The 217,173-nt window shown below is 43.4% G+C and overlaps 5 protein-coding genes across 13 annotated transcripts in view; 3 read left to right on the forward strand and 2 right to left on the reverse strand.

Annotated features, from left to right (window-relative positions):
- Positions 1–5,227: 5,227 nt before the first annotated feature.
- LOC112219669 (tyrosine-protein kinase JAK2-like) lies at positions 5,228–98,547 on the forward strand. Of its 2 annotated transcripts, none has more exons than XM_042302091.1 (24): positions 5,228–5,606; positions 21,545–21,785; positions 44,342–44,465; positions 46,735–46,852; positions 57,890–58,035; positions 60,946–61,237; positions 61,517–61,636; positions 67,134–67,291; positions 67,374–67,485; positions 67,696–67,885; positions 68,826–68,947; positions 69,186–69,320; positions 71,530–71,617; positions 74,497–74,624; positions 75,266–75,404; positions 88,258–88,409; positions 88,879–89,029; positions 89,296–89,429; positions 94,417–94,606; positions 94,835–94,959; positions 95,271–95,443; positions 95,808–95,925; positions 96,224–96,337; positions 97,389–98,547. In XM_042302091.1, the coding sequence occupies exons 2-24, from the start codon at positions 21,569–21,571 to the stop codon at positions 97,494–97,496; spliced, it is 3,354 nt and encodes a 1,117-aa protein (XP_042158025.1). In that variant the 5' UTR covers positions 5,228–5,606; positions 21,545–21,568; the 3' UTR covers positions 97,497–98,547. The 2 variants fall into 2 exon arrangements, with proteins under 2 accessions (XP_042158025.1, XP_024236900.2); XM_024381132.2 differs by having other exon boundaries at positions 67,699–67,885.
- A 1,285-nt stretch (positions 98,548–99,832) lies between these two features.
- Positions 99,833–105,573, reverse strand: LOC112219670 (relaxin-3). Its single transcript, XM_042302092.1, has 2 exons — positions 104,991–105,573; positions 99,833–100,814 (listed from the first exon to the last, which is right to left on the reverse strand). The coding sequence occupies exons 1-2, from the start codon at positions 105,166–105,168 to the stop codon at positions 100,432–100,434; spliced, it is 561 nt and encodes a 186-aa protein (XP_042158026.1). The 5' UTR covers positions 105,169–105,573; the 3' UTR covers positions 99,833–100,431.
- A 414-nt stretch (positions 105,574–105,987) lies between these two features.
- Positions 105,988–129,844, reverse strand: plgrkt (plasminogen receptor, C-terminal lysine transmembrane protein). The gene is made up of 5 exons (XM_024381134.2): positions 129,688–129,844; positions 129,144–129,228; positions 117,573–117,703; positions 107,182–107,291; positions 105,988–106,643 (listed from the first exon to the last, which is right to left on the reverse strand). The coding sequence occupies exons 2-5, from the start codon at positions 129,222–129,224 to the stop codon at positions 106,516–106,518; spliced, it is 450 nt and encodes a 149-aa protein (XP_024236902.1). The 5' UTR covers positions 129,225–129,228; positions 129,688–129,844; the 3' UTR covers positions 105,988–106,515.
- Positions 129,845–129,916: 72 nt separating this feature from the next.
- On the forward strand, positions 129,917–142,827 carry LOC112219871 (programmed cell death 1 ligand 2). 5 transcript variants are annotated; one of them, XM_024381375.2, is made up of 6 exons: positions 137,342–137,440; positions 139,616–139,675; positions 139,820–140,170; positions 140,384–140,662; positions 141,627–141,755; positions 142,372–142,827. In XM_024381375.2, exons 2-6 carry the CDS (start codon positions 139,621–139,623, stop codon positions 142,446–142,448), a joined length of 891 nt encoding a protein of 296 aa, XP_024237143.1. In that variant the 5' UTR covers positions 137,342–137,440; positions 139,616–139,620; the 3' UTR covers positions 142,449–142,827. The 5 variants fall into 5 exon arrangements, with proteins under 5 accessions (XP_042158027.1, XP_024237143.1, XP_024237144.1 ...); XM_024381376.2 differs by having other exon boundaries at positions 139,620–139,675; XM_024381377.2 differs by having other exon boundaries at positions 137,357–137,414.
- A 14,808-nt stretch (positions 142,828–157,635) lies between these two features.
- Positions 157,636–217,173, forward strand: part of LOC112219672 (guanine nucleotide exchange factor subunit RIC1-like) — a 77,266-nt gene continuing 17,728 nt past the window's right edge. Inside the window, exons 1-20 of one of the 4 annotated variants that reach the window (XM_042302094.1) lie at positions 157,636–158,236; positions 179,381–179,488; positions 194,092–194,171; positions 202,183–202,290; positions 206,323–206,465; positions 206,703–206,839; positions 207,574–207,665; positions 208,297–208,385; positions 209,142–209,286; positions 209,567–209,777; positions 209,921–210,151; positions 210,309–210,347; positions 210,566–210,766; positions 210,964–211,124; positions 211,419–211,557; positions 214,107–214,214; positions 215,124–215,252; positions 215,447–215,611; positions 215,871–216,161; positions 216,288–216,431. In XM_042302094.1, the coding sequence (XP_042158028.1) occupies positions 158,096–158,236; positions 179,381–179,488; positions 194,092–194,171; positions 202,183–202,290; positions 206,323–206,465; positions 206,703–206,839; positions 207,574–207,665; positions 208,297–208,385; positions 209,142–209,286; positions 209,567–209,777; positions 209,921–210,151; positions 210,309–210,347; positions 210,566–210,766; positions 210,964–211,124; positions 211,419–211,557; positions 214,107–214,214; positions 215,124–215,252; positions 215,447–215,611; positions 215,871–216,161; positions 216,288–216,431 (2,862 nt within the window). In that variant the 5' untranslated portion in view covers positions 157,636–158,095. Of the gene's footprint in view, positions 158,237–179,380; positions 179,489–185,074; positions 185,463–194,091; positions 194,172–202,182; positions 202,291–206,322; positions 206,466–206,702; positions 206,840–207,573; positions 207,666–208,296; positions 208,386–209,141; positions 209,287–209,566; positions 209,778–209,920; positions 210,152–210,308; positions 210,348–210,565; positions 210,767–210,963; positions 211,125–211,418; positions 211,558–214,106; positions 214,215–215,123; positions 215,253–215,446; positions 215,612–215,870; positions 216,162–216,287; positions 216,432–217,173 lie in introns of those variants that run through there. The other 3 variants (XM_042302095.1, XM_042302096.1, XM_042302097.1) reach the window with 3 other exon arrangements.

The raw sequence follows: 217,173 nt of genomic DNA on the forward strand, positions 1-217,173 counted from the left end.
TGCAATTACTTACAGCACCAGTCAAAAGTTTGGACACACCTACTCATTCAAGGGGTTTTCTTTATTTTTGACTATTTTCTACATTGTAGAATAATAGTGAAGACATCAAAACTATGCAATAACACATATGGAATCATGTAGTAACCAAAAAAGTGTTAAACAAATCAAAATATATTTTAGTTTTGAGATTCTTCAAAGTAGCCACCCTTTGCCTTGATGACAGCTTTGCACACTCTTGGCATTATCTCAACCAGCTTCATGATGTAGTCACCGGGAATGCATTTCAATTAAAAGGTGGAATTTATTTTCTTCTTAATGTGTTTCAGCCAATCAGTTGTGGCAAGGTAGGGGTGGTATACAGAAGCCATAATTTGGACTTGATCTTTTACTAAATTGGGCAAGAACAGCTCAAATAAGCAAAGAGAAACAACAGTCCATCATTACTTTAAGACACGAAGGTCAGTCAATTCTGAAAATGTCAAGAGCTTTGAACGTTTGTTCAAGTGCAGTGGCAAAAACCATCAAGCGCTATGATGAAACTGGCTCTCACGAGGACTGCCACAGGAAAGAAAGACCCAGAGGTACCTTTGCTGCAGAGGATAAGTTCATTAGAGTTACCAGCCTCAGATTGTAGCCCAAATAAATGCAGACACATCTCAACAAATCAAATTAAATCATATCAAATTTTATTGGTCACATACACATGGTTAGCAGATGTTGATGCTAGTGTAGCGAAATGCTTGTGCTTCTAGTTCTGACCATGCAGTAATATCTAACAAGTAATCTAACAATTTCACAACAACTACCTTATACACACAAGTGTAAAGGAATGAATAAGAATATGTACATACAAATATATGGATGAGCGATGGCCGAACGGCATAGGCAAGATGCAGTAGATGGTATAGAGTACAGTATATACATATGAGATGAGTAATGTAGGGTATGTAAACATTATAGAAAGTGACATTGTTTAAAGTGACTAGTGAAACATTTATTACATGCCATTTTTAATTATTAAAGTGGCTACAAATTTGAATCAGTATGTTGGCAGCAGCCTCTAATGTTACTGATGGCTGTTTAAAAGTCTGATGGCCTTGAGATAGAAGCTGTTTTTCAGTCTCTCGGTCCCAGCTTTGATGGACCTGTACTGACCTCGCCTTCTGGATGATAGCGGGGTGAACAGGCAGTGGCTCGGGTGGTTGTTGTCCGTGATGATCTTTTTTGGCCTTCCTGTGACATCGGGTGGTGTAGGTATCCTGGAGGGCAGGTAGTTTTCCCCCGGTGATGCGTTGTGCAGACCTCACTACCCTCTGGAGAGCCTTGCGGTTGTGGATGGAGCAGTTGCTGTACCAGGCGGTTATACAGCCCGACAGAATGCTTTCGATTCTGCATCTGTAAAAGTTCTTGGGTGTTTTTGGCAAGCCAAATTTCTTCAGCCTCCTGAGGTTGAAGAGGCGCTGTTGTGCCTTCTTCACCACGCTGTCTGTGTGGGTGGACCAATTCAGTTTGTCCGTGATGTGTATGTTGGAGTTGATATGATCATTGACTAGTCTCTCAAAGCACTTCATGATGACGGAAGTGAGTGCTCAGTTACCTTAGCTTTCTTTGGAACAGGAACAATGGTGGCCCTCTTGAAGCATGAGGGAACAGCAGACTGGGATAGGGATTGATTGAATATGTCCATAAACACACCAGCCAGCTGGCCTGCGCATGCTCTGAGGACGCGGCTAGGAATGTCATCTGGGCCGGCAGCCTTGCAAGGGTTAATACATTTAAATGTTTTACATTTAGGAGATTCCGCAGGTTTTGGTTGTGGGCCGTGTCGGTGGCACTGTATTGTCCTCAAAGCGAGTGAAGAAGTTGTTTAGTCTGTCTGGGAGCAAGACATCCTGGTCCGCGACGGGGCTGGTTTTCTTTTTGTAGTCCGTGATTGACTGTAGACCCTGCCACATACCTCTTGTGTCTGAGCCATTGAATTGCAACTCTACTTTGTCTCTATACTGACGCTTAGCTTGTTTGATTGCCTTGCGAATGGAATAGCTACACTGTTTGTATTCGGTCATGGTTACGGTCGCCTTGCCCTGATTAAAAATGCTCTTTCAGTTTTGTGCGAATGCTGCCATCAATCCACACTTTCTGGTTGGGGAAGGTTTTAATAGTCACTGATACACTTGCTAATAAATTCGCTCACCGAATCAGCGTATACATCAACATCAACAGTTCAGAGGAGACTGCATGAATCAGGCCTTTGTGGAAGAATTGCTGCAAAGAAACCACTACTAAAGGACACCAATAATAAGAAGAAACTTGCTTTGGCCAACAAACACAAGCAATGGACATTAGACCTGTTGTGACATTAGTCCAAATGTGAGGTTTTGGTTCCAACCACTGTGTCCACAGAGTAGGTGAATGGATGATCATACAAGATTCTCTGGTCTGATGAAACCAAGATTGAACTCTGGTCTGAATGCCAAGCGTCACATCCGGAGGAAACCTGGCACCATCCCTATGGTGAAGCATGCTGGTGGCAGCATCTTGCTGTGGGGATGTTTTTCAGCGGTAGGGACTGGGAGACTAGTCAGGGATGAGAAGAAGATGAACGGAGCAAAGTACAGAAACATCCTTGATGAAAACCTGGGGTCACTTTCACCCTCCAATAGTAGAACAACCCTAAGCACACAGCCAAGACAACGCAGGAGTGGCTTCGGGACAAGTCTCTGAATGTCCTTGAGTGGCCCAGCCAGATCACGGACTTGAACCCGATCTAACATCTCTTGACAGACCTGAAAATAGCTATGCAGCGATGCTCCCCATCCAATCTGAAAGAGTCTAGGAGTACTGTATCTGCAGAGAAGAATGGGAGAAACTCACCAAATATAGGGGTGCCAAGCTTGTAGCATCATAGTATTATACATACCCCAAAATACTTGAGGCTCTAATTTCTGCCCAATATTGATATTGATATTTCGTGTTTTTTTAAAATGTTCATACATTTGGTAAAATTTCTAAAAACCTGTTTTTGCTTTGTCATTATAGGGTATTGTGTGTAGATTGATGAGAAAGAAAAACTGTTTTTGCTTTGTCATTATAGGGTATTGTGTGTAGATTGATGAGAAAGAAAACCTGTTTTTGCTTTGTCATTATAGGGTATTGTGTGTAGATTGATGAGAAAGAAAACCTGTTTTTGCTTTGTCATTATAGGGTATTGTGTGTAGATTGATGAGAAAGAAAACCTGTTTTTGCTTTGTCATTATAGGGTATTGTGTGTAGATTGATGAGAAAGAAAACCTGTTTTTGCTTTGTCATTATAGGGTATTGTGTGTAGATTGATGAGAAAGAAAACCTGTTTTTGCTTTGTCATTATAGGGTATTGTGTGTAGATTGATGAGAAAGAAAACCTGTTTTTGCTTTGTCATTATAGGGTATTGTGTGTAGATTGATGAGAAAGAAAACCTGTTTTTGCTTTGTCATTATAGGGTATTGTGTGTAGATTGATGAGAAAGAAAACCTGTTTTTGCTTTGTCATTATAGGGTATTGTGTGTAGATTGATGAGAAAGAAAACCTGTTTTTGCTTTGTCATTATAGGGTATTGTGTGTAGATTGATGAGAAAGAAAACCTGTTTTTGCTTTGTCATTATAGGGTATTGTGTGTAGATTGATGAGAAAGAAAACCTGTTTTTGCTTTGTCATTATAGGGTATTGTGTGTAGATTGATGAGAAAGAAAACCTGTTTTTGCTTTGTCATTATAGGGTATTGTGTGTAGATTGATGAGAAAGAAAACCTGTTTTTGCTTTGTCATTATAGGGTATTGTGTGTAGATTGATGAGAAAGAAAACCTGTTTTTGCTTTGTCATTATAGGGTATTGTGTGTAGATTGATGAGAAAGAAAACCTGTTTTTGCTTTGTCATTATAGGGTATTGTGTGTAGATTGATGAGAAAGAAAACCTGTTTTTGCTTTGTCATTATAGGGTATTGTGTGTAGATTGATGAGAAAGAAAACCTGTTTTTGCTTTGTCATTATAGGGTATTGTGTGTAGATTGATGAGAAAGAAAACCTGTTTTTGCTTTGTCATTATAGGGTATTGTGTGTAGATTGATGAGAAAGAAAACCTGTTTTTGCTTTGTCATTATAGGGTATTGTGTGTAGATTGATGAGAAAGAAAACCTGTTTTTGCTTTGTCATTATAGGGTATTGTGTGTAGATTGATGAGAAAGAAAACCTGTTTTTGCTTTGTCATTATAGGGTATTGTGTGTAGATTGATGAGAAAGAAAACCTGTTTTTGCTTTGTCATTATAGGGTATTGTGTGTAGATTGATGAGAAAGAAAACCTGTTTTTGCTTTGTCATTATAGGGTATTGTGTGTAGATTGATGAGAAAGAAAACCAATTTAATACATGTTAGAATTAGGCTGTAATGTAAGAAAAGGTAGAAAAAGTCAAGGTGTCTGAATACTTTCTGAATTCTTATTTATAAAGTTACATATAACTAACTTTAGGTTATAGTTTCATATACCAAACCACTGTATCAGTGGCGATTTTAACATGTAAATCTTAGTGGGGCAAACTCAACAATTGCACTATAACGGTGCCAAACAGTGCCCACAAACTGTTATGGCCTACATAAAGCTGTCCCAACAGCGGAGCTTAGCTTTCAGCACCATGGAGTGACTCCTTACCACCGCTACACCTGGCTATCAGTAGAGCCTCGTCTGGCAGCGAAACAGTTCATTCAGCCCCATTTACTGACTTTTTAAAACCTTAGCTGATACGGCTGACTTTCTTAAACAAATGTGGTTTCTACTCACTCCTTGTGGATTTGTGTAAGTCGATAAGAACCCCACTGTGCTTCAATAATAATGAACGCCAACATGAGTTTTGACTTTTGAACCATACACAAACATTATTACATTTTATGCTCAGAAAATTAATAATATTTGTTCTCATATCATTATCTATAAGCAAGTGCAAGCAAACGAGCTGCAACGAGGTAGGCCTATTCGTTCAGCACTTTCAAAATGGATACAGACAGAAATTCAGATCGACTCTTTTTTAAATTTTCTCTGAAGGGGCATTTAAAAATGTGGAGCTAATGTTGTAAACCGTGATTGACCACACACTCCAGTACAGTAGGTGGCGGCATGCACCTTTAACGTTTGTTTGAGGACTGCCATTACATAATAATAGAAGAAGTCGTGTGTCTCTCTCTCTCTCTCTCTCTCCCCCCCCCCGACGGTATTACAGACTACAGTGGCTTGAAATTACACTTTGCTTGGTTTTGTCACGGTCCAGCCATGAGTAATATACTACATATGTCAACGTTTGCGTGCTAATTTATCAGCTATAGAGTGAAAACTTTGTGCAAGATAAAGTTTTCTAGAAATCTATTTAGATTGCTGTCAAATGTCAAACTAGCGTTCTACACGGAGTTATCTCGCACCCAGAATGAATCGGAACAAGAACCAGACACGAAGGAGACGAAATTAATGGGGAAGCACGCGGACTGCAACGTTAATGTTTTTAACTTCTGCAACAGTCATAACTGTCTTTCGGAAAAAAATACTACCCGGTAGCTACAACATTCAGAACGAACAACGTCCAGGTAAATTACTTTATGCTGTCAATCATTTAGCAGACCAGTTTAGCCATCTTGCTGTTTTCCGTGTTATAGCCGATACGCTATAAAGGCCCGGGGAAATTGTGTAATTCATAATTCGAAACCAGAGACGAACTTCAAAATAGATCCAATTGTTAGATGCAGATTACCTAAATATATGTGCACGCTCCTGCCTCTCTCCCTCGCTCTGTCTCTGCCTGCAAGTCTTCTGCGTGTAGAATATGCTGGCACAGTTGTCTTCGGGACAGTCTTTTATTTGTTTTATTTGTATTTGTATTTAACCAAGATTGTTAAGAACAAGTTCTTATTTACAATGACGTTTTTCAGGGGAACAGTGGGTTAACTGCTTTGTTCAGGGACAGAACGACCCCTCGGTTACTAGTCCAACGCTCTAACCACTAGGCTACCTGCCGCACCGTTTTACTGGCAGGTTAAGTCTGTATCGATTACGTTTTTCAGATGGAATTGAATGTTCCCCCTGCTACGGAATGTTTGTCTGTTATGGTAGGCTACACTACGTTTTAATTTTTAATTTCTGACTCGAAACCTCCGGTGATATGAACGGACATCTTACTTGTCTGTAAAGGATTGCCGTTTCTGAAACGGGACTAAAATCCATCACAAGGCTATCAGAACTGTAAATCAAATAATGTCGAGCTGCTGCGGGCAGCCTGCTTGTCTGCTGCCTGCGCGCAGACCATTCTCTCCTAAAACATTACTTTAAAGTTAGTTAAATACCGTGATTTCCCAAGACATTTAGTAGAAATAAAACATCTGGCTACCATATCATAAACAACTGCATAAAAAAAACACAGCAGCACATCAATCAGCGACGTTTATTATATACTTTTTTTTTAAAGGCTGAGCATAATTCTACGGTATGAAATGGTACAGACCTAATGCACTTTTATTTCCTGAGAATTGATAAATTGTTGCTATCGACATGTTACTGTAGCCGCATTCTCTCCGTAGAGGGTTGCGGTAGCTATAACTTAACTGCCCGGTCCTAGCGGTTATACATTTAAGGCCAATATTCGGCATTGTAAATTGACTTGGAATTGTATGAATTTTCTTCGAATTTTAACTGAAAACCGTTTAAAAAAATGGTAGTTTAAACATTAAGCAAATTGTCAGTTTGTCTCATCCCTAGTACCCACTGTGCCACCATCAGGACAAATTCTATACATTGGCCTAAGATAAGCTACCCCTGTACAGTTTACAACGCTTGCCAAATATCAGAACTCAAAATCAATATAATATGCTTTTGATGTATTTTGGACCATTTGAAGTTGACTACTTTATAAACGTCTTTTCCAGAACCGCTGGACCGATGTTTGTGTATATATCATCTGGATGCACATCTTAAAACCCAATATTTTCCAAGACTCTAGCTGAAACAATATGGCCAATGAGCTTGCAATAATGTTTTTTCCTGTCCCAACAGCGCCACAATGTGGTCAAACTCAACCATATGTTTACAGGTTAGCTAGACTCATCCTTGAGCATGTGTGCCAAATTTCATCACTCTGAGTCAAACCGACCAAGAGAGACGAAAAATGTGGCAGTTATAACGCCACTGTGTGGTCTATGAAGTGAATACTCTTAACATAGTCTATTAGCTAGAAAGGTAAAGGTACACTGTATTTTGGCACCATAAAGGGAAGTTTGCTGTTCTAAATCAACATTTTCCAATGCTTCATTCCTCTTTTGTTTTTTAGATTCTCCCTGACTATGTAGCTTTTATTTGATTGTTATTTCTCAAAGATTGTATTATTTAAAAATGTATGTTGTTTTCTATCTGGTTTTGTTAATTTAAGGTTACACCGAAACTGTTTTTCCATCCCAAAAATTACCACTTAGACTGCCTGACTAAGAATTTTCTATACAGGAAAAACCCAGTAATAGCTCCAATGACTGTAATTTCCTCCAGATTGAAAGGATAGTTCGAGTCATTGTGCTAATGCTAGTTAGCATTGGCTTGTGAAATTACCTCTAACTGCCTACCTACTGAACGCAGAAAAATAAAAATGGTATCTGCAATGGTATTGTTTTCCAGCAAATGATATTCATTAAAAAAAAATTCACCCAAAATTTCCCCAAAAATATTTTCCCCAAAACGTATTTTAAAAAGTGCGGCCCCCTGCAGTACCCCGGGACACCAGTTTTAAAACACCTGCCCTAGTTCATTCAAGAATGAACCTAGTCTGATTTTAATCAGGCTGTAATACACAAATAATTGGTATATACAGCCTGAGACGTGTGTGCAAAATCATGTTCCAAGCCAGAATGTTGAATAAAATTCAATTTAAACTTACTCTACCGGTTCTCTGTGCTCAATTTGTCCCAAACATTTTACAGAGCCGATAGGTACCAAGGTAAAGTTAGTTTCATATTGGATGTGGATTGTTCTACTCATCCTCCATTGATTCAGAATATAACATTTTCATTGTCATGGCATGCTTGGTTCAATAGATAATGACGTGAAAAAATATCCAATATAAAACGAACCGGCTCTCTTAAAAAGTTGGGTAAACAATCTTTAGTACCGTTACATCCCTACTATTCAGTAGCCTATATCCCCTGTATAGCCCCCGTCTCCCCTAATCTGCATAGCATGTGCTCCTAAATTCGCCGCTATACTCACAGAACGGTCAAACAATAATACTGCGTGACCCTGGTTCTTTTGCTGTGTTTGTTCTGGACTGCGTTCTCCCCTGCAGCGAACCGCATCACGGTACGAAATTAATCTGGCGAAACTACCCTTGTTTGAGCTAACCAAGGTGCATTGTTCAGTGTTCTCCCGAGTGTGGATTGTGTTCACACCATTCCAAATGAACCAAACTAAGGGGGTAAACACACCAGAGTTTGGAAAAAACGCTCCAAAATTATTTGGTGTGAAAGCCTTTTGAGGGGTCTGAGTTCCTTTGGAATGTTCACACTGCACAAAAATGTAAGCGAACTGCACTTGAGTTCACAAAAATTGAATGTTGGGTAAGCAGCATGCTCACAGTAGCTTTACGCAAGCTATGCGACTTAGACATCCTGCTCATGAATACCACTGTCCATTGGTAGAACTGTTGTAGAACTCGTGTGAATATGCCTCATGCTAGCTGCATTATGTCCCTTTTGACATTGTCAGTTCAGAGGTCAGGAGTGTTTTTAGGAGTTGCAGACCCAGTAGAGTAGATGGAGCAAGCCGTGTGACATTAAGGCAGAGTAGACATTACAGGACAGCCTACAGGATACAGTCTGGCTGCAGTGATAGTGGTTCTCCCCAGCTTCCCCCAAAGCCCTGATAAGCCGGTAACACCATGGCCAAACCAGGGTTATGTACGTAGTTCTGTGTGTGTGTGGTTACGCCAGTGAGGGTGTGTGTGTAATCTAGAGAGTTAGAGGGGTGGCTGAGCAGGGTTTAGGGGATTGTTCGGGAGTGCTCCAGCCCTGCGGTGTTTTTAGAGTTTCACCAAAACAGAGACTGCTGAAAGAATACTGAGCTAGGCTAATTGATATCAGCATGGAATGAGTCTGGCTGTGTCCCAAATGGCACCCTATCAACAAGCTCTGTCTCATTGCAGAATTAAATATTTATCCACTTTTCTACAAACCACAGTATGTATGCGAGTGGATTTGAGCTGTCGGCAATCTTGCTCATGGAGGGAGGGGGGGCTGACAACTGGGACCTACCATTTGGTTTTGAAGTATTGAAACCAAACCATATGATTTGAATGAAAAGTATTTTAATCAACATGAGAAGGTGAATGTAAGAGGTGCTCATTTCAAGTAGGCTACATGTCATATTAAACAGTATATACGGTGCATTCAGAAAGTATTCAGACTCCTTGACATTTTCCACATTTTGTTACGTTACAGCCTTATTCTAAAATCTATTCAATTCTTTTCCCCCCGCAATCTACACGCAATACCCCATAATGACAAAGCAAAATGTAGCTAATTTATTACAAATAAAAAAACAAAAATAGTATTCAGACTAGAGGTCGACCGATTAATCGGAATGGCCGATTTCAAGTTTTCTTAACAATCGGTAATCGGCATTTTTGGACACCAATCACGGCCAGCATTGAGCTGTTTATGACTTTAAGCCTATCAACTCCCGAGATTAGGCGAGTGTAACCGATGTGAAATGGCTAGCTAGTTAACGGGGTGCGCGCTAATAGTGTTTCAATCGGTGACGTCACTCGCTCTGAGACCTTGAAGTAGTTGTTGCCCTTGCTCTGCAAGGGCCGCGGCTTTTGTGGAGCGATGGGTAACGATGCTTCGAGGGTGGCTGTTGTCGATGTGTTCCTGGTTCAAGCCCAGGTAGGGGCGAGGAGATGGAAGGAAGCTATACTGTTACACTGGAAATACTAAAGTGCCTATAAGAACATCCAATCGTCAAAGGTATATGAAATACAAATGGTATAGAGAGAAATAGTCTTTTATTTTCTATAATAACTACAACCTAAAACTTCTTACCTGGGAATATTGAAGAACTGGGAATATTGAACCACCAGCTTTCATATGTTCTGAGCAAGGAACTTAAACATACGTTTTTTTACATGGCACATATTGCACTTTTACTTTCGTCTCCAACACTTTGTTTTTCCATTATTGCAACTAAATTGAACATGTTTCATTGTTTATTTGAGGCTAAATTGATTTTATTGATGCATTATATTAAGTTAAAGTAAGTGTTCATTCAGTATTGTTGTAATTGTCATTATTATAAATAAATAAATAAATTGGCCGATTTAATCGGTTTTTGGTTCTCCAATAATCGTTATCGGCGTTGAAAAAAATCATAATCGGTTGAACTCTAATTCAGACCCTTTACAATGGGACTTGAAATTGAGCTCAGGTGAATCCTTTCCATTTATCATCCTTGAAATGTTTCTACAATTTCATTGGAGTCCACCTGTGGTAAATTCAATTGATTGGACATTATTTGGGAAGGTGCACACACCTGTCTATATAAGGTCTCACAGTGCATGTCAGAGAAAAAACCAAGCCATGTGGTCGAAGGAATTGTCCCTAGCGCTCCGAGAAAAGGATTGTGTCGAGGCACAGATCTGGGGAAGGGTACCAAAATAATTCTGCAGCATTGAAGGTCCCAAGAACACGGTGTCCTCCATTATTCTTAAATGTAAGAAACTTGGAACCACCAAGACTCTAACTAGAGCTGGACACCCGGCCAAACTGAACAATTTGGGGGAGTTGACAAAGAACCCGGTGGTCACTCTGACAGAGCTCCAGAGTTCCTCTGTGGAGATGGGAGAACCTTCCAGAAGGACAACAATCTCTACAGCTCTCTACCAATCAGGCCTTTATGGTAGTGAGACCAGATGGAAGCCACTCTTCAGTAAAATACAGCCCGCTTGGAGTTTGCCAAATGGCACCGAAAGGACTCTGACCATGAGAAACAAGATTCTCTGGTCTGATGAAACCAAGATTGAACTCTTTGGCCAGAATGCCAAGTGTCACATCTGGAGGAAACCAGGCACCATCCCTACGGTGATGCATGGTGGTGGTAGCATCATGCTGTGGGGATGTTTTTCAGTGGCAGGGATGGGAGACTAGTCACATGAATGGAGCCAAGTATAGAGATTCTTGATGAAAACCTGCTAAGGACCTCAGACTGGGGCCAAGTTTCACCTTCCAACAGGATAATGACCCTAAGCACACAACCAAGACATCGCAGGAATGGCTTGAAAGTCTCTGAATGTCCTTGAGTGGCCCAGCTAGAGGCAGAGCTCCCCATCCAACCTGACAGAGCTTTGGAGAATCTGCAGAGAAGAATGGGAGAAACTCTCCAAATACAGGTGTGCCAAGCTTGTAGCTTAATACCAAGAAGACTCAAGGCTGTAATTGCTGCCAAAGATTCTTCAACAAAGTACTGAGTAAAGGGCTTGAAGATTTGCAGTACCAGTCAAAAGTTTGGACACACTTCCTCATTCATTGTAGAATAATAGTGAAGACATCAAAACTATGAAATAACACGCATGGAATCATCTAGTAACCAAATAATTTGTTAAACAAATAAAAATATATTTTAGGTTTCTTCAAAGTAGCCACCTGTTTACTTGATGACAGCTTTGTACACTCTTGGCATTCTCTCAACCAGCTTCCTCTGCAATGCTTTTCCAACAGTCTTGAAGGATTTTCCACATGCTGAGCACTTGTTGGCTGCTTTTCCTTTCTCTCTGCGGTCCAACTCATCCCAAACCATCTCAATTGGGTTGAGGTCAGGTGATTGTGGAGGCCAGGTCATCTGATGCAGCACTCCATCACTTCTTACACACTCTGGAGGTGTTTTGGGTCATTGTCCTGTTGAAAAACAATTGATAGTCTGTCGTGGAAATTAAGTCCTGAGAGAGACTTGGTCAGTTCTTTAAACAATCATCTTTATTTAATATCGATCAATTATTGCAGTAATGGGACCGTCAGCCCAACATTCTTGTTCTGACTGTTAGGCTGAGAGCCTTTACAGACGATGCACAGTTTTTATATTGCTCATACCAAGATTGCTTAGTCAGTCATTTCTAACCTTCCCATAAGCCACCTTGGTTTTCTACGTAGGATGGTGTTTGACTTAGTTCCCCAGATGCCAGGAATATGAGACAATGAAGCATTGTTCTACTCCTCTGTAACCCAGTTACAATCACCCTACATTCTGTCACTGGAATGCCATCTGTAGGTTTTATCACCAGGTCAATCAATTGCCAGTTCCAGCTATCTCTAGTAAAACCCATGTCCACGACACCCAGACTAGCTGCAGGAAGCTAGAGTGGACACCATAAAACTGCATTAGCAGGACTGAAATATCTTACTCTTTGTTAAGTAAATAATTGTTACATATCCAACAAATAAGGTGAATACATAATTTCCCCCTCAAGTCCCACTATGCCTTGAATTCTAAATAAATCAGTGTCACCAGCAAAACACCACCACCTCCATGCTTCACGGTGGGAACCACACATGCGGAGTAAATCCGTTCACTTACTCTGCATCTCACAAAGACACGGAGGTTGGAACCAAAAATCTCAAATTTGGACTCATCAGCCCAAAGGTCAGATTTCCACCAGTCTAATGTCCATTGCTCCTCGTGTTTCTTGGCCCAAGCAAGTCTCTAATTTATTATTGGTGTCCTTTAGTTGTGGTTTCTTTGCAGCAAATCGACCATGAAAGCCTGATTCACGCAGTCTCCTCTGAACAGTTGATTTTACAATGTCTGTTACTTGAACTCTGAAGAAATTATTTGGACTGCAATTTCTAAGGTTGGTAATTCTAATGAACTTATCCTCTGCAGCAGAGGTAACTCTGGGTCTTCTTTTCCTGTAGCGGTCCTTGTGAGAGCCAGTTTCATCATAGCGCTTGATGATTTTTGTGATTGCACTTGAAGAAACTTTCAAAGTTCTTGAAATTTTCCATATTGATTGACCTTCATGTCTTACAGCAATGATAGACTGTCATTTCTCTTTGATTATTTGAGCTGTTCTTGCCATAATATGGACTTGGTCTTTTACCAAATAGGGCTATCTTCTGTATACCACCCCTACCTTCTCACAACACAACTGATTGATTGGTTAAAATGCATTAAAAAGGAAGGAAACTCCACAAATGAACTTTTTAAAAAGGGATGCCTGTTAATTGAAATGCATTCCAGATGACAACCTCATGATGTTTTTGCTTCATCATTATGGGGTATTGAGTGTAGATTGAGGGGGGGGGGACATTTGAATACATTTTAGAGTAAGGCTGTAATGTCACAATTTTGAAAAAGTCAAAGCTGTCTGAATTTTCCGAATGCACTGTAAACATTCTAAATGTTTCCGTAGCTAGACAGGGAGCCTAAGAAGGAACCAAAATGAATTATTTAGGCAATATTATTTCAAGTCTGTAGTGTACAAAGAAATACATTGTGAAGCGTTTGCGGGGGTGACGGACTAGTTTGGTAAGGAGTCGGGACATTAGGCGCTCAGCATTTGTTTGTTTTTTTGTTGAATTTTTACCCCCCTTTTTTCTCCCCAATTTCATGGTATTCAATTGTTAGTAGCTACTATCTTGTCTCTTTGCTACAACTCCCGTACGGGTTCAGGAGAGACGAAGGTTGAAAGTCATGCATCCTCCGATACACAACCCAACCAAGCCGCACGGCTTCTTAACACAGCGCCATCCAATCCGGAAGCCAGCCGCACCAATGTGTCGGAGGAAACACCATGCACCTGGTGACCTTGGTTAGCGCGCACTGCGCCCGGCCCGCCACAGGAGTCGCTGGTGCGCGATGAAACAAGGATATCCCCACCGGCCAAACCCTCCCTAACCCAGACGACGCTAGGCCAATTGTGCGTCGCCCCAGGGACCTCCCAGTCGCGGCCAACTGCAACAGAGCCTGGGCGCGAACCCAGAGACCACTGCGCCACCTGGGAGGCCCTGGCGCTCAGCATTTAAACAACATTTTGTTGTATTGAATCATTGTAGTCTATAAATTGCACATATAGCCTGTGACTTACTTAAACATGTTTTTAATTATTAGGGTCCGTCTACAGTGCCTTTCAATTAAACTTTAGAAACATGAGTTTGGCCAGAGTCTGCTCATTGTCTGCAAAGCAGGCCAGCAGTGGAGAATATCCTCTCTCCAGAGAGAGGAGAGCCACCGATTATTATTATTTTTCTATTAATATTATTGTTTTTGTGTTTAACTGTCTTGCCTAGTTAAATAAAGGTTAAGAACAAATTCTTATTTACATTGACGGCCTGCCAAAAGGCCTCCTGCGGGGACGGGCTGAGATTAAAAATCGAATAAAAATATTGAACTAAACACGCAACACTACATAAAGAGAGACCTAAGACGACAACATATTAAGTCGGCAACACATGACGACAACACAACATAACATGGTGGCACCACAACATGGTAGAAACACTATGGCATAGACAACAGCACAAAGGGAAGGAAGGTAGAGACAACAATACGTCACGCAATACAGCCACAACTTCCAATAAGAGTGTCCATTTATTTAGACTTTGAATGAAGAGATTGAGAACTGTCCAGTTTGAGTGTTTCTTGCAGCTCGTTCCAGTCGCTAGCTGCAGCAAACTGGAAACGACACAAAGATGTGTGTGCTTTGGGGACCTTTAACAGCATGTGACTGGCAGAACGGTTGTTGTCTGGGGAGGATGAGGGCTGCAGTAGATATCTCAGATGGGGGAAGTCCTAAGAGGGTTCTATAGGTAGGCTTAAAGGTTTTTAGGCAAAAATAACCCCATTTTAAAAGTGAAAGCTCCTTGAAAGTTGGAATATGCCAGGTCTATTTGGCCAAAGTCAATTATGGCCTATTGTATAGATAATTTAACAAAAATTAAATTAATGCTACAATGACAATTAGCTACCCACCTCGTTCCTTTCTTTTAGCTTGTAAGTATCCTACACCGTCATGCTTTGGGGATATGTGTCTTTTCAGATTCCAAAATGATTCTTTAGTTGTGGACATCCACGCATTCCCTCTTGCTCTTGGACCAATCAAGTCACCTTGATTTTGCAGTTTTTCTTTATGAAAATATTTCGCGAACTCCATGGCAGTAGCTATAAAGCAAGGGGCTAAAGCAGCACACAAGTAGACTACAAATTCATGCAGGGCCGGGTACTCCCTGAGCTCGTGAAGTGAGCGCTATTGGAGTGGGCGAGAAGGCCAAAGCTCCAGCCTTTGCAAATCTCGCTCCCCACTCCAGTCAAATTGGGCACGCTCCTCTCCAGCTCCGTTCACATACTCTGCTCCAAACGTCAAATTTAAAAGTGTTTTTGATACGCTGGGTTGCTCCTGCTTCTCTGTATCGTTCCATTTCTCCAAATTTCGGCGTTTAGTTCAAGCCCTCATTCCGAATTGTTAAAGGTGCTAGAGAGGGGATGCTTTTTTTATTTTTGTGATTTCAATAAATATCCATAATATACCGTGGGGTAAAAAAGTATTTAGTCAGCCACCAATTGTGCAAGTTCTCCCACTTGAAAAGATGAGAGAGGCCTGTAATTTTCATCATAGGTACACTTCAACTATGACAGACAAAACTAGATTTTTTAAATATTTTTTATGAATTTATTTGCAAATTATGGTGGTAAATAAGTATTTGGTCAATAACAAAAGTTTATCTCAATACTTTGTTATATACCCTTTGTTGGCAATGACAGAGGTCAAACGTTTTCTGTAAGCCTTCACAAGGTTTTCACACACTGTTGCTGGTATTTTGGCCCATTCCTCCATGCAGATCTCCTCTAGAGCAGTGATGTTTTGGGGCTGTTGCTGGGCAACACAGATTTTCTATGGGGTTGAGATCTGGAGACTGGCTAGGCCACTCCAGGACCTTAATGCTTCTTACGAAGCCACTCCTTCGTTGCCCGGGCAGTGTGTTTGGGATCATTGTCATGCTGAAAGACCCAGCCATGTTTCATCTTCAATGCCCTTGCTGATGGAAGGAGGTTTTCACTCAATCTCACGATACATGGCCCCATTCATTCTTTCCTTTACACGGCTCAGTCGTCCTGGTCCCTTTGCAGAAAAGCAGCCCCAAAGCATGATGTTTCCACCCCCATGCTTCACAGTAGGTATGGTGTTCTTTGGATGCAACTCAGCATTCTTTGTCCTCCAAACACGATGAGTTTTTACCAAAACGTTCTATTTTGGTTTCATCTGACCATATGACATTCTCCCAATCTTCTTCTGGATCATCCAAATGCTCTCTAGCAAACTTCAGACGGGCCTGGACATGTGTCCCCCTGCTTAAGCCAGTACGTCTGGCACTGCAGGATTTGAGTCACTGGCGGCATAGTGTGTTACTGATGGTAGGCTTTGTTACTTTGGTCCCAGCTCTCTGCAGGTAATTCACTAGGTTCCCCCGTGTGGTTCTGGGATTTTTGCTCACCGTTCTTGTGATCATTTTGACGCCACTGGGTGAGATCTTGCATGGAGCCCCAGATCGAAGGAGATTATCAGTGGTCTTGTATGTCTTCCATTTCCTAATAATTGCTCCCACAGTTGATTTCTTCAAACCAAGCTGCTTACCTATTGCAGATTCAGTCTTCCCAGCCTGGTGCAGGTCTACAATTTTGTTTCTGGTGTCCTTTGACAGCTCTTTGGTCTTGGCCATAGTGGAGTTTGGAGTGTGACTGTTTGAGGTTGTGGACAGGTGTCTTTTATACTAATAACAAGTTCAAACAGGTGCCATTAATACAGGTAATGAGTGGAGGACAGAGGAGCCTCTTAAAGAAGAAGTTACAGGTCTGTGAGAGCCAGAAATCTTGCTTGTTTGTAGGTGACCAAATACTTATTTTCCACCATAATTTGCAAATAAATTCATAAAAAATCCTACAATGTGATTTTCTGGATTTTATTTTCTCATTTTGTCTGTCATAGTTGAAGTGTACCTATGATGAAAATTACAGGCCTCATCTTTTTAAGTGGGAGAACTTGCACAATTGGTGGCTGACTAAATACTTCTTTGCCCCACTGTATCTGCAGTAATAGTGAAATGATAGTGTTTCACAGGGAGATACTAATGTAGCCTAGTGCAAAACTAATCTTCCCCGCATCCCATTTCCCTTTAACATGGCAGACTCAAGTCTTTTACTTTCAGGTTTGGTCCACCAGCTTCAAACGGCTGTAAATAAAAAATTTAAAAACATGATTTAAAAAAAAAATTGAAAATATTTTGCAGAGATTTAGATGGTATACACACTATTCATTGCTTGTTTTCTCACAAACTTAAATTGAGCGAACAGTGTAGAATTTTAGCAACCAGGAAATAACAGAGCAATTTCCACAATATATCACTGTCAGAATAAATAGCTTTGACTACGGATACCACTCCGGCGGGGGAAATGAATAGGCCAGTCACAACACTGGTGGGCAAGCAATACTGTGAAAGACTATCATTACACTATTAATACAGATATATTATGGACACCATTCCTGTCCACAACACCCTAGCAAACCCAAGCGTTCTTGATGGTAATAACGCTCACTTTTGCACCTAGTGGCCGGTTTTGAAGGCATTTCCCGAGGTCCTCAGTACATGGATAAACTTCCAATTTCAAAGTCGATCTCCCTGACCCTATTCCCCTTAGTGCTCTGGTCAAAAAGTAGTGCACTATAAACGGAATGGGGTGTCATTTGGGATGCACCTGTGACTTAACTTTTCCCACCTGTTGGAGTTCAAACAGCTGTAGAAATGAATTTAGCCCATGACAATTGTTCACGTGTGAGACCGAGTAACCACATGTGATGTAGAGTTAGTAGCCTACATCAGTTGACCACAGCTACTTTTGCTTCTCTTGTCTTTTCAGCTCTGCCTGGGCTACTACCTACATGATAGGAGCTGTGTATGCTGAAAATTCTAGAGAAATGCAAGAATTCTAATAGAGGAAGTGTTTCACATCTAGCAATCTGTGTTAATAGTCACAGTTAGACCGAAGCTATACGTTACGTGTCGACCTACTTTTATGTTCACTTCCTTTTTCCTGGTATCGGTCTGCAGGGACTGCCCAAATGACACATTGAAGAACTGAAGCACAATAGCAGTCCTGAAACATGTTTTGTTTTAACTGCTGGTTAATATGAACCTTGTTTAGCCTACGTTTTGGTTTGCACTTACTTTCCATCATTATTACCGATGACGTGATGTATTAGCATAATGGCAGTGCCTGAGTGCTTTTCAGAAGTCAGCTACAAGACTATTCTCACGTCACCAATTCTAGTGCCTCCCATAGGATTTTTGTTCAGCAGCGGTGGCAAAGTTAGCTTGGGGTAGTGCGCGTGGCCAATGGTGCCATATTTTCAGCCAACACTTTTAGAGGCCTTCCATTTGGCCGCAGAGAAAATGTTGCTGTATTCCCAGTCGTGAAATCCATAGATTACGGGGTAAGACTTCCTCAGGCAGAGATGTCAATAAGGAAAACATTACGAGAGAGATCTAAATATCTGACCAAGGTCAGGGAATGTTTTAGCTACTAAAAATGGAGCCTAATTATGGTGTACTTGTTTTTTTTAGCCTCTTGTTTTATATTCTTTATTGATTTCATACATAATGGTATTTGATCAGATTTGCTCATTATCATCTTGATGCCAGTACTGTAGAATGCAAACAGTTATCTGCCGGTAGGTAGGTAGATACTGCTTTGCAGAGTCCGTGACATCTACAGCCACCGTCCTCAGGTTCAGCCCTGATTCAGAGGGAAGCTGTAGGGCTGGGACAGTAATTGTATAACCGCCTATTATGTGTGAAGTCCGTCATGAAAATAGAATGACCGTCGACAAACTTCACCCAAAAAGCAGCAAAGTAAAAGTAAGCCTAGTTGACCTATAACAGCTGATGGTCATTTGATTGACATAAGTCACCCAGAAATCGATTACAGTCACAGCCCCAGGAAGCAGTTGTCGGCCCAAAGCTGAGGGTTGGAAAATTACTACGGGATTTCCATGTAGGATGAGTAACAGAATCAGTGGGACAGTCTAATCATGTCAAACGGTAGGCTTGTATCTTTTCTCTGATACAGTTGGTGGATCATTAACTCTCTGCCTCATCGCCGCACTCGCGTGGATTGCTATTTTATCATTGTTGAAACAATAAATCTTACCATAAACTGTTATTACGGTTATAGTAAATTATGGTTCTCATAATTGTTGAGGTGATCAGTGTCTGAAATGATGTTTTTGTAACTGTTTCATCATGTGGAATATCTCAATGGTCACTGCAACCGTAAAAAGATTTTACACGTCTGTTACAGATACTCTATTGTCACAGGTCTACTCGTTATGGCATGGGAATAAAGCTGAGTATACAGTAGGTAATACATTGTAGTTGTATACCGTAATAACACATGACCCTTTTCATGCGTAAAACACCATTTATAGTAACGTTTTGCTACCGACAACCTTAAGCGATGATAAGTCATACAGAGCATTCGGAAAGTATTCAGACCCCTTGACTTTTTCCACATGTTTTACGTTACAGCCTTATTCTAAAATTGATTCAATTGCTTTTTTCCCCTCATCAATTTACACACAATACCCCATAATGACAAAGCAAAAACAGGTTTTTGATATTTTAGTTAAGGTAGAAAAAAATGAAATCACATTTCCATAAGTATTCAGATCCTTTACTCAGTACTTTTGAAGCACTTTTGGCAGCTATTACAGCCTCAAGTCTTCTTGGGTATGACGCTGCAAGCTTGGCTCACTTGTATTTTGGGGAGTGTCTCCCATTCTTTCCTGCAGATCCTCTCAAGCTCTGTCAGGTTGGATGGGGAGCATTGCTGCACAGCTATTTTCAGGTCTCTCCAGAGTTGTTCAATCGTGTTCAAGTCCGGGCTTTGGCTGGGCCACTCAAGGACATTGAGACTTGTCCTGAAGCCACTCCTGCGTTGTCTTAGCTGTGTGCTTAGGGTCATTGTCCTGTTGGAAGGGGAACCTTCGACCCAGTCAGGTCCTGACCGCTCTGTAGCAGATTTTCATCAAGGATTTCTCTGTACTTTGCTCCGTTCATCTTTCCCTCGATCCGAACTAGTCTCACAGTCCCTGCCGCTGAAAAAATCCCCACAGCATGATGCTGCCACCACCATGCTTCACCGTAGGGATGGTGCCAGGATTCCTTCAGATGTGACGCTTGGCATTCAGGCCAAAGATTTAAAACTTGGTTTCATCAGACCAGAGAATCTTGTTTCTCAGTCTTTAGGTAACTTTTGGCAAACACCAAGCGGGCTGTCATGTGCCTTTTTACTGAGGAGTGGCTTCCATCTGGTCTCTCTACCATAAAGGCCTGATTGGTGGAGTGCTGCAGAGATGGTTGTCCTTCTGGAAGGTTCTCCCATCTCCACAGAGGAACTCTGTCAGAGTGACCATTAGGTATTGAGGCAAAATGATTTTATCCATTTTAGAAAAAGGCTAACGTAACAAAATATGAAAAAAGGTAAGGGGTCTGAATACTTTCCAAATGCACTGTATTCTATAGAATTCTCAAACGCTCCAGGAAACCGAAACAGGGTAAGGAATTTCAAATGTGAAAATGCCCTTAATTAAATATGGTACATAAACACACTGTACGTGGTTAACCCATTTCCTTTCCCCCAAGGGAATGCATCTGCCAGCGTCTAGTCTCTTGTAGACACAACGGGATGCGGGAGGTAACGAGCAGCATTATTTCCTGAGCTCACGATTTCGCCTGTGTTTGCATCTCTAATTTTATGAGTGGACATTTGGCACATTGAAATCACTTGGCATGTATGTGTTGCCACCCTAGGGTCACGCCTACTCATTAAGTCAATTTTGAACTTTTATTATTCAAAAACATAAGTGTCTTACTGTAATGAATTATTGTGTGATATTTTGGACATATGGCCCAGCCCTACCTGACAGGCAGTCACACTTGGAAGTGTATGGTAAGCTTGGTTAGTTATTCTATTCTCAGAAACAGCTATTTATTTTAAATGTTTGATTTTCCCTTTATTTAACTAGGCAAGTCCGTTAAGATCAAATTATTATTTACAATGACGGCCTAGGAACAGTGGGTTAACTGCCTTGTTCAGGGGCAGAACGACAGATTTTTACCTTGTCAGCTCGGGGATTCGATCTTGCAAGCTTTCGGGTTACTAGTCCAACGCTCTAACCACTAGGCTACCTGCCGCCCCCCTGCTATAGCATAACTGTAAACTAAGCACAGTTGACTATCTGCTCTGCTAACTGACTCCCCTCTGCCCCCCCTCCATCTTCCCCTTTCTTTCTTTCTTACTTTATTTTGCTCTTTCCCCCCCATTTCTCTCTGCTCTTTCTGTCTTCTCCCCTCATCTCTAATTCTCCTCACGCTCTTCTTTCTATCTCCTACACTCGGTCTTCTCTCTCCTTCTCTTCTCTTTCTCCTCCTCCTCCAATCTCCCCCTTTAGGTGGATGTATCTGCTGAGCCACACATGGACATGGAGTGTCCAGTATGTCCCTCGTCCAATCAGAATGGCTGTGTCCTAGACCCACTTCATGTCTCCGAGCCCAAACAGGTAGTAGCCCCTCCCTGTCTGACGATACACCTGTACCACCTGGGCAGGGGCGGGACCAATAGCCCAGACCTCACCTATCCTTCAGGGAACTATGTGGCTGAGGAGCTGTGCATCGATGCGGCCATGGCATGCGGTGAGTGAGACAGTGCATAGAAAAAAGCGAATGTCTGCTCAATGTTTTTCTGTTCCCAAGGATGATCATTTGATGAAGCTTACAGGGATACTTTGGGATTTTCCCCAAGGCTTTCCTTTTATCTACTTCCTCAGAGTCTGATGAACTCGTGGATACCATTTGTATGTCTCTGTGTCCAGTATGGTGGAAGTTGGGAGTTAGTGTTCTGAACTAGAGATACCAATATCATAGACTGCCATCAGAACCTACATGGGCTCCAAACACGGGTCTAGTGTCTGACCCACAGTCAGTCAGTCGCCTGCCCTACAGGGCCTACGGTACCTGATGTCCGCTTTTATTGCCCCTAAAACAAGCATTAAAGAGATACTTTGGGATTTTTGACAATTATGCTCTTGATCTACTTCCCCAGAGGGAGATGTACTCGTCTCTGTGTCCAGTATGAAGGAAGTTGGAGGTAGTTTTGTGAGCCAATGCTAACTTAGCGTCAGCGCAATGACTTGCAAGGCCGTTAAGATTAAGGGCATCATTACGTGTTCCACAAACAAGGATAGCAGAACACCAGAGTAATATCAGGATATTTGAGAGAAATCCTGTGGCTGCGCATTTCATGGCGGCTCGTCACGACATTAGCTCTCCTGGGACACATTGATATAGAACGTGTTACGACTCCTAGGAGGGGGAGATCTATTATTGACAAGGGAATTGTATTGAATTCACCGTTTGTGTACCATGTCTCCATAAAGGTCTGAACCAGGAGTTTGACATCAGACCATTTCTTACACGAATGTGTCATGTTCATTTGTCCTCGCTTCCAGGTCTCCTACTTGGTCATTTTGTACATATATTAGATTCTGTAACTGGAATTATATTTACGACCACCACGCCTAGTGCGCGTAATGGTCATGTAGGCAGGTATTCCAAAAGTTTCCAACAAACTTTTTTTTCCGGTTGCCTAGGTTTTTAAAAAATGTGAATGTATATAATTCTTTCTGACCATATGTATTTCTGTGATTTTAATGATGATTTTTATGCACAAAAGTGAATTGAATGGTTTCCAAACCCCGTCATGTGGGTAATGGTCATGCGAGGTGAAATGTGTATATTTTGGGAAGCGAGCACTCAGTTTGTTTGTTTGACCTGACGAAGATCCGTTTCGCATTGAATCGTAGTCAATGAAGGGATGAATTGGGAGCTTCGAGTGTGCGGGCCTTATTCTTGATTAGCCCAGCACCTATGTTTTTAAAGATGTACGTATGACCACAAACTTTTCTATGGAAGACTTCCAGTCATTATGCTTAGCAATTGCTCTAGCGCCAGTTGGCAACTTCCTTCAAACTGGACGCAGAGACATAAAAATGGTATCCACGAGTTCATCTGACTCTGGGGAAGTAGATAACGGGCCTCATTTCCAAAATACCAAAGTGTCCCTTAATGCTTGTTTTAGGGGCAATAAGATCAAACGAGATGTACTGTAGGCCCTGTAGGGCAAGCCCATACCCCTAACAGTTGATGATTTCATCTTTCAGTGCAGACAGCAGCACAGACAGAACCAGACTTTCTCACTGTGAGGAGGAAGTGTAAAAAAAGAGGAAGATATCTATCCAGACACATCTCTCCTCTGGCTTATTTTTCACTAGCACCGAGTCTGACTCCGGTTTACTTTTTCTAAGGGCTTTGTCTAACTATAACTACAGTCATTGTTAACGGCAGTTTACCAAGTTCTCATTTGATGATACAGAGCCATTTTACATCATCGGGCGGGACATTTATTCAATGTAGGAAGTCATTTTTTTGCATATGGGCCTTTATTTAAACTAACCCCCAGGGTTCGGACCCAATTCGGACACAAGAACAAAGCGTTGTCTGAAACGTCCGTGTGAATTTCCCCTGCTGCTGCTGCAAGACAAACAAGATGTAAACATCACTAAAGGACAAAGCGTTGTCTGAAACGTCCGTGTGAATTCCCCTGCTGCTGCTGCAAGACAAACAAGATGTAAACATCACTAAAGGACAAAGCGTTGTCTGAAACGTCCGTGTGAATTTCCCCTGCTGCTGCTGCTGCTGCAAGACAAACAAGATGTAAACATCACCAAAGGACAAAGCGTTGTCTGAAACGTCCGTGTGAATTCCCCTGCTGCTGCTGCTGCTGCTGCTGCAAGACAAACAAGATGTAAACATCACCAAAGGACAAAGCGTTGTCTGAAACGTCCGTGTGAATTCCCCTGCTGCTGCTGCAAGACAAACAAGATGTAAACATCACTAAAGGACAAAGCGTTGTCTGAAACGTCCGTGTGAATTTCCCCTGCTGCTGCTGCTGCTGCAAGACAAACAAGATGTAAACATCACCAAAGGACAAAGCGTTGTCTGAAACGTCCGTGTGAATTCCCCTGCTGCTGCTGCTGCTGCTGCTGCTGCTGCAAGACAAACAAGATGTAAACATCACCAAAGGACAAAGCGTTGTCTGAAACGTCCGTGTGAATTTCCCCTGCTGCTGCTGCTGCTGCTGCTGCAAGACAAACAAGATGTAAACATCACCAAAGGACAAAGCGTTGTCTGAAACGTCCGTGTGAATTCCCCTGCTGCTGCTGCAAGACAAACAAGATGTAAACATCACTAAAGAACAAAGCGTTGTCTGAAACGTCCGTGTGAATTTCCCTGCTGCTGCTGCTGCAAGACAAACAAGATGTAAACATCACTAAAGGACAAAGCGTTGTCTGAAACGTCCGTGTGAATTCCCCTGCTGCTGCTGCTGCAAGACAAACAAGATGTAAACATCACTAAAGGACAAAGCGTTTCTGAAACGTCCGTGTGAATTCCCCTGCTGCTGCTGCTGCTGCTGCTGCTGCTGCTGCAAGACAAACAAGATGTAAACATCACCAAAGGACAAAGCGTTGTCTGAAACGTCCGTGTGAATTTCCCCTGCTGCTGCTGCTGCTGCAAGACAAACAAGATGTAAACATCACCAAAGGACAAAGCGTTGTCTGAAACGTCCGTGTGAATTCCCCTGCTGCTGCTGCAAGACAAACAAGATGTAAACATCACTAAAGAACAAAGCGTTGTCTGAAACGTCCGTGTGAATTTCCCTGCTGCTGCTGCTGCAAGACAAACAAGATGTAAACATCACTAAAGGACAAAGCGTTGTCTGAAACGTCCGTGTGAATTCCCCTGCTGCTGCTGCTGCAAGACAAACAAGATGTAAACATCACTAAAGGACAAAGCGTTGTCTGAAACGTCCGTGTGAATTTCCCCTGCTGCTGCTGCTGCTGCAAGACAAACAAGATGTAAACATCACTAAAGGAAGACCGTCTGTCTTAACTGTGTGTGGGAACCCACTTCATTAAACCATGAGGACGATGATAATGTATTCGTTATGTTGGTTAAGGTCAGGTAGTTTAAGTATATGACACTAACAGCACTGAGGTTGTGTGTTTGATTCGAATATGGGACTATTCCACACCTCCATATTAGTATAAGAATCTGTCGAATCCAGTAGTCGACGCGTAGGATTCTGACAATCGGCAAGCTAAGGGTTGATTTTGGGATTCAGCTCGTGTGACCCAGCCTAGCCACCATGGGATTAAATCATTATAATCTTAATCTCCTCCTTGGTATGATTTATTCACTGTATTGTGACAGGGGTCATATCTGTGCCTGAAGAGAGGCTATGTAAACAGAGATGAATTAATGAAGGAATTATTCCATTCGGCTATTTGATTAGGCGAATGCTGACGCAACAGTATTGTGCTCCAGTCGTGGTGTGCAATGTGCGTGACTGGCGGTGATAAGTTGTATACATGAGAGTTGGGAAGTGTGGTCTGTTCGTAAAATATAGAGCAGTATACTTAGACCTAGTGTATCTCTCCTCCTATCACACTTGATTCTTGGCAGTCTTAGAATTACTCTTATTTTAAGCAGTTGTTGTTAAGTGCCACTGGTGTATTTTTAAAGGGGGGCTGGACTTCCTGATTTGGCCTCGTTTTGAAGTTTGCTCATTAACCGTTTAGAACCCGAAGTGGCATCTCTTTAAATGACTATAGCGGCAACGAGCGGCCTTGTTTTTCTAACAATATTATGTGTCAATTTCACAAAAGTGATTTGCTAACAAACCTGTTGTATTCGCATGGCTGTTGTCATCAACCTGAAATGCGGTGTGCTGTTATTTGACTTTTTAAAATAAAAGAATCACTAAATTACAGAAGATTATTCTGTGATCATTTTCCTGTGGGACAACCAGCAGGATTCCTGCAGGAATGGTTTTGCAGGACCAATCCTGCAGGATTCTTATAATTCCTCCAGGAAGTAGCTCAGAATTTAATTTAGACATTTCCTGCAGGAACGGTCTTGCAGGGATCTTACTGTTCCAAACATAAATCCTACTCACACTACCTGCAGTATGATCATCTTTCTTGTAGGACTAGCCTACAGGGGCTATACTGCACAATTTTAATTATACAGGATTCAAACTCAAATGTGTCCTGCATGACACCTACTTGTAATTCCTGCAGTAGGCCTATATACAGTATATACTTTTATATAGATGGGGGGGGAGAAGACAACACTGCATCAAGACTCAGATTGAAGAGGTCAACTTTATTAATACAGCTAATTCAACATGTGTGTATGAGTGCTTGTCCACCAACCATCCAGTCATGTGACGCAGGAATTCCTAGGAGACAAAAAATAAACTGCATCATGAAAGGAAAGGATATTGAGTTGAAAACAGCAGGTCTGGGACAGGTAACACCGATGAACAGGTCAGGATTCCATAGCCGCAGGCAGAAGAGTTGAAACTGGAGCAGCAGCACGGCCAGGTGGACTGGGGACAGCATGGAGTCATCATGCCAGGTAGTCCTGAGGCATGGTCCTAGGGCTCAGGTCCTCCGAGAGAGAGAAAGAAAGAATTAGAGAGAGCATCCTTAAATTCACACAGGACACCGGATAAGACAGGAGAAGTACTCCAGATATAACAAACTGACCTTAGACCCCCCGACACATAAACTACTGCAGCATAAATACTGGAGGCTGAGACAGGAGGGGTCAGGAGACACTGTGGCCCCATCCGACGATGCCCCTGGACAGGGCCAAACAGGAAGGATATAACCCCACCCACTTTGCCAAAGCACAGCCCCCCACATATAAGCACATTTGTGTTCTTTTGTGGGGATTTTATAAGGCAAAGAGAAGGTCTATCACAAGTGGCACATGTTTGGGACTAGGATAGTGGGAGAGGTGGTTAAAGGCTGGGGGGTGTAACCATTTCTGTATTGACCTCGCTTTGTGCATGGGGCCTTTGTCGCAGTGAGTGTTGCAGTGGAGGACAGACCATTTTTTGCGAGCTTCAACACTCGGCGCTCCCATTCTGTGAGCTTGTGTGGTCTACCACTTCGCGGCTGTTGCTCTTAGACATTTCCACTTGCTACTAATAACAGCACTTACAGTTGACCGGGTTAGCTCTAGCAGGGCATAAATTTGACCAACTGACTTATTGGAAAGGTGTTATCCTATGACTGTGCCACGTTGAAAGTCTCTGAGCTCTTCAGTAAGGCCATTCTATTGCCAATGTTTGTCTGTGGAGATTGCATGGCTGTGTGCATGATTGTATACACCTGGCAGCAACGGGTCAGCAATGGGTGTGGCTGAAATAGCAGTATCCATACATTTTTAAGGGGTGTCCACATACCTTTGTGTGTGTGTGTATGTATATATAGATACACAGTTGAAGTCAGAGTTTTTCACAATTCCTGACATTTAATCCGAGTAAAAATTCCCTGTCTTAGATCAGTTAGGATCACCACTTTATTATAAGAATGTGAAATGTCATGTTTTCCTCCAAACATAACGATGGTCATTATAGCCAAACAGTTCTATTTTTGTTTCATCAGACCAGAGGACATTTCTCCAAAAAGTACGATCTTTGTCCCCATGTGCAGTTGCAAACCATAATCTGGCTTTTTTATGGTGGTTTTGGAGCAGTGGCTTCTTCCATGCTGAGTGGTCTTTCAGGTTATGTCGAAATAGGACTCGTTTTTACTGTGAATATAGAGCCTTTTGTACCGGTTTCCTCCAGCATCTTCACAAGATCCTTTGCTGTTGTTCTGGGAGTGATTTGCACTTTTTGCACATAAGTACGTTCATCTCTAGGAGACAGAACGTGTCTCCTTCCTGAGCGGTATGACGGCTGCGTGGTCCCATGGCATTTATACTTGCGTACTATTGTTTGTACAAATGAACGTGGTACCTTCAGGTATTTGGAAATTGCTCCCAAGGATGAATCAGACTTGTGGAGGGCTACAATTTTTTCTGAGGTCTTGGCTGATTTCTTTTGATTTTCCCCTGATGTCAAGCAAGACGCACTGAGTTTGAAGGTAGGCCTTGAAATACATCCCATTGACTCAAATGATGTCAATTAGCCTATCAAAAGCTTCTAAAGCCATAACATCATTTTCTGGAATGTTCCAAGCTATTTAAAGGCACAGGCAACTTAGGGTATGTAAACTTCTGACCCACCGGAATTGTAATACAGTGAAATAATCTGTCTTTAAACAATTGTTGGAAAAATGACTTGTGTCATGCACAAAGTAGATGTCCTAACTGACTTGCCAAAACTATAGTTTGTTAACAAGACATTTGTGGAGTGGTTGAAAAATGAGTTTTAATGACTCCAACCTAAGTGTATGTAAACTTCCGACTTCAACTGTATATAGTGTACATAAAACACTGAGTATACAAAACAGAAAGAACCCCTGTTGTTTCCATGACACAAACTGACCAGGTGAATCCAGGTGAAAACTACAGTATGATCCCTTATTGATGTCACTTGTTAAATCCACTTCAATTACTGTAGATGAAGGGGAGGAGACGGGTTCAAGAAGGTTATTTAAGACGATTGAGACATGGATTGTGTACCATTCAGAAGGTGAATGGGCAAGATATTTAAGTCCCTTTTGAATGGTGTGTGGTAGTGTTAGGTTCTGACCAAACAGTGTAAACTCAAACAGACGAGCATAAACCAAGCTTATTCACCCACTGGGTCATACAGCTGCAAAGACGAGGTATGATTTCGCAAGCACATATATTTATACCCTCCTAATAAGCGGAGTCAAATCCTTGCACATCTAGACAGCCAATAAATCTCTTACTAGTCAGGATCTTAATTGGAGCCTCCCACTGGTGTAGTCATGGCCCTTGCCTAATGCTAGAACCTTCGTGGGCGTGGAAGTAGATGTGTGTGAAATAGGACTGTTTCTTCTCACTTTCATGTGACCTCGCTCCGCCCAAATGAAACCAGACTGTTGTCCTTTGCCTCCCTCCTTCGGAGCCTTCATATTCAACAATAACATGTTTGGCAAAATGTTAACTTTCTGCACTCCCCTTTTCTCACTCAGTAACTTTCCATACACCACGTTCCTATCCGCGCTTCATTTACCCCAACCTTCCTTATGTAAAGTAATCAATAAGTTCTAGTATTGTGACATAAGTATATTTCAAGCTGGAACCCAACAGTAGTTTGTATCAGGCGCAATGGTTTGTGTCAAGAACTGTAACACTGCTAGGTTTTTCATGCTCAACAGTTTCCCGTGTGTATCAATAATGGTCCACCACCCAAAGGACATCCAGCCAAATTGACACAACAGTGGGAAGTATTGGAGTCAACATGGGCCAGCATCCCTGTGGAACGCTTTCGACATCTTGTAGAGTCCATGCCCTGACAAATTGAGGCTTTTCTGAGGGTAAAAGGGGGGTTACAACTTAATATTAGGAAGGTGTGTTCCTAATGTTTGGTCTACTCAGTGAATGTCAACCTGCTGTTTCACCCGGCTTAGAGTACCTAACGCCGCAAAATATTTTGTTTAAAAAAAAAGTCCTGCCAAAAATAATCGTTGGTGGTATTATAAGCAAATTTACATTACTTTTCACAATGCAAATTGTTTATAAAAATAGGCCTTTGTGACATTCACTGCTAAAATAGACTACATTTGTATGTAATTTATTTTATCTGCGACTCCACAAATGGTAGTCCTCGAGTTTTTGACGATAATTTGTTGGTCCACAGAACGGACAAGGTTGGGAAGCGCTCGTGTACAGTGCCTTCAGAAAGTATTCCTAACCCTTGATTTATTCCACATTTTGTTACAGCCTGAATTCAAAATGGATTAACTAGATTTCCTCACACACAATACCCCACAATGACATAGTGAAAACATGTTTGTAGAAATCTTAGCAAAATTCTTAAATCGGAAAGTATTCAGGCCCATTGACTGTTTCCACGTTTTGTTAAGTTACAGCTTTATTTTAAAATTGATTAAATGTGTATTTTTTCTTAACAATCTACAATCATTACCCCATAATGACAAATTAACAAAAAAATGAAATTTTTGCAAATGTATGAAAAAATGATACCTTTTCACTTAAGTATTCAGACCCTTTGCTATGAGACTCAAAATTGAGCTCAGGTGCATCCTGTTTACATTGAGCATATTTGAGATGTTTCTACAACTTGATTGGATTCCACCTGTGGTAAATTCAATTGATTGGACAGGCACACACCTGTCTATGTAAGGTCCCACAGTTGACAGTGCATGTCAGAGCAAAAACAAAGCCATGGTTGAAGGAATTGTCTGTAGCGCTCCAAGACAGGATTGTGTTGAAGCACAGAACTGGGCACAGAACAAAAAATCTCTGTAGCATTGAAGGTCCTCAAGAACACAGTGGCCTCCATCATTCTTAAATGGAAGAAGTTTGTAACCACCAAGACTCTTCCTTGCGCTGGCTCCCGGCCAAACTGAGCAATTGGGGGAGAAAGGCCTTGGTCATGGAGGTGAGCCAGGTACCTGATGGTCACTCTGACAGAGCTCTAGAGTTCCTCTGTGGAGATGGGAGAACCTTCCAGAAAGACAACGATCTCTGCAGGCCTTTATGGTAGAGTGGCCAGACAGAAGCCACTCCTCGGCTAAAGGCACATGACAGCCCGCTTGTAGTTTGGCAAAAGGCACCTAAAGACTCTCAGACCATGAGAAATGACATTCTCTGGTCTGATGAAACCAAGATTGAATTATTTGGACTGAATGCCAAGCGTCACGTCTGGAGGAAACCTGACACCATCCCTACGGTGAATCATGGTGGTGGCAGCATCATGTTGTGGGGATGTTTTCAGTGGCAGGGACTGCGAGGCAAGTTAGGATCGAGGCGAAGATGAACGGAGAATAGTACAGAGAGATCCTTGATGAAAACCTGCTCCAGAGCGCTCAGGGCCTCAGACCGGTCGACGGTTCACCTTTTAACAGGACAATGACCCTAAACACACAGCCAAGACAACGCAGGAGTGACTTTGGGACAGGCCAAGTCTCTGAATGTCCTTGAGTGGCCCAGCCACAGCCCGATCAAACATCTCTGGAGAGACCTGAAAACAGCTGTGCAGCAACGCTCCCCATCCAACCTGACAGAGCTTGAGAGGAACTGCAGAGAAGAATGGGAGAAACTCCCCACATGTAGGTGTGCCAAGCTTGTAGTGTCATATGCAAGAAGACTCGATGCTGTAATCACTGCAGAAGATGCTTCAACAGAGTACTGAGTAAAGGGTCTGAATAATTATGTAAATGTGACATTTCCATTTTTTTTCTAAAAGCTGTTTTTGCGCTGTCATTATGGAGTACTGTGTGTAGATTGAGGAGAAAAAACTATTTACATTTTAGAATAAGGTTGTAACAGCAAAATGTGGAATAAGTCAAGGGGTCTGAATACTTTGAAGGCACTGTAAATATTTACAACGCTGAGCGAATACTTCATAGAAGCACCTTTTGGCAGCGATTAGAGCGTTGAGTCTTTCTGGGTAAGTATTTTTAAGAGCTGTCCACACCTGGATTGTGTAGCATTTGCCCATTTATTATTTTTAAAATGATTCAAGCTCTCAAATTGGTTGTTGATTATTGCTAGACAACAATTTTGAGGTCCTGCCATAGATTTTCAAGTAGATATAAGTCAAAAGTGTAACTCAGTCACTGTCGTCTTGGTAAGGAACTCCAGTGTACATTGTGCCTTTTTAGGTTATTGTCCTGCTGAAAGGTGAATCCATCTCCCAGTGTCTGGTGGAAAGCAGACTGAACCAGTTTTTCCTCTAGGGTTTTCCCTGTGCTTAGCTCCATTCTGTGTATTTTTTTAATCCTGAAAAACTCCCCACTCCTTAACGATTACGAGCATTCCCAGAACATGATGCGGCCATTATTATGCTTGAAAATAATACAACTATCTCACTAAAATGACAAAAAGAAGAAACCCATTTTCTACCATAATTCCCCTTGGATCATTACATTTGGTTAGTATTGTGAAATAACTAGAACGTTGTTCATCCGTCTTCAGTTTTATCCTATCACAGCCATCAAACTCTAACTGTGTCAATTGGCCTCATTGTGAAATCCCAGAGTGGTCTCCTTCCACTCCGGCAACTGAGTTAGGAAGGACACCTGTATCTGTGTAGTATCTGGGTGTAACGTCACCGTGCTCAAAGGGTTATTTTATTTATTTATATATATATAAAATAATAACCCTTGAATTGCAATAAAATGTCAGTGTCAAATCGCAATACATATCTTATCGGCATCAAAGTGACGTGATAATATCGTATCATGATGTCCCTTGCAATTCCCAGCCCTATGACTCACGGGAAACTACTCACAGCTCCATATGTCTACACTGCAGTATGGAGTAGTTTAACGTCAGAAGGAAAAGGGGGCGTGTGCCTTTTATTTTTTATTTTACACCGTCTACCAATAGGTACCCTTCTTTGCGAGGCATTGGAAAACCTCCCTGGTCTTTGTGGTTGAACGTGTGTTTGAAATTCACTGCTGAAGGACCTTACAGATTGTATGTGTGCGATACAGAGATAAGGTATTCATTAAACAATCGTTAAACTCTATTGCACACAGTCCATGCAGCTTATTATGTGACTTATGCACATTTTACTCCTGAAATAAGGCCTCACATAAACAAAGGGGTTGAGTACTTATTGACTCAATACATTTCAGCTTTTCATCTTTAATTAATTTGTGTGTAGGCCAGTGACCAAAAATCGCAATTTAAAAAAAAAGTCAATGGGTGTGAATTCTTTCTGAAGGCACTGTAGATTATACCTCAGTCCCGGGTGTTCATACACTTTACACCGACCTCGGCAGGCTGTCGACTTGTTGCTTTTGTGTTCTCTATTTCTCTATCTCTCTCAAACACACTCAGAATGTCTCACACTGATAAGCACCCTGCAGCTCTCTTTCTCGCTCTATTGCTCTCACTCTCGCGCTCTCTGTCTCTCACTCCCCCTTTTCCTTCTGACGTTTAACTCCTCCATGGGGCAGTGAGTAGTCTCCCGTGTGTACAAGGGACCTCATGATACAATATTATCACTTTGATGCTGATACGATATGTATTGCTATTCGACACTGACATTTTATTGCAATTCAATGTTCCAAACATATTGGTCACCATCTTCTCTGCTGCAGAGGGACAAGAGAGACGACATAACTCATTTTGATCAGTCATGGAAATAAGTGCTGAGAGCAAATTGACACTATTTAGAAATATGGAGAACAAGCTATGAAGGATCATACTGGAATTTTGCTGCAGGTACAGCCAACTAGTGCAAAAATAATAATGCGGTTTCGATGATAATATACACTACCGTTCAAAAGTTTGGGGTCACTTAGAAATGTCCTTGTTTTTGAAAGAAAAGCAAACATTTTTGTCCATTTTAAAATCACATCAAATGGGTCTCCCGGGTGGCGTAGTGGTTAAGCTGTGCCAGCTGTGCCACCAGAGACTCTGGATTCGCGCCCAGGCTCTGTCGCAACCGGCCGAGATCCGGGAGGTCCGTGGGCCGACGCACAATTGGCCCAGCGTCGTCCGGGATAGGGAGGGTTTGGCCGGTAGGGATATCCTTGTCTCATTGCACACCAGCGACTCCTGTGGCGGGCCAGGCGCAGTGCGGCTTGGTTGGGTTGTGTATTGGAGGACGCATGACTTTCGACCCTCGTCTCTCCCGAGCCCGTACAGGAGTTGTAGAAAAGAGACAAGATAGTAGCTACTAACAATTGGATACCATGAAAAAGGGGGTAAAATGTAAAAATAAAATTTTAATAAAATTTTAAAATACACATCAAATTGATCAGAAATTTGGGGAGAAAAAGGGGGTAAAATGTAAAAATAAAATTTTAATAAAATGTTTTTAAACATTGTTAATGTTGTAAATGACTATTGTAGCTGGAAACGGCAGATTATTATTTATTTTTTTAATTAAAAAAAAACATTTAAAAAATGGATTATCAACATAGGCGTACAGAGCCCCATTATCAGCAACCATCACTCCTGTGTTCCAATGGCACGTTGTGTTAGCTAATCCAAGTTTATAATTTTAAAAGGCTAATTGCTCATTAGAAAACCCGTTTTCAATTATGTTCGCACAGCTAAAAACTTTTGTTCTGATTAAAGAAGCAATGAAACTGGCCTTCTTTAGACTAGTTGAGTATCTGGAGCATCAGCATTTGTGGGTTCGATTACAGGCTCAAAATGGCTAGAAACAAAGATCTTCTGAAACTCTATTCTTGTAGTTCCTGCAGTCTATTCTTGTTCTGAGAAATGAAGGCTATTCCATGTGAGAAATTGACAAGAAACTGAAGATCTTGTACAACGCGGTGTACTACTCCCTTCACAGAACAGAGCAAACTGTCTCTAACCAGAATAGAAAGAGGAGTGGGAGGCCCCGGTGCACAACTGAGCAAGAGGACAAGTACATTAGTGTATAGTTTGAGAAACCGACTCCTCACAGGTCCTCAACTGGCAGCTTCATTAAATGGTACCCACAAAACACCAGTCTCAAAGTCAACAGTGAAGAAGCGACTCCGGGATGCTGGCCTTCTAGGCAGCGTTGCAAAGAAAAAGCCAAATATCAGACTGGCCAATAAGAAGAGAAGATTAAGATGGGCAAAAGAACACAGACACTGGACAGAGGAACTCTGCCTAGAAGGCCAGAATCCCGGAATAGTACCAGCACAGCACACCCATTGACTATACATTAGAATTAGCTTATTACCATGACCGAAATTAAGGTTCTTGTTAATAAAATAGCCAATAATTATAGCTCAATATGCAAGTAATCTTAGACAGCCATTGTGAGTCGGCAAACAATTGAACACATCACTAAAGCCCATTCATGCCTCCATGTTGGTAATGGTTTTCTAAGTTTTTCCCAATTTTTAACTTTTTAGTCATTTCGGTAATAAGGTTGGTGTAAAGGGGGTGTTTGAGAATAAGAACCTCATTCTGAAGGAATTAAATGTATTTGTTAATCTAAGGACTACTACTCCTAGATGATGCATCAAAGGTGAATAAAACCAAAATTGTGAACTTCAACTAGTATACCATTTTTATGATTTATGGACAAACTACAGCAACATATTTAGTTTAATTAAAAAAATTAAAAAATAATCTAAAGTACAATTCTATCAAATTTACCCAATTTTATCCAAACGTATTTCAGTAATGAGAATTTGGTTGAGAAGTTACATAATTCAAATCAGACACTGTACCTTACACTAGGCATTTTATTCTACCGAATGATAGTGTTGCAGATGCATCATGGTTTTATAATTTCAGTCTTACTATTTCAATTTGTTACTACCATGGTTAAAACTGTTTTCATGACAATCACCCAACTAACCTCCACCACACAATATGCTCTGCAAGGTTTCTCTTCCTGTTGTCACTCGGCACTGTACTCTCACTTCCTGTTTCTGTCATCTACTATCTCTCTTCTTCCTTATGTGTGTAACACACTTGTCTTATAGAGTTTGTTGTTGTAGGTTGAGCTGCAGAGATAGTGTTGCTGAGGCCTGGCCCACGACATCTGAACTTCATCCATTCTCAGGCTTGTTGTATTCTGTCTTTACTAGAGGTCGACCGATTATGATTTTTCAATGCCAATACCGATTATTGGAGGACCAAAAAAAGCCGCTACGGATTAATCGGCCGATTTATTATTATTTATGTATTTATTTGTAATAATGACAATTACAAAAATACTGAATGAACACTTATTTTAACTTAATATAATACATCAATCAAATCAATTTAGCCTCAAATAAATAATGAAACGTACAATTTGGTTTAAATAATGCAAAAACAAAGTGTTGGAGAAGAAAGTAAAAGTGCAATATGTGCCATGTAAAAAAGCTAACGTTTCAGTTCCTTGCTCAGAACATGAGAACATATGAAAGCTGGTGGTTCCTTTTAACATGAGTCTTCATTATTCCCAGGTAAGCAGTTTTAGGTTGAGGTTATTATAGGAATTATTGGACTATTTCTCTCTCTACCATTTGCATTTCATATACCATTGACTATTGGATGTTCTTATAGGCACTTTACTATTGCCAGTGTAACAGTATAGCTTCCATCCCTCTCCTCGCCCCTACCTGGGCTCGAACTAGGAACACATCGACAACAGCCACACTCGAAGCATCGTTACCCATCGCTCTACAAAAGCCGCGGCCCTTGCAGAGCAAGGGGAACAACTACTCCAAGTCTCAGAGCGAGTGACGTTTGAAACGCTATTAGCCTGCTGCTTTCTACCACTGCTCAGTCAGACTGCTCTATCAAATTTCAAATCATAGACTTAATTATAACATAATAACACACAGAAATTACGAGCCTTAAAAATAAAAATAAACGTTTATTTTTTCAGTGAAATACGGAACCGTTCTGTATTTTATCTAACGGGTGGCATCCAAAAGTCTAAATATTCCTGCTACATTACACAACCTTCCATGTTCCGTCATAATTACGTTCAATTCTGGCAAATTATTCTGCAATGAGCCAGGAGGCCCAAACTGTTGCATATACCCCAATTCTGCGTGCAATGAGCGCAAGAGAAGTGACACAATTTCCCTAGTTTAATATTGCCTGCCAACCTGAATTTCTTTTAACTAAATATGCAGGTTTAAAAATATATACTTGTGTATTGATTTTAAGAAAGGCATTGATGTTTATGGTTAGGTACATTCGTGCAACGATTATGCGATTTTGTTAAATCATCCCCCGTTTGGCGAAGTTGGTTGTCTTTGTTAGGAAGAAATAGTCTTCACAATTCGCAACGAGCCAGGCAGCCCAAATTGCTGCATATACCCTGACTCTGTTACACAGAACGCAAGAGAAGTGACACAATTTCCCTAGTTAAAAGAAATTAATGTTAGCAGGCAACATTAACTAAATATGCAGGTTTAAAAATATATACTTGTGTATTGATTTTAGGAAAGGCATTGATGTTTATGGTTCGTACACATTGGTGCAACGATTGTGATTTTTTTTTTAGCGAATGCGCTTGTTAAATCACCCGTTTGGCGAAGTGGGCTATGATTCAATGATAAATTAACAGGTACCGCATCGATTATATGCAACGCAGGACAAGCTAGATAACTACACATGGTTGATGATATTACTAGTTTAACTAGGATTATGTTAAGATTGATTGTTTTTTATAAGATACAGTGCCTTGCGAAAGTATTCGGCCCCCTTGAACTTTGCGACCTTTTGCCACATTTCAGGCTTCAAACATAAAGATATAAAACTGTATTTTTTTGTGAAGAATCAACAACAAGTGGGACACAATCATGAAGTGGAACGACATTTATTGGATATTTCAAACTTTTTTAACAAATCAAAAACTGAAAAATTGGGTGTGCAAAATTATTCAGCCCCTTTACTTTCAGTGCAGCAAACTCTCTCCAGAAGTTCAGTGAGGGTCTCTGAATGATCCAATGTTGACCTAAATGACTAATGATGATAAATACAATCCACCTGTGTGTAATCAAGTCTCCGTATAAATGCACCTGCACTGTGATAGTCTCAGAGGTCCGTTAAAAGCGCAGAGAGCATCATGAAGAACAAGGAACACACCAGGCATGTCCGAGATACTGTTGTGAAGAAGTTTAAAGCCGGATTTGGATACAAAAAGATTTCCCAAGCTTTAAACATCTCAAGGAGCACTGTGCAAGCGATAATATTGAAATGGAAGGAGTATCAGACCACTGCAAATCTACCAAGACCTGGCCGTCCCTCAACTTTCAGCTCATACAAGGAGAAGACTGATCAGAGATGCAGCCAAGAGGCCCATGATCACTCTGGATGAATGGCAGAGATCTACAGCTGAGGTGGGAGACTGTCCATAGGACAACAATCAGTCGTATATTGCACAAATCTGGCCTTTATGGAAGAGTGGCAAGAAGAAAACCATTTCTTAAAGATATCCATAAAAAGTGTTGTTTAAAGTTTGCCACATGCCACCTGGGAGACACACCAAACATGTGGAAGAAGGTGCTCTGGTCAGATGAAACCAAAATTGAACTTTTTGGCAACAATAAAGCAAGCAACACAGCAACACAGCCCATCACCCTGAACACACCATCCCCACTGTCAAACATGGTGGTGGCAGCATCATGGTTTGGGCCTGCTTTTCTTCAGCAGGGACAGGGAAGATGGTTAAAATTGATGGGAAGATGGATGGAGCCAAATACAGGACCATTCTGGAAGAACCTGATGGAGTCTGCAAAAGACCTGAGACTGGGACGGAGATTTGTCTTCCAACAAGACAATGATCCAAAACATAAAGCAAAATCTACAATGGAATGGTTCAAAAATAAACATATCCAGGTGTTAGAATGGCCAAGTCAAAGTCCAGACCTGAATCCAATCGAGAATCTGTGGAAAGAACTGAAAACTGCTGTTCACAAATGCTCTCCATCCAACCTCACTGAGCTCGAGCTGTTTTGCAAGGAGGAATGGGAAAAAATTTCAGTCTCTCGTTGTGCAAAACTGATAGAGACATACCCCAAGCGACTTACAGCTGTAATCGCAGCAAAAGGTGGCGCTACAAAGTATTAACTTAAGGGGGCTGAATAATTTTGCATGCCCAATTTTTCAGTTTTTGATTTGTTAAAAAAGTTTGAAATATCCAATAAATGTCGTTCCACTTCATGATTGTGTCCCACTAAAAATACAGTTTTATATCTTTATGTTTGAAGCCTGAAATGTGGCAAAAGGTCGCAAAGTTCAAGGGGGCCGAATACTTTCGCAAGGCACTGTACGTTTAATGCTAGCTAGCTCATTGCTGCACCCACATAACATTGCTGCACTCGCATAACACGCAGTCTCCTCTTGGAGTGCAATGTAGTCGGCCATGATTGGTGTCCAAAAATGCAGATTTACTGATTGTTATGAAAACTTGAAATCGGCCATTCCGATTAATCGGTCGACATCTAGTCTTTACTCTGACTCAAGCCTCTTCTTGCATTTTCCACTGGCCCCTCGCCCTTAGCTTTGTCCCCTGCACAAGGATGCCATTCATAGACACATTGAAACCCAAATATATACACGCGTGTGCAAAAACATACAGGAATATCTATTTACAAGTTTCAAGCTGTTGTAATGCCATTTCAGGATCCTAAAAGAGCTGACTGAGGCTAATATCACATTTGATTCAGAATCGCATAGACTTTGATTGAATTGGAAACTGATGAACACCAACTTTTTATTGATAATTTCCCTCCGACATGACAATGGTATTCAAAAACAAACAGCATTAGGCAGACTACAGTGTTTGTTTAGATAACGATGACATAACCAATGACATAACCAAGATGGACTTTACCTTCATGCAGGTTGATAGTCCTGTTACGCCTGTGATCTATTCTGGTAGGTTCTTATTTTTCAGAGTAAATAACTCACGGACACTAGAGAAGCTTTAACCAAGTTTAATTCTTCCCAATGGTTCTGTACAGTTGTAATTCAGACAGCAAAACGTTTCTCAACATCCCACTTTAGGACACTCCTCCTCTCTCCAATCCTTATATCTTATGGTTCAACAGAAAGAATGTAACCAGATACTAAACCCTGATTACTCCCTTAATAAGGGGAACTGACCTCACATCCTGACCTCAACCCCTCTTTCCCCTAGTCCACAGATGTCCATATGTCTCTCCTATCTCAACCGTTGCTCTCCTCCCTTCGCCCCACCCAACACATTCCAAAGCTATCGAAAGCTATCGGTCTTCCCACAGAGAACCATTAACTTCTGACTTTACAACCCAGTCTCTTTCACTCTTCCTATTCAAGGCTTCTCTATCATTTATTTAATATCTAAATGTTCAAAGTTTAGCATAATGTGGAAATAGTCAATGGGCCTGAATACTTTTCCAGTGCACTGTACTTGTATTCCCCACCATAGAGGGCTAGAATCTCTCACCTTCTTTCTGAATCAGTACTTCCCTGAGGCATGCCGATGGGGAGCACCATGGCTCCCAATTATGGCAACCTTTTCATGGGGCTCCTATAACCGGACCCCATTTTTTTGCCAAAATAAAACCTTTTTATGCCGGGTAAAGTTATGACTCCACTATGTGGATGATGATATGGTGATCTGTCTTGGGTCTTTTATGACTTTTAAACCACTGCAGAGAATACTATGTATGTACAATTTGATGTTCGGAAGATTACATACACTTAGGTTGGAGTCATTAAAACTCGTTTTTCAACCACTCCACAAATTTCTTGTTAACAAACTATAGTTTTGGCAAGTCTGTTATTACATCTACTTTGTGCATGACAGAAGTAATTTTTCAAACAATTGTTAGACAGATTATTTCACTTATAATTCACTTTCACAATTCCAGTGGGTCAGAAGTTTACATACACTAAGTTGACTGTGCCTTTAAATAGCTTGGAAAATTCCAGAAAATTATGTCATGGCTTTAGAAGCTTCTGATAGCTAATTGACATCATTTGAGTCAATTGGAGGTGTACCTGTGGATGTTTTTCAAGGCCTACCTTCAAACTCAGTGCCTCTTTGCTTGGGAAAATCAAAAGAACTCAGCTAAGACCTCAGAAAACAAATTGTAGACCTCCACAAGTCTTGTTCATCCTTGGGAGCAATTTCCAAACGTCTGAAGGTACCACGTTCATCTATACAAGCAATGGTACACAAGTATAAACACCATGGGACCACGCAGCAGTCATACCGCTCAGGAAGGAGACTCATTCTGTCTCTTAGAGATGAACCTCCTTTGGTGCTAAAAGTGCAAATCAATCCCAGAAAAATAGCAAAGGACCTTGTGAAGATGCTGGAGGAAACCGGTACAAAAGATTATATATCCACAGTTAAACGATTCCTATATCGACATAACCTGAAAGGCCGCTCAGCAAGGAAACAGCCACTGCTCCAAAACTGCCATAAAAATTCTAGACTACAGTTTGCAACTGGACATGGGGACAAAGATTGTACTTTTTGGAGAAATGTCCTCTGGTCTAATGAAACAAAAATATAACTGTTTGGCCATAATGACCATTGTTATGTTTGGAGGAAAAAGGGGGAGACTTGTTAACCGAAGAACACCATCCCAACCGTGAAACACGGGAGTGTCAGCATCATGTTGTGGGGGTGCTTTGCTGCAGGAGGGACTTGTGCGCTTCACAAAATAGATGGAATCATGAGGTAGGAAAATTATGTTGATATATTGAAGCAATATCTCAAGTCATCAGTTAAAGCTTGGTCTTCCAAATGGACAATGACCCCAAGCATACATCCAGAGTTGTGGCAAAATGGCGTAAGGACATCAAAGTTAAGGTATTGGAGTGGCCATCAAAGCCCTGACCTCAATCCCATAGAAAATTTGTGGCCAGAACTGAAAAAGCTTGTGCGAGCAAAGAGGCCTACAAACCTGACTCAGTTACTCCAGCTGTCAGGAGGAATGGGCCTAAATTCACCCAATTTATTGTGGGACACTTGTGGAAGGCTACCCTAAATGTTTGACCCAAGACAAACAATTTAAAGGCAATGCTACCAAATACTAATTGGGTGTATGTAAACTTCTGACCCACTGGGAATCTGATGAAAGAAAGAAAAGCTGAAATAAGTCATTCTCTCTATTATTCTGACATGTCACATTCTTAAAATAAAGTGGTGATCCTAACTGACCTAAGACAGGGATTTTTTTAACTTCGATTTAATGTCAGGCACTGTGAAAAACTGAGTTTAAATGTATTTGGCTAAGTACGTCTTCAACTGTATTTTAACTCTCTCGCTCTCTCTCTCTCTCTCTCTCTCTCTCTACACTGGTCAAAAGTTTTAGAATACCTACTCATTCAAGTTTGTATTTTTACTATTTTCTACATTGTAGAATAATAGTGAAGACATCAAAACTATTAAATAACACATATGGTATCCTTTTAGTAACCAAAAAATTATTCAAAGTAGCCACCTTTAGCCACCTTTTGCTTGACAGCTTTGCACACTCTTGGTGTTCTCTCAACCAGCTTCATGAGGAATACTTTTCCAACATTCTTGAAGGAGTTCCCACATATGCCGAGCACTTGTTGGCTGCTTTTCCTTCACTTTGCGGTCCAACTCAGCCCAAACCATCTCAACTGGGTTGAGGTTGGGTGATTGTGGAGGCCAAGTCATCTGATGCAGCAGTCCATCACTCTCCTTGACAAAAAGCCCTTAGACAGCCTGGAGGTGTCTTTTGGGTCATTGTCCTGTTGAAAAACAAATGATAGTCCAAACCAGATGGCATGGCATATCGCTGCAGAATGCTGTGGTAGCCATGCTGGTTAAGTGTGCCTTGAATCCTAAATATATTACTGACAGTGTCACCAGCAAATCACCCCCACACCATTACACCACCTCCTCCATGCTCCACTGAGGGAACCACACATGCGGAGATCATCCGTACACCCACACCGCTTCTCACAAAAACACGGCGGTTGGAACCAAAAATCTCAAATTTGGACTCATCAGACCAAATGACAGATTTCCACTGGTCTAATGTCAATTGCTTGTGTTTTTTTGCCCAAGAAAGTCTCTTCTTATTGGTGTCCTTGTAGTAGTGGTTTCTTTGCAGCAATTCGACCCATGAAGGCCTGGTTCACACAGTCTCTTCTGAACAGTTGATGTTGAGATGTGTCTGTTACTTGAACTCTGTGAAGCATTTATTTGGGTTGCACTCTGAAGTGCAGTTAGCTCTAATGAACTTATCCAGAGGTACCTCTGGGTCTTCCTTTCCCATGACGGTCCTCATGAGAGCCAGTTTCATCATAGCGCTTGATGGTTTTTGCGACTGCACTTTCAAAGTTCTTGAAATTTTCAGGATTGACTGACCTTCATGTCTTAAAGTAATGTGTTGTCTTTGCTTATTTGAGCTGTTCTTGCCATAATATGGACTTAGTCCTATTTGGTAAAAGACCATCTTCTGTATACCACCCCTACCTCACAGCACAACTGATAGGCTCAAATGCATTGAGAAGGAAAGAAATTCCACAATTTAACTAAACAAGGCACACCTGTTAATTGAAATGCATTCCTCATGAAGCTGGTTGAGAGAATGCCAAGATTGTGCAAAGCTGTCATCAAGACAAAGGTTGACTACTTTGAAGAATCTCAAAAATGTAAAATGTATTTTGATTTAAGACTTTATTGGTTACTACATGATTCCATATATGTTATGTCATAGTTTTGATGTTGTCACTATTATTCTACAATGTAGGAAATAGTAAAAAATAAAGTAAAACCCTTGAATGAGTAGGTGTGTCCAAACTCTTGACCCTGTGTGTGTGTGTGTGTGTGTGTGTGTGTGTGTGTGTGTGTGTACACAAGTATATGGACATCCCTTCAAATTAGCCAAGCGTCAGCTGGAGTGGTGTAAAGCTTGCCAAAAGGACCTTCAAAATCTGCACACTGCCCCTTGTGGTGAAATTAAGAACTGCCATGAGATACATTTGCATGTTATTTTTATTTGATTTATTTAATATTTGATTTAACTACGCAAGTCAGTTAAGAATAAATTCTTATTTACAATGACTGCCAAACCCTAACCAGGACAATGCTGGGCCAATTGTGCGCCTTGTTATGGGACTCCCAATCAAGGTGATACAGCCCTTAATCGAACCAGGGTCTGTAGTGACGCCTCTAGCACCGAGATGCCGGGCCTTAGACCGCTGCGCCACTCGGGAGGCCCAAATACATTGCAAATACATGGTCATAGAAGATATTAATTATTCTGATAAAGGAAAGTTACTGTTTGACAAAATAGGCATACAAAGACAAATGTAGCAAAGTGTGGAAATGATAACAATTGAGTTAAGGAAATGCAGAAATTGGTAAAAATGCTGACATTTTTGGGTGATTTGTTTTATACGGTTCAATCAGAAGCAAGCCCCATTAAAACCAAACCATAGGGTCATACACTACTCAAAGCATATTTAGAACTTGTATTATTAATAAACACATACCGCCATACCATCAAAAATTAGACACATATTGTGATATAATATTTTGGCCATATCGCCCAGCCCTACACTAGTCTATCGCAGGGCCTTAGCCCCAATCCATCTCCTTAATGCTGTATGTGCCAAGCAGAGGCATCCGGTCCCACTTTTTAGTGTTTCCGTGTGACTCGACCAGGGATCGACGCCTATGGGTATCTTTAGTGTCAATTTTTTACATTTTTCTGTTCTCTCCTGTGTCCCAGGCCTGTCACCAATGTACTGCAGCCTATTTGGCCTGATGAGGGAGAGCGACCGCATGTGGTTCCCACCCAATCACATCCTCAAACTGGACGAATCAGCAAATGAGATGCTCCTCTTCAGAGTGAGGTAGGAACTAGGAAGTGGCATGGGATCAGAGGTCTAGCACAATTTATTTCTCTGTTGAAAAGGAAATATTTAGTTGGAATAGATTTATAAAAAAATGGAGGAATTCAAGTGTGAAATTACAGTGGTAATGAAGTTTAATCAAAGTATCATTGTACTGTGGTATGCACAATTATATACAATGTTCTTTTATCTTCTATGACATCTTACTCTTTGGCTCAATTCTAATAACCCACCTCCTTAGCCCTTCCCCTCCGTTTTGCGCTATCCCACAAGTGGTATGGCGTGGGAGTGGTGTCCCAATTCAACTTGGAGCGAGGTGTAGTGCCTTCTCAGTCCTCTAGTTGGCCCTCCTCACAATGTGAATCAAGTTGCTGACTTCCTACCGCAATAATGTCTATCTGCGGACTGATGTTACTACGTGGCGCTTACTATGCCTCGCTAAATGCTGCGGCCACTGCCATTGTGGCTGCTAGCGCGGTTTCTGTCCCAGACTGCAGCACAATAGGTGGCGGTAAATGCACCAAAAACCCACCGAACGAGGCTGATAGCTAGATAGGGGACATCGGTATATAGTGTCCTTCGCCCCCGCCTGCCGAGCACTGCTTTCGCGCAGTTATTTTAACATTAAGGCAAGGGAAGTAGTTAGCTTGTGTAGCCAATCCAACTCTCGCGTTGCACTACCCTCGCCATAACATTAAAATAACTGTGGGAAAGCAGTACTCGTCAGGTAGGGGGCGAAGGACACTACTGGTGTCCTAGCTAGCAGCCTCTGGCATTGGGCGAGGCATGTAGTGACCGTAGTATGCAGATAAACTCTACTCTCCTACCGAGTGGTTCTCAAAACTCCCAAGGCTCGAATGTTGCTTCAGGAAAGATGGCTGATTAAAAATACTAGGATGGAAGCAATTTTTATGAATCATGCAATACATGTACTGTTAAGAGGAATATGTTCGGTAGCCCGTTATACTCGTACCCCTGTGCGGGTTGAAAATGGCAGATTTGGGCACTGATAAGTGCCTAAATTGGGACGCAGTGGCTGTACAGTAACACGCTATAAATGATGTCAGAGCTCAGGTTCAGCGTTTTCACAGCGCTGTGTGGGTTTTGACTGACAGTCGTTCTGAACTTGAGCACCGCACACTTCAAGAAGCTTCCGCCAACCCTCCTGCTAATTGGGCATTTTTTGGTCTTCTGAGGGAAGGGAAGGCTTTAAAATTAGGAAGAGACTATGTATTTTAAAAGGATGAGACGATGAGGATTTATAGTAAATACCACTTTGATGTCATACAAGCAAGCCAAAAACTTGAGTCCAAATATGCACTTCACATGAACACTTATGTCATTAACAGTCAACGTTTACGATCACTGTTTGACGTGCAGTTACAAGATGACATGGCGTCATACCCTGGGTTGTTCTGAACAGAATAAGCCTATGTCTATTGTGATAAAAATTTGCCACGGAACTTGCACCTGAATGCACGCATGACTCCATTCTATGTGCAGTGAAATTACCGTCTGGTTCTCTGAATCGCCCTGTGAATGTCTAGCACTGTAAGATCGTATTTTATAACTCACCTAGTCATGTTGGCAACAGAACAATATTTCAAATTATGCCCACCTGACCCAGATAGCTGTTTATAATGGGCCGTTTTTGGGGATTGCGTGAACAATAACCGTACTTGTTTGATGGCGGGGACGTGGGGCTGTGTTCCAAACAGAACAACTACAAGGGTGCTTTGCTATAGTTTCTCAACGGCACAGCTAGGAGAGCTCAACAACAAAAAAAGCACATAGTTGAATACTCTTCTTTGAGTCATTAAAGTGCATTGCGGATAAAAAAGACATGTACGTCTATGGATGTGTAGCCGATCTGTGTGTGGACCCTAAAACATTTGGTATAAATATTAGTTCAGTTCAGTAGCAGTGGTTATAATTGTTCGTACAGGCAGAAAATGCCTGTATGAAGGACATGTGACTGTTACATGTCAAACTGCTATTTTGGAATGAAAGTCCTTCTCCACATTGAACCACAGCCAGAGGACGTGTCCTGGCAGTTTTCTTGTTTTGCTGTTCTCATTTGTTGCTGATACGGTAAGTACGTATTTGTTGCATAAGAAATATAAGGAAAGCTATTACTGCCACCTATACAGGCTAGTCATCCTTTGCATGGTAGGCTATCCATTGGCTGCTTTTATTTATCGCTCTAACCACTAGTTGCTCTGTTTTCTTGTGCCACCACCCTGTTTCTTTCCCCTCTCTCTCCCTCTAGGTACTACTTCCCTGGCTGGTATAACAACCGAGCCTCCTGTGCCCACCGCTATGGGGTCAACAAGGGGCTGGAGAGCCCCGTCTTAGACGACACCGTCATGTCCTACCTCTTTGCTCAGGTTAGTCTCGACTTTGGCATTATTTTTGCCTGGTTTGTTTTCAGTATGGTAGAGTGAAATTCAAGAGAGCAAGATGTAAATTCATAAAGAGTCTCAGGGTAGGAGTGCTAATCTAGGTTCCGCTTTAAATTAATCGGCTCTTCTACTCAGGGTTGCTGTATAAATATGGGCTCTGACCAGACCACAGGCTATATTTGGGGTAATGGTCTCTATAAGCAAAGCACCTATCAGCAAGGCTTGTAGAGCTTGTGATGTGTAAATCATTGCTTAATCCACCCATTGGGTGGAAGGGTGGTAGGGTACTGAAGAAAGGGGAAGTGATATTGGGAGGCAGGGTGAGAGGCACAGTGGTGGGTTTTTTGTGTGTATGTGTGTGCGCTATCTCACGTTTTAACAATGTTTATGTGAAGATTTGTGAACCAGGGGGCCATTTTGATCTTATCCTTTGGACTTTATCTACGCTTATCCTTTTCACTTTACTATGAGAGAATATGTTGTCATTTAAAGGGGCAATACGCAATTGCCGCATCCCAATTTTGGACTTATAAATAAATTAAATACACTCATTGATTCTTGAAGAATATAACTTAGAGATGCCTCATGAGCTTAGTTAAACTTCCATACATCAGAACCCAAAATATTAGCTTGTTTTACCCAATGTTTGTAAAAATTTCAAATGTAAATAAACACGGTATAGCTTCAAAATATGTTTGAAACTATCATTCTGATTACCTTGGATAGGCAGTCCTTGCATCAATTACTGTCAATTATTGTCTATGAATTTAAGTGGTTACATTTCTCCTGGCCTTTTCTTTTACCAGAACAGAGGTGGGATGTGCTTTATCTTTTCAACTGCGGATTTCCCCTTAAGTCTGTAGTGTGTCGTGTCTTTGGCTATGCCGGATTAAGTGATATGACATGCTATTCTATAAAATCCTTTCTCTGTAATTAATATTACCTGATTGAGCTAATCATGTAAATGTAATTAACTAGAAAATCGGGGCACCACGAAAGAGTGTTTATAGAGCTGTTATCTTCTGAATAAACTCTTAAAGACCTAGTAATATTTATCATCAATAGCAGTCAATATTAATCATCACCTTATTTCAGTCTCATCTGAAAGTTGCAAATTCTTGGTTATCTTCACGAACCCTGGCTAACAAGTTGAATCAGCAATACAAACTTAGGTTTAATTATTTATTTACTAAATACCTAACTAATCACACAGAATTACATATACACAGAATGCAAATTATGTCATACAGAAAACGTCCCTGGTGGACGGAGCCGACATGACGGCTGGTTACACAATGGAAAGGAGGTTGGGTTTGAGTGAAAGAGCGGGAAGACTGAGAAACAAAGGGAGAAGCCATGCTATCGTAAATACAGTATCTTATGCATTCTAAATTACCGCCCATTTGGAAAAGGAAAATGCAATAAATATTTACTCTGATCTGCGCTTCGGTAGGTTGGTCCTAGATGCTGGCCGTGTTAGCCAACGGAGATCTTCCTGTCCTCGGAAGAATGTCAGAGGCGGTAAATTGGATACGTTGTAGTATTGTCGTTGTGTGTTAGGCTGGATATGTCGTCCGTCCTTTCCTAGCCCACGTTTACAGCGGCCGCTGCTAACTCAACGGCTAGCAGGTATCACTTCTGTAGTGAATAAGAGTTCAAAGTTCATACCATTCGCAACCAAAGCTCACGCTGATGTTGGCTTCCATCTGTAGTTATTATCTGAACCATTCTGACATCGGATCGTCATCCTAATGTACCCGGAACAAGAGGTTACATTTTCGTCAAGGCTTTATATAGAGGAGGGAGAAGGGTGTGTTTTCATAGTTTTATAGCCCATGTCTCTTTACAGGGGTGGGTCACTGATTGAGCAGAGCTCTAACTTTTTGAAAACACAATTCTCTCATTTGGAAGCTAAAATTACATTTAATCCTTTCACAAATAGTGTCATATTTAAACATTTAAATTGCACAACAATTACATGTGAATCTGATAATTAGAATATATAGACTTTCCCAGATACAGTTTATGTCGTCCTGTCATCAGTCATATTGTCTCAGATGACAACTGAACTGACATCATATTCATTAAGTACCAATGCATATTTTCAACTGGTTCTATTACCGAAATATGGTTCCTTTCCCCCCATGATGGTCCCAAACTCTCTATGTTTAACAAAGGCTATTCAAGAGTACTCCAGGAGAGGGAGAGAGAGGGAAGGGAGAAAGGTATTTATGGGAGGGTCATAAACCTTACCCACAGGCCAACGTCATGACAAGTGTGCCCAATTTGACTGGAGTGCAGAGCGAGATTCCCAAAGCCTGGAGCATTAGCTTTCTCGCCCTCTCCAATTTTGCTCAAATAGCGCTCCAGTAGGTAGCCCTCACTTCACAAGTTCAGGGCATGCCCAGCATGCATTTGTAGTCGACTGCTATAGCCCTTTGCTTTAGCTACTGTCATGGACTTCGCTAACAAATGTCATGAAGAAACTAGTAAAACACAGTTGCAAAATCAAGGTGACTTACAAAGATGAGGACCAAGAGGGAGTGAAGTGATGTAATGTCCACAACTAAAGAATTATTCTGGAATCTGAAAAGACACCCAAAAGCATGATGGTGTACTTACTACCAATGTTCCCTCTAAGCTGCGCGCGTATGCAGCCATGCACCTCCAGGACTGCCTGCGCAGAAGAAGTGCCATGTCATGCAGAGACGCAAGAGATTGAACTTCACTGAGTTCGCCTCATTAGTTTGCACTATATAGATTAGGGCCGACCCCAATTAGTCGATTGTTTAGTGATTCGACTGTTGGTCGACCGAGATTGTTTTCGTCAAGCAGCAGTGTATATGTATGTATGTATATGTGTGTATACACACACACTACTGCTTGACGAAAACAATCTATATATATATATATATATATATACACACACACACACACACACACACACACACACACACACACACACACACACACACACACACACACACACACACACACACACACACACACACACACAGACACACACACACACACACACACATACACATACACATACACATACACATACACATACACATATACATATACATATACATATACATACACACACATACATACACACATAGCGTTGTAGTCGGAAGTTTACATACACCTTAGCCAAATACATTTAAACTCAGTTTTCCACAATTCCTGACATTTAATCCGAGTAAAAATTCCCTGTCTTGGGTCAGTTAGGATCACCAAGAATGTGAAATGTCAGAATAATAGTAGAAATAATGATTTCTTTCAGCTTTTATTTCTTTCATCACATTCTTAGTGGGTCAGAAGTTTACCTACACTCAATTAGTATTTGGTAGCATTGCCTTAAATTATTTAATCTTGGGTCAAACGTTTAGTGTAGCTTTCCACAAGCTTCCCACAATAAGTTGGGTGAATTTTGGCCCATCCTCCTGACAGCTGGTGTAACTGAGTCAGGTCTGTAGGCCTCCTTGCTCGCACACGCTTTTTCAGTTATGCCCACAAATTTTCTATAGGATTGAGATCAGGGCTTTGTGATGGCCACTCCAATACCTTGACTTTGTTATTCTTAAGCCATTTTGCCACAACTTTGGATGTATGCTTGGGGGTCATTGTCCATTTGGAAGACAATTTGTGACCAAGCTTTAACTTCCTGACTGATGTCTTGATGTTGCTTCAATATATCCACATCATTTTCCTCCCTCATGATGCCATCTATTATGTGAAGCGTGCAAGTCCCTCCTGCAGCAGTGCTTCACGGTTGGTATGGTGTTCTTCAGCTTGCAAGCCTCCCCCTTTTTCCTCCAAACATAATGATTGTCATTATGGCCAAACAGTTCTATTTTTGTTTCATCGGACCAGAGGACATTTCTCCAAAAAGTACAAACTTTGTCCCCATGTGCAGTTGTAAACCGCAGTCTGGCTTTTTTATGACGGTTTTGGAGCAATGTCTTCTTCCTTGCTGAGCGGCCTTTCAGGTTATGTCGATGTAGGACACATTTTACTGTGGCTATAGATACTTTTGTACCTGTTTCCTCCAGCATCTTCACAGGGTCCTTTGCTGTTGTTCTTGGATTGATTTGCACTTTTCGCAGCAATGTACGTTCATCTCTAGGAGACAGAACACGTCTCCTTCCTGAGCGGTATGGTGGCTGCGTGGTACCATGACGTTTATACTTGAGTACTATTGTTTGTACAGATGAACGTGGTACCTTCAGGCGTTTGGAAATTGCTCCCAAGAATGAACCAGACTTGTGGATGGCTACAATTTTTTTCCTGAGGTCTTGGCTGAGTTCTTTTGATTTTCCCATGATGTCAAGAAAAGCCACACTGAGTTTGAAGGTAGACCTTGAAATACATCCACAGGTACACCTCAAATTGACTTAAATAATGTCAATTAGCTATCAGAAGCTTCTAAAGCCATGACATCATTTTCTAGAAAATCACATTGTAGGATTTTTAATGAATTTATTTGCAAATTATGGTGGAAAATAAGTATTTGGTCACCTACAAACAAGCAAGATTTCTGGCTCTCACAGACCTGTAACTACTTCTTTAAGAGGCCTCTTAAAGAAGAAGTCAGGTCTGTGAGAGCCAGAAATATTGCTTGTTTGTAGGTGACCAAATACTTATTTTCCACCATAATTTGCAAATAAATTCATAAAAAATCCTACAATGTGATTTTCTGGATTTTTTTCTCTCATTTTGTCTGTCATAGTTGAAGTGTACCTATGATGAAAATTACAGGCCTCTCGTCTTTTTAAGTGGGAGAACTTGCACAATTGGTGGCTGACTAAATACTTTTTTGCCCCACTGTATCACCAGTAGTACATTTACCGTTATTTCCTATAATGTGTAGGTGATCCTTTCTAACGCAGCTTTTCTGAAAGATATCATGTAGTAGAACTGCATAAGTGCTGCTCTCCACTTTCTGGAGGACAGAGTTTTGAAATCTGTGGAATTAGAGTATGATAGTTAAGGAGATGGAGAACATTCTGCCGTTTTGATTGCAAACATGCAGACAGTCGAGAAGAGATCACACAGAAGGCTGTTGTATAAAACACCTGCCTCTGAATTACATCTTCAAACTAAGAGCAAACATGGCATCTGTGACAGAGGGGGAGAAGCGTCCATCCATGTATAAGGGTAAGATAGTTTAGCTAGCTACATTTTTCAGATATGACATGTTTTTAATTTTGTCAGTCATTTTCTTTTTAAGTCAGTGTACTGTTAGCTAGCTAGCTAACATTAGCTGGCTGGCTCCCTAGCTAACGTTACGTGTTTGATCTGTGTAGTAATATTTGTATCTGTTAGCTTGCTAACATTGAACCTTGTTGGTTAGCTACCTGAAGATTCATACATTATGAGTTTAGATTATGGTTCATTGTTTAGCTAGCTACATGTCTAAACAAAAGACTCCACTATGCATGTAACCATTTCAATAGAATGTTCATGACTACAACAACTGTTGATAGACGTAGCAGGTAAATTTGCTCTGGCTATCTACTCCGATTTCAGAGCACTCTTGTCTGAGTGTGCCAGAGCGCAGAATAACTGACAAATTTACTAACGCTCAACACCCTTTGAATTTGGCCTGTGTCATGCAGTGTGAGGTGCATGGCACCACAATGGGCCTCAGGATCTTGGCACGGTATCTCTAAATTGCCATCGATAAAATGCAGTTGTGTTTGTTGTCCATAGCTTATGCCTGCCCATACCATAACCCCACTACCACCATGGGGCACTCTGTTCAAAACGTTGACATCAGCAAACCGCTCGACCACACAATGCCATGCATGTGGTCTGCGGTTGTGACGCCAGTTGCCAAATTCTCTGAAATTACATTGGAGGTGGCTTATAGTAAAGAAATTAGCTTTACATACTCTGGCAACTGCTCTGGACATTCCTGCAGTCAGCATGCCAATTGCACACTCCCTCAAAACTTGAGACATCAAGTGTGACACAACTGCACATTTTAGAGTGACCTTCTATTTCCCCCAGCACAAGGTACACCTGTGTAATGATCATTCTGTTTTATCAACTTCTGGACATGCCACACCTGTCAGGTGGATGGGTTATCTTGGCAAATGAGAAATACTCACTAACAGGGATGTAAACAATTTTGTACACAGAATTTGAGAGAAATATGCTTTTTGTGCATATGGAAAATTTCTGAGCTCTTATTTCAGCTCATGAAACATGGGATCAACACTTTTCATGTTCCGTTTATATTCTTGTTCAGTGTAATTGGAAGCTCCCTTAACGGCCAGATCCGGGTACATTTGATACTTTTCAGAACTGCAGAATTGAACTAACTGCTCTACCAGGTCAACGGCCTTCAAAGGGAGAGATGGGTACTATACTAAATCACTATACTCAATCAGTAACAAAAAGGTTTTAATTACTGACTACACAAAACACAACTTCTGTTCACAGGGAGGCCACTCTCCCCAATTACTTTCACCTTACTGGAAGGTATTGTTTTAATCTAACCCCCCAGTTTTACTGTATGTACTATCACCAATCTCTGTTGGATATTCACTATTTGCTTCACACTCCTTGTGTATTATTTTGAGATGAATAGGTTTTGTACCCAAATTATAAAATACATCAGCCAGATACCAATGTTCACCAAATTAAAACTTAGTGTTTTTTTGAGCCAGATACCGCACAAAAACAAAAATGTTGAAGGCTAATTTACCCCATTCTGACAAATGTTAAACTATTTCAGAATAAGAATGAATAAAGATTGAGCATGTGAGGAGTGTTTGGTCATGCCAACAGATTATCCAAACACAAAATCGGTTCTACCCCAGCTACAATAAAGAATACGCCCGGTATTGTTACTGGACCTATTGTAAACTGCATGGGTAGTAGTTACATTGGTCTTGACTCCATTGAACGTAATGATTTTTCTCGTCGTAAATGTAGCCATTTTGAGCGACCTCACAGAGGCCAAATATCCCTATGCTCTGGACATTTTCATGAGTTTGCTACTGCTCACTAGTCAGTAAAGAAAGTGAGTCGGCGCAGAGAGCCCAGGCACCACCCTACATTCTCACCCAATGGCTAAGTGTGCGGCATCAGTGTGCTTTTATTCTCCCTACTCTCAAATCCATTACCAGTGCTTGGGATATGGGTAGGAGCGACAACACGCACTGCTGCACCGTGAGCTGAATTTGATTCCGCTCTCAATGCAGCTTGCACTATCTGTTCCCAGCTGGTGTGTTGATCCACCCCGCTGGCCATAGCGTGGTGGACTTAATAGTGGGTTTCAAACCTGTCACAAATTCCTTCTCTAGCATCAAAATTGCCAGCCAGAGCCACATTTTTGTGCCATATGTTTTTTCCATCCTATGGCTCTTTTGGACCCTGAATAGATTTACTGGTTTTGTTCACATCTAGTCTGAACCGAACCTTCCCTGCAGTGGTTAAGAATCCTTCCCCCACTACATGTGAGGTTGTTGGATCACATGCCTCGCGGCTGTAAGACCAAGCAGGGTTTTTGATGAGGTGCTAGGAGTTGTGCCAAAATTGCTCTAGGCAGGAGAGCGCAGACAACGGGATCATAAGCGCCCGCATGGAAACCAAAAATTCAACCCTCTTTTCTAATGAAGCTGACGAATTCCTGACCCTATATAACTTCTTTCATTATGCAATGCATTTCCTCAATATTTGGCAGCTGGTACGAACCGGGCTCACCTCTCTATGGTTTCCAGCCCAGGACTACTATTTTGGATTTGATTTGTATTTTCCAGAGCCTTCGAGGTCATGGTTCTGTTGATTTCAAAATGTTTCTCTAGTCGCCTCATACTACTCGCCTGCACAAGCTGACTCTCTATATCTTTAATATGAGATTTATCGGTTCTACCTTGCTGTTGATAAAACAACGCCATCAAAACGCGTGTATATTGAGTTTGCGAGTTTTAACAAGGCTAATCTGAAAACAAGACTCCCTAAATTTTATCAGCATATCGATTGCGCAACCAGGGGTGGAAAGACCTTGGATCATTGTTACTCTAACTTCCGCGACGCATATAAGGCCCTGCCCCGCCCCCCTTTCGGAAAAGCTGACCACGACTCCATTTTGTTGATCCCTGCCTACAGACAGAAACTAAAACAAGAGGCTCCCACGCTGAGGTCTGTCCAACGCTGGTCTGACCAAGCTGACTCCACACTCCAAGACTGCTTCCATCACGTGGACTGGGAGATGTTTCGTATTGCGTCAGACAACAACATTGACGAATACGCTGATTCGGTGTGCGAGTTCATTAGAACGTGCGTTGAAGATGTCGTTCCCATAGCAACGATTAAAACATTCCCTAACCAGAAACCGTGGATTGATGGCCGCATTCGTGTGAAACTGAAGGCGCGAACCACTGCTTTTAATCAGGGCAAGGTGTCTGGTAACATGACTGAATACAAACAGTGCAGCTATTCCCTCCGCAAGGCTATCAAACAAGCTAAGCGCCAGTACAGAGACAAAGTAGAATCTCAATTCAACGGCTCAGACACAAGAGGCATGTGGCAGGGTCTACAGTCAATCACGGACTACAGGAAGAAACCCAGCCCAGTCACGGACCAGGATGTCTTGCTCCCAGGCAGACTAAATAACTTTTGCCCGCTTTGAGGACAATACAGTGCCACTGACACGGCCTGCAACGAAAACATGCGGTCTCTCCTTCACTGCAGCCGAAGTGAGTAAGACATTTAAACGTGTTAACCCTCGCAAGGCTGCAGGCCCAGACGGCATCCCCAGCCGCGCCCTCAGAGCATGCGCAGACCAGCTGGCCGGTGTGTTTACGGACATATTCAATCAATCCCTATACCAGTCTGCTGTTCCCACATGCTTCAAGAGGGCCACCATTGTTCCTGTTCCCAAGAAAGCTAAGGTAACTGAGCTAAACGACTACCGCCCCGTAGCACTCACATCCATCATCATGAAGTGCTTTGAGAGACTAGTCAAGGACCATATCACCTCCACCCTACCTGACACCCTAGACCCACTCCAATTTGCTTACCGCCCAAATAGGTCCACAGACGATGCAATCTCAACCACACTGCACACTGCCCTAACCCATCTGGACAAGAGGAATACCTATATGAGAATGCTGTTCATCGACTACAGCTCGGCATTCAACACCATAGTACCCTCCAAGCTCGTCATCAAGCTCGAGACCCTGGGTCTCGACCCTGCCCTTACACTGTGTATGACAGTAGTTTTTTTTGGAATTGTTAGTTAGATTACTTGCTCGTTATTACTGCATTGTCGGAACTAGAAGCACAAGCATTTCGCTACACTCGCATTAACATCTGCTAACCATGTGTATGTGACAAATAAAATTTGATTTGATTTGATTTGAATAAAATTTGCTTTAAAACTGTAAAACACTCTTTACCCCCCATGACAAAATGTGTAGAATTGCAGGAAATGAGCTTTAAACATGCTAAATTCTCTCCACCAACAAGAAGGGTGTGAACAGTTGTGTATCATGAACAGAGCTTGTCTCAATAGAAATAGATGTGGCTTGCGGGGAGGGGGTGTTCCCCAATGCTGGAAGCGGGGCCCCGAGTGAAAAAGTTTGGGAACCCCTGATCTAAGCCTCAGACTTCAAATGACATAGTGATCCAGTAGGGGACGCTCAAATGAAAATAGTCATCTAGGCCACAAACCTAAAAAAAAAAGACAATCATCCACGTCAAGACAGTGGGACTAATGAATAAATCCAGGCTTTCGAAGTCCATTTCCCAAAATTCATATTCCGCCCCCCCAAGATGTCAGAATGAGTGGAATGGTTCTAGGAACTTTGCCTACCTCGTTGTTGTGTGCCGTCTCCTGTTCCACTGATTCTGACTCATTAGTCCAACTGTAAATCGTGGTGAATCCTACCGACAACGCCAATTGTTAGGTTCTAAGGTTCTGGGACAAATTCCTGTCGGACTCCAAAGAAAGCTACATTTAATTAAACCACACTGGGTCATACAGCTGCAAAAGACAAGTTACAGAATCTCAGAACATATATTTAACACCTCTGTTTTCCCGGACAAGCCCTCCCCCTCCTGAGTTTAGGAGGTACAATGAATCTCTGGTTAGGCAGGTGGTGTTATCATCCCAGCCCGAGTCCAGAACCTTTGGTACTCTTCCACGCGTCTCCCGGTCTTCTTATCAGTAAGGAGTATACATTCTTGCACCTTACCGCAGTCCATCCTTAATTATCCTCTCATACACAGAGGGCTATTTGAGAAAAAGCAATATATTCATGGATACCATGATGCAAATCATAATGAGTGAATATAATATAACACAGTTAAGCTATAAGACAGTGTCACAGGGCAGGTGTTCGCAATCTATTATCTCTACCATTTGACTCCTGTCTCACAGGGGCATCTATCAAACCCATAACATGTTATTCACTATTGCTAGGATGCTTATATGATTATAAACAAACTAAAACATGCTCAAGTCAATTAGTCACTTTCCGACAGTAGTTTAGGACAAGTTAGGCCCTGGGTTGCTGTAAGGAAAGGGGTGTTGACTCTTTAGTACACATTCTGAGAACTGAGGTACCTGGTTTCCACGTATCTTTGAAAGTTGGGTAATGTTCCTCAAGATGTTCTGTCTGGTTAGTGCATTAGTTATCTAGTCGAGGCCGGTGTCTGTCGTGGTTTTAGTTGATGTTATCCACGGAGAATTTAGAAAGTGAAACTGTACTGGCCAGGGTTTTAATAACCGTGAGGGCCCATGGGGACAGAGAGGCATGACACTGATAGGGCTGTATAACTACAGATTTGACGCTTGAACAACTGCTTTGTGCCTAATCAGATGGTCTGTCTGCCGTTTCTCGTCTCTCATATCATGTTAACATTATCCCTCTCCCCCTTTTTTTTTCTTTCTCTTCTCCCCTTTTTCCCTTTTCTGTTTTCACCTTATGCCACCTGTACCCTGTCTATTTACTTCCTCTGCCACTTCTTCCTTTCTGGCTTGTACCTCCCTCCCTCCCTCAGTGGCGTAGTGACTTTGTGGATGGCTGGGTCAGTATCCCAGTAAACCATGAGGCCCAGGAGGAGTGTCTTGGCATGGCTGTGTTGGATATGATGAGGATGGCTAAGGAGAGCAGCCAGGCTCCTGTGGACATCTTCAACGACACCAGGCGAGTACACTGGAGGAAGATGGAGCATATTGAACCTCAAAGCAAAGAAAAATGTATTAGGAATCGTTTGGTAAACAAAGTGGCGTTCACAACGGTCAAACCAGGTGGATTGCATAGCCTCCGCTGTGGTCACTAAAGATATAGGGATGTTAACCCAACATTTGTATTTGCTTCCTGGCCACCTAATCATCCCTAGCTTCCAATTGGCTTATTCAGTTGCACCCCTCTCCCCTGCATCTCTTCCCCTGAGGTGTTGCTGTAAGAGAGGAATGTACTGGGTGAACACTTCACTGTTAGGGTTAAATATAACTTGTACGTTTTGGCATATGACAAATGGTATAATGACGGCGCTCCCTCTCTTCTAGAGGTCTTCGGATCTACCCAATTACCTGAGATCCGACCAACATTTTGTAGTTAACCCCTTGGATCCCAGGTTGGATCTCGCCCGGTGGCCACATACCTCAGACCTGTGTGAAAATAGGTGAAATACCAACCGGATCCGAAATGATATTTTGAGTTTTGTTCCTAAACAATATAAATGCTAATTTCAAACATTTGCATTTTATTCTCTTAGGCTAGAACCGCCATAGGCCAACGGCCACTGACGTTTGATTTTGTACTGTATATTAAAAGAACCCCCCCCCAAAGAAAACACCATGTCCTGTTCCTCGCCTGACTTTTCCTAAATGTTTGTGTTTTACACTGCTCACTGGTGAGAATTTTGAAATCACAAACAGAAAAGTATATAGAGCCTTTTTACCCATTTAATTTACCCGTAATTGTTTTCTTACACTTATTCCCAATTCATTCCGCCAAGACAGTGTGCTGTAGGACGTTGGTACCTAGCCAGGCGCTAATGCGTCTCTCTCTCACTGAATGAATGACAAATGAATGAATGGGCAATAATTATGCAAGTTACTTCACAATCAAATTTAAATGAGGCCTAACTGAATGATGAGGATGAGGAGGTTGATTTAATTCAGAACAATAGTGGTGTAATTGATGAGTTTGTTATGCCTATTTATCAGTGTTGGCTTATGTTAATAATTTGACCACGCACCTTGCAGGTTGATACATTCTCATTTACGTTTTACTTTGTAAAAATAAGCTGTTATGGTACTGTTTGATTTACTAGGACTCTATTACTAATCAAATGTATTGTACAGGAAATGAAAACATGCTGTGTGTTGCAGTGGGCCTTTAGAGTAACGCAAAACATATCCTTGACTCTATCCAAGTTGATGAGCGGAAAACATACGATGCCAGTCAGCCTACACAGCCGGCCCATCGAAACTACACCTAAACCCAGTCAGCCTGCACAGCCGGCCCATCGAAACTACACCTAAACCCAGTCAGCCTACACAGCCGGCCCATCGAAACTACACCTAAACTATACCAAAACTAATTTCACACGTTATAAGAGTTAGCCTATAGACCAGATTAAATTGACAATAATCTGATGAGTGACAATATTAGGCCTATCGGTACTCAAATTGTACATGAAGAGATGGGCGCATCTTGTAATTGACAGATGCAGGGAAAGGAGCATTGCTTTATCAAATCCTTCTTCGGTCACATGCAGGTAAAACATTTTGATTTCTACGTAGTATCTGAAAGAGCATATTCTGCAGTTTCTGTGACACTTTGTCAAAAAAACTCGAGAGGTGCAGCTATTTTTCCAAATGTCACTTTTTTAGAAGACTTAACTGTGCTGTCCATGCATTCAGCACATGACCCAGCGGAATTATGTTTTTAGATTTTTCTATTAATTTTCAAATGAATTACATATGAAAAGCTGAAATGGATCGCTTTTTTAACCAAATTTATGTCCTAAATAAAAAGCATTATGTTTTGGGCAAATCCAACAACACATCACTGAGTACCACTCTTCATATTTTCAAGCATGATGGTGGCTGCATCATGTTATGGGTATGCTTTTCATCGGTAAGGATTGGGATTTTTTGTTGATGAAAAATAAATGGAGTAGAGCTAGGCGCAGGCAAAATCCTAGAGGAAAACCTGGTTGTCTGCTTTCCAACAGAAATTAGGAGATAAATTAACTGTCCTTTCAGCAGGACAGTAACCTAAAACACAAGGCCAAATATACACTGGAGTTGCTTAGCAAGATTACCTCCTGAGTGGCCTAGTTACCAGTTTTGACTTAAATCTATGGCAAGACTGTCAAGCAATGATCAACAACCAACTTGACAAAGCTTGAAGCATTAAAAAAAATAATAGTGGGCAAATATTGTACAATCCAGGTGTGCAAAGCGCTTAGAGACTTACCCAGAAAGACTCAGCTGTAATCACTGCCAAAGGTGATTCTAACATTGACTCAGGGGTGTGAATATTTATGAAAATGTGAGAGTTCTGTGTTTCATTTTCAAAAGATATGAAAATACTTCTAAAAACATGTTTTCACTTTGTTGTAATGGGGTATTGTGTGTAGATGGGTAAGATAAAAATAAATTAAATCAATTTCGAATTCAGGCTTTAACATAACATAATGTGGAATAAGGAAAGTATGAATATTTTCTGAAGGCACTGGTCATGCAAATCAATTAACATATTAACTCTTAGTGTGTGTGAGATCATCAGTATTGAAACCGTGTTCATGACATCCTTTACAGAACATAATAAACCCATGTCATTAAATATTTCATGAGACACGGTGTCTGTACTCACCCGGGCCTCCTTTTCTCACTCCATCACACCACACCTCCCTCCAATCCAACCCAGCCCATGTATTTAAAATATATATTATTTTCTGTTAGTTGCTAATTTTCACATTTTGAAAAATGTCCTTGAAACGTGATATTGTATCACATAATTAATCTCTTGGCTGCTATTGATACTAGTATTTAATGCACCCAATTGTAACTAAACCAATCCCATTTGCCCCCCCCACAGCTATAAGTCATTCCTGCCCAAGGACATACGTGCCCGTATCCAGGAGTACCACTTTGTGACCCGGAAGAGGATCCGCCATCGCTTCAAGAAGTTCATCCAGCAGTTCTGCCAGTGTAATGCCACCGCTCGCGATCTCAAGCTCAAATACCTGGCAAATCTGGAGATGCTGCAGCCAGCCCTCTACTCCGAGTGCTTCCGGGTCACAGAGCCCTCGGCTGGAGAGGTCACCATCGTCGTCACGGGTAACAATGGAATTCAGTGGTCCCAGGGGAAGGATATGGAGATAGAAAAGGTAGGGAGAAGTAGCATTCTCTTCTCTTTCTCTTCTTGTTTCTTGTCCTCTTATTGTCCTTTCTTTCTATTCTTCTCTTCTTGGAAACGGCATATGCCGTGCTGAAACGACCACAAAATGGCTATGATTAGTTATGTGTTTCAATTGTCTCATGCAATCATTTCATAGTTTCAAAGAGAGTAAGCGGAAGGGCGTTTGAATGTTGTGCATTCAGGATTGCTACTACTGTATGTGACTTCTCTTTCTCGCTCACTATCTCTCTCTACCGGTGTCTCTCAGGGTTTCCAGACGTACTGTGATTTCCCCGAGGTTATAGACATCAGCATTAAGCAGGCCAACAAGGGCGGTGCTATCGAGAGTCGTATCGTCACCATCAACAGACAGGACCATCAGACTCTGGTACGACCACCCTGCTAACCTAACTCATAGAGGGACAAGATGAACATATTGAACACCTTCCTAATATTGAGTTGAAACCCCCCCCTTTTGCCCTCAGAACATCCTCAATTCGTTGGGGCATAGACTCTACAAGGTGTCGAAAGCATTCCACAGGGATGATGGCCCGTGTTGACTCAAATGATTCCCACAGTTGTCATTCTTGATGCACACGGGAAACTGTTGTATGTGGAAAAACCCAGCAGTGTTGCAGTTCTTGACACAAACTGGTGTGCCTGGCACCTACCCTACCCCGTTCAAAGGCACTTTAATCTTTTGTCTTTTCCATTCACCATCTGAATGGCACTAATACACAATCCATGTTTCAGTTAACTCAAGGCTTAAAAATCCTTCTCGAATCTGTCCCCTCCCTTTCATCTACACTGATTTGAAGTGGATTTAACAAGTGACATTAATAATAGATCATAGCTTTCACCTGAATTTATCTGGTCGGTCTATGTCATGGAAAGATTTGTGCACTCAGTTTATAAACTCAGCAAAAAAAGAAATGTCCCTGTTTCAGGACCCTGTCCTTAAAAGATTATTTGTAAAAATCCAAATAACTTCACAGATCTTCATTGTAAAGGGTTTAAACACTGTTTCCCATGCTTGTTATGAACAATTAATGAACATGCACCTGTGGTAATGGTCGTTAAGACACTAACAGCTTATAGACAGTAGGCAATTAAGGTCACAGTTATGAAAACTTAGGACACTAAAGAGAAAGATGCCCAGGGTCCCTGCTCATCTGCGTGAATGTGCCTTAGGCATGCTGCAAGGTGGCATGAGGACTGCAGATGTGGCCAGGGCAATAAAGTGCTATGCCCGTACTGTGAGATGCCTAAGACAGCGCTACAGAGAGACAGGACAGCTGATCGTCCTCGCAGTGGCAGACCACGTGTAACAACACCTGCACAGGATCGGTACATCCGAACATCACACCTGCTGGTCAGGTACAGGATGGCAACAACAACTGCCCGAGTTACACCAGGAATGCACAATCCTTCCATCAGTGTTCAGACTGTCCACAATAGGCTGAGAGAGGCTCGACTGAGGGCTTGTAGGCCTGTTGTCAGGTGAGGAGGACCTGCCTTACATCACCGGCAACAACGTCGCCTACGGGCACAAATCCACCGTCGCTGGACCAGACAGGACTGGCAAAAAGTGCTCTTCACTGATGAGTCACTGTCTTGTCTCACCAGGGGTGATGGTCGGATTCGCATTTATCGTTGAAGGAATGAGCGTTACACCGAGGCCTGTACTCTGGAGCAGGATCTATTTGGAGGTGGATGGTTCGTCATGGTCTGGGGCGGCGTGTCACAGCATCACCGGACTGAGCTTGTTGTCATTGCAGGAAATCTCAACGCTGTGCATTACAGGGAAGACATCCTCCTCCCTCATGTGGTACCCTTCCTGCAGGCTCCTCCTGACATGACCCTGCAGCATGACAATGCCACCAGCCATACTGCTCGTTCTGTGCGTGATTTCCTGCAAGACAGGAATGTCAGTGTTCTGCCATGGCCAGCGAAGAGCCCAGATCTCAATCCCATTGAACACCTCTGGGACCTGTTAGATCAGAGGGTGAGGGCTAGGGCCATTCCTTGGTGGAAGAGTGGGGTAACATCTCACAGCAAGAACTGGCAAATCTGGTGCAGTCCATGAGGAGGAGATGCACTGCAGTACTTAGTATCTGGTGTGGCCACCAGCTGCAATGACTGTTACTTTTGGTTTTGACCACCCCCCCTTTGTTCAGGGACACATTGTTCCATCTCTCTTAGTCACATGTCTATGGAACTTGATCAGTTTGTCTCAGTTGTTGAATCTTGTTATGTTCACACACATATTTACACATGTTAAGTTTGCTGAAAATAAACGCAGTTGACAGTGAGGACGTTTCTTGCTGTTTATTACCCTACAGCCACTTGTACACCTTGTATGTGTGGAAGAGTTTCTTGGGTCAGCGTGGCGGAGGTGACGTTGCCTACCCTCACCACCTGGGATCTGCCCTTCAGGAAGTCCAGGATCCAGTTGCAGAGGGAGGTGTTCCGGTGTCCTAAGCTTGGTGACGAGCTTGGAAGGGACAATAATGTTCATCGCTGAGCTGTAGTCAATGAACAGCATTCTCACATAGGTGTACCTCTTTTTTAGGTGGGTTAGGGCCGTGTGAAGTGCAATTGTGATTGTGTCGTCTATTGATCCGTTGGGGGGGGGTGCAAATTGGAGTGGGTCTAGGGTGTCTGGGATGAGGGTGTTGATGTGTGCCATAATCAGCCTCTTTAAGCACTTCATGATTACAGATGTGAGTTCTGCAGGATGGTAGTCATTGTGGCATGAAGCCTTAAGAGTTCTTGGGACCAGGAATGATGGTGGTCATCTTGAAACATGGGGATTACAGACTGGAACAAGGAGAGGTTGAAAATTACCATGAATATCCCTTCCAGCTGTTCTGCGCATTCTCTGAGAATGTGCCCTGGAATACCGTTGAGCCACACAGCCTTGTGGGTGTTGACTAGGACTGTGGCGGTCATTACATTTTGTCAGCCAGTTATCATCTTACGGTAATTTACCGTTAATTAACAAACACATTCAGCATCTCCAGGCCGCCATGCATACAAGCTGCTCATCTGCGCACTTGGAACTTTTACATATTTAAAACGTTCTAATAAATCAATGTAATCTATACCATCACAATAAATGCATTATTTTAGGCAGGTCTAAAGAAACATAATGTAAAGAAAATCTGTTTCAGAAGAACAGAATATGAGTTGGCCTACTGTATGTTATCTGGCTATGCGCCATAGGCTGGAGGCTTGTTCATTTAGCAGACATGATATGCTTATGTCCCGTGCCAAATCTATGATTGTGTAGTAAGAAGAATATAATTGAGGTTGGCGAGATAAAATGTGAAGGATATTTTTCCCATTCCGAAGCGGCTATGTTGAGCATAAATGTGATCATTTGAAACCGGTCCTATAGGCTATCGACTTTAGTTGTGAATGATGCAAGTCTTAGAATGTCTTACAAATCAGAACGTATATGGGTTGCATAGTGCAACTATAGGCTATTGATGCGTTTGAGAAAGTATCCAAAAAAAGTTGCGCTCTGTTCTTTGAAACCACACGCTCATTGCTCACATGGAGTGCTACAAACAAAAGGCAATGAAAAAAATTGACAAAACACCTAAAATGATGGTAATGAAATTAACCAAAACTTGTTTCTCACAAGTGTAGCAGGTGGTGAACTCTGCATTCAACGTTTCCTCTCTGGGAATGAGAACGGTAAATTACTGTAGTACATACACTAACATAAATGAATGTAACCAAATGACGGGGATGAACGGAGAAATTTACTAGGCCTACGGGTGTCTTGGAAATTCAGTACTGAGCGAGACGTCATTTCTTCAAACAATCATCTTTTTATTTAATATCGATAAATTATTGCGATAATGAAACCGCCAACCCAACAGCCTTGAATAAACAATCAAAGGGAAAAGAATTCACACAATGAAACAATGAAACCAAGAATAGGCGGGAGAAGCACATTCTGGAGAGCAGTGCTTGCATTCTGGAGAGGGAAGGCCATATATTTGCCACACACCCCCCCTCCCCTTGTCTCCATTATTTTTTTTAATACTCAAGACACATTATCTAAACACATTTTAGATGCTTTTCACTGGCAGCCGCAAACAATAATCAGCTAGGCCTATTGCCATACGCACTGCCCAAATTGCGGGCTTCCCAAATAGGCATAGGCCTATGAGCTTGTGATTTTAAAACAACCCACAGCTATTTTGTTTCAAAGAAGATTATGATCCTCTGTGGCTAAGTCAAGCTCTCTGATAAAGTATTTGGAATGATTTCATTTAGACAGGAGTAATTATAGAATTTTGGCAAAACGTCAATTTACTTTAGGGGAAGTCAGCATCTGAACAGTGCACTATGCACCCACCAACTTTCCTTTCTAATTCGAAAGTGGCTGAAACCAGAGATCTGTATATAATGATGAAATACGCATGTCTCCACCCTAGCAATGTTAGTCGTTGTCCCAAAGGCAGGAGTGCAGGCAATCTTAGGTGTGCATATTACAGTATGCCCATAGAAACGCATTGGGCTTATTCGGGGAAGATTTTTGCAAGAGGGAACCCTCTCGCTTCGCCTCTTCCTCTCTGCTGAAACTAGCGAGCGAAACAGAGCCCCTCTCTTACTATATGTAGCCCATGTGTCAGAAGCTGTCTGGACAGAAAAAAGTATGACATGCCATACTCCTTTTGTCCAGACAGCATCAGATACATGGTCTACACATACTGAGACAGACTGAATGGAGGCTGCTTTTCCACAGTTTAAAAAAAAAATGTTTATTTGTATTTTTTTCAGTCATGCTGGGTAGGCTACTCCAGTTATTTCACTCCTCACATCTACCACTGTTCGAGGAGCATGAAGCCTCACGTTGCGGGACAGTTGATATTTCGCCCAAACGCTGTATGCCACGGGCTCTCCAAGCCTGTTCCTGCAGCTACCCAGTGTGGTGGTAAATACGGTTACCACAAACAGCCCTAGTGTTGACCGGATTAATTACGTCGGCCTTGTCAGGTTGCTGGTTCATATCTGGCTCAAAGGAACAACGAGGCCTTTTCCGTTAGAAAAGCATGTCAGAGTACTGACCCAACCCTCTCTTTTCCTCCATCTTCTTTAAACTCTCTCGCTCGCTCTCTCGCTCTCTCTCTCGCTCTCTCGCTCTCTCGCTCTCTCTCTCTCTCTCGCTCTCTCGCTCGCTCGCTCTCTCGCTCTCTCGCTCTCTCGCTCTCTCTCTCGCTCTCTCTCTCGCTCTCTCTCTCGCTCTCTCTCTCTCTCTCTCTCTCGCTCTCTCTCTCTCTCGCTCTCTCTCTCTCTCTCTCTCTCTCTCTCGCTCTCTCTCTCGCTCTCTCTCTCTCGCTCTCTCTCTCTCGCTCTCTCTCTCTCTCTCGCTCTCTCTCTCGCTCTCTCGCTCTCTCTCTCTCGCTCTCTCTCTCTCGCTCTCTCTCGCTCTCTCTCTCTCTCGCTCTCTCTCTCTCGCTCTCTCTCGCTCTCTCTCTCGCTCTCTCGCTCTCTCGCTCTCTCGCTCTCTCGCTCTCTCGCTCTCTCTCGCTCTCTCTCGCTCTCTCTCGCTCTCTCTCGCTCTCTCTCTCTCTCTCGCTCTCTCTCGCTCTCTCTCTCTCTCGCTCTCTCTCTCTCTCGCTCTCTCTCGCTCTCTCTCGCTCTCTCTCGCTCTCTCTCGCTCTCTCTCGCTCTCTCGCTCTCTCGCTCTCTCTCGCTCTCTCTCGCTCTCTCTCGCTCTCTCTCGCTCTCTCTCGCTCTCTCTCGCTCTCTCTCGCTCTCTCTCGCTCTCTCTCGCTCTCTCTCGCTCTCTCTCGCTCTCTCTCGCTCTCTCTCGCTCTCTCGCTCTCTCGCGCTCTCTCTCGCTCTCTCTCTCCCCTACTACACAGGAGCTGGAGTTCCGTTCCCTGTCGGAGGCTCTGTCCTTTGTGTCCTTGGTGGATGGCTACTACCGGCTCATAGCAGACTCCCACCACTACCTGTGTAAAGAGACGGCGCCCCCTAAGCTGCTGGAGGCCATTCAGAGCTACTGTCACGGCCCGGTTTCGTAAGTCAAGTGTGTGTGCGTACGCTCACGCTCACACTCGACCATGACTGAACCCATCTGTCCTCTCCATCTCTGTCCTCAGGATGGAGTTTGCGACCAGTAAGCTGCGACGGTCTGGGAATCATAAGGGTCTGTACATCCTCCGCAGCAGCCCTAAGGACTACAACAAATACTTCCTGACCTTTGTAGTGGGGGTGAGTACAATGCATGATACTGGTGCTGTGGCCCCAGAGTCCCCTGACCCACTGCTCTAACTTTAAAACTAGAACTATTCATGTTTAGTCCAGAACAGACTTATGTTAGCCTTTCCCCTCATGTGTACATTTTAGAACCTTACTGTCAAAAGTGTATGTCTGTCTCTGTGTGTATATGTCTTTAACCTGTTCCCCCTCTCTTCTCTGAAGCAGAGTGACAGCCTGGTGGAGTTTAAGCACTGCCAGATAGTGAAGACAGACCAGGGAGAGTACGTCCTCTCTGGGGCTAAGAAGAGCTTCAGCTCTCTAAGGGAGCTGCTCCACTGCTACCAGAAGGAGGCGCTGCGCTCTGACGGATACATCTTCAAGTTCACCAAGTGCTGCCCGCCAAAGGCTAAAGGTGAGAGGTCCGGGGATAAGGAGCAGCAATGGGTCATAGCTGTGGTTTTGTGTTTATAACAATAACATAAACTGTCCTACTTGATTTCATTGACCAATGTTAGCAATTTGGGTAAACGTTTGGGCTCGCTCTCCAGCCACACTTGACTCTCGATCTATATTCTCACAGGAGTTTAATAAACAAATAATGCACTATCCTTCAAAAGGAGACGTGACACACGGATCGAGGAAAGGATGAATGCAGCAAAGTACAGAGAGATGAAAACCTGCTCCAGAGCACTCAGGATCTCGGACTGGGGAGAAGGTTCACCGACCCTGATACTGAATACTTTCCAAAGTGCGATTTATATGAACCGATTCTAATAAGATTTCATGTAGCTAAAATGCTGTCGTTTCCACTTTGAATGCAACAATGGTTAACGCACAAAGTTATTTTCAGAGAGATGGCTAACAGCAAGCGCTGCAACACAAAACACAGTTCCGCTCACCAGATGATGATCATTTGAAACTTCTTGTTCAAAGTTATTCTTGAAAGGAAGAAGCTAACAAATTAGCAACAACATCGTCTTTGATACCTGCTGCAACCGCTGCAAACTAGCCAACAACAAAAGCTAGATAGGCTGTGGGAAAACTACTGTTCGCTGTTGCGCAGTGACCTGTTTCCAGACGTTTTTGTAAAAATGGTCCCACCCATTAAGTCAAAATGTGACTGGTGACATTTAGTCTTGAATTGGACTTGCATTTTTCTGGTCTTGGCTCGGTCTCGGACCTCTTGTCCCCCTCCCGGTCTTGACTCACATACAATAACAAAATGTATGTACCCCACTAGTTGCGTTCTACCCTATATTCACAGGTTACTTAAGGAGTTACGGGGGAGACGAAGACAATCTCTTTATATACCCCTAACTCTACATCTTCATCTCTGTCCCATCTTTCTGCAGACAAGTCTAACCTGTTGGTCTGCAGGGGTAACCAGGGTGCTGAGGTACCGCTCTCCCCCTCCCTCCACAGACACATTAGCCAGATGGTGTTCCACAAGATACGCAAAGAGGACCTTGTCATCGTAAGATACCTCTCTCAAACACTCTTTTTCTACCTATCCGTATTCCTCCTCACTCATTACTAAAAATGAATCGCTCTGGTCAATTAGGTTGAGAGCAGAGGCCACTGGGTTCTGTACAAACACACACACACACGTACAAAAAATACATCTGAAGAGGCGATAATTGGGTAGGTTGGGGGTAGTAACAGACCTGCCACTTAAGCACCAGGGAATTGATTGTGTTCCCTGTGTGTTACAGAAAGAAAGTCTGGGTCAGGGAACGTTCACTAAGATCTTCTGTGGCGTGAGGAAGGAGCTTGGGGACTATGGAGAGATTCACCAGATGGACGTCATTGTCAAGATCCTGGACAAGGCCCATCGCAACTACTCCGAGGTTAGTTAAGAAAATGACTCTCACATCAGTAAGAGATTCATCTGAACTTAGTCTTTGATTTTAATCAATGCATGAAAAAGTGAAAACTCCATGTAAATCCAAGTTAGGATATGACCCTACGAGAGCTGTAATGTTCAGGAGCTAGTCTTGATTTGACTTGAATACAAGTCTGCATCCGTTTTTGAAAGCAGTGGTGTAAAGTACTGAAGTAAAAATACTTTAAAGTACTACTTACAGTTGAAGTCGGAAGTTTACAGACACTTAGGTTGGAGTCATTTAAAACTCGTTTTTCAGCCACTCCACAAATTTCTTGTTAACAAACGATAGTTTTGGCAAGTCAGATAGAACATCTACGTTGTGCATGACAAAAGTAATTTTTCCAACAATTGTTTACAGACAGATTATTTAACTTATAATTCACTGTCACAATTCTAGTGGGCCAGAAGTTTACATACACTAAGTTGACTGTGCCTTTAAACAGCTTGGAAAATTCCAGAAAATCATGTCATGGCTTTAGAAGCTTCTGATAGGCTAATTGACATAATTTGAGTCAATTGGAGGTGTACCTTTGGATGTATTTCAAGGCCTCATGGGAAAATCAAAAGAACTCAGCCAAGACCTCAGAAAAACAATTGTAGACCTCCACGAGTCTGGTTCATCCTTGGGAGCAATTTCCAAATGAAGGAAGGTTCCACGTTCATCTGTACAAACAATTGTACACAAGTATAAACACCACAGGACCACGCAGCTGTCATACCGCTCAGGAAGGAGACGCATTCGGTCTCCTGGAGATGAACATCCTTTGGAGCGAAAAGTGCAAATCAATCCCAGAACAACAGCAGAGGACCTTGTGAAGATGCTGGAGGAAATGGCTACAAAAGTATCTATATCCATGGTAAAACGAGTCCTATAACGACATAACCTGAAAGGCTGCTCAGCAAGGAAGAAGCCACTGCTCCAAAACTGTCATAAAACAGCCAGACTACGGTTTGCAACTGCACATGGGGACAAAGATAGTACTTTTTAGAGAAATGTTCTGATGAAACAAAAATAGAACTGTTTGGCCATAATGACCATCGTTATGTTTGGAGGAAAAAGGGGGAGGCTTGCAAGCCGAAGAACACCATCCCAACCGTGAAGCACGGGGGTGGCAGCATCATGTTGTGGGGGCGCTTTGCTGCAGGAGGGAATGCTGCACTTCACAAAATAGATGGCATCACGAGGTAGGAAAATTAGGTGGATATATTGAAGCAACATCTCAAGACATCAGTCAGGAAGTTAAAGCTTGGTCGCAAATGAGTCTTCCAAATGGACAATGACCACAAGTATACATCCAGAGTTGTGGCAAAATGGCTTAACGACAACAGTCAAGGTGTCACAAAGCCCTGACCTCAATCCCATAGAGAATGTGTGAGCAGAACTGTGATGAAAGACATAAAAGCTGAAATAAATCATTCTCTCTACCATTATTCTGACATTTCACATTCTTAAAATAAAGTGGTGATCCTAACTGACCTAAGACAGGGAATTTTTACTAGGACTAAATGTCAGGAATTGTGAAAAACTGAGTTTAAATGTATTTGGCTAAGGTGTATGTAAACTTTAACTGTAAGTCGTTTTTTGGTATCTGTACTTTACTATTTATATTTTTGCCTACTTTTACTTCCATTACATTCCTAAAGTAAATAAAGGACTTTTTCCTCAGTTCATTTTCCCTGACACGCAAAAGTACTCGTTACACTTGGACAGGAAAATTGTCCAATTTACACACTTATCAAGAGAACATCCCAGGTCATCCCTACTGCCTCTGATCTGGTGGACTCACTAACACACACACATGCTTCATTTAGCAAATTATGTCTGAGTGTGGCCCTGCCTAAAGAAAAAAAGAAATTGTGCAGTCTGGTTTGCTTAATTTAAGTAATTTGAAATTATTTTTACTTTTTCTTTTGGTACTTAAGTATATTTGAGCAATTCCATTTACTTTGAATATATTTCAAACCAAATACTTTTAGACTTTTACTCAAGTAGTATTTTACTGGCTGACTTTTACTTGAGTCCTTTTCTATTAAGGTATCTTTACCTTTACTCAAGTATGAGTAAAGTGGGTACTTTTCCTACCACTGTTGAAAGGGACCGGAAAATGTCGTTTTGCAAATGGAATTTGTTCATTTACTATGTTTGCATTTTCAATTGTGTCTCTCACCAGTCGTTCTTTGAAGCCGCCAGTATGATGAGCCAGCTGTCCCATAAGCACATGCTCCTCAACTATGGCGTGTGTGTCTGCGGGGAGGAAAGTAAGTGACATCCCACAATTCAGTTATTCTGTTCCTCTCGCCTTTTCCTCTGATAGCCTACCTCTCCCTCCCAACCATAGCCCCTGAACTCTCCCTACTTCCCTGCCCTCTCTACAACACTGTTGACCTTTGTCTGTCTCTGCAGTCGGTGTCGTCTGTCTGAGGATCAGTGAAGGTGTCTATTATGATGGGATAAGGGTGTTTTTCTAATGGAGTCCTGCTGAGGCACGTAACAGAACACGAAAAGGTGTTTTTTATTGGACAAGTCCAGGTAGTCCCTCCCTTTTTTTCCAGTTTTCTTCCATTTGGTGCCTAATGAACATGACCCTGGCCACATGGTCTGTGTTCTCTGTGGGTTAGCATCAGGGCCAGCATTGGTCACCACACTGTCTGCCTGGACTAAAAGGCTTACAGTAGCTGTGACCTGTGACTACTGAATAGACTGATGCCCTGGGTTAATCCTATGATGTAATGACTGGAGCAGGCAGCTAATACATCAAGTGCTGGAACAGCATATAAAGCAGGCCTTGCTCTGTACACGGTGTGTACAAACCATTAGGAACACCTACCTTGTGTTATTTTTAGTATTACATTGTTATTGATTACTGCATTTTTGGGTTTAGTGCTTGAAAGAAAGGCATTTCACTGTACTTGGGCATGTGACATTAATACTTAAAACCTAAGGATAGAAAGGATGGCCTTTTCCATATTCTGTGGCATAAGAAACCCTTCCACATATGCAAGGTGTACAATAAGTGTCTGTAGGGCACTATAAACTGAGTGTACAGTCGTGGCCAAAAGTTTTGAGAATGACACAAATATACATTTTCACAAAGTCTGCTGCTCAGTTTGTATGATGGCAATTTGCATATACTCCAGAATGTTCTGAAGAGTGATCAGATGAATTGCAATTAATTGCAAAGTCCCTCTTTGCCATGCAAATGAACTGAATCCCCCCCAAAACATTTCCACTGCATTTAAGCCCTGCCACAAAAGGACCAGCTGACATCATGTCAGTGACCCTCTCGTTAAAACACAGGTGTGTGAGTTGACGAGGACAAGGCTGGAGATCACTCTGTCATGCTGATTGAGTTTGAATAACAGACTGTAATCTTCAAAAGGAGGGTGGTGCTTGGAATCATTGTTCTTCCTCTGTCAACCATGGTTACCTGCAAGGAAACACGTGCTGTCATCATTGCTTTGCACAAAAAGGGCTTCACAGGCAAGGATATTGCTGCCAGTAAGATTGCACCTAAATCAACCATTTATCGGATCATCAAGAACTTCAAGGAGAGCCGTTCAATTGTTGTGAAGAAGGCTTCAGGGCGCCCAAGAAAGTCCAGCAAGCACCAGGACCGTCTCCTAAAGTTGATTCAGCTGTGGGATCGGGGCACCACCAGTACAGAGCTTGCTCAGGAATGGCAGCAGGCAGGTGTGAGTGCATCTGCACGCACAGCGAGGCGAAGACTTTTGGAGGATGGCCTGGTGTCAAGAAGGGCAGCAAAGAAGCCACTTCTCTCCAGGAAAAACATCAGGGACAGACTGATATTCTGCAAAAGGTACAGGGATTGGACTGCTGAGGACTGGGGTGAAGTCATTTTCTCTGATGAATCCCCTTTCCGATTGTTTGGGACATCCGGAAAAAAGCTTGTCCGGAGAAGACAAGGTGAGCGCTTACCATTAGTCCTGTGTCATGCCAACAGTAAAGCATCCTGAGACCATTCATGTGTGGGGTTGCTTCTCAGGCAAGGGAGTGGGCTCACTCACAACTTTGCCTAAGAACACAGCCATCAATAAAGAATGGTACCAACACATCCTCCGAGAGCAACTTCTCCCAACCATCCAGGAACAGTTTGGTGACGAACAATGTCTTTTCCAGCATGATGGGGCACCTTGTCATAAGGCAAAAGTGATAACTAAGTGGGTCGGGGAACAAAACAGGAAACTCCCCAGACCTTAATCCCACTGAGAACTTGTGGTCAATCCTCAAGAGGCGGGTGGACAAACAAAAACCCACAAGTTCTGACAAACTCCAAGCATTGATTATGCAAGAATGGGCTGCCATAAGTCAGGATGCGGCCCAGAAGTTAATTGACTGCATACCAGGGCGGATTGCAGAGGTCTTGAAAAAGAAGGGTCAACACTGCAAATATTGACTCTTTGCATCAACTTCATGTAATTGTCAATAAAAGCCTTTGACACTTATGAAATGCTTGTAATTATACTTCAGTGTTCCATAGTAACATCTGACAAAAATATCTAAAGACACTGAAGCAGCAAACTTTGTGGAAATTAATATTTGTCATTCTCAAAACTTTTGGCCACGACTGTGCAAAACATTAAGAAAACGTGCTCTTTCCATGACATCGACCGACCAGGTGAAATCGATATCCTTTATTGAGGTCACTTGTTAACTCCACTTCAATCAGTATAGATGAAGGGGAGGTAGGCGTTTTAAGCCTTGAGACATTTGAGACGTGGATTGTGTACGTGTGCCATTCAGAGGGTGAATGGGCCTTTGTATGGTAGTAGGTACCAGGCGCACCGGTTTGAGTCAAGAACTTCAACGCTGCTGGGTTTTTCCACGATCAACAGTTTCCCGCGTGTGTTAATGGTCCACCATCCAACCAACTTGACACAACTGTGGGAAGCATTGGAGTCAACATGGGCCAGCATCCCTGTGGGTAGATGGAGATTGGATGCTTTTACAGTCCAACAGTCCTTATTAACCATTAGAAGCTTGGAAATGGCTTGCCCTCGTCGCGGCAACATGGTGTTCTATGGTAGTTGGAAGTCCCCTTTTTGTACAATTTGGCATCACTGTATTGTGCTGCGGTAGTACAGCTATGATTGTTGAATTATAATCCGTTGCTTTTCAGACATGATGGTGCAGGAGTATGTGAAGCTTGGCTCCCTGGATACATACCTGAAGAAGAATAAGAGCTCTGTGAACATCACCTGGAAGCTAGAGGTGGCCAAGCAGCTAGCCTGGGCTATGCATTACCTGGTATGACCAATCCAATCAGTTATACAGTAACACAAGAAGTTTCATTGCCACATACACCACATAGGTGCAAACAATGACCTAGTAAGACCCTAATCATCATCTCCTAGAAGAACCTCCAGGGTTCACACACACACACAAAATGTATGCAATCACTGTAAATCGCTTCGGCTCAAAGTGTCCGCTATGTGACCTGGGTGGTCTAGCAGTCAGTGCCGCTGCCTACAACACCCATACCAGAGTTGACATGGGTTCGAATCTGACCCACAGTCCACTGTGAAGCTTGATGATTAGTTGACCATTTCAATCAGCTGTGTAGTGCTAGGGCAAAAATCGAAACGTGCACCCCTTAAGATCCTGAGGACCGAGTTTAGGAAACCCTGGTCTGCTGTATGTGATGCACGCTCCTATCTTTCCCACTTTCCTCTCTGTCCAATAAAACATATAAAATACAGGTGTGTGTGTGTCTGTGTGTGTCTGTGTGTGTCTGTGTGTGTCTGTGTGTGTCTGTGTGTGTCTGTGTGTGTCTGTGTGTGTCTGTGTGTGTCTGTGTGTGTCTGTGTGTGTCTGTGTGTGTCTGTGTGTGTGTGGCAGCGTAATGGTATTACTTTTATTTGCAGTCTGTCATATTCTGTGTGTAACAGGAGGATAAGAACCTGATCCATGGAAACGTGTGTGCCAAGAACGTCCTGTTGATCCGAGAGGAGGACAAGAAGACTGGGAACCCTCCCTTCATCAAACTGAGTGACCCTGGAATCAGCATCACTGTCCTGCCCAAAGATGGTGGGCACCAGCTCTTGTATCAGTTATTACTAAGAAATGATACTTTACTGAACTTATGCATGTTCTTTACAGTGCATTTACAGGGCATTTAGAACCCAACAAGTCTTCCTCAGGCGGTGTTGATGCAAGGTATTCACCACATATAAAATATTTAAAAGGAAATAAATACTGTGTTAGAGGACACTCCTCTCTTCGCCACCCCTCTCTCCTCCACCAAGAGGAGATACTAGGAAATAAATACTGTGTTAGAGGACACTCCTCTCTTCGCCACCCCTCTCTCCTCCACCAAGAGGAGATACTAGGAAATAAATACTGTGTTAGAGGACACTCCTCTCTTCACCACCTCTCTCTCCTCCACCAAGAGGAGATACTAGGAAATAAATACTGTGTTGTTAGAGGACTCTCCTCTCTTCGCCACCCCTCTCTCCTCCACCAAGAGGAGATACTAGGTAATAAATACTGTGTTAGAGGACTCTCCTCTCTTCGCCACCCCTCTCTCCTCCACCAAGAGGAGATACTAGGTAATAAATACTGTGTTAGAGGACTCTCCTCTCTTCGCCACCCTCTCTCCTCCACCAAGAGGAGATACTAGGAAATAAATACTGTGTTGTTAGAGGACACTCCTCTCTTCACCACCCCTCTCTCCTCCACCAAGAGGAGATACTAGGAAATAAATACGTTGTTAGAGGACACTCCTCTCTTGCCACCCCTCTCTCCTCCACCAAGAGGAGATACTAGGAAATAAATACTGTGTTGTTAGAGGACACTCCTCTCTTCACCACCCCTCTCTCCTCCACCAAGAGGAGATACTAGGAAATAAATACTGTGTTGTTAGAGGACACTCCTCTCTCGCCACCCCTCTCTCCTCCACCAAGAGGAGATACTAGGAAATAAATACTGTGTTGTTAGAGGACACTCCTCTCTTCACCACCCCTCTCTCCTCCACCAAGAGGAGATACTAGGAAATAAATACTGTGTTGTTAGAGGACACTCCTCTCTTCGCCACCCCTCTCTCCTCCACCAAGAGGAGATACTAGGAAATAAATACTGTGTTGTTAGAGGACACTCCTCTCTTCACCACCCCTCTCTCCTCCACCAAGAGGAGATACTAGGAAATAAATACTGTGTTGTTAGAGGACACTCCTCTCTTCGCCACCCCTCTCTCCTCCACCAAGAGGAGATACTAGGAAATAAATACTGTGTTGTTAGAGGACACTCCTCTCTTCGCCACCCCTCTCTCCTCCACCAAGAGGAGATACTAGGAAATAAATACTGTGTTGTTAGAGGACACTCCTCTCTTCACCACCCCTCTCTCCTCCACCAAGAGGAGATACTAGGAAATAAATACTGTGTTGTTAGAGGACACTCCTCTCTTCGCCACCCCTCTCTCCTCCACCAAGAGGAGATACTAGGTAATAAATACTGTGTTGTTAGAGGACACTCCTCTCTTCGCCACCCCTCTCTCCTCCACCAAGAGGAGATACTAGGTAATAAATACTGTGTTAGAGGACACTCCTCTCTTCGCCACCCCTCTCTCCTCCACCAAGAGGAGATACTAGGAAATAAATACTGTGTTGTTAGAGGACACTCCTCTCTTCGCCACCCCTCTCTCCTCCACCAAGAGGAGATACTAGGTAATAAATACTGTGTTAGAGGACACTCCTCTCTTCGCCACCCCTCTCTCCTCCACCAAGAGGAGATACTAGGTAACAAATAAACACTCCTCTCTTCGCCACCAAGAGGAGATACTGAAATAAATACTGTGTTAGAGGACACTCCTCTCTTCGCCACCCCTCTCTCCTCCACCAAGAGGAGATACTAGGAAACAAATACTGTGTTAGAGGACACTCCTCTCTTCGCCACCCCTCTCTCCTCCACCAAGAGGAGATTGAAACAAATACTGTGTTAGAGGACACTCCTCTCTTCGCCACCCCTCTCTCCTCCACCAAGAGGAGATACTAGGAAATAAATACTGTGTTGTTAGAGGACACTCCTCTCTTCGCCACCCCTCTCTCCTCCACCAAGAGGAGATACTAGGTAATAAATACTGTGTTGTTAGAGGACACTCCTCTCTTCGCCACCCCTCTCTCCTCCACCAAGAGGAGATACTAGGTAATAAATACTGTGTTAGAGGACACTCCTCTCTTCGCCACCCCTCTCTCCTCCACCAAGAGGAGATACTAGGTAATAAATACTGTGTTGTTAGAGGACACTCCTCTCTTCGCCACCCCTCTCTCCTCCACCAAGAGGAGATACTAGGTAATAAATACTGTGTTGTTAGAGGACACTCCTCTCTTCGCCACCCCTCTCTCCTCCACCAAGAGGAGATACTAGGTAATAAATACTGTGTTGTTAGAGGACACTCCTCTCTTCGCCACCCCTCTCTCCTCCACCAAGAGGAGATACTAGGTAATAAATACTGTGTTGTTAGAGGACACTCCTCTCTTCGCCACCCCTCTCTCCTCCACCAAGAGGAGATACTAGGAAACAAATACTGTGTTAGAGGACACTCCTCTCTTCGCCACCCCTCTCTCCTCCACCAAGAGGAGATACTAGGAAATAAATACTGTGTTGTTAGAGGACACTCCTCTCTTCGCCACCCCTCTCTCCTCCACCAAGAGGAGATACTAGGAAATAAATACTGTGTTAGAGGACACTCCTCTCTTCGCCACCCCTCTCTCCTCCACCAAGAGGAGATACTAGGAAACAAGTACTGTGTTGTTAGAGGACACTCCTCTCTTCGCCACCCCTCTCTCCTCCACCAAGAGGAGATACTAGGTAATAAATACTGTGTTAGAGGACACTCCTCTCTTCGCCACCCCTCTCTCCTCCACCAAGAGGAGATACTAGGTAATAAATACTGTGTTGTTAGAGGACACTCCTCTCTTCGCCACCCCTCTCTCCTCCACCAAGAGGAGATACTAGGAAACAAATACTGTGTTGTTAGAGGACACTCCTCTCTTCGCCACCCCTCTCTCCTCCACCAAGAGGAGATACTAGGTAATAAATACTGTGTTAGAGGACACTCCTCTCTTCGCCACCCCTCTCTCCTCCACCAAGAGGAGATACTAGGTAATAAATACTGTGTTAGAGGACACTCCTCTCTTCGCCACCCCTCTCTCCTCCACCAAGAGGAGATACTAGGTAATAAATACTGTGTTGTTAGAGGACACTCCTCTCTTCGCCACCCCTCTCTCCTCCACCAAGAGGAGATACTAGGAAACAAATACTGTGTTGTTAGAGGACACTCCTCTCTTCGCCACCCCTCTCTCCTCCACCAAGAGGAGATACTAGGAAATAAATACTGTGTTGTTAGAGGACACTCCTCTCTCGCCACCCCTCTCTCCTCCACCAAGAGGAGATACTAGGAAACAAATACTGTGTTGTTAGAGGACACTCCTCTCTTCGCCACCCCTCTCTCCTCCACCAAGAGGAGATACTAGGAAACAAATACTGTGTTGTTAGAGGACACTCCTCTCTTCGCCACCCCTCTCTCCTCCACCAAGAGGAGATACTAGGTAATAAATACTGTGTTAGAGGACACTCCTCTCTTCGCCACCCCTCTCTCCTCCACCAAGAGGAGATACTAGGAAACAAATACTGTGTTGTTAGAGGACACTCCTCTCTTCGCCACCCCTCTCTCCTCCACCAAGAGGAGATACTAGGTAATAAATACTGTGTTAGAGGACACTCCTCTCTTCGCCACCCCTCTCTCCTCCACCAAGAGGAGATACTAGGTAATAAATACTGTGTTGTTAGAGGACACTCCTCTCTTCGCCACCCCTCTCTCCTCCACCAAGAGGAGATACTAGGAAACAAATACTGTGTTGTTAGAGGACACTCCTCTCTTCGCCACCCCTCTCTCCTCCACCAAGAGGAGATACTAGGAAATAAATACTGTGTTGTTAGAGGACACTCCTCTCTTCGCCACCCCTCTCTCCTCCACCAAGAGGAGATACTAGGAAATAAATACTGTGTTGTTAGAGGACACTCCTCTCTTCGCCACCCCTCTCTCCTCCACCAAGAGGAGATACTAGGAAATAAATACTGTGTTGTTAGAGGACACTCCTCTCTTCGCCACCCCTCTCTCCTCCACCAAGAGGAGATACTAGGAAATAAATACTGTGTTGTTAGAGGACACTCCTCTCTTCGCCACCCCTCTCTCCTCCACCAAGAGGAGATACTAGGAAATAAATACTGTGTTAGAGGACACTCCTCTCTTCGCCACCCCTCTCTCCTCCACCAAGAGGAGATACTAGGAAATAAATACTGTGTTGTTAGAGGACACTCCTCTCTTCGCCACCCCTCTCTCCTCCACCAAGAGGAGATACTAGGAAATAAATACTGCGTTGTTAGAGGACACTCCTCTCTTCGCCACCCCTCTCTCCTCCACCAAGAGGAGATACTAGGTAATAAATACTGTGTTGTTAGAGGACACTCCTCTCTTCGCCACCCCTCTCTCCTCCACCAAGAGGAGATACTAGGAAATAAATACTGTGTTAGAGGACACTCCTCTCTTCGCCACCCCTCTCTCCTCCACCAAGAGGAGATACTAGGTAATAAATACTGTGTTAGAGGACACTCCTCTCTTCGCCACCCCTCTCTCCTCCACCAAGAGGAGATACTAGGTAATAAATACTGCGTTGTTAGAGGACACTCCTCTCTTCGCCACCCCTCTCTCCTCCACCAAGAGGAGATACTAGGAAATAAATACTGTGTTGTTAGAGGACACTCCTCTCTTCGCCACCCCTCTCTCCTCCACCAAGAGGAGATACTAGGAAACAAGTACTGTGTTGTTAGAGGACACTCCTCTCTTCGCCACCCCTCTCTCCTCCACCAAGAGGAGATACTAGGTAATAAATACTGTGTTAGAGGACACTCCTCTCTTCGCCACCCCTCTCTCCTCCACCAAGAGGAGATACTAGGTAATAAATACTGTGTTGTTAGAGGACACTCCTCTCTTCGCCACCCCTCTCTCCTCCACCAAGAGGAGATACTAGGAAACAAATACTGTGTTGTTAGAGGACACTCCTCTCTTCGCCACCCCTCTCTCCTCCACCAAGAGGAGATACTAGGTAATAAATACTGTGTTAGAGGACACTCCTCTCTTCGCCACCCCTCTCTCCTCCACCAAGAGGAGATACTAGGTAATAAATACTGTGTTAGAGGACACTCCTCTCTTCGCCACCCCTCTCTCCTCCACCAAGAGGAGATACTAGGTAATAAATACTGTGTTGTTAGAGGACACTCCTCTCTTCGCCACCCCTCTCTCCTCCACCAAGAGGAGATACTAGGAAACAAATACTGTGTTGTTAGAGGACACTCCTCTCTTCGCCACCCCTCTCTCCTCCACCAAGAGGAGATACTAGGAAATAAATACTGTGTTGTTAGAGGACACTCCTCTCTTCGCCACCCCTCTCTCCTCCACCAAGAGGAGATACTAGGAAATAAATACTGTGTTGTTAGAGGACACTCCTCTCTTCGCCACCCCTCTCTCCTCCACCAAGAGGAGATACTAGGAAATAAATACTGTGTTGTTAGAGGACACTCCTCTCTTCGCCACCCCTCTCTCCTCCACCAAGAGGAGATACTAGGAAATAAATACTGTGTTGTTAGAGGACACTCCTCTCTTCGCCACCCCTCTCTCCTCCACCAAGAGGAGATACTAGGAAATAAATACTGTGTTAGAGGACACTCCTCTCTTCGCCACCCCTCTCTCCTCCACCAAGAGGAGATACTAGGAAATAAATACTGTGTTGTTAGAGGACACTCCTCTCTTCGCCACCCCTCTCTCCTCCACCAAGAGGAGATACTAGGAAATAAATACTGCGTTGTTAGAGGACACTCCTCTCTTCGCCACCCCTCTCTCCTCCACCAAGAGGAGATACTAGGTAATAAATACTGTGTTGTTAGAGGACACTCCTCTCTTCGCCACCCCTCTCTCCTCCACCAAGAGGAGATACTAGGAAATAAATACTGTGTTAGAGGACACTCCTCTCTTCGCCACCCCTCTCTCCTCCACCAAGAGGAGATACTAGGTAATAAATACTGTGTTAGAGGACACTCCTCTCTTCGCCACCCCTCTCTCCTCCACCAAGAGGAGATACTAGGTAATAAATACTGCGTTGTTAGAGGACACTCCTCTCTTCGCCACCCCTCTCTCCTCCACCAAGAGGAGATACTAGGTAATAAATACTGTGTTGTTAGAGGACACTCCTCTCTTCGCCACCCCTCTCTCCTCCACCAAGAGGAGATACTAGGAAACAAATACTGTGTTGTTAGAGGACACTCCTCTCTTCGCCACCCCTCTCTCCTCCACCAAGAGGAGATACTAGGTAATAAATACTGTGTTAGAGGACACTCCTCTCTTCGCCACCCCTCTCTCCTCCACCAAGAGGAGATACTAGGTAATAAATACTGCGTTGTTAGAGGACACTCCTCTCTTCGCCACCCCTCTCTCCTCCACCAAGAGGAGATACTAGGAAATAAATACTGTGTTAGAGGACACTCCTCTCTTCGCCACCCCTCTCTCCTCCACCAAGAGGAGATACTAGGTAATAAATACTGTGTTAGAGGACACTCCTCTCTTCGCCACCCCTCTCTCCTCCACCAAGAGGAGATACTAGGTAATAAATACTGTGTTAGAGGACACTCCTCTCTTCGCCACCCCTCTCTCCTCCACCAAGAGGAGATACTAGGTAATAAATACTGTGTTAGAGGACACACCCTCTCTCCTCCACCAAGAGGAGATACTAGGTAATAAATACTGTGTTAGAGGACACTCCTCTCTTCGCCACCCCTCTCTCCTCCACCAAGAGGAGATACTAGGTAATAAATACTGCGTTGTTAGAGGACACTCCTCTCTTCGCCACCCCTCTCTCCTCCACCAAGAGGAGATACTAGAAATAAATACTGTGTTAGAGGACACTCCTCTCTTCGCCACCCCTCTCTCCTCCACCAAGAGGAGATACTAGGAAATAAATACTGCGTTGTTAGAGGACACTCCTCTCTTCGCCACCCCTCTCTCCTCCACCAAGAGGAGATACTAGGAAACAAATACTGTGTTGTTAGAGGACACTCCTCTCTTCGCCACCCCTCTCTCCTCCACCAAGAGGAGATACTAGGTAATAAATACTGCGTTGTTAGAGGACACTCCTCTCTTCGCCACCCCTCTCTCCTCCACCAAGAGGAGATACTAGGAAACAAATACTGTGTTGTTAGAGGACACTCCTCTCTTCGCCACCCCTCTCTCCTCCACCAAGAGGAGATACTAGGAAATAAATACTGTGTTAGAGGACACTCCTCTCTTCGCCACCCCTCTCTCCTCCACCAAGAGGAGATACTAGGAAATAAATACTGCGTTGTTAGAGGACACTCCTCTCTTCGCCACCCCTCTCTCCTCCACCAAGAGGAGATACTAGGAAACAAATACTGTGTTGTTAGAGGACACTCCTCTCTTCGCCACCCCTCTCTCCTCCACCAAGAGGAGATACTAGGTAATAAATACTGTGTTAGAGGACACTCCTCTCTTCGCCACCCCTCTCTCCTCCACCAAGAGGAGATACTAGGAAATAAATACTGCGTTGTTAGAGGACACTCCTCTCTTCGCCACCCCTCTCTCCTCCACCAAGAGGAGATACTAGGTAATAAATACTGTGTTAGAGGACACTCCTCTCTTCGCCACCCCTCTCTCCTCCACCAAGAGGAGATACTAGGAAATAAATACTGTGTTGTTAGAGGACACTCCTCTCTTCGCCACCCCTCTCTCCTCCACCAAGAGGAGATACTAGGAAATAAATACTGTGTTGTTAGAGGACTCTCCTCTCTTCGCCACCCCTCTCTCCTCCACCAAGAGGAGATACTAGGTAATAAATACTGTGTTAGAGGACACTCCTCTCTTCGCCACCCCTCTCTCCTCCACCAAGAGGAGATACTAGGTAATAAATACTGCGTTGTTAGAGGACACTCCTCTCTTCGCCACCCCCTCTCTCCTCCACCAAGAGGAGATACTAGGTAATAAATACTGTGTTGTTAGAGGACACTCCTCTCTTCGCCACCCCTCTCTCCTCCACCAAGAGGAGATACTAGGTAATAAATACTGTGTTGTTAGAGGACACTCCTCTCTTCGCCACCCCTCTCTCCTCCACCAAGAGGAGATACTAGGTAATAAATACTGTGTTGTTAGAGGACACTCCTCTCTTCGCCACCCCTCTCTCCTCCACCAAGAGGAGATACTAGGAAATAAATACTGTGTTAGAGGACACTCCTCTCTTCGCCACCCCTCTCTCCTCCACCAAGAGGAGATACTAGGAAATAAATACTGCGTTGTTAGAGGACACTCCTCTCTTCGCCACCCCTCTCTCCTCCACCAAGAGGAGATACTAGGAAATAAATACTGTGTTAGAGGACACTCCTCTCTTCGCCACCCCTCTCTCCTCCACCAAGAGGAGATACTAGGAAACAAATACTGTGTTAGGACACTCCTCTCTTCGCCACCCCTCTCTCCTCCACCAAGAGGAGATACTAGGAAATAAATACTGTGTTGTTAGAGGACACTCCTCTCTTCGCCACCCCTCTCTCCTCCACCAAGAGGAGATACTAGGTAATAAATACTGCGTTGTTAGAGGACACTCCTCTCTTCGCCACCCCTCTCTCCTCCACCAAGAGGAGATACTAGGAAATAAATACTGCGTTGTTAGAGGACACTCCTCTCTTCGCCACCCCTCTCTCCTCCACCAAGAGGAGATACTAGGAAATAAATACTGTGTTGTTAGAGGACACTCCTCTCTTCGCCACCCTCTCTCCTCCACCAAGAGGAGATACTAGGAAATAAATACTGTGTTAGAGGACACTCCTCTCTTCGCCACCCCTCTCTCCTCCACCAAGAGGAGATACTAGGAAATAAATACTGTGTTAGAGGACACTCCTCTCTTCGCCACCCCTCTCTCCTCCACCAAGAGGAGATACTAGGAAATAAATACTGTGTTGTTAGAGGACACTCCTCTCTTCGCCACCCCTCTCTCCTCCACCAAGAGGAGATACTAGGAAATAAATACTGTGTTGTTAGAGGACACTCCTCTCTTCGCCACCCCTCTCTCCTCCACCAAGAGGAGATACTAGGAAATAAATACTGTGTTGTTAGAGGACACTCCTCTCTTCGCCACCCCTCTCTCCTCCACCAAGAGGAGATACTAGGAAATAAATACTGTGTTGTTAGAGGACACTCCTCTCTTCGCCACCCCTCTCTCCTCCACCAAGAGGAGATACTAGGAAACAAATACTGTGTTGTTAGAGGACACTCCTCTCTTCGCCACCCCTCTCTCCTCCACCAAGAGGAGATACTAGGAAATAAATACTGCGTTGTTAGAGGACACTCCTCTCTTCGCCACCCCTCTCTCCTCCACCAAGAGGAGATACTAGGAAATAAATACTGTGTTGTTAGAGGACTCCTCTCTTCGCCACCCCTCTCTCCTCCACCAAGAGGAGATACTAGGAAATAAATACTGTGTTGTTAGAGGACTCTCCTCTCCTCGCCACCCCTCTCTCCTCCACCAAGAGGAGATACTAGGAAATAAATACTGCGTTGTTAGAGGACACTCCTCTCTTCGCCACCCCTCTCTCCTCCACCAAGAGGAGATACTAGGAAATAAATACTGTGTTGTTAGAGGACTCTCCTCTCTTCGCCACCCCTCTCTCCTCCACCAAGAGGAGATACTAGGAAACAAATACTGTGTTGTTAGAGGACACTCCTCTCTTCGCCACCCCTCTCTCCTCCACCAAGAGGAGATACTAGGAAATAAATACTGCGTTGTTAGAGGACACTCCTCTCTTCGCCACCCCTCTCTCCTCCACCAAGAGGAGATACTAGGAAATAAATACTGTGTTGTTAGAGGACACTCCTCTCTTCGCCACCCCTCTCTCCTCCACCAAGAGGAGATACTAGGAAACAAATACTGTGTTGTTAGGGGACACTCCTCTCTTCACCACCCCTCTCTCCTCCACCAAGAGGAGATACTAGGTAATAAATACTGCGTTGTTAGAGGACACTCCTCGCCACCCCTCTCTCCTCCACCAAGAGGAGATACTAGGAAATAAATACTGTGTTGTTAGAGGACACTCCTCTCTTCGCCACCCCTCTCTCCTCCACCAAGAGGAGATACTAGGAAATAAATACTGCGTTGTTAGAGGACACTCCTCTCTTCGCCACCCCTCTCTCCTCCACCAAGAGGAGATACTAGGAAATAAATACTGTGTTAGAGGACACTCCTCTCTTCGCCACCCCTCTCTCCTCCACCAAGAGGAGATACTAGGAAACAAATACTGTGTTAGAGGACACTCCTCTCTTCGCCACCCCTCTCTCCTCCACCAAGAGGAGATACTAGGAAATAAATACTGTGTTGTTAGAGGACACTCCTCTCTTCGCCACCCCTCTCTCCTCCACCAAGAGGAGATACTAGGTAATAAATACTGCGTTGTTAGAGGACACTCCTCTCTTCGCCACCCCTCTCTCCTCCACCAAGAGGAGATACTAGGAAATAAATACTGCGTTGTTAGAGGACACTCCTCTCTTCGCCACCCCTCTCTCCTCCACCAAGAGGAGATACTAGGAAATAAATACTGTGTTGTTAGAGGACACTCCTCTCTTCGCCACCCCTCTCTCCTCCACCAAGAGGAGATACTAGGAAATAAATACTGTGTTAGAGGACACTCCTCTCTTCGCCACCCCTCTCTCCTCCACCAAGAGGAGATACTAGGAAATAAATACTGTGTTAGAGGACACTCCTCTCTTCGCCACCCCTCTCTCCTCCACCAAGAGGAGATACTAGGAAATAAATACTGTGTTGTTAGAGGACACTCCTCTCTTCGCCACCCCTCTCTCCTCCACCAAGAGGAGATACTAGGAAATAAATACTGTGTTGTTAGAGGACACTCCTCTCTTCGCCACCCCTCTCTCCTCCACCAAGAGGAGATACTAGGAAATAAATACTGTGTTGTTAGAGGACACTCCTCTCTTCGCCACCCCTCTCTCCTCCACCAAGAGGAGATACTAGGAAATAAATACTGTGTTGTTAGAGGACACTCCTCTCTTCGCCACCCCTCTCTCCTCCACCAAGAGGAGATACTAGGAAACAAATACTGTGTTGTTAGAGGACACTCCTCTCTTCGCCACCCCTCTCTCCTCCACCAAGAGGAGATACTAGGAAATAAATACTGCGTTGTTAGAGGACACTCCTCTCTTCGCCACCCCTCTCTCCTCCACCAAGAGGAGATACTAGGAAATAAATACTGTGTTGTTAGAGGACTCTCCTCTCTTCGCCACCCCTCTCTCCTCCACCAAGAGGAGATACTAGGAAATAAATACTGTGTTGTTAGAGGACTCTCCTCTCCTCGCCACCCCTCTCTCCTCCACCAAGAGGAGATACTAGGAAATAAATACTGCGTTGTTAGAGGACACTCCTCTCTTCGCCACCCCTCTCTCCTCCACCAAGAGGAGATACTAGGAAATAAATACTGTGTTGTTAGAGGACTCTCCTCTCTTCGCCACCCCTCTCTCCTCCACCAAGAGGAGATACTAGGAAACAAATACTGTGTTGTTAGAGGACACTCCTCTCTTCGCCACCCCTCTCTCCTCCACCAAGAGGAGATACTAGGAAATAAATACTGCGTTGTTAGAGGACACTCCTCTCTTCGCCACCCCTCTCTCCTCCACCAAGAGGAGATACTAGGAAATAAATACTGTGTTGTTAGAGGACACTCCTCTCTTCGCCACCCCTCTCTCCTCCACCAAGAGGAGATACTAGGAAACAAATACTGTGTTGTTAGGGGACACTCCTCTCTTCGCCACCCCTCTCTCCTCCACCAAGAGGAGATACTAGGTAATAAATACTGCGTTGTTAGAGGACACTCCTCGCCACCCCTCTCTCCTCCACCAAGAGGAGATACTAGGAAATAAATACTGTGTTGTTAGAGGACACTCCTCTCTTCGCCACCCCTCTCTCCTCCACCAAGAGGAGATACTAGGAAACAAATACTGTGTTGTTAGAGGACACTCCTCTCTTCGCCACCCCTCTCTCCTCCACCAAGAGGAGATACTAGGAAACAAATACTGTGTTGTTAGAGGACACTCCTCTCTTCGCCACCCCTCTCTCCTCCACCAAGAGGAGATACTAGGAAATAAATACTGCGTTGTTAGAGGACACTCCTCTCTTCGCCACCCCTCTCTCCTCCACCAAGAGGAGATACTAGGAAATAAATACTGTGTTGTTAGAGGACACTCCTCTCTTCGCCACCCCTCTCTCCTCCACCAAGAGGAGATACTAGGTAATAAATACTGCGTTGTTAGAGGACACTCCTCTCTTCGCCACCCCTCTCTCCTCCACCAAGAGGAGATACTAGGAAATAAATACTGTGTTGTTAGAAGACACTCCTCTCTTCGCCACCCCTCTCTCCTCCACCAAGAGGAGATACTAGGTAATAAATACTGCGTTGTTAGAGGACACTCCTCTCTTCGCCACCCCTCTCTCCTCCACCAAGAGGAGATACTAGGAAATAAATCAAAAAAGGGGTATAACCATGCAGAAAGCATGCAAATGTAGAAACTCCAGACATTTTTCAAAGCGCTTTTCTTTAAGTAATGTCGGCTATTTCTGTGGCTATTGCAGTGGCAATGATAAAAACGAAAGAAACAAAAATATCCCTGAACTTATGCAGTTCTTCTCTGTCCGATTTATTCTCAACCCACTCCTCGCTGCCTCTCAACCCTCACCTGAAGAACGGTAGGGTGAAGCTGACTACTGTATAGTCCATTGTCACAGGGAAACTCATCCTCCTCCTTCTTCTTTATAACCTCTAGTCTTGGTGGAGCGTATCCCCTGGGTGCCTCCAGAGTGTATAGAGGTGCCTAGACACCTTACTCTGGCCACGGATAAGTGGGCCTTCGGCACAACCCTGTGGGAGATCTGTAGTGGAGGAGACAAACCACTCAGCACACTGGACTGCTCCAAGGTAAAGACTGGGGGAGGTGTTGTTGTTGGGCAATTCATATTAATCACAGCAATAATAAATAGTTAATTTAGTTTGAAAGCCATGTCCGAGCCAGAATGGCCCATAGGGCAGGAGCCTATCTCCTGTTTCTGTAGCGTTGTTTGTATAGCACACTGTAAATTACCCCCAAATATCAAGGTAGTTCACAAGCAGGAAGTCAAATAAAAGGCAGGAAATGAAAAGCTTTTGAGCTGTGTAGGGTTTCGTTCCTCTGTTGTGTTATGTTTTGAGGGCCATAGTTTGTGGTCTTCTGAAAATGTGTAGAATGAATCAAATCTATTATTGAAACCAACATGTTTTGGCACACATGTCTTCAATGTATTTTCCTTGCTAGAAATACCTGTTCTATGAGGACAAGGAGAAGGGACATTGTGGATACTATATAATGCCAACATTGTGTACTCGCTCTGATCTTTATCTCCCTCTGTAGAAATGCCTGTTCTATGAGGACCGCCACCAGCTGCCTGCTCCGAAGTGGACAGAGCTGGCCAATCTCATCAACAGCTGTATGGACTATGAGCCCTCCAACAGACCTTCCTTCAGAGCTGTCATCAGAGACCTCAACAGCCTCTTCACTCCTGGTCAGTAGCCCTCATCTTTCTACTGCTCTGCCGACAGACAAAGATGTCATTCTAGTCATTTTACTAAAATCTGATGATGTTCCAATGGCTCAGCGTGTAGAACCATGGTGCTGGCAACATTAGGGTTGTGGTTTCGATCCTCGGGTGGACTACTTATACTGAATATAGGCGATGGGTCATTTTGGGTAGCATATTATTATTGTTGTTTAGTTGATTTACAGAAGGTCTTGTGGATTGATTGTGTTCCGTCCTGTCTCATGTTCCAGACTATGAGTTGCTGGTGGAGAGTGACATGGTGCCCAGCAGGACCAGAGGGTTTGGGTTCCCAGGGACTTTTGAGAACCAGGAGCCCGCTCTGTTTGAAGAGAGACATCTCATCTTCCTCAAGCAGCTGGGGAAGGTTAGACGCGTGCAGCTACACACAAACACTCTCTCTCTCTTCATTATGCTAGTTTATGCACCGTCTGTGGTTGTAGTTTTTCCCCTCTATTTTGTAGTTTTTCCCCTCTTTTGTAGTTTTTCCCCTCTTTTGTAGTTTTTCCCCCCTCTCTTGTAGTTTTCCCCCCTCTCTTGTAGTTTTCCCCCTCTTTTGTAGTTTTCCCCCTCTCTTGTAGTTTTTCCCCCTCTCCCCCCTCTCTTGTAGTTTTTCCCCCCTCTTGTAGTTTTTCCCCCTCTTGTAGTTTTTCCCCCTCTCTTGTAGTTTTTCCCCCTCTCTTGTAGTTTTTTCTTGTGTTTTTCCCCCTCTCTTGTAGTTTTTTTCCCCCTCTCTTGTAGTTTTTCCCCCTCTCTTGTAGTTTTTCCCCCTCTCTTGTAGTTTTTCCCCCTCTCTTGTAGTTTTTCCACCCTCTTTTGTACCCTCTCTTGTAGTTTTTCCCACCCTCTCTTGTAGTTTTTCCCACCCTCTCTTGTAGTTTTCCACCCTCTCTTGTAGTTTTTTCCAGTTTTCCCCCTCTCTTGTAGTTTTTCCCCCTCTCTTGTAGTTTTTCCCCCTCTCTTGTAGTTTTTCCCCCCTCTCTTGTAGTTTTTCCCCCCTCTCTTGTAGTTTTTCCCCCTCTCTTGTAGTTTTTTCCCCCTCTCTTGTAGTTTTTCCCCCTCTCTTTTTTTCCCCCTCTCTTGTAGTTTTTTCCCCCTCTCTTGTAGTTTTTTCCCCCTCTCTTGTAGTTTTCCCCCTCTCTTGTAGTTTTTTCCCCCTCTCTTGTAGTTTTTTCCCCTCTCCCCCTCTCTTGTAGTTTTTTCCCCCTCTTGTAGTTTTTCCCCCTCTTGTAGTTTTTTCCCCCCTCTCGTAGTTTTTTCCCCCTTCGTAGTTTTTTTCCCCCTCTTTTGTAGTTTTTCCCCTCTTTTGTAGTTTTTCCCCCCTCTTTTGCGCCGTTACATTTCATTTTTACCTCCGTTTTCGCTAGATGAATTGATCAATCACTCACTAATCTCTTCTAGACAGACCACGTCAATATAAATGATACCACAGGATGCGTGAGATAACTAACAGAATTATTTTGGGTTCTTTGGACAAATCACGATTTTGCAGGTGTTAGTAACTTTAGAATTTCGTAAGGGGAGGGGACATTTGAGCCCATAGACTTGCCCGTAACTTACAAAGAGAGAGGGTAGAGCTTCTTCCTTCTGGTTCCCGATCCTTCTCTTAACCAATATGGACCCAGAACATCTGACCAATTACACAAGACTTAACCCTTGTGTTGTCTACGAGTCAAAAGTGACCCACCACTATGTTTAATAGCAGAGAAAACCACATAAATTATATTTTTTCAACTTGAAATTGGTTGACTTTTCCTAGACTGACCCCAACATTAGAAAAAAGTGAAACATCGTCTTTGTTCATATTTCCATGAAAGCTGTACACCACCAGGGTACAAAGATTGTCTCAGGGTCATTTTTGTCCCGGCAGTTATAACATCATTTACACACCACAAAAACCAGACACACACACACACACAATGAGAAATTGAGATTGTGTGCTACTGATTGAACTCAGACAAAACTGAAGCCATGAGTGCACGTTTCAGTGCCCAACAGGTCGTAGATCAGATATTTTCAGATGTCCAGGAGGAACAGGAGAACAGTGATTTAGAAGAGGAGGTATCTGAAGAAGAAGATGGGGAAGAATACAACCCAGAGCAGATACGTAATCTTCAGATGAAGAAGAAGATGGGGAAGAATACAACCCAGAGCAGATGCGTAATCTTCAGATGAAGAATACAACCCAGAGCAGATACATAATCTTCAGATGAAGAAGAAGATGGGGAAGAATACATCCCAGAGCAGATACATCATCTTCAGATGAAGAAGAAGATGGGGAAGAATACAACCCAGAGCAGATACATCATCTTCAGATGAAGATGAAGAATACAACCCAGAGCAGATATCTTCAGATGAAGAATAGATCTTCAGATGAAGAATACATCCCAGAGCAGATACATCATCTTCAGATGATGAATAATACAACCCAGAGCAGATACATCATCTTCAGATGAAGAATACAACATAATCTTCAGAGCAGATACATAATCTTCAGATGAAGAAGAAGATGGGGAAGAATACAACCCAGAGCAGATACATCATCTTCAGATGAAGAATACAACCCAGAGCAGATACATCATCTTCAGATGAAGAAGAATACAACCCAGAGCAGATGAAGAAGAATACAACCCAGAGCAGATACATCATCTTCAGATGAAGAGGAATACAACCCAGAGCAGATACATCATCTTCAGATGAAGAGGAATACAACCCAGAGCAGATACATCATCTTCAGATGAAGAGGAATACAACCCAGAGCAGATACATCATCTTCAGATGAAGAGGAATACAACCCAGAGCAGATACATCATCTTCAGATGAAGAGGAATACAACCCAGAGCAGATACATCATCTTCAGATGAAGAGGAATACAACCCAGAGCAGATACATCATCTTCAGATGAAGAGGAATACAACCCAGAGCAGATACATCATCTTCAGATGAAGAAGAATACAACCCAGAGCAGATACATCATCTTCAGATGAAGAAGAATACAACCCAGAGCAGATACATCATCTTCAGATGAAGAAGAATACAACCCAGAGCAGATACATCATCTTCAGATGAAGAAGAATACAACCCAGAGCAGATACATCATCTTCAGATGAAGAAGAATACAACCCAGAGCAGATGCATCATCTTCAGATGAAGAAGAAATCCACACAAGCTGAAAGAGACTGTTTTTTTGTTGTCAAAGAACAGCTAAATAACATGGTCCTTGTCACCACATGACAACCAGGGCAGGATGGCAACACAAAATGTCATAAGGATGACCCCAGGGCCCACAAATCAAATCAAATGTATTTATATAGCCCTTCGTACATCAGCTGATATCTCAAAGTGCTGTACAGAAACCCAGCCTAAAACCCCAAACAGCAAGCAATGCAGGTGTAGAAGCACGGTGGCTAGGGAGTTTCTAGGGAGTTTTTCCCTAGAAAGGCCAAAACCTAGGAAGAAACCTAGAGAGGAACCAGGCTATGTGGGGTGGCCAGTCCTCTTCTGGCTGTGCCGGGTGGAGATTATAACAGAACATGGCCAAGATGTTCAAATGTTCATAAATGACCAGCATGGTCGTATAATAATAAGGCAGAACAGTTGAAACTGGAGCAGCAGCACGGCCAGGTGGACTGGGGACAGCAAGGAGTCATCATGTCAGGTAGTCCTGGGGCATGGTCCTAGGGCTCAGGTCCTCCGAGAGAGAGAAAGAAAGAGAGAAGGAGAGAATTAGAGAATTCACACAGGACACCGAATAGGACAGGAGAAGTACTCCAGATATAACAAACTGACCCTAGCCCCCCGACACATAAACTACTGCAGCATAAATACTGGAGGCTGAGACAGGAGGGGTCAGGAGACACTGTGGCCCCATTCGAGGACACCCCCGGACAGGGCCAAACAGGAAGGATATAACCCCACCCACTTTGCCAAAGCACAGCCCCCACACCACTAGAGGGATATCTTCAACCACCAACTTACCATCCTGAGACAAGGCTGAGTATAGCCCACAAAGATCTCTGCCATGGCACAACCCAAGACATGCAGTTGACCATGCCCAGGACATCGCCTCAACATTCTACATGTGCATCACACCAGCCATTGAAAATAATCTTCCTGGAGATGACAAATTTGGAGGGTTTCTGTAAGTATCAAGACAACTGGAAAAGGATGAGATTGACCTGCGTGCCTACATAGGGCTGCTAATCTTAGAGGGTGTGTTTAGGTCCCGAGGCGAGGCTACATGTAGTCTCTGGAATGCAGAGAGTGGAAGGGCGATTTTTCCGTGCCGCGATGCCACTGGAAGTCTTTCACACTTTCTCAAGAAGGCTACGATTTGATAACCGTGAGTCAAGACCTGCAAGACGTGTGAGAGAAACTGGCGGCCATAAGAGAGGTCTGGGAGAAGTGGGTGGCGCGTCTGCCAAATGTCTACAACCCTGGGCCTGAAGTAACAGTGGATAAGCAACTGGTTCCATTCAGAGGTACATTTTTATTTCTCTAATGTAAGTGATTTTCACTGTTCTATTATGTATTGCTGTAATATCATTGATTTATATGACACAGGGAAGCGGATGAGAGGAGGCCTGGAGAAGAACCAGGGGATGCAGGTTGTGCTTAATGTGACAGATGGACTGAGGGGGCACAATGTCTTTACATCTTATGAACTCAGCCAGCTGCTCCTGAAGAGGAAGATCACCATGGTTGGCACAGTTAGAAAGAACAAGTCTGAGCTCCCCCCCTGCACTCCTTGCAACAAGGGGGAGAGAGGCCTTCTCATCAAAGTTTGCCTTCACCCCCCACCACCACTCTAGTTTCTTACCTCCCATTGAGGAACAAGAATGTGGTCCTCCTGAGCACACTGCACAAAACGGCTGAGATCAGTGATCATGAGGACAGGAAGCCAGCCATCATCTGGAACTACAACCACAACAAAGGAGGCGTGGACAACCTGGACAAGGTGATTGGAACTTACAGCTGCAGGAAGATGACTGCCCGCTGGCCCCTGGTCATCTTCTATAACATCATTGATGCGTCCTCATACAATGTCTTTGGGATATGGAACACAAGATCAACCCTACCTGGATGCCTGATAAGCGGAACAAGAGGAGGGTGTTCCTGGAGCAGCTGGGAAAGGCACTTGTAACCACACACATTCAAAGAAGGGAGCACCTCCCTCGCACAGCAGTGCTTGTGAAAGCTGTTCGGGGGGATGAATCTTGTCCTGATCCACCTGAGGCTGGGGCAGGCAAGAGGAGGAGATGCCAATTCTGCCCCCCAGAGAAGGACTAAAACAAATACTATGGGTGAACCGAGATGAGTAACTCACACTGTCTCTCTCTCTCTCTCCCTCTCAGGGTAACTTTGGCAGTGTGGAGATGTGTAGGTACGATCCTCTGCTCGACAACACAGGGGAGGTGGTGGCAGTCAAGAAGCTGCAGCACAGCACAGCCGAACACCTCAGAGACTTTGAACGGGAGATCGAGATCCTCAAGTCCCTCCAGCATGATAACATCGTCAAGTACAAGGGAGTGTGCTACAGCGCTGGTGAGAACAGTATGTTTTTCAAAGTGTGATGACCACAATCTTCTCTCGGGTCATTGTTCCTTGAATATTCAACTGTTGAGAGGAATCATGCTACTATGTCCCAGCTTTGTACGGTACATGACCATCATAACAAGAACTTTCAATCACTGGAAATGAGTGCAAGCTAAAGTGTTGTAGTGCTATGCATCTGACTGCTGTGCTGTTTATTCAATTCTAACCATATCCTAGGTCGGAGGAACCTGCATCTGATCATGGAGTACCTCCCCTACGGCAGTCTGAGAGACTACCTCGTCAAGAACAAGGATCGCTTCGACTACAAGAAACTCCTGCTCTACGCCTCACAGATCTGCAAGGTACAGGACTGTTACAGCACAGTACATTGTAATACTGTGCAAATACTTGAAAGACGATGGACCTTTTTTCAAGTCCTGCCCTCCCCATTTACTGCTGCGATGTCCAACAAACTTTTGCAGCGGAGAGCAATTTTCCATTAAAACCAATGGAGAAGAACTGACAAAAATGTTGTTAAACTCTGTTTCTACTACTTGGTTAAATTGAATGCAGGCGGCCCCTTGCTCATCAGGAGACTGGTGTTTGTTACTGTGGACTGTCATTTTTATGACTTCACAGGAACTCACTGAACTCTACTTGTGTGCTCCTGCAGGGCATGGACTACCTGGCGACCAAGCGCTACATCCACAGAGACCTGGCCACCCGTAACATCTTGGTAGAGAGTGAGCTGAGGGTGAAGATAGGAGACTTTGGGCTCACCAAGGTCCTGCCTCAGGACAAGGACTACTACACCGTCAGAGAGCCGGGAGAGAGCCCCATCTTCTGGTGAGAAATAATACTGCAACTTCTTTAACAGGCAGTGGGAGAATTGTGGTTACGACAGTGGTCGATTGTTACTTTTATTAATGAAGTTAGTCACAAATGAGCTCACTAATTGGCAAGCCCCAAAATACCAATCCTACAATTTGAAAAAAAGGATTGACTGTTTATTAATGTTGTGGAAACTATTTTAACTAATGATTGACTGTATATTTGACTTAGATACCCTTTATAACCCATTTTTAAAGGGTCTCTTTAAAAAAAAGCTTTTTATATCACCGCTGTGTGTATGTTTTATATACATTTGTAAGCTCATTTGTGTGTATGCTTATTTGCATTTGTAAGTTCATTTTTCTTCGTTGTGTTGAAGGTATGCCCCCGAGTCGCTGACTGAGAGCAAGTTTTCAGTGGGCTCTGACGTGTGGAGCTTTGGAGTGGTCCTGTACGAGCTGTACACCCACAGCGACAAGGACTGCAGTCCTCCAGCCGTACGTCTCTGTACCTTTTTTAGTTTTCCTCTTCTACCTCACACGGTCATTCTTCGTCTCATCACTTTTCTCAACTGTCTCCCTCAACCGTTCTCTCTTTTGATACTGCCAACTTGTACAAAAGTGCAAAGAGCTTGATTAAGACTTGTCATTGTGACCATTAAAGACTATTTCTTGTACCATGTGGTGTCTCTGTATATGGTTAATAGAAATGAGCTAATTTGATTAGTTCACCTACCATCCTTAAACTGCTGTAATTAACCTAGCTCTTACTCTTACTCCCCCCCCGCCCCCCCAGGTGTTCATGGATAAGATGGGCCGTGACAAGCAGGGTCAGATGATAGTGTACCACCTCATTGATCTCCTGAAGAGAGGATACAGACTCCCTGCTCCCCAGGGCTGTCCTGAGGAGGTGAGGCTGACCGTCTGTTTCTGTGTCTTGTGTATATCTGATTGCCATCTAAACAAAATCGTAAGGCAGCCTAAGCGGAGAGCTCTGTAACTGTTTTACATATTTTATGTTTTTAGGTGTTTCTTTTTGGGTTTTTTTATACTCTTTTTAGTTTTTAATTAGTAATTGAGTTGTTGATTGTATATATCTGGATGTTTTCACCCACGGAGTTGCAGGACTGATGGCAGGATGACTTGTTAGGTTTAGCTAGCTGGCTAATATTTGCGTTTTAAAAGATGCATTTCAACACCGGCTGCTTCTGGATCAGTGGTGACCTGACTGCAGTATGGAAATGGCAGCGAGCTCGTAGCGAGGAGGACTGCTGCTCTGGACTGATGTGTTGTGGGCTTTTTTCTGCGCTGTAGCAGCACCCAAGTGGGTGCTACACGTTAATTGTGGTGGAATACCAAGTCCAGGCAACAGAGAGGCTGAGCTGTGGACGACATCAGGGCCAGCAAGCCAATTGCGTCATTATATTTCCATGGCATCAACTACCATCACCATCATCTAACTCCGTTTAGGAGCCAGAGACAGCTGATCTGCTGAGGGAGTCCTGCTCTGTGGCTATGACAATGTCGTCCTGCTCTGTGGCTATGACAATGTCGTCCTGCTCTGTGGCTATGACAATGTCGTCCTGCTCTGTGGCTATGACAATGTCGTCCTGCTCTGTGGCTATGACAATGTCGTCCTGCTCTGTGGCTATGACAATGTCGTCCTGCTCTGTGGCTATGACAATGTCGTCTTGCTCTGTGGCTATGACAATGTCGTCCTGCTCTGTGGCTATGACAATGTCGTCCTGTCCTTTTTGTTTTGTTATGTTATACTGTATGTGTAACCCAATTCTGCCTATTCTGGCTAGGTCTACTGTGTAGCTTGTACCTACAATGTTACATTTTTGAACCATTTATTAAAGAGGACTTTTGTGTGTCATCCTCAATGATTTTAAGTGCATTATCCACTTGTGTGCTTGTATTGCGTTTTAAATTGTCAAATGTATCTATTTACTCCTCAGATCCACAACATGATGACAGAGTGCTGGAATGGTGACCCAGGTCTGCGGCCCACCTTCAAGAAGTTAGCCCAGAGTGTGGACACGTTCCGGGACAGTGAAGAGGGCTGAGGAACCCTTCCTGGAGGGCTCTACTGGAGGTGACCTGGCCCAGCCCACATGATCACCTTGTCCAGTAAAGAAACGCTCATTTTCCATTGTAAAACGTTTTGCTACGGTGTGCCCTAATCAATACAACCCTGACGACGCCTTAACTCTCAAAGACTACGACAATGGAGTCACTTGAGCCAACAGTCTTCTGGAGCAGATAGGAGGAGCAAACGGGGAGGATTACCAATGGCATTCTGGGAGAAATCACAAAAAGACAATATTGAAGTCTGCCTTTGTGTGCGAACCTAGCCCCTTTTTTCCACTGATTTGGGGAAGGGAAATGACCACATGCTGTTCCTTTGCTGTTGTGTTTTCACTGTGCCTATTATGACTTATTTTGGGCTCTGGCCTCAGACTCCAGCACAGGCAGAACACACTCAGCTGTTGTATATGCTGATGCTAATGGCAGCACAGAAACACGTCAAGGATAGCAATACGGAAGACGTACATTTAGTAAAGACGTTAAGACTGTTCCATCTGCCTGCCTCCCTCAACTCAAGTGGATTATGTCAAACCACTTTTCTCTTTGTCACGGTAATCCACATTGCGTTAATGTGCCATCATCTGACCTGCTGACCTCCCATTGGAATATGGATATGCACTTCTGCCGGATCAGTAGTACGTATAAGAACATGGACGAGACTGTTTTGTCTGTCAGTATATTTAGGTTGTCTGTCTGTCTTTTTTTCTTTTAGGTTGTCATAGATGATGTCAATGTCAAAACTTTGAAGGTTAAAGTGTTTTGAGTGAACATATTTGTTATTTTTCATTAAAAAAATATTTAAAAAGTGATAATCTATGATCATGGCGAGGAAAGGGTTTTAACATGTATTTATATCATTGTTTTATACAAGCCAGTGTTTACCTGTTTGTGAGTTGAACGTAAGTGTGCTGGTGTTGCATTTGAGTTATAATGCTTAGGCTAAACTGATTGTAAAATATCAGCTATTTTATATCAAAGCAGTCGTACAGTATTAAAGGGTATGTTATTGCAAAACTGGTCAGAAATGGATTTTATTGCTTTAGTGGCATGTTTTATTTGTGAGAGACAAAAGTTTAACGGCCATTATATTTGGTTGTATTCGTCCTCTTGAGTGGAACGTTGGTGACAGTGGCTCTCATCTCCTTCCATACTGTCAGCCCTCAAAAAAGGTCACTTATACACATGACAATTTGCACATACACATACATCAGACCTGGGTTCAAATACATGTGTATTTGAGTGTTATTTCAATTACTTTTTTCATATGTATTTGAGTATTTTCAAAATACACAGAACAAAATGATTACTTATTCAAAACTTTCCTGGAACGCTATTTGAACCCCTTTTCAAATACTTTGCTGCTCCGTGTCCAACGAGCTTTTAGAAATGGTTTTTAAAACATAACATGGCATCTGGTGTCTCATGATAGAGGGACAAATGTAAAGTATGGGCTTCATATTGCGATTTAATAAGTCAAATGAGACCTGCATAGCTTCGATTTCAAACGAAACTTAACTACATTCACACCAAATAATTAAAATATTTATTTGAAAACAGTGTCTTTCATATGCTTCCAATTATATGTATTTTAAGTCGTTGTAAATACATGCAAATCTTTCCAAATACATTCCAAAATTCAACTACTTGTTCTTTCAAATTAAGATGCTCTAAATACTTGTTTTGAAATGTAATCGCACACACCACAGAGAAACTTATCTATTTCAGGCTCTGACTGGTGACTGGTGATCAATTACTCAGGTGTAGTAGTTCTACAGTCCAGGAATGGTCTCCCACGGAGAAAACTGTGGTGTTGTGATTGCTTGGAGGCTAAATGGGGTAGGATCCTCGTAAACCAGTGAGTCCCTGTTAAAACTAGCTGTGTGAAATTCCTCTCGGGTACACCTTGGTAGTGATAGTAAGAGTGATGTTCTGTGGAGGTATGGTAGTCATTGCAATAACCGTTATTGTGTCTGGTGGATCCTCCTGTCCTCATGGCTGACTTAGCACAACTAGCTGCAGGTCTGGGCCACCAGCTAACTGTTATTGTTTCCATGGTAAACCAGGAGAGTAGTAGAGGAGAGAAGCTATTAAGGGAAAATAAGAGCTTATTTTTCCTTAATGCCTGACTGTTACCATGGCGTCAGCTACAGTAAACATTGAGTAATGGCTAACAATGTGGTTTTACCCCAGGTCGAATGCAGACATGAAATTATTTATTTTTGATGAACCTAATAAATACCAATGTGTAATTATATAGCGAGCACATTTTTTTGCTTTCCCATTTAGTGGATGAGACATTGACGTGGACAAGATGTGATTTCCAAAATAGACTTTATATTGATGTTCAATGAGTTGTACATTTACATACACTTAACATATGTTCACAGTATTTCAATGGGGTATTCTTGGTGGGGATGCATTTTAAGTCATTCAAACAATTGTATTTCTCAGGGAAGTGCTCTTGCTTCAGTAATTCATTTAATGATGAAACAACATTTGAGCAATAACACATGCAAACTATTTGCCTTGCACATTATACAGAAAAGTTTACAAAGCCATTTTAAACAGCTAGCCCGTCGTTTCCCAAACCTGGTCCTCGGGACCCCAAGGAGTGCACATTTCGTTTTTTGCCCTAACCACTACACAGCTGATTTTGAATGATCCAAGCTTGATGATTATTTGAATTAGCTGTGTAGTGCTAGGATAAAACCCAAACGTGGGGTCCTGAGGATCGAGTTTGGGAACCCCTGAGCCAGCCTGTGTTAATTTCTCCCATCAACAACCTAGTCAAACACTGAAAAGAAAACAGCTAACCTTTCACCCACACTCCAATAACACAGAGAGGTGTGTGGTCAGATAAACCCAGGCTAGCGCAGCTCTACCTCCACCATCCTGTTGCCCACTGCCCCAGTCTCAGCACAGACGCCCAATGTCATTCTTAGTGCAACCCTGGTTGCAGCACATGCCAGCTACGCCCAAGGAAAAGTTGCTCTTTCGCCTGTTGCGGCGTTGCCAATTGACGCTTGGGCTCCTGGCCAGCTCTCTGGTTCCCCCCACTCCTCCCAACACCGATGCATAATTCTGGAGCTCTTCACTGGGGTCGAGGTTGGCCGCGGACCACCTATGGTCTCCCACTCCACCCAGGAGTGAGAGGAGTTCAGCCAGGGAGGTAGGGGATGAGGAGGAGAGCTGGAGAGGGTGGTCTGCTACTGCGGCCTGGTCCAGACCATGAGGCCAGTTGAGTCTGCTGTCCTTGCCCTCTCTGACATCACTATGGGAGCTGGCATGGAAGAGATCTGGAAGAGGTCAGAGCATAGGGAGGGGGCAGTCAGTAGGGGTGAGTACACCTCTTGGTTGTCATCATCCAATCAAGATGAGCCGATAACTATCTGATCAAGTATTGTTGCTTCTATAGAAGGTTTTAAAACGTCTCCTTTTCTGCCGACTACCTCTTCATTGTGACCAGATTCCCTCATCCCTCCCTGTATGCAAACGAATCCAACCTGCCTTGGACCTTCCCTTATGACACAAGCTGTGTAAATCAACAGGAAAAAAAAGCATACTTTTATATTCAATAGTTATACTCACATAATTACGGCTTACTTTTGTTACCCAACAAATTTAATACTGGGCTTAACACTGTCCCGATAACCTCGCCAGCTCATGCACTACTTTTTATTCCAAATGATTTGTAATTGCGGAAGTGGCCTCGCTCATGCTTACAGAAAGCTATGCGCCTTTACGAATCAGTTTGGACATCTTCTGCACTTTATTGCTAGCTATTAGTCTGGAAAATGCTCAGATCCACAGAATATAATAGAACAGAATTCAATAAAGATTTTGCCTTCGCCTACACTAGACCTAAACAGTTCTACCAAAGGAACAGAAATGTAACATGCTGGGAGAATGACTGTGGTTCCTTCCAAATAATTGATCAGTGATAATTCCAAAACAGTCACTTTCACTCATCGAGGGTTGATAGACTGATATAGGCCTACTACAAATGTGTTGGGGATGATGTGATGGACGATGATGGAGTCACAGTAGAAGAGCGCAGTGCCTGACAAGTGTATGGCAAGGTACATTATGTGGACACCTGCTCTTTGGGCATTAATATGGAGTTGCCCTCCCCCCTGCAATAACAGCCTCCACTATTCTGGGAAGGCTTTCCACTCAATGTTGGAACATTTGCTTCCATTCAGCCACAAGAACATTAGTGAGGTCAGGCACTGAGGCCTGGCTCGCAGTCGGTGTTCCAATTCATCCCAAAAGTGCTCAATGGGGTTGAGGTCAGGGCTCTGTGCAGGCCAGTCAAGTTCTTCCACAACGGTCTTGACAAAGCATTTCTGTATGGACGGGGCCATTGTCATGCTGAAACAGGAAAGGGCCTTCTCCAAACTGTTGCCACACAGTTGGAAGTACAGAATCATCTAGACTGTCATCATATGCTGTAGCATTAAGATTTCTCTTCACTGCAACTAAGGGGCCTAGCCCGAACAATGAAAAACAGCCCCAGACCATTTTTCCTCCTACACCAAACTTTACAGTTGCATTAGGGCAGGTATTGTTTTCCTGGCATCCACCAAACCCAGATTCGTCCATCGGACTGCCAGATGATGAATCACATCACGCTTCACCAATCCAGAGAAGCATTTCCACTGCTCCAGAGTCCAATAGTGGCGAGCTTCACACCACTCCAGCCGACGCTTGACATTGCGCATGGTGATCTTATGCTTGTGTGCGGCTGCTCAGCCATGGCAAGCCATTTCATGATGCTCCCGACTAACAGTTATTGTACTGACATTGCTTGCAAAGGCAGTTTGGAAATTGGTAGTGAGTGTTGCAACTGAGGAAAGACCATTTTTACGCACTGCAGCTCTCGGCGGTCCTGTTCTGTGAGCTTGTGTGGCCTACCAATTCACGGCTTAACCGTTGTTGCTCCTAGACATTTCTACTTTACGATAACAGTACCTATTTGACCGGGGCAGCTTTAACACCTGTCAGCAACAGGTGTGGCTAAAATATCAGAATCCACTCATTTGAAGGGGTGTCCACATATTTTTGTATATCGTATATATTGTAGGCCTAATTTTCCACCTGTAGGCTTTAGAGCCAGAGTGGATTTTTATACAATTTCCATAGACAAGCCACTATTATATACTGGACAAACACAACATGTAGTGTTAGTCCCATGTTTCATGAGCTGAAATAAAAGATCACAGAAATTTTCCATATGCACAAAATGATTTCTCTCAAATTTTGCACACAAATTTGATTACATCCCTGTTAGTGAGCGTTTCTCCTCTGCCAAGATAATCCATCTACTTGATAGGTGTGGCATATCAAGAAGCTGATTAAACAGCATGATCATTACACAGGTGCACCTTGTACTGGGTTCAATAAAAGGCCACACAACACAATGCCACAGATGTCTCAAGTTGAGGGAGTGCAATTGGCATGCTGACTGCAGGAATGTCCACTGGAGCTGTTGCGAGATAATTTTATGTTCATTTCTCTACCATAAGCCGCCTCTAATGTCGTTTTAGAGAATTTGGCAGTACATTCAACCGGCCTCACAACAACCAGACCATGTGTAACCACGCCAGCCCAGGACAACCACATCTGGCTTCTTCACCTGAGACCAGCCACTCGGACAGCTGATGAAAATGTCTGTCTGTAATAAAGCCCTTTTGTGTGGGCCTATGATCTCCCACCCATGGCCCCGCCCCTGCCCAGTCATGTGAAGTACATAGATTAGGGCCTAAGTAATTTATTTCAGTTGACTGATACTTTATTTAAGAAAAACTCAATCAAATCGTTATTTGTTGCATGTTGCGTTTATATTTTCGTTCAGTATAAATAGCACTTTTTTAATATCTGATAATAGCAACATGAATTAGGGCTCTGTTCAATCTGTAACGATGAAGAGTTACAAGATTCCGCTATAGCCTATAAATGTAAAGGTAATTTCAGAATGAACCGATATAAGTCAAGTCTACTGCGAATGCAGTTTCCGCGGGAACATACATTTTTACATTTCAACCACGATGCTGAGCTGCATTTCCGAGATGCGGTTCGAATACAGCCCACAATACAAAAATGTTAATTAAACGGTCAGCATTTCATTATCTCTATCATCCACAGCGCTGTCCAGAATGAACGGTGGGCGTTGGTGGGATCATGGGATGGCCACAATACTGCATCCAGCTCCAAATAAAAATGGGCTCTGGGTTATCCCATTCCCACTCCTGCTATTACAGTCATTGACCTTTCTTTAAGATGTTTTCAAATATTTGATGATGCGCTGGCATTGGACATGTGAACCCTTTCTCGTGAATTCGGAACGATATCTTCGTAAATGTCTTTATTTCTATACGTGTTATCCAATTCTGATTGGACTATGGCATCCGACCACAGTGCCAGAAGGCACTTGGTTTCGATTGAAGACCATGATCTTAATTCTGGAGGATTTGTAGAGGTAACCTGTCGTTGTCCATACTTAATACCTCGACTGGCCGGTGTGATGTATTTTATGAGGGCGGGACAACCGTGAAATTGGCCAAATGTATAGGCTATGCTTTTGTTGTCAGGATTTGTTTATACTTCGAGAATATCCTGACAAGATGCGTCTTGTCTACCTCCGGAGGTGGTCAGAAAGATCTGATCAAAATCAGTTCACAATTAATATTTTGATTGTCTATCGGCCTGCCTGTCGACAAATATGGGCACAATCAGAATGTGAACAAGAGACAAGAGAACAAGAGTATTTTAGAGCCAGGTATAAACGAGACTAGTGAGACACTCATTATGTATTTATTTTAATCTACACTTTAATAAATAGACTCATGTAAATGCATACAATGACAGTGAAAATCCCCCAAAATGCTGGGTTCTTTTTTTAATTTCAGTAAAAATCAGAGGTTACTGCACGGACAGCTATCACGGTCAGAAACCGTGCAGAGTACATTGCAGGTCCACCGTACTAATAATTGAAAGCGCTCTTAACTTTTACATAGGAAATTACAAAATAATGTTGATTGCGTTTCAATTAGTATACTTCTCAGTAATCAGTCCAACAGGGTACCATATTTCTAGAGGAAAAAGCAGCGATCACTATTTTCTAATTCTCCAACCAACTGTGGGTGGTTCAGAAGTAGGCTATCACTATCACGCTGAAACGTCTCTCCATCGTTCTCTGGGACAGAATTGACCAAATGTACCAAAATCTTGATTGAATAGATGCGCCGTTATTTCAAAAACCTAGACTGCAAATGTGGATTTTTAGACCATAGCTTGTTGTATCTTTTCAAATCGAAAATAAGACTGAGTAGGCCTACCAAAACGATTTAATGCGGTGCCCAAATCACATGAGATTTACACAATACGTCTTACTGCAGCTGCGGAGAAAAGTACAAGTTTGACCAGTTCAACATCATCGACAAGTGTTTGCATGAATAACTGTAGCTACTTACCCAAGTCTTCATCTAAGGACCGTTTCCAACGGGACCCGCCGCACGTGAAGATAACGGCTCTTATGAACTCTCTGCCGCACAGTTTCATCCCATTGTCTCGCGATAGGCTTTGAGTGCTTGTACACATTAACAAAGTACCAACACACACAAGGATGACAAAGGAAAGCTTTGGTAGCATTTTCAGTTTAGAGCTGGTTGGTTTCCTTGAGAGAGATGAACTAAAGTTACCCTACAGTGTGTGTGGTCCTGGTGCAGGTGTGTTCTGAGATGCTATGCTGTTCAGTGAGTCCACGTTCTCTTGTCAATGTAGACTTCAATAGGATGTCATTAGGTACCTCACTATCCCGTGATGCTTCTTGTGGTCTGTTTGCTACTGGTCCATCTTTTATAGTCACTAACCCCACACCATTACCATCCTGGGTGTGAGTCATATTACTCTACACTCCATCCACCTCTGCCTGATAACAACCCCCAACAATTGCACACAGGCTTGCAAGAGTGGCCCTGGAAGATGTTTAGGGGTGGGGGTGCTTACATTTTTTGGTACTCTCATACAGGATTAGTAAAGTCCTAGTGCACTACTTTTGTAAGAAAAAATATACCACCCCCACACACAACTTGAAATTCTGATTCATCTGGGGGTGCTGCAACATGCTCAGAACCCCTACTTCCCTAGCCACGTGTGCATGCTCTCTCACACACAAAGAATGTGTAGAAAAGGATTCCAGACACTTTAGATACATAATAAATAATGAATTCATGTTTTTTTAATACGTATTCTGGGTATAAATCCTTTCGTGTAGCAGAATTACAGTGAAATGTCACTGTTCAGATTTGGTGTTTGGAAACAGCTCAGAGCTATACACTCGAGACTGCTTCCAATCAAATCTTCATCTGCAGTAAATGATGACCGGTACTGTGATAGTGGAAATTGATATGATTTTTTTCTATTCCAGAAAGTAAACTTTGTCATGAGAAATATCCACATGGTCCTGCGTACAGACAATAATATTTTATTAGTAGTATCATCAGCAGTCGACTTCTTTTACAATGGCAATTCATTTTTTTTATACAACGTTTACCAACTTTTGACAGTAGTGCAGGGCTGAGTAGTGACTGCTTACCATTCATCTTAGGCATTTGAAGTCTATTTTAATGTGGCCACAAATTCTAAGGCTAAAATGAAACAAACCCATTTTCCATTAACTATATATCTGAACACCACTGGTGTAGATAATTCTAAAACAAGGCAGATTTTGATCACAACAGTCATTCCTAGGTCAGCCCAATAAGTGCCCTGTGTGCATGGCTGGCTGTGTAATTTCGCATTCATGTGCTATCAGAATGATCAGAAACGCTAAAATATCTAACTAGGTACTTGTATTTACAGAGTTTCCGATCATTTCGATAGCATGTGAAGACCTGATGAACGTTGATCTTGGGGACCGAGGAGCATCACTCACTCACTTCCAGGGGTGGAGATCAGAGGGGTGTGACACTGGACAACACACCCATCATGACAGTGTCATTTCTCAAAGAGGGAGCCGAGGGCGGTCTTGGCTCTTCTTGCCTTCTCAATGCTCTCGAAGTTGGGCACACCGTGTGGAAGGTCCAATCGTTCGTGTTCTGAGACCATGATGCTCTCCGCCTCTCCTGGGGACCCACACAGGCAGGAAGTGACATCAAGCAAGCAAAGAATACTTTATTGTTCCTTTTCTTTTCAGATCACAGAAATGAGGTTATTGCTTTCATCCAAGATACTGATATCAAACTGTGGTGGTCTGCTGTGGGTATTGTTGAAATCACATCTACCCTATACTGTAGTAACTGACTACAGCAACAATTTTGTTTTCCCACATTTAATGTATCTTTCAATTTATCTGAGGGTGGATATGCCTTGGAAGGTTTCTGGTTGGCTGAAAGAAAATCAAAACCAAGTATTTTTGTGAAGCTTTCTGAAGTGACTTTAAAAGCAGCCCAGGGTATCCACATGGCTTTCTCCATACCTAATGAGCATGGAACCCAATAACCAATGTCCCAGAATGTTTGAAGTTTGACAGAGAGAAGTCACACAAATCAAAGCAAGATCTGTCTTTTTCTTCTTAAGGTGATTTTTTTATCCTGAAATTAGGGGATTGACAACCCTGTCTCGGTGAAATCACTAACAGATGTGATTGTGAGAAGTACTTACCCCTCATTCGGTAGATTAGCGTTCCATACGCCATGTCCATCTGATAGGCCAGGACAAAACTGAGAGGCACGACAGGGGCAAAGAGAACAGGCTTCTTCTTCTTAATGGCACTGCAAGAGTGGGAGATAGTGGAACATTAGACTGTCACAGAGATAAACTAACAATTAAAAGGGAACTGCACCCGCTGGGCTGTTTTTTGGCTTGCTCCTCAAGAAATGCTGGCAGGCCATGACAGAAGCCAAACGTGAGTTGGCTTAGGGGTGTGGTTTGATGTGGGTGTGTCCTTTCCACCACTAAGACACCCATCTGTCAGAACCTTGCCCACAGCTGTTTCCCCCCACTCAATCAAAACAAATATACCTCCTGCGGGTTGAGTTCAATAACTACAGGCTAGATGCATGGTGAGATGCCGGAGAAAACTTTGAATTGGTCAGTAGCCTACAGAGTAATACGAGAAGAATGCAATTGCTGAACTTACCTAGATATTCTAAACTGTGTTTTTTTGATAACTTTCAAAATGTAACAGGTTCATGTGGAATAAGCAACCTTTTATATCACACCATAGAAGCAGTGTCATGCTAATATAACAATGTGCACCTTTCATTGTCATTCCCAGCCGATACAGTGCTTATTGTCATTTTGTCTGGTGGTAATGGGGCTACCTTGGCCAACATGTCAGTGGTCATACCTTCCTGGGTGGTGTCCCATATACAACAGGAGTTCCATGATCCTGGTGCAGAATACACAGGGTTTCTCCCTCCCCATTTTGACTGATACCATTCAATTCAATAATAAAAGAAGACGATACAAGTAAAAGTTGTGTCTAGTAAAATGTTTATGCCGAGTGCCAGGTCTCTCTCCATTCAGAGACATCAGTATCAAGTCAGTCTGGACTTCATCACATCGTGCAAGTCTCCATGTGCTGGCTCCATACATGTTTCTGGGAACACAGTCACTGTTCTTATTACCAATGGCAGTTTGGGAGCGGTCGAAATTTACCCAATTGTTACCCGGAGGAAAATGGGGGAGGGTTTAGTATAATTTATTTAGTCCAGAGGGTAATTTAATTTGTAATAGATTAAATGTCATATTGCTCAGTGTTTGAGAATTAGTTGCTTATTATATCTCGATGTGTGCCCGATGCTGCCCCCCATCCCTAATTCTCTACTGGGCACGCAATATCAAGTGCGCCTAGTGTGATCTCAATCAAATGATCCATAGCCTGTACAATAGGCCTAGGCTATACGAAGAGCATGTTTGGAGAAGCACATGGCAAAGTTATATTTCTAAGATAATGTAGTTCCTTCAAGTTTTTGTGCTGCTGGGATGGTGTATATAAAACTAGGCTACATTACATTACACACTGCAATGAATAGGCTAACCCAATTATAAGCCCTGGCCTGCCCTGCTCTTGCTGATGTAAACCCTTTTGTGCTTCCTAACCAATGGCTGTGCTGTGTACGGTGGCACTTCAGCAGGCTAGTCAAACGTGTCCCCCAAAAATAATTTTGTATTTGTCCCAGAAATGCAATACCTGTGCCTGCGGACTAGGCCTACTGATGTCCTGTTCAGTTTGAGAGGCCGAAAATGAGGAGGACCGGAGGTAAGCTTGCTACTGCTATAATTGATTTGAATAAAAACAAATGTTTCATTGCCCATAATGAAGCTATTTATCAGTTACTGACCTCGCAATAAGCAATAGTTGAGTAACTTACATTACTATGGAGCGGTAGCCGCGAAGCTGGACAGCGCACGTGTGCTGAAACAACAATAAGTCTTTGTGTTGGAGCCTATTTCTTTCGAATTGTGAGGGTATTGTGGCTTTTGTTCAAGAAAATGGCTAAAAGCATAGGCCTAACCCTTGTTAGCTTAAGATGTAGAAAAAACATTTATGGACCTGATTATATAACGTGATCTATAACACCTTAGTACGCAATGCTTTATGCTAGAAGCAAGCTGCAAAATGCCAGACTCCGATGCATATGGGACATCTTTGATTTGACATTAAGGCTGCGCAGCAACCTTCTATAGCCGAGAAGACAAAAAATGCACTTTGCTTTGGAAGTAATGTGTGATTGTGTCACTCAATTGATGTTCAACATTTCAACAGACTATTAAACAACATACTACACTCTAAATCAGTCAGGAGCAAGCCAGGTAGCCAAATTATTTAGGGTATATTATTATTATTTTTTTTTCGCGGCTATTGCCTGCCATTTAAGAAAATGTGAAGAATTTGTGACACTACAGCACATGTCAAACTCATTCCACAGAGTATCTGTTACTTCCGGCGCCGACAGAGATGGCCGCCTCGCTTCGCGTTCCTAGGAAACTATGCAGTTTTTTGTTTTTTTTACGTGTTATTTCTTACACTAGTACCCCAGGTCATCTTAGGTTTCATTACATACAGTCGAGAAGAACTACTGAATATAAGATCAGCGTCAACTCACCATCAGTACGACCAAGAATATGTTTTTCGCTACACGGATCCTGTGTTCTGCCTTACAAACAGGACAACGGAGTGGATTCCATGCAGCGACCCAAAAAAACGACTCAGAAAAAGAGGGAAGCGAAGCGGTCTTCTGGTCAGACTCCGGAGACGGGCACACCGTGCACCACTCCCTAGCATTCTTCTTGCCAATGCCCAGTCTCTTGACAACAAGGTTGATGAAATCCGAGCAAGGGTAGCATTCCAGAGGGACATCAGAGACTGTAACGTTCTCTGCTTCACGGAAACATGGCTCACTGGAGAGACGCTATCCGAAGCGGTGCAGCCAGCGGGTTTCTCCACGCATCGCGCCGACAGAAACAAACATCTTTCTGGTAAGAAGAGGGGCGGGGGCGTATGCCTTATGGCCAACGTGACATGGTGTGATGAAAGAAACATACAGGAACTCAAATCCTTCTGTTCACCTGATTTAGAATTCCTCACAATCAAATGTAGACCGCATTATCTACCAAGAGAATTCTCTTCGATTATAATCACAGCCGTATATATCCCCCCAAGCAGACACATCGATGGCTCTGAACGAACTTTATTTAACTCTCTGCAAACTGGAAACGATTTATCCGGAGGCTGCATTCATTGTAACTGGGGATTTTAACAAGGCTAATCTGAAAACAAGACTCCCTAAATTTTATCAGCATATCGATTGCGCAACCAGGGGTGGAAAGACCCTGGATCATTGTTACTCTAACTTCCGCGACGCATATAAGGCCCTGCCCCGCCCCCCTTTCGGAAAAGCTGACCACGACTCCATTTTGTTGATCCCTGCCTACAGACAGAAACTAAAACAAGGAGGCTCCCACGCTGAGGTCTGTCCAACGCTGGTCCGACCAAGCTGACTCCACACTCCAAGACTGCTTCCATCACGTGGACTGGGAGATGTTTCGCATTGCGTCAGACAACAACATTGACGAATACGCTGATTCGGTGTGCGAGTTCATTAGAACGTGCGTTGAAGATGTCGTTCCCATAGCAACGATTAAAACATTCCCTAACCAGAAACCGTGGATTGATGGCAGCATTCGTGTGAAACTGAAGGCACGAACCACTGCTTTTAATCAGGGCAAGGTGTCTGGTAACATGACTGAATACAAACAGTGCAGCTATTCCCTCCGCAAGGCTATCAAACAAGCTAAGCGCCAGTACAGAGACAAAGTAGAATCTCAATTCAACTGCTCAGACACAAGAGGCATGTGGCAGGGTCTACAGTCAATCACGGACTACAGGAAGAAATCCAGCCCAGTCACGGACCAGGATGTCTTGCTCCCAGGCAGACTAAATAACTTTTTTGCCCGCTTGAGGACAATACAGTGCCACTGACACGGCCTGCAACGAAAACATGCGGTCTCTCCTTCACTGCAGCCGAGGTGAGTAAGACATTTAAACGTGTTAACCCTCGCAAGGCTGCAGGCCCAGACGGCATCCCCAGCCACGCCCTCAGAGCATGCGCAGACCAGCTGGCCGGTGTGTTTACGGACATATTCAATCAATCCCTATACCAGTCTGCTGTTCCCACATGCTTCAAGAGGGCCACCATTGTTCCTGTTCCCAAGAAAGCTAAGGTAACTGAGCTAAACGACTACCGCCCGTAGCACTCACATCCGTCATCATGAAGTGCTTTGAGAGACTAGTCAAGGACCATATCACCTCCACCCTACCTGACATCCTAGACCCACTCCAATTTGCTTACCGCCCAAATAGGTCCACAGACGATGCAATCTCAACCACACTGCACACTGCCCTAACCCATCTGGACAAGAGGAATACCTATGTGAGAATGCTGTTCATCGACTACAGCTCGGCATTCAACACCATAGTACCCTCCAAGCTCGTCATCAAGCTCGAGACCCTGGGTCTCGACCCCGCCCTGTGCAACTGGGTACTGGACTTCCTGACGGGCTGCCCCCAGGTGGTGAGGGTAGGCAACAACATCTCCTCCCCGCTGATCCTCAACACTGGGGCCCCACAAGGGTGCGTTCTGAGCCTTCTCCTGTACTCCCTGTTCACCCACGACTGCGTGGCCACGCACGCCTCCAACTCAATCATCAAGTTTGCGGACGACACAACAGTGGTAGGCTTGATTACCAACAACGACGAGACGGCCTACAGGGAGGAGGTGAGGGCCCTCGGAGTGTGGTGTCAGGAAAATAACCTCACACTCAACGTCAACAAAACTAAGGAGATGATTGTGGACTTCAGGAAACAGCAGAGGGAACACCCCCCATCCACATCGATGGAACAGTAGTGGAGAGGGTAGCAAGTTTTAAGTTCCTCGGCATACACATCACAGACAAACTGAATTGGTCCACTCACACAGACAGCATCGTGAAGAAGGCGCAGCAGCGCCTCTTCAACCTCAGGAGGCTGAAGAAATTCGGCTTGTCACCAAAAGCACTCACAAACTTCTACAGATGCACAATCGAGAGCATCCTGGCGGGCTGTATCACCGCCTGGTATGGCAACTGCACCGCCCTCAACCGTAAGGCTCTCCAGAGGGTAGTGAGGTCTGCACAACGCATCACCGGGGGCAAACTACCTGCCCTCCAGGACACCTACACCACCCGATGCTACAGGAAGGCCAAAAAGATCATCAAGGACATCAACCACCCGAGCCACTGCCTGTTCACCCCGCTGTCATCCAGAAGGCGAGGTCAGTACAGGTGCATCAAAGCTGGGACCGAGAGACTGAAAAACAGCTTCTATCTCAAGGCCATCAGACTGTTAAACAGCCACCACTAACATTGAGTGGCTACTGCCAACACACTGTCAATGACACTGACTCTACTCCAGCCATTATTAATGGGAAATGATGTAAATATATCACTAGCCACTTTAAACAATGCTACCTTATATAATGTTACTTACCCTACATTATTCATCTCATATGCATACGTAGATACTGTACTCTATATCATCGACTGCATCCTTATGTAATACATGTATCACTAGCCACTTTAACTATGCCAGTTGGTTTACATACTCATCTCATATGTATATACTGTACTCGATATCATCTACTGTATCTTGCCTATGCTGCTCTGTACCATCACTCATTCATATATCCTTATGTACATATTCTTTATCCCCTTACACTGTGTATAAGACAGTAGTTTTTTGGAATTGTTAGTTAGATTACTTGTTCGTTATTACTGCATTGTCGGAACTAGAAGCACAAGCATTTCGCTACACTCGCATTAACATCTGCTAACCATGTGTATGTGACAAATAAAATTTGATTTGATTCGATTTTCGCTCCACTAGGTCATTAATTAGTAAGGAACTCCCCTCACCTGGTTGTATAAGTCTTAAGTGGGGGGGGGGACCCCGCAGACAACCAGCCCTCGTGGAATGAGTTTGACACCCCTGCACTACAGGCTAGAAGGAACGCCCAGCATTTCGACAACACAACAGCATCCCTATACATTTCACATTTAGACTGTATTAAAATACATTTTACAAAATGATTACTTGGAATTAAATGAAAAATGCCTTACTAGGCTATACAGTGCCTTTTTGAATTCACTTTTAGAAACACAAGTTTGGACAGTCTTTGGTTTGAGGATCATGCGGTGAGCTATGCATGCCTAGTTTGTTAATTTAGCCTAGCAGATGCTCTTATATTCCCATGCCCTTATTACACGCAACACAACAATATCATGGAATAAAATCGATTATTTAAAAAAGGATAGTTAACAGTTACAAGCGCATATAGGCCTACTGGATTATATGTGGCCGCCATGTTAAAAAAACAAATGGCTTTTTCGCAAATGTATTGATAATCAGATACTTCAGTTGTAACTGGTTCTGTTGCACTACATCTCTTGCTCTCGGCCATCCACTATGTTTTTATTATTATTTTGGGTACAGGGGAGGGTCACTTTTTTTCTTCAAGCATTTAGGGAGGGTAAGATTCTTCAAATAGCCACCCTTTGCCTTGATGAACTTCTTGCACACTCCTGGCATTCTCTCAACCAGCTTCACCTGGAATGCATTTCCAACAGTCTTGAACGAGTTCCCACATATGCTGAGCACTTGTTGGCTACTTTTCCTTCACTCTGCGGTCCGACTTATCCCAAACCATCTCAATTTAGTTGAGGTCAGGGGATTGTGGAGGCCAGGTCATCTGATGCAGCACTCCATCACTCTCCTTCTTGGACAAATAGCCCTTACACAGTCTGGAGGTGTGTTGGGTCATTGTCCTGTTGAAAAACAAAAGATAGTCCCATCAAGCACAAACCACTTGGGATGACATGTCGCTGCAGAATGCTGTGGTAGCCATGCTGGTTAAATTGGCCTTGAATTATTTGATCTGTATTGTAGGTTAAGGGCTTGTAGAGTTGAAGTCGGAAGTTCACATACACCTTAGCCAAACACATTTGAACTCAGTTTCACAATTCCTGACATTTAATCCTAGTAAAAATTCCCTGTCTTAGGTCAGTTAGGATCACCACTTTATTTTAAGAATGTGAAATGTCAGACTAATAGTAGAGTGATTTATGTCAGCTTTTATTTCTTAATTCACATTCCCAGTGGGTCAGAAGTTTACATACACTCAAATAGTATTTGGTAGCGTTGCCTTTAAATTGTTTAACTTGGGTCAAATGTTTTGGGTAGCTTTCCACAACCTTCCCACAATAAGTTAGGTGAATTTTGGCCCATTCCTCCTGACAGAGCTGGTGTAACTGAGTCAGGTTTGTAGGCCTCCTTGCTCGCACACGCTTGTTCAGTTCTGTCCACAAATTGTCAATAGGATTGAGGTCAGGGCTTTGTGATGGCCACTCCAATACCTTGACTTTGTTGCCCTTATGCCATTTTGCCAAAACTTTTGAAGTATGCTAGTGGTCATTGTCTATTTGGAAGACCCATTTGCGACCAAGCTTCAACTTCCTGATTGAGGTCTTGAGATGTTGCTTCAATATATCCACATAATTTTCTTCCTCATGATGCTATCTATTTTGTTTCCTGCAGCAAAGCACCCCCATAACATGATGCTGCCACCCCCATGCTTCACGGTTGGGATGGTGTTCTTCGGCTTGCAAGCCTCCCCTTTTTCCTCCAAACATAACAATGGTCATTGTGGCCAACAGTTCAATTTTTGTTTCATCAGACCAGAGGACATTTCTCCAAAAAGTATGATCTTTGTCCTCATATGCAGTTGCAAACCGTAGTCTGGCTTTTTCATAGCGGTTTTGGAGCAGTGGCTTCTTCCTTGCTGAGCGTTGATATAGGACTCATTTTACTGTGGATATAGATACTTTTGTACCTGTTTCCTCCATTATCTTCACAAGGTCCTTCGCTGTTGTTCTGGGATTGATTTGCACTCTTCGCACCTTTTTACGTTCATCTCTAGGAGAAAGAACACGTCTCCTTCCTGAGCGGTATGATGGCTGAGTGGTCCCATGGAGTTTATACTTGCAAACTATTGTTCGTACATATGAACGTGGTACCTTCAGGCGCTTGGAAATTGCTCCCAAAGACGAACCAGACTTGTGGAGGTCTACAATTTGTTTCTGAGGTCTTGGCAGATGTCTTTTGATTTTCCCATTATGTCAAGCAAAGAGGCACTGAGTTTGAAGGTAGGCCTTTAAATACATTCACAGGTACACCTCCAATTGACTCAAATGATGTCACTTAGCGTATCAGAAGCTTCTAAAGCCATGACATCATTTTCCAAGCTGTTTAAAAGGCACAGTCAACTTAGTGTATGTAAACTTCTGACCCACTGGAATTGTGATACAGTGAAATAATCTCTAAACAATTGTTGGAAAAATTACTTGTGTCATGCATAAAGTAGATGTCCAAACCGACTTGCCAAAGCTATAGTTTGTGAACACGAAATTTGTGGAGTTGTTGAAAAACGAGTTAATGACTCCAACTGTATATTTTGATCATTATCACTGTCATCACTAGCATAGCTGACGATAGATACCCTAAACAGCACTTCATGATGACAAAAGTGAGTGCTACGGGGCGATATTCATTTTAATCAGTTACCTGCTTTCTTGGATACAGGAACAATGGTGGCCATCTTGAAGCATTTGGGGACAGCAGACTAGGATAGGGAGAGATGATGTCTGTAAACACTCCAGCCAGCTGGTCTGCGCATGCTCTGAGGAAGCGGCTAGGGATGCCGTCTGGGCCGACAGCCTTGCGAGGGTTAACAAACTTAAATGTCTCACTCACGTCAGCCACGGAGAAAGAGAGCCCACAGTCCTTGGCAGCGGGCCGTCTCGGTGGCATTCTGTTATCCTCAAAGCGGGCGAAGGTGTTTAGCTTGTCTGGAAGCAAGACGTCAGTGTCCGGTGTGGCTGGTTTTCCCTTCGTAGTCTATGATTGTCTGTAGACTCTGCCACATACGTCTCGTGTCTGAGCCGTTGAATTGCGACTCCACACTGACATTTTGCCTGTTTTGATTGCCTTACGGAGGGGAATAACTACTGTTTGTATTCGGCCATGTTCCCAGTCACCTTGCCGTGGTTAAATGCGGTGGTTCACGCTTTGTTTTGCTCGAATGCTGCCATCTTTCCACAGTTTATTGATTCGGTTAGAATTTAATAGTCACAGTGGGTACAACATCTCCTATACACTTCCTAATGATATCAGTCACCGTATCAGTGTATTCATCAATATTATTCTCTGAGGCTACCCGGAACATTTCTCAGTCCGCGTGATCAAAACAATCATCAAGCATGGATTCCGATTGGTCAGACCAGTGTTGAACAGTCCTTAGCACAGGCACTTCCGGTTTGAGTTTATGCCTATAAGGAAGGGAGGAGCAAAATGGAGTCGTAATCAGATTTGCCGGGGGGAGCGCCTTGTAGGCATCCCGGAAGATGGAGTAGCAGTGGTCCAATGTTTTAGCAGCGCAAGTACTACAGTCAAATGTTGATAGAACTTCGGTAGCATTTTCCTCAAATTTGCTTTGTTTAAAATCCCCAGTTACAATAAATGCAGCCTCAGAATTTGTGGTTTCCAGTTTGCATAAAGTCCAGTGAAGTTCGAAGGTCATCGTTGTATCGGCTTGAGGGGAAATATACACGGCTGTGACTATAACCAAACCTCTTGGGAGGTGATATGGTCAGCATTTGATTGAGGTATTCTACAGTAGGTTGGGTGAACAAAAGGACATGACTTACGGTATGTTATCACAATAACACTGAGTAGTTAATCATGAAACATACACCCCCGCCCTTCTTTCCAGAGAGATATTTATTCCTGTCTGCACGATTAACTGAGAACCCAGCTGGCTGTACTGACTCAGACAGTACATCCTGAGAGAGCCATGTTTCTGTGAAACAGAGTATGTTACAATCCCTGATGTCTCTCTAGAAGGAAATCCTCGCCCTGAGCGCGTTAACTTTATTATCCAGAGACTATTAGAGCGTAATATACTCGGAAGCGGTGGATGATGTGTGCACCTCCTGAGTCGGACTGGAAGTCCACTGCAAAGTTGCCTAGGGGCTAGAAATACCTCGCCACCTCCTCCTAGATGTTCTTTTTGCAAAGATGGGGCAGTGTTTTGGGTCAACCTCTGGAATCAGTTAAATTGCCCTGGGAGATATGCCGACAAATCAACAAAAAGGATCTGATTCGGGATGCTGGACAAAGAACATATCTGCCATCTACCGTCACTCTGATATCATGAACCAAAAGTTCTTCCAGGCTGTATGTTATAACACTAAAAAAATTCTGGGCTAATAATCTGTTAACACTTCATTTGAAGAAATAATACATTAACAAAAAAAATACATGTCATGCTTAATACAAATATTTATGAATCGAAATGGCCTCATCCGTGTCCTATCTATAACTATTGAAGAACAGACTTAATGTGAACAAACATGTTGTAGGCCTACTGGCCTAGTTAACACTACGGAGAACCCACCCGATGGTGAGGCCTAGTGCGGCCAGGCTGAAGAAGGTGCCATAGTATTTGAGGAACTCCCTGGACCAGGCTATCTGCATGGCCATCTGTCTCTCTCTCATCTGATTCTGCATCAGGATCTGTCTCTCCATCTGGGGTCGGGCAGGAAGGTCAGAAACACACTTTGTCAGAGCTAAGAGTGGGAAAAACTGGCATTATTATGACATTACACTCAGTAAGAAATACGTTTTGTTAAGCAGCAGAACTGAGCAGGCAAAATTATGACGTAAAAGGATGTTTTCCAGCAGCAGAAAGCAAAAATTACAGCCCAAAGTATGACTGGTTGCTAAGAATAAAGATCCCTCCCAATGTGTTCTCTATGGGTAGTTCCATCTCATTTCAACAAGCCATGACACCAACCATCTCAGATAGTGTCTGTAGTTAGAAACAGATAAGATTAGCATTCCTGAAACATTATTTTATTGAAATTGTATTTGATCTCTAAATTAAGCTAATTGATTACACCGAAATTGGCCATTTTAATTAATATGATTCATATGATCTTCAATAAATATAGTACTTAACATTCGATTTGGACCATCATTCTTCCTAACAATGAGTATCCAATAAAATGGTCAAAAGCCATCCACACCCCAACAACCAGTACACAGTCTCAGTTCTCTGTTTGACAAGTAGTATAAATATGTGGTTTTGAATATTGCTCCTTCATCCTTGGTAATGTATATCCTGTGAATCTGGTCATGTTTTATTTTATACCCCCTTTTTCTCCCCAATTTCATGATTACAATCGTCTCATTGCTGCAACTCCCCAATGGGCTTGGGAGAGGCGAAGGTTGAGTTATGCGTCCTCCAAAACCTGACCCGCCCAAGCCGTGCTTCTTAAAACCCTCTCGCTTAACCCGGAAGCCAGCCGCACCAATGTGTCGGAGGAAACACCACTCAACTGACGGCCGAGGTCAGCCTGCAGGCGCACCGGCATGACACAAGGAGTCGCTAGAGCACGATGAGCCAAGTAAAGCCCTCCCGGCCAAACCCTCCCCTAACCCCAGGCTGTAGTGATGCTGCAACACTGTGATGCAATGCATTAGACCGCTGCGCCACTCGGGAGGCAATCCATAACTTTTTTTAAAGGGAATAAACCACACACACACACACACACACACACACAGAGGGTCTGTTTCCTGGAGGCAAATTAAACGGAAAACTGAATTGCTATCATGGAGGACTAGCTTGAATTGTGAGGTTGACAGCACAATTTATTTTCACTATTAACAAAAGCTATTGGTTAAATAAAATGTTGTGATCTATTTAAAACACAAGAGACCAGCAAAATGGAAAGAAATATCAGGAACAGCGGCATCTAGAGGGCAAAACTTGGTACTTTCACACAAATGTATGGTAAATAATGAAATCAACTTCAATGGCTAATTTCTCTGAACAGTGGGGGAAAAAAACATCACCAGATTCACAGGGAGTACATTACAAAAGGTTGAAGCAATACTCCAAGCAGCAGCTCCATACTACTTGTCAGACAGAGAACTGATACTGTACACTGGTTGTTGGGGTGGGGTGTGGGGGGGGATCAGTGGGTAGCTTTTTAAAATGTTATTGGATTCCTCATGTCTTACTCATTGTTAGGAAGAATTATGGTCCAAATCAGATGTTAGGTACTATATTTATTTTTATTTTTTTTATTTCACCTTTATTTAACCAGGTAGGCTAGTTGAGAACAAGTTCTCATTTACAACTGCGACCTGGCCAAGATAAAGCATAGCAGTGTGAGCAGACAACACAGAGTTACACATGGAATAAACAATTAATAAGTCAATAACACAGTAGAAAACAAAGGGGGAGTCTATATACAATGTGTGCAAAAGGCATGAGGAGGTAGACGAATAGTTACAATTTTGCAGATTAACACTGGAGTGATAAATGATCAGATGGTCATGTACAGGTAGAGATATTGGTGTGCAAAAGAGCAGAAAAGTAAATAAATAAAAACAGTATGGGGATGAGGTAGGTGAAAATGGGTGGGCTATTTACCAATAGACTATGTACAGCTGCAGCGATCGGTTAGCTGCTCAGATAGCTGATGTTTGAAGTTGGTGAGGGAGATAAAAGTCTCCAACTTCAGCGATTTTTGCAATTCGTTCCAGTCACAGGCAGCAGAGTACTGGAACGAAAGGCGGCCAAATGAGGTGTTGGCTTTAGGGATGATCAGTGAGATACACCTGCTGGAGCGCGTGCTACGGATGGGTGTTGCCATCGTGACCAGTGAACTGAGATAAGGCGGAGCTTTACCTAGCATGGACTTGTAGATGACCTGGAGCCAGTGGGTCTGGCGACGAATATGTAGCGAGGGCCAGCCGACTAGAGCATACAAGTCGCAGTGGTGGGTGGTATAAGGTGCTTTAGTGACAAAACGGATGGCACTGTGATATACTGCATCCAGTTTGCTGAGTAGAGTGTTGGAAGCCATTTTGTAGATGACATCGCCGAAGTCGAGGATTGGTAGGATAGTCAGTTTTACTAGGGTAAGCTTGGCGGCGTGAGTGAAGGAGGCTTGTTGTTGCGGAATAGAAAGCCGACTCTTGATTTGATTTTTGATTGGAGATGTTTGATATGAGTCTGGAAGGAGAGTTTGCAGTCTAGCCAGACACCTAGGTACTTATAGATGTCCACATATTCAAGGTCGGAACCATCCAGGGTGGTGATGCTAGTCGGGCATGCGGGTGCAGGCAGCGATCGGTTGAAAAGCATGCATTTGGTTTTACTAGCGTTTAAGAGCAGTTGGAGGCCACGGAAGGAGTGTTGTATGGCATTGAAGCTTGTTTGGAGGTTAGATAGCACAGTGTCCAATGACGGGCCGAAAGTATATAGAATGGTGTCGTCTGCGTAGAGGTGGATCAGGGAATCGCCCGCAGCAAGAGCAACATCATTGATATACACAGAGAAAAGAGTCGGCCCGAGAATTGAACCCTGTGGCACCCCATAGAGACTGCCAGAGGACCGGACAGCATGCCCTCCGATTTGACACACTGAACTCTGTCTGCAAAGTAGTTGGTGAACCAGGCAAGGCAGTCATTAGAAAACCGAGGCTACTGAGTCTGCCGATGAGAATATGGTGATTGACAGAGTCGAAAGCCTTGGCAAGGTCGATGAAGACGGCTGCACAGTACTGTCTTTTATCGATGGCGGTTATGATATCGTTTAGTACCTTGAGTGTGGCTGAGGTGCACCCGTGACCGGCTCGGAAGCCAGATTGCACAGCGGAGAAGGTACGGTGGGATTCGAGATGGTCAGTGACCTGTTTGTTGACTTGGCTTTCGAAGACCTTAGATAGGCAGGGCAGGATGGATATAGGTCTGTAACAGTTTGGGTCCAGGGTGTCTCCCCCTTTGAAGAGGGGGATGACTGCGGCAGCTTTCAATCCTTGGGGATCTCAGACGATATGAAAGAGAGGTTGAACAGGCTGGTAATAGGGGTTGCGACAATGGCGGCGGATAGTTTCAGAAATAGGGGTCCAGATTGTCAAGCCCAGCTGATTTGTACGGGTCCAGGTTTTGCAGCTCTTTCAGAACATCTGCTATCTGGATTTGGGTAAAGGAGAACTTGGAGAGGCTTGGGCGAGGAGCTGCCGGGGGAGGAGCTGTTGGCCGAGGTTGGAGTAGCCAGGCGGAAGGCATGGCCAGCCGTTGAGAAATGCTTATTGAAGTTTTCGATAATCATGGATTTATCGGTGGTGACCGTGTTACCTAGCCTCAGTGCAGTGGGCAGCTGGGAGGAGGTGCTCTTGTTCTCCATGGACTTCACAGTGTCCCAGAACTTTTTGGAGTTGGAGCTACAGGATGCAAACTTCTGCCTGAAGAAGCTGGCCTTAGCTTTCCTGACTGACTGCGTGTATTGGTTCCGGACTTCCCTGAACAGTTGCATATCACGGGGACTATTCGATGCTATTGCAGTCCGCCACAGGATGTTTTTGTGCTGGTCGAGGGCAGTCAGGTCTGGGGTGAACCAAGGACTGTATCTGTTCTTAGTTCTGCATTTTTGAACGGAGCATGCTTATCTAAAATGGTGAGGAAGTTACTTTTAAAGAATGACCAGGCATCCTCAACTGACGGGATGAGGTCAATGTCCTTCCAGGATACCCGGGCCAGGTCGATTAGAAAGGCCTGCTCACAGAAGTGTTTTAGGGAGCGTTTGACCGTGATGAGGGGTGGTCGTTTGACTGCGGCTCCGTAGCGGATACAGGCAATGAGGCAGTGATCGCTGAGATCCTGGTTGAAGACAGCGGAGGTATATTTGGAGGGCCAGTTGGTCAGGATGACGTCTATGAGGGTGCCCTTGTTTACAGAGTTAGGGTTGTACCTGGTGGGTTCCTTGATGATTTGTGTGAGATTGAGGGCATCTAGCTTAGATTGTAGGACTGGCGGGGTGTTAAGCATATCCCAGTTTAGGTCACCTAACAGAACAAACTCTGAGGCTAGATGGGGGGCGATCAATTCACAAATGGTGTCCAGGGCACAGCTGGGAGCTGAGGGGGGGTCGGTAGCAGGCGGCAACAGTGAGAGACTTATTTCTGGAGAGAGTAATTTTCAAAATTAGTAGTTCGAACTGTTTGGGTATGGACCTGGAAAGTATGACATTACTTTGCAGGCTAACTCCTCCCCCTTTGGCAGATCTATCTTGACGGAAGATGTTATAGTTGGGTATGGAAATCTCTGAATTTTTGGTGGCCTTCCTGAGCCAGGATTCAGACACAGCAAGGACATCAGGGTTAGCAGAGTGTGCTAGAGCAGTGAGTAAAACAAACTTAGGGAGGAGGCTTCTGATGTTGACATGCATGAAACCAAGGCTTTTACGATCACAGAAGTCAACAAATGAGGGTGCCTGGGGACATGCAGGGCCTGGGTTTACCTCCACATCACCCGCGGAACAGAGAAGGAGTAGTAAGAGGGTGCGGCTAAAGGCTATCAAAACTGGTCGCCTAGAGCGTTGGGGACAGAGAATAAGAGGAGCAGGTTTCTGGGCATGGTAGAATATATTCAGGGCATAATGCGCAGACAGGGGTATGGTGGGGTGCGGGTACAGCGGAGGTAAGCCCAGGCACTGGGTGATGATGAGAGAGGTTGTATCTCTGGACATGCTGGTTGTAATGGGTGAGGTCACCGCATGTGTGGGAGGTGGGACAAAGGAGGTATCAGGGGTATGAAGAGTAGAACTAGGGGCTCCATTGTGAACTAAAACAATGATAACTAACCTGAGCAACAGTATACAAGGCATATTGACATTTGAGAGAGACATACAGCGAGGCATACAGTAATCACAGGTGTTGAATTGGGAAAGCTAGCTAAAACAGTAGGTGAGACAACAGCTAATCAGCTAGCACAACAACAGCAGGTAAAATGGCGTTGACTAGGCAACGGGGCCGACAGATAAAACATAAACAAGCAGAATGGAGTACCGTGATTAATGGACAGTCCAGCGTGCATCAGCTATGTAGCCAAGAGATCAGTGTCCAGGGGGCAGCGGTGGATGGGGCAGGGGAGCTGGACTGGCGAGTGTTATCCAGGTTGAAAAAAAGTTAACAATGACTAAATAGCTTGTAGCTAGTTAGCTGGTTGGCTTCTGGAGGTTCTTGAGTGTGTTCTAAAAATTAAAAATAATAGCGATTCCGTGTCACATTGGGTGAGGCAGGTTTCCGGAAAGGTATAAACAGATTAAAAATCAAAAAGAGATAGAAAGTGAGTATGGGTCCGGTGCGTGTTTGGGACGCGGCGATTCAGACGGTTAGCAGGCCTGTGCTAACAAGCTAACAGTTCGTAGGCCCGGGCTAAACAAGGTAGCAGTTAGCGGACCGGGGCTAGACAAGCTAGCAGTTAGCAGGCCGAATTAGCAAGCAGGGAGATAGCGAGGGCTAGAGAGTTAGCCTTTGGGGGACGTCGCGATGGGGTGAGTCTGTTTATTCCTCTTCATGCGGTGACATCGATAGACCGGTCGTGGGCCCGGGTATTTGTAGCCCAGGAGTATGCTACGGTGGTAGTACAGGTGCGCTGGCCGGGCTAGCTTCACGCTAAGTGGGTGGAAGCGCTAGCCAGGAGTAATCATCCGGGGTTGCGGTTTAGCTAGATAGCTAGTTGTGAAGATCCAGCTGAAAAATGTTCCGTTTGCGGTGGGAATCCGGGGATGAAAAATAAATAGGTCCGTTATGCTCTGGTTAGAGTCGCGTTGTTCGAGCTGGCGAGAGCTTTCCGAGCTAAAGGTTAGCTTAGCTGATGACCGGTTAGCTGAAGACAGCTAGCATAGCTGGTGGTTAGCTGGCTAGCTTCAGTTGAGGGGTTCCGGTTCCGAAGTAAATATAAATACTTTAGGAAAAATAGCTACATTGGGTGAGGCGGGTTGCAGGAGAGTATTTGGAAGCTTAGGTTTAGCAAAATGTTTTTGAAGAGATATGCGAAGAAAAATATGTAAAAAACGAAAAATATACGATATATACATGGGACACGACGAGACAGGACGACTTACTGCTACGCCATCTTGGAAGAACGTCAAGGAAAGATTATATGTATCCTATAAATTACAAATGGCCAATTTGGGTGGAGTCTATTAGCTTATTTTCTCAAAGATCAAATAATATGTCAACAAAATAATGTTTCAGGAATGCTAATCTTATCTGTTTCTAACTACAGAAACAATTTCAGAACAATCAGATGGTGGGTGTCAAAATCCTCTTGTTCTTTTTGAGGTGGAATGACTCCCATGTCATAAAACATTTTAGAAAAAGGCTGTGCCGTTATCCTCACGTGGTGAGGCATTGAAATGCATTGAAAACAGGGGTTATACATTATATATTACTTTAACAAAATCTCTTTCTCTGACCAATTGTATTAGCATAAAATAGAATTGTAAAACATTTGAGCATACAATAAAGCTCTGTATTAGAATTTTTATGTTATACAGTTTTGCTCATTTCTATCAAGGGTGTCAATTTCGGACCCAACTGTAAAAAGGACATCAATTATAGTATGTCATGTTGATGATTTATGGCAATTTATATATTTTTTGTGATTTGTGGCAACATTGAATATTGGAACGGTAAGTGGGCCAGAATTGACAGAGCACTAGACAACATGGTAAAGGACATATAATGACAACAAAAAATATCACTGACATTGTCTGAACATTTAGGAATGGTTAAAAAACAAGCTCAACGGCGATCGCCATTGAAAGTTATTTTTAGTGTAGGACTAGGCTTAATCTAGTCCAGACAATTGTTAGATTCCAAGATTTCAAATGGAATTTCATAAAAACATAGAGCTTTACATTTCTGCAAACAGACGTTTCGTCCACTCTTTCTCATGTGGTGATCTGAATGACCAGAGGTAGAGTGAGACTGGTTGGCTCAATTTGAGACTCATTAGTCATTACTCAATTGATGTTAGAGTCACACAACCCATTGTGAAGAAGTTACATGACCAATCAATCATGAAAGCCATTGTGTCCTCAAGAAGCTGGAAGTATCATGTCTGCCTGATTGCCCGAGTGTCATTAACGCCATTAACGGAGTGCTGCTGAATAGAGCATGGAGGGAGATGGAGGTGTTGTGACGTGAGAAGGGTGGAGCTCGTTGGTAGTTCCAGCGCGAATAGATCACCTCCTCCATCCAGTCAGGAGGCCTCTCACTGGGCCAGGTCACAGAGTAGAAAGTGAAAAGTAATCCAGTGAAGGTGTCCCAAATGGTATCCTAATAATAGTTGATTGGATTTATATAGCGCTTTTCTACCAACTGAGGTACTCCTAGCGCTTTACATAGGTTGAAACTCACCACCAATGTGCTGCCCGGCGACCATTTTTGTGCCAGAATGCTCACCACACATCAGCTATCTGGTGGAGAGGTGAGTGATACAGCAACTGGAAATGAGGGGGATGACTAGGTGGCCATGATGGAATGGGGCCAGGTAGGACATTTTTCCAGGACACCAGGGTTAACCATCAGGCAGGTTTGGAATTCTCATCTGCAGTCATTTAAATGGGCTTGACACTTTAGATTGTATGGCCACCAGACATCGATTTCAGCATGTTTTGCCACCAACAACGTTGCATCATCAAACTGGAGATGGCTAAGGAAGCAGAACCACCCTCCCCACTAAAAAATGTAAACACCACAGAGGAAAGATGTACAGTTAAGATAAAGTATAGTCTATTTTAAAGGCTTATTTCCGGCAGTGTGTAATGTATTTTTATTAGGTCCACGTAAGTAGTGGGCCCATTTAACTGTTTATATACCTCAGAGCGCAAAAGGGGGTCACCAGTGCATTCGGGCAGATAGGAAAGATTTCTTCTCGTGTATACCACATTGATGTCTGAGTAAGGCATTAGGCCAATGTTTTGTAGGACTTTGATTGCATGGGGCTATACCGAATCCCTGCAGCCAAGACATAGGCCTATGAAGAACCTTGACCAACTCAAGCTTTAATGCAAAGTCATGCTCAAATATAATCTGTTCTGAATAGTCAGATAGGGGGTTAGGGATCGGGAAGCAGGGGAAGTCAGGAGGCGTGGGGAAGTCGAGGGAGGAGGAGTATGGAGGTGACAAAGTGGTTATTAATCTGTGGAGGAAGTTCACTGACATTTCCTAAAGGCCGTGTGGAGGGATGTTCTTGACTGAGCATTAAACCAAACGCAAACAATAGAGACCATCTCAAATAATCAAGACAAGTTTCTAAAGCAACTTTTATTTTTAGTGTGTTGAGCCTAGTTAGGAGATAACTTTTTGATGGTGATAAGGTTTTATCATCTCACGTATCGTCATACGCAGGGAAACAATTTGAGCTTTCTGAAAGACCAGACAGTGGGGGGTGTGAATGACTGTCTTCAAATACTAAATTATGAGCAATAATCATCTAGATTCAATGCTGTTCCACCTTCCTCATAACATCAGGCCACACACACACCCCTATAATTTGAGGGCTATTTTTCCCATATTTTGATAATGATGAATAAAAATGTCATAGCCTTCAATCATGCACGACGCACCATAAAAACTGACCATTTAATAATTAAATCATGGACAATAACATAAAACGTTTTTGAGATTCCACTACAATGAGCAGTGACGTAGGTTTGACATCTTAATGCAGGAGAGAGGGAGAAGACATATGCTAGATACACCAGCTATCCTTTTAAAATTGCCAGGTCGATTCCATTCATTACCAAGTGTCAGATAGTAATTTACATCGACAAGGAGATGGCTACAGTACAGTAATGTTCTATTTCTAGGTGATTGTGTCCTCACATTACCTTTAAGAATGTAAAAAAAATATATTAAAAAGTTGCATTAGGCACATAACACAATGGCGTGTTTTACAGTATGTATTTTTACAACGAAGTTTGTCACCACCTATGGGCACTTGTCTGATAATGACATTGTTCTGCTACAAACAATTGATCATAGGTGCTGATGGCCTCACAGGCAAAAATGCTAAATGTATTCTTCCACAAAATGGAGGGAAAAAGCTTTTTAACTTGTTGCAAAAAGCCACCTCTAACGATTGCAATAAAATCGTTGTTTTACAACCTGCTTAAACTAGCCCCGAGAGGATGGAAGCACCTCACTTCATCTTAGAGACTGCGGTTGCTGTGATATTCTAGAATCTAGGGGAAACTACTGAGCACAAATAAAATGTGTGCTACTCAGTGGGCAAAACTCGTTTAAAATACATCTTTACAACCAGAAACCTGGCAAAACTGGTTGAGAAGATGCCATTACAACCGTTGTAATGACGTCATTTCAACCAGTTTTGCCCAGTTTTACCCACTGGGTAGGCAGGCACACCTGAAACATCTATACCTTCCCTCCAAGATACAGAAATATATAATGTCCACAAATTGTATAGGTTTATATACGAACCTTTGTAATGGCTTTTGCATTCGTGATAGACATAACAGACCAGGGGTGTAAGCACTTTGAGCCATTTACACTTTTCTAACATCAATAAGGCAGTGGTTCTCAAACTTCTCCTGGGGACCCGCACCTGTTCCATGCATTTGATCAATTTTAAAGCTAGCACAGCTGATTCAACTTGTCAACTAAACGTCAAGCCCTTGACTAACACCATGCCCAAACTGGACGCATATTGATTTTGTCCACCCCACACCAAACGCGTTCACGACACGCAAGTTGAAATATCAAAACAAACTCTGAACCAATTATATTAATTTGGGGACAGGTCAAAAAGCTTTAAACATTTAGGGCAATTTAGCTAGCTTGCAGTTGCTAGCTAATTTGTCCTATTTAGCTAGCTTGCGGTTGCTAGCCAATTTGTCCTGGAAACTAAACATTGAGTTGTTATTTTACCTGAAATGCACAAGGTCCTCTACTCTGACAATTAATCCACACACAAAACTGTCATCCGAGTCATTTCGAGTTCTCTCTCCTTCCTAAGCTTTTAATTCTTTGGACTTTATGGCCATTGGCATCCAACTTTCCTAACAAGGTGTATTACCACAACCGACTGACCTCAGTTCATCTTTCAATCACCCACATGGGTATAACCAATGAGGAGATGGCACGTGGGTATATGCTTCTAAAAGCCAATGAGGAGCTGGGAAAGGCAGGACTTGCATTGCGATGGACTTCTAGTTGCTTGGCAATGCAGACACGAGCAGTGTGGGTGCAATGATTGAATAACATGTGTGTGTAAATGTATTTTGCAGCGCTCGCGACGCGTTTGGGTAGTGTGTAAGTGAATCAGGTGAGCTAGTTCAGGGCTACAACAAAATTGTGAATCTTCTGGGGGCCCCGAGGAGAGGTTTGAGAGCCACTGCAATAGGGGGCAATCAGTGGTAAAATTGGTTGAGTAGCCTATGACGTCAAATCAATTAACTTAATAACACATCAAACATTAAATTGATTATAAACTGCTATGCCCATTTCAGGTAAGTCTAATGTTGAGGCCATGGGAATGTAATCAGACATTTTATATAATGACCTTATTTTGAAAAGCCCTGGAACCACACTTCTTATAGGCCCCATGCATATCAAATGTTTCTCAATTCATCGGCCTACATAACGGTAACTAAAATCATCCCCTTGGCTTCCAACTGGTGAGATATGGTGAGGTAGTCTAATTCAGGGGTTCTCAAACTTCAGGAGGGAGGGGTAGGGGGAGACACCCAAGCCCCCATTTTGGGAACCACTGGTCTAATTGACAAGTACATTTTTAAATTACCTTTATTTACCTACGAGAAAGTCCGTTAAGAACAAATTCTTATTTACAACACGTGTAGGATCATAGGCTATTTTTTTGGCTGTATTTACTGCTATGTGCGGCGGCACTGCCTCCCAGAAGTAGAAAACATACATAGGATGACTTAACATCTTAGATAATGTAAATATTCTCTGAATAATGACCATAATTGTAATGTTACATTTTTTACTGGTACGTATGACCGGCATGTCAGTAGAGATGATTCAGACTCCTGTGTATAATCTGTACAAGTGTATTATCCCACCCTCTCACATGGGGAAATTCATTGGAATCTTTGGTAGGCTATGTATAAGCATCTCACCTGGAGCCGTGCGTTGTGCAGCATGAACTCCTGCTGCTTCTTGAAGTTCTGGTCCATAGATTTAGACAGCATAAAACCCATGGTGCTGGTTTAGATAACAAATGAAGCATGCTATGAGATAAAGCAAGGGTCTGGGCTCTGGGTTTATCCTGGCCTGGAAAAACTCAGGGCCCTATTAAAGCAAGATGTGCATACTACTGTAGGTGGCTGGGCCACCAACAAAACAATGAGGATTTCTATGGTAGCAACTGCTGCTAGCTAAACAATATATGTAGCTATAGAGCACTGCTCAATGAATGACATTCCATGGGTGCAAAAATACGTTTGTTAAATTTATAGCTAGCTAAAACTGTTAATAAACGTGACACTCGACGCCTGCTTTACAGTAAGTGGCTAGCTAGTGGTGCATTGAATCATTATTAGCTAGCAAAGTCAGCTAGCTACTAGTAGTAGTTGGCACGTTAAGCAAACATTTCCACATGTGAAATTATTGCATGCGGTCTTGAAAAGCCACGTCGATTCGCTGTGGCAGTGAAAAACATACCTTTTATTTTATGTCGCTATTCTATAAATGTATTTAGCTAGTTAGTTATGATTCATGTGTGCTGCTCCGCTAAAGTTTCCTTTCCCCAAGTTCTATGGGTATGTTCACGGAAGCAAGCAAGCTTGCGCTGCCCACAACACACAGGCGTCTCACTCATTGGTCAGAATTTGGACATTGAGGGACTTATTTTATGTTGTCCGGAATTGAACCGGGCAAAAAGACGAACGCGGGGAGGGAGGAGAAGGCAACATGATGCATCGCTTTTTGCATAGTATATGATTGTTATTAATGAAGATCAGATCCAATTTTATGACCAATTTATGCAGAAATACAGGTAATTCCAAAGGGGTTCACATACTTCTTCTTACCACTGTATCTGTTTTCGAGTGCACTTGAAATATGCAACATGTAATATGAATTGCCTTGGATCGTATGAAGCGGTAACTTCATTTAGCCAATGTATTGAAAGCTAGACAATGGTAGTTTGACTAGCCAGCTATTGTACATGTCAATTTTGTATTGTATTTCATTAACTAGCTCTCTCTCTTGTCAGTGAATTCACTTTTTTTTTATCATGTTTTGTCTTATTTCAAGTAACTAGCTGCAGGCTTAAAGAAACATTGAATGATATACTTTGCATAGAAACCCAAATAAAAGCATGTAGATGTGTGTGTGTGTCATGTAGGCTAGAATGGAGGTTTAAAAACGACAGCTGCATATGCGCCAATACATATGGCATAGTTTACTGTACACATTTTCAACCAGAAAGAATTAAGAACAAATTCATATTTACAATGACAGTATACTTCGGCCAAACCCTAACGACACTGGGCCAATTGTGCTCAACCCCATGAGACTCCCAATCACGGCCGGTTGAAAATACAGCCTGGAATTGAAGCCTCTAACACTGAGATGCAGTGCCTTAGACTGCTGCGCCACTCGGGAGCCCAGAACACAAAGTATACCTTGCAATACAAACTTCTCTAAAAACAGTTGTAGAATTATACAATGTACCTTACAATAAAATAACCAGAGTTTGATTCTTAAACCAGATGAGTTCTCAAATAGCAGCTGGCCAATATGTGGCGGCAGGTAGCCTAGCGAGATCCTATTGGTGGGTTCTAGCATCAATTTGAATATCTCCACTCGGGTTCGCCTACTCTGTGAAGTGTGCAATAATTCAATTCGCCCTTGCACTCCTAAACAACGCCATTTTTAGAAACTTTAGCAAAGGGTAAAGTCTACAAAACGCAGTCCACTCTGTTACAGATTATTGTTTTGGAAACAGAAAACTGTTTGGAGATCAAATGTTTCGTCGTTGCGTAAAATTGCAGAATGTCGGCCAAAATCCATCTTTTGGCATATTCTCCCGCTGCCGGTCACTGGGCTTTCTCTCATCACATATATGATAGTGAGTGGAAACGCCAACCAAATGCTTCACATTTATACACCCGGTGAAATGTCTGGCTCATTGTTCTGTGGTTGCTATTCAAAATAACTGTTCGTCACTTGCTAGCTAGTTAACCAACTTCGGCTAACTGTCAGTCAAACATTGAACCTAGAATGACAGTACACTAGCTACATTTTCGTTTGTTTGAACTTTTTTTCTCTTGGCATTTACTTGGATATGTCCATGATAATGACGTTGATGCGAAAAAAGTTGTCACGTCTGGGCAATGTTCACCATATTTATGGTACTACAGAGATTGAAATTGAAACATTGTTTGAGGTCAGACAGGCAGACAGCGAGGCCTATATTAACCCCTGCTGTACCGAACAAAATGCTAGGCTAGAAGCAAGGAGAAATAATGTGCGAGTTGAGATAAATACAAGAGAAGATTCGGACAGCAACATGAACATGATATTCTTATGGAGGTGCAGTGTTAATTTTTAGATGGAACTGTTAGCAGGCATAGGTTTGTCTGTTACAGCAAGGCTTGGAACGATCCTCATCCAATCAGCATCCAGGATCCAAACAGCCCGTTCTATAATGTAATAGACATGCATATACATTTAAGTACGGAGACAAATAGCAAAAGGTGTCTCAGGCAGTATTTTAAGTATCTAAATATAATGTAACCTAGCAATCAAGGTACAGTGCATTCGGAATGTATTCAGACCCCTTTACTTCCGCATTTTGTTACATTACAGCCTTATACTAAAATTGATTAAAACATTGTTTTCCCCCATCCATCTACACACTACTCCACAATGACAAAGCAAAAATAGGTTAAGACAGTTTTGCAAATGTATGACAAATAAAAAACGAATCACATTTTCATAAGTATTCAGACCCTTTACTCAATACTTTGCTGAAGCACCTTTGGCAGCGATTAGAGACGTGAGTCTTCTTGGGTATTACACTACAAGCTTGGTACACCTGTATTTGGGGAGTTTCTACCATTCTTCAAAGCAGATCCTCTCAAGCTCTGTCAGGTTGGATGGGGAGCAATGCTGCATAGCTATTTTCAGGTCTCTCGAGAGATGTTCGATTGGGTTCAAGTCCGGGCTCTGGCTGGGCCACTCAAGGACATTGAGACTTGTCCCGAAGCCACTCCTGCATTGTCTTGGCTGTGTTCTTTGTGTCATTGTCCTGTCGGAAGGTGAACCTTAACTCCTGTCTGAGGTCCTGAGTACTCTGGAGCAGGTTCTCATCAAGGATCTCTCTGTACTTTTCTCCGTTCATCTTTCCCTCGATCCTGACTAGTCTCCCACTCCCTGCCGCTGAAAAACATCCCACAGCATTATGCTGCCGCCACCATGCTTCACTGTATGGTTGGTGCCAGATTTCCTACAGATGTGACGCTTGGTATTCAGCCCAAAGAGTCTCATCTTGGTTTCATCAGACCAGAGAATCTTGTTTCTCATGGTCTGAGAGTCTTTAGGTGCCTTTTGGCAAAACTCCAAGTGGGCTGTCATGTGCCTTTTACTTAGGGGGGCTTTCGCCTGGCCACTCTAACAGAAAGACCTGATTGGTGGAGTGCTGCAGAGACGGTTGTCCTTCTGGAAGGTTCTCCCATTTCCACAGGGGAACTCTGGAGTTCTGTCAGAGTGACCATTGGGTTCTTGGTCACCTCCCTGACCAAGACCTTTCTCCCCAGATTGCTCTGTTTTGCTGGGCGGCCAGCTCTAGGAAGAGTCTTGGTTGCTCCAAACTTCTTGCATTTAAGAATGATGAAGGCCACTGTGTTCTTGGGGACCTTCAATGCTGCAGACATTTATTCGCACTCTTCCCCAGATCTGTGTCTCGACATAATCCTGTCTCGGCGCTCCATGGACAATTCCTTTGACCTCATGGCTTGGTTTTTGTTCTGACATGGACTGTCAACTGTGGGGCCTTAAATGTGCCTTTCCAAATCATGTCCAATCAATTGAATTTTCAACAGGTGGACTCTTAATTGAGTTGTAGAAACATCTCAATGATGATCAATGGAAACAGGATGCACTTGAGCTCAATTTCTTTCGAGACTCATAGCAAAGGATCTGAACACTTATGTAAATAAGGTATGTTTTTTTATTTTTATACATTTGCAAAAATGTCTAAACCTGTTTTTGCTTCGTAATTATGGGGTATTGTGTGTAGATTGAGAATAATTTTATTGATCCATTTTAGAATAAATAAACAAAATGTAGAAAAGTTTAAGGGGTCTGAATACTCTCCAAATGCACAGTAAATCAAGTGCCATGGAGGGCACAATCTTACAATGTATTTTATTTAAGCCTTATTTAACTAGGCAAGTCAGTTAAGAACAAATTCTTATTTCCAATGACAGCCTGGGTTAACTGCCTTGATCAGGGACAGAACAACAGATTTCTACCTTGTCAGCTCAGGGATTCAATCTAGCAACCTTTTGGTTACTGGCCCCACACTCTAACCACTAGGCTACCTGCCACCCTACAAAATTGCAGTCGAGGAATGAGAGCTTTACCATTTATGCCGAAAGCCTGGGCCTCTGATGGAGACTAGAACTGTCATCAATGCATGCTTCAGTATTCCCCCTTCTCTCTTTGTATGCCCAGGTCCCATAGGCATATCGAAAGGATCCCACCCTGGTCACCAATGTAGCTGACTGATGTAGAGAGAGACAAGGGCCTTAGCATAATGCAATCTAAAGCTTGTGTGGTCCAGAGATGAGAACTCTGGGCTCCTGACAGGGAGATTAGAATTCTCCCCACTGCATGTTACAATAGTAAAATGATCTGTTTTGTCATCTGTTAAACTAATTCTACATGGACTTTAGTCTTCGAGATGCTCAAACAAGCATGTGTATCTGTAGTGGGTGTTTTTCAACTCTAAAAGGCACTAGACTGTGTAAGACAAAATCCACAAAGAAAAGACAACAGGCAAATGCATATGTGGTCCTAATGCCTAAATAGTGACTGCAGGGCTAGTTCAAACTGCAGTAGGATGGTTCTCCTCACAGGTGAGGGAATCAGCCCATGCTTGGTGAATAGCACTTGGTTGATCTCTGGGAGCGGGACACAGGAGAGCTGAATAGATAGTGAGAGACAAGAATTGATCAAATAAATCATCAATGTAGCTTGTGAGCTAGAAAAGGAACATCCTGACAGTCTGAGGTAAGCTGCACTGCATTCATCCTACTATTGATAGGGATAATGTGTCATTTCATATTTGGCATTATGACTGAAATCAGTGGGTTACGCCTTGATGACGTTATTAGATTTACACTACTTGTCCTATACATGGCTAATTTAGGAAAGGGACCATTTTAACTGGCTTGCTAGCCACTGGAGAACAATGAGGTTTCTGTCCATCTTCTTCCTGTACTGTCTTTGATAGGACCGGGGATAGTAAACGAGTTTTGATTGGTTTACAGGTTCATACTCAGCGGCGTTTGCCTGTCCAGCCACATACAGTCATTTGAAAAAGTGTGCAAGAATTGACACTGCCAACAAACAGAAATGTTTTCAAATAAATATACACAATATATAAATAACAGCTCCTCCCTTGACAGAGATCGATCATCTAAAAACTAAAGCAGATAGCTTGATACGGACACCTGAGGTATAATAAGAACAGGGCCCTCCTATAGAGGAAGGTTCATAGGGATAGTCAGATAGCTTTGGTTGAGGAAATGGCGCCCACTAGTAAATATTCTATTATACACTGCTCAACACAATAAAGGGAACACTTAAACAACACAATGTAACTCCAAGTCAATCACACTTCTGTGAAATCAAACTGTCCACTTAGGAAGCAACACTGATTGACAATACATTTCACATGCTGTTGTGCAAATGGAATAGACAACAGGTTGAAATTATAGGCAATTAGCAAGACACCCCCAATAAAGGAGTGGTTCTGCAGGTGGGGACCACAGACCACTTCTCAGTTCCTATGCTTCCTGGCTGATGTTTTGGTCAATTTTGAATGCTGGCGGTGCTTTCACTCTAGTGGTAGCATGAGACGGAGTCTACAACCCACACAAGTGGCTCAGGAAGTGCAGCTCATCCAGGATGGGATATCAATGCGAGCTGTGGCAAGAAGGTTTGCTGTGTCTGTCAGGGTAGTGTCCAGAGCATGGAGGCGCTACCAGGAGACAGGCCAGTACATCAGGAGACGTGGAGGAGGCCATAGGAGGGCAACAACCCAGCAGCAGGACCGCTACCTCCGCCTTTGTGCAAGGAGGAGCACTGCCAGAGCCCTGCAAAATGACCTCCAGCAGGCCACAAATGTGCATGTGTCTGCTCAAACGGTCAGAAATAGACTCCATGAGGGTGGTATGAGGGCACGACGTCCACAGGTGGGGGTTGTGCTTACAGCCCAACACAGTGCAGGACGTTTTTCATTTGCCAGAGACCACCAAGATTGGCAAATTCGTCACTGGCGCCCTGTGCTCTTCACAGATGAAATCAGGTTCACACTGAGCACATGTGACAGACGTGACAGAGTCTGGAGACGCCGTGGAGAACGTTCTGCCTGCAACATCCTCCAGCATGACCGGTTTGGCGGTGGGTAAGTCATGGTGTGGGGTGGCATTTCTTTGGGGGGCCGCACAGCCCTCCATGTGCTTGCCAGAGGTAGCCTGACTGCCATATGCTGGTGCGGTTGGCCCTGGGTTCCTCCTAATGCAAGACAATGCTAGACCTCATGTGGCTGGAGTGTGTCAGCAGTTCCTGCAAGAGGAAGGCATTGATGCTATGGACTGGCCCGCCCGTTCCCCAGACCTGAATCCAATTGAGCACATCTGGGACATCATGTCTCGCTCCATTCACAGACTGTCCAGGAGTTGGCGGATGCTTTAGTCCAGGTCTGGGAGGAGATCCCTCAGGAGACCATCCGCCACCTCATCAGGAGCATGCCCAGGCGTTGTAGGGAGGTCATACAGGCACGTGGAGGCCACACACACTACTGAGCCTCATTTTGACTTGATTTAAGAACATTACATCAAAGTTGGATCAGCCTGTAGTGTGGTTTTCCACTTTAATTTTGAGTGTGACTTCAAATCCAGACCTCCACGGGTTGATAAATTTGATTTCCATGGATCATTTTTGTGTGATTTTGTTGTCAACACATTCAACTATGTAAAGAAAAAAGTATTTAATAAGAATATTTCATTCATTCAGATCTAGGATGTGTTATTTTAGTGTTCCCTTTATTTTTTTGAGCAGTGTATTTTATTCATGATGATGTTTTTATTTTTTATTTCACCTTTATTTAACCAGGTAGGCTAGTTGAGAACAAGTTCTCATTTGCAACTGAGACCTGGCCAAGATAAAGCATAGCAGTGCGACACATACAAAAACACAGTAACACATGGAATAAACAAACACAGTCAATAATACAGTAGAAAAAATAAAATATATATAGTGAGTGCAATTGAGGTAAGATAAGGGAGTTAATGCAATAAATAGGCCATGGTGGCGAAGTATTTACAATATAGCATTTAGACACTGGAATGGTAGATGTGCAGAAGATTAATGTGCAAGTAGAGATACTGGGGTGCAACGGAGCAAGATAAGTAAATAAATACAGTATGGGGATGAGGTAGTTGGATGGGCTGTTTACAGATGGGCTATGTACAGGTGCAGTGATCTGTGAGCTGGTGTGGGAGATATGGGTCTCCAGCTTCAGTGATTTTTGCAGTTCGTTCCAGTCATTGGCAGCAGAGAACTGGAAGGAAAGGCGGCCAAAGTATGAATTGGCTTTTGGGTTGACCAGTGAGATATACCTGCTGGAGCGCGTGCTATGGGTGGGTGTTGCTATGGTGACCAGAGAGCTGAGGCGTTACTGTTTTATATCAAGGAGAATTTATCTCCAGTCTCATACAATTAGGATTTATTTGTAAAGGGAGGGTGGGTATGGTTATTGTAGTTTAGGTTAATTAGTAACTTTGGCAATAAACAACGAAATTGTCTGGGCAGGGTGTTCCTTTGTAATAGGTTCTTTTGGCTCACTTTCTGTTCAGGCTATTCATAGTAGACTGCTGGGCTTGCCCCATCACTGTAAATTCAGAAGTTTTCATTGTAAAGGAAATAAGGGATTTGATCATAGCTACTACTAGGCAACTCGCAAACTTTGTGTCCAGCCAAAGTGAAGGCATTTCACACAGTCACTATCAGGAAACTGCATGACTTGGGGGGAGGAGAATTACAGTACGGGAAGTAGATAGGAATATAAATACTGCTCTACATAACAATATATGTTACAGCTGTGATATGATTATGAAAGAGCCTCTGAAGGAACAAGAAATACTTCTATTAAGGTAGAAGACTGCATGTACTGCATTTAGTGAGTGCTGAACTTCATTTTGTTTATATGCCAACATATTTGGCTTAATTGCTTTTATTTTAAAAGGTGGTAGATTATGCAGTCTCCTGAGATGCTTCTAAAGTTATCTTTAAGTGTATGCAAGTAGGGTAATAATGGTCTAGTATCTTTTTTTTAAAAATCCATTATATTTTTTGGTGACTTACTCAAAGGCGTTCCCAAATCCACTATTCTCAGGTTAAATACAGAAATGCTATTGTTAAGTCTCAATATCCCCTCTGCTCTGCACAAATCTTTTTCATGTTTTTCTACATATATATTTTCCATGGTATATTATTATGCTGTGATATAGTCTTCAAATCGACTATATCTCTTATCCAGATGTTATATATATATAATATTTTGATCAATTGTTTTATTATATGTTCAAGCAAAAGGCAGAATAAATCATTGGACAAAGAACAATTAGAATGTCAGCACACCCCAACATATTTTTGAATGTGGGTTTATTGTATTGATTTAAAAGTTGAATTTATGCAATTCACTAAGCCTGATGTGTTCCATTTGTTTTCATCCTCTATTCTTGACCAAGTGTGTGTGCGGGCATACTGACTCATACCAGTATGGTCTAATTATGAGGTTGCCTGTCAAGTTCGAATGATGACTGTGCATTAAATGTTTGCAACATAACAAGAGATTCATAAATATAGTGTATTCAAAAAGTATTCAGACCCCTTGACTTTTTACAAATGTTGTTACGTTATAGCCTTATTCTAAAATTGATTAAATACCAATTTTCCTCATCAATCTACACACAATACCCCATAATGACAAAGTGAACACAGGTTTTTAGAAATGTTAAAAAATAAAAAACAGATACCTTATTTACTTAAGTATTCAGATCCTTTGCTATGAGACTTGAAATTGAGCTCAGGTGTATCCTGTTTCCATTGATCATCCTTGAAATGTTTCGACAACTTGATTGGAGTCCACCTGTGGAAAATTAAATTGATTGGACATGATTTGGAAAGGCACACACCAGTCTACATAAGTTCCCAAAGTTGACAATGCATGTAAAAGCAAAAACCCAAGCCATGAGGTTGAAGGAATTGTCCGTAGAGCTCCGAGACAGGATCGTGTCGAGGCATAGATCCGGGGAAGGGTACCAAAAAATGTCTGCTGCATTGAAGGTCCCCAAGAACACAGTGGCCTCCATCATCCTTAAATGGAAGAAGTTTAGAACCATCAAGACTCTTCGTAGAGTTGGTTGCCCCGACAAACTGAGCAACCGGGGGAGAAGAGGCTTGGTCAGGGAGGTGACCAAGAACCTGATGGTCACTCTGACAGAGCTCCAAAGTTCCTTTGTGGAGATGGGAGAACCTTCCAGATAGACAGCCATCTCTGCAGCACTCCACCAATCAGACCTTTATGGAAGAGTGGCCAGACGGAAGGCACATGACAGCCCACTTGGAGTTTGCCAAAAGGCACCTAAAAGACTCTCAGACCATGAGAAACAAGATTCTCTGGTCTGATGAAACCAATGCCAAGCATCACGTCTGGAAGGAACCTGGCATACCTCCCTACAGTAAAGCATGGTGTTGGCAGCATCATGCTGTGGGGATGTTTGTCATTATGGGGTATTGTGTATAGATTGATGAGGGGAAAAAATTATTTAATCCATTTTAGAATAAAGCTGTAACGTAACAAAATGTGGAAAAGTCAAGGGGTCTGAATACTTTCCGAATGCACTGTATGCCCATATTCTTTTTCCTTTGGATCACCAGTTGCTGACTCGCTAGAGAACAAGCTCAGGCCAGCCTTATAAAGATGTAGGATCTTCATTTGATCACTCTTGTTGCTGAGCATTTTCCTGCTCAGCAGGAAATGAAAACTTGTAGTGTATTTCAGTTTTTAAAAGGCTTCTAAAGTTTAATTTCCACTTTGAAATTTCAGACTTTATTTGCCCTAACGAAAAATGTGTCAACCCCTACAAAAATGTCCATTCATTACAATCCACATAATACTTCACAATTCCTGTTGCTGCAGGATTATTTTCCTGCTGTAACAAACTGGCTCCAATTAAGGTCCGACATCTGTACAGTCATTTTGGTGTGTTCTATTTAAATAGACTGACTCATAATTCCACTTACAAAAGGTTGTGGTTGCAACATTTCAAATGTTTTCTCTCTTGTCTAGTTAGAATGGAGCAGACCTTTCTTTTGGTTTTACAAGTAGTCTTATGGCCCACTCTTGCAGGTATGTTATTGATGTTTTTAAGTACTTAATGAAATACAATACAATAGAGACTCAGGGCCACATTTGGTTTTTTGTTTGTTTAGTTCATAGAACCCCCCCCCCCCCCCCACACACACACAACTCTCGTTCTCTCTTTCCACACAGCCTTGTTCACAGTGGAGGTGGACAGTCCATTCCACGTGGCAGAGTTCGGCGGTGTAGTCACCATGGGTTGCAGGTTCCAACCTGGGGGCCAGGGCCCAGACTTGTCAGTGATATGGCATCGCATCTGGCCTCCTCCAGTTGTGGAGGTGTACAGGCTGGAGAACAGACAGGAAGACCTCACTTCCCAGAATCACCAGTACCGTGGCAGGGTACGATTGGTGACAGAAGAGATGACCAATGGGTGGGCCAAGCTAGAGGTGTCTATGCTGAGGATCAATGACTCTGGGACCTACCAATGCCTCGTGGAAATGGCGGGAGCTGATTACAAACAGACAACTTTGACTGTTAAAGGTTAGTCATGAATCTGTCAGTGTAACAGAACATTACTCTAGGCTAATTCTAATTTCCAGTCTTTCAGTATTGAGTAAGAAACGTTAAACTTTTTAAAAATAATTGTGGTAACACTTTAAGTTGCTCATAAAACTAAGTAGTAATGCTGTAATTACACTTTATGTTCATGTTGTTGCATAGTAAAGTAAGTTTTTACGTTCATCTATCTTTTAGCCTCCTATAAAACCATTGTTAAAAGCATGAAGAGGCGTCGGGGGGATGAGGTAGAGCTGGTCTGTGAGTCTGAGGGCTATCCTCTGGCCACGATGACCTGGAAAGACAGGAGTCTCGGGAACATAAAGTCCAATGACACCACTGTTAGAACTCCAGACCAGCTGTTCCAAGTCACCAGCACGATAACAGTGAAATCCTCTGACAAAAACAACTACACCTGTGCCTTGGTGGAGGAAGGGGACGTTCCAAAGGGTCCATCAGCCAGGTTTGACATCCCAGGTATGACGTGCATTTTGATCACGTTTGATAACCCTTTATTTGAAGGGTACCTGAATAAGGACTTCATAACACATTCATAACTCATACATAACATATGAATAAGCTGCTTATGCACTGCTTATAAATGCGTTATCAAGTCCTTATGTAGGTACCCGTCAAAATGTTTTATCTCTTGTTTTTATTTTCACTTTGCAATGTCTGGCCTCACACCTCTTGCTTGACACCGATACCCTAGAAATGAGACTCCGTGACATTGTACTGACTGCACAAGGTAATGGAAACTAGGAGGTTATGGTGAGGCCTACACTCTTTATTTATTTTACCGTTGAGTGCAGATGTGTTGTTGATTTAAAAGGTGCTATAAATGGGTGCATTCCTCAGTGATGATGGTGTCAAAGCGTAATATTTACCCTTCCATTCAACAAAACACATTTGTCGGAGTTCTACGTCAACGCGGGAGGGAAAAGGCTTTAAAGATGGCAATGGAGATGGGTGCATTCCTCAGTGATCATGGTGTCAAAGCGTAATATTTACCCTTCCATTCAACAAAAAGAGTTCTAGGGAAAAGGCTTTAAAGATGGCAATGGAGATGGGTGCATTCCTCAGTGATCATGGTGTCAAAGCGTAATATTTACCCTTCCATTCAACAAAAAGAGTTCTACGTCAACGCGGGAGGGAAAAGGCTTTAAAGATGGCAATGGAGATGGTGGAGATAAAGAGCATCCATCTTTCCATGAAAACCAAATTTCACATTTCACTGTTGGTTAAGATTTGGGGAAGTTCTGTTCGCACCGGCCTGTCTGGTGTAAAATCGGGTTATTTCCAAAATGCTTGTTTGTGTTTTGAACTTCTCACTGAGAACATTTGCAACTTCTTGTTATGTATTATGTGTTAGATCAGCCAAATATATATGTTTGATGATGCAAAATAACATTGTTAGCCTCTCAATCTTTTTTCTTCACAGATGAAATAGACCTACCACCAGCAATGCATAGTAAAAGTAAATGTGACACCCTTTCTATTGCATTGGGCACATCACTGACAGTGGCCATGGTCATTGCTGCTGCCATCTTTGGCTATCGCAGATGGAGAGGTAACTTTTCTGCTGTTCTTACTTGATTTGCACACATTTCTGTCTCAGGTTTACTACAAAGAGTTTCCACTGTTTGTAGGTTGCTGAGAGAGAGACTAGATGATGTACTGTAACCTCTAAAGGTGTAGAGATGCTGTTGAGACCAGAATAATCAATGAGATGGTGTTTTTCTGACTCATGATCTTGTGACACTGACTTAGCATGTGAGAACATGTGTGTGTGCACATTCTAAACCTATCCGAACTGCTACGTGTGAAAACACCCCCACAGACACGCTTTCTCTTTTTGTGTCAGGGGGATTTTACGTGTTGTAAAGTCATGTGGGTGGTTTCTCAATATAGGACTAGTCATTCCTTATATTTAGAATAGTTCCCTATCAATCTTTTGGTTAAATCTTTACGGTATTGCATAGTATTTTAAGACTGCGTGTTAAAATGAGTTAGAATCAGGAAAGTCCCAAACTGCCTTTGACAGTAAATACGAGACACTGACAAATCCAGTTACTACTTAGTAAGTGATAACTGTAGTAGGTACAGCAAAATATCTCTTGCAACATGGAATGGAACAGAATATAAACCATTGTAAACTATACCCTGCTTTATCTTTCTGCTCCCAGGGAGGCCCGGGGATCCCAGCACCCCAAGCACTAACACCCTCCTGGCTCAGCAGAGATGGGACCTGGACCCCTTTTAGTGTCTAGCAGCTTCAACTGGCCCCGGTGATAAACTGTCAGAGGGTCACACAGATGACCTGCTCCAGGAGGTCGTAGAGAAGGAGCTTGTCAGGACTGTGCTGACGCTCTTCATTGAGACTGTAAACTGTGTGCGAAGGACTGAGAGCACAAAAGGACTCATGTACACTCACATTGACTCTGTCAGATAAAGTTGAATCATGTTACATTTACTGATACCTCAAGGGACATGTTTTACGTTTCTATGTTAACACATTTCACATTAGTTTTGATAACAACAAACCACTGATAATTGTGCTTATACCCAGTGGCGATTTTAGCATGTAAATCTTGGTGGGGCAAATGCCACCATTTTTTTTAATGCATGCCAGCAAAGCCACAACGATACACAACACTAAACAATACATTAATTGCACTATAACGGTGCCAAACGGTGCACACAAACTGTTAGGGCCTACATAAAGCTGTCCCAACAGCGGAGCTTAGCTTTCAGCACCATGGAGTGAATCCTTACCACCGCTACACCTGGCTATCAGTGCAGCCTCTTCTGGCAGCGAAACAGTTCATTCTGCCCCATTTACTGACTTTTTAAAAACATAGCTGATATGGCTGACTTTCTTAAACAAATGTGGTGTCTACTCACCCCTTGTGGATTTGCGTAAGTCGATAAGAACCTCATTGTCCTTTTAATAGTAACGAACTCCAACATGAGTGTTGAATTTTGAACCATACACAAACATTATGACATCGATGTTCATTAAACTCATAATGTTTGTTCTTATCATTATCATTCTAAGTGCAAGCAAACGAGCTGCGACGAGCCTTTCAGTTCAGCACTTTCAAAATGGACACCAGCAGAAATTCAGATCGTGCGAGACATGCAGTTAGCCTAGCATTTGAAGTATTTTATTAGGCCTATGTGGTCTAAAAAGGAAGGACAATACAATCATAGACAATATACCGACACACTGACAGCGCAAACCAAATGACCCTTGCAATATATACTGGAAATATACATGTAACTTTTTGTTGAAAACAAATATTTGAATGGGAAGAGCCAGTCACTGGCAAACAGCGTTTACAGACCGAAAAACATGATATCGTATCCCCTCCTCATGAAGAAAAGCACTGAGCTAATTTATGCAGAGGAATACATGATGTTTTTGGCTTCACCATTGATTGTTGTGCTATGCTCACTTGAACAGGAAGGTGGCACGGTGTTCCTTCTTGTGGGAAAATTTTGTAATCAAAGGTGCTTTCAAGACAACTGGCAACACCAAAAAAAACAGGTTGAATCATGACATCAGTGATCTTCAGGTGGGAACTAGTTCCCGGTTTGGAATTCTGAGTTGGATGACCGTTCAAAACGTATTTTCCCAGTCTGAGCTTGGTTTTTTCTAAGTTCCCAGTTATCTTGAACTCACTGAAGTCTGAGATTTCCCAGTTCCGAGTTTCCAGTTGTTTTGAATGCAGCAGAAGTCCTGCTGGATTGACATGGTCAATGTATTCAACCTTTTCTGGCCCATGGTGTTGGGTGTGAATGTTTGTCCTTTTAAGCTTGGAAAAGAGACCCTTTCAGACAGATGTTTTAAACCCTTAAACCCAGACTTGGACCACACACCCTGTCCACTGAATAGCAGGCAGGGGAAGCAAAATAGTGATTGCTTTGCAACACTTGCAGTTAGCCACTGATTCCTTCCCAACCACTCGTTGAATTTGAGATTTCCGACTTGTTGTATAATGTTTATGTCCAATGGCCGATTAGCACCGATACCTTTTATCTATAATTTATCTTCATATGAAAAGGATTTGACCATACATTGTCGAAGTGATTCATGATGATAACTGCTTGTCTAGCAACTAGCTAAGATTTTGAACGTAACATCAGTTCATTCAAAGCTATAACATGATTTAACAGAATTGTATCTGTGGCCAATGACCTTGAGCCATCGTGGATGGGCACTTCTAATGTAAATCTATGGCAGCACCCAAGGGGGCTAGAACTGCCTAGCTCTCCCTGTAGTTTCTGCAGCGACGTAGTGTCCCCATGAGTGACAGAACACTGAGCCAATCACGACGCAACTAGAGAACATTGTCAATGCCTACGCTCTGTATATTCCTCTGGCCCACCCTCCAACACAGAAAGCACTGAGCTAGGCTGAAACACTTGCATTTTGGAGCTGCCTTACTCAAGAAAAAAACCATGTTTGTTGGCTGCTTTATTAACTCTATGTGACATGAATGAATGACAAAAACATTTTTAAATTGCTAAATTGCTCTGCCCCCTCCTGCCCTGGATGACGGGTCGCCACTGCTTATACCACATTTACTTGCTGTACCTATGTATAATACAGAGATAATGACATGTTTATGTAGAGATGTCCCATGTTGGGGGATGATATTGAAAAACCAGTTCACCTCCATGCTCACCATGAAACTCCAGAAAGCAAATGAGTGATTTCAGCCACAGGTTTAGTATTGCTCATATTAATGCAGTTATTTACAGTACCTCAAGGATTTTATGCTGTTTGATACTCATGAGTCTAACCATTCGCTGACCACACAGTTTCATTTTCAGTCCAATGTACCATTTCCTGTAAAACAAACTGTCTAAAGACAGCTGTGCTAAAGCAAGGAAATCCTCTTGATTTTTCCCACAAAATAAAACATTCAGTCATCAACTCTGCTCTTCTTTCTAATTCCCATAATATAACATTGTAAAACAACTGACACATGATGTGCCTTGATAACTGTTTGCTGTTTGTGACAGTATGCTTTGCTACACAAGGAAACAGACAATGATTTCCCAGTATCTCCACCCTGTGAGGATCTTTTCCTTATTGATGTGTCTTACCTCAGATATCAATGCCTTTCTTCTGTTGTCTCCAATTGATCTATTGTTCTACTATGGTGTTAAATAACATACGCCATTAGTTTGGAAGGGCATTTTTCAGAAGGGTCCCAATTAAAATGCTCTCTTTCCTCTGCATTTCAAACAAATGAAACAGTGTGCAGTGAATTACTGTTGTTGCATTAAACTAACAACCAAAGTATGATTATCCTACTGAAAGGTCTGGTGGTTTCCAGTGCCTCTGAACTCCACTGTGTAGAGCACCCATTAGTGGTCATTACTCATTATTACAATGCTCAGCTCAAAATGGGAGTCAAGCCTGGGCTTCTGAGGCTAGAATAAATCAAGAGTTATTTGTGTAATGTATGTGATGTTGATGAATATATGCCGAGTATCATCACATAAAAGCTTGGTAGTCAGGATGCCCATACGCCAGCAATGTAACAAATCGATACGAGTCATCAGATCTAATCTTAAATACATATATGATCTATTTTATGTTTTGTACACGCCTGTAGCGTCCAAACTGTTTGGGCTACAAACCCCACTATGGAAAGGGGAGACTCATGAACAAAAATGGTTTTCTCCATTTTGCTCTACATCACGGGACTCGTCTGAAAGTAACCTGTTTTAAAAAATTATGGAGGTAGTTTTGTGCCAACAAAAATAGGGGTTAAATATGTGTCCAGAAAATGGAAATAATTCCTGAGCTTTCATATATTTTCTTGATATAGGACAGACATTTCAAAATCTTATTCATTACAATACATTTTTTGACTGTCAGTTTGACCATTTATGTGTTATTCAATTCATTTCACTGCATTTCAATATATTTTTGGGGATACATACAGGGGTCAAATAGATAAATGAGCCTAAGTAGAGCACACTTTTTTTTATGTCATTTCTCAATCAAAGTTTGTACTGATGGATGCAGCCTATTGAATATCATTGTAGAATAAGCCTATGCATAAAATGCATCCTCCAATTGCAAAGTTTTCATATGCCCACACATACAGTTGAAGTCGGAAGTTTACATACACTTAGGTTGGAGTCATAAAAACTTGTTTTTAAACCACTCCACAAATTTCTTTTTAACAAAATATAGTTTTGGCAAGTCAGTTAGGACATCTACTTTGTGCATGACACAAGTTATTTTTTCAACAATTGTTTACAGACAGATTTTTTCACTTATAATTCACCGTATTACAATTCCAGTGGGTCAGAGGTTTACATACACTAAGTTGACTGTGCCTTTTAAACAGCTTGGAAAATTCCAGAAAATGATGTCATGTCTTTAGAAGCTTCTGATAGGCTAATTGACATCAGTTGAGTTAATTGGAAGGGTACCTGTGGATTTATTTCAAGGCCTACCTTTAAACTCAGTGCCTCGTTGCTTGACGTCATGGGAGAATCAAAAGAAATCAGTCTAGACCTCCAAAAAAAAATTGTTGACCTCCACAAGTCTGGTTCATCCTTGGGAGCAATTTCCAAATGCCTGAAGGTACCATGTTCATCTGTACAAACAATAGTATTCAAGTATAAACACCATGGGACCATGCAGCCGTCATAACGCTCAGGAAGGAGACATGTTCTGACTCCAAGAGATGAACGTGCTTTGGTGCGAAAATTGCAAATCAATCCCAGAACAACAGCAAAGGACCTTGTGAATATACTGAAGGAAACAGGTACCAAAGTACCTATATCCACAGTAAAACTAGTCTTATATCGACATAACCTGAAAGGCTGCTCAGCAAGGAAGAAGCCACTGCTCCAAAACCGCCCTAAAAAAGCCAGACTACGGTTTGCAACTGCACATGGGGACAAAGATCGTACTTTTTGGAGAAATGTCCTCATGTCTGATGAAACAAAACTAGAACAGTTTGGCCATAATGACCATCGTTATGTTTGGAGGAAAAAGGGGGAGGCTTGCAAGCCGAAGAACACCATCCCAACCGTGAAGCATGGGGGTGACAGCATCATGTTGTGGGGGTGCTTTGCTGCAGGGAGGGACTGGTGCACTTCACAAAATAGATGGCATCATGAGGTAGGAAAAGTATGTGGATATATTGAAGCAACATCTCAAAACATCAGTAATGAAGTTAAAGCTTGGTCGTAAATGGATCTTCCAAATGGACAATTACCCCAAGCATACTTCCAAAGTTGTGTCAAAATGGCTTATGGACAACAAAGTCAAGGTATTGGAGTGGCCATCACAAAGCCCTGACCTCAATCCTATAGAGAATTTGTGGGCAGAACTGAAAAAGCGTGTGAGAGCAAGGTAGCCTACAAACATGACTCAGTTACACCAGCTCTGTCAGGAAGAATGGGCCAAAATTCACCCAACTTATTGTGGGAAGCTTGGGGAAGGCTACCCAAAATGTTTGACCCAAGTTAAACTATTTAAAGGCAATTTGACCAATTGAGCGTATGTAAACTTCTGACCCACTGGCAATGTGATGAAAGAAATTCAATCTGAAATAAATCACTCTACTATTATTCTGACATTTCACATTCTTAAAATAAAGTGGTGATCCTAACTGACCTCAGACAGGGAATTTTTACTTGGATTAAATGTCAGGAATTGTGAAAAACTGAGTTTAAATGTATTTGGCTAAGGTGTATGTAAACTTCTGACTTCAACTGTATTGTCAGAAGAAAAATTTATATTTTTAATCCGGAGCACATGGTTATTCATGAAACATATTTCTTTACATTTTTCCGGTGAAATGTCCAAACTGCATGCCAATCATTTGATCTCAGTCAGTTTCATGGGAATATGCATTTAGATATTTTACTTCAGTGCGCTAAATCAGGGTCACACAGAGTGTTTATTGGTAGTCTTAAACATATGTACTTTGAAACAAAGGTATACACTTCACACACGGTTATGAGCTTTAAAAAAGTAGACACATTTATCATGTCAGATATAGAGTTAAAATGTATTAAATTTAGACTTTGCATCCCAATATTAAACTTGTATTCGGAAAGTATTCAGACCCCTTCCCCTTTTCCACATTTTGTTATGTTATAGTCTTATTCTAAAATGGATGAAATAAAACAAACACCTCATCAATTTACACACAATACCCAATAATGACAAAGGAGAACAGGTTTTTAGAATTTTTAGAAAATGTACAAAAACATAAAAAACATACCTTATTTACATAAGTATTCTCAGACCCTTTACAATGAGACTCGAAATTGAGCTCAGGTGCATCCTGCTTCCATTGACCATCCTTGAGATGTTTCTACAACTGGATTGGAGTCCACCTGTGGTAAATTAAATTGATTGGACATCATTTGGAAAGGCACACACCTATCTATATAAGGCCCCACAGTTGACAGTGCATGTCAGAGAAAAAAAACAAGCCGTGAGGTTGAAGGAATTGCCGGTAGAGCTCCAAGACAGGATTGTGTTGAGGCACAGATCTGGGAAAGGGTACCAAAACATTTCTGCAGCATTGAAGGTCCCCAAGAACACAGTGTCCTCCATCATTCTTAAATGGAAGAAGTTTGGGACCACCAAGATGGTGGTCACTCTGACAGAGCTCCAGAGTTCCTCCGTGGAGATGGGAGAACCTTCCAGAAGGACAACCATCTCTGCACTCCACCGAATCAGGCCTTTATGATAGAGTCGTCAGACGGAAGCCACTCCTTAGTAAAAGTTATATGACAGCCCGCTTGGAATTTTCCAAAAGGCACCTAAAGGACTCTCAGAACATGAGAAACAAGATTCTCTGGTCTTCATGGCTTGGTTTTTGCTCTGACATGCACTGTCAATTGTGGGACCTTATATAGACAGGTGTGTGCCTTTCCAAATTATGTCCAATCAATTCAATTTACCACAGGTGGACTCCAATCAAGTTGTAGAAACATCTCAAGGATGATCAATGGAAGATGAGCCTTCCAACAAGACAATGAGTCTAAGCACACAGCCAAGACAACACAGGAGTGGCTTCGGGACAAGATTCTGAATGTTCTTGAGTTGCCTAGCCAGAGCCTGGAATTGAACCTGATCGAACATCTCTGGAGAGACCTTAAAATAGCGACGCTGTGCAGCGATGCTCCCCGTCCAACCTGACAGAGCTTGAGAGGATCTGCAGAGAAGGATGGGAGAAACTCCCCAAATAGAGGTGTACCAAGCTTGTAGCGTCATACCCAAGAAGACTTGTCTTTAATCCCTGCCAAAGGTGCTTCAACAAAGTAGTGAGTAAAGGGTCTGACTACTTGTGTAAATGTGATTTTGCAAGGTTTTTTAATATACATTTGCTCATTTTCAAAAAACGATTTTTGCTTTGTTATTATGGGGTATTGTATACTTTCCGAATGCACTCTACATCACAGAAGACTGAAATATAACAAAACCGTTTGATATAGAAACACTGGACGTCCGGCATTTTAATTTAATTTAATTTGAATTAATGATGAAATTCTGTAAAAATAAAATTTAAAAAAACATTCCACCCATGAGGCCACTAGTGGGCGATTTGACATATGACTTCAGGAAAGGTCTACACCTTAATGGTGTTAACAAACTATTAGTCTTTCTTTTAGGACGATTTTTGTTTCAATCAAAACATAGGCCTATATCCTGCCTAGTTGGGCACACTGAGGTAATTTTCCAGAAATATTTTTACCAGCTCCGTATATTCTCAATTAGAAAAAAATAGGGAGCGCCGCTCCTCCGACTACATCCCTAGTAAACATTTACCATGACTGGCAGAATACCCACTATTTGCCCTTTATCAACACAAAACCACGTCAGCCCATCCTCTTTATATTTACTGTACATTGTGTGCAGTCAAATATCAGAAACTGAGCTACGTTTTTTTGCAGGTCTTTTGCAGGGTTTATTATATAAACTATTCGATCCGAGCCAAATTCCCTCATCTGCTTACATGCGCCTCCCCTTTATCAAGGTTTTTTTGTACTTTCTTTATTAACCCGGTCTCAGAACATTTCGTATTATTCCATACATAAATCGAGGCACTCGATTTGGTGTGGTATATTATGTTTGGTGTGGTTACATAACACAGATTGTGACTAAAACCAAAAGCAGGGTGTTTTTTGTTTGTTTCGAGGACCAAGCAAGGAGTTTTTGCATGGAGGTCAATGAGAGTGTCGATTTTGGTCAACAACAAGAATGTATGGCCTATTTGCTACTTATTTGATCAAATAGAAGTTTCGTGGTGCTTACGTTTTTATCAGTGTACTGATATACAGTAAGTAGGACACGTGACATCCCAGCATCTTTGGGAAAAATCGCGGTGCAGTCTTGCCTCTCCTCATTGGTTTATAGAAGCAGGTACCCACGTGCCCTCTCTTCATTGGTTATACCCACGTGGGTGACTGAAAGACGAACGAGGTCAGTGGCGGTAATGCACCTAATTTATGAAAGTTGCCAATCGCAATATAAAGTCCAGAGAATAAAAAGCCTTGGAGGAGAGAGGACTAGAGACGATTCGGTTGATCGTTTTATGTGTGGATTCATTGTCGGTGTAGAGGACCTTGTGCATTTCAGGTAAAATAACAACTCAATGTTTATATCACAGAACAAATTAGCTAGCAACAGCAAGTTAGCAAGTACAACCTAGCTAGCTAAATTGCCATACATGTGTAATGCTTTTCGACCTGTCCCCAAATTAATGTAATTGGTTCAGAGTTTGTTTTGATATTTTAACCTGCGTGTCGTGATCGCGTTTGGTGTGGGGGGACAAAATAAATGTATGCACGATGGCGCAGCAGCCGGTTTGGGATCCGTGTCTGCAATCTCCAAATATTACCATCAGAGAGCAGCAATGATCCATTCAAATCTGAAGTTCACGAGAAAATGAAGTCAGATGTCAACATCTCGTTCGACGCAAACTTCCCACCGGGCGGGGGAACCTATGTGAAGTAGCCACAATAAGGATAAGCCACAATAGTGGAATTTACGGTCGACTTCAAAATAAAAGTGATGGAAATGGCTACAAATAGTTACCATCGTGTCATTTGGACGAGATAATCCTAAACAAATTTGGAACGTTATATAAGTTCAACAAAAGACAATAGTTACTTTGAAAATGTTATTTGACAATATTTAGAATCGCACTAGGTGTGTTAGACTTCAGAATTGCATTGGGGGCATACTTATTCCACTATACAGCCTTACCTATGGATTGTTGATCAATGAAATTTGTATTTATTTGTATTTTATTTCACCTTTATTTAACCAGGTAGGCAAGTTGAGAACAAGTTCTCATTTACAATTACGACCTGGCCAAGATAAAGCAAGCAGTTCGACACATACAACAACACAGAGTTACACATGAAGTAAAACAGTCAATAATACAATAGAAAAATAAGTCTATATACGATGTGAGATAAGGGAGGTAAAGGCAGAAAAAAAAGCCATGGTGGCGAAGTAAATACAATATAGAAAGTAAAACACTGGAATGGTAGATTTGCAGTGGAAGAATATGCAAAGTAGAAATAATGGGGTGCAAAGGAGCTAAATAAATACAGTAGGGGGAGAGGTAGTTGTTTGGCCTAAATTATAGATGGTTTATGTACAGGTGCAGTAATCTGCTGTGACAGCTGGTGCTTAAAGCTAGTGGGGGAGATAAGTGTTTTCAGTTTCAGAGATTTTTGTAGTTCGTTCCAGTCATTGGCAGCAGAGAACTGGAAGGAGAGGCGGCCAAAGGAGGAATTGGTTTTGGGGGTGACCAGAGAGATATACCTGCTGGAGCGCGTGCTACATGTGGGTGCTGCTATAGTGACCAGCGAGCTGAGATAAGGGGGGACTTTACCTAGCAGGGTCTTGTAGATGACCTGGAGCCAGTGGGTTTGGCGACGAGTATGAAGCGAAGGCCAGCCAACGAGAGCGTACAGGTCGCAGTGGTGGGTAGTATATGGGGCTTTGGTGACAAAACGGATGGCACTGTGATAGACTGCATCCAATTTATTGAGTAGGGTATTGGTGGCTAATTTGTAGTTGACATCGCCGAAGTCGAGGATCAGTAGGATGGTCAGTTTTACGAGGGTATGTTTAGCAGCATGAGTGAAGGATGATTTGTTGCGAAATAGGAAGTCAGTTCTAGATTTCACTTTGGATTGGAGATGTTTGATGTGAGTCTGGAAGGAGAGTTTACAGTCTAAACAGACACCTAGGTATTTGTAGTTGTCCACATAAGTCAGAACCGTCCAGAGTAGTGATGCTGAAATGGGGTATCAGTGAACTCCGTGACACCCACAGAACACAACTGTGAAGAATTTACACCAATATTTGCATCGTAGCTCAGAGTGCGGGACTCTGAAAGCACTGTGAAGTTTTAGTTTATTAATTCGACCATTTAAAAAAAAACAAGCACACAACTTGAAAAAGCCATACATGCACATGAGTAAATTCATCGAGGATATCACACAATAAAGTCTGGGACTTATTTCCATTGCGGTCCTCTTGAGACACTATATCTAGGCAAGATCGAGCACGGTTGAACACAGTTTGACAGCGAGATAATAAAACATTAAAACAAAGAGGAAAATCTATTTCATCATTGCAGTTACATCATAGGGTACATGCATATGGGCACAGCAGACATCCAACAGTTTTTTAAAAACTTTTCTTTTTTAAGCTGCCCAGATAGGATGTCGTTTTTGTGGGCAGAGGCAACTCATTCCACTCTGATGCTCCAGTATACAAGAAAGTACCATTCCCAGTATTACGCCTGAACCTGTATAAGCGCACATTAGCAACACCTGATCTGGGGCTGTGATTGTGTGCATCCCTAATATGGGGAAAGTAATCAGTTAGATATCTGGGCGCAGAGAAGAAGTACTCCTGTATGTACTCCTGTAAACCAAGTCTAATCTGAAACACCCTAGCCTCAACAGGCAGCCAGTTCCTGAAAGTAGCTCCTGCCTATGTGAGTACGTAGACGTCCCTTCAATACTACCCTGATCAGCTTATTCTGGGCTATCTGGAGTAGAGGTAGGTTTTTTTTTTTTTCAACGCCGATACCGATTTATTGGAGGACCAAAAAAAGCCAATACCGATTAATCGGCCTATTATTATTTTTTTTGTAATGACAATTACAACAATACTGAATGAACACTTAATTTTAACTTTATATAATACATCAATAAAATCAATTTAGCCTCAAATAAATAATGAAACATGTTCAATTTGGTTTAAATAATGCAAAGACAAAGTGTTGGAGAAGAAAGTAAAAGTGCAACATGTGCTATATAAGAAAGCTAACGTTTAAGTTCCTTGCTCAGAACATGAGAACATATGAAAGTTGGTGGTTCCTTTTAACATGAGTCTTCAATATTCCCAGGTAAGAAGTTTTAGGTTGAGGTTATTATAGGAATTATAGGACTATTTCTCTCTCTATACCATTTGTATTTCATATACCTTTGACTATTGGATGTTCTTATAGGCACTATAGTATTGCCAGTGTAACAGTATAGCTTCCGTCCCTCTCCTCGCCCCTACCTGGGCTCGAACCAGGAACACATCGACAACAGCCACCCTCGAAGCATCGTTGCCCATCGCTCCACAAAAGCCGCGGCCCTTGCGAAGCAAGGGGAACAACTACTCCAAGTCTCAGAGCGAGTGACTTTTGAAACGCTATTAGCGCGCACCTCGCTAACTAGCTAGCCATTTCACATCGGTTACACCAGCCTAATCTCGGGAGTTGATAGGCTTGAAGTCATAAACAGCGCAATGCTTGAAGAGCTGCTGGCAAACGCACGAAAGTGCTGTTTGGATGAATGCTTACGAGCCTGCTGGTGCCTACCACCGCTCAGACTGTTCTATCAAATCAGACTTAATTATAACATAACACACAGAAATACGATCCTTAGGTCATTAATATGGGGCGGCAGGGTAGCCTAGTGGTTCAAGCGTTGGACTAGTAAGGTTGCAAGTTCATATCCCCGAGCTGACAAGTTACAAATCTGTCGTTCTGCCCCTGAACTGGCAGTTAACCCACTGTTCCTAGGCAGTCATTGAAATTAAGAATTTGTTCTTAACTGACTTGCCTAGTTAAATAAAGGTTAAAAAAATAAATTTTTAAATATGGTCAAGTCCGGAAACTATCATTTCAAAAATAAAAAGTTTATTATTTCAGTGAAATACGGAACCGTTCTGTATTTTATCTAACGGGTGGCATCCATAAGTCTAAATATTCCTGTTACATTGCACAACCTTCAATGTTATGTCATAATTACGTAAAATTCTGGCAAATTAGTTAGCAACGAGCCAGGCGGCCGAAACTGCTGCATATACCCTGACTCTGTTGCACAGAACGCAAGAGAAGTGGCACAATTTCCCTAGTTAAAAGAAATTCATGTTAGCAAGCAATGTTAACTAAATATGCAGGTTTAAAAATATATACTTGTGTATTGATTTTAAGAAAGGCATTGATGTTTATGGCTAGGTACACATTGGTGCAACGACAGTGCTTTTTTTCGTGACTGCGCTTGTGATAAGGGAATTGATATGTTTACGGTAATGATTAAAGAATTCCACCCTGAAACATAAACTAATAATAAAATAGTTATGTAACATGTATAATGAATAATTAAAGTGCTTAAACATAAGTCCAATAAGTTTCAGTAGAGACAAGTGAAGGAGGGACCTGAGAAATTTACAGCAGGAAAGGGAGTCCCATCAAGGTCCCTCTAAACTGCCAGCTTGGTAGTGATAAACAGTGGTGAGAACTATGGGGAAGGATACATCCCTCCTACTGTCTGTGTGTAGGTATGTGTGTAAGTAGGGAGGGAGTTATAAAATGACATGTTCTTTGTATTTTGACTTTAGAACGTTCTCGTGAATAAACCTTAGAGACCTTTTGAATAATTTGAGTCTTTGCCTAATTATTATTAAACACAGGGTCTTACAAGCCTCGGGAATTAGTCAAAGCTTTAATAAGTGTTAGTTATTATCATTGGGATTAAATTCTTGTGACCGCTTGTTAAATTACCTGTTTGGCGAAGTAGGTAATAATTTATCATTGAATCATTAACAGGCACCGCATCGATTTATATGCAACGCAGGACAAGCTAGATAAACTAGTAATATCATCAGCGATGTGTAGTTAACTAGTGATTATGTTATGACTGCTTGTTTTTTATAAGATACGTTTAATGCTAGCTAGCACCTTACCTTGGCTCCTTGCTGCACTCGCATAACAGGTAGTCAGCCTGCCATGCAGTCTCCTCGTGGAGTGCTATGTAATCGGCAATGATCGGTGTCCAAAAATACCGATTGTTATGAAACCTTGAAATCGGCCCTTAATTAATCGGCCATTCCGATTAATCGGTCGACTTCTAATCTGGAGCTTCCCATTCAGAAGCTTAGATAAGCCCCCAAACGAGGAAGTACTAGCGTAGTCAAAATGGCATTGAATGAGGTCAGTGGCTAGCACGCTCATGGAGTCCTTATCAAGCAGATTGGACTTTCTAGCCTAAATGTTAATCCTGGCTTTAACCTTCCCTAGCACTTTAGTGGCCGTGCTCACACCTCCTAAGCTTCCATCAAGGATGCATCCCAGGTAGCTAAGAGGTTTTTGTAGTGAGCCACATTAAGCTTACCAGTCAACCTACTATGTGTATTGGGTATTCATATTGCACTGTACAGCCCAACCTATGGATTGTGGATCAATAAAATCGGGTATCAGTCTATTGTGACACCCACAGAACAAGTGTGAAGAGTTTGAACAAATATTAGTGTGGTAAGGCTGTACAGTGGCTTCAGAGTCCTGCAATAAGAGATACAACACCACTTGTTTAAACTTTTCAGTTGTTTTCTGTGTGTGTCACTGATACCCTATTTAATTTATCCACAGGTAAGGCTGTATAGTGAAATATGAATGTCCAATACGGGTGACAGGTAAGCTTAATGTGGCTGATTTCAGTGGTTTCAGAGTCCTGCAATAAGAGATACAACACTAATATTTGTTTAAACTCTTCACAGTTGTGTTCTGTGGGTGTCACTGAGTAGACTGATACCCCATTTGCTTCATCCACAATCTATAGGTAAGGCTGTACAGTGCAATCTATAGGTAAGGCTGTACAGTGCAATCTATAGGTAAGGCTGTACAGTGCAATCTATAGGTAAGGCTGTACAGTGCAATAGGCTGACTGGGAAGCGTATTTCCTACACTCAAAGTTCCACAATAAGAGCTATGATGCTAATATACTAAACAAGCATATAAATGCAACGTGTAAAGTATTGGTCCCATGTTTCATGAGCTGAAATAAGAGCCCAGAAATGTTACACACACACAAATCTCTAAGCTTCTTTCTCTCAAATGTTGTGCACAAATTTGTTTACATTCCTGTTAGTGAGCATTTCTCCTTTGCCAAGATAATCCATCCACCTGACAGGTGTGGCATATCAAGAAGCTGATTAAACAGCGTGATCATTACACAGGTGCACCTTCTACTGTGGACAATAAAAGGCCACTCTAAGATGTCTCCAGTAGTGGAGAGCATGCAATTGGTTTGCTGACTGCAGGAATGTCCACCAGAGCTGTTGCCAGAGAATTTCATGTTCATTTCTTATGGTAAGCACTGTTTTATAGAATTTGGCAGTACATCCAACTGGCCTCACAACTGCAGACCACGTGTAACCACAGCAGCCCAGTGCCTCCACATCTGGCTTCTTCACCTGTGGGATCGTCTGAGACCAGCCACCAGGACAGCTGATGAAACTGAGGAGTATTTCTGTCTGTAATAAAGCCCTTTTGTGTGGAAAAACTCATTCTGATTGGCTTGGCCGGCTACACAGTGGGTGAGCCTGGCTCCCAAGTGCCTAAGCCATCCCATGCCCACCCATGGCTGCGTCCCTGCCCAGTCACTTGAAATCTATAGATTAGCAATTTACTTCAATTGACAGATTTCCTTTAAAGGATCTGTAACTCAGTAAATCATTGAAATGGTTGCATGTTGCATTTATTTTTGTAAAGTATATATGTGTAAACACTTTACAGTTGTGTTCTGTGGGTGTCACTGAGTAGACTGATACCCCATTTCTGTAATCCATAATCCATAGGTAAGGCTGTACAATGAAATAAATATTCCCCCAATGCAATTCTGAAGTGTAATACATCCACGGTGCAATTCCGACAGATTGTTTAAAAAATGATGTTTTTCCATCAATTTATAACTCATTATTGTATTTTGAATTTATATATCAAATCTCTAACCTTGTTTAACATGATTTATTCCAAATATGACATGATTACGCTATTTTTAAACATTTGCATTCATTTCAGTGAGGAACTTTTATTTAGAAGGCGAGCCGTAAATTCCAATATTGTGGCTAGCTTCACATAATAGGTGGGCAGAGAGGCATGGGATAGCGAATCGGACCCAGGATAGCTAGCTAGAATCGATAAAGATGGCGACAGCGAGAGACACCGAAGATAAAATTATTATCGCTAATAAAAATAAGACATATTTATTCAGATAGGTGCAGAAAGGATACCTTTATAACAAAAATAAATTCGCTCATATTGTTGCATTTTGTTTTTAACTTAAAGTCCCGACTGCGCAAGCGATTTGTTTTCAGAGGAGCTCCACAGTTCTATGTCAAGTTAGCTGTGTTGGCTAGCTAGCCTGATTGGATCTCAATCGCTAATGGATTTCTAGGATCAGGACGAATGTCGTTTGACTGAAAATCGACTTTACGCGGGATTGAATTGGCTACAAATTGTTCATGAACCGATTGGATAACATCGTTTATTTTACGTTGGGAACATAGCCATTCCGCTGGCCCGGTGACACGGAGAGTCGGGGTGCCTGACCGTCATGTATTTTTTAACTGGCTGGCCCCGGAGGCTACTTTGTCCACTGAAAAGTGAAGAGGAACCGTTTCATATTCATCCCAACTCACAGAGGTTTTACTTCGCTGTGTTGTCAGAGACTCAACTAAGCATCTGGTTTAGTCGGGTAAGCAACGACTTAATCGCCGATGAGCTGGGTAACCGCTACCTAGCAGTTGTTAGCCAGTTAGCTAGTAGCTAGCAAGCTAAGTTTTGTCTGTGCACACTGGTTGCCTCGTCACCGACTTTTATTATGGCATGGTATATTTAGCTAGCTAACTGTCATGGCTATCATTGCATACAGGGACTTGGAAGAATGTTAGCTAGCTGACGTTTAGTAGCTGGCGCAACAAGCATCAGCTGTTTGGCAAAAGTACTAGCTAGCTAAGCTAACGTTGCACAAATCATGTACTCAGTCCAGTATTATATTAAAGTATGTAACGTTACCAAACTAACGTTACGTTGGCTAGCTAGATAGTTAAGTACATTACCAATAACTCAATGTTGAGATTTGCCATAATATTTAATACTTTCATGTAGTTTAATGAGGATTATGTAAGGGTGATATTTAATGAACTCGCTACTGTCCAAAGTATTTAGCTATGCCGGCTTCTGTAAGAGCTGCGAATCAGAGCTATAATTTGGTGTACCTAATTCAGCATTAAAAGCCATGTTTATTTTACTCCCCTAACACCCTACCATAGCTCTGGTGCAAATTCCTTCACCGTCACTGGGTGCCCCATGAAACTATCTTGAGTCGAAGGAGATCATTGTTATGTATTTAGCTATAACAATGTGTAAATTAGAGTTCCAGTGAATTTGAATACCTCCATGGGCGTCATTCTTTTCCCCCATTCCTCTATCACCATGCTACTACAAATATCACAATATCCGATATAATCGTTTTACGTTGTTAATGACTAAATCATTCCAGACTGTGCGATATCTGTGCATATTTACGATATTATAGTCGCATTTTCGTTAAATAATTTTAGTATGGGAAAGTAATGTTTAGTTAATGATTTTAGACTTCATTTTCAACATTGTTGCCCCTTAACTGATAAAACTGCCTAGTTTTGATTTCTAAAGCTTAAATATAATAATCATGCACATCACAATCTATCTTCTAGCACTTCACAGTATACCGTCAATGTCAACATCTGCAAATAGTTATGTCAGCCCAGGTGTAAAATTAGCTCTGCCTCCATGACTAGGCTGCACAAGAGTGTAAAATTCAAGAGTGCTGCAAATATATCAGCTGTAAAATAGAATTGGATGGTTCTGCATTACATCATTCGTATATAGTGTAAATCTAGGCCAGTATTTATTTCCCTGTCTTTACAGGAAGTATCCTGTTGAGCTTCCCAGTTACTTATTTTCTCCAGTGGCCTGAACATAAACTGTGAGAAACGGTAGAGAATGGACAGGATGTCCAGGAAGGGACCACACAGGACAGGAATGTGGGTGCTGCGATAACCCTAACTTAGTGGCCGGTCCAGGCCCCCCTTGCCTCTGTCTGCTCTGCATGCCTTTTAGTGTTTTAAAGCAGCCAGGCATGTCCAGTCCAAGACTCAAGGCCTCTTTGAAGGTCAGCCAGCCTGACTGAACTAGGCACCAAAGAACAGCTCTAGGGCTGTCTGATCTATAAGTCATGTCAACCTCAACAGCTGGGCATGAACTGATCCCATAACGGATAGTATGTAAAAAAAATAATAATAATGTTATCTACAGTTTAAAGCTCAGACCTGATAACTCCTGGTGGAAAGGGACTATCAGGTCTGAGCTTGGCACTTTCATAGTCTCCAAGTTGGATTTCTGCTCCTGGCCCCATAAATGGAACACCTCTTGCACACCTCAGTACTAGTTTCCTTCCTCCTCCATGGGAGCAGTTTCCCTCCATGGTAAACTCTCCTACTTCCTGCTCCTCCTCTGTCCTTTTGCCAGTTCCTTCCCTCTCCTATCTCTCTGTTTATCAGCCATCTCCTATGACCCCGATATCCAAGTATACAAACAGTAATGTACTCCCACTAAAGGGTAAAACATCTGTTTTCAACAGGTTTTTATTAGACTGCAAACTTCGGGGAGTAGGAAATTAAAGGAGTTGGTCTGATGGTGATTCGTGATATCATCGGCCTCTCCTATTGCTTAAAGAGAATCTTCAGTACTTTTGTATACTTTTTAGCCAGTAGTTCTGAAAGTAGCACTCACGAGCCATACATGGTCCCTGAAAATGGCATACTATGTCACATATGTGCACCGCGTCATTTCTCTCTCTCGTTGATTGGGTTAAATGCGGAAGACACATTTCGGTTGAGTGCATTCAGTTGTGCATCCCCTTCCCCCCCTCTCTCTGCTGTGTCCATTTGAGCTGTTGCACCCACCCTGCGACCTCATTGGAGAACGCTGGGTAGGCCTTTCGCTAGCTGTCACTCAAATACGAGGGGCTGAAACTTATTGGCTAGAACTGGACATGCTAGAGGGCTGGCCCGCGTTGGGGGGAAAGTAGGGATAATGGCCTGGCACAGCTTCAAGAAAGCAATCTCTTCAAACTAGGGGTTTTGTGGCTGATTTGAGGTAAAACAACAGCAATTCTGCTCATAGATTATGCATACATGAACTAGACATTGACTAATCCAGCCCAAAGCAGGAGGTTTACATTTTTTTTTTTTTTTCGCCAAAGTACCGGAGCATGTCTCTAAGGAGCACTAGAGGAACAATGGAGAACAAAAGATGAAAGCTGGAAAGGAGACTAGATTAGGACTTTTAAGCCTAACAAATGTCAATACCTATGCCTTTTCATCTGCCCGCTAGTTGAATATCCTCTTCCGTCATGTTATTCTCAGGACCTATCTGTGTGACTCCGATGGGAATAGGAATCCTCACTGCAGCAAGGTCATCTGAGACCTTTGTAATATGGCTACTGTATGAAAATGTCTGTTTGAAGTCTGGCCCTTGGGGTTATTCTAGCTAATTAGCATTAGTGCTAGGCTAGCTGGGTTTGTGCTTGACTGAATTAATTGGGTTGCGGGGGAGGTTTGGTTTAGAGTTACCCCTGTGCATTGTTACCCATCCCCCACATGCTAAGAGTCCCTCTGGGTCAGTTACAGTATAGGCAAACTACAGTCTAAAACATGTCAGACTAACCAGGTGAATCCAGGTGAAAACTATGATCCCTTATTGATGTCACTTGTTAAATCCACTACAATCAGTGTAGATGAAGGGGAGGAGACAGGTTAGATAATGATTTTTTAAAGTCTTGAGACAACTGAGATATGGATTGTGCATGTGTGCCATTCAGAGGGTGAATGGTCAAGAGAAAATATTTAAGTGCCTATGAACGAGGTGTGGTAGTAGGAGGTGCCAGGCGCACGCACTGGTTTTAGTGGGTCGAACTGTAACGCTGCTGGGTTTTTCACGCTCAACAGTTTCCCGTGGGTACCAAGAATGGTCCATCACCCAAAGGACATCCAGCCAACTTGACACCACTGTGGAAGGCATTGGAGTCAACATGGGCCAGCATCCTTGTGGAACGTTTTCGACACCTTGTACCCCAACGAATTGAGGCTGTTCTGAGCACAAAAATGAGAGAAACTCAGTTTCAGGAAGGTGTTCCTAATGTTTTGTTCACTCAGTGTATATCAGCCAGTAACCAGGATTCCATCGACCCTTTTTATGCAAGTGAAGTACCTTGGATAAAAAAATATAATTGATGGCCTGATGGAAAGAGAAAATGTGTCGGTTAACCTTCCACATGTCGACAAAACAAAAAACGCTAGGCAAGCTGATCTTTTTGTGTCGGTAAAGTTATGCGAGAAATGTCTGTGGAAACGCTTATGTGCAAATTGACATAATTACCATATCGAAGTAAACTTGGAGTCACACGATGACATGTTGTAAGACCCTCCCTCTACAACTCGTTAGGAAAGCATGCAGTTTATTAGGGTACAGATGAAATAAGATATGAACTTCACTGGGTGGTGAAAGTGCAAGGTGATGAGCTTGATGCTCCTTTCCAATAAATATCGAGGGTCTCATTCTGGTGACACGATCATCTATGAATGCCTGCCATTTGACAGTCTCTCTTTTGTCCATGAAGCTCATCGTGTATGTAGACTACAACCGAACTGTATCTGTGAGCTGTTTGCTTGAGCGTACATGCCAATATCAGTGGGCACGCTCGCTATATAACACATGTTTGGTGGTGAGAGAACCACCGGTGGAGTTGAAAATGTGATTGAAACCCATGTAACTCTTTTTTTTTTTGGGTACATGGGAGTTTAACTGCAAAATATATTTTTATGTGCACTACATATTTATGCACAGACTTAACTGCAATAAGTCAATTTCATGGGAATGCATATCTGGTGGGGGAAATGCGCATATTGTTTTTATGCAGATGTTAGATTATTTGCACGGAAATCTGTTGCCAATTGGAGGGAAACCTAGCTATTGTTATAGCAATTGTGTGTGACAGGCTGTCCAACCTAGTTGGCATTCCGTGTTGCTGAAGCGGCAACATAATCACAGCTATTTCTGACTGAAAAGTTCTGTTATCAAAATTCCTCATTTGTTTAGGAAAAACGTGTATGCATCTCATTCACATGATCAATAGGGCCTGACCTATAGCATATATCATAATCACATCAATAAATTGGTTCCTACAAACTCTGAACACCGTAATGCGTAACGGCTAAATGGAAGCAGAGGACGTGATAAATAAACTTGACTAAAATTTGACTAGTTGTGGAAAAATACTGGAGATAAAGAAGGTAAGGCTAAAGCGCTGCATGCATATTATGTGTACCAAACAGGTGCTGTTTGGTCACAGTATATTTTCTGACAGTATACAGTATATTCTGACATATACAGTTACAGTATATTTTCGGTTGGAACCGTGTAAACAACGCTAAATCAATTCTAAACATTTATTACAGCAACCACTAAAAACAGTCACATACATTTGTGAATGCAATTGCCTAAATGGAGCAGTTTATTTATGCTAATTATTCAAGGGTCAATTTACCTTATTTTAAATCTAAAATGCTTGATTGCATTTCAATTCATGGATGACTCGTATGCTGTGTGATGACATGAACTAATTGTTGATTGATACAAAGCCTATATAAATATTGAAATACAGGCCTAATTAAGTTATGGTATTGATTAGACAGGATGCAATCTTAGGCCTATGGCTAGATGGTGGTTAAACAAGGTTGCTATGCTAAGCCTACTAATGACATTACTTATTATTATGATGATCATAACAGTAATAATAACAAGGAGAAAAGGAGGGTTATTTTTAACAATCAGACAATTTGTTAGTGTAAACAACACTAAATAAATTATAATATCGGAGAGCCTGTTTTAAAGAAAACGTGTGTAAAGCCTTTATTACAGCATAGAAAATATTACAGCCAAATTTGTGACCTCATGAGGACTGCCAGAGGAAAGGAAGACAGAGTTACCTCTGCTGCAGAGGATAAGTTCATTAGAGTTAACTGGCTCTCATGAGGACCGCCACAGGAAAGGAAGACAGTTACCTCTGCTGCAGAGGATAAGTTCATTGGAGTTACCAGCCTCAGAAATTGCAGCCCAAATAAATGCTTCATAGAGTTCAAGTAACAGACACATCTCAACATCAACTGTTCAGAGGAGACTGCATGAATCAGGCCTTCATGGTCGAATTGCTGCAAATAAACCACTATTAAAGGACACCAATAAGAAGAGACGTGCTTGGGCCAAGAAACACGAGCAATGGACATGAGACTGGTGGAAATCTGTCCTTTGGTCTGATGAGTCCAAACGTGAGAGTTTTGGTTCCAACTGCTGTGTCTTTGTGACGCAGTTCTCTGCTGCCAATGACTGGAACGAACTACAAAAATCTCTGAAACTGGAAACACTTATCTCCCTCACTAGCTTTAAGCACCAACTGTCAGAGCAGCTCACAGATTACTGCACCTGTACATAGCCCACCTATAATTTAGCCCAAACAACTACCTCTTTCCCAACTGTATTTCATTTTAATTTATTTATTTTGCTCCTTTGCACCCCATTATTTTTATTTCTACTTTGCACATTCTTCCATTGCAAAACTACCATTCCAGTGTTTTACTTGCTATATTGTATTTACTTTGCCACCATGGCCTTTTTTGCCTTTACCTCCCTTCTCACCTCATTTGCTCACATTGTATATAGACTTGTTTATACTGTATTATTGACTGTATGTTTGTTTTACTCCATGTGTAACTCTGTGTCGTTGTATCTGTTGAACTGCTTTGCTTTATCTTGGCCAGGTCGCAGTTGTAAATGAGAACTTGTTCTCAACTTGCCTACCTGGTTAAATAAAGGTAAAATAAGTAGGTGAACAGATGATCTCCGCATGTGGTTCCCACCGTGAAGCGTGGGGGTGGTTTGCTGGTGACACTGATTTATTTAGAGTTCAAGGCACCTAACCAGCATGGCTACCACAGCATTCTGCAGCGATATTCCATCTGGTTTGCGCTTAGTGCTATTATCATTTGTTTTTCAACAGGACAATGACTCGAAACACACCTCCAGGTTGTGTAAGCAGTATTTGACCAAGGAGAGTGATGGAGTGCTGCATCAGATGATCTGGCCTCCACAATCACCTGACCTCAACCCATTTGGGATGATTTGGACCGCAGAGTGAAGGAAAAGCAGCTAACAAGTGCTCAGCATATGTGGGAACTCCTTCAAGACTGTTGGAAAAGCATTACTCATGGTTGAGAGAATGCCAAGAGTGTGCAAAGCTGTCATCAAGGCAAAGGCTGGCTACTTAGAAGATTCTAAAATCTATTTTGATTTAACACCTTTTTTTTGTTGCTTACTACATGATTCCATATGTTTTATTTCACAGTTTTGATGTCTTCACTATTATTCACAAACTTCTGACTGGTACTGTATATATGGATGATTTCTAAAGCCAGGCACATTTTAAGTTAGGCCATTGATTATAGACCTAATTAAGTTGCGGTTTCCTCTCACTTTTCTTAGACAATTACGGCAAGTGCTATTTTTCGTCGCTTAACTATTATTGCCGTTCTATCAACACACTTGTCAAACACTGACGCAGCGGTCTAAGGCACTGCATCTCAGTGCTAGAGGCGTCACTACAGACCTTGGTTCGATTCCAGGCTGTATCACAACCAGCCGTGATTGGGAGTCCGATAGGGTGGCGCACTATTTGCCTAGCGTCGTTAGGGTTGGCCCGGGGTAGGCCGTCATTGTAAATAAGAATTTGCTCTTAACTGACTTGCCTGCTTAAATAAAGCCGTCACTCCCGTTCTACAAGTAATTACTTTGGCACAATAGGCATCAAGTCACTTACAGATAATGTTGCGTAAATCATGTATCATTTTCATTGAACACAATCAGTCAACGTACAGTAGGCCCTAGATGTTTCGATTGCTGAACTTAGAGGCATGCTCAAAATTAACAATTTTTATAATATTACAGTTAATCAAAACACTCGTAATCCCTGTTCAACAACTCTAAATTACTTAGGCATGCGCTCCAAAGGGATAACATGATATACAGTGCCTTCGGAATGTATTCAGTCCCCTTGACCTTTTTCCATTTTGTTATGTTCCAGCCTTATTCTAAAATGGATCTAATAAAAACAATTCCTCAGCAATCTACACACACTACCCTATTATAACAAAGCGAAAACTGTTTTTTAGAAATGTTTGCAAATGTATTAAAATAAACAAATACCTATGTATTTGTAATACCTATGTAATACCTATGTATGTATTATTGACTACCTGGCCCGATGACTCCTTGCTGTCCCCAGTCCACCTGGCTGTGCTGCTGCTCCAACTGTTCTGCCTGTGGCTATGGAAACCTGACCTGTTCACCGGATGTACTACCTGTCACAGACCTGCTGTTTTCAACTCTCTAGAGACAGCAGGAGCGGTAGAGATACTCTGAATGATTGGCTATGAAAAGCCAACTGACATTTACTCCTGAGGTGCTGACTAATGCACCCTCATTAACCAGTGTGATGATTATTATTTGACCCTGCTGGTCATCTATATTGAACATCTTGGCCATGTTCTGTTATAATCTCCACCCAGCACAGCCAGAAGAGGACTGGCCACCCCTCAGCCTGGTTCTTCTCTAGGTTTCTTCCTAGGTTCTGGCCTTTCTAGGGAGTTTTTCCTAGCCACTGTGCTTCTACACCTGCATTGCTTGCTGTTTGGGGTTTTAGGCTGGGTTTCTGTACAGCACTTTGTGGCATCAGCTGATGTAAGAAGGGCTTTATAAATACGTTTGATTTATGTAAATAAGTATTCAGACCCTTTTCTATGAGACTCGAAATTGAGCTCAGGTGCATCCTGTTTCCATTGATCATCCGTGAGATGTTTCTACAACTTGATTGGAGTTCACTTGTGGTAAATTCAATTGATTGGAAGTGATTTGGAAAGGCACACACCTGTCTATAAGTTCCCATAGTTTTTTCTCTGACATGCACTGTCAACTAAGTCATGAGGTTGAAGGAATTGTCCGTAGATTGTTTCGAGCCACAGATCTGGGGAAGGGTACCAAAATATTTCTGCAGCATTTAAGGACCCCAAGAACACAGTGGCCTCCTTCATTCTTAAATGGAAGATGTTTGGAACAACCAAGACTCTTCCTAGAGCTGGCCGCCCGGCCAAACAGAGCAATCGGGGGAGAAGGGCCTTGGTTAGGGAGATGACCAATAACCTGATGGTCACTCTGACAGAGCTCCAGAGTTCCTATGTGGAGTTGGGAGAACCTTCCAGAAGGACAACCATCTCTGCAGCATTCCACCAATCAGGCATTTATGGTAGAGGGGCCAGATGGAAGCCCCTCAGTAAAAGAGTCATGAAAGCCAACTTGGGGTTTGCCAAAAGGCACCTAAAGATTGTGAGAAACATAAATAGGATTCTCAAAATTGAATTCTTTGGCCTGAATGCGTCATGTCTGGAGAACCTGGTACCATCCCTACAGTGAAGAATGGCGGTGGCAGCCTGCTGTTGGGATGTTTGTCTGCAGCAGGGACTGGGAGACTAGTCAACATCGAGGCAAAGATGAACGGCGCAAAGTACAGAGATCATTGATGAAAACCTGCTCCAGAGCACTAAGGACCTCAGACGTGGGTGAAGGTTCACCTTCTAACAGGACAATGACCCTAAGCACACAGCCAAGACAACACAGAAGTATCTTCGGGACAAGTCTCTGAATGTCCTTGAGTGGCCCAGCCAGAGCCCGGACTTGAACCTGATCGAACTTCTCTGGAGAGACCTGAAAATAGCTGTGCAGCAACGCTCCTCATCCAACCTGGCAGAGCTTGAGAGGATCTGCAGAGAAGAATGGGAGGAACTCTCCAAATACAGGTGTGCCAAGCTTGTAGTGTTATACCCAAGATGACTCAATGCTGTAATCGCTGCCAAAGGTACTTCAACAAAGTCATGAGTGAAGGGTCTGAATTCTTATGTAAATGTGATATTTCAGTTTTTTTATTTGTAATACTTTTGCAAACATTTCTAAACCTGTGTTTTGCTTCATTATTTGATTTTGTGTGTAGATTGAGGTAAAAAAAAAAATGTTAATCAATTATAGAATAAGACTAACATAACAAAAAGTCAAGGAGTCTGAATACTTTCCGAGTCAAATCAAAGTTTACTTGAAACGTGCGCCGAATACAACCGGTATTACGGTGAAATGCTTACTTGCAGCCTCTAAACAGCAGTGCAAAAAAGTTATTAGGTGAACAATAGGTATTTAAAGAAATAAAAACAATGGTGAAAGATAACAGAGCGGCTACATACAGGCACTGGTTAGTCGGGCTGATTGAGGTAGTATGTGCATGTAGATATGGTTAAAGTGACTGCATATGTGATGAACAGAGTAGCAGTAGTGTAAAAGAGGGGTTGGTGGGTGGCAAGGCACAATGCAGATAGCCCAGTTAGCCAATGTGCAGTGGCTCTGGCCAATTGAGGTACTAGGTACATTAATATATAGTTAAAGTGGCTATGCATATATGACAAACCGAGAGTAGCAGCAGCGTAAAAGAGGGGTTGGGGGGTGGCACACTGCAAAATGTCCGGGTAGCCATTTGATTACCTGTTCAGGAGTCTTATGGCCTGGGGGTAAAAACTGTTGCGAAGCAATTTTGTCCTAGACTTGGCCACTCCGTTACCGCTTGCCATGCGGTAGTAGAGAGAACCGTCTATGATTGGGGTGGCTAGGGTATTTGACAATTTTTTGGGGGGGGCTTTCCTCTTACACCGCCTGGTGTAGCGGTCCTGGATGGCAGGCAGCTTAGCCGCAGTGATGTAGTGAGCCAAATGCATTACCCTCTAGTGCCTTGCGGTCGGAGGCCGAGTAAATTATATCCAAAAATTTCATTTTACGTTGGCGTGTTTATGTTCCGTAGTTCCAAAACATGCAGTGATTTTGCAGAGAGCCACATCAATTCACAGAAATACTCATAATAAACATTGATAAAAGATACAACTATTATACATGGAACTTTAGATAAGCTTCTCAATGCAACTGCTGTGTCAGATTTTAAAAAAAACTTTACGGAAAAAGCACACCATGCAATAATCTGAGTACGGCGCTCAGAGCCCAAACCAGCCAAAGAAATATCCGCCATGTTGTGTAGTCAAAATTAGTCAGAAATAGCATTATAAATATTCACTTACCTTTGATCATCATCAGAATGCCCTCCCAGGAATCCCAGTTCCACAATAAATGTTTGAGTTGCTCGATAATGTCCATTTATGTCCAAATAGCTACTTTTGTTAACACGTTTTGTAAACAATCCAAAGTCATGAAGCGCGTTCACTAGGAGCAGACGAAATGTCAAAGTTTCTTTACAGTCCGTAGAAACATGTCAAACGATGTATTCAACCAATTTTTAGGAAGTTTTTAACAAATCTTTAATAATGTTCCAACCGGACACTTCCTTTGTCTGTAGAAAAGCAATGGAACGCGAGCTAACTCTCATGACCGTGCGACCACGAGTCCGTGGCACTCTGCCAGACACTTGACTCAAGAGCCCTTATAAGCCCTTCCTTTACAGTAGAAGCCTCAAACAAATGTCTAAAGACTGTTGACATCTAGTGGAAGCCTTAGGAAGTGCAACATGACCATTATCCCACTATCTTCAAAAGGGAATGAGTTGAAAAACGACCAACCTCAGATTTCCCACTTCCTGGTTGGATTTTTTTCTCAGGTTTTCGCCTGCCATATGAGTTCTGTTATACTCACAGACATCATTCAAACAGTTTTAGAAACTTGTGTTTTCTATCCAAATATACTAATTATATACATATTCTAGCTTTAATGGCTGAGTAGCAGTCAGTTTACTCTGGTCACCTTATTCATCCAAGCTATTCAATACTGCCCTCCAGTCACCAAGAAGTTAAACCACTTCATGCCTAAAATGGAGCCGGAAGAAATGGCAGCAGTTTTACGGGTGCCCAACCTATTGTGCTATTATCTGTTTGTTTTTTTGCTGTATTTGTAACTTATTTGGTACGTCATGTTTCTGCAACTGTATCTTACGGCAAAAAAGAGCTTCTGGTTATCAGGACAGCGATCACTCACCTCGGATTAGACTAAGATTTTTTTCTTCAACAAGCAGGACGCACAGGACATTCTCCGAACACCCGACAAGGACATCGGTTATTTGCACGAGGAAGAGACGCGTGTACCGAGGACACAGAGCGGGATGCCTCGTGAGGATCCGCAGAAGGCGAGTAGGAAAGCTGCCGTTACCGGCATTAATCACCAACGTGCAATCATTGGACAATAAATTAGATGAGGTACGATCACGAATATCCTACCAACGGGACATCAACTGTGAAATCTAATGTTTCAAGGAATCGTGGCTCAATGATGACATGGATATTCAGCTAGTGGGATATACGCTGCACGAGCAAGATAGACCAGCACACCAGTAAGACGAGGGGTGGCGGTCTGTGCATATTTGTAAACAGCTGGTGCACGAAATCTAAGGAAGTCTCTGGATTTTGCTCGCCTGAAGTAGAGTATCTTGTGATAAGTTGCAGGCCACACTACTTGCCTAGAGTTTTCAGCTATACTTTCTGTGGCTGTTTTATTTACCACCACAGACAGATGCTGGCACTAAGACCACACTCAGTCAGCTGTATAAGCAAACAGGAAACCACTCACCCAGAGTCGGCGGTCCTAGTGACCGGAGACTTTAAGGAGCTTTGAGGAGTACACCACTTCATTCACTGGCTTTATCAATAAGTGCGTCGAGGATGTCGTCCCCACACTGACTATACGTACATATCCCAACCAGAAACCATGGATTACAGGCAACATTCTCACTGCGCTAAAGGGTGGAGCTGCCACTTTCAAGGTGCGGGACTCTAACCTGGAAGCGTATAAGAAATCCTGCTATGCCCTGCGACGAACCATCAAACAGGCAAAGCGCATCAATACAGGGCTAAGATTGAATCGTACTACACCGGCTCCGACGCTCGTCGGATGTGGCAGGGCCTGCAAACTATTAGACTACAAAGGTAAGCACAGCCGAGAGCTGCCCAGTGACACGAGCCTACCAGACAAGCTAAATCACTTCTATGCTCGCTTCGAGGCAAGCAACACCGAGGCATGCATGAGAGCATCCGCTGTTCCGGACGACTGTGTGATCACGCTCTCCGTAGCTGACGTGAATAAGACCTTTAAACAGGTCAACATACACAAGGCTGCAGGGCCAGACCGATTACCAGGACGTGTGCTCCGGGCATGTGCTGACCAACTGGCAGTTTTGTCATTTCAAGTCATCGTCTTTTGTTTGAAATGCTCCTGACAATGTTGAGTAACATTGACCTGATTACGCCTAGAAGTAGAACTAGTCTACCTGGCCTGCGTGCAAATTAGGCCTATAAATGTTCCCTTTTGGGGATGTCTGATTTAGTATTTCTGATTTGTCTTATCTCACCAGCACTAATGAGCTGAGGAGCTTCTCAAAGTAAGTTTTTCTTCACCTCAAACAGCAAGGTAACTAAGTCTACTTTCAGAATCAATTGACAATGATAATAGTTCCTCAAAGTATTACAAAAATATTTCCAGCTCTGCCTTTCGATAACCACTCTGTAGTAAAGGGAAAAATGTAATGCTCTGATCCACTTCTTATCCCTTGTACAAATAGCCTAGGGTTGTGCCACTGATGCAGGAATTAGTTATGCAAGTTTGCAAGCACTCGTTTCGTGCTGTTCTTATTTGTTTGCTTTATGTAGGCAATTTTTATATAGTTGGCAATAATTTACTTATTTTAGATAATGACAATGATTTTGAGATACAAATACTATTATAATTGAAACTGTTACACGGAACCCAAACCTGGTGCACGCGTGCTCCATCGTGTATAAGTGTATTTTGTCCCCCCACACCAAACGCTATCACGACACGCAGGTTAAAATATCAAAACTAACTCTGAACCAATTATATTAATTTGGGGACAGGTTGAAAAGCATTACACATTTATTGGTATTTAGCTAGCTAGCTTGCACTTGCTAGCTAATTTGTCCTATTTAGCTAGCTTTCTGTTGCTAGCTAATTTGTCCTGGGATATAAACATTGAGTTGTTATTTTACCTGAAATGCACAAGGTCCTCTACGCCAATTATTCCACACATAAAACGGTCAACCGAATCATTTCTAGTCTTCTCTCCTCCTTCCAGGCTTTTTCTTTTCTTGACTTTATATTGCGATTGGCAACTTTCATATATTAGGTGCATTACCGCCACCGGCCTCGTTTGTTTTTCAGTCACCCACGTGGGTTTACCCACGTGCCATCTCCTCATTCGTTATCTGCTTCTATAAACCAATGAGGAGATGGGAGAGGCAGGACTTGTAGCGCGATCAGCGTCACAAATAGAACTGACTTCTATTTAGCCCATGGCAACGCAGACGCTCGTTGGCGCGCAATAATTGAATAATATAGATTTCTACATTTATTTTGCGAGTGGTGTAGTCAGCCTGTTACACGAAAATGTGCATATGAAAATCATAACTGGCACACAGATTGGTAGAAATGGTAAGATAAATTGGCACTCCAGATGCAAAAGGTTGCTGGCCATGGCAGAACATTGACATTCCTGTCTTGCAGGAAATCACGCACAGAACGAGCAGCATAGCTGGTGGCTTTGTCATGCTGGAGGGTCATGTCAGGATGAGCCAGCAGGAAGGGTACCACATGAGAGAGGAGGGTGTCTTCCCTGTAATGCACAGTGTTGATTGCCTGCAATGACGACAAGCTCAGTCCGATGATGCTGTGACACACCGCCCCAGACCATGACGGACTCTCCTCCAAATCGATCCCGCTCCAGAGTACAGGCCTCGGTGTAAAGCTCATTCCTTCGACGTTAAAAGCAAATCCGACCATCACCCCTGGTGAAACACAACCACAACTCGTCAGTGAAGAGCACTTTTTGCCAGTCCTGTCTGGTCCTGGACGGTGTGTTTGCCCGTAGGCGACGTTGTTGCCGGTGATGTCTGGTGAGGACCTGCCTTACAACAGGCCTACGAGCTCTCAGTCGAGCCTCTCTCAGCCTATTGCGGACAGTCTGAGCACTGATGGATGGATTGTGCGTTCCTGGAGTAACTCGAGCAGTTGTTGTTGCCATCCTGTACCTGTCCCGCAGGTGTGATGATCGGATGTGCCGATCCTGTGCAGGTGTTACTCGTGGTCTGCCACTGCGAGGATGATCAGCTGTCCGTCCTGTCTCCCTGTAGCTCTGTCTAAGGCAATGTATTGCCCTGGCTGCATCTGCAGTCCTCATGCCTCCTTGCAGCATGCTTAAGGCATGTTCTTGCAGATGAGCAGGAACCCTGGGCATCTTTCTTTTGGTGTTTTTCCAGAGTCACTAGAAAGGCCTCTTTAGTGTCCTAAGTTTTCATAACTGTGACCTTAATTGCCTACCACCTGTAAGCTGTTAGTGTCTTAACGACCTTTCCACAGGTGCATGTTAATTGTTTATGGTTAGTTGAACAAGCATGGGAAACTGGGTTTAAACCCTTTACAGTGAATATATGTGAAGTTAATTAATAAAAATCCAAATATCTTTGAAAGTCTGTGTCCTGAAAAAGGGAACTTTTTTTGTGTTTTTGAAACAGTCAATTGATCGAAAGAAAAGACTTCTCTTGGTCAACCAAGATTTGTTTTTGTCTGGGACAGCCCTAGTAAGGATAGTCTTGTCTATTTTCTGCTCTGAAGCTTGTAGAATTGAACATCTGGTTCCTTTTATGGAAACACTGGTGTTGGCAGAGGCAGCTGATTGTGTGAGAATGGGATTACATGGTGCAGTGTGGTGCTTATGAATAGTCTCCTGTTGGGCCGAAGAGTACTTGTGCCCCACAGAGGGCGATAGGGTATTCTTCACATTACCGTCTCTAGTAAACACACTCTTATCAAATAAAATAAAAGTTGATTTGTCACCTGACCAGGATACAGAACTTGTAAGCATTATTTATATATATATATATATATATATATATTTACATGTATCTAGCTAAATAATTCACCATAATCCCAACTCATAACGTTACTACCCTGCATGGATCTACAGGTAGCTAACTAACCAAGTAGGTTCAATGTTAGCTAGCTAGCTAACATTAGACTATAACTAGCAATGCAAGTGGCTCTGAGATACGGATAATATTACTGCACAGATCATGCATGTAAACAATAGCTAGCGAGCCAGCCAACGTTAGGCTTACGCTAACACTATGCGTTAACTTGCAATGAAAATGACTTTCTGACAAAATTAGAATGGTATAGTAACTGAATGTAGCTAGGTAGACTCCATCTGTATACATGGATGTACGCTTCGCCCTCTGTCACGGATGCCATGGTTGACCTTAGTTTGAAGATGTAATCCGGAGACAGGTGTTAACAGCCTTCTGTGTTCTCTTTTCGACACCGTCTGCATTTGCAATCAAACACCTGAATTTTCTCCATCTCCTTAGCTATCATATTCTCCTTCCACCGGGCATTACACTGATTTCAAAACTCAGCCATCTAGAAAGTGGAGAGCCTTAGCAACACTTGTGCATTTTTCATGATATCTTTTTAAAAAAAAATTTAAGCTGCCACATTAGAAAGGATTACCGACACATACTGACCAGGTCGTGTTATAGACAGAAGCGTGATACGTGGCAGACCAATCTGAACTCATATCTAGGCATGTCCAGCCCATCCATTATCTCAGCCAATCATTGTTAGCGGGAAGGTTCCTGGCATTTTCCGTGGCTAAACCATCTAGGCTTGTAATTTAACAATTTGATTCGTATTTACAGATGGAATACAAATTTGTTATTAAGGCACATGAAGGTTCACATGTTCTAGAAGGCATTAATACCCTCTTAGGGATAGTGAGACACTAGCGTCTCAAGTGGCCAATAGCCTCGGGAAATGCATAGCGCCAAATTCAAATAAAACGCGATAAAACTCAAACTTTCATTAAATCACACATGCAGGGTACTCAATTAAAGCTACACTCGTTGTGAATCCAGCCAACATGTCAGATTTTAAAAAGGCTTTTCGGCGAAAGCATGAGAAGCTATGATCTGATAGCATGCACCCCCCCCTGAACCACCTGAACGAGTTGTAAACAAAATAATTAGCGTAGCCGGCGCTACACAAAACGCTGAAATAAAATATAAAACATGCATTACCTTTGACGAGCTTCTTTGTTGGCACTCCAATATGTCCCATAAACATCACAATTGGTCATTTTTTTTCGATTAATTCCGTCCATGTATACCCAAAATATCCATTTATAAAGCAGGTTTGATCCGGAAAAAAACAGCTTTCCAAAACACAACGTCACTACAAATCATTTCGAAAGTTGCCTATAAACGTTGCCAAAATATTTCAAACTACTTTTGTAATACAACTTTAGGTATTTTTAAACGTTAATCGATCAAATTGTAGACGGGCAAACTGTATTCGATAGAGGAAGTAAACAAAACATGCCCCTTTGTCCCTCTTGCGTAACTATCAAAAGTGTAACGATGTGCCTCTTCTTCGTTTCACCAATGATTAACTTCAACCCAATTCCAAAGACTGGTGACATCCTGTGGAAGTCGTAGGAACTGTAAAATGGGCGCTATCTAATTTCCCCTGGCAAAGATAAACTGAGGGAACTGTCAGAGGCAAAACAAATGGTTTTATTCTGAACAGTTTTTCCTTGGGGTTTTGCCTGCTACATAAGTTCTGTTATAGTCACAGACATGATTGAACCAGTTTTAGAAACTTCAGAGTGTTTTCTATCCACACCTACTAATCATATGCATATAATATATTCCTGGCATGAGTAGCAGGAATTTGAAATTGTGCACGCTATTTATCAAAAAGTGGAAATGCTGCCCCCTATCTCTAAGAAGTTAATGGGGAAAATGATTTTTTGATAAAAAAAAAAGTTTGTTTAAATTAGGGATGCACGATATATCGGTGAACATATCGGAATCGGCTGATAATAGCTAAACATGCCAACATCGGTATCGGCCGATGTCTATTTTAACGCAGATGTGCAAAACCGATGTCAAACCAGACCTCTTTTGAATCTTAATTCAGAGCAGATATTTAAAGAACAACTGCCCCCTAAAAAGAAATTAATACCTTTTGCCTATGTGGCATCAATATGAGTCACAAACATTTACACACTTAGGTTGGAGTCATTAACTCTTTTTTTTCAACCACTCCACAAATTTCTTCTTAACAAACTATAGTTTTGGCAAGTCAGAACATCTACTTTGTGCATGACACAAGTCAGTTTTCCAACAATTGTTTACAGACAGATTATTTTACTTATAATTCACTATCACAATTCTAGTGGGTCAGAAGTTTACATACACTAATTCGACTGTGCCTTTTTTAAACAGCTTGGAAAATGTCATGGCTTTAGAAGCTTTTGATAGGCTAATTGACATAATTTGAGTCAATTGGAGGTGTACCTTCAAACTCAGTGCCTCGTTGCTTGACATCATGGGAAAATCAAAGGAAATTACCCCCAATAAATTGTAGACCTCCACAAGTCTGGTTCATCCTTGGGAGCAATTTCCAAATGCCTAAAGGTACCATGCTCATCTGTACAAACAATAGTACGCAAGTATAAATGCCATGGGACCACGCAGCCGTCATACCGCTCAGAAGGAGACACGTTCTGTGTTCTAGAGATGAACGTACTTTGGTGAGAAGTGCAAATCAATCCCAGAACAACAGCAAAGGACCCTGTGAAGATGCTGGAGGAAACAGGTACAAAAGTATTTATATCCACAGTAAAACAAGTCCTATATCGACATAACCTGAAAGGCTGCTCAGCAAGGAAGAAGCCACTGCTCCAAAACCGACATAAAAAGCCAGACTATGGTTTGCAACTGCACTTGGGGACAAATATCATACTCTTTGAAGAAATCTCCTCTGGACTGATGAAACAAAAATAGAACTGTTTGGCCATAATGACCATCATAATGTTTGGATGCTTGCAAGCTGAAGAACACCCATCCCAACTGTGAAGCACGGGGGTGGCAGCATCATGTTGTGGGGGTGCTTTGCTGCAGGAGGGACTGGTGCGCTTCACAAAATAGATGTCATCATGAGGCAGGAAAATTGTGGATATACATAATGCCATTTCTGTGGAATTGCCCTTCCCAATAGTCAAATGAGCTGTCTCTGCATTCAGGTTGAATGAGGTTGGAGGTTTTTCACAAATCATTGCTAACTTCCAGTCATTGCGCTAGTGGTAGTTCTCAATTGCAACTCAGTTAGCATCTTCCTTCAAACTACACGTGTGTGTGTGTGTGTGTGTGTGTGTATATAGTATCCATGAGTGAATCTTGCTCTGGGGAAGTAGATAAAGGGCTACATTGGCAAATCCCAAAGTATCCCTTTAAAGACAAACTTTACTAAGCATCTTGAGCTAGTGTCAGATCTCGTTAAGTTCTGCCTTGAGAGGCATGGTATGCATCCCCACATTCAGCCAGGGTAAAATGTTTCATAAAGAAAGTACAAATATTTCCCTTTTATTTTTTTTCTCACGCTTCTCGCTATTAAATCTTGTTGAGGAGCAAATCGAAGGCTCCGCAGCCTGAATGGGAAATGTTTTATGTGAACAGCAGTAGAGCGGACTCCATTTAGTCGACTGGTCGATAGGCTGTTGGTCAACCGAGATTTCATTAGTCTAGCAGTCGCAAGACTTTTTGTTTTGTTCATGGTGCACAAGACACCTGTCTGATTCGCCTGTCTGTGGTCTAATCCATCGTGGAGACCACGAGGATCGCACAGTCCTTCACTCTAAGACGTGATACTGAAATTGCATATGGTTATATTATGTTAAAACAAATATGGTGCAACACTAATAAATATATTTTATAACGAATGTGCTTTCTCCCGCGTTGGTTACGGTTGCCGTCTACAGCTCTGAAACTAGATCTTCAGTGCGTCTCCCTATGTTGCTATGTCCATAATAGCAAAGTTAATCAGCATAGTGGGATTGAGAAGGAGGCGGCAGCAGCAGAGACGAGGAAACAGCCATTGTCTTAGCCTAATTGTCCACGAAAATTGAGGACAGGAAACCCCAACTTAATTAGGTCTATATTCAATAGCCTAATTGTTAAATGTAACTGGCTTTTTAAATCATCTGTATATCAACAGAAATAAGACAGATCCTGCTTCTGTTGCCTGTTTGAGTGTTTGTTTAATAGCCTAATGATTCTGTGAGCCCAAGCCTCATGCATTGGCCAAATGTCAGAGAAAGCAATTACACAGATTCTGGTTTTAATCTTTGCTATGCTGTAATAAAGGCTTTTTGAACAGACTAGTATTACTTTGAATTTTAATGTTCCAAACAGGCAGAACATTTTTATTGTAATCTAACAGCACCTGTTTGTCACACATAATATGCACGCAGCTCGTGCTCCTCCTTTTTCTTGATCTCCTTATTGTTATTACAATTGTTATGATCCTTATTAGTAGTAGTAGCCTTGTATAACCCATTGAGCTGTAGGCCTAAATGCGCATCCTGTTTAGTCTTAATGCTGTAACTTACTTAGGCCCATATTTATATTTATTTATTTATTATAGGCTACTGTATCAATTATTCGTTCATGCCATCACACAGCATAAGAGGCATTCATGCTTTGAAATCAAGCATTTAAGTTTTAAAATGAAATAAGAGCTTTCAATTAGCCTAAACAATAAATAAACCACAATTGACGAATGCATGCAACTTTTTTAGTCTGCTGTAATAAAGGCTTTATATAATCTTGTTTTTTTTCTTTGAACAGACTCTGGAAGACTTATTTAGTGTGCACACTTCTAAATGGTCAGAAAAAGTAATAATATTGCAATCTAACAGCAACACACAATTCTCATGTAACGCTTGCTCCTAGAACTTCCTTTTTATCTTGACTTTCAGTAGCTTCCACAACCAAGTCAAATGTCTTCCACAGATCTGACTTCCCCTTTCCCTCCTGAGCAACCAATAAACATTAGCCTGTTTTTAAAATTATTTTTTAAAGTTCATTTTCACGTCCTCCACATCCTTTTTGCTGTCACGTGTTACTGTGTTCGTAGTTTGTTATAACCAATTTATTGATGTGATTATGATAGACTATTGGTCACATGCATATGACGCTTTCATGTTTTTCAGGTAAGGAGAACAAGGGTTTGAGGGAACAGGGAATGTTTGGTTGTTTTCCTAAGCAAATTAGGGATTTTGGGATGAACTTTTCAGTCAAACAAGTAAGAAACACTCTGTGCTGTGGTGCCTTTATCATGCAGTAGGGAGGAGAGCAAGAATGTGCGCCAGTCACACAGGCACTAGCTGTCTTTTTTTTTTTTTTTTAACAGTGTGACCATTGGTCGATAGAACAGGGACAACTCTCGGTTGACCAAGATTTTTTGTTTGTTGGGACAGCCCTAGACTGCAGCGTATTACTGGTTGGCCACGTCAAGCCCAGACTATAGTGGAGACTCATAAAGCCCACTAGCGGCTGCCCAGGCTAATGTTACTTGTGATGTATGCCACATGGTGTGATATTTCAGGGGTTGTTCGGTTGTACTATTTTGTACGTTTCCGGCAACCATGTTGCCTGCATTCTTCAGAGCCTGCTTCATGGGACACTGACTACTGTTATTACTGTGAAACACTACAGCTGTAGACTTTATACAGGGAACATTCTAAAGTATCCTAGGATAATCTCACACAGTCTCATGCTCTGTCTTTCTCTGTCTCTTTCAGCCTAGTGTTCTGATAGTGAGCTACATAGAGTCAGTGAAGGCAGCAGCTCAGTTTGGCTTCTATCAGCAGGCCGAATGGAAGCCGGACGATTCCATGATAGCAGTGGCGGTGAGTAATGCAACTTCTCTCATCTTAGTAATAGTCTCCTCCCCTCTTTCTTGCTCACACGTCCCTTTTGCGGGCCCCCGTCATTTGTGTTGTGTGTGTGGTTCGGCCCCCAACGAAGGGTTCATTGGGTTCAGTTAGGTCATTAGTGTGTGTTCACATCCCTTGGACCCAAACGCTCACTTCCCCTGCAGTGAAATTCCAGGGGGAATTTAAGCTCCACCGCTCCAAGTCCACTTATAACCTTTTCACACGACTGAGATGAGCTGTGCTTTACGTGTTCGCCACAGTTGCTGGAACCGTGCTGGAAACGATCATGTGAAAAAGAAAATATCTGAGCCAGTACAGCAGTAGAAAGGGTCAAACTGAGAGTGAGGCTCCGACCTTCAGTCAGTCCTGCTTGTGAAGCCCATGGGGAGCCCATCTCCCTAGCCTCAAGACTGCCTGTCTGAACAGAGCTGCCTACTATAGTGTCAGTGGTGATAACAATCATTGCCTATTGCTCAAAGAGGGTGCAAGTCACAACAGTGTTGTTATTGCCTAGCCAGGCTCTGATCTTCTGCCTGCAGGCGCAACTAACAGCTTGTGTGCCTTATTAGCTAGTAGCTATAGTAGGTGGGGATTAAAGGATCCAGAAACAGCAGCTATTCTGAGAGGCTGTGGACACACACACACACACACACACACAGGAAGAATGTGTTGGAAAGGATTCCAGCTGTTTTTCTGTAAACCTTATCTCTCCGACTCTGTCCCCTAATGTGTTTCTTTCATATCATTATGACGACTGAAGCTCTGGATTTATTTGGCAGTTCTAACAGAGCAGAATAGTGAACAAAGTTGCTGGCCCGGTGCCAATGGGAGCCCAGTTCAAGTCATTCTGTTCTTCCTATTGGCTCTGGCCTGTCAAGCGACCTTCCTACAGGGGCATGTATTTGTATGTGCCCGGTTCAGACGAGGGCACTGGCAGACCCACAGAGGAAGGTACTGCAGTCCAGGGTCACAAGGCCTATTGGGCCATTATTCATAAAGGTGTTTTTAATGTGGTTAAGTCTAATCTTGTCTCGCTCGACGCTGCCAGGATGAGCGCAAAGATTATTGGTGGAATAGAAAAAGCTACTTTTTGTTTTGGTTCTTTTTTTGTCCCTGAGGCTTGTTTGATTTTAGGATGGATTTACTGTGAATATTTTAAATTTATCGGCCAAACATGGTTTTGTAATTGTATTAAGATTTTAAGGCGAAAATAATTAACAAATTGACTCCTAAGATCACTCTTGATACTTTCTTGGCCAAAATTAGCTCATGTAAAAATGACTTAATTACTAATGTTATGTTTATGTATTTTGTTCTTTGCATATGCATATTACATTTTCTGACCTCCATTAAAGTCTTTCAAAACTAAGTTTGTAATCATCGGCCTGAACAAGAATTTGGTTCTTCTTAATTTAGTCAGCTGAACTTCCTACCACTTTACTTTTAGTTCTACTGCTGAAAACTCCCATCTTGGTTGTTGAGGGAAACCGGTCATAGTGCAGAACACTCCTGGTGCAGTTCTAGGTGTGCTGCTCACCGCGGTGCTTTATTCTGTCCCTTTGTTTCCATTGTTGCTCAGGTTCTAGTTCCAGCACCGCTGCAATATTGATTTTGTAGTAGGTAGGCCTAGACACGGTCGGTGAATGAATGACCTCAACAGAATGGAATGTCGTTGTTTCCTATGAAACATTTCAAAGATGTGTTGCGTAAGGATAAAGACTTCGTACATCGGTTCCAATAACAATGTGAGAACCTTTTTATTTATTTTTTATGTTGTCTTCACTGAGTCTAGAGACCCGGACTGTGACTGCCGTTGTTTTGTAACCAGTGATACCTGCTGACCCTGGTCGATCTGTTGATCGGCACAGCGGCTTTAAGAAAGAAACTGGAGCTCTGAGTTTCCGTTCGGGCTGTCGCCAAGGCAACGGGCGTCTGGAGTTTCACAAGTGGAGCGTACATTTCAGGACGGCATGGGGGACCTGCGTTGGTACATGTCACACGCTGTCACAACAAACCTGCCAGGGAGGGGGTTGGGAGGAATGAGCAGGGGCAAGGCCAAGAACGGTCTGCCGTTGCATCCCAAATGGCACCCTATTTCCTATAGAGTGCACTACTTTTGACCTGAGCCTGGGCTCTGGTCAAAAGTAGTGCACTATGTAGGGAATAGGGTGCCATTTGGGAGACAACCTGTCTGCTTGCTAAAAGCCCTATCTTGTTTACTTACCCCTGCTCTGAGACGACGACTACCACATGGTCAGTTATTGAGGTGTTTTTATTTGTGATGGAATATTAGTTACACAGTATCCTAACTGCAGCTAATCCTCTAAATCCCCCGTGTCAACGCAAATGTGTGTGTTACTGACTGGAGCTTAATTACACCAAGACGGTCTAGCCAGAACTAACTTCCACTCTTAACATAATTGCCTCCAGGCAGATGGTTTCAATTCAGGCAGAAATGAAAGATGGAAGTAGCTGATGTGGTTGAATTCCTTCTGATGTTTGATTTCTGACTTTAGTGACTTTTGGCCTGAGCATTGAGTAAGTGAAAGAACTCGCCACGCAACTAGACTCAAGTCCCCACCTAAACTCCGGTGCTGAGCTATCTTGGAGACAGGAGTGTGTATGACAGCATACAGGCACTATACTCACGTCTCCACTTGACCCTCTGGTCATGGGCTGGGGGTTACAAGACAAGAGTGTGTGAAGCTATGAAGCTTTTAGGTAACTGACCCAGTCCCCCTCTGTTTCTATTTTTAACCTCTGCATCTGCTCCCTCTGTTGTGTTTGGCTCGTTGGGCCTGATGGTTTTTGCACATTCCTAGCGTTCATCCATGAGGGATTTGGCTCTTGTGGAAGTAGAAACGGACAGTCCTGGCCAGGAGGACATGTTAGTTAGAGGCTCTCTCCTAAAAGCCTCCACCTTCCTCGTAGTGAAAATATTTATACGCTCCGACTGAACATTCCGTTTCAGTTTGGATGGGAAAACGTTTCCTTGGCTTGGCGTTGGTTTCACTTGACTCTCCTGTCTATTGCGAGTCCATGACCCTGAATCACACTCTGTTGCAGATGCATTCATAATATCTTGTCTTCAAGGTTGGACATTGTTTTGGGACAAACAGACCATCGCTGAACCTTTGTTTGAGTCAAGTGAGTAAGGCGTGATGACCGAAGCTTTGAGACCAGTGAGGCATGAGGACTCCAAGCCAAAGGTTATCTAAATACACAGATCCCTGTACATCATAAAATAGATTTTAATGCAGCCTTTAGCTACCTAAAATGTCACACTGAACTTTCAGTGAAAAGGTTCGGACTCTTCCAGAGAACAGACGTCTGCTGAACTGAAGTAAAGTCTTCATGCTCAAGTTCTCTTTAGTCCCTGTCGATTTACTTGCCTTAATACAGTGGAGATATTTGATGATCCCTTGACTTTCCTCTGCGCGTTTCTGCTTTCTTGACCGCTCATTTATTTTTCTCGTGGTTGTGACCTTGCAAATCTTATTCCCCCTCCCCCAACCCTGAGGTAAAGTTCAGGATGAAAACATCCAAAGAGGTGTGTTTCTCAAGCTGAAATGTCCTCTTGCAGAAAGAATACAGGCCAATTGTTTTCAAATCGGCTCTCTTGCAGTTTCCACACTGTCTTATCTAGAGTAACTAGGCCAATATGAGTGAACTCGAAGACTCAATTTGTTTTTCGACCGTCTCTTGTATGAATTAATTCAGCACACGAAATAAGCTGACTCGAACAATGCAGTCACTATATCCTAATTGTGTGCAAATGTGTACTTTTACCTTCAAGCTGTATTGAGAGTGAAGAATGAGTTGGCTGGCTTCTGGCTGAGCTTTCAAGTACAATTTTTGAAATGTATTTTTTTATCTGTAACATGAGAGATTAAAAACTGCTGACTTTAGATGTTTTGTCTGAAAACCCTGTGCCATTTACATTCCAGGTGCAACAGAGCATGAGATGGCTGGTCACAACCCCTTCTCTCTCCCACCCTTCTTCCCTACTCTCACCCAGATCCACCTTCCCTAGTCAGTCTCTGAGATAGGCCTATACTTTCAGTGCCTTCAGAAAGTATTCTCACCCCTTGACTTTTTCTATATTTTGTCTTACAACCTGAATTTTAAAATGATTCAATTAAAAATTGTCACTGGCCTATGCACAACACCCCATAACATCCAGTGGAATTACGTTTTTAGATATTGTTTTTTACAAATTAATAAAAGATGAAATGTCTTGACCATAAATATTCAACCCCTTTTGTTATGACAAGCCTTTAAGTGAATGAGTAAAAATGTGCTTAAAAAGTCACGTAAGTTGTGTGGACTCACTCTGTGTAGTAATAGTCTGAATGTTTTCATCTTCCAACAACTACCTCGTCTCTGTACCCACACATATACAATTATTTGTAAGGTCCCTCAGTCGAGCAGTGAATTTTAAACACTGATTCAACCACAAGGAGGTTTTCCGATGCCTCGCAAAGAAGGGGACTTATTGGTAGATAATAAGAAAAAAAGAAGTGGACATTATCTGTTTGAGCATGGTGAAGTTATTAATTACACTTTGGGTGGTGTAGCAATACGCCCAGTCACTACAAAGATACAGGCGTCCTTCCTAACTCAGTTCCCGTAGAGGAAGGAAACCACTCAGGGATTTCACCACGAGGCCAAGGGTGACTTTAAAACAGTTAAGGAGTTCCGTGGCTGTGATGGGAGAAAATTGAGGATGGATCAATAACATGGTAGATATGCCACACTACTAACCTAATTGAGTGACAGAGTGGAAAGAAGTAAGTCTCTACAGGGAAAAAAAAAAAGTAATACTGCAAAATGTGGCAAAGAAATTAACTTTTTGTTCAAAGTTATGTTTGGGGCAAATCCAAAACAACACATCACTGAGTACTACTCTTCATATTTTCAAGCATGGCGGTGGCTGCATCATGTTATGGATATGTTTAAAGCCCAAGGCCAAATCTACACCAGAGTTGCTTACCAAGACATTAAATGTTCCTAAATGGACTAGTTGGCTTTGACTTAAATCGGCTTGAAAATCTATGGCCAGACTTGAGCATTTTTTAAAAAGAATAATGGGCAAAAATTGTAGAATCCAGGTGTGCAAAGCTCTAAGACTTACCTAGAAAGACTCACTGCTGTACTTGCCGCCAAAGGGGCTTCTAGAAAGTATCGACTCGGGTGTCAATACTTATGTAAATGAGATTTTCTGTATTTCATTTTCAATAAATGTACTGGCATTTCTAAAAACATGTTTTCATTGTCAATATGGGGTATTGTGATGTGTGAGAACCCAAACCTATTTAATCCATTTTCAATTCAGGCTGAACAAGTATAGGGGTATTAATACTTTCTGAAAGCACTGTAAACCCCTGCTTGTCTGGCCATATCGACAAATACACCGGACTAGGAACCTTGGTCTTACCTGGGTATTTTTAGGGAAATAGGAAAGGGGATAGAAAGTCAGTTGCACAACTGAATGTATTCAAACGAAATGTGTCTTCCGCATTTAACCCAGCCTTGATCAACGTCGTCGGCGCCCGGGGAGCAGTTGTTGTAATGGTTAACTGCCTTGCTCAAGGGCAGAACGGCAACATTTCTCACCTTTTGGTTATTGTCCCAATGCTCTAACCGCTCGGCTACCTACCTAATCATCACTGCTTGTCTGGCTATTTGTCTAACTATAACACCCGGTTATAGTACAGCCACGGTCTGTCTTTTTACCCGGAGGAGTGTTTTTCTCAGAGAAGGGCTGGAAGTGAAACTCAAACGGAACTCCCTGCCCCCCTCTGTTATGGAGTGTTGAGACTCAGGGACGCATAGCCCTGCTGGAAACCCCAAATTGGAGGAGAGCAGACCAAAGCTCCCAGGAGGGACAACGTAATCGCACCAGGCCCAGGCAAAGTATATCTTTAGGAGAGGGAGAAAGGAAAAAGTAAGCTGTGTGGAGGGGGGGTGGGGTTCTTGTCTCCATTTCATAATTTTCTGTGTTTTGTTTTTTCCTTTATTCTGTGTTCAGTGTGTTTCTGTTACTCTCAACTGTCTGACCACAATTTGGCTCATAAAACAGGATTTGCAATGATCATGAGAACAGTGAGGAATCAGCCCAGAGCGCCAAATTCAAATAAATTACTATAAAAATCTAACTTACATTAAATTACACATGCAAGATAGCAAATTAAAGCTACACTTGTTGTGAATCCAGCCAACATGTCAGATTTCAAAAAGGCTTTTCGGCGAAAGCAAACAATGCTATTATCTGAGGATAGCACCTCCGAAAACAAAGAGAAACCATATTTCAACCCTGCAGGCGCGACACAAAACGCATAAATAAAAATATAATTTATGCCTGACGAGCTTCTTTTGTTGGCACTCCAATATGTCCCATAAACATCACAAATGGTCCTTTTGTTTGATTAATTCTGTCTATATCCAAAATGTCCATTTATTTGGCGCGTTTGATCCAGAAAAACACCGGTTCCATTTTTTTATGTAAATAAATGATAAAATTGAAGACTGGATGATCTGTGTTCAATACAGGAAGAAAACAAACTGAAGCTAGCTTTCTGGTCACGCTCCTCTATCTAATAGTACACTTCAAATGACCCTCGTTCAAGATTGCCGTACTTCTTCATTACACAAAGGAATAACCTCAACCAATTTCTAAAGACTGACGTCCAGTGGAAGCGATAGGAAATGCAAGAAGGTCCCTTAGAAATCTGGATTGCCAATGAAAACCCATTGAAAGAGTGACCTCATCTTAATGGTTTGTCCTCGGTGTTTCACCTGCTAAATAAGTTATGTTATACTCACAGACATGATTCAAACAGTTTTTGAAACTTCAGAGTGTTTTCTATCCAAATCCACTAATAATATGCATATCTTATCTTCTGGGGATAAGTAGCAGGCAGTTGAATTTGGGCATGCATTTCATCCGGATGTGAAAACACTGCCCCCTGTCACCAAGAAGTTAACAGGCACCGCATCGATTATATGCAACGCAGGACAAGCTAGATAAACTAGTAATATCATCAACCATGTGTAGTTAACTAGTGATTATGTTAAGATGGATTGTTTTTTTTTTATAAGATATGTTTAATGCTAGCTAGCAACTTACCTTGGCTCCTTGGTGCACTCGCGTAACTGGTGTTTAGCCTGCCACGCCGTCTCCTCGTGGTGTGCAATGTAATCAGCCATAAATGCAGATTACCCATTTGTTATGAAAACTTAAAATCGGCCATGCCGATTAATCGGTTGACCTCTAGTTCTTATGCACGACGCAAAGCGGAGTGTCCGGATACAGCCCTTAGCCGTGGTATACTGGCCATATGCCACGACCCCCAAGGTGCCTTATTGCTATTGTAAACTGTGTACCAATGTAATTAGAGCAGTACAAATACATGTTTTGTTATACCCAGGGAATACGGTCTGACATACCACGGCTGTCAGCCAAATTTGCATGCAGGACTCGAACCACAGTTTCTAATCAACGTTAGAGAATAGACTACAGAGATGAGAATTGACAACATTCCGATTCCAGAGTTCTGCTGTGATCTGTAATAAATATGTTACTGCTAAGTGATGTACTAATTAGCCTGCTGTCAATATCTTTGAGGAGTGGGGAAATGCAATATTAGGAAGGTGTTCGTAAAGTTTGGTATGCTCAAAAAAAGAAAGGCTGTTAGCTGCAGGTCTCTGTGAGATAGAAGCCCTGGAGAAGAGTAGGTGGCCTTCCTCACAGCACACACATCGAGCTCGCTGCCATCCAGGACCTCTATACCAAGCAGTTTCAGAAGATTTCACTATTGTGTACACCTGGTGTTTAGGAAATGTGCCAAAATGTGATTTTGATTTGACACATGCAAAACACAAACACACACACTGTTATCTACCCAGTGGGAGGAAGAACCCCCTCTTTATTGAGGATCCTGTACCCACTTAGCAATTGCAGACGGCACCTTTTTAGCCCACAGCATCGTGCCCTTGGCTGAGGCACAACACCAAGAAGGCCTTTCAGTTCTGTTTTCTCAACAATGTAGCCGGTCAGCTTGATAAAATAACAAAACAGAAAGCAAGGCCGTTTTGCCAGAACCAGATATATTCTTTGAGGTAGGCTAGTTGCAAGCTGCAATATAACTTACTTGACGACCCGACCAAATTCCCATAGAAATAGATGTTTATAGATCATTCTCATTTGAAAGCAGGTCTAAGAAGCGGTAGTTATGTTATATGTGCGCTATTTCTATGCTTCCCATTTTTGAGTTATGTTTTTATGTCTTTTGGTTTTGTACACCAGTTGAAAATAAATAAAATATTTTTGAGGGGAAAATATACTGTATTTCAGAGGTTTAGATGTTAGTGATTCTCTACAGTTGTCACAAACGGAAATTACACAAACTATTTGAATTTTAGCAACCAGGAAATGGTGGAGGCGGAGCAGTTTCTCCATATTGCACCTTTTTAACTGTTGCTGCCAAAATACCATCGTTGTCTTTGTAGAATTATCTATGTCTAACATGCATTTCCAAGGTAGCTGTTTAGAGGCTAGCTACTATTGTGAAAGATGTTAAGTGTTTGAAGGGGGACCTTTGATGCTCAAGATTAGGATCCTCACAGGTGCTGCTGTCCATGTTTGTATCTGTGTATTTGAGACACGAGTACTATTCCTGTTTATAACATGCTCAAGCTCTTTTGATAGACGAGTTTATTACGAGAGCTCATTTTGGCTCCCAACAAGCAGTAAGACTGAACGTTAAATGAATGAACACATTGAACGTGCTTAGAAGGAGCCAACGATCAGTTGTGTGTTTGCATGAAATGTGTAAATGCAACAAAGTCAAACATATGTTTAAAAAAAAAATTTAAATACTTTTTTAAAAAGTATTTTCCACAGTAAGTTTTTAATTTTTTTTTTATATATTTTGTTTTTTTGCATAGTTAGATTGAGTCAGTTTAGTTTCACACAGTCCACCATGTCTCAGCTCAGCTGCAGTGCTGGCTGGTTAGCTCAGATAGGCCTGAAATATCTGCACTGCGTTTTCAATTTGAGGAAATGGTTATTATAATAACTAGGCCATCTGATGAGACTGAGGAGCCTGCTGTGAGCATTCACACTATTTATATACTCCCCCTTTTGAATGTGATGAAGTGCTTTTCTTAAGTAATAACTAACTGGAAGTGTTGGGCCTGCTTTTCAGTGTGCAGAATATTTGTCTGACGAGGAGTCACAGTTAAAGGTTTGAGTGTGCATGTGCAAGTGTATTGTGACTTACTTAAATGTAGGTAATGAAATGTAAATAGTTTTCTATGGCAACTACTCTCTCTTCAACCGAGTTTTTAATAGATGTTTTCTCTTCCATCTCCTCTCCTGTAGGACTAATAAACTCAGCAAAAAAAGAAACGTCCTCTCATTGTCAACTGCATTTATTTTCACCAAACTTAACGTGTAAATATTTTTATGCACATAACACGATTCAACAACTGAAACCAGCTGAACAAGTTCCACGGACATGTGACTAACAGAAATGTAATAATGTGTCCCTGAACAAAGGGGGGTCAAAATCAAAAGTAACAGTCAGTATCTGGTGTGGCCACCAGCTGCATTAAGTACTGCAGTGCATCTCCTCCTCATAGACTGCACCATATTTGCCAGTTCTTACTGTGAGATGTTACCCCACTCTTCCACCAAGGCACCTGCAAGTTCCTGGACATTTCTGGGGGGAACGACCCTCACCCTCCGATCCAACAGGTCCCAGACCTGCTCAATGGGATTGAGATCCGGGTTCTTCGCTGGCCATGGCAGAACACTGACATTCCTGTCTTGCAGGAAATCACGCACAGAACAAGCAGTATGGCTGGTGGCATTGTCGTGCTGGAGGGTCATTTCAGGAGGAGCCTGCAGGAAGGGTACCAGATGAGGGAGGAGGATGTCTTCCCTGTAATGCACAGCGTTGAGATTTTTTGCAATGACAACAAGCTCAGTCCGATGATGCTGTGACACACCGCCCCAGACCATGACGGACCCTCCACCTCCAAATCGATCCCGCTCCAGAGTACAGGCCTCGGTGTAACAATCATTCCTTCGACGATAAACGCGATTCCGACCATCACCCCTGGTGAGACACAACCGCGACTCGTCAGTGAAGAGGACCTGCCTTACAACAGGCCTACGAGCCCTCAGTCCAGCCTCTCTCAGCCTGAGCACTGATGGAGGGATTGTGCGTTCCTGGTATAACTCGGGCAGTTGTTGTTGCCACCTGTCCCGCAGGTGTGATCTTCGGATGTGCCGATCCTGTGCAAGTGTTGTTACACGAGGTCTGCCACTGCGAAGACTATCAGCTGTCCGTCCTGTCTCTCTGTAGGGCTGTCTTAGGCGTCTCACAGTATGGACATTGCAATTTGTTGCCCTGGCCACATCTGCAGTCCTCATGCCTCCTTGCAGCATGCCTAAGGCACGTTCACGCAGATGAGCAGGGACCCTGGGCATCGTTCTTTTGGTGTTTTTCAGAGTCAGTAGAAAGGCCTCTATAGTGTCCTAAGTTTTCATAACTGTGACCTTAATTGCCACCCGTCTGTAAACTGTTAGTGTCTTAACGACCGTTCCACAGGTGCATGTTCATTAATTGTTCATGGTTCATTGAACAAGCATGGGAAACAGTGTTTAAACCCTTTAGAATGAAGATCTGTGAAGTTATTTGGATTTTTTACTAATTATCTTTGAACGACAGGGTCCTGAAAAAGGGATGTCCCCGTCCCCCCCCCCTTTTTTTTTGTTTCAGAGTTTACATATTCAACCCGAGATATAAAAATGAACCATTCAGAACTCCATGTTCTACAAGTGTCAACATATTCAACAGGGAAAAAGTCTGATAGGATAGCCTACATGTAGCTGGAGTAAGTCTGACTGTCGGGCCCTTTTGTTTCTGCTGTCCTGTCACCCAGGCAACCACATCCATCCCTGCGGTCCAGCTCATCCTGAACATTTCTTGTAGCTGGTCCAGTAACTGTATAGATTTAATTTAACCACCGCTCTATATTTTCAACACAGCCCTGCTATGTTCTCATCAAAAAATGGTCCTCTTTGACCGTCATGTGGAGATGTTTGGCGATTCACACATTCGCTCTCATCGTTTTCATATGCAAAATCATTCCTACGTAATGTCCATGAAGTCATGTCCCAGCCATGTTTTTACCATCTGTATTTCCACTGTCATCATGCAGCAGGAGCCTACAGGCTCTGTAGGGTTGGGGTCAATTCCAATTTAAATTCCAGTCAATTCAGAAAGCAAACCCAATTCCACATGTTCCTAATTGAAAAGCATGGAATTTCAGTGTATGGAATTGACCCCAACCCTGCTATAGAGTGACAGAGTAGAAGCGACTGCCACTAACATAATACCATTTTAACACTACAGAGCAGAGCCAAACCAAGCCGAGGCACTGTACTGGGCTGGTTACGCGTCCGCCAAAGTTGTTGGAATGTTCAAAAATAATATTAGTGCCAGCAAGTTGGCGCAATAGTGTTAAGCGTGAGTCTGTCACTAGCAGGCTTGATTCTGCTCTCATCCAGGCCTCGCTGTCACTCAGCTGTCACTCAGCCAGCTGTCACTCACTAAGGCAGCATGCGTTCTTCCCTCATCCGCACAGAGTCACAGGGTGAACTCTCAAAGTTCAGACACTGACTGCTCTTCCAAAAATATGTCCCGTCTTACTTTGCATGTCCAAAAATATGTGGACACCTGCTCGTCGAACATATCATTCATATGTAGTTGGTCCCCCCTTTGCTGCTATAACAGCCTCTACTCTTCTGGGAAGGCTTTCTGCTAGATGTTGGAACATTGCTGCGGGAACTTGCTTCCATTCAGCCACGAGCATTAGTGAGGTCGGGCACTGATGTGCGATTAGGCCAGGCTCGCAGTCGGGGTTACAATTAATCTCAAGGGTGTTCGATGGGGTTGAGGTTGGGGCACTGTGAAGGCCAGTCAAGTTCTTCCACACCGATCTCGACAAACCATTTCTGTATGGTCTTCTCTTTGTGCACGGGGGCATTGTCATACAGGAAAGGGCCATCCCCAAACTGTTGCCACAAAGTTGGGAGCGCAGAGTCGTCGAGACTGTCATTGTATGATGTAGCGTTAAGATTTCCCTTCACTAGAACTAAAGGGCCTGAACCACAAAAAATCCCCAGAGCATTATTCCTCTTCCACCAAACTTGACAGTTGGCATTATGCGTTTGGGCAGGTAGCATCCTGTCAAACCCAGATTTGTCCGTCGGACTGCCAGATGAAGCTTGATTCAGCACTCCAGAGAATGCGTTTCCACTGCTCCGGAGTTCAATGGCGGCGAGCTATAAAGCACACCGGCCAACGCTTAGCATTGCACATGGTGATCTTAGGCCTGTGTGCGGCTGCTCGGACATGGAAACCCATTTCACGAGGAAGCAACATAACTCGGTAGTAAGTGTTACAGCAATTTTTACGTTCTTCATCACTTGGCGGTCCTGTTCTGTGAGCTTGTGTGGCCTACCACTTCGCAGCTGAGCCTTTGTTGCTCCTATACTTTTCCACTTCATAATAACAGCATTTACAGTTGACCGGGGCCGCTCTAGCAGGGCAGAAATTTGACAAACTAACTTGTTGGAAAGGTGGCTTTATATGACGGTGCCATGTTGAAATCACTGAGTTCTCCAGTATGGCTATTCTACTGACAATGTTTGTCTATGGAGGTTGCATGGCTGTGTGCTCGATTTATATACACCTGTCAGCAACCGGTGTGGCTGAAATAGCCAATTCCACTAATTTGAAGGGATGTCCACATACTTTTGGCCATGTAGTGTGTAGCTATCTCTTTCTCTCTCCTCTTCTATACTCTCTCGCTCTCTCCTTTTTCCAGCCCAGACTCTATTTTCAGACTCTATTTTTTTTGTCTCTTATTGCTCTGCTCTCTGAGTAATGCTTGGCTTTGTTTCTGCCAAACACCAGATCAAAGCTACATGGACTCTGGCTGCTCTGTTTGTTGTCATGGACAGTTCTTTCCTTTTCAATACTTATTTTTCCAAAGAATTTCTCTAGCTTTTCTTTCATAACAGCTTTGCCTCTAGCATTGCTAGTGTCACTAAATCACTTACTCCAACCAGGCTTTTACTGAAATGTCATATTTAATTATGGAACTAGTTTTACTTCCTCCCCCACATCTCCATGGAGACAGCTGTGTAATTGTATGGCTCTGTTGTTGTTTTGGTTATTCTTTATTGGATGCTCCTTAGTCTGGTCCCAGATCGATGTTGTCCTGCCAACAGTCGTAACAATGACTGTAGGAGTTGGCAAAATGGCACGGACAGATCTGATACCAAGCTAGATACACCCCAGTCTAAGTTTAGCTGTTTTTGGCCGTGGAAAGAAATACAGAACTCATCTAAGAGTTGTTTTTGTCAAATGTATACACGGAAAAGCTTTAGCAAGACTAACATTAGACGATTTAGGTATCTGTATGCTTCTGTGGTAAGCTGTACATGAAATATGGTCCTTCATTTCGAAATTTGACCCTTTTTTTTTTCCTTTTTCCCTGTCATAAACAGCTGTTCCTTTTTCAGTTCTAGAGGTTGACACATTGAATGACCAACAGTCTGTGAAATGAGTGTCAGATTGAAGCGTTGTTTGTTTTTAAGAGTAGGCCAAGAACCATGTGTATGCTAATCCAGCCTTAATGACTATACCAGAGCCCAGTTTGGCTACAGATCTCTTTCTTTCTCTCTCGGTCTCTGTCTCTGGTTTTATAGTACTCTAGCCTACTTATTGCTCCAGCTGGTGTTGCCTGTGGGGAATGAGTCAAATTTCTCACCTCATTATATTTCGTTAGTACGTGGCACGCCATTTTGGTTGCCACACTGTGTGGAAATGTCGGGGTACTCCAAGTACCCTTTGACTGTTTGGGGTTCCTTGAGGTTAGGCTACAACGTTAGTTCAGTAAGTGCCGTGCACTGCGAATGCCATTCACTGACTGACTGACGGTATCACGTGTCGCTGATGCCTCGGACTTCAGGCTCAAGTTTACTGCGAGCGTCTTTTTGTGAACTTGTGGTGTGCAAATGAACAGGCAAGTCAGGAACTGGACAACTGTTAAACATGAAATTAAAAGTGTGTGCATTTAGGCGTGTATAGGCCTATCTCTATTTACTGTGCCCCTTGATGCCCCGAAGCTTGTTAGGAAAAAAAACTCCCCTTATTCTAGGTTAAACTTTCTCTGGTCTGAAGTATTTTCCTGTTTCGACTGCCCTTGCAAGACAGGCAAGCAAGGCCAGGGGCGCTGAAAAGGAGCGCTCCCTCGCCTATCTGATAATAATGACAGGTCTGAACAGTGGTGGCTGGGGGTGGAGCGAGATGTTTTCTGAATACAGCAGGCTGGATGTAATAACACACCAAACCACAGTCCCTCTCTGATGGATCAGGGTGGATCTCAAGCATGACCAAGGCCACACCTTACTCATGAATAATGTGTCTCTTTTCTGCTCTCTCCCTCTCTCTCCCTCTCTCTCTCCCTCTCCCCCTCTCTCCCTCGCTCTGCAGGCTGCTAATGGCTACATCCTCATGTTTGACGTGGTGGGAGGAGGAGAGGACAAGTATCTTTATGAGCCAGTCTATCCCAAGTGAGTACTCAACTCTTTCCTTCCTGTTCTTTCCCCCCCACCCCCCAAGAGTCAAATGTTGATGTTCAAAGTACAACAACAAAGGTCAACTGCAACAGGGCAAGGACCAGCTGGGGAAGGAAGGGGTTAAATGTGGAATTTCGAAGCTAGCTGCAAAGACCAACAATGCTCAATCGCTCATAGCTTAGGACAAACCCCACTGCGTGTCGACACATGGCATGTTATCACAATTCATTTACCAGTAGGTCTGAGCAATAGGCTGTAGTTTAGGACTGGACTAGAGTTCAAAGTTTAGCCACAAAGGTCAATGTTGTACTTGAGCAGGCAATGCTCAGTCACTCAGTGTTTAACACAAACCCAACTGTGTGTGCTGTCTACACAATGTAATAATGAGTGTACCAGTCAGTGGGCCCGAGGAAAAGGCTGTAGTTCAGGGCATCATTGCACGTCGAAGGCCTTGGCAAATGTCAGGACTAATTAGATTGACAATTATTGCTGTGGATGACTGTACAATGTGTTCTTCACCAGTCGTATGCTGAACGCTCCCACTGTTATAACACAGGGCACAGGGGTGTGTCATCACCACAGCCAGGTCTCTCAGTGAGGGACCACTCTGAGCTCCACAGGGAGCCCAGTCATTTAAATTAGTGGCCTGTTTTATACAGAGATATTGGCAATGTAACCAATCATAGCCCTCCTTTTACTTGTATTATTGCACATCCTGCAAATCACCAGCAGAGGTCGACCATTTTGAATCCATTTTCACATTCACTCTGTTGGTAATTCTTACAAATTTGATCATGAATCTAAAAGTAGCAGAGGTCCCACTCTGGAACTTTGATATGCCCATAGTGTATTATGTTCAACTGTGTGTGTGTGGTTGGGCCATCTGTCGATGTACCCTTGAGCAAGGCACTTAACCCTAATTGCTCCTGTAAGTCGCTTTGGATAAGAGTGTGCTAAATGACTAAAATGTTCATGTACACACACACAGTATATACAGTGCATTCAGAAATTATTCACACTGCTTGTTTTTTCCTGCACATTTTGTTACATTACAGCCTTGTTCTAAAATGTATGAAGTTATTTTTTCCCCTCATCAATCTACACACAATAGCCCATAATAGACAAACTAAAAACAGAAATGGCTTATTTACATAAGTATTCAGACCCTTTTGCTATGAGAGTCGAAATTGAGCTCAGGTGTATCCTGTTTCCATTGATCAACCTTTAGATGTTCCTACAACTTGATTGGAGTCCACCTGTGGTAAATTAAATTGATTGGACATGATTTGGAAAGGCACACACCTGTCTATATAAGGTTCCACAGTTGATAGTGTATGTCAGAGAAAAAGCCAAGCCATGTGGTCGAAGGAATTGTCCGCCTCGACACAATCTGAGACAGGATTGTGTCGAGGCACAGATCTGTGGAAGAGTACCAAAACATTTCTGCAGCATTGATGGTCCCCAAGAACATTAGCTTCCGGTAGCAAGATGGCGCCGACGGCGATGGTTGCCTTGCTTCGAGTCCTTAGAAAACTATGCAGTATTTTTTTATTTTAATTTGTATTATTTCTTACATTGTTACCCCATAAAATCTTAAGTGTTATTACACACAGCCGGGAAGAAGTATTGGATATAAGAGCGACGTCAACTTACCAACATTACGGCCAGGAATATGACTTTCCCGAAGCGGATATTTTGTTCGGAACACCACCCAGGACAGTGGATCTAATCCCAGAAGCCGACCCAAAACAACGTTGCCGCAGAAGAGGCAGACTGAGCGGCCTCCTGGTTAGGCTCCGTAGGCGTGCACACCGCCCACCGCTTCCAAGTATACTACTCGCCAATGTCCAGTCTCTTAACAACAAGGTAGATAAAATTAGAGCAAGGGTTGCCTTCCAGAGAGACATCAGAGATTGTAACATTCTCCACTTTACTAATGGGAATTGATGGGAAATGATGTAAAATATATCACTAGCCACTTTAAACAATGCTACCTAATATGTTTACATACCCTACATTATTCATCTCATATGTATACGTATATACTGTACTCTATATCATCTACTGCATCTTTATGTAATACATGTATCACTAGCCACTAACTATGCCACTTTGTTTACATACTCATCTCATATGTATATACTGTACTCGATATCATCTACTGTATCTTGCCTATGCTGCTCTGTACCATCACTCATTCATATATCCTTATGTACATATTCTTTATCCCCTTACACTTGTGTCTATAAGGTAGTAGTTTTGGAATTGTTAGCTAGATTACTTGTTGGTTATTACTGCATTGTCGGAACTAGAAGCACAAGCATTTCGCTACACTCGCATTAACATCTGCTAACCATGTGTATGTGACAAATAAAATTTGATTTGATATGTTGTCGGAGTCAGCCCAGCCACCGGGCTTTTTCATGCGTTGCGCCAAAGATATAAACACCTCTGTGAAGAATGGCGGGGGTATATGCTTCATGATTAACGACTCATGGTGTAATCATAACATACAGGAACTCAAAGTTCTTCTGTTCACCCGACCTAGAATTCCTTACAATCAAATGCCGGCCATATATTATAAGTGAATTCTCGTCAGTTATCGTCACAGCTGTGTATATACCCCCTCAAGTAGACATCACGACGGCCCTCATGGAACTGCACTGGAAACCATATGTCCTGAGGCTGCATTTATTGTAGCTGGGGATTTTAACAAAGCAAATTTGAGAATAAGGCTACCTAAATTCTATTAGCGTATTTATTGCAGCACTCACGTGGGCAATACACACGATCACTGCTACTCTAACTTCAGTAATCCATACAAGGCCCTCCCTTTTCCTCCCTTAAGCAAATCCGACCACGACGCCATCTTGCTCCTACCATCTTATAGGCAGAAACTCAAACAGGATGTACCTGTGACTAGAATATTCAACGCTGTTCTGACCAATCGGAATCCCCACTAACAAGGACTGAGCTGACTACAGCTCAACATTCAACACCATAGTACCATCCAAGCTCATCATTAAGCTGGAGGCCCTGGGTCCCAACCCCACCCTGTGTGATTTGGGCCCTGTACTATGAGGGCCGCCCCCAGGTGGTGAAGGTAGGAAACATCTCCCTCAACACTGGGTCACCACAAGGGTGCGTGCACAGCCCCCTCCTGTACGCCCTGTTCACCCATGACTGCGTGGCCATGCACATCTCCAACTGTCATCAAGTTTGCAGATGATCCAACAGTAGTGGGCTTCATTACCAACAACAATGAGACAGCCTACATGGAGGAGGTGAGGACCCTGAGAGTGTAGTGTCAAGAAAACAACCTCTCACTCAACGTCAACAGAACAAAGGAGATGATTGTGGACTTCAGGAAACAGCAGAGGGAGCACCCCCTATCTACATCGAAGGGACAGTAGTGAAGAAGGTGGAAAGTTTCAAGTACCTCGGCATACACATCAGACAAACTAAAATGGTCCTCCCGCACAGACAGTGGAGTCCGAAGAAATTTGTCTTCTCACCTAAAACCTTCACAAACATTTACAGGTGCACAGTTGAGTGTATCTTGTCGGGCTGTATCACTGCCTGGTACGGCACCGCCCTCAACTGCAAGGCTCTCCAGAGGGTGGTGCGGTCTGCACAACGCATCACCGGGGGCAAACTACCTGCCCTCCAGGACACTGTTGTCATTGACTATCATTAAATGTGAAGACTGTATATTATCAAATCAATTCACTGTGTAATTTTAATTGCACGATCAAACTAATCCTGTAACTTTAACTAGGAAGTCAGGGCACCATGGGAACATATTTCAATTTCCCGAATATAACTCATATCTTATCAAAACAGTCGCGTATTAATGAATTTTACCTCATCAGTCTCATTACTGAACCATTGGATATCTGCACGAACCCTAGCATAGAATCATGAATCAGCGATATACAAATTGCCTTGATTATTTAACAAACTTAATCAATCACAGAATTACGTAAACACACACACACATAGGTCATACATTGGTTATTACATGATACAAAGCAAAAGTTCCTAGCAGATGAAACCGAAATGACTGCTCGGTAGACATAGGAAATGGGGTGGGGGCCACTCGAGCAGTTAACTCATAGAGGATAACTACACTCATTGCTAATACTTTGAACATGAACATCCGCTCATTTGAAAAGATATTCCAATTGACATATTTACAAGTGTCTGCGTTTTTGTTGTCCCTCTGCGATTGACGGTCCTTCTGCTGGATAGTCAGTCGACAGAGAACCTCTGGTTTGTCCACCAGAGATCAGTCTTAGGTTGTTAGAATGGTTACTTCAGAGTATTTAAACAGCTGCAGTCTGAATAATGGTTCTTTAGTTTGTTGATTTATTTGCCATTTCAACATGGGAATGCTCTCCATGTTCTCTGGGCTTGTCCTCTGGTAGAGATGTAGTTATTAACCATTTCAACAGCTTCAGCTCCATGTTTTCTCATCTAATGTACATTTTGTTGGAAGTGGTTTTGTACTCTGTGGAAGAAGGGGTGGTTCTATGATGCCTAATGTGATGTCTGGGCTCATGGGGGTGTGGCCACTGACTTGTTAAAATGTTGTATATAAACAAGTATCTTGTTGAGAAGGCCAACATCACTTCTTCTCACAAATAGTTAATATATTCAATCATATATTTTACTCACCCTCCCGTAATTGAGAAGTGTATACAAACAAAGAAACAGTAATGTGTGTCTCCTGTGTTTCATTTGGTGACCTCATGAAGGAATCTCGACATGACTGTTCCTTGATTTCCCACCGACCGGTTCCACATTCTCAAAAATATAAATATTGTTTCATTCTCAGATTTGGGAAATGTAGGAGTTTGTGGGATCAGACTCTGTGTTCCACTGTGAAATCCTCTCTCCTCTTACTGTATGTCCAAAGGAGGAGAGGGTCTCTCCAAGAATTTACTTCATGTTGTTAAGTCATAAAACTGTGGAGGGAGAGAGGGCAGGGGGTGCTATGATCCTCACCCAAAAAGGGCGCGTTGTGACAACACCTACACCTGATGTCACAGGAAGGCCAAAAAGATCTTCAAGGACAACAACCACCCGAGTCACTGCCTGTTCACCCCATTCAGATTGCGAGGTCAGTACAGGTGCATCAAAGCTGGGACCGAGAGACTGAAAAACAGCTTCTCAAGGCCATCAGACACCATTAACTCAGAGAGGCTGCTGCCTACAGCAACTCATTACTGGCCACTTTAATACATGGATCACTAGTCACTTTAAACAATGCCAATAATGTTAACATATCTTACATTACTCATCTCATATGTGTGTGTGTGTGTGTGTGTGTGTATATATATATACTGTACCTTATACTGGCCATCGCTCATCCATATATTTATATGTACATATTCTCATTCCATCCCTTTAGATTTGTGTGCATCAGGTAGTTGTTGGGGAATTGTTAGATACTGCTGCACTGTCGGAACTAGAAGCACAAGCATTTCGCTACACTCGCATTACCATCTGCTAACCATGTGTATGTGACCAATAACATTTGATTTGGATTTGATTTGAGCCTTAAATGGAACAAGTTTGGAACAACCAATATTCTTTGTCTAGCTTGCCGCCCGGACAAACAGCAATCTGGGGAGAAGGTCCTTGGTCTCGGAGGTGACCAAGAAAGAACCCAATGGTCACTGAAAGAGCTCCAGAGTTCCTCTGTGGAGATGGTTGTTCTTCTGGAAGGTTCTCCCATCTCTGCAGCACTCAACCAATCAGGCCTTTATGGTAGAGTGGCCAGACAGAAGCCACTCCTCAGTAAAAGGCACATGACAGCCAGCTTGGAGTTTGCTGAAGGACTCTCAGGACTCTCAGACCATTTAAACAAAAATTCTCTGGTCTGATGAAACCAAGACTGTAATCTTTAGTCTGAATGCCAAGCATCATGTCTGGAGGAAACCTTGCACCATCCCTATGGTGATGAAGCATGGTGGTGGCAGCATCATGCTGTGGAGATTTTTTTAAGCGGCAGGGACTGGGAGAGTATTGAGGAAAAGATGAACGGAGCAAAGTACAGAGAGATCCTTGATGAAAACCTGCTCCAGAGCGACGGTTCACCTTCCAACAGGACAAAGACCCTAAGCACACAGCCAAGACAAGTCAGGAGTGGTTTCGGGACAAGTCTCAATGTCCCTTAGTGGCCCAACCAGAGCCCAGACTTGAACCCAATCGAACATCTCTGGAAAGACCTGAAAATAGCTGTGCAGCGATGCTCCCCATCCAACCTGACAGAGCTTGAGAGGATCTGCCGAGAAGAATGGGAGAAGCTCCCGAAATACTGGTGTGCCAAGCTTGTAGCATCATACCTCAAGCAGACTGACGGCTGTGATCGCCGCCAAAGGTGCGTCAACTAAGTACCGAGCAAAGGGTCTGAATACTTACGTAAATGTGATATTTTCACCCCCAAAAATTATTTGAAAAATGTCAACTGTTATTGCTTCGTCATTATGGGGTATTATGTGTATATTGATGAGGGAGAAATAAATGAATCCATTTTGGAATAAGGCTGTAACATAAAAAAATGTGGAAAATGTCAAGGGGTCTGAATACTTCCCGAATGCTCTGTAAATAAACACTTATCCCAATGAAAAGTAGTTTAAATATTCATGGTTTATCTTTTCATTACTCTTATTAGTGTAAATGGTAAAGCTTCATATGACACCAATTGTTGCTTTGTAGTGCCTGCAGATGAAACATTATGGAGTCTTCACCCTCCTGCTGTGTTCGTTTCATGTTCATTCTGTGTTCCCGGTCCAAAATGACCGCCCCCATTATAGCTGAGTTATAAATCCATAGTAATGGGCATGTGCCTGAACTCAATTTTATACACTAATTGTAGTCTCACCCATTCATTTCTATTGACCAGTCATTGTTGACTGGGAACACCACAGGTGTACAAAAGTTAAATAAAACACCCAAAATGTAATGAGAATCATCCAAATGTATTCTGTGTGTTCAGATGCCCTGTGTGGACAACGTCATGGAACCTTATGACAATCAGATGAAATGAACGACATTTTTCAGAGCGAGAACTTGTAAATAGGTCCAATTCAACCGGAACACAGCAGGAGTGTTCAAACGACAGAGATACAATTTTGTGAAAATCACCGAAATCATGTTATTTCCTTGTTTTTGTTGTTGTCCTGGTGTCTTATGGAATCACTCCAGTCTGGAAGGATGCACTAGACCCAACCTGCTCTCTGACTGCTGCTGTTAGGAAGGATGCACTAAACCCAACCTGCTCTCTGACTGCTGCTGTTAGGAAGGATGCACTAGACCCAACCTGCTCTCTGACTGCTGCTGTTAGGAAGGATGCACTAGACCCAACCTGCTCTCTGACTGCTGCTGTTAGGAAGGATGCACTAAACCCAACCTGCTCTCTGACTGCTGCTGTTAGGAAGGATGCACTAAACCCAACCTGCTCTCTGACTGCTGCTGTTAGGAAGGATGCACTAAACCCAACCTGCTCTCTGACTGCTGCTGTTAGGAAGGATGCACTAGACCCACTGCTGCTGTTAGGAAGGATGCACTAGACCCAACCTGCTCTCTGACTGCTGCTGTTAGGAAGGATGCACTAGACCCAACCTGCTCTCTGACTGCTGCTGTTAGGAAGGATGCACTAGACCCAACCTGCTCTCTGACTGCTGCTGTTAGGAAGGATGCACTAAACCCAACCTGCTCTCTGACTGCTGCTGTTAGGAAGGATGCACTAGACCCAACCTGCTCTCTGACTGCTGCTGTTAGGAAGGATGCACTAGACCCAACCTGCTCTCTGACTGCTGCTGTTAGGAAGGATGCACTAGACCCAACCTGCTCTCTGACTGCTGCTGTTATTAGGCGTCATTATTGCCTAGATCCTAGAACGACGTTGTTGACTAACCCAGGCTTTTTTGCCTTTTTTTGATTTAGACTTGATAAGGTACTATGAATTTGATATTTTGGTGTGTGTGTGTGTTTTTAGAGGGAGTCCACGTGTCAAGGTCACCCCAGGTTATAAAGAAGAGCAGTGTGCCCCCGCTCTCAGCCTGGAGATGAAGAGACCCATAGATCTGGAGGCTCCCATCACCAGGTACTACAGTGTGTCACACACACACACACACACACACCCCAACGTGTACACACCTAAATACGGAAACGCACATACATTCATACATATATGCACGCTGGAACTCCTATTGTGTCACACACACACACACACACACACACACGGTATACACACCCCAACGTGTACACACTAAATACAAAAACACATACATTCATACATATACACTAGAACATTGTGTCACACACACACACACACACACACACACACACATGGTATACACACACACACACACACGTATACACACACGGTATACACAAACGTGTACACACCTAAATACAAAAACGCACATACATTCATACATATATGCACGCTGGAACTCCTATTGTCTCTCACACACACAAGGTATACACACACACACACACACACACACACACACACGGTATACACACCCCAACGTGTACACACCTAAATACAAAAACGCACATACATTCATACATATATGCACGCTGGAACTCCTATTGTGTCTCTCACACACACACACACGGTATACACACACACACACACACACACACACACGGTATACACACCTAAATACGGAAACGCAAATACATTCATGCATATATGCACGCTAGAACTCCTACTGTGTCTACACACACACACACATGGTATACACACACACACACACACACGGTATACACACCCCAACGTGTACACACCTAAATATGGAAACGCACATACATTCATAGGTGCACGCTGGAACTCCTACTGGACACTGAAGTGTGTTTTAGTATGCAAGTAAACAAAAATGTGTTACATTCTGGACTGGTGCCTGGTATGTACTTCAGGCACTGTGTACATTTTGTGCTGAAGAGATTTCCTCCTCCTCCCAAACCAATTTGTCAATTTGACTGCGGCAAATGATTTAACTGCGTATGGTGTCGCACATTCTTCCTCTAGTCCCTGTGGACTTCAGTAGGACATTAAAGATCTATCATCCTTGTGTTTCCTTTGTCTGTCTGTGCGTGGGGGTGTCTCTGTCTGCGTGGGGGTGTCTCTGTCTGCGTGGGGGTGTCTCTGTCTGTGCATCTCTGTCTGTGCGTGGGGGTGTCTCTGGTGTCTCTGTCTGTGCGTGGGGGTGTCTCTGTCTGTGCATCTCTGTCTGTGCGTGGGGGTGTCTCTGTCTGTGCGTGGGGGTGTCTCTGTCTGTGCGTGGGGGTGTCTCTGTCTGTGCGTGGGGGTGTCTCTGTCTGTGCGTGGGGGTGTCTCTGTCTGTGCGTGGGGGTGTCTCTGTCTGTGCGTCTCTGTCTGTGCGTGGGGGTGTCTCTGTCTGTGCGTCTCTGTCTGTGCGTGGGGGTGTCTCTGTCTCGTGGGGGTGTCTCTGTCTCTGTCTGTGCGTGGGGGTGTCTCTGTCGTGGGGGTGTGCGTGGGGGTGTCTCTGTCTGTGCGTGCGGGGGTGTCTCTGTCTGTGCGTGGGGGTGTCTCTGTCTGTGCGTCTCTGTCTGTGCGTGGGGGTGTCTCTGTCTGTGCGTGGGGGTGTCTCTGTCTGTGCGTGGGGGTGTCTCTGTCTGTGCGTCTCTGTCTGTGCGTGGGGGTGTCTCTGTCTGTGTGGGGTGTCTCTGTCTGTGCGTGGGGGTGTCTCTGTCTGTGCGTGGGGGTGTCTCTGTCTGTGCGTGGGGGTGTCTCTGTCTGTGCGTGGGGGTGTCTCTGTCTGTGCGTGGGGGTGTCTCTGTCTGTGCGTGGGGGTGTCTCTGTCTGTCTGTGCGTGGGGGTGTCTCTGTCTGTGCGTGGGGGTGTCTCTGTCTGTGCGTGGGGGTGTCTCTGTCTGTGCGTGGGGGTGTCTCTGTCTGTGCGTGGGGGTGTCTCTGGGTGTCTCTGTCTGTGCGTGGGGGTGTCTCTGTCTGTGCGTGGGGGTGTCTCTGTCTGTGCGTCTCTGTCTGTGCGTGGGGGTGTCTCTGTCTGTGCGTGGGGGTGTCTCTGTCTGTGCGTCTCTGTCTGTGTCTCTGGTGTGTCTCTGTCTGTGCGTCTCTGGTGTCTCTGTCTGTGCGTGGGGTGTGTCTCTGTCTGTGCGTGGGGGTGTCTCTGTCTGTGCGGGGGTGTCTCTGTCTGTGCGTGGGGGTGTCTCTGTCTGTGCGTGGGGGTGTCTCTGTCTGTGCGTGGGGGTGTCTCTGTCTGTGCGTGGGGGTGTCTCTGTCTGTGCGTGGGGGTGTCTCTGTCTGTGCGTGGGGGGTGTCTCTGTCTGTGCGTGGGGGTGTCTCTGTCTGTGCGTGGGGGTGTCTCTGTCTGTGCGTGGGGGTGTCTCTGTCTGTGCGTCTCTGTCTGTGCGTGGGGGTGTCTCTGTCTGTGCGTGGGGGTGTCTCTGTCTGTGCGTGGGGGTGTCTCTGTCTGTGTCTCTGTCTGTGCGTGGGGGTGTCTCTGTCTGTGTCTGTGGGGGTGTCTCTGTCTGTGTCTCTGTCTGTGCGTGGGGGTGTCTCTGTCTGTGCGTGGGGGTGTCTCTGTCTGTGCGTGGGGGTGTCTCTGTCTGTGCGTGGGGGTGTCTCTGTCTGTGCGTCTCTGTCTGTGCGTGGGGGTGTCTCTGTCTGTGCGTCTCTGTCTGTGCGTGGGGGTGTCTCTGTCTGTGCGTCTCTGTCTGTGCGTCTCTGTCTGTGCGTCTCTGTCTGTGCGTGGGGGTGTCTCTGTCTGTGCGTCTCTGTCTGTGCGTCTCTGTCTGTGCGTCTCTGTCTGTGCGTGGGGGTGTCTCTGTCTGTGCGTGGGGGTGTCTCTGTCTGTGCGTGGGGGTGTCTCTGTCTGGGTGCGTCTCTGTCTGTGCGTCTCTGTCTGTGCGTCTCTCTCTGTGCTGTCTCTGTCTGTGCGTGGGGGTGTCTCTGTCTGTGCGTCTCTGTCTGTGCGTCTCTGTCTGTGCGTGGGGGTGTCTCTGTCTGTGCGTCTCTGTCTGTGCGTCTCTGTCTGTGCGTCTCTGTCTGTGCGTCTCTGTCTGTGCGTCTCTGTCTGTGCGTGGGGGTGTCTCTGTCTGTGCGTCTCTGTCTGTGCGTGGGGGTGTCTCTGTCTGTGCGTCTCTGTCTGTGCGTGGGGGTGTCTCTGTCTGTGCGTCTGTCTGTGCGTGGGTCTCTGCGTGGGGGTGTCTCTGTCTGTGCGTCTCTGTCTGTGCGTCTCTGCGTGCGTCTCTGGGGGCGTCTCTGTCTGTGCATCTCTGTCTGTGCGTGGGCGTCTCTGTCTGTGCGTGGGCGTCTCTGCTGTGCGTCTCTGTCTGTGCGTGGGGGTGTCTCTGTCTGTGCGTCTCTGTCTGTGCGTCTCTGCGTGCGTCTCTGTCTGTGCGTCTCTGTCTGTGCGTCTCTGTCTGTGCGTCTCTGCGTGCGTCTCTGCGTGCGTCTCTGCGTGCCTGGGGTGAGCAGAGCAGCTAAGCTCCAGTATTGTCGTTTTTGCTTGAAGACCCATTCTCCAGAGAGTCCTGGTGGCTGTTGGCTCTAGAATGCCCCCATTCTGCTCTGGAGAGATGAAGCCAGACCGCAGTCAGATTACTGAGTTACCGGGTAGTCCTCGGTACTCTCAGACCATCTGAGACCACACATTCCAGCCGGGTCCCTCAGCATCTCCCCACTTCTCTTTCTCTTCATCTGTCTATCTTCTATTATCTGTCACTCTTCCTTTTATCCAACTTCAATTTTCTGTCGCATGCTCTCTCTCTATTTTCTACTAATTTCTGTTGCGCGCGCCCTCTCCCTCTGAATTTGTTACGCACTCGCTCTCACTACGTCTTTCTCGCTGCGCTTCAGGCATAACAATGAGGAGGAGCGTTTATCTGAAGGACGGCGTTAAGGGGTTTGAGTGACTGCAGGAGAGGTGCTGGGTGCTTCTGATCTGCTGCCGTAAATCATTGTTTCGAGGCCTTCCTCTCAGATCCTCTGTGGGCTGCTTGAACATACCCCAGTGCATCCTCTCTCGCTCTCTTGTTGTTGTGTGGGAGACCCTAAAGCCTGGTACTAGGAATAGATGTGCGCACAGCCGGGCATCCAGTAAACACTAGCTAAGCACCCTATCTCTCTCTCTTCCCCCCCCCAGTATTAAGTCTCTTCAGGAGGACTTGTTGGTGTCTACAGCTGATGGCTACCTCCACATCCTCCACTGGGACGGAGTCAGCAATGGCCGGAAGGCTATCAGTCTCTGCACCGTCCCCTTCTCCCTGGACCTTCAGTCAGCACGCGGTCAGTCACACTCTCACTCTTTTTCTCCCACTCATTGGTCTTTTCACCCATCCCATGAAAATCGTTGCACATCAGATCTATTCCAGAGCTGATTTGATTGGTCAAAAAGCCAATTGGTGGGGGGTGGAAATATGAGTTGGGCTGCCGGTGTAAACGCAGCCTAAGTGTCGTCCCTGCGTAAGCCTGAAGTCATGTATGTGCAATGTGTTTCTTTGTGCGTTTTATTTGCTCGTGCAGGTGGTCCGTCTCTGGATCTGGAGGGGCTGTACATCAGAGACATGGAGTACTGCGTGACTCTGGATGGCTTTGCTGTGGTGCTTGACGACGGGAGGCTGGGATTCATCAGTCCTGTAGCCAGCAGGTTTACCGCGGAAGTAAGAGATAGAAGTCTGTGTGTGTGTGTGTGATTCGCTGTGGCGCTTGACGATTGACAGGCTAGGACTCATAAGAACGGTGGGAGAGGTGTTGTGTTGGGGTGTGTGTGTTTTTGCTGTGGCGCTTGACGATTGACAGGCTAGGACTCATAAGAACGGTGGGAGAGGTGTTGTGTTGGGGTGTGTGTGTTTTTGCTGTGGCGCTTGACGATTGACAGGCTAGGACTCATAAGAACGGTGGGAGAGGTGTTGTGTTGGGGTGTGTGTGTTTTTGCTTTTGCTGTGGCAGGTGTTGTGTTGGGGGTGTGTGTTTTTGCTGTGGCGCTTGACGATTGACAGGCTAGGACTCATAAGAACGGTGGGAGAGGTGTTGTGGGAGAGGTGTTGTGTTGGGGTGTGTGTGTTTTTGCTGTGGCGCTTGACGATTGACAGGCTAGGACTCATAAGAACGGTGGGAGAGGTGTTGTGTTGGGGTGTGTGTGTTTTTGCTGCGGCGCTTGACGATTGACAGGCTAGGACTCATAAGAACGGTGGGAGAGGTGTTGTGTTGGGGTGTGTGTGTTTTTGCTGCGGTGTCGCACACAACGCAGGCATGTTCTGGAAGTCATGTTAAGCGTGACTGTCAAGGGTCGATGAAAAATGGGGGTGGAGGGAAAGGCGGAGGCGAGTGTCAGCCTGTGTGTGTGTCGGAGGTGACGTACGGTGATCATTCGGACTGTCTCTTGTCTCCCCAGCAGCTGCAGGGCGTCTGGGCAGCTGACGTAACAGACGGAACATGTGTGGCGGTCAACAATAAGTACAGGCTGATGGCGTTTGGTTGTGCCAGGTACGTGTGTCCTGCTGACATCAGTACAAGCCTCTGTAGCCACTTCCTGTCTGCTGTTTAACTGGAATGCAAATGACACAATCAAGAGAATCCATGGTCCCACTGTGAAGTCAGTTAAGTAGGAGGTGTGTGTGTGTGTGTGTGAGAGAACACACACAAGCTGTCAGATTGCCCAATCCGTGAGAAACGCTTGCCAAACACACACCAATCACAAAGACCGACAGCGGCTTGTTTTGCACACACACACGCTGACCTGCAGCGATGAGTTCAGCAGAGAGATCCTGAGTGGCAGTAGATAATGAGTCAATCGCCGGCTGTGGGATTCCACAACCTTTCCGTTCATTAAATGCGGCTCATTATTTCAGCGTTTTTTTGTTTTGTTTTTCATTTAGGAAACGTGGGCTAATTCATTGCTGGTACTAAAACAGATTGACATGAACTTGACAGCACAAGCGGCTGTTATGTAATATGCCTACTTCTGATGGGTTATTTATTCATGTATTGAATCCCCTGACTGTGTTTGAATTTCAATTTGCTTTATTGGCATTGGCACATATTGCCAAAGCACAATGTTACCTGAGAAGAAAGAGTAATGAGTAATTATTAACATTTGTCTCTGTCTCTGTTCCAGTGGCTCAGTATTGGTGTACATGATTGACACCACCACAGGATCCATGCAGCTCTCCCACAAGCTGGAGCTCACCCCGAAACACTTCCCTGGTATGTCTGTCCCTGGCCGACCACCAGCTCCCGCTTAGTGTTGATGAAAGTACACTTTTTATACAAACTAGTCCACCCCGTCAGGTTTTTACACGGAATGGTATCACATGATGCCTCTTTATAGTGCTGGTTTTCGTTTTGACTCGAAAGTGCAAGTGATTCTATGGAGTAGTTCCCCTCAACACATCAGCCATGCAGAACCATTGGTTTGTTTTATGGTACACTCATACCCCCTAGTGGTAGTGGGTGGTATGAAAGTGCCGTGTAAAATCCTCTTGACATTTTGAAATAACCCTGAGCTAGATGACATCACAGGGATGTTTATTTTACATGGCGCTGTGTTATCTCTGTTGTTGACAAGATCACTGTTAAACCGAAGAAACCATAGTACTGTAAAAGCACGGTTATGGTCAATAGGGAAGGAAACCATAGTACTGTAAAAGCACGGTTATGGTCAATAGGGAAGGAAACCATAGTACTGTAAAAGCACGGTTATGGTCAATAGGGAAGGAAACCATAGTACTGTAAAAGCACGGTTATGGTCAATAGGGAAGGAAACCATAGTACTGTAAAAGCACGGTTATGGTCAATAGGGAAGGAAACCATAGTACTGTAAAAGCACGGTTATGGTCAATAGGGAAGGAAACCATATTCCTATTCTAGTTTTCCTCAATTGAAATGAATTGACTCGACTGTATTACTGAAAAGATTTCTGTCTGACCGGTCGCCATGTCTGTATCGAATCTCCCTCCTCAGACGTGTGGAACAAGACCGGCGCGGTGAAGCTGATCCGCTGGTCCCCCGACTACAGCGTTGCCATGGTGACCTGGGAGTGCGGCGGGCTGTCTTTATGGAGTGTGTTCGGAGCACACCTCATCTGTACACTCGGGGAGGACTTTGCGTGAGTGACAAGACGACGGTCGTCTTCGTTATTCTTCCTCCTCTGTTGGTCTTCATTTTCCTCCTTCCCCCTCCAGGACTCCCGCAGCCGTAGTACAATTCACATCGCCGTCGTCTTGTCAGCTACGCTCTATGGTGCAGACTGCGTGCTCTCATACAGTATAGGTTCAGCAGGCTTCATCCTGAACGGGACAACAAAAAACTGTGCAAAATCTTCTCGTTTTCTCCTTGCAATTCTGTCTATTATAACCCCTTCTCTATGACTACGGTCTCAACCCCAGGTATCGGTCAGACGGCACGAAGAAGGATCCTATAAAGATCAGCTCTATGTGCTGGGGAGTGGAAGGTTACCACCTGTGGGTCATCACCAGTAGAGAGGAAGCAGAGCTTGTAGAGAACATTGAGGGGGCTCCACCTCCTACCCAGACCAAGCAGGCGGGCATACTGCAGTTCCACTTCATCAAAAGCGCCCTCACCGTTAACCCCTGCACGGTGAGCTTATGGACAATGGCGTCAATGCACACGTTCCTGACTCCAACCAATTTTGCTTGCTGGGCACTTTCATGTAGAATACTGATATGTTGCAAACAAATATATATTTTTTTAGTTGATTCCCTGTTGTCTGTCCCTCCCAGAGTAACCAGGAGCAGGTTTTACTACACGGGGAAGACCGTCTGTACCTGACCTGTGGTGACCCCACCCAGGTCCCATCCAGCAGCTCCGATGGCCCTAACACCCCTCACCCCCATAACCTCGCCCATGGCCTGGAGGGCAGCCCCCTTCACCATCGCTCCGCCCCCTCACCCAACTCCATCTCTCAGGGACTCAGCACTTTACTGGGACACAAGCACTGGCACGTGGTCCAGGTACAACCTCTTTAGAATTCAGAAAGCGTTGTTGTCCTTCAGCTGGCTACCCATTCAGATGTCGCTTTGATATGTTGACGTGAAGCTTGACAAGTTAGAAATGATGTTTGGCATCCTGTCAGTCAAACTATCCTGTGTTTTTCCCCCTCTGTCGTAGATTCACAGCACATACCTAGAGAGTAATTGGCCTATACGGGTGAGTCGGTGTGGGGAAGTACTTCTACGTCTGTCCTTAGGGATAAGTATTCAGTGTGTGTGTGGCTACATCAAACCAGGTTAACCTGAGTTGTCAAATGAATGCAGTTTTTCCAGATACCCAATGTCGTCATGCGCACTTAGCCTGCTATATCTATGGCTTCTAATGCATGAGAGGTGTGTGTGTGTGTGTGTGTGTGTGTGTGTGTGTGTCTATAGTTTGCAGCCATAGACACAGCAGGCCAGTGCATAGCGGTGGCAGGGAGACGTGGCTTTGCACATTACTCCATGTCCACCAGGAAATGGAAGCTGTTTGGGAACATCACTCAGGAGCAGAACATGACCGTGACAGGGGGGCTGGCCTGGTGGAACGACTTTGTCGTTGTTGCCTGTTACAATTTCACCGACCGGCAAGAAGAGGTAAGACGGCATAACACCGATAACTAACGTTCAAGGAACAAGGCTACATTTTACACCACCCTGTTCTGAACATGTATGGGTCAATGGACAAATGGATTGGGAATGTGTGATGGTTTGCTCATGACGAGCTCCGTTTGACTGGTCGCTTTGATGGATGGACAAAGTGAACAGCGGTACTTTCTCCCCTCCCGGTGTAGCTGCGTCTGTACCTCCGGTCGTCCAACCTGGACAATGCCTTCGCCTCCGTCACCAAGCTGCACTCTGACACCCTGCTGCTCAATGTGTTCAGAGACCTGATCGTCCTCTTCAGAGCAGACTGCTCCATCTTCCTCTACAGCATCGAGAGGAGGCACGACGGGTAGGGAGAGACGAACACGCTTAGGACAGGCACAGGCATGCACACCCACTCATAAAAATAAATAAAACATTTAACTCTCACACACATTTATTAGCAGGCAGGACGAGACCGGTGGGGAAGATCACCTGACAGAGGTCACGGATGATAATCAATAGTGTTGTGAAAAGAAAGTCACGTGCACTTTCCAATAATGCTTATCACATGCCATTGGTTGGGGCTTTAACTCTGGGGGAGGGGCTTTACAAAGGACCTGTCCAATCAATGTTATTAGTAGCGTATTGTCTTTCTCTGAAGGCCCAACCCGTCAGCCTGTGTTGAGCTGCTTCAGGAGGTGTCCATGTCCCGCTACATCCCCCATCCTGCCCTGGTGGTGTCTGTCACCCTCACCTCGGTGCGCACAGAGACCGGCATCACGCTTAAAGCCCCACAGCAGGTACTGGTTTCAATACACACATGAAATCCCATCAAAAACCTGGTCTCTTCAGACATCACCGTGGCTCCAGCACTGCCCCCCCGGCTCCTAGCGCTTGTCTTTCACTAGCGTCAATTTAGCAGAGGGGTCTCCAACCCCTTGTTCCTGGAGAGCTACTGTCCTGTAGGTTTTCACTCCAACCCTAATCGAGCGCACCTGATTCTAATAACCAGCTGGCTGATGAGCTGAATCAGGTTAGTTAGAGCTGGGGTTGGAGCCAGAAACCTACAGGGGGGTAGCTCTCCAGGAACAAGGGGTTGGAGCCAGAAACCTACAGGGGGGTAGCTCTCCAGGAACAAGGGGTTGGAGCCAGAAACCTACAGGGGGTAGCTCTCCAGGAACAAGGGGTTGGAGCCAGAAACCTACAGGGGGTAGCTCTCCAGGAACAAGGGGTTGGAGCCAGAAACCTACAGGGGGTAGCTCTCCAGGAACAAGGGGTTGGAGCCAGAAACCTACAGGGGGTAGCTCTCCAGGAACAAGGGGTTGGAGCCAGAAACCTACAGGGGGTAGCTCTCCAGGAACAAGGGGTTGGAGCCAGAAACCTACAGGGGGTAGCTCTCCAGGAACAAGGGGTTGGAGCCAGAAACCTACAGGGGGTAGCTCTCCAGGAACAAGGGGTTGGAGCCAGAAACCTACAGGGGGTAGCTCTCCAGGAACAAGGGGTTGGAGCCAGAAACCTACAGGGGGTAGCTCTCCAGGAACAAGGGGTTGGAGCCAGAAACCTACAGGGGGTAGCTCTCCAGGAACAAGGGGTTGGAGCCAGAAACCTACAGGGGGTAGCTCTCCAGGAACAAGGGGTTGGAGCCAGAAACCTACAGGGGGTAGCTCTCCAGGAACAAGGGGTTGGAGCCAGAAACCTACAGGGGGTAGCTCTCCAGGAACAAGGGGTTGGAGCCAGAAACCTACAGGGGGTAGCTCTCCAGGAACAAGGGGTTGGAGCCAGAAACCTACAGGGGGTAGCTCTCCAGGAACAAGGGGTTGGAGCCAGAAACCCAGGGGGTAGCTCTCCAGGAACAAGGGGTTGGAGCCAGAAACCTACAGGGGGTAGCTCTCCAGGAACAAGGGGTTGGAGCCAGAAACCTACAGGGGGTAGCTCTCCAGGAACAAGGGGTTGGAGCCAGAAACCTACAGGGGGTAGCTCTCCAGGAACAAGGGGTTGGAGCCAGAAACCTACAGGGGGTAGCTCTCCAGGAACAAGGGGTTGGAGCCAGAAACCTACAGGGGGTAGGGGTAGCTCTCCAGGAACAAGGGGTTGGAGCCAGAAACCTACAGGGGGTAGCTCTCCAGGAACAAGGGTTGGAGCCAGAAACCTACAGGGGGTAGCTCTCCAGGAACAAGGGGTTGGAGCCAGAAACCTACAGGGGGTAGCTCTCCAGGAACAAGGGGTTGGAGCCAGAAACCTACAGGGGGTAGCTCTCCAGGAACAAGGGGTTGGAGCCAGAAACCTACAGGGGGTAGCTCTCCAGGAACAAGGGGTTGGAGCCAGAAACCTACAGGGGGTAGCTCTCCAGGAACAAGGGGTTGGAGCCAGAAACCTACAGGGGGTAGCTCTCCAGGAACAAGGGGTTGGAGCCAGAAACCTACAGGGGGTAGCTCTCCAGGAACAAGGGGTTGGAGCCAGAAACCTACAGGGGGTAGCTCTCCAGGAACAAGGGGTTGGAGCCAGAAACCTACAGGGGGTAGCTCTCCAGGAACAAGGGTTGGAGCCAGAAACCTACAGGGGGTAGCTCTCCAGGAACAAGGGGTTGGAGCCAGAAACCTACAGGGGGTAGCTCTCCAGGAACAAGGGGTTGGAGCCAGAAACCTACAGGGGGTAGCTCTCCAGGAACAAGGGGTTGGAGCCAGAAACCCAGGGGGTAGCTCTCCAGGAACAAGGGGTTGGAGCCAGAAACCTACAGGGGGTAGCTCTCCAGGAACAAGGGGTTGGAGCCAGAAACCTACAGCTCTCCAGGGGGGTAGCTAGCTCTCCAGGAACAAGGGGTTGGAGCCAGAAACCTACAGGGGGTAGCTCTCCAGGAACAAGGGGTTGGAGCCAGAAACCTACAGGGGGTAGCTCTCCAGGAACAAGGGGTTGGAGCCAGAAACCTACAGGGGGTAGCTCTCCAGGAACAAGGGGTTGGAGCCAGAAACCTACAGGGGGTAGCTCTCCAGGAACAAGGGGTTGGAGCCAGAAACCTACAGGGGTAGCTCTCCAGGAACAAGGGGTTGGAGCCAGAAACCTACAGGGGGTAGCTCTCCAGGAACAAGGGGTTGGAGCCAGAAACCTACAGGGGGGTAGCTCTCCAGGAACAAGGGGTTGGAGCCAGAAACCTACAGGGGGGTAGCTCTCCAGGAACAAGGGGTTGGAGAGCCTTTATTTTGCAGCTATTTTGAACAGAGTTTTAATTTGCGCTGATTGCGATGTCTTTTAAATCTACTTTTGTGAATGCACTGATTTTGTGAATCACTCTGGGTAAATGTCTGCTAAGCTGTTAAAATGTGAATAGTACTAATTTGTGTCACTGTACTAGGCCTGTATGGCAGAGAGCATCATGCTGAACCTGGCTGGCCAACTCATCATGCTACAGAGAGACCGTTCTGGACCACAGGTACGAGAGAAGGAAGACCAGAAGAAACTGGTGAGTCACTCACACACACACACACACACACACACACACACACACACACACACACACACACAGTACCACAGTACCAGTCAAAGTTTGGACACCTACTCATTCAAGGGTTTTTCTTTATTTTTCCTATCTTCTACATTGTAGAATAATAGTGAGGACATCCAAACTATGAAATAACACGTATGGAATCATGTAGTAACTAAAAAAAGTGTTAAACAAATGAAAATATATTTGAGATTCTTCAAAGTAGCCACCCTTTACTTGATGACAGCTTTGCACACTTGGCATTCTCTCAACCAGCTTCATGAGGTGGTCACCTGTAATGCATTTCAATTAACAGGTATGCCTTGTTAATTTGTGGGTTTTTTTTTCCTTCATGCGTTTGAGCCAATCAGTTGTGTTGTGACAAGGATGAGGTGGTATACAGAAGATATCCCTATTTGGTAAAAGACCAGGTCCATATTATGTCAAGAACAGCTCAAATAAGCAAAGAGAAACAACAGTCCATCAATACTTTAAGACATGAAGGTCAGTCAATCAGGAAAATGTGAAGAACTTTGAAAGTTTCTTCAAGTGCCGTCGCAAAAACCATCAAGCGCTATGATGAAACTGGCTCTCATGAGGACTGCCAGAGGAAAGGAAGACAGAGTTACCTCTGCTGCAGTTACCAGCCTAAATAAATGCTTCACAGAGTTCAAGTTATAGACACATCTCAACATCAACTGTTCAGAGGACACCTACCTACCTACTGTTTGGGCCTACTATAGCCTACTCCTACATATATTGATTGATTTAATTTGTCATACTTGATTCTGTCATTGTCCGTGTCCATCTATAGCATTGTCTTACCCGCCTGCCACAGAATGCACCGTGGTGCGTGTATGCTGACCCGGTCTGTCACTCTGTTTCCAGCTGCCGTTCTGTCCTCCCGTGGTTCTGGCTCAGTGTGTCGAGAATGTGTGGACGACGTGTCGTAGTAACAGGAAGAAGCGCCACCTGCTGGAGGCTCTGTGGCTGTCCTGTGGCGAGGCCGGAATGAAGGTGAGGCTGCCCCTTCTTCTCATTGAGATGAAACGCTTGCTGTTGTCGTCCAGATTTACAAGGTTCCTTCTCTGAATTGCAAGAAGAAAACACGTGTATGACATTAGAAGGGTGATGTTTGTCGGGGTGTTTTCACGGTCTACTTGTCGGTTCCCAATGCTGCCACGCCATTGTTTCATTGTACCTCTCAAAAGGTGTGGCTGCCCCTGTTCCCGCGGGACCACCGTAAGCCCCACTCGTTCCTGTCCCGGCGCATCATGCTCCCCTTCCACATCAACATCTACCCCCTGGCCGTGTTGTTTGAAGATGCCCTGGTGCTGGGGGCATCTAATGAGACCGTGCTCTATGACGGCCTGCAGGTACTGTAGTTAGGAGTATTACAGTAGTATTATATTTATTACAGTAATAGTATTATTTGGTGTTGGGGGTTGGCAAATAGAACCTGGTCTCCGACGGCCTGCGAGGGAGGGGGGGGAGGGGGCTGCTGATGACAAATCCTAGAAACCATCTCTTGACGTTGTGCCAAGGCTCTTAATGCCTACAAACTGCTCTTGCGCTCTACAACTTTTCAAATCACTGTCTGTGTGCGAATAACGTAATCATCGTCTTCTTCTGCAGGGTCCCAGAGAGGGCCGGGAGCCTCTTGAGGTGACGTTCCCTTACTGCACGGTGGAGAGGACCTCCCAGATCTACCTCCACCACATCCTGCGCCAGCTACTCGTGCGTAACCTGGGAGAGCAGGCCCTGCTCCTGGCCCAGTCCTGCGCGGCGCTCCCCTACTTCCCCCACGTCATGGAGCTCATGGTCCACGTGGTGCTGGAGGAGGAGGCCACCTCCCGGGAGCCCATCCCCGACCCGCTGCTGCCCACCGTGGCCAAATTCATCACCGAGTTCCCCCTGTTCCTCCAGGTAAGGAGGAGGGGGAGAGCGATGTGGATGGAGACGTGGTAGAGTATTGTCGTTCTCGGCTGAGGCAACTCTTGTGCATTTTCAACTGAATTAATTCATTTATTCATTCATGTTCTCTTCGTCCAGACCATCGTGCACTGCGCCAGGAAGACGGAGTACGCCCTGTGGAACTACCTGTTTGCTGCCGTGGGCAACCCCAAGGATCTGTTTGAGGAATGTCTAATGGCTCAGGACCTGGACACAGCAGCATCCTATCTCATCATACTGCAGGTATCTACATATACTACCCTATCTCATCATACTGCAGGTATCTACATATACTACCCTATCTCATGGTACTGCAGGTATCTACATATACTAGCCTATCTCATCATACTGCAGGTATCTACAGACACTACCCTATCTCATGGTACTGCAGGTATCTACATATACTAGCCTATCTCATCATACTGCACGTATCTACAGACACTACCCTATCTTATCATACTGCAGGTATCTACATACACTACCCTATCATACTGCAGGTATCTACATATACTACCCTATCTCATCATACTGCAGGTATCTACATACACTACCCTATCATACTGCAGGTATCTACATATACTACCCTATCATACTGCAGGTATCTACATATACTACCCTATCATACTGCAGGTATCTACATATACTACCTCATCATACTGCAGGTATCTACATATACTACCCTATCTCATCATACTGCAGGTATCTACATATACTACCCTATCATACTGCAGGTATCTACATATACTACCCTATCATACTGCAGGTATCTACATATACTACCCTATCATACTGCAGGTATCTACATACACTACCCTATCATACTGCAGGTATCTACATATACTACCCTATCTCATCATACAGCAGGTATCTACATACACTACCCTATCATACTGCAGGTATCTACATATACTACCCTATCATACTGCAGGTATCTACATATACTACCCTATCATACTGCAGGTATCTACATATACTACCCTATCTC

Source organism: Oncorhynchus tshawytscha, linkage group LG20 (genome assembly GCF_018296145.1).
Source record: "Oncorhynchus tshawytscha isolate Ot180627B linkage group LG20, Otsh_v2.0, whole genome shotgun sequence".
Taxonomy (NCBI): domain Eukaryota; kingdom Metazoa; phylum Chordata; class Actinopteri; order Salmoniformes; family Salmonidae; genus Oncorhynchus; species Oncorhynchus tshawytscha.

Excerpts from the sequence above, each read along its gene's own strand:
- LOC112219669 (XM_042302091.1), top strand. The coding sequence starts at position 21,569 with ATGGACATGGAGTGTCCAGTATGTCCCTCGTCCAATCAGAATGGCTGT. Across the intron at positions 68,948-69,185 it reads GCAAAGAGGACCTTGTCATC|AAAGAAAGTCTGGGTCAGGG; the intron begins GTAAGATACCTC and ends TGTGTGTTACAG. Across the intron at positions 75,405-88,257 it reads CACTGTCCTGCCCAAAGATG|TCTTGGTGGAGCGTATCCCC; the intron begins GTGGGCACCAGC and ends TATAACCTCTAG.
- LOC112219670 (XM_042302092.1), bottom strand. The coding sequence starts at position 105,168 with ATGCTACCAAAGCTTTCCTTTGTCATCCTTGTGTGTGTTGGTACTTTG. Across the intron at positions 100,815-104,990 it reads GTCCTTAGATGAAGACTTGG|ATCTCTTCCATGCCAGCTCC; the intron begins GTAAGTAGCTAC and ends GACCTCTTCCAG.
- plgrkt (XM_024381134.2), bottom strand. The coding sequence starts at position 129,224 with ATGGGTTTTATGCTGTCTAAATCTATGGACCAGAACTTCAAGAAGCAG. Across the intron at positions 117,704-129,143 it reads TGCACAACGCACGGCTCCAG|ATGGAGAGACAGATCCTGAT; the intron begins GTGAGATGCTTA and ends GCCCGACCCCAG. Across the intron at positions 106,644-107,181 it reads GCTAATCTACCGAATGAGGG|GAGAGGCGGAGAGCATCATG; the intron begins GTAAGTACTTCT and ends GTGGGTCCCCAG.
- LOC112219871 (XM_024381374.2), top strand. The coding sequence starts at position 137,368 with ATGATTATGAAAGAGCCTCTGAAGGAACAAGAAATACTTCTATTAAG. Across the intron at positions 137,415-139,619 it reads CAAGAAATACTTCTATTAAG|AATGGAGCAGACCTTTCTTT; the intron begins GTAGAAGACTGC and ends TTGTCTAGTTAG. Across the intron at positions 140,663-141,626 it reads AGCCAGGTTTGACATCCCAG|ATGAAATAGACCTACCACCA; the intron begins GTATGACGTGCA and ends TTTTCTTCACAG.